General features: G+C 34.2%; 1 protein-coding gene across 2 annotated transcripts; it reads right to left on the bottom strand.

The window, feature by feature from the left end:
* Nucleotides 1–54,414: 54,414 nt before the first annotated feature.
* On the bottom strand, nucleotides 54,415–213,504 carry CDYL (chromodomain Y like). Of its 2 annotated transcripts, XM_074270843.1 has the most exons (9): nucleotides 178,525–179,302; nucleotides 142,658–142,723; nucleotides 141,559–142,225; nucleotides 104,001–104,045; nucleotides 71,965–72,221; nucleotides 70,351–70,523; nucleotides 64,467–64,677; nucleotides 57,679–57,822; nucleotides 54,415–56,099 (listed from the first exon to the last, which is right to left on the bottom strand). In XM_074270843.1, exons 2-9 carry the CDS (start codon nucleotides 142,679–142,681, stop codon nucleotides 55,974–55,976), a joined length of 1,647 nt encoding a protein of 548 aa, XP_074126944.1. In that variant the 5' UTR covers nucleotides 142,682–142,723; nucleotides 178,525–179,302; the 3' UTR covers nucleotides 54,415–55,973. The 2 variants fall into 2 exon arrangements, with proteins under 2 accessions (XP_074126944.1, XP_074126952.1); XM_074270851.1 differs by lacking the exons at nucleotides 104,001–104,045; nucleotides 142,658–142,723; nucleotides 178,525–179,302 and adding an exon at nucleotides 213,002–213,504.
* Nucleotides 213,505–278,200: the final 64,696 nt, after the last annotated feature.

Below are 278,200 nucleotides of genomic sequence, written 5' to 3'. Positions count from 1 at the left end.
TAAATTTTAATACCCAAATGTTCTGATAAAGGCCTCATTTCCAAAATATATAGAGAATTGACTCAAATATATAAGAATTCAAGCCATTCTCCAATTGATAAATGGTCAAAGGATATGAACAGACAATTTTCAGATGAAGAAATGAACTATTTGTAGCCATATGAAAAAGTGTTCCAAGTCACTTCTGATCAGAGAAATGCAAATTAAGACAACTCTGAGATACCACTACACAGCTGTCAGATTGGCTAGAATGACAGGGAAAGATAATGCAGAATGTTGGAGGGGCTGTGGGAAAACAGGGACACTGATGCATTGTTGGTGGAATTGTGAAAGAATCCAACCATTCTGGAGAGCAATCTGGAATTATGCTCAAAAAGTTATCAAACTTGCATACCCTTTGATCCAGCATTGCTACTAGTGGGCTTATATCCCAAAGAAATACTAAAGAAGGGAAAAAATGTGCCAAAATGTTTGTGGCAGCTCTTTTTTGTAGTAGCTAGAAACTGGAAGATGAATGGATGTCCATCAATTGGAGAATGGTTGCGTAAATTACGGTATATGAAGGTTATGGAATACTATTGCAGGAAATGACCAGCAGGATGATGTCAGAAAGGCCTGGAGAACTGATGCTGAGTGAAATGAACAGAACCAAGAAACCATTGTACACGGCAATAAGAAGACTATATGAAGATTAATTCTGATGGACGTGGCTCTCTTCAACAATGAGATGATTCAAACCAGTTCCATCTCTGCAGTGATGAAGAGAGCCATCTACACCCAGAGAGAGAGGCCTGTGGGGGTAGAATACAACATAGCATTCTTACTCTCTCTGTTGTTATTTGCTTGTATTTTGGTTTTTTTTTTTTCCATAGTATTTCTTTTTCTTCCTTCTTTATCTGATTTTTCTTGTGCAACAAGATAACTGTATAAATATGTATACATATATTGGATCTAACATGTATTTCAACATATTTAACATGTATTGACTACCTGTCATCTAGGAGAGGGGATGGGGGGAAGGAGAAGAAAATTTGGAACAAGGGTCAATGTTGGGAAAATTACCCATGCATATATCTTGTAAATAAAAAGCTATAATAATTTTTAAAAGTGCTTAGCACACAGAAAGGATTATGCTGATGTTAGCTATTATCATTATTATTATTTACCACATATTCACCACAGAGGGTCCTCCACACATAAACACCACTATGAGTCTTCAGAGACCGTGATGTAACATGATTCATGAGCGTGGTCCTATGAGTTCATTCTATTAATGTGAAGCAGATCATAACCTACCCATGTCTGCCCATCCTGTGCAACTCTTGTGGATGTCCACTAATAAGTTTGACCCAGATGGTACACCCAAAGCCTTTTAATGCTTCCCTCAATTTGTTCTGACTTCACAGGTAGCAGAGGAACAATCTGACCGTTCATGACAGGTAATGACATTCTTACTCTTGCCATGTCACCAGCCCAGTTCTTTTTCTATTATGAATTTCCCTGATACCTGTTCTTCAAAGTCCCTCATTGGTTATATGTTGCAGGCCCCTCCCTGGGCCTCTCCCGTGCTTTCCTTCTCTAAAATTCTGGGCTTAACTTGTCTATTTGTACTGTAGGTCCTCAATATTCATAGTGATAGACAGGCTCCATCAACTCCCGTGAGTCCCTGTCACTTCCAGGATCAAAAACAAACCCTTCTGTTTGTTATTCAGACTTTCATAATATTCTCTCAGGGGCCTTTCCAGGCCCCTTACACCTCCCACCCTGCCCCTCCCCTATAATCTGATCCAAGGCCACAGATGCCCTTGTTCCTCCTAGTACAAGATCCACCATCTCTCAACTTCTCCCTGGCTGTCCCAGCTGCTGGAACACCCTCCCTCCTCCACTTTAACTACTGACCTCCCTAACTTCCTTCAGATCCCATCTTTTGCTGGAACTTTTGCCAGTCCCTCCCTCTGTTGATTATTTCCAGTTTATCCTGCATATGGCTTATTGGTACAAAATTGTTTACAAGCCTTCCCATTAGACTGTGAGTTTCTTGAGACAAGGACTATCTTTTTTGTCTTTAATTCCCCAGAACTTAGTTCAGTGGTACATCATAGGCATATAGAAGCCACTTAATAAATGTGTATTGATTGACCCATTGATCAGACCAAATTCTCTTCTATATTCTAGAACCTTCTGTAATGTTTCTGGTCTTGATGAAAACTGAGTGAGTTAGCTCTGGATCCTTCAGCCATCCACAAGTCCCAGGCAACGCAACAGCCAACTTTTCCAGGGACAGAGGGAAAAAAGAGAAAGATGCCCTAGACAGCGCATCGATCCACAAGTTCATGGCAGCAACACTCCCTCCCTCAGATTGTAATTTTACAACATCTTCAAATCTGGTGTTAATTTTGACCCTTGCTCTAGTCAGTCAGTGATCTGACTGCACAAACAGCTGATTCTGAAGTGAGTCTTATTTCATCAGCCAGTCATTTATTGTCTGGTAAGATAGTATTGATTTGTGTCACACAGTAAGATAATATTGACTTGTATTAAACAGTATTGGGGCATAGGGAGTCTTCAAGGAGGACTAGCACTTCTGGTGTGGGGGCTTGCCAAGTCCTTTTCAGGGTGTTCATTCATTTTTGATATTCACCTGTCACCCAACTCCCACCTGGGACTGTCACATCCTATAAATCTCAGCAGGGGCTAAATAAGGTTGAAGGTAATCAACAGCTTCAAACTCATTGGTGAATTGGGGGGGTGTCCCCCCAAAGCGTGTGAGGATTTCCCCTAACAAAAAGCACAGATAAGAAGAGTCTGTTCCAGCGGCCATGAAGTGGCCGAAGCGGATGTGATGGAGTCTTAGAGCTTGATCAGAGACCCTGAGGGTACCCACTGCATCCTAGGCCAGTGCTGGTCATTTTGACTTTTATCTTGCAGGGGTCCTCAAACTTTTAAAATAGGGGCCAGCTCACTGTCCCTCAGACTATGGAGGGCCGGACTGCAGTAAAAACAAAATCTCACACTCTGTCTCCGCCCCTCAGCCCGTTTGCCATAACCTGGAGGACCACATAAAGGTCCTCAGCCTGCCGCATCTGGCCCAGGGGCTGTAGTTTGAGAACCCCTGTATAACAGCAGACTTTAGTGATTCTGGGAGAATATGAGGCTGACAATTTTGTGAATCTCTGTCTTACTTAAATCCAATTAAATCCACACTGTGATATCATTGATTCTCTCTGAAAATGAAGTAACAAGATTAGTTAGTGTTGATTTCATCTTTTGTCGTGGTTGTTGCTTTCCAATTATTTGTGAGACTTAGAAAATTGGGGCAGTGAATAGAGCACTAGGCCTGGAGGTTCAAATTCAACCTCAGACATTTATAAGTTATGTCATCTTGGACAAGGCACTTAACTTATGTTTGCCTTAGTTTTCTCAGCTGTAAAATGGGGGAGGAATAATAGCATCCCCTTCCTACCAGAGTTGTGTGAAGATTAAATAAAATAATATTTATACAGTGCTTAGGACAGTACCTGGCATGTAGGAAGTACCATATAAATGCTTATTCCCTTCTTTCTGCTTCCCTTCCTATTGGCCTCTTTCATTTCCTAAGTTGAATGTAATGGGAAATTTTCAAAATTTGAAGTGAGGTATTGGATTTAGTATGCAGTATTCTTGTTGTTGTTCAGTTCTTTGGTCATCTTTGACTCTTCATGACCCCTTTTGCAGCGGTGCTTGGCAATGATACTGGAGTGATTAATCACTTCCTTCTCCAGCTCCTTTTACAGATGAGGAAACTGAGACAAACCAGGTTAAGTAACTTGTCCAGGGTCACACAGCTAGATCTGAAGCTGAACTTGAACTCAGGTTTTCCTACTCCAAATCTGGCTCCCTAACTGCCTCATACACACTACTCTGTTAGGTCACTTCCCTTCCATTCTAGTCTATACATTCACTTCAATGAGCATTTACTCATACCAAGCCACACCGATAAAGACAGACAGCCTAAATGACTGTCCTTTTCTTTTTAAAATGTCACAGCGGTATGATGTACCATGTCAGTTCTATCCTTTGAGGCTTTATGCACCTCAATCATCTCCCTACTTTATCTTCACTAATGTGCATTTGTGCAGGTCTGTATTTAAACAGCTAAAGAACTGAATTCTGGCTAATATCTTTGAAGAGGTAAGACAAATAGACAAACCTAAACATTGTGCCTTCTCCCCCTCCCCCACCTTTTCTTCTTTGGGCTAAATGTTTAATACAGGATTTTGGTCTCTATTACGATCATTTATCCCTAAAATAGGATTATTCTTCAGGAGTGTTTATATTTCCCAGATCTCCAGTTTCATCCCATTTCAGCCAATATTCTCATATGCACTAACGGTCCCTAGCTTGGGATGAGAGCTCAAAGAGAAACGTGAATGTGCTGATCCTTCTTCCATTGTGGCAGATGCTATCTCATGGAGAAACAGTGGAAAGCATAGTGGAATCATTGTACAATGTAAAGAACAGAGTTCAAAGCATGCCTCAGACACTGAATTAGCTACATGATTGATTAAGATCAAATCACTTAACTGCTCAGGGATTTAGTTTATTTATCTGTAAAATGGGAATAATAATAATAATATTTAAGACTGCCTAACTAATATGTGTTATGAGGAAACCAGTTAACAGATCTTAAAGTGTTATATGTGTTATATTTTAACATGTTTAACATGTGTTGGATTACTTGCCATCTAGGGGAGAGGTGGGGAAGAGGGGAAAATTTGTTTTTGTTTTTGTTTTTTTTTTTAATTTTATTAAAACTTTTTATTTACAAAACATTTGCATGGGTAATTTTTCAGCATTGATCCTTGCAAAACTTTCTGTTCCAAATTTTTCCCTCCTTCCCCCCCACCCCCTCTCCAGATGGCAGGTAGTCTAATACATGTTAAATATGTTAAAATATATGTTAAATCCATTATCTATATATACATATTTATACAGTTATCTTGCTGCACAAGAAAAATCGGGTTAAGAAGGAAAAAAAAAACCTGAGGAAAAAAACAAAATGCAAGTAAACAGCAACAGAAAGAGTGAGAATGCTACGTTGTGGTCCACACTCAGTTCCCACAGGCCTTTCTCTGTGAGGGTGTGGATGATTCTCTTCATCACTGAACAATTGGAACTGGTTTGAATCCTCGCATTGTTGAAGAGAGCCACATCCATCAGATTTGATCATCATATAGTATTGTTGTTGAAGTATATAATGATCTCTTGCTTCTTCTCATTTCAGTCAGCATCAGTTCATGTAAGTCTCTCCAGACCTCTCTGAAAATCATCCGGCTGGTCATTTCTTATAGAAAAATAATATTATGTAACATTCATATCCCATAATTTGTTCAACCATTCTCCAAGTAATGGGCATCCACTCAGTTTCCAGTTTCTAGCCACTACAAAGAGGGCTGCCATAAACATGGAAAAGAACACTTGATATTTTTCCAATTGTTTAGATCTGACTTTATTTGTAGGGAAAGTATTTTGTAGTTTTGCTCATATAGTTCCTGATTTTCCCTTGGCAGATAGATTCCCAAATATTTTATACTATCAACAGTTATTTTAAATGGAATTTCTCCTTGTATCTCTTGCGGTTGGATTTTGTTAGTGATGTATAAAAATGCTGATGATTTATGTAGATTTACTTTGTATTGTGCAACTTTGCTGAAGTTGTGAATTGTTTCTAGTAGTTTTTTAGTTGGTTCTCTAGAGTTCTCTAAGTAGACCATCATATCATCTACAAAGAATGATAATTTGGTTTCCTCATGACCTACTCTAATTCTTTTCATCTCTTTTTTCTTCTCTTATTGCCAAAGCTAACATCACTAATACAATATTGAATAGTAATGGTGATAGTGGGCAACCTTATTTCACTCTTGATCTTATTGGGAATAGTTCTAGGTTGTCCCCATTATATATGATGCTTGTTGATGCTACTGATCATTTTAAGGAAAAGTCCATTTATTCCTATACTCTCTAGTGTTTTTAATAGGAATGGGTGTTGGATTTTATCAAATGCTTTTTCTACATCTATTGCAATAATCATATAATTTTTGATACTTTGGTTATTGATATAGATTATGCTGATAGTTTTCCTAATATTGATGCAAGCCTGCATTCCTGGTATAAATCCTACTTGGTTGTGATGTATTATCCTATAATCTTGTTGCTAATATTTTATTTAAGATTTTTGCATCAATATTCATTAGGGAAATTAGTCTATAATTTTCTTTCTCTGTTTTCACCCTACCTGATTTATTGTCAGCATCATATCTGTGTCATAAAAGGAATTTTGTAGGACTCTTTCCTTCCCTATTTTTTCAAAATTGTTTATATAGTCTTGGAATTCATTGTTCTTTGACTGTTTGGTAGAATTCACATGTAAATTCATCTGGCCCTGGAGATTTTTTCTTAGCAAGTTAATAGCTTATTCTATTTCTTTTTCTAAATGGGACTATTTAAATAATTTATTTCCTCTTCTATTAACCTGGGCAATCTATATTTGTGTAGATATTCCTCCATTTCATTTAAATTATCAAATTTGTTGGCATAAAGTTGGGCAAAGTAACTCCTAATAGGAGGGGAAAATTTGGAACAAAAGGTTTGTCAATGTTGAAAAATTATGCATGCCTGTGTTTTGGAAATAAAAAGCTTTAATAAAAAATAAATTAAAAAGTTTTATATGTGTGATATTATCATGTGGTCTTTGGAAACAGAGATTTAGAATTAGAAAAGATTTCAGTGGCCATCTTGTCCCAAACATACCCTCCCCCCAAACCTCACTCCACCTGATAAATGGTCACTCAGCATCATGTAGACTTCTAATATGGAAGGATGCACTATCACCTGTTACAGCCCATTCTGCTTTTGGATAACTCTAATTATAAAGAAGATTTTTCTTGACCTCAAGCCTATATTTGTTTCTTTTCCTTATCTACCCATAGTTCCTGATTCTGTTATTCTGGCACCAAGCAGAACAAGCTAGATCCCTCTTTTGTGTAATGATACTTCTAATCCCCCCAACCCAACCTCCTCAGGGTAGTTTTGTTCTTTAACTGATCTTCCTTTGGCATGGACTCAAAACTCTGTTACCACTGTGGATGCCCTTCTTTGGATAGTTTCCAACTTATTGTTGGCCTTCCAAAATTGTGACACTTAGAACTGAATGTAGTACTCCAGATTTTATGTACATGTATGTCAGAAAATACAGAATTTCAACTGGATGGGACTTTGGTGACAAGCCAATCCACCTCACATTTGAAAAAAAAAATCTCTACTACAACAAACCCAATAAACGGTTGTGTGAAAACTCCAATTATGGGGAGGCAGCCCATAGTAGTAATTGTTAGGAATTTTTTTTTTTTTTTTTTTTTTTTTTTGGTTAAACTTAAATTTGTTTCTTTGGTCTATCAACTGCCCCTGGTTCTTTTCTTTAGAATTTATATTATATCCCCAAAATCTTAGTTCAGTTTAAAACTCTTGAAGCACTAAGACTTTTGGGACACTCCATGTAACCGTACTTATAGGACAGTTTTGATTTTACCAAGCACCGTGGCTCACGTTAATCTTGTTATAGGTAGTGCAGATTTTATCTTCATTTTACAAGTAAGCTATTTGAGGCTCAGAGAGTCTCAACTCTCACCTGGAGTTTCTCCTTTTTTTCTTGGCCTGTTGCATTGCCCCCCAGCATACTTCCTAGTGATGAGGTCTTCAGTGTTGGGTGTGCTTGGCAGGGGAAATTGGCCAAAATTAATCCCTGAGACAAGCGGGGAGAAGGCACTGGTGGAGATCAGGTAGTCCGTGGCCCCCCTTCTGGAGAGGTCATTCCGTCAGAAATCCATTATGTCAATCCACCTCTGCAGGAGTCTCTGCAGCCTCATCTCGCCATGTCCTGTGAGAAACCCCACTCAGGTCCCTGAGGCTAAATTTTCCCTTCTGGGCCATCCCACGGCCGCTGCCCTCCTTTGGGTCAGTCTGCCCCAGCCTGTGTCCTTCCCCTTCCCCTTCCCCCACGCTGCATGGTATCCCCCCTAATTCCACTATACTTCCCAATCCCACTTCTCTTTTACGGGGTTAAATCCCTCTCAGGATTTAGCCTGCAGTAAGGACATGTCCCAACTCCTGGGGGGGATCCCTTTCTACTGGATAATCCTGAGTTTTACTGAGGGACTTGTCTTTCACAGGCTCTCCCACTCTAATATTTGCCACTTCTGGTGTCTGTTATATCCCTTCATTTTTTTTTTTTTTGTAATCTATTCCCTTGAATAAATTTGCCCTTTGCCAAAGAGAATGACAATTGTGAATTCTTCACATGCCCGAACCCCAACTTTTGGAATCTATGCTCACCTGGTGTCTATATCACCCACATCACTAGCACCCCTTTATATGTTGTGTTCCTGCATTAGAGTATAAGTTTCTCTTTTGCTTGAACTGTATCATAGTGTTTAGCAAGTCTCTAGTACAAAAAAAGCCCTTAATATATAAACACTTTATCAGGTAGAGCCACTGGTCCAAGGTCAAGCAGCTAATAAATGGTGGATTTATATCCACCATTATTTGTTCAGAATCGGTACTTGAATTCAAACTTCTGATTTGTGTCCACTGCCAGTACCTATTTCTGGCAGCCCTCAGTTTTGCTAGAATAATAGAATATTAAAAAGATGGTGCAACAAAGGTGAGCTGGCAATAAATGAAACAAAACCCAGTCATCTTAGGAAAACATCTCTTTTGCCAAGTTGTGGAGTGGATTGGGAGATAGATAGAATAAATACTTGTGCTGGGAGAATTAAAAGCACATTGTAGAAAGAATAAGGCTGGCTAACACTGAGAAAGGGCTCAAGGGCCATTAGCAGTGGCAACATTGGAGCATAAGAAATCATTCCAAGGATGACTAGGCAGAGAGAACGGCCCTCCTAGATTCCTGAATTCAATCACTGAAGAAAACTTACCCCCTGCATTTTCAAAGTGGTTTTCTTTGATTTTGGTGGGAGGGATATTACTGAACGCCCACACCCTTTGGGGAACACCTTCAACTGTGACTTGTGTTCACAGTATCAGCCGTAATTAGCCAGCCAATAATTAGCCAATAATGAAGGCTCATGCTGTTCCAGGCACAGATTCCAAGGCCCATTTATGTTAAAAATGAAGTTCAGATAGCTTGTTGTCTGGAAGTAAGGAGCCGAGGCAGGGGAAAGAGGGAGGAAGAAAGAAAGGATGGAAAGAGGAGAAGGATAAAGGGAAAGATGGAAAAATGAGAGGAAGGAAGATCATTGAAGGATGGAAGAAGAAGGGAGAAGAAAGGAGAAAGGGAAAACTAGTTACAATCCAAAGTGTCTGAATTCTATGACCGGAAGTTAGATCTCTTCTGGGGAGAAATTATCTTCATGAATTCCTCCTTTTTTCAAGATGAAATCGGCTGTGGCTATTTTAACCTGAAGTGGTATGTCACAGCCTTGTGGTATATGTAAACACTGAATTTAGCCCTGAAAACTCTCGACAGATGGAATGAGTTTACATGTCATTCCTGTCCTTCTAAAAGACAAGGGGAGATGACTGGCTGTTGCGACACAGCAAAGATCCCCGAGACCCGAGATCTCAATGTAGCCACCTGGTCCCAGTGGGCCAACTAAATGGTGTTAGGGCAGGCGAACCGTAGAGTCCGCGAGACCTCTGCTAAGCTATATTCTGAGAGGGGCTTTCATGAACTTTGAAATGTGCCCTCCCTCTGCACCCCACCCCCCACCCGGCCAGGATTTAAATAACCTCAAAGCTCATTTAAAGGAGTGGGTCTTCAGAACCAGCTAAAAAGAATGCGGACGGTGAAAGGAAGCCTCGATTTAAATATTTGACTGGAATCCAGAATTCATTCTGTCAAAGGCCTGGCATCCATGACAGTTTGCTCAACTATTTGAGAAATAACATAGACATTTCTGAAACGCATGAATAGCAGGCCCAGCTCCTCAGACCACCCTGGCTAAGCCCCATAATTGGCTCAGGACTCACAGGCATCATATTACCGTGGCCCTCGCATAAAGGCCTGGCAAGCTAAACTTGAACCAGAGCAGTGCCCAAATAATCCCGTGTGTGGGGAAGGGCCAGGGTTTTCTTGGAGAAAATCAAATGAATCCTAAAGTTTGTAAGAAATGTGGCTGCGGGGGCGGGTGGGAGGGGGACCGTGAGGGCACAGGGAAACACAACTGTCTGGGCCTTTGTTTCAAACCCTCAAGCAAGGGATCCCCAGGAGGGCAAGTTCTCTTTGCTCCTTTTGGAGCCCGAGCAACTGGAGCTGCAGATTTTCAAGTGTTCCTGCCAAAAACGAGGCACGGCAGCCAGAGAATAATGAGCCTGCATTTGCAAAGCCATTCCATTCTCAACTGCTGTTTTCATTCAGAATTTTTTTGGAATTCAAAGAACCTGCATCTGCTCCTTAAGCTTTCAGACTTCTCCAGGATATGGGATCTTGGTCACCATGACTGATGGGGCTCCTCCAGCTCCGTTTGAACTAAGTGACCAAATGGAACATTATCAGATAAGCGAAACACGATGACTTTGTGACATGGATGGATACGCGCTGGGCCGTTATGAATGTGACTGAGCTAGCAGCCAATCCGAGGCACTTATCATCCTGGGTATAAATGCTCCCCCGCACTCTTCCTAGGCTGAGAAAGGTCAAACTGTTTGTTACATCTTCACATAGCTCAAAATGCATGTCGTGGCCAGCACTGAAAAATAAGTTTTGTCTCTGGCCTTTTGTTTTCGTATCAGTGATTTCTGGTATTTTTCTCCCTGCCCCTCCCCCTACTCCAATCAAATCCAATGAGCCCTCCTTTGTAACAAAGAAAAACAGTTAAGAAAAACAACAGATACGGTGTGGCAGAAAATGCAGCATTTCACAGTTAGGATCCCCCACCACTCCTTTGAAATGAGGGAGTTGCATTTCTCAATAATCCTATGATGAGGCAACAGGGAACCAAATGATGAGGTAAATACCTAATGATGAGGTATATACCTCAATAGGATTATCATCATCCTATAGCATTGTGATTGGCTATCATCCTTTTTCTCTCTTCTTTTTTAATTAAAGTTTTTTATTTTCAAAATATATGCATGAGGGGCAGCTAGATGCTGTAGTGGAGAGAGGACCAGCCCTGAAGTCAGGAGGACCCGGGTTCCAATCTGGTCTCAGACACTTAACACTTCCTGGCTGTGTGACCCTGGGCAAGTCATTTAAATCTAACTGCCTCAGGAGAAAAAAAAAAAAAGAAAGAAAAAAAACCACATATGCATGGATACATTTCCAACATTAACCCTTGCTATCACTCTTTTTTTTAATAGTCTAATTTTTTTTTTCATTATAGCTTTTTATTTCCCAGATGTATGCATGGGTAATTTTACAGCATTGACAATTGCCAAGCCTTTTGTTCCATTTTTCCCCTCCTTCCCCATGGCAGGTTGACCAATACATGTTAAATATGTTAAAGTATAAATTAAATACAATATATGTATACATGTCCAAACAGTTGTTTTGCTGTACAAAAAGAATCAGACTTTGAAATAGTGTACAATTAACCTGTGAAGGAAATAAAAAATGCAGGCGGACAAAAATAGAGGGATTAGGAAGTCTAATAGTGGTTCATAGTCATCTCCCAGAGTTCTTTGGCTGGGTGTAGCTGGTTAAGTTCATTACTGCTCTATTGGAACTGATTTGGTTCATCTCATTGTTGAAGAGGGTCACGTCCATCAGAATAGATCATCATATAGTATTGTTGTTGAAGTATATAATGATCTCCTGATCCTGCTCATTTCACTCAGCATCAGTTCATGTCAGTCTCTCCAGGCATCTCTTGAAATCATCCTGCTGCTCATTTTTTACAGAACAATAATATTCCATAATATTCATTTACCACAGTTTATTCAGCCATTCTCCAATTGATGGACATTCGCATAGTTTCCAGTTTCTGGCCACTACAAAGAGGGCTGCCACAATTTTGTCCAAAACTTTAAAAAAAATCCCACTCTTTTATGAAGTATACAGAACATTTAATCTCTCTCTGTCTCTCTCTCTCTGTCTGTCTCTCTCTGTCTGTCTCTCTCTGTCTCTCTCTGTCTCTGTCTCTGTCTGTCTGTCTCTGTCTCTGTCTCTCTGTCTCTGTCTCTCTCTCTCTCTCTCTCTCTCTCTCTCTCTCTCTCTCTCTCTCTCTCTCTTTATCTCTAACTCTGGCTCTCTCTGGCTTTTTGTGTCAGTATCTGTGACTGTATCTATGTCTCTCTCTCTCTCTCTCTGTCTCTCTCTCTCTCTCTCTGTCTCTCTCTGTCTCTCTCTCTCTCTCTCTGTCTCTCTCTGTCTCTCTGTCTCTCTGTCTCTCTGTCTCTCTCTCTCTCTGTCTCTCTCTCTCTCTCTCTCTGTCTCTGTCTCTGTCTCTCTCTCTCTGTGTCTCTGTCTCTGTCTCTGTCTCTCTCTCTCTGTGTCTCTCTCTGTCTCTCTGTCTCTCTGTCTCTCTGTCTCTCTCTCTCTCTCTCTTTATCTCTAACTCTGGCTCTCTCTGGCTTTTTGTGTCAGTATCTGTGACTGTATCTATGTCTGTCTCTCTGTCTGTGTGTGTGTGTGTGTGTGAAAAAGTACTTTTTGGCTCATTTTATAGAATCAGAGATTCTAAACTGGAGGGAACTTGTGAGTTCATCAAATATAAGCTCTTATTCAATAGATAAGTATACTAAAGTCCAGAGAAGTAAATTATTTGTCCAAAGTCATAGAAGTAGTAAGTTGGAAGAGAAAGAGGGAAGAAATATGCTTTTCTCCCTTGATTTTAAAACTGAAAGCCCAAATCAAAAACAAATTTTAAAAGAATGAATTTCTTTTTCTATGTTATCAACAATTCCCTCATACTGCTCCCCAGGGTATCCCATCAGTCTTCTTATCACTAAGTGCCAATCATCACTCCTTATTTTAGGGCATTAGAGGAGAAAAATTTGCGATATCCAAAATTCTTGGTAAAGTTACTCACTGTAGATGAATTTTGCCTCAAATGTTTCTTGTTGACTCTCGGGGACCACCAGATGTGGGTGTTGGTCATTTGGTCCAATTGTCCCTCCCAGGCTAGAGTCAAAACATATTTGTCTCCTACATTATTCAGAAGAGCAAATAATGAGGCAGAGGTTTGAACATGTATTTATGCAGGACTCCCATTAGGAATCTAAAGATTTTCCTGACGATTAAGCCACCCCATAGGATAACTCAAGAACTGTCCCTCAGAATAATTGAAATAGGATGATGATGATAATGATGATGAATATATAATATTTATTAAGCGTTGTGTGTCAGGCATTTTACTAAATACTTTACCAAAAAATGTCTCATTTAATCCTCACAACGTTTCTGGAGAGTAGTTGCTATGATTAATCTCCATTTTACATTTGGAGAAAGTGAGGGAGATAGATATTAAGTGACTTACACAAGAAAATGAGGCCAAATTTTAACTTAGGTCTCCCTGACTCCCTGGCACCACTTATCTGCCCCCAGTTTGGGAAAGTAGCCACAATTATAGACTAACAAAACTGATGACAATGAGGAATAACCTCAAAAATATAAAATGCTCAAAGTATCAGAAGACTAGATAAAGTTCTTAAATAATCCAATTTTAGAAAAGGAAATATATATAGTTATAAAAAAACTACCAATTGTATCAAATTGTTAAAGAATAGTTTGTACCCATCCTTTTTCAAATTATTCTCAAAAATTAAGGAAGAACCCTCCTAGAATCCTTTTATAACAACAACAAAAATGTAATCCAAATACCTAAACTAGGGAAAGATAAAACACAAAAAGAAAACTATTGACAAATTTCATTAATGAATATTGACTCAACATTTTTTATGATAATAAATTTTTATTTTTCAAAATACATGCAAAGATAGTTTTCAAAATTCACCCTTGTAAAACCTTGGCTACAAATTTTTCTCCCTCCCTATCCCCTCAGACAATAAGTAATTCAATGTAGGTTAAACATGTACTAAACATATTTCCACATTTATCATTCTGCACAAGAAAAATCAGATCAAAAAGGGAAAAAAATGAGAAAAACAAACAAGCAAACAGCAACAAAAAAAGTGAAAATACTATGTTGTGATCCCCCCATTCAGTCCCCATAGTCCTCTCTCTGGATGTAGATGGCTGTCTCCATCATAAGTCTATTGGAATTGACCTGAATCGCCTCATTGTTGAAAAAAGCCAAATCCATTACAGTTGATTATCCCATAATCTTTTTGTTGCTGTGTACAATCTGACTAAAAAAATTTAAATAAAATCCTACCAAACACACTATAGTATTTCATTTCATCATGAACAAACGGGACTTATAGCAGGGCTGCAAAGATGGCTCAGCAATTAGGAAAACTGCCTTATATTCCAAAGAAGCCATTAATAAGAAAAAAAAGTCCCAAATACTACAAAAATATTTATGCCAGTACTTTTTATGACAGTTAAAAATTGGAAATAAAATAGATTCTTTTCAACTGGGGAATGGTTAAACAAGTTGTGGGACATGATTGTAAAGGAACATTATTACTGTGCTGTAAAAAATAATGTATGTGATGAATAGAGCAGCATGGAAAAATTAATGTGAGCCGATGCTGAGTGAAGCAAGCAGAACCAAAAAACCCCACAATATATACACAGCAACTACAACAATACAAATGGAAAGAACAATTACACTTTAAAAAATCAAAAGCAAATAAGACAAAATTAAAGATTAAATTTATTGTGGTCTTTCATACTCAGATACTCAGAGAGAACCCAAACTACATCATGATGGCAGGGGTCCTTGTACACTGTGTCAGCTATAACTGATCAGACCAATAGGAGCTCGGAGACTCCACCACAGGTTGGGCACAAATAGTCTGTTTGTACATTTGGGATGGAGATGTCTCTAAATTTGCCCGTCTCGTATTGAGTTACTTCAATTCTGCCTTTCTTAGAGAGCAGAGTGCCTTTATGATGTGGGCAGGTCATTGCCAGTTGGTTCTCCCTCCCATGTTTCATAATCCTTACCAAAGCTGTTCAGAGAGATTTTGAGAGTGTCCTTGTATCGCTTCTGACCTCCACGTCAGCCCTTGTCTCGTGTGAGTTCTTTGTAAAATGGCCTTTTAGACAACCATACATTGGGCATTCAAACGATGTGATCAGCCCGATGGAGCTGCTCTCTCTGCAGAAGGGTTTGAATGCTTACAGTTAGTTCACATTTCATTGTTCAGTATCTTCTCTCAGAATCTTCCTAAGACAATTCACATTTCTCCAGTATCACACCCTTGTCACTGCTCAGCAGGGCACTACCAAGGCTGAGTATTTGAGATGCACCAAAGTTCTCTGGATTGAATCTCATTTACCTTCTCATTGGGCCAGGCATCCTGTATCTCTCTAAGCTTTGCTTATACTTTACTTTTGATGGAGTTAAATACTTGATGGACAAAATATCATGCTGGGAGACCCTGTGTGAAGTTCTTATTTTTCAGCTTCTGAATTTCCCCCATAATTTTCATTCAACCAATCCTGATCTTTGTGAGTGTTCTGGCCCAGATGAGTACATATACTGCTGTATACCAAATCTCTGAAAGCTGCCCTTATTTCTGATCCACTGTTGTCAACTGTGAGTTCATTCACTCAACTTTCCCTTCAAGTTAGCATTCTGATCTGTTGATGTTAAATTTTCTGACGTCATTTTGCCCTGGAGCCAGTGCTTTTGTAGAATGTGAGTACTTGGTTTGGAGACTTCAAGAGAATAAATCTAAGTCTATGGCCACTTCAGCCTTCTGTGCCTTCATCATTGCTTTCATCACTCTTACATCCTGTCTGTCTCTTCTCCTTAATGGCGTACCCTATTAAATGTCATTGCTCACTTCAAAGGTGTAGTTACAAGCCTGCCATTCATTGCTTTTGGGCTTATTGACTAAATTAGATATGACTGTGAAACCCACACTAGCTTCACAGTATTCCTTATCATGACAGCCACTCCAGAAAAATTTATATCGAGCTCTGATGTTGGAAATTATCTTTGTATTTTGTGTATTTCAACTGCAAGGTGGGATCTCCACATGCAGTGGTAAGCAGACCAGGATTAAGTGAAGCAGACAATTTTTGGTTACCTTTTTTGGCCCCTTCCTAACACCAGGAAATAAGCAGTTCAGTTCTTAAAAAGGATGCTCATATTATTTTTACCCTTTTTATTGTTATTTGCTCTATAGTTTTCCCCTTTTGTTCTGATTTTTATTACATAACATATCTAATATAAAACATGGTTAAAATGATTGTACACATATTTTAAAAAGGATGCTCAACATGACAAGTAAGGAAATATGTTTAGAAGAGTCACACGTATTTAACCTATATCAGAATGCTGTTTGGGGAGGGGGGAGGTAAGAAAGGGAGGGAGAAAAATTTGGAACACAAAGTCTTACAAAAATGAATGTTGAAAAATAAATTTACATGTTTTGGGGAAAATAAAATTCTATTGAAAATATTTTTGACAAGGATGCTCAGACACCCAGGGGTCTTATTGAAACCAGTGAAATATACTGTGTGCAGGATTGTGGCTATAGCTCCCGGTGTATCTGCACTTGCTACTGTCACTAGTCTGTTGACTCAGACTTCCAGATAGATAAAATGTAGTAAAATAATGAAATAGCTGAATGGTAAAATAATAAAATAATGAAATAGTAAAATTGTTTGGGGATGTATTTTAATGCTCAGATAAATTGGATTTAAGTGAGACATACATAGTTATCCCATTCCAGTGGCAAGACAAAAGTCAAGACAGTCTCAGGATCAAATGGGACCTTATCTCAACCTCATGGAGGTAGGAGATCCATAAGGGTTATACATTGCATATATTTTCAGACTTTTGTAATGTATTAATCATTTGTGCTGACTTTAGTTGTTTTTTATTTTTCCTCTAAAAATGCTATTTATCATATAAGTTGGCTGTCTGGAAGGGAAAATAGGAGAGACATATGTAAGAAACAGAAAATATCAATAAAATGGATTGTTTATATATATATGTTTCTTGGTGAGGGCTCCTTTTAGATTTCCTAAAATTGGAGGAAAATGAATTACTGTGGATTTCTCTTACTTCAAACCCCATGAAACTATCATTAGACAAGCATATAGCCTTGCTGTTGCCCCTCTGTGTGTCCATTCTTGCCTTGCTAAGTGAGGAATGGCTATGGCCTTGTGAGTTTTTCAAGATCAGGAAAGCCATTGAGATGTATGAGAATAAAATTCCATTCCAGGTTTTTTAGTCAGCCAATCCTACATTGAGGCCTGGATTTAATTATCAAGGAAATAAGAGAGACTATGCAACATATCACTGCAAGCTATAAAAATTTAACTTCTATTAAATAACTAGTAAGATACAACCTGGTGACTAGAAGCTTGTTTTCTTTTATTGACTGACAGATGACAATTCCCTGCACTACAAATTTAGAACTCAAAATAACTTGGAAGACTCAACCTAAATAGCTACAAATACCTGGGTCTCCTCCTTTTGAGCCCCATAGTATGCAGAACAATTCCTCAATTTGGTAATTATTTTAAATGTATCCTGAAAGTACCATAACATTTACAACTGGTTTTATTGATTGTTGCAATGTCTTTGACTCAGTTCCACACTCATGACTTAATCACACCCTGAAAATATTTAAAATAGACCCAAGTATAGAGAGCTAGAGTAGATGATGCCCATGTAGAAAACTGTTCTCTAGTTAAGATGTGCTACAACACAATAATGTCAAAAACAATTCAAATAAATGTGATATTTTTCAAGGAGGCAGTTTAAGCCCATTATGCTTCTGCCTAGCCCTAAATCTGCAATCATCTCTCCTAAATAAAACCTACTATAACTTCCAAATTAAAGGAGGTAAATCAAAACCATTTGTTAACCATTTGGTTTATAAGAATACATCAACCCATATGCCTTCACCTAAAAACAAAGTAAACAGCTTCTCTGTCTCGTGGTAATCTTTCTCCAGAGATATAAAAATGTGATTTGAATTTAATATGTGTAAAATTCCTATTGTACAAAAAGGAAATATAGAGATTGAATCCAGACATCACATTAAACAAGTGGAATGGATGAAGGCACTACCTATAAATATCTAGCTCTCCTCTGGATAAGACAATCAAGAACAAAGATATTAAGAAAGCTGTGACTAACTAGTAAGTGGTTCACTGGCATTTCTAAATTCAAATTTGGATGGAAGAACCCACTTAAAACAACTATCACATACAAAATTCCAGACCTAATATATAACTGGAATTATTAAATGAACCATGACAGGTTTGGTAAGTATCTTCACAAAATATTGTGTAATATTAAGAAAATATAGGGCAGTCACCCTTTAACAGCTATGGAAATATTAACATTTCCATATCAAAAAAGGGGAAAGATGGATAGGCATTCCTAGAACACATGATTAGAGAGTCAAAAACCCTTTTTTAGAATATGCACCTATCCTTAAGCAATAGAAAAGATTGATAGTACGTTTGTGACTCAGATGAAATAAGTTTGTGAGTGCCCACAAAATTTTACTTTATACTTTAGAAGTCAACAAATGCTGCATATCATAGTTTAATTGATTTTTTGGTTGTTGGTTTCTAGACTTAAGAAAAATGATGGAGAAAATGTTAATAATACAGATTAAATATTAAAATGGGTCGTGTCTATTTTTTTCTTCAGAGTTGGTTGTTAAACATTTAGCGCCACAACTTTGGGTGTGCGCCTCAAGTAGCTTCTTCTAAAGGCGACCAATGAAGCAACTAAGAATAAAAAAAGGCCTTCCTCATTGGCAGTATCCAAATGAACTCGGCACACAGTATGTCAACAAAGAAACATCAAACAGATGGTGCAGAATTGCTTATGGAAATGGAACGGTTTATGACATCAATTAAGGACCAAGTCGTTGCTATAAGAAACTACTAAAGAGTTATCTTTATGGAGACCGGACTTAATTACCAAAGAAATACTAAAGGCTATGAAACACATCACTGCAGGCTGTAAAAATTTAGCTCCTATTAAAAAAAAACTAGCAAAGTACAACCTGGTGGCTAAGATCATACATCAGAAGCTTGTTTTTTACACTGACAGATGACAAATCCTGTACCACAAATACAGAACTCAAAATGTTTTAGAAGACTTTGTCTGTACAGCTACAAATACCTTGGTCTCCGCCTGTTGAGATACAGTAAAGATAAAGATATTTAAGGGAAGGCTTTCCTTCTCTTTAGCTGCATATGCTGAGATTTTTCTGGCATTCTGATTTTAAATCAATTAAAACCCATTCAATAGCAGCCTTGCAGTACACTTTTGGAACTGTAAAATAAATGAACCAATCTGGTTACTAATATCCTTGCAAAAATGAAACAGAGGGTGCATCACACTAAGGTAGCTGAAGAAAGATTAATACTTTCTCATCAAAAAGAAGGAAGAGGATTTATTGACATTCTTGGGCCACAGGAGAAGAGGATCAAAAACTTACAACGCAGTAATTGGAATAACCACTTCTCACTTTACCAAGTAATAAATAGGAAAGGCTGATGACAGGAATGTAACAATATATCTATAATTTAAAGTCGTTCCCTTCCAGATGGACTTCATGAAACGACTGAGATTCAAGAATGGAATCTAAGTGCCCTCCGTGAGGGACATTCTTCTAAATCCAGCCATTAATATGTCAACAAAGAAGCATATGACAAATGTTTGAGTCATGTGGATTTGTTCGTGGAAATGAAGATGTTTAGAATGGCAATTCAGAACAAGTCATTGCCACCAGACATGGCTAAAGCTTATCCTTAAGGAGTGCAAGGGCACCTAGTTGTATGAAGGCCTGGGCCTGGAATTAGTTCTAATACAGCTTTAGACACTTACTAGCCATATGATTCTAGCTAGGCAAGTCTTTTAAGTCTATTTGTTTCAGTTTTCTCATCTGTAAAATGAATTGGAGAAGAAAATGGCAAACTACTCTAGTATCTTTGCCAAGAAAACCCCCCAAGGATCAGATATTACTGAAACAACTGAATAACAAACAATAAGCGACCCTGACTCAGTGTTCCTTGCAGATTTTGCAAGGAATCCATAAAAATTATGCAACATGTTACTTCAGGGCACAAACATTTACCAGCTAAAAAGACATGACTTGGTGGCTAGAATTACATATCAGCAGCTCACTATCTTTTACACAGAGTAGATAACAAATCAGTGTACTATAAATACAGACCTCAATTTTTAACTTATTGCTCAACAATCACCTGGACATAGATACACAAAAAAACAACATTTTAAATAGATGTTACCTTAACCGAAACATTTCATCTCTAATCTATGTGAAAGGAAAAGCATCCAAAATATAGACATTTTGCACAAGAAAACAACATTTTAAATAAATGTTGCCATAACAAAAACATTCATCTCTAAGCTATATAGAAAATTTGCACAAGAAACCAAAATCATTTGAGAATAAAATTAAATCTATGCCATCTATATTATCCTAAGTGCTAATAAAAGTGTCCTGAAGATCCTTTCAGTGAGCCAATAGTTCCTAAGCTTTTATAGCAGCACATTGGAGCTTTGTTATTTTGCTCCTGCTTTTGATCCCTGTCTAATAGATTAGGCTTTCTCTAGCGAGTGATGTCTTATGAGAGAGAAGTTGTTAATTTGCCTTATGGACCAGAGCCAAAGTAAAAGTTAATTTGCATCTAATTGGTTAAAACATATGTTATACAGCAATATTGTAAGGATGATCAACTGTGAAAGACTTAGCTACTCTGATCAAGACAATGATCCAAGACAATTCCAAAGAACTTATATTGAAAAATGCTATTCACATCTTGAGAACTGATAAACTCTGAATGCAGATAGAAGCATACTTTTTAAAAATAGTATAATTTTCCCAATATATGCAAAGATAGTTTTTAACATTCACTTTTGCAAAACCTTGTGTTCTAGTTTTTTTCTTCCTCTTCTCTCTCCCCTCCAAGTGAGCAAGAAATCCAATGTAGGTTAAAATTATAATTCTTTTAAACATAATTCCATATTCATCATGCTGTGCAAGAAAAATCAGATTGAAAAGTAAAAAAAAATCCACAAGAATAAAAAAAAATAAACAAACAACAAAAGCAAAGATGAAAATACTATATTTTGATCCACATTCGGTCTCAATAGTTCTCTTTCAGGATGTAGATGGCACTTTCTATCACAAGACTAGTGGAATTGCCTTGTATTACCTCATTGTTGAAAAGAGCCAAGTTCATTAGAGTTGATCATCACATAATTTTGTTACTATTTACAGTGTTGTCTTGGTTATGCTCACTTCATTTAGCATCAGTCCATGTAAGTCTTTCCATGAAGCACGCTTTTAAAAAAAACTTTATTTTTTTTTAAATTTGTTGCCTTTTTATTTTTATTTTTTGGTATTATGACTAACATGGAAAGGTTCTGTATAACTTTGCATGAATAATCAATGTTAAATTGCTTTCCTTCTCAAAGAGGAGAGAAAAGTAGGAGAGAGAATTTGGAACTCAAAATTTTAAAAAAAGGTTAATATTTTTACATGTTATTGGGAAATAGTTAAATAAAAATAAATTAAAACATAAAAAAACTTAAAAAGACATATGTTATGCTAAATGGAAGGATGGTTCAGAGGTTTTCCTCAGAGGCAAGTAAAAAAGTTGTTCAACATTGTTCTTAGAAACAGCAACGTTGTGAGATGAGCAATTATAATTAACTGAACTCTTCTCAGGAACACAGTGATCCCAGACCATTCCAAAAGACTGGTGATGGAAAATGCTATCTACATCCAGAGAAAGAACTGATGGAGCCTGAATGCAGATCAAAGTATACTATTTTCATTTCCCCCCTTCTTATGCTTTTCCCTTTTGTTCTGATTCTTTTTTCACAACAAATGTGGAATGGAAATATGTTTAAAAGGATTGTATGTGCTTAACTTATGTCAAATTGCTTACTATCTTGGGGAGGGGTAAGAAAAAGAGGGAGAAAAACCTGAAACTCAAAATCTTACAAAAATGACCGTATGAAACTATCTTTGCACATAATTGGGGAAAAAAACACTATTAAGTGCAAAAAAAAAAAAAGAGTTGTTTGAATTGGAATCATTTTGAGGTCATGGAATGCTACAGTATTTCAAATTCTTGGGATAAGGAAACACCAGACACATACAGGGATGTACATCCACAGTTTGTAAGCACAATGGAAATAACACTTTTCTTTTCTTTTTTCCTTTTAAATAACATTTTATTTTTTCTAATTCCACATAAGAAGCTTTTAACATTCATTTTTAAAGTAAAATTTTGAGTTCCAGATTTTCTCTTTTCTCCTCCTCTCCCTCTTTATTAAGATGGTAAATAATTTGATATAGGTTTATATATGTGTAATCATATAAAATATTTCCATATTAGTCATGTGGTAAAAGAAGAAACAGAACAAAAGGGGAAAAAACTATGAAAAATAAAGAGAAAATAGTATACTTTGATCTGTATTCAGACTATCAAATATTTCTCTGAATGTGGATAGCATTTTCCATCATGAGTCTTTTGGAATTATCTTTGATCATTGTATTGCTGAGAAGAGCTAAATCAGTCAGAGTTGATCATTTCACAATGTTGCTGTTACTATCTACAGTGTTTTCCTGGTTCTGATTACTTCACTTTATATAAGTCTTTCCAGGTTTTTCTGAAATCCACCTGCTCATCATTTTTCACAGCACTTATTAGTAATTTTCTAACAAATCTACTTTGACAAAACTGAACTAAATTATCACCGGCAAACAGATCTCTCTTCTGGGTTTTTATTCCCTGGCTTGTACAGAAATGAGGGAGTGATTCTGAACTCCTCTCTCCTCCACCTGTCATATCCAATCAATTGCCAGGTCTTGTTGATTTTACTTCCACAATCTATCTTAAATGTGATCCTTTCCACTCACATAGCTACCATCCTAGTCCATCTCTTTATTACTTCTTGCCTTGAATGTTACAAAAGTCACCTCACTGATTTTGGAACCTCTCTTCCATCCTCTAATATAGCTACCAAATCTAGATCTGACCATGAATATCACTTCCCTTCTCAACAAACTTTAGCTTCTTCTTGCCTCCAGGATCAAATACACATTTCTCTGGTTTTTAAAACCCTTTCAAAATTAGTTCTAGTCTAATATACTTTACATTCTAGCTAAACTGACCTATTTGCTGTGATCTGAAAAGAACATTTTATCTCCTATAGCTATGTCTTCACTCAGACTATCTTCCATACCTGGGATGTACCTTGCTACACTCCTAAGAGTGTAGATTCCTTCCGCTCTCAATTCAAGTGCAAATTCTACAGGAAGAATAATATCTTAACCTCTTCTTTTGTTAATACCCTCTGTCTGGAAGTACTTTGTACAGTCAGTTTTGTAATAAGTCTACATATGTGTTCCTAAAAATTATTTCACAATGCAAAACTGCAGAAAAAAAAACCACCGGTTTATGGGGGAAATGGGACATTTGAAGCACAAGACACATAAAAAGAGAGATGTTTTTGTTATTGTTCAGTCACATCAGACTCAGGATCCCATTTAGGGATTTCTTGGCAGATATTGACAAGGTTTGCCATTTCCCTCTCTGACTTATTTAGCAGATGCAAAAACTGAGATAAGCAGGTAGTAAGTACCACAACTAGTAAGTATCTGAAGCTGTATTTTAATTCAGGAAGATGAGTGTTTTTGACTCTAGGCCAGACACTCTATCTACTGTACTTGTTTAAGAAAAAGTGGCTATGTCCACAGCCTTGGACTGCTTCTCAGCCTGCTTCAGGGTTCCAGTTCCAGTTCCAGTTTCCACACAGGGCTAATGGCTAGTTTCACACAGTGTCGGAAGCCAGATATGAACTCAGAAAAATGAGTTTTCCTGACGGTGGTGGTGGGCAAGACAACGTTTCCTGGTTCTGCTTGCTTCCCTTAGCACTAGATCATGTAAGTATGTAAGTCTTTCCAACCTTTTCTGAAATCAGCCTATTCATCACTTCTTACAGAACAATAATATTCCATCACATTCCTATACCACAATTTATTCAGCCATTCTCCAATTGATGGGCATCCGTTCATTTTCCTGTTTCTAGCCACTACAAAAAAGAATTGCTATGAACATTTTTACACATGTGAGTCCTTTTCCCTTTTTTTTTCTGAATATAGGTCATGTACTTCTTTTTTTAAAATTTTATTTTGTTTTTTTTATTAATTTTTATAATTATAACATTTTCTTTGACAGTACATATGCATAAGTAATTTTTTTTTTTTTTACAACATTATCTCTTGTGCTCCCTTCTGTTCTGAATTTTTTCCTCCATCCCCTCCCCTAGATGGCAGGCATTCCCATACATATTAAATATTTTATAGTATATCCTAGGTATAATATATGTGTGCAGAACCGAATTTTGTTGTTGTTGCACCTTTTCCCTTTTTAATGATTTTTTTTGTATACAGACCTAATAGTGGCACTCCTGGATCAAAGGATATACATGGTTTTATAGCCCTTTTGGTATCGTTCCAAATTGTTCTCCAGAATGGCTTGTGAAAATTCTACCAATGATCAGACAGCATGTTCAACATGGACGTCCCTCGTCCCTACCAACTACAAGTGAACTGCCTTTCTAACTATTTTATTTACTACTTTACATTTATTTTATATTTGTTCTATATATTTAATGACTGTATGTATCGTCTTCTCCAGTAGAATGTAAGTTCTATGAGCAAAGGGACAGTTTCACTTTTTTTCTTTTTCTACTGTGCATGTGCTGTACCTAGCTGAGAACTTGGGAAATACAGCTATCTCTTCCATATCATTTCCCCATTGAGGTTTTGCTATATTGTGGGTTGACATTACAAATTAAATGTTATTTTTTTTAAAGTTTTGTGTGAAGGCCAGCGATGACATAGAGTCTCTGACCAAATATTTAATCCAAATTTTACAATAAGGCATTGTGAATGTCCTCATAAATCACAGAAATTCAGACTTCTTTTCTGATACAAAGCAAAGGACAAAAAAATTTTATGAAGATGTTCCAGATTGAAGAGGCGCCATGCTCCCAATCACTGCTATGTGGAAGGGATAACTGTATATTGTTCTTGTTGTTTCAGTCATGTCTAACTCTTTTTTTACCCCATTTGGGGTTTTCTTGGCAAAGATACTGGAATGGTTTGTCATTTCCTTCTCCAGTTCATTGTATAGATGAAGAAACTGAGGCAAGCAGGGTGAAGTGCCTTGCTCAGTATCACACAGCCAGTAAGTGTCTGAGGGTGGATTTGAACTCAGAAAGATGAGTCTTCCTCACTCCAGGGCTGGGACTTTATTCGCTGAACCCCCTAGCTGCCCTGACACATATAGTAAGCACTTAATAAATGCTTATTGATTGATAGGTTAATTAAGCGTGACTCTAGGAAGAGCCAAGATAGTGGAATATCAGGAAGAAGTCTAGCTGATCTTTCCTTCTCAATTCCAAGATAAATATCTAGATTGAATCTTATCTGGAGAATTTTTTAAAACCACGTTGAGTTATTTTTCCATCCTGGGTTGACATGGGGAGATAGAGAGGATTGAGACATATGGGATGGGGTAGAAACAAAAATGAACATATGGAGTATTCCAGTGAAGGGACTAAAAGAGAATGTGCACCAAGGCAAGGCAAGGTCCTAGGCCCACAAAAAATGGTCTGACCTTGTGCAGGATAAAGGAACAAGTGCCAGTCAGTAACTGTCACTCATTCTCTGTAAACTCTAGTTCACAGATCCAAGGTAGACTGAGGAATGGACCTGTGCCTAGGGTAGCATTCCAGGGTAGGGAACAGTTACTGGCTAACACTGTGTCCTGGCAAGGAGGAGTTCAGGAGCAAGCCACAGTTGTGTGACTCTGACCCTAGGAAAAAAATGGAGTGTGAGTGTCAGTTCCAACCTCTGCCCCGGTCTGAAATCCACAGTGGAATCACAGGCCAAAATGGAGCCTGCAGCTTTGTCTTCATGAACCAGCAGAACTTTCCAAGTTCTTAGTAGCTGAATCTATTAGCAGGCTATTATAACTCCAATGCAGGGAAGCTCTTAGGCATGTTGCTCAGACCCAAACTTAGACCTAGAACTTACAGGGCTCAGGCCAGAGGCCTAGCAATCACATTTTACCCTGCATTAGATCATTTTGGGAGCCCTGAAAGCTTGCAAGTCCTTAGGGTTCTGGTATAACACAACGTTCAATACCCCAAGAAAGCAGCAATAGAATTCAAAGAATCGCAAACTCAATCTAGTCATTTCCTTCAGAAGTGCTCAGAGATTGGTCAAGATAAAGTCTGAATTCAGGAAGTAGGTGGAAGAGTAAGCAAACAAAAAATTAATATCAACTTAAAGAACTATTATGGTAGCAGTGACCTTCGGGATAAAGACAGAAGAATAAAATAACTCCAAGCTGCTGGCCAGAAATTAATCTATCAAAAGCTAGTGGAAATTTATCATTTTTAAACTATCATCCTGTGACATATTCCTTAAAGTCCCCAGCTAAAGTTAGCGCCAAACAACATCCCCACCCATCCCTACCTCTGCCAGAGAGAACTCTCTGCTTTCTTCTGACCTTCTAGTTCACTTCTGACTTCCTAATTACTATCCTCCTCTTCACCCTTCGGGACAAATACCCTGACATGCTCTATAGATTTCTGGATCTTACTCTCCACTCTGCTTCTTTTCACCTTAGAACTTAGAGAGGCTTTTCGGTCTGCACTGCAATTGAACCCTCTATTATGTGTTGGTTCCTCCCCCACTTAGAATATAAGCTTTTTTATTTCCGTATTTGTCACATTGAACAACAACAACAACAACAACAACAACAACAAAATCAAAGGGGGAAAAAACCAAGAGAAAGAAAAAACAATCATAAAAGGTAAAAATATTATGCTTCATTCCATATTCAATTTCTATAGTTCTCTCTTTCTGGAATAAATGGTATTTTCCATTTGAAATCTATTGAAATTGCCTTGAATCACTGTACTGTTAAGAAGAGCCAAGTCCATCAAAGTTGGCCATCATATAATCTTGTTGTTACTGTGTACAATGTTCTCTTGGTTCTGCTCATTTCACTCAGCATCAGTTCATGTAAGTCTTTACAGGATTTTTTGAAATCATCCAGCTCATTTCTTATAGAACAATAATATTTCATAACATTCACATACCATAATTTATTCAGCCATTCCCCAACTGATGGGCATCCACTCAATTTCCAGTTCCTTACCACTACAAAAAGGGCTGCCACAAACATTTTTGCACCTGTGGGTCCTTTTCCCTCTTTTATAATCTCTTTGGAGAATATGAGCTTTTTAAGAACAGAGGCAGCACATATTCTTTTTGTTTGTAAATGTGACACAGTGCTTGGTATGCTGTAAGTGCTTAATACATTTTTTCCATTCATTCTTCATTAATGAATTTTATTTTAAAACTTAAAATAGCTGAAAGGATATCATTTCTGGTGTCCCAGGTACTTTACTACAGGTCCAAGATCCACTCCTTTTGCTAATTCACAGAATGACGGCACCCAATGAGAATACAAGGTGGTATTGTTTGCCTTCAGTCTAGGCAGTTGTTAGCAGAAAGAACATTGGCCCTAGAGATGGAAGACTTGGCTTCTTCAGGTTTTCCTCATTGACAGTATGATATTGGTTTTTCTGGGATTTAATCACTGTATTTGAAGAGGTTGGAGTAGATGACTTCTTTCTGGCTCTAAATCCTATGAAACCTGTAGATATTTCTCAGTGTGATTTTTCTTGTTTTTTTTCTTTTTTTCTAATGATATCTTTTTATTTATAAAACATATGCATGGGTAATTTTTCAGCATTGACAGTTGCAAAAATCTTCTGTTCCAATTTTCCCCTCCTTCCCCCATCCCCTCCCGTAGATGGCAGGTAGAACAATACATGTTAAATATGTTAAATCCAAAATATGTATACATATTTTTACAGTTATCCTGCTTCACAAGAAAAATTGAATCTGGAAAGAAAAAAAAAACCGAGAAGGAAAACAAAAATGCCAGCAAACAATGACAGAAGGAGTGAGAATGCTATGCTGCGGTCCACACTCTGTTCCCATGGTTCTCTCTCTGGGTGTAGATGGCTCTCTTCATTACTGGACAATTGGAACTGTTTTGAATCAATTCATTGTTGAAGAGAGATCAGTGTGACTTTTCAACAGATACAACTATGTTTGGGAAGCTCCATTGCCCTTTTTATCCACCACACGTTCACATGCCAATATTTCCCATGCCACAGCCCACTTCTTTTTTTTTTTTTTTTTTTTTTTTTCCCCTCATGTGGTTTTTTTTTTTTTTTTTAATTTTAAATTTTTTTATTTTATTTTATAATTATAACATTTTTTGACAGTACATATGCATGGGTAATTTTTTACAACATTATCCCTTGCACTTACTTCTATTCAGATTTTTTCCCTTCCTCCCCCAACCCCCTCCCCCAGATGGCAAGCAGTCTTATATATGTTAAATATATTACAGTATAATTTAGATACAATATATGTGTGTAGAACCGAATTTTTTGTTGCACAGGAAGAATTGGATTCAGAAGGTAAAAATAACAGTTTACATTCATTTCCCAGTCCTTTTCTGGATGTAGCTGGTTCTGTCCATCATTAATCAATTGGAATTGGATTAGCTCTTCTCTATGTTGAAGAAATCCACTTCCATCAGCATACATCCTCGTACAGTATCATTGTTGAAGTGTATAATGATCTTCTGGTTCTGCTCGTTTCACTCAGCATCAGTTGATGTAAGTCTCTCCAAGCCTCTCTGTATTTCTCCTGTTGGTCATTTCTTATAGAACAATAATATTCCATAACATTCATATACCATAGTTTACCCAACCATTCTCCAATTGATGGACATCCATTCATCTTCCAGCTTCTAGCCACTATGAAAAGGGCTGCCACAAACATTTTGGCACATACAGGTCCCTTTCCCTTCTCTAGTAGTTCCTTGGGGTATAAGCCCAGTAGTAGCACTGCTGGGTCAAAGGGTATGCACATTTTGATAACTTTTTGGGCATAATTCCAGATTGCTCTCCAGAATGGTTGGATTCTTTCACAACTCCACCAACAATGCATCAGTGTCCCAGTTTTCCCACAGCCCCTCCAACATTCATCGTTATTTGTTCCTGTCATTTTAGCCAATCTGACAGGTGTGTAATGATACCTCAGAGTTGTCTTAATTTGCATTTCTCTGATCAATAGTGATTTGGAACACTCTTTCATATGAGTGGAAATAGTTTTAATTTCATCATCTGAAAATTGTCTGTTCATATCCTTTGACCATTTATCAATTGGAGAATGGCTTGATTTCTTATAAATTAAAGTCAATTCTCTGTATATTTTGGAGATGAGGCCTTTATCAGAACCTTTAACTGTAAAAATTTTTTCCCAATTTGTTACTTCCCTTCTAATCTTGTTTGCATTAGTTTTGTTTGTGCAGAAACTTTTTAATTTGGTGTAATCAAAATGTTCTATTTTGTGATCAATAATGGTCTCTAGTTCTCCCTTGGACACAAACTCCTTCCTCCTCCACAAGTCTGAGAGGTAAACCATCCCATGTTCCTCCAATTTATTTATGATTTCGTTCTTTATGCCTAAATCTTGGACCCATTTTGATCTAATCTTAGTATGTGGTGTTAAATGTGGGTCCATGCCTAGTTTCTGCCATACTAATTTCCAGTTTTCCCAGCAGTTTTTGTCAAATAATGAATTCTTATCCCAAAATTTGGGATCTTTGGGTTTGTCAAAGATTAGATTGCTATTTTTATTCACTATCTTGCCCTGTGAACCTAACCTATGCCACTGATCAACTAGTCTATTTCTTAGCCAATACCAAATGGTTTTGGTGACTGTTGCTTTATAATATAGCTTTAAATCAGGTACACTTAGACCACCTTCCTCTGACTTTTTTTTCATTAGTTCCCTTGCAATTCTCGACGTTTTATTCTTCCATATGAATTTTGTTGTTATTTTTTCTAGGTCATTAAAATAGTTTCTTGGGAGTCTGATTGGTATAGCACTAAATAAATAGATTAGTTTGGGGAGTATTGTCATCTTTATTATATTCGCTCGGCCTATCCAAGAACATTGAATGTCTTTCCAATTATTTAAATCTGACTTTATTTTTGTGGCAAGTGTTTTGTAATTTTGCTCATATAATTCCTGACTCTCCTTTGGTAGATATATTCCCAAATATTTGATACTATCGACTGTTATTTTGAATGGAATTTCTCTTTGTATCTCTTGCTGTTGGATTGTGTTGGTAATGTATAAAAATCCTGAGGATTTATGTGGATTTATTTTGTATCCTGCGACTTTGCTAAAATTCTGAATTATTTCTAATAGCTTTTTAGCAGAGTCTTTGGGGTTCTCTAAGTATACCATCATGTCATCTGCGCACAGCCCACTTCTTTTGAAACCGGCTCTTACCTTGTCTCACCTGGAGAGGAAATGCATCAGCTTCTCACGGGCCTGATCCCGGTGTTGAACAGCAGAGGAGCTTTGACCTTCTCTATTTCTGTCCTAGGCCAGTTTGCCCATTCTTAGGGAGCTTGATGGCTCCTGTTCCCACTCGTAGGACCTTAACTTATTAGTGTCAGACTTAGTGTGGACACAGTTGGCTTACTTCACAAAGCTTGGAGCTCCCAAGGCCAAGACGCATGCTTCAACAACCTCAATAAGAGGAATTACAAGTATGTACCGGCATGTCAGGGTATATTCCTCAGTGTGCTAAGATCATTGCCACATCATAGAAATTCCCCTGGTAGGAGATAGTTTTTTCTTCGGTTTCTCCTCTTATTTTAATCAGCACAGCATCCCTTTCGGCTGATTTCCACAAGTGGGCATAGCTCATGATATCTATGACTCCACACTGAAATTCCAGATTTACACAGAACAAATTTAGTCTTAGGTACTCCCATAATTCTTTGTCATTCTCCCTCCCAAGGCTTCCCCGAGCAACCTCAGGATTTGTATCTATGTAACTATGAAGCTCCCATGTAACCATTAAAATTAGCAAAACTTTGAGCTGTTGATCAAACTTTTTTTTTTTTTTTTTTTTTACAAAAGCCAAGGATTTACACTCAAACCCCCCAAAATATTTTTATTTTTACCCCTTCTCCAATGACCTCTGTCTCCTCCAAGATTTATATAGTCTTCCACTATTATATAACTGCACTACATAAAACTCTCCCAGCCTCTCTCCATGACAAGAGAAAACAGGTAGGATTCCTATAACCAGATAACCCATCCTTTGTCCTGTAAATTTGTGGTTCTATCCTGGAGTCGAGCTGGTTAGGAGATGTTAGGGGTACCAGAAAATTGTCTCTTATTCCTTAGATTTTCAGGGTCTAGATAATTCACAGTTTCAGGGAAGGGCAAAGCCCAGGCTTGCTCTTCTATGGTAGGGCACTGTTCTTTGTGCTTTTCCAATTCCAGCTCTTGCTTGGCATACAAACGCTTTTTCTGCATCCAGGAATTTTTCTTCTGTCCTGCCCCTCCCAAGTTCTTGTGTCTCTTAGCTTGGCCCAGGGCCTCCTTGATACTGTGCCACAGTCATTTCTGTGGAGGCATAGTTTCCTGGAGGGGATTCACAGACCCATAGCCCTCAAGTCCAGGAAGCAGCCCCTTTCTGGAATCTACACATACATGCCTTCCCCAGACCTTTTCCCCTGAAATTTGGTGCTTCACATCTGGTTTCTTCTTTCACTTTTAAAGACCCAATCCAAGGGGATAGCCCAGGTTTGTGAAGAGGCCAGGAATCAACCATCTTTAATGTGATGTCCATAGGCCAAGTACCAAAGACAAGGCACGTTTACCCTAATTAAAGGCAGCATCAGTGCTAGAATGAAGGACTTCCTCTTGTTAATCTTGTTAATAAGGAGTTAACTGACATAAGGACACATAAGAGGGATGCAGGAGGGCCTTACAGGATCCTTTGGGTCACACCCTTATATTTGCAAGTCCATAAGTGTGATGAGGTTTGGAAAAACTCTGGGAAATAGAGCCATATGTATCCACACCAAGAACACTAAAAAAGGCAATTGGATTCTCTATGAATTTTTGCCTATGCTCATTTTCCATAGACTGAGCTGGAGCCAAAGGGCACAACCCTCACTTCCTCTTCTTACTTTCCCCCTTTCAGTAAAAAAAATCCTCATTGCTCTTCCTATGTTTCAGCTAGAATTCTTTCTGTTGGAATCAGGACTTTCCATCTTTCCCATTTACCCATTCCCAAATGAACTATTTGAAATAGGAAAACCACACTGGAAAACATTTGAAAGAGGGTTTCCTGAAACACTCAGGCTCTCCCTTTTTCTCCCCATATGTCCTCTGCTGTATGTGTGTGTGTGTGTGTGTGTGTGTGTGTGTGTGTGTGTGTGTGTGTTGGGGGTTGAAACAGAGGTGTTTAAGGCCCAGAGAATTCACTAAATTCAGGTAAGAAAATTCTCAAAGCCAAACTGGAGGAAGACAGCATTTGAAAGTGAATTCAAATTAAAAAACAAAAATTAAACATAAAAAAGCACCAAAAAGGTGAAAAAATGAGGTCTTCTCAGAAGCACGCTTTGACAGGGTTCTCAAATTCAGCTTCACGTGTATACTCCTTTGTCCATTGAGGGGAGGAGGCAATGCCCAGAGATGCAGTTGTTTTCCTTTGGCAGAATTCAGGGAAAAGCAAGCAAGAAGAGAAACAAAGCCAGAGAACTGAGTGCCAAATATCGAGCCACCCAGCTCTATGGCAGGCAGGCTTCCCTTAGTTTAAGTGAGAGAAAACTAATTTTTAAAAAGATGCTTAGCAGAGAAATAAAGACTGGGCTATGAGTGACACATCACACAGCTAAGTATCAGAATCTAATTTTCACAGGTTGAAGTCTGTTCTCAGACATTTACTATGTCACCCTAGTTAGACAAGTCACTTAACCCCTTTTACTGCAATGTTCTCATCTATAAAATAAGCGGGAAAAGGAAATAGCAAAACAAGCTAATATATATATATATATATATATATATATATATATATATATATATATATATATATATATATATATATTTTTTTTTTTTTTTTTTGCTAAGAAAACCCAAAGGGGTACAAAGAATCAAATATGTCTGAAATGGCCCAGCAACAATGACAACCACAGATCCATCCATAAAGCCTGTTCGCTGCAATTCCTATCTTTAGATTCCAGGGGTAGGAAAGGATGGTGTTTCTGAGTTGGAGTAATGAATATCAGAGAAAAGACTAGATGGCATTTTGTGGATTTATTTACCTGCCTGCTCTAGAAGAATTTACCCTAAGAAATCTCTGCATTGAATAGGTACCAAATTTCCAGCAAGCCTCCCAAAATGGGGGAGGGGAGAGCCAAAAGGGTATCTTCTGGCAAGCATATTTATACCCTCCTAATAGATGGGTTTCCTGACATCTTACCCATCTTAGCAAAGGAGATAGAACTTCTCATTCTTTAGTTCAATTAGAAGGAAGTATTCCTTTAAAGTCAAAATAACCACAGGCCTTTCCGTTTTATTCATTCCATTCCATTGCAATATCCCCAATGAAATGGGTTTCATGTGTAAAGCACCAGCCTGGGGTAAGGAGCATAAAGATGAAACACCTCTGCTTTCCAGTAGCTTTCAAAGGTTAAATAGGTCCTCATGAAAGTCAGCCTGCAGATACCATTATAACTTCTACCAGAAACTTGATAAGGAATTTGGATCTATGTCTGGCCAGGAGTTAATTGTTCCTTATTCCTCCCAGGTAAGGTGTTGTTTCCAAAGACAGACACCATTATATTGGTCTGAATGAAAATAATAATATGGGTAAAATTCCTGGGGGTGCTTACCACTTCATGAAGCATGCACCCAGTTTTTTTTTCATGCAACCCTGCACTTACCCAGGCTTTCTCATTATGGGGCCCCACCAATAGGATAACATCTTAAACTCTCATTCCATTTTCTTGTGGATACAGACTTACCAATCCTTTTATTTACCCAAGTCATTCTCTTAAACTGGGAATTTCTAGTCTGATTCCAGTTTCTGTGTGCTCTTTTACTGCTTCAACCCACTCTGACTTGCTGGTTTCTTCCGAAGAAGTACAGTAACATCTAAGGCTATTTCTTATTTGCTAAGATGTGCGTGTCATCTTGGGATGCCGTAGAGGCAGAATGATGGGAGAAATGTTATGCTTTCTTCTATCAGTTCCAATCACTTCTAGTTATGGGTAGAGGCTTTTTAGGTCTGTCTTTGGAAAAGGGAAGAAAAAAATATCTACCTGAGCTTTAAACCCATAGCAACAAGGAGGGACTCAAAGGGTCTGTTTAACGTTGGTGTCTGGCTCGCAGCTGGTCTAATTCTAAGGAAAAACCTTCCCCAGTCACTAATTGTAAACAGCTCACTCTGCCCTAGGAAAATCCACATCTACAAATATCTCAAACGTCATGTTAACAGCACATTTGTAGAGTCTCTTAGAATCTAGTCCAACTTATGCATTGTTGGTACAGTTGTGAAATGATTCGATTATTCTGGAGAGCAATTTGGAATTATGCCCAATGGGCCATAAAACTGTTCATTCCCTTTGATCCAGCACTCTCTCTACTGGGCCTGTATCCCAAGGAAATCATAAAGGAGGGGAAAAGACCCACATGTGCAAAAACACTTGTAGTAGCTCTTTTTGTAATGGCAAGGAGCTGGAAACTGAGAGGATGCTCATCAGTTGGAGAATGGCTGCATAAATTATGATATATCTGTAATGGAATATTATTGTTCCATAAAAAACAATCAGCAGGATGATGTCAGAGAGGGCTGGAAAGACTTACATGAACTGATGCTGAGTAAAGAGAGCAGAACCAAGAGAACATTGTACACAGCAACAAGCTTATATGATGATCAATTCTGATGGACGTGGCTCTTTACAGCAATGAGGTGATTCAGACCAATTCCAATAGACTTGGGAGGTAGAGAGCTGTCTGCATTCAAAAAGATGACTATGGGGATTGAATGTGGATCAAAGCATAGTATTTTCACCTTTTTTGTTTATTTGTTTACTTTTTCTTTCTCATGATTTTTCCCCCTTTTGGTCTGATTTTTCTTGTATAACATGACAAATATGAAAATATTTAAAAGGATTGTACAATGAATTGAAGCATATTACTTTCATTATGTGTGTGTTGTTTATTTGCTTTTCTTTCTCGTGGTTTTTCCTTATTCTGATTCTTCTTTTATAACATGATTAATGTGGAAATGTGTTTAACAAATTGTACATGTATAACCTATATCAGATTGCTTGCTATCTTGGGAAGTGGGGAGAGAAGGGAAGGAAGGAGAAAAATTTTTGAACACAAAATCTTAAAAAAATGAATGTTTGTAATGCCAGAGAAATTGAGGCAAAATAGAGATTATAGAATATTTAACAATTTATTTAAAAAGGAGAGATTTACTGGGACCAAATGGATCCATAGTTTGGTCCCAGGGCCGAATGAGACTATCGTCTCCAAGAATCCAGCAAACAATGTGAGTTCTCAATGACATATACACACACGTGGCTCAGACTCAGGGGTAGAGCGAGGCAGAGGTGGAGTCAGGCTGCTAAATGCAGGAGTGGGACTTTGACAGGGTGGGGAGAGGCATCTTGATAAGACGGTATCTGATATTCTGATAGCTTGGGATGGGGAGAAACATTTTGATATTTTAAAATATGAGATCTTTTATCCTTATCAAATATTCTGAGGGTTAAGAGGGAGGGATGGTTTTGCAGATTGAGCAGAACAATTAGGTAGAACAATTCAGGGAAATTGAGGCAGGATAATTTAGGGAAACTGAGTAATAATAATTAGGGAAACTGAGTCAGGATAATAAAAGAGAACTGTGGCAAAACATGTTGGAAATAAACAACAAAAAAGAAGACTAAAGCAAATGTGCATACTTAAAAAAAAAAAAAGATCCCAAATTCTGGTCCTTTCACTAACTAGCCTAAGGACTTTAGATGTGTCACCTCACTTCCATGGGTTGTTTCCTCATGTTTAGAAGAGCTGGAAGGTTCTATACAGTTCTTTCTTTACAGGAAAATAGTCCAAAGAATTGTCCAGCTCGGGGAAGAGAGGATGACAAAAAGTGTGGTTACAGTCACTATTGAATAAGAAGGGGATTGCCTGTCACAAGAATGGACATTGAACAGACTCTCCAGTGTCTCCTCCTAGTGCTAACAGAGAAGGCAATCCAGTCCCCACCCTGTAGATCCACTTACATTGTCTTCATTCCATGGACAAAGGCCAGGAAATTCCTTGTCAACAAACTGCTAGAATTCCATTTGGCCACATCAGCCTTGAAACAAAAGGAGCTGGGATTGGGGCTATTTCTAGGGACTCCAAATCAACCAATCAACAAGCATTTATTAAGGGTCTGACAAATTCTAAGCACTCTGGTAGATAGTAGGGACAAGAAAGGAAAAGGAAAACAAAGAAAATAAAGAAATGAAACAATTCAATGTTCCCCAGGATGCTTAAATACCCTTTAGAAAGATTTATCGTGATGTCAGTAAGTACTGAACTGATTTTTTAAAAAGTATATATGAGCAGTTTTTATGTTTAATCTATATCTTTAGCATTTTCTCCATTTTTTAAAATCTAGATTATCAACAAAACAATAAATCAAGCCCTGATTTTAGCATTTGCTGATTTCCTAGGAATAAATGCTCATACTAAATATTTAATAATTAGCCCAAGATGAATTTGAGGTGGATCCAATACATCTCTGAGGAGACAATAAATACACACACACACACACACACACACACACACACACACACACACACATACACACACATACACACACACACACACACACACGGGAAAGGGAAAGGGGGGAGAGGGGGAGAGAGAATAGATTCTAGTATATCTGTAAAGGAATATTATTGTTCCATAAGAAACAATCAGCAGGATGATTTCAGAGAGGCCTGGAAAGACTTAACATGAACCGATGCTGAGTAAAGCGAGCAGAACCAAGGGAACATTGTACACAGCAACAAGAAGATTATATGATGATCAATTCTGAGGGACGTGGCTCTTTACAGCAATGAGGTGATTCAGACCAATTCCAATAGACTTGGGAGGGAGGGAGAGAGAGAGACAGAGAGAGAGAGTCAGAGAGACAACACAGAGAGAATCTTAGTACAGTTTTAAACTATTAAGGTCTAAGATATATAAAGAACAAATACACAGTAAGTGTAAGGCAAGGAGGGAGGGAAGAATCCAACAGTTGTAGGAAATGGGGGGAGTAGTCCTTGTATAAAAGACAGTGTTTCAGCTTTGTCTTGGAAGAAAATGATTTCAGGAAGCAGAGGTGAGGAGGGAGGCCATTCCAGGTATATGGGATGGCCAGAGCAAAGCTATGGAGAAGGAAGATGGAAATAGATAAAAGATCAATTTAGCTGGATTGTAAAGTGTAGGAAGAGAAGTATTGTGTAGTGGAGCTGAAAAAGTAATCAAGGCCAGGTGGTAAAATGCTTTAGAAGTTAAATAGAATAACTTGTATGTGAACTTAGAGGTAATAGGGAGCCATTAAAGTTTATTGAGTTGGGTAATAGCATTGTCACATATTTGTGCTTAAGAAAAATCACTTTAGCAGCCATGTACAATGTTCTTCTGGTTCTGCTAACTTCACTCAGCATCAGTTCATGTAAATTTTTCCAAGTTTTTTCTAAAACAGCCTGTTCATTGTTTCTTATGGAACAATATAGTACATTATATTCGTATACCATAACTTTTTCAGCCATTCCCCAATTGTTGAGCATCCTCACAATTTCCAGTTCCTTGCTCTTAATTTCAATATGTCTCTGAGAAGGAGGTGATGACAGTGCTTTCTGCCATTACTACTCATGACTTTCCTTTTAAATTCGGAAGGGGATTACTAATGGCCTTTTATATATCAGCCCCTGTGCTAGGCACTGAGAATACAACACCAGAGCTGAAACTCTTCCCCGGGATCTTTGCTCCTTCACAAGAAGACTTGTACAACTTGGGACCCAGGCCAGTCACTTTTGAAATCTCCATCCCATGGCCTTCTGGAAACATCTAGAAGCCACTGTCACCCAGACCCACCTCTGAGTGAGGGCTTGACGATCCCTTTTGAGGACTGCTCATCCATCTTTGGTGTCCACCTGTCTCCCAATTCTTACCTATGGTTCCAGTACTCTCAGTGGCCACATCCAGGTAATACTGTCTCAGCAGATGGATTTATACCAGGTTGAGAGCCATCAGTGAGCAAGGGGGGATGTCTACCCAAGCTCGATTACCCCTGGCAGAATAGGCAGATGAGAACAATTTGTCCCAGGGACCATGAAGGTGACTGAAGCAAGTGCTGTAGTTGATTTAGAGTGTAGTCAGACATCCAAGATGTTAAGGTCAGTCACTGCATCTCCGGGCCACCACTAGTTGTGTTGACTTTTGTTTTGCCATTGGACTTCAACAACTCTGGAAGAGAGAGTGAGCCCAACAATTCTATGTAAATCTATATCATTTAATTCCAATTCACATTTAAGTCAAGATCATTCTGTGATGCCATGTTCTTCTTCAAAAATGAAGGAAAAATAACAATACTGTCAACTTCTGCCTGCCTGTTAGATATCCTGAGCTCTCACAGGACATAAGGTTGCCATAAGGTTGGACATTGATGGAGGATGTTGAACCTGTTTCAATAGACTCTCTCCAGTCACAAATACTCTTCTTGGACTCATTCTTCAGAGGATAGCACCCTCCCATCTTTTTATATTCTCTTCATCCCATTGATTCTGGACCACTGGCTGCTGAAGTGAAACCCTGCTCTCCATCTCCTATTGCTTGATGTCTTCATTCTTATCTACATCAATTCTATCCTCCCTACTCCAAATGTGGCACTAGATTTATCTACTCTTTTCATTGTGCTATTTGGAATGCTAGTTCCATAATTAACAAACATTCATTCTAACGCTTTTCTTTTCATATTTCTTCCATCTTGTGGTATTCATTGAAATTTGTTTTCTTCTAATTGGAACTGATTCCCTGGTTTCCCTTTCCAGTGCTGGTTGGACTTTATCACTTATATTTTCGGACTGATTCAGTGGTTGTAGAAGGGGCGTTGGAGTCTGTTTTTTACTCAATGTCACTTCCAAACTCTTCCTCTATTAGTCAGCAACTTCTCATCCTTTGAAGTTGGTGACATTTAAATTTATTGGATCCTAGTGGCCATATCAACTGACTTCAGAAAGTTTTCTGTTCCTCTATGAGCACAGTTCATGGCTCAATTATTTTCTCTGCCCGAATTATTTTTTTAATAGTTTTTTATTTTCAAAATACACACAAAGATAATTTTTTAACATTGACAGCTGCAAAACATTGTGTTACAACTTTTTCTCCTCCCTTCCCTTCAACCTCCTCCCCAGACAGTAAATAATCCAATATATGTTAAACATGTGCAATTCTTCTATACATATTTCCACATTTATCATGCTGCACAAGAAAAATCAAATCAAAAAGGAAAACATGAGAAAGAAAAAAAAGCAAGCAAACAGCAACAAAAAAGATGTAATACTATGTTGTGACCCACATTCAGTCCCCACAGTCCTCTCTGGATAGAGATGGCCCTCTCCATCACAAGACCATTGGAATTGGCCTGAGTCCCCTCATTGTTGAAAAGAGCCAAGTCCATCACAATTGATTGTTGCATAATGTTGTTGCTGTGTACAATGATCTCTTGGTTCTGCTCACTTCACTCAGCATCCATCCATGTAAGTCTCTCTAGGCCTCTCTGAAATCATCCTGCTGATCATTTCTTATAATAATATTCCATAACAGTCATATACCATGATTTATTCAGCCATTCTCCAATTGATGGGCCATTCAGTTTCAGTTCCTTGCCACTACAAAGAGGGCTGCCACAAACATTTTTGCACATGTGGGTCCTTTCTTCTTTTTTATGATCTCTTTGGGAGACAGACTCAGCAAAGATACTCTTGGATCAAAGGGTATGTACAGTTTGATAGCCCTTTGAGCAATGTTTTATAATGCTCCCAGAATAACTGGATCCGCTCACAACTCCACCAATAACATATTAGTGTCCCAGTCTTCCCATATCCTCTCCAACAGTTATAATTTTTCCTGTCATCTTAACAGGTGTCTACTGGTATCTCAAAGTTGTCTTAATTCACATTTCTCTAATCAATGGTGAGTTAAAGCATTTTTTTTTCATATGACTAGAAATGGTTTTAACTTCAACTGAAAATCATCTGTTCGTATCCTTTGACCATTTACTAACTGGAGAATGTCTGCCCAAATTCTTGTCTTCATACTAGGAGATATGTATATACAAAAACATATGTTTTCTCAAACACCCTAATTTCTCGCTTCCTCAATTTATTCAATTTCTATGTACCTTTTCACTCCACTTCAGCTATATACAAGAGATACTTATACCTTCAATCTTGCCATCAGCCACAAGTCTTTTGCTTCCAAATGTATTAATTCCAAAATTCCTTTATCTGATCATAACCTTTTATAATTTCATCTTTCCCTATGCCTTACAATGCCTAAGCCTATACTTAATCTTCACCATCACCGCCAATTTCTCTACTCTTCAGTTTTTTCCCGGGCCATCATTCTTGTACTGGTCTTCCCTTCTCTCACCCTCCCATTTTAACCTCTTGGTAAACTTGCTCACATGTTATATCACTTTCTATAATGAAATCTCTTGCTCCCTAGTCGTATCACACTTCATACCTTGTCAATCCCCAACTCTGGATTGTTATCATCTTCTATTTATTTTGCTTCTATTCACATGCTGAAGAATGAAGCTGTAACAGAAATATAGAATAGAAAAATAGAAGCATTTTTTTTCTTTATTTGTCTTGAGGTTTGGGTTTTTTTTTTAGGGGTGATATATGTTTTCTATCACAATGTGAATTTTGTGGAAATGTTTTGCATAACTTAGCATGTGCTTTCTCAGTGAGTGGGTAAGGATGAGGAGAAAAAAGGGAGAGAATTTGTAAGTTAAAGATTTAAAAAAGCAACTATCAAAAATTGTTTTACATGTAACAGAGAGAAAAATACAGTATTAAATGAAAAGAATGGGGCTGGAAAAAGTAAGGAAACCATATTGAATAGGTCCATTATGTTACATAAATTTTAACTGGACCTCACTATAGCAAGGCAATCCTTTTACACCTTCTTATTTGTTCTCCTACTCACCATGGTGATTCTTCCAAACATTGTGAGCTCCCTTCAAGCTTTCACTTATCCCCTCTCACAATCCATTCATTTTAGGACATCTTCATTGGAAAATTGGAGTCAATTCACCTAATATTTCTGCATTTATTGATTGTCTACTGTTTTTTACATTATCATAGCTATCCCAAGTATGCCTCCTTTTCCTTCTCCCAGAAAGACATCCTATATATTACAAATAAAAAATCCCATCAAACTCCTGAATACATTGAAAAAATCTGAAAACATTTCTTACAGCACAGTAATATTCCATTATGTTCACAAACCACAATTTGGTTAAGATTTCCCAAATAATGAACAATAATTTGTTTCCAATTCTTAACTATCACAAAAAGTATTGCTGTGAATATTTTGTTTTATATGAATGTCTTTCTTTTACCTGAAGACTTCCTTATTGTGTAAGACTAATAATGAATTTTCTGGTGAAAAGGATTTGGACATTTTAGTAATTTAATTTGTATAATTTCACATTGCTTTTTAAAAAATATGCCATTTCACTGTTCCACCAACAATGAATTAATATGTTTATTATATTACATGTTTTCAACATTAATTCATATCATTTTGGCAATTTTTTGCCAATTTTCAGTCAATGAGATTTTTTTTTCTGATTCGCCAATGTCTAATATGTTTCATTGATATATATATATATATATATATATATATATATATATATATATACATATATATATATATTTAACGAATACCATATGATTTTGATTGCCACATCTTTATGATATAGCTTGGATTCTGGAATTGCTGTTTCCTTTTTCTTTTTCTCTCCTACTTCTTTTCATAATTTTCTTTGATATTCTTTCTATATATGACTATTGCAAGTAAATTTTGTTATTATTTGACTAGCTTCTATGTAGTTTTCCATTGATTATTTGGTTGATCTATTATAAAATGTGTAAATTAAATTTTTTTGTATTGTAATTTTTATTACACTGGCATGGCATTACCATGAGTACTGAATATTGCTTTAGATATTTAAGTTCTTCTTTATTTCTTTAAGGAGTACTTCATAATTGAATCTATAGAAGCCTTTTGTATGTTTTCAGAGCATGATCCCCAGATATTTTATGCATCTTATAGTCATGTGAAATAGAATGTCCTTTCCCACTATTGTTTCTTGTGTTATTATTATTTACAAATGCTATTTATTCTATATTATTTATTTCATAGCCTGCAACTTTGATAAAGCCATGTAGACATGTCTTATTTTTGTTACTAGTATTTCCAGAATTATGTCAAATAACAATTAAGAAAGTATTCTTGTTTCATTTTCCATATTTGCGGGAAAAAGTTCTAGTGAATCCCCATTGCATGATATTTCTTTTGGTTTTAGATAAATGTTTCATATATTTAAAAAGGCATTTCTATGCTGATATTTTGTAGGGTTCTTATTTTAGTTTTTAGAATAAAAGAGTGTTGTACTTTGTCAAAAGCTACCCCCCCCCCCTCTATTGAGGTAATCATATAGTTTTGGATGATTTGGGTTTTAACATGATTATGGTGATTGGTTTCTTAATGGTGAACCAATCTCGTAACCCTGGTATAAATACAACTTCATTATTTGAAATGATTTCTTGGACAATCACTGTTGTCTGATTGATAGAAGTTTATTTAAAATTTTGAGTTAGAGTTCATTAATAATTTTGGCTTATAGTTTTCTTTACATGAATTATCTTTTCCTAATTTGGGCATTATGATTATATTTTTCTCATAAAAGGATTCTGGAATTTTTTTTTCAATTTTTGAGACAAATTTGTTAAGTATTTTCTAGAATAGAATAACCATCCTCCAAATAATTTGGTAGAATTCTACTGTGAATGCATTAGAATAAGGATTTTTTTTTTTCTCATTTTTTTTACAGCTAGATCCATTTTCATTTCTGAGATTTAGTTTTTAAAGATTTCTATTGGTCTTCTAACAGTTTGATTATTTTATATTTAGAAGGTATTCCTCTATCCCTTTTGTGCTGTTTTGTTATCCTGTAACACTACATTATATTCTGATTTTTAAAAATTTCTTATTTTGCTCTGATTACGACTTGCTCAATTGCTATTTTACTGATTTTATTCTTTGTTCTCATCTCTTTAATCAGGTTAGCTAAGTTTTTCAGTTTTATTAATCTTTTAAAAAAAACTCTTAATTTTAGTTATCTCGTAGTTTTTTTTAATTTCCAACTTATTTCACCTCAAAATTTGAATATCTACTGTTTTAAGTATATTGAATTTATAATTTTTAAGAATACATAATTAATGCTTTCTTTTTTCTTTTATTAATTATGTTTATAAAGATACAATTTCCCCTGAGCAGTGCTTTACCTGAAATCCAGATATTTTGGTGTGTTGTTTCATTACTATCATTTTCTATGATTTGCTCTTTGCCTCACTCAATCTGCACTGTGAATTATAAAGGATGTATTATTTGTGCCTTTTTATATTTCTTTGCAATACATCTGTGCCTTAGGACATAGTTAATTTATGTAAAAGTTCCATATGATGCTGAGAATATATATATTCTTTTGCTATTCCATTTAGAAGATGCTGTATTTTAACTTTAGTTTCTCCAGAAATTGTTAGTTTTCACATATTTCCTCCCACTCATTTTATCTTCCTGTTAACACTTATTCAAAATGAAAGGTTGTTGAAATTTCTTGTCACCATTGTGTTACTGTCTTTATATTCTTGTAGCTTATTTTCTTTATGAGTTTGAATTCTAAGGCATTTAGCACATGTTATTATTGATATTAGTTTGCTGTTTATGTTTTTTTCAGCATATTAGTTTTTCTGGTTTATCTCTTTTTGTATATTTTTGCTTTGTCTGATAACAATCCTACTTTTGTGAAAGCAGTTTGTGTATAATAAACTTTTTCTAGCCTCTATTTTATTTTGTGTGGTTCTATTTTTAAAGTAGTTTTTTCTTTTTAAAAATGTGCTTCTTGTAACTATCACTTTTTCATTTTATTAAGTTGTTCAATCCATTTCCATTTAAAGTTATTAGAGTTAGCTTTATATTTCCCTCCATTTGTCTATAATACTTTTTTCAGTTATTATTTTTTCCTCACCTGCTATGAGCAAAGTATTATGTTCTTTTCTTTTATTCTTTTGTTTTTTAAGATCTTCCCCTCACCCTCTCATTACTTTTTCTTGTTTGTTATCTTTTTTATAAGGGGATTTTGCTTATTAGTTGCACTTTATCTCCAGCTTTTACTTGGTAATATAATTCTTGCCCTAACTCCTCTCTTTTTACTTGCTCAGGTAGTTAAGTAGCCTCTCCTTCAACTTCTATTTATTACTTCTTACAATTTCTTTTTTTGCATCTCTTTCCAAGGATTACTCTCATTCTCTTCATTATCCACCTTCTGTTGAATAAGGAGCTCCCTTATATTCATCCGGTCTCTATTTTCTGTCTTCTTTATGCTATCAAAACTTCTAAATTGTTCATCTTAGACTCTTACCTCTGGGCAGTTTCTGCCTCTGCCTTGGAGATCTTGCCTCACAGATCCCCCTTTTTAACTGCGACTCAGAACTACAACAAAGCCAATTATTGTGGGTGTCATAGGAGGGTCCCTTATCCATCATGGCCTGTCTAAACTCCCACTGATCTATAACCATGTTGCTTGTCTTTCTAGCCCTCAGGTGTTTTAAAATCTCCTCTTTGGGTCCATGCTCCCTCATTCCTCCAAGAGCTAGTTGTCTGGCGTTGGACAAGCAGACTTTTCAAGCACCAACTATCCCAGGCTACACTCAGTGCTAAGTCTTCCTCCTCCCTTTGCAGACCATTTCTCTTCACCCACAGGAACATTTGTCAGGGGAATCCCCTCCCACCATCATAGCAAAACCTCATTCCTTTCCCTACTTATTCAATCTCCACTCCCCCCTCCCCCCCTGGCTTGTAGGTTCTTCTTTCAAAAATCAGGGGGTAAAATTTCCCTTATTATTAGCCCTAGATTTGACTTTGGCACATCACACATCCCTCCCTTCTGTCCACCCCTTCCCCATCTCTGATGTGTCCTCACATGTTGTTAATGCAGTCTAAATGTACATTTAGAAAGATGTATATTACTGGTCTTTTTGCTGACACTGCTGCAACTGGTGTCTTTGGCTGTAGCATCTATTTACTCCTTCTGTATTTCTGTTATTTGGGGTGTTTGAGAAGCAAACAATCTCTTTAGTTCTGGTTTTCTTTCTTAAAATGCTTCTTTATTATTGAATGTCCATTTTTGTTCATATATAGTTAAAATCAGTACAGGTACCCTGGATGGCTTATTGAGCTTTATTTCTACTTGAAACGCATTATTCCGTTCTTTCATACATTTTCTGGTGGGTACAGAATAGTTTTTCATTACTTTAATTTCCTTTCCTTTGTATTTGAAAATCTTGTCTTTTGATCAATTGTAGAACTTGTTTCTGAATTGAATTGTTAAACTTAACCACTGTGTTATCTCAAAATTGCATGTCTTGTATCCATGAATTTTTTTTCTGGAGTTGATCAGTGAATTCTTTCAAATGAAATCTCATTTTCTATGTTTAGGAGTCCTGGCAAGTTCTCTTGTTATTCTCTGCATTATGGTAAATTTTTGTCCTGTTGTGCTTTTCTGGGAGAGCTGTGATCCTTAGGTTTTCTCTACATATCCTGTTTTCAAAGCCAGTATGTTTTGCTTGCATAGTGAGCATATTTTTGCTTGTTGCTTTTTCTTTTTTGCTTTTCTTCTAAATTATCTTTCATTTGCCAAATTTATTGTTTTCTTTTATTTCTTTGGTGAGACTTGCTATTGCAGATTTTAGTTTTATATTCTTTTATATTGCTTTGCAAATTGTTTTCATTTTTCTTTTGAAACTTTTCAAAACTGTTTTGTGGCTGCATGTTCTCCTTTCCACAGAATTGTGTACCATCAAGTTTCAGGTCATATTTATTTTGCAGTATTTTATTTGTAGATGTCTGAATTTGTTTACTAGGTCTGGATACTATATTTCCTTTGATAATGTTTCCCCTGCTAATTTATTTGCTCATGTTCAAGGTCTTTGAATTTTTTTCTTCTTGAGATCATTGAAAATTTCAGTCTTTTTTTTTTTTTTTCTCTCCCTTCTGATTTTCTCCTATTCACTTTATGATTCTCTCCACTTTAGGGCTGGCTTCCTAGGAGTTGGAGCTCAAAATAACTCATTTTCCTGTATTTTAAAGCAGTTCAGAGCTTTGTAGCTCTGGTGCTACAGTGTTTTGGGTGCCAGCAGGCTATTGCTTCATTCTGTCTGTCTTCATCACAAAAGCAAACTTCCATAGTTGACTCTGGAGTCTTCATGGCACTGGAAAGAGAGAGGGGGATAGATTGCGAAGTTGGGTTGAGTTATAAATTTCAACCCATTTATCAAGTTCTTGGGTCTGTCAGTGTAAAGTTGCTGCCCATAGAATGGGAGTGTGAAATAAGCTCAGAGTTGTTAAATGTTAATTCATTACAAAATAAACACAAACAGAACCCCCTTTTGTTTGGATTGTGGTTGTCCTAGACTAAAGAGACAGCTGAAATTGCTTTACATAATTTTTGCTTTGGAGAGTTTGAGATCATGGGGATTAGACAGAATGTTGAGTTGGAAAGCATAGGTATTAGAGAAAATATCTGATCATTCCTCTTTTTCCAAATGGCTCTTTTCTTGCTTCATGCAAACATGATTACTTGTAAAGTTCTGATCGTCTCTCAGTTGTAATCCTTCTCTGGGAGGAGGTTTCTTTTCTCTATAATCTTTTCCTCTATGAGCAGGTTTCTTGGGAGGCTTCTGGAGCCGCCAGCCAGCCTCTTCTTCCTGAATCCTGGCTCTGAATCTCCTCCAGCTCTTGTCCTTCCCCAGTCCAGACTGCTTGTCCAGGCCCAATGTGGCCTCTTTTATCCTCCCAGAGAATGGGTGTGGGATAATGCAAGGGCTTCTGGGAAGAAGTACTCCAACCAATGAGCTTGCTCCTCTTAGAATCTGAGCCAGAGAACTATCAACCTGAGTTCTCACCTTGTCATTGTCCAGACAACCTGAGTTCTCACCTAGTAATCCTAACAATTACTTTTAGTCCCTCCTTAAAAAACAAACAAAAAACAACCTTCACAGGATCTAAGCATTCCTGCTAATTCTGTTTCTCTCTCCTCCCTTTTTTGTTAAAACTTTAAAAAGCCTTCTGTACTCATTGCCTCCACTTTTCCTTCCTCTCCCTTCTAAAACCTCTGTAACCTGCTTTCTAAACTCATCATTCAATTAAAATTATTCTATCCTAAGTCGCCAATGTTCAGTTAACTGTCAAGTCAAATGTTCTTTTCTCAATCCTTATCTTTCTTGACTATTCTGTAGCCTTTTAAAAAGTTGATTATTCTCTCTTAGATATTTTCTCCACTCTAGTTCATTGTGACAGTATTTTCTCCTGGATGTTTTTTTAACTGACCACATTTCATTGTTTCTTGCTATATTTTTTTGTTCAGATCAAGCCAAAAAACATGGGTATCCCAGGGATCTTTTCTGGGCTTTCTCTCCTCATATTATCTCACTTGATCTCATGAGCTCTCAGGGATATTATCTGCCTATGATTCTCAGGCTTATATATCCAGCACTAATCTCTCTTCTGAAATCCTTCCTTCCTTATTATCTAAGTGTTCTTTCTAAAGCAAAAGGACACATAGATTATCTTCTCTTGCACAGGAAACTTCAGAATTTCAATTGTTTACAAGGAAGAAAAAAAAAAGGAAGGAATGAAGAAAGGGAGGAAGAAAAAAAGGAAGGAAGGAAGAGAAGGAGGAAGGGAGGGAGAGAGGAAGGAAGATTAGAGTAGAATGTCTCACCCTGACCATTTATTGACTTTGTCAATAATTTGACATTAAGTTTATTAAGTTTGTTTTTTGGAGGTGAATGTTGGGAGAGTTAAGGTAGATTGCTGTCTCTACTCTGCCGTCTAGGTTCCACTCTACCAACTGTAAACATTATGAAATTTATACACACACATACAAAACACATAAGTGAAAATTAAATTATCAGATTCTAAATTCAATAAAGACTAATAGGAATGTGAATAGTCGGGTGACATGATCAGATTTCTGCTTTAGAAATATCAATTTGGCAGCTGCATATTACATTGATTAGAGTGGAAGGGTTTGAGGCAGAGAGACAAACTATGGTGAGAAATGATCAGTATTTTAACAAGGGGTAAGTGAAGAGAATAATAAATAGAAGATATATTGTGAAGGTAGAAAATGTAAAGACTTGGCAATTGATGAATGTGAGGTGAGTGATGATGGTAAAACAAAGTTGAAAAAACTCTGACTAATTGAATGATGATGTTCTCAAGAGAAATAAAGGTAAGAATATTTAAGATGTCTTGGTCTACCTGCCATCTAGGGGAGGGGGTGGGAGGAAGGAGGGAAAAAATTTGAACAAAAAGTTTTGCAAGGGTCAATGCTGAAAAATTACCCATGCATATATCATGTAAATAAAAAGCTATAATAATAATAAAATGAAATAAAGGTAAGAAACAAGGTGATTTTTTAGCAATAGCTAATGTAATAGCTATATGCCAGCAAATTTGGAAAACTCAAAGAGTGGTCACTGGATGGGAAAAGATTTTCTAAAGGTTAATGTGAAAGAATCTTCAAATTACCCAATATTTGTACTAATTTCACATGCTAACAAAATTATACAACCTAGACTTCAGCAGAAAAAGAATTAGCATATATATATATATATATATATATATATATATATATATATATATATATATATATATATATATATATAATTAGAATTAGCAGAACAAGCTGGTTTTTGAAGAGACCAAATTGCCAAAATTTGCTTATCATGGAGAAAGCAGTGAAGTTCTATAAAAACATTTTCTCTTCTTTGACTACAATAAAGCCTTTGTGTGGATGACAAGAAAATGTGGCAATTTCACAAGGGCATGAGAGTACTAGATCATCTTATTTGTCTCCTGAGGAATCTGTACAGGGTCAAACATGGAACATGTGATTGGTCTGAGATTGAAAATAATGTACAAGGCTGTATATTGTCACTTTGTATAATGAACACATATATAGGCTAGATGAATCAAATACTGGAATTAAGATTGTTGGGAGAATTATCAACAATCTTTGATACGAAGATAACCACTCTAATGACAGAAAGATAAGGAGAATTAAGTAACCTCTTGATAAAACTGTTTTAAGTTTAAAAAATTAAAATTCTGGCAACTGGCCTCATTGCTTCTTGACAAACAGAAGAATTAGAAATGGAAGTAGTGTCAGATTTTATTTTCCTGGTTCAAAGATCACTTCCCCTAAGTAGTAATGTATGAGTTTGAGAGTAAGCCTAAAAGGAAAGCTGATCACCACAGAATCAATGCTTTTGAAATGTAGTACTATGAAGACTTTTGAGAATCCTTTGCATAGTAAGAAGATCAAATCAGTCAATACTTAAAAGACCTAATATAACTGGAAGATGATTCTAAAGTTGAAGATGAAATACTTTGGCCACATAATGAGAAGACTGGACTCATTGAAAAGACCCTGATTCAAGACTGATAGGAAAAGAAGGGGCTAGCAGATGAAATGGATGTCATAGAAACAGTGAATGAATTTGGACAGACAGGATAGTGGAGGACAGAAAGAAGGGCCTGGTATTGTATGGAGGCAGGGGAATTCAAGAATTTACTTGCTCAAAGTCACACAATTGTATATAAGCAGTATTTTAGATCCAGGTCTTCAATTCTTTCTACAAACTGCCTGCTTGTTCGATGTTTATAACACTCACATGTCAAATGAATAGAGAGAAATGTTTTCCTTTTGAAGGACTTAACTCATTTTGATTATATGTATCTGAACAAAAGTCTATACAAACAAGTGGCTGTTCAGCCTTTCTCAGGAAAACAGGAAGAGGACTGCCACCAACAGAGGAAGGATAAATGAAGTCTGGGAACTAATCTTCAAACTAGAATAATGGCTTTGAAGGTCTAACATACATTATCCCAAAGATGCATTATTCTTGGCATGTAAAGCAAAATAAAAACTGACAAGTCTTGTCTTCATTGTCAATTATCATAGCCAAATCCAATCTACTGCCTTCTTTTGAAAATCTTTTCCTTAATATTGTTACTCATTTCTCTCACCATCCCTCAACTTCCCAAACTTTTGGCTTCTGGAAACCTTTGTTCTTAGCATTGCTCAACAGCTTCAGTTCCTTCTGAGATTAGATGACACTCCACAGAAATGAACCATACCTGTTTCATTAGTGAGTTCATTAGTTATTCCCCTAAGTCTTCTATCATTTTCTTCCCAGAACCTCCTAATATCCTGGCCATTATCAAAGGATAAATAGAATTTCTTCTTGTTGGTTTCTCCACCTTTTAAAGAATGACACTTATCATACCAAGTCAGAAAACAGGTTTCAGCAACTGTCCAAATGAAGTTCCACATTGCTATCCTATCATGACTATGCTAAGTTGATGAATTCCTGAATTCCATAACCATTTCCTTTTATGTCCAGGTGGCCTACAGTCATTACACTACTTCTATTAGCTACTCAAATGCTCCCTGATTGGGTTCCTTAATTTCCTCATATACATGTCCAATTTATTTATTCTATCCTGACCACCTCCCATCATTTTTTTTTTTTTAATAGATATACTTCCACAGTAATTTAAGTCTTAGTAAGAGCAAATGTGCTTCTTTTCATTGCACTCACTAGTTCAGCTAAGTTAACAATACCTTTAAAATGTGCCTCCAGTATGGTTTCCTTTTGAATGTATTAAGGTCAGGTTCAATTGCTCTGACGTCACTCTGAATGAATTGCATGTTCTCACACAAAGCTGTCATATACTAAGGGCAGGAGGGGTGGAATTCAAATGTGGTTACTTTGCTGTATCTCATTTTGTTTTCTTCTCTTCCTAATTTTGTCAACAAATGTATGGATGCAAATCTCTGGAAGCTTTTAACTGCCAATTTTTGATATGATATATAATTTTCCATCATCCTTTTTTGAAATGTCTTACAAATGAAGCATATACTCAAAACCAGATATGCTCTTGCATCTTTTTCTCTTTTTTGCAAAGTAGATCATACTTGCTGGCCAAGATGGCTTTAAGACTGTTTTGGCTTGTGTGTGTGTGTGTGTGTGTGTGTGTGTGTGTGTGTGTGTGTGTGTGTGTGACTATTTCTTCAGGTTAACATCATCCCACCTCATCTCATCCTTTTAAGTAGTTTTACCAAATTGGGTTGAAACTGCTGCAATTGAATTGTCCTATGTATTCTTTCAAGTGGATATTAAGAGTTTGCATAATCCAGTCCAGGATCTGATTACTCAGCTAATTCTGAAATATATGAATTAGCAATCAAGTAATTCTTGCCAACATAATCAATTTTATTTACAGGTGTAAAACAGTTTAGTGTTTGCCATGTGATAACTTGAGACTCTTCTTGATGGAAATACTCATTAAATATAGCGATGAGAATTTTGATTTTGCAAAATTCTGACTTGTTTTGATTACAAAACATTTTCCATCAGAATCTCCAAGGTTTGCTTCTATACTGGCTGTCCCCATACTTGAACATCTCCCTCCACATCTTTTTTTTTTTTTTTTAAACTCTGATTTTCTTAAAGATCCACTTCAGGCCTTTTTTGGTTTCTGCTACTGACCATGACAACTGATTTTCTCCTGAGAAGACTGCTTTATTTTGTCTGTCTTATACACATACGATTTCTCAATGGATCCTAATATATTTTCTAGTTCTATGATCTTTTGTGATGGTATCTTTATGCTCAACTTGAGCACATCTTGGTGAGACAACCAAATGTGGGTATGTGATGAAACCAAATACCTCTCCCAGGACATGAATCATTCTATCACTTGCCTGCAACTTTGTGCTACAGTTTCAGTTCTAGAAAGATCATAAATACAGATGTGGTTCAGTTCTCATAGCAACACTGATTGTTAAGACATTAAATAGACTAACAGTTAAATTAATGCTTAAAGGTAATCTTAGCACCTCTATATTGAGAATGTCCTCAAAAAGGACTTGAGTATTTTTTTAAAATCTGTTTTTTCTGTAACTTATAGTACATAATCATGCCAATTTCCAAGAAAATATTGGCTCTAGCTTTGTCAAATTAAATTGGTAGGCAGGTTACATTTCCGCTGAGTGCTAAGCCAAATGCTTCCTTGAGAGGGATGCAATTGTGATACCTATTAATGCTAGTGGTCAGAAAGAAGAAAAACAATTCAGTAAACATCATGAGCAGAATCTTTTCATAGTGGCACTAATAAAAAGTGAGAGATTTTATGCTGGAGTAAGCATTAACAATTAGCCAAGAAAGATTTTGATTTCAGGTTAAGACTCTGCTAAGTATTTGGGGCTTCAGTTTACTTCCCTTTTCTCCCAGGAACATTTTTTCCTAGTTTAGAAGGAGTAAGGAAAAACATAGATAACAACTTTGAAGTTCTCATTTGTATTGCTTTTCAAATACCTACCTAATTTACATAATTATTACTTGTAATCTCACTTTAAAACAGTTATCTATATCCCATTCCTACTCCAGCCCTACTTTTCTCTCCATGGAATATTAGAAAGCAAAAAAACCCATCTAGTACAAATGTCATTTTTTTTTTTAAACTTTGAAGAGCCTTAGATTTGAGTTAGTTTAACCCCTTCATTTTACAAATGAAGAAATTGAAGATTGTGGAAGTTTCTTTCTCAAGATCACGTAATAGCATTCTTGCGACTACATATTTCTTTCAGTTAAACATCATGTTATCTCTCAAACATAGAAGACTGCTTCTAAGAATTGAAAAAAATCGAACTCTGAGACAAAAGGCCATACAGAGACAGTAATTGCAAGAATCTGATCATGTCAGTGATTCCCAGCAGAGAATGATGTGTTGTTTGTCATTTTAGAGGACCAAGAACATCACAAAATGTCTTGTAGGTGAACTGGATGTGAGGAGCAGTTAGTTACACAGTCTCATTGTCTATTCTAGTCACTGAAGTCTAGAAGCAAGACAAGATGCCTGGCTTGGGACGCAGATGCCTTGGCATCTCCCCTGAATGCCCAAGCTCTAAGAGCTTCACAGCTCCTGCTTCATATGCCTGCATGGAGTAGACAGCAAGTTTGAAGCCTGTCTGCCAAGGCACTTTTACTGGGGTGAGTTACTGCACATGCTAAAAACTTCTTGGAGTCAAGTGAGGGTTGGGTGAAAAGTCGACCCCAAAGGGGGCTGAGAACTTTTGGTAATGATGGACTGAAAGAAAACAAAAAAATAGCTTATGAAGAGCAGAGACAAGCAGTTAAATTACCTGGAAGACCTACCACTGATATTTCTCAATAATAATTATATTTTACTCTTAGTCCTCTAGCCTTTACTATGAAGCTTAATCAAAATTTATGAAGGTAATGGTACATTTGCATATGATTTGTATTGGGTAATGCAAACTTTTCTTATTTCTTTAATATTTTATTAAATATTAATATTTAATATGTTAATGTTATTAAAATTTTCATTGTTGTTATCCTTTCAGAAATTATTTCTAGCTTTTTTCTTTTTGATCAAGATTCTTTCCTCATATTTCTTAAATGTCCTTCAAATAACATAGACAGAACAAGAGAGGAGGAAAAAAAAAGACATTATAATGAAGGATGACAGAAATATTGAACCATAACTTAATGATTATTATGGCAACTTAAGAAAACTTTAATACCACTCGAAATGAAGTCAAGGACATTCTACTTGACACTACAAGTACCCCCCCCAAAAAAAAAATAAAACAAAAACTGGGTTTCAAAGAAAATCTTTACAGTAGGTTATTAAAGTTCCTTTACTAGCTTCTTTAATTTCTTAGATACTCATAGATCCAAAGATCCATGCTATAAAAATATATTTAAGTCCAAAGATATTGTAGCTCCTTCTAAAATCCAATTCCAAAAAAAAGCTTCTAAAAGGATTAAAACTGATCAGAGAACTCTTTAAAGATAAAATTCAACCCCCCCCCAAAAAAAAGCAAAAAACTGGACAATAGCAGAGAAATTTAGAATGTGTTAAGAAATATTAGTTTTATTTTAACCAGTTTTCACAGCTGAATATTTATTCTATAAAAACTTTACAGATTGTACAGTTTATATATAGTTCAACTACTGAACAAAAAAAGTAGGTCCCACAGATGCAAAAATACTGTACCAATCCAAGGTAAAGGCAGATTTACACACTGTACAGCTCTCCACAAGGAAGGGGAGGTGGTCAGTTCCAAGTACAAACTTCAAAACTGTACAAAAATAAGGTTTGATTTTATTTCATTCTTCATACATTCAATACGTTGCAAGCACAGATGCCCAACTAATAATAGGCATCTGTAGTCAGGAATCAGTAACCACTCCTGAAAGGAATGCAAAATATGTCTATTTACACAGGGCACTCTTGTACACTATACTGTATACAGTATATAGTGTATACATAAAAAGCATTACATGTCTAATATAAGGTAGTTTTTTTGAAAGGAGTTTCTGTATTTAATAGTGTGCCAAAAGAATTTTAACTTATTAAATAAAATATATTCTAAGTGAACCTAGAAATTACACTTTATGAACATAAAATGGTGTTTTTTTGTTTTTTGTTTTTGGTGTAATACATCAATTAAAACTGCAAATAGAAAAACAAAACTGTATATAAAGTAGTATTCTCACCCAGTTACAAGAAGCACTTATGTAGTTATTCTTCAAAAAGTCAGGAAAACTAATTACTTTTAAAACCCACTAAGACTAACTTATAACTTAGATTATCCATACATAAGATATTCAGTGATTCACTAATACTGCAAAACAAGCTTTCTTCTAGAGACAGTGGTTTCTTCATGCTAACTGGGTAAGAATTGGACATGTCTTCAAAAAAGGGTTTACTGAGTATATATCCTGAGCACACATTCAGTTTTGGAGATATGTTCATCAATTAACTTCTCATTAGAGGGGTATAAACTAATGCCTAAGACTTATTTTGATTTACAAATTCCATCCTCAGAGGTATTTGCACCTTCTTGGAGACACTCAGCCAACAACTCTGATCTTACTTAGTGAGTGGGCAAATGAGGAGGGGAAGGAGGAGGGGACTGGCTCATACCCGTTTTGACTCTGTATTCTAGGAGAAAAAAAATGAAGAAAACAAACATTATTCTAGATTTTTCCTGCCACCCAGAAAACAACAAACACCATTCAATCCTTTCTTCGTTATACAGTACTAGCCAAAGACAACAAAAAAATTAAGAGATTCAAAGAACTGTCTGGTGCTCAACATTATAACTTTTCAGTTTGTGTGTGTACACTTATTTCATATAAAATAATTATATTGGGATAAAGGCGCTTTGTTTGCCCTTTTTTCTTTTAAAGGATACAGTACTTTAAAATACTCCTTGATGGTAAAAGCTTGACCTTTTCCAGTCTTATTTGCAAGCTTTTTTTTTTTTTTTAAGCTATGAGTAAACTTGTTTCTGGATTTTAAATGAGTGACGGCATCTCTGAGCCACTGATGTCCCACTAAACACAGTTCCAGTGTCATTTTTGCCAATCAAAATTCATCAATTTTCCTTTGCAAATATTTCAACATGGAGTCCATTCCTTGGGCAGAACCCAGATTTTCTTCAAAACATCACATTCCTTTTCATTTGCTTGTTCTAAATCCACCTTCATGATACTGCGTACTAGAGCTTTGGATTCTTCAAGTACCTAGGTCAAAGAATAACATTCTATGAGTAATGGGCAACAACAAGTACATCACTGTTTAACTTCCTGAACTGACATAGACAAAATATGACAAAATACTAAATAATAAAAAAAGATCATCAGGTCACTAGTGTACCTAGAAAAATTCCTCATAATGTATGGAGACAAATGTCAAAACAGAACAGTATATTTCATATTTTTATATTACAAATAATTTCAAGATAATTTCAAGATAGCTATCAAACTATGAAAAAAGTTTTAGGTTCCCAGTATAGTTCTGCTTACATTGCCACTATACATTGAATAGAAATCTCAAATATAATGCTATGGTTGTTCTGGACTGAAATGAAAACCTGTAAATTCTGAATAGCATCACTTATGTACAGCTCACTGAATAATGTATTATGAAATTAAGTGTCCTAATCCTTTGAACTAATTTTGTACTAATCGCTTAAAGTGATGAAAACTCTGAATATATGTTTGTTGACTGAGTGTCTCCTAAATCAAAACACTTTCATGGTCTTTAGAAATAGGATGGATTTTCATTTGTCTTAAGAAGGGGTATTGATAATTCAAATTTTTTTCAGTGATTATATGGGACAAATGTCTCGACATTTTGCTTCTTGGTTATAATATTTTACAGTTAAAAGAATGAATGAGTATGAAATTTTATAAGATCAATTGAAAGAAATAAAATCTTGAACTATGAGTGTTTATGCAATATTATTGAAGATGATGAAGATTCTCATTTGGGAAAATAATTTTAAAATAATAGATGTGACAATAACTTATACAAAGATATCAACTACTGGATACTTTAGAGCTTGAATCAAAAATATAAATTGCTAACAAGGAAGATTAGGTATTATTATAGATTCTATTGCTTATTCACTTTATACCTTATTTCTTCATCTGGAAAATGAATCAATTTTTAAAAAAAATTCTTCAAACCAGAAATATATCTATGAGGATTTGTGAAAAAAGCTTTTTTTTTTTTCTTTACCCCCAATCGTCCTTATGCTGGTTTCCATTTTTACAACAAATTCTAAGGTTCCTCCCTCTTTCCTCAAATGACAAGAGGAAATTTTATACTGAAATTAGGAGAGAAATACTAAGTAGAACAAAAGACTAGAAGGTGTCAATTCTTGGTTATGACCTCTATTCTAGTTTTAAATTTTAATGCAAGTGTTGTTTTATTTAATTATGTTAAAGCACTTCAATATGAATATAATTTTCATGGACACAGATCACTACTTTTTAAAGAATTAGCAGATGGTCTTTGAGAATTGTTGTGACCAAAAAATTAAAAATCTTGCAATCAACCAGTCATCAGTATAACTTTTGACAACCAGACTCATAATGAAAAGGCATCAATCAGGGTGAGATTTTGTAATAGAAAAGTGGTACATATAAAAAAAAAAAAGTAAAAATAATGAAAGTACTCCTTCCTCCCTCCTTCAGAAAAGCTAGTGTTTAGGAGGTGTTAATTAATTCAAGTTTTTGAAATAGGGTTTTCAGCTCTCTTAAGGAAAGTGCCTTAAGTCCTAAGAATAAAACATCATATATAAGAAAACAAACTTACAACTGAATTACATGTGACAAGTTCCTTAATTCGAACCATTACTTCCTGTGTGAATGTCCCTGGCCAAAACACTTGGGAGACCAGTCCTTTGGCACAAGCTTCTTGCGCAGTCAACTTCCTTCCACTGAATAACATTTCATTTGCCTAAGGGAAAGAAAAATTAGGTCTGATATGAAATGAAATGGAGGATTTGGTAGGAATGATTCAATCTAAAATATACATCCCTCAGAAAATCAAAAACAAAGATGAATTTTAAGAAATGTCTGTCCTTTATATAAATTCTTGGGGTGACATTTTCTAGCATTTGATCCAAATAGCCATTACCAGAATTACTTTACCAAGTACAAAACCAAATCACTTATAAAACAAGTAATGAATAAACAGTTGAAAAACATTAAATTAATGCTACAATACATAAAAAAGTTCCTTCTGACAAGAAATAATACTTTTAACTAGGCAATGTTTCAAAAACTGATTTGCTTTACATTTGAAAACTTGGCACATTTCATTAAGATCACATAATTAATGAAAAGTCTGACTTTTCAGAACTAAAAGAAGCTGCTTCTCTTTCTTCTAATTACATAGTTGAGAGTATCTCCTCTTTTGTTGTAAGGTATCACTATAAGTATGTGGTTATGGTAGTGTTTTTCTCAATGAACAAAAGCTCTAAAAATTTACTAAATGTAAACAGCAAAATATTAAGTTTAATTTTTTTGTGAACCATTTAAATAAGAACAAAGCAATTACCTGTCTTCAAAGTCCCTTTGAATTCACTTCTCATCACAGGTAACATAAAAGAATAACTCAATAAAATGGAACCTTTTAGCTAAATATATAAAAGATCAAGGTAATAAATCCTTTAACCTAACATAAAAACAAAAGACACTTAAAAACCAAAGATGATTTTAAAATATGTATTAGGTTTTTTGTTTTTTGTTTTTGTTGTTCTATGGTTAACACCATAATGCATCTAATGCTAAGTTTCTTAAACAGTGTTTGGTGAACTGAACAAAAATTTTCTTTGGGTAACTGGCTTTCTTTGAAATCTTAGACTTATATATTGGAAAGTATTATACTGACAAGGAATCCACAGGCTTTACCACAGAGCAAAGGGGGCACAGATGGGGAAAAAAAAAAAAAAAAAGCAAATTTCCTATAAAAAAGATTCACTATTTTTATGAAAGGTCAAGTGCTAAGTGTTCTCCTTAGTTATTCTGTTGGTAAGTATGACATATATATAACCTACAACTGAAATATTTTCTTGAATTTGGACCGCAATTACCCTGATTTTGCATAAAATGTAGAAAAGATGGACTCACGGAGGGATACATGGAAGGAGATTAGGAGTACACTAAGACAATTTTAAAGTAAGTTTTCTCCCAAATGGCAACACTATCATTAACATATTGTTGCATTCGTATTGTGTAATTTGGCCTGTACTTGCATCCATGGTACATTATAGCAGTTAAAAACAATTTAGTAATCTGGGGAAAAAAACGCCAAAAAAACCAAACCAATAAAAAAAAAAAAAAAAAAAAAAAAAAAAAAATCCAAAGAAGATAGCAGGCCCTAAGTACATTTAGTTTAGACTACTGTAAAAGCCTATTAATATGCCTCAAACACAATTCCCATTTTATCAGCTAGACCCAATGGCACTTCAATTATACCTCTAAGAAACTCAGATTTCCTTCAAGGCTCAGCATAAGCACTACCTTCTATAAGAAGCCTTTCCCAAGTCCTAAAAGTTGCTACTTTAAGTTTCTCTTCTCCTCCAGTTACAATATATGTTCCTTGAGGAAAAGGGCTGTTTTTTTCTTTTTGTATTTTTAGTGGACAAACACACTACTTGACTCACAGTAATGGTAGCTACAAGGCTGAATACATTAATGAATACATGCATTTATTGATGAGTATTCTTTTCCAAGAATACAAATCTTAACTTATCTGTTCCTGTGAGATTCTGTCCATGCACTCCCAGAGATCTTTTGAGGACAACCTAAGCTAATCAGCTAGAAACTTTCTTCTTTTTATTTTCTGTAAATATCAGTGCTGCATTTGGGTTGTCCAATTGTTAATAGTTTATAGTCTATACTTCCTACATTAGTACTCTATCTCTTTTATGGAATATAATTTATTTTTTATTAATACTTTTTACTTACAGTCCATCATTGGAAATATTTTGGAACCTACTGGTTTCCTACTATGTGCATCTCTATTGCCCTAAAAAGTCACCAAAGAATACTGACTAAGACTTTCAATCATAAATCATTTAAAAACAAAACAAAAACTTGTTGCTATTTTCCATTTATTTTGTTTTAAGTCTATGTATTATCAAACCATTCTCCTTCAGAGTCACCATACATCTCACTGAGACAGCCTTGTAATGCTGTGGAGCTCAAGGTAATTGGGATCATATCATCTCCAAATAGGATAATTTTGTGAGGGGGGGGGTTAGATAGATAGGTGAAGGATGCTTTATTCTGTCCAGAAGAAATCAATTTCGACTTAATGCAAGGCACCTTGCATGAGAATGATGAACAAATTAGGTGAATATGTAATAGCTTAAAGGCTTCTTTGAGAGTGTGCTTTTGTAGGGATTCTGAAATATGTCGGATAGTCTTTTCTCTTTACTAGATCTTCGTCTAGATAACACTTGGAAACTGGGTATCAATCAGCAATGCTTTCTCCTGAACCTTCTTTTACTTCTTTAGACTATCCTACTAGTGATTTCATAAGTTCCCCTATCTTTCTATCATCTTTATGTAGTAATTGATTCTTCTTTTTTTAAAAAATAATTTTAATTTACATCTTTTGTTTATTTATATTACCAAAATTTCTCCCATTATGCCTTCTCAGAAAATCAGCTCATATAACAAATAAGAAAATTGATCAATAAAATCTGAAAATAAGTGCACGTATTCTACATCTGTAAAGAAGCAAAGAGGAAACAGGGGATATCAGCTCAAGTTTCTTTTTGAAGCCAGATTTGTTCTTGAAAATTTCTTTTTATTTTTCATTATCTTTCCACTTAGGCTATAGTCAATGGTTGTTTTTTCTGGATTACTTTCTATACTTATTTCATTTTGCATCATCTCCATGTAAATGTTTAAATGTTTCTCTATATGCATCATATTCATCATTTCTTATAGCATATGAATATTCCTTTGTATTTATGGGTAGCATTTTTTTTCCATATGCTATAATGTCCCATTACATAGTAGGTGCTTAATAAATGCTAGCATAGTTTGACTGACTGAATCCTGTCTGATTTTATCATGACTGACTCAAGAGAAGAAGAGTCTTTTAAAGTTGTTTTACTTAATCAAGATTTGTAATAAAAAATAGTACAATAGTCTACTTTTATCAATAACTATAAAGATATTATGAAAGTGTTACTGTCTTTCAGTGTAAAAAACAACAAAGATATATTTGTGGAAGTTAATGCAAGGATATCTGTGATAATTCTAATGAAATTTTTTCCCTTCATCAAATGACAACTTAGAAATGTAGGTCAGTAACTTTACTTTTTCTCAATTTTTTTTCTTTGAGCCCTATGAGTTTCGTTCTTGCTGATTCCTATTTGAAATACTGAGATATGATTTTTTCAAATATTTTCAATATTGTGGCTCTCCTCTCTCTTTCTTTCTTTCCCTCCCTGCCCCGACCCATATTCCCTTTTCTCTCACTTAGGCTCAGCTGCTCTTCACAAATTCTTCTAAAGAAGCAATAAAAGTTCTTCATATAGTACATCAGGGACAAAGATTTAGAGAACAAATTGAGTGGCTTCCTAATGAAATGATGAAATATTATAGAAAAGAAAATTTATTTAATTGTTACTTTATTAGTTCTTTTCTCAATGCCATTCATTTAAGGAATGTTTCTGAAATGATGTGGCTCAGTTGGATCCCACGACAGAATTTGTTTTTACTTCTACTAATTTTCAGTGTTTTATAAGGCAATATACCCTGCTTGTCCCCAGAAGTAAATTTGCCAGTTGATTAAATGGATCTCTCTAAGCTTTTTGATCTACTAGTTGTTATAACTATTTTTTAAAAGGCTAAAGTTCTGTGGAAAAAATGATAATTGAAGCTAATAACTTGATGGTTGATTTGAATAGATTTAGATGGAAGTTGTTAGTAATTATCCTTCATAAGAACTACATTTTAGTTAATCTTTGGTTATAACCCACATTAGAATTAGATGAAGATGTGCTTGTACACATCAAACTCTGATATTGTTTTCCTTATTCACAATTAGTTTCATGTCTATTATGATAATAAATTTCACAGAACTGTGTGTGTGTGTTTGTGAGAGAGAGAGAGAGAGAGAGAGAGAGAGAGAGAGAGAGAGAGAGAGAGAGAGAGAGAGAGAGAGAGAGAAATCCTCCCCCATTTCCCCGGAAGAATAAAAAAATTTTAATTATGTGATCTAAATATTCTATAGGCTTTGGGCTCTCTTCTCTTAAACCTGACATATTTAACAATATATTATAAGCTTTTCATGTAAAATGATCACAAATTTAGAGTACGTAGAGACAAGTTAAAATATATGGACAATAGTGAAAACCCAAGTGAGTATGTGCATCACATGCTGAGAAATTTAGGATCAACCAATATGAACATGTGAACATACAAGAAGGGAATAAAAGCACTATAAAGTTGTGAATGTTCATTTTAATTTTTTTTTTAAATGTCTAATTTAAAACAGTAGTAAAACCAAACTTCCCTGCTAGTCTTTGCTTTAAACTTATTCCTGTTCTCTTTTGAGTAGCTTTTGTTTAACTGACATTCTTTTCTACTCCCATTTTCCTTATGACAAATGTCTGGTCAAGTAAGACAAATAAAAATAATCACTATGTTTGAAAATAAATTTTACTTATTTCACTTTTTTGATCATTGTCTCTTAGGTAAAGAGGTAGGAGTGTATTTCATACTTGGTCTTCTGCAATCACAACTAGTCACACTACAATGATCAGAATTCTGAAGTTTTTTTTTTTTTTTTTTAAACTTTATTGTAGTCCCTGGGTAAATTATTCAGATTCTGTTCACTTTATTCTGCTTCAGTTCAAGAACTTTTGCTAAGGATCTCTGAATCTATCCCTTTCTCCATTTTACATTTATATACCATGTTTATTTATTGATCATAATAGACATGAAACTAATTGTGAATGAGGAAAACAATATCAGAGTCTGATGTGTACAAGCACATCTTCATCTAATTCTAACATGGGTTATAACCAAAGATTAAAATGTAGTTGTTATGAAGGATAATTACTAACAACTTCCATCTAAATCTATTCAAATCAACCATCAAGTTACTAGCTTCAAATATCACTTTTTCTACAGAACTTTAGCCTTTTTAAAAAGTTATAACAACTAGTAGATCAAAAACATTATTTATTGAAGAGCACTTACAAAATTAATCTAAGTCACTGCCACAACAGATATGTTGTTAAAAACATTTTTGTATGTTATTCATTTTTATAAATGGTTTTGTGACATTTTATTTATAATTCCAAACTGCTTACTAGAAGAGCCTGACCAAATTCCTAATTTCTCCAAATCAATATGCCCAATTTTCCATTTCTATCAGTGTGAAAATTGAAAGGACCAACATATAAATAAAATACACACTTTATTTTGTTTTATTGATCAGATTAATCCTCAGGAAATTGAGTTCTGTTATTAGGTTGCTTTCAAGCATTATAAATTTCACAAGACATTATAATATGCTGTTATAGATTTTGAGAGCAGCCACAGCCACACCACAGAAATGAAATTGAATGGTGATAACTATCAAATTATGTAATTGGGTTCAAGAAAAACAACTATCCAGGAATTATATAGAAGATCTAGTTAAAATGTGGTTCATGTGAGAAAGTCCTAAATCTTTTAGTAGACTGCAAGTTCAATCAGTAATGTGACAAAAGTCAATTCAAAAAATGCTTCTCAAATTAGAAGACAAAAAAATTTAACTTGTATATTAGTCTGACAAAAGAAATGCAACAGTACGAACTAGAAAATGAACTAAAAATCTTGTAAAAGTTTCCCTCTTCTCTCCACTTACATGGTAACCATGCTTTCAAAGCTATCAGCATTTCTTGAAAGGAAAAATACGATACTTTACTGATTGGGAATTCTTGTTTTCAACTTCTACCTCCCTCTAACCTATTTTTACGACAACTGACAAAACAATTTTTCTGTAAGTGATGACATTTTTACTCCTCTACTACTCAAGAAGTTTCAGTAGATCCCCATTAATTACTCAAAGTCAAATAAGACACTGTTCAGTTTATTATTGGCTAATCTCAGATATCTCCAGTCTACTCATCACATACTCAATACTAGCAGCCAAACTTGCCTATTTGTTATTTCTTCAGTTTTGCATTCCACATGCCACTTCTTTAAGACTCTCTTTCCTATTTGAATGCCCTCCTTTCTTAGGTGCTCTGAAGCTCTTACAAACCTCACCTATATGAAGGTAAGCTAAGATTCTTGATTTCTATAATCAATAAACATTTATTATGTACTTACTATGGGTCAAAGAGTTATATGTACTATATAGTAAGTATTGCAGATACAAGACATTATTTATGAAAACAAAACAATAAAAACAAAAAACCCCTTCAAAACCTAATAGTGAACACAAAATGATTTCTAAACAGCTCAAATAAAACTCATAGAATTCTTTATGTTTTACTTACATTTTATTCTTTATATTTTAATTAGGTAACCTGGCTGAACATTCTCTTATGATTTCCAAATGTGTAATACAATAAAGATACTCACAGATGCCAGTCCCATTATCTTCGGGAACATAAGTGATGAACATCCATCTGGACTCTGCCCAAATGTAGTATATGGTGTTTGAAACCATGCCTTTTCATTAGCCCAAACTACATCACAAAGAGGCAATATGGATGCTCCAAGTCCAATGGCAGGGCCATTTACTGCTACAATGATGGGCTTCTTAAACTGTATAAAGGTATTTACAAAGTTTCTTAAGGAAGTGGGGGGGTGGAAAGGAGATAGAGAGGGGAAAAAAAAGAAAAAAAGATTATTCAGTGTTTTGTCTTCAGAAACAAATGCCTACCATAATGATAATTAATTTTATGAATAGAGTAATAGAAATTGCTGAATATCTTTCATTAAAAATTTTTAAGACATAGCACTATTTAATATGTTAAAATGCTTACAATAACTATAAAGTACAATATAAAATAAAACTTGTGACAGCAAAACAAAAATGACAATGATATTCAGTGGCAGTCTTTCTATTTGTGGGGCTTAGGGCAAAGACAGATCGAATACTTACTCCCATAACCCTAAGAGCAAATACACAGACTTTACATTAGAAACATGAAAGTAAATGAAGCCGAAGCATATTATGTACTAATTTGGACTTTTTAAAATGTGGCAAGAAATATTTCTTTAGGGTCCATGTGCATGTAGTTACATTTCTAGATATGATATAGTATACAGATTATAAAAACTTAAGATGTTCTTAAAAAGGTAACAACAAAATCACAGACCATACTTAATTTAAGCCCACACCAAACCACTGTATGATACAGATTGTACTAAATAGTGCAGTATAAAGTGGCATATTAAAGACTATAGTAGTCCGGAGAAAGGGGACATAATTGAAGCCAGAAGTCAATAAACACTTCATGGAAGCATTAGGATTTAAAATAAGGCTGTTGTTTAGTTGAATACTACTCTTCTTGATGCTGTGAACCACAGAATGTTAATAATGTCTTGGCAAAGAAACTCTCCTGGATTGAGGAAAAAGCGTGCCTCGGATCACACACCTAGTGTCTAAGGCCAAATTTGAACTCAGGGATACTGACCAGGCCCAGTGCTCTACGTCTAACTGGGTCAACTAGCTAGCTGCCTTTAAACCTTACCAGCTACTGATGTTTTCTTTCTTTTATGGGTTGGGTATTGAGAGTCAATGAGGCAGCAGTTCTCTTCTAATTTGGAAATAGAGATATAGCATCCTCAAAATAGATTTTCATAGGAAAAAAAAAATCACTTTTCTTTTGTTTGTTCCTTCAACTACAAGGAATTTTAGTAAACCTAACCATCAAAGCTCTATAAGCCTCAACTCAAAATATATGATCCTTCCACAGCTCACATAAACTTTAGTCCTGACACAATGAAACTATGAACTTGGTATTTTACTTTCTAAATAAAAATTTCAGTCATCCTTTATTTATTTATTTATTTTTGGTGGGGAGGAAGGGATGAGAAAATTCATAGATTTACTTCAATCAACATAAACTTGTAGAATTTTATCTCTTGATATATCATGACTCAATTATGCCCTTATTGTCCATCATAACAGCAACATAAATTCGATTTTCAAACTTGGGTTGGAGATTATATAATAATGCAGATGAACAGAAGTTATGTAAAACTGTAAGTCATCTAGTGAGTTGGTTTTCTTTGTATGATCTATAGTAGGATAGAGAAAAGAAGTACAAATATCCTAAATAAAGAAGATTCTTTTTCAGCCCAATTTAGTTCTGTATTAAATTATGAAACAGTGCTTTTTACACTGGATTCTATAACTAGGCAGAAGCACTCAAATTAAGATACATAAATAAATTGCATAAGGATTCTGAGTAAGAAAAAACAAAGTGGGGAAAAGCATTCTCTGAATTTTATTATCTCACAATTCTCTCAAGTTCCAACTGCTTCTTTTCAAAGCTACTCTACAGTTCCCTCAGTCAGCCTTAGATTTTACTTCTACCTCAGTTAGTCAGCACCTTTTTATACAATGAGATTAAACTCACTTAAATGTGTGAGTCTGCAATAAGAATTCCTAAATGAGAGAGCCTTAGGCATTGTTTGAAAGATCACATTATATAAAGAATCAGACAATCTTTTAAACAGATTCTTGAGATAAGTGTAGACAACCTTCAATAAGCTACCTCTGTTCTGAAACTTCTTGAGGATTATGGGTCAATGACACACAGAAATAAATTCCCTATGCTCTGATATTGAGTATTCTTGAGGCAGCAACTGCCAAAATAATAGACTATGTAAGATAAAAGGTCGTATCAAAATTAGTAGTGCAATCAGAGAAATCATCAGAGAAATCTTCAGACAATGATTAGAATAGGATTTTTCTTTTTTTATTCATAAGGAAAGGATCAAAAAGATTGCTACTTTGCTTTTGTGAGATATCTGAATTTTAATATGATACAGGAATTTCTTGGAATTGCATGTATTTTCTTATCAAAAACAACAATCTTCCTGGGCAGATTATAGGTAATTTCTTTCTACTTCTGTTTTATCAAACAAGTGGTTATTTCTGAAAAGATAATTAAACACTAGAAGAAACACTTTCTTTCTAGTCAGAAAACCCAACTGCCCAACCACATCTATGTGTGTTCATAAGATTGTACAAATAAATATAGTGGTCAAAGAAATCTAATTAGTTTAACATAAACTAATCATGTCAAAATAGTCTGGCAGTAGAAGGTTGCTGCTGGATGCAAGAAGGCTTGGGAAGTGGGAACCTGGTACTTGAGGTTTTTTATTATTCCTCTCAATAGGAAGGAAATGAGGTTGATGTCAATTGAATGAGAACATAATCAAAACTACTGCTTTCATGCTCAGAAGATACACTTTTAGAGGACACAATGAAGACAGAAACAAACTTTCATACAGTCTCTGAAACTTGAAAATATGCAAGCTCAAATTAGGCAAAAGGCAGTACACCTAAGGTTAAATATCAATTCACTGATTCTAAGGTATTCCATCTGCACAAAAACCCCTTCAAAGTAAATGACAATTCCTCTAATACTTCTAAGATTTATAAGTAAACGCAAGGCTCAAATTGTTACAGATTTTAAAAAGCTCTTGACTATGTAATTTAAAATTTAATATTTCATAGCTTCCATTAAAAAAAAGTTAAGTGATTTAAAAAAGATACTGCATTAACTATTCAAGAAATATGTAATCATATGAAAATCTAATGTTTGCCTATGAAAGTAACAAAGTAGCATAGCATAGCAGTCCTCTTTAGGTGTTTATAATCTAACACTACACTATAAAATTAATTTAAATGCAAATGAACAAGCTGAAAGGTCAAGTGAGTCTAGCGTAACTGATTACTGTTTCTAAGATTTAAACAGAAGCAAAAAAAAAAATCTGATCAGACAGAAGTCCATTAAAAAATTTTAGTTCATTAAATTTATTAAAATAGGCAGTCTAGTTTTGCAAAACAAAACAAAAACACCCTCCCAAACCCAAAAACATGAGTCTACAAAAACATGGACAGATTTGTTCTGGTGCAGAAGTCTTTTTGTCAACCAGAGGTTCATATTTAACCCTCTCTTCCTTGTTTTTTAAGATTACCAATAGCAAATCAGTATGATGGAGAGGGCTGCAACTAGGAAGTAAAACCAAGAAGAGGGGGGACTGGGATGAGTCCAAGTTTAAAAAAAAGGGAAAAGAACACAGTTTCATGCATGACCTGTAATGTTATCAGAAAAGGTATATGGAACCTTAAATCCTAAGCCTTTAATTTTTCAAGGAGGAAAACGGCAGAAAATACAGGCTGTAACAAAAATTCTTATATTGACTATAACCAGAAAAAAAAATGGACTAAACTCTTTCAAATCTAGCGTCAGTTTAAGTAAAATGCTATATGCTTTCAAATTTATAATATAAGTCATGCCAACTGATATGTGATCAAAGGATATGAAAAGGCAGTTTTCAGATGAAGAAATCAAAGCCATCTAAGGTCATCATGTGAAAAGAGGCTCTTAAATTAATTCTTTTAAAATAATTCTGAGGTACTACTTCATACCTGTCAGTTTGACTAATATAACAGAAAAGGAAAATGACAAATGTTGGAAGGGATGTAGGCAAATTGAAATAGTAATACATCACTGCTAGATCAGTGAACTGAACCACCCATTCTGCAGAGCAATTTGGAATTATGACTAAGGACTATTGATCCAGCAATACTACTACTACGTAGATAAGCCAAAGAGATCATAAAAAAGGGGAAAAAAAACATGTTTTGTAGTGGCAACAAATTGGAAATTGAAGGGATGTCCATCACTTGGGGAATGGCTAAACATGTTGTGGTCTTTTATTATAATGGAATATTATTGTACTAAAAGAAATATTGAGCAAGCTAGATTTCAACAAAATCAGGAAAGACATATATATATGAACTGAAGCAAAGTGAAGTGGGTAGAACCAAGAGAATATTGTACGTGGTTATACCAATACTATATGATGATCAACTGTGAAAGACTTAGCTATTCTCAGCAATACAATGACACAAAACAACTTCAAAGGATTCATGATAAAAAATGCTATATATATTGCTACATAAAGAACTGATGGAATTTGAATGCAGTATAAAGCAATGTTTTTCATTTCATTTTTTCTTTTTTAAATGCTTTCCCTCCCTTTGGGTCTGTCTTCTGTTACAACTTTAAAAAAAAAAAAAAGTTTAACATGTAATGGGGGGGGAAAATAAATAAATAAATATATATATATATTTTAATGCTATGTGCTAAAGATAAAAAGAAAAAAAATCAGTACTGAGAATTACTTGGTCTTAGAATGTAATTCGAGTAGAAAAATACTAAGTTTCTTAGATAATGACTGAAATTAATTTGTCATCTCTGATTTTCAATATTATTTTCTAGAGTATATGTGATCAATATAAAATAATATACATAAAATGTTAAGTTTTTGAAATCAATAGTTTGTGGAAAAGTTTTATCATTATATGGTTCTAGGAAAACGAAAACCAAGAATTATTTGGTAGTTCCTTTAAAAGGAACGTTCTAGGTAATTTACAGAAATCCTGCTATACTCCAGAATCTTTTATTGATACCAAATATTCAAAATAGCAGCTCCAGGGTTAGGGAGGGGGAACTCAATGTGTTGGTCTATTTGCTCTTCAAAATTATTTATTACAATAAATGATTTGCAAAATAGATGAATCCATGATCTATCAAAATCACCGTGATTAAGTTGGTTTTGAAAAGTATATACTCTAATAATAAAGCAAATACAGAGTATGTAATTTTAATTTTTTATGGGAAGAGTACAGGGGCTATAGGAGTTAAGGAAATATTTCTATAGAACCTAATAGCAACTTTTTATATTTATGTATAAAAAAAAAGAAAAAAAATCCATTCCGTCAACAAAGATAGCTTTTTGTGAGAACATTGTTCTGTGTTCTGTACATAAATTTATACATTTCAGAGACAGAAAGGAACTCTGTTTAGAAGGACCTTCACTTGACATGAGAAAATTCAGATTTAGAGAGTAAATGACTTGCTTAAAACTACAAAGGAAATGACAAGAGCTGCGAAGGGAGCCCAGTGAGTTTTTCAATTCCAAAAGGAGTTTTTTGCTCACTTAGCTTTGAGAAATAAGTTGTATACGCTTGAGTATAAGTTATTCTTGAAGGTGGGCACTTTCTCAGGATCACAGACTCTGTAGGAACATCAGCTGTATGGATAAGTATCTCAACTATGTTAGTGAAATCAATAATCCTGCCAATTAAATTACTCTGACTACCAAGTATGTTCATATATAAAGAGATAGCAACAAATTGTAACATATTTTATATATAAGGCTTGTTTTTGAACTGAACACATATTACAGGAAAAAACAGCTTATTACAACATACCTGATAGCTTCAGCCATCTTAGTGCTTTCTCTTTTTCTATCATCTGTTAAACGCCGAATGAAATAAATAAAATCAAGACCACAGCAGAAGACACTTCCAACTGCACTAAGGAGCACAAGCTTACTGTCATCAGCAGCAGCTGTATTCAGTGCGCTCTGGACTTCCTTCATTACCTTTTAAGAGAGTCAAGTAAAACTTGAAATCAAACATAGGTCTCCTTAGTAGAAGCAATAAAGGATCTTTAAAATTATGATGAAAAGGTAGAATTAACAAAATAATTGCAAATGTCAATACACATAAAAACTTGGGATAACATTTTAAATTAGAGAAACATTTTTTTAAAAGTTTATAGAATTCAGAGGGAGTGAGTTTTCTTTACTTCCTATACATGCTTTTATAAAATATACAGATTTTTAAAAATGGGTTTTTAAATAATTCTAAATTTCTCATTTTCCATACAGTGATGGGAAATGTCAAATTATGTTCACAAAAAAAAAGTCAGAAATATAAATCCTCAAAAATCACAAAGCAAAGCAGTAGTATACTGATTATTCAGGATGACTCTTAGCTGATGATGTGTTTTTAATATTCATTTGGCATTTCTATATTTTGGTCAGCAGGTGGCATATGCAACCAGTGCACAGAAGCAATTTTAGTTCTATTCAATGAAATCACCAAACAGGATATGAATCAAAATAATTCAATTATTTAGTATAATTTCATTATCTTAGGAGTTTAATTTTAGAAAGGCAGAAAACTATTTAAAAATGCTTTAACAAGTATCTATCATGAAGTAAACAGTGAAGCAATAAAATTCCCTAAGGATGAAAGACAGAATGGGGATTATTTATAGTTTTTGACCCAGAAATCCTACAAAGAGGCACATATACTAAAAGGAGCTCAGGAACAGAAAGGTCCCATATACACAAAAAATGCTCATTGTAGCTTTTTTGTACTAAAATAACTAGCAACAAAATAAGTAATATCATTAGAAGAACTCTAAACAAATTATGTTTGTTAATTTATTGAGTTGGAATTGAGAAGGATGAAAATGAATTCAGGAGAGGGAAAAATTTATATAAATTGAAAATGAAATAGAACCAGAAAACATGTCTAAAATAATTTAAATGAAGGAAAAATAAATTAAAAGTAAGTTGGTTCCAGTGCAGAGAGAAGAAAATGTCTCCCTTTGCTCACTGCAGAGTTGAGGGGCCAAAGGTATAAGCTACTGTACATATGAACTTTTTATCTTTTCAAATCTTTGTTAAATTTAGCTTGTAGGAAGGGTCAGCTTTAATCATCTTGTTGAAGTTCTGCACCTGAACATCACAGAAGGAAGTGCAGCTATGATAGCTAAAAGCCGTTTTAAACAATACCAAGTCCAAATATTGGATAACTAAGACATGATAAATGATCTCAAAAATTCATGTATTTTAACACCTTCCATACATCCCACAAATAAACCTGAGTAAGATAGAAAAGTAATGAAAAAAACTTACTACTTCATCCTTGCTGCCTACCCTTAGATGAAATGACTCAGAAGGACAAAGATGTAAGAGAAGAAGGTGTTGGATAATAGATTGAAAAATTAGACCTCAAGAATTGAAAACTCACCTCTGGGTTTAATGAATTATTTTCTGATGATTTTGTTGATAATAAGATATGGGTGAAGCCATCCTGCTTTCTAACCACAATGTCTCTGTATCTGTAAGCACTTTCAGTTTGTCTTACACTAAAACGCAGCCTTTTGTCAAAAGGCTGGTCTCTTCTGTCGTCAATAAACCTCCTTTTACTGGCTGTCACTGCTGTAACAGATGTTTGTATGTTGGTTGTTCCGTTGGCTGCTAATGTATCCATAAGGGCAGAGGTACCTGCAAAGTATTCAATGACATGCAACATTTAAGATTCTTGTCTGATTTGGAAATATATACTTTTAAAAGCTCAATAGAAAAAAGGAAATATTCTAAGTAGAAAACATTTTTAAAAATTAAAACAATTATTTAAAATCTGTTTCAATATTTAAGACCTATCTTTCCTACAAAACATAGTAAAGGTCTAGAATACATAAAACAAAAAGAAATTCAATTCATTATTTTCCTTTTATTAAAATAAATAAGGAAATACATTTGCATAAAAATAAAAAAGAATAATAAAAAAATTGATTTCTAAGTTAAAAAGGAAAGGGACTTCTGAAGGTAAACCATCCCAATTATGACAAGTAACAAAGGGGAAGAAATATTATACTTAACTAAGAAACACTTTCAAATAACTGAACAGTTGAAATGGTCCTTGATCAGACTAATCTGATCTTTTCCTAAACCAAAAATATTTTCTAAACCCTAATAAAAAATGCTTATGGATGAGCTCAATAATTTTCAAGACATTGTAATCCACAAGTGTGCCACTATATTTTAAAAACATGCTTGTAACAATAATTAGCTATAATACTTTTGGGTTAGGTGAATCAAAATCTCCATCAATCTATTCCATCATCTGAAAAAAAGTGGACAATATAACAAAGCGCCCACTCCTCTCCTCCTCTCTCTCTCTCCCCTGAGGCAATTCGGGTTAAGTGACTTGCCCAGAGTCACATAGCTAGGCAGTGTTAAGTATCTGAGGCCAGATTTGAACTTAGGTCTTCCTGACTTCAGGGCTGGTACTCTATCCCCTGTACCACCTAGCTGCCCTATAATAAAACTTTTTAAACTGAGAGTTGTGATCCCATGTGGGGTCATGGAAAATTTGGCAACAGTAAAATGTTTCTGATTCCAAGATCAAAATTTATTAAAAATCAAATGCACGATGAATCCAATGTGTTTCTGGCAGCATCTGCTTATGTTCAATGTCATGATGTCACTACAGCCTTGGTTCTAATTCACAATATTGCATACTTTGCACTGTGTGTACACACATATTGCCAAAAAGATCTCAGATAGGATTCAAGACTAGGCTATATAAAAATTTCTCTGCTGAAAAGGGGTCGCAAGAAGAAAAAGTTTAAGAAATCCTGATTTATAATGTCTATGTCACAAGGTTATTTTAAGGAACTAAAGAAATTTGTCCCCCTCCCCCCTTTGTTTTCTCCCTTGTTTATTATCCCATAATTTACTTCCATTCTCCACTTAAGATATCCTTCCTAATAAAGATAAATAACTAAAAATAAATGACCAGCAAACAAGTCAGACAACAAATGCAAAACTGTACAGCTATAGTCGTCACTCAGCTTCCTCACTAACAGAAGGAACTAAGTTACCATTTATTATTCTTTGGAATAAAAAATTTATTGCAATGAACTTGATGAAATGTCTCTTACTCATGATATAGATTTATTTTATTTATATTATAATAGTCATTGTTCCCTTGCTTGTTTTTTTAGCCTATAATAATTTAGTCTTCTGATATTTCTCTTAATTTAATATTACTTGTAATACAAAAATTTTATTAAATTGATACATCACAAATTATTTAACTGTGCCCCAAATTGAGGGACACTCATTTTCCTTTGACCTCATTTTCCTATAAGAAATTATGATGTCATCTTTGTGAATTTGCAGTGAGGTAAAAGAATTGCTAAACTTACAAGTTATCTATTATCTATCTATCTATCTATCTATCTATCTATCTATCTATCTACCTACCTACCTACCTACCTACCTATCATCAGAGATTTGAAGGATTCCCTCTCCTACTCCCACATATCCATACCCCCATCATTTGGTATTTCCTCTGAAAATTTTGTCTTTGGAATATTTATTTATAATTGCTCTTCATCTTAATTTTGATCTTTTTTCTATTTGGATAATAGGCATTATATTTGATATTTCATTAGTACAAGAAACTCATGGGTAAGTAAACTCCTTTTATTTATACAACTGGGTATCTATTCTGAAACGTAGGGAGATGCTTATACTGGCTTCATCAGTGTCATACCAGCTACCAATCTATTATGTCATTTGGCCTCTTTGGATTTCAAATTTTACTGAATTGAGAAGTTTTGAGTTGAATTTAGAGAAGTTTTAAGAACTCTTTTCTCTCCCTCCCCTCTCCTTGTCCCAATAAGGTTCCTTTCTACAAGCATTTTTGCCAATAGCAAAGGATTTACATTTTATATAATCTAGTTGTTTATAGTCTTTCGTACCTATTAAGAAACCTCTTCTTAGTAACAGACTTGGAAGAATTCCTAATTTTTATGATAGGACCTTTTTAGTATGCTCTCCAAGATCTTCATTTTAAAAAAAAAATTAAATTGTTTTTTTCATCGAAGAAAAAGGTTTTTTTTTCCTTCTATCTCCTCATTAAAACACAACACACACACACACACACACACACACACACACACACACACACACACACACACACACACACACACACACGCGTGCGCAAAGCTTTTGGTAAAGTAAAATAAATCCCCAGTGATTGTAATACAGAATTCCTCTACTCATATTCTACAGAAGCTGCCACAAAATATTTCCTTACACAAGCCACTCCCTCCAAAATAATATTTGCTACCATCTATAACATATGATGGATAAACCAATGAACTCTCTTCCAATTATGCAACTGTGTTCTTGTGTTGTTAATCACTGACCTGTATAAATTAGCCTGATAATTTCTAATTCTAAATTCTTTATTAGGATTATGCTACAATTTACTGTCATTTATAACAAAAATATATGCCACTGTGTCCAATTTTTTTGATATCAGCATGTATCATAGATAAGAATATGGTTCTTTTTAATGTCCTTTATAATATTTATAATCAGAGAACTGAATAAAATTATTTATCATATATTCTTAAGAATCTTATGTGATTCTTATATGCCTAAAAAATTGATGTTTAATGACAAGAGGATCATTATTATCAGGAAAGACATAAAACTGAGAGACGTATGCTGACTGGCTATTTGCCACTGTTATTGGAGGCAATCAAGGGCAGAGACCAGCCAAAATGGGACTCTCTATAAATAATGAGCACCTACAGAATTTCCTGTTTGTGGAGGGCACTTGGGCTGTTATTTTAAGCCCTTAATATTGTAGAACTTCTTGAATGAGAACTCAAGATAACTATGCCTAATCATACACATAATGCCATTTCTACATATTATGCCATTTGTTTGGATGGAAAATCTATAGAAAGTCATCCATTAATACACATTTCTTAAACAGATACTTCAAATGAATGAATGGAAATCAGCATTAAAAAAAAAAAAAAAAAAAAAAAAAAGGACAGTAGACTAGAGTGCATCCATGACACTATAAAGCTCCTTTAATTACATCAATTGCAATCTGGGGGGAAAAAAAAAGGCTTATTTTTAAAAAAAAAAATACTTATATCTGTATTTCTGTATGGCTGCAAATCATGATATTAAAATCTTTTTACAAGAATAAAAAATAACTTATGACTGAAAGTAATGGAGAAACACATAAAGAACATAAATAAGGTATAACATAATAATTATGAAAACTAAAGAATGTTAAAAAAAAAACATGCATTATTTACATAAAGACGGTGAGAAATAACCCATGGATCCATATATTCTGATATGCTTGTAATATTAAGATAATGTGAGAAAAGATCCCAGCAACTTGAATAGAATTATCTGTAGCTAATGTACAAAAAAGAATGTGGACAAAAGAAGGATGAAGGAACTAAATGAAAGGGACATTCTGCAATGTTGACAACATGCCTTAAGATTATAGAACCAACTGAGAATATATACTTTTTTTTCCCCTTGTGATGCCTATGACTATTGTGGACAGTTGTATGAAATGCTTTTGCAAGCACTGGGAGACTTAGCTAATATACAGTATCAAACTTGAGTATAAAGAAACTTGGATTTGGATACCGGCTCTGACCATAGCTGATTGACCATATGAGATAACTGGTTTTTATAAATTTCTGATTTCTCATCTGTAGAAAAGGAATTTAAAAATTTGTTGTTTTCTAGAAAAAGGCTTATAAAAATTTGTCTAACCTTTCCTCATACCTTTTTTAAAAAAAGTGTTTTTATCAGGTATACATAATTCATACAAAGATTGGGTAGAGATAATTATATATGCCATGTTGGCTCAGTTTATTCTTGATTGTGAAAAATACTTTTCAAGTGCTTAGTATAGCTATTTTCATATATCTTAAGAACTGATTTCTTAATTTATTCTTAATTCCAACAATAACCTTCCACGTGCATGCATGGAAATGTTTTTTCTGTCATTTTTAAAAAAGTAACATTTCTAGTAGAGATGATAATCTCCACTCCTTTGGTAGAGATTTCTTCATGGAAATCTGACCAATCTTTTCCATTTCTAAGTAGACTTGGAAAGGTCTAGTTACAGTTTATCTGATTGTGGCTGATAATACAAGCTGGGAATGCTCTGCCACAGGTCCTACACAAAATAGTCCATATGGACATTAAGGGTGGATTCTCTAACTGTATCCTATATTTCTTCTGAGCTAATTCAATTCTATCTTGTTCACAGACCACAGCACTTTCTCTGAGGAGGGCACAACATGGTGGACAGTCCTGTGCCACTGTTTATCATGTAACAACTTAATTCTAAAATTCTTAAGAGAGACCGTGAGGGTGTTCTCAAATTGCTTTTTATGATCACCACATGAACACGTGCCAGCTGTGAGTTCTCCATAAAATTTAGGTAAATATATTTGGCATTTGAACAATGTGGCCAGTTCAACAGAGGTGTGCTCTCTGCAATAGAGTTTGAATGCTTGGCAGTATAGTTCAAGAAAGGTCTATTTTCTCACCTTGCCAGGTGATCTTCAAAATCTTCCTAAGATGATTATTACTTCAATGACCATGGATTGCGCCAGGGGACCATGACAAAACATGATGTCCTTTATATAAAGTTGATGATTTAAGGTGCAAAATGAGATGTACATATTTTCAAAAATTATTTGCATAAGGGTAATATGAAAATGTTTTGCCATGCATATTTAGTAAAGGAAATCAGTGGGGGATGATGAGAAAAAAAATAGATTTGTAAGGTATTCTATAATAGATCTAGAATACTACATGCATGCATTTTCCGATAAGGAAATTGTTATTAATTTTGCTTACCTCTTACTCGATTCAAAGAAATTTCTCATAAAATGAGAATATAATTCAAATGTGTGTAATGTAAAAATAAAGCACACCAATTAAACTTTTTCAAAAGGTGATGGTAAAATGATTGAATGGCCTCAATTGTGCATTCTTTCTGAAATGATTCCCTACATCAACAACCACTTCTTGACTATTCAGGTATCAGTTTCATTTTTTGTGTGTGATGTCATACAGTATCTATTCTTAGACTTGTCCCAATTCTGTCCATAATATATAAGTATGAGCTTTTTGTGTATTCTACGAACCTTTGGTTTCTTTTGTTTGTAAATTACACATTGTTTTGCAGGGGCAGCTAGGTGGTGCAGTGGATAGGGCACCAGCCTTGAATTCAGGAGGACGCGAGTTCAAATCTAGCCTCAGACACTTAACACTTCCTAGCTGTGTGACCCTGGGCAAGTCACTTAACCCCAGCCCCCAAAAAACAAAAAACAAAAAACAAAACAAAAAAAAAAAAACACACACACTATGTTTTGCTTGAAGCAGGCTAAAGTTACTTAGCGTTAAAGGTTATGTTGGTTTAATTTAGAGAAATTTACTGAATTCCTGATTTTCTGTACAAAATTAAATTACCTTCAGAATGATGTTAATAAGATAGCCATGTTATACATAAAACTTTTCTTTTGAAAATAATAAAAACAATTATAGTGACTCTTTCACTGTCCTGAAAAGAACTTCTACTTTAATTTAAACTAAAAATGTCAAATATCAGTAAAATGGTAGATTTCAAATTTAGATTATCAACAAATGAATATTTATAGTTTTAAAACTGTGTGATTTAGCACATCCTTGCCCCTTACTGACCTTCTTCCCTACTATTTTTACTCCAGAAGCAGAAAGAAGTAGTACACAGCAGGCTATTAAATTTTGTTTATTTGTTTTCAGAGTTATCACTGCCTATAGTCATTTAGAGATCAAGTTTATTGGTTCACTTCTTCACTTCAGCTTCTCAAATAGACTAATCTTCACAAGTTAAAGTCTATTTCTACAACTTTTGTAACTTTTTTTCTTTGTAAAACTTTTATCCTAGTTTTTCTACCACCACAATATAATGAGTTACTTGTGAAGGATGAATGGAGGATCCTAAAATAAAATCTTTGATCTCAGTAGTTTTAGTTCAAGTCTTTGGAGCAATATATATTACAGTGCTAATTTTGAAAGAGAGCCTTACTTAAAGGGATAACAAGAGGGTGAAAAATTTGAGTAAGAACTTATTTTATTAAGTTTATCCTAGGGTGATCAGTATGACAGAACTTGACTTGTCAATAAAACAAAATGTCATTTTGTTTATTTGAAATGAGAAACATACCTTCTAAGTCAAAATACATTTTTTTAGCTCATCCTTTCCCAGAAGAAAAGTAAATTTGGGTTGCTGGGTGTACTCATAGTATACCATTTTACAAAGTAAAATGAAATGATCACCTTAATGAATAGTATAGATAATCATGGTCATAATTATTTGTATTCACAATTTTCAGTATAAAAATATGTTAAACAGTCTAGAATACTTTTCCACAAAAGAATGGGGTGGGGTAGGGTGGAAAGTGGGAGTGGGTAGAGGGAAAGCAAAATAATTTTTTCTAGACATAGAGGCATGAAACCATTATTCTGTTGCTTGTATTATCTAAAGTATAAAGACTACACTTTTAGGATTTTGGAGGCAACCTTATCAAGAAACTATGAAAGATCTAAATTTCATAGGACAGGTTCTGTTGCAGCTAATTAAATTTGGTTTTTAAAAATTGTTTCTTATTCACTTCAATTCTGAGCAGTGACTTATTTCTTCTAATTCTTCTGTTTTAGGAATGTGTTTATTTAAATATATTCTTTTTTGTATTAGACAGAAGTTATTGAGAACAGTGATCAAACTTCCTCTTTTCCAATTCCTTTAATATTATTTTTTAAAAAACATGTTTCATACATTAAAAATTCCTTCTGAAAATGTAGTATCCAGAACAGAATTTTAAAAACATTTCATTTCCTTTAGTATTAAAAAATAATTTAATTTTAATAATCTTTAGAGTGCCATGAAATGAGACAATAGAACATTATGTAATGTGATGCTTAAAGCAAATAATTAGGCTCAAATTTTTGAAAATTTTCTCAGTTTTACATTTCAGAAATCAAAATAAAGTTCTGGGAAACTCTTTTGACAAACTCCTCCCCCCATTCCCACAAAAACAAAACATAAGCATAAGATAATAAGATAGAGAACAGGCAAATGGGAATCAATTTTGGTAACTTAACTGAAGAAAAGATTTCAATGAGGAAAAATAGTAATGAGGGAAAAAAGGCAACTTATGGGATTTTGTTTTTTTAAAGACACATAGTAAATGGCAAAGGCCTCCGTATCTTAGAGTTAAAGTTAAAACCAAAAATTTAGAGGGATTATGTAAAAAGATGTTAAAATAAATAAAGGCTATAATTAAATGAAGCTGATGATCAATACTAACAAAAAGTTCTGCTGGAAAAAAAAAAGCATCAGGCCTATTTTTTTTTTTTTTTAAGAATAGATAAAATGATAATGAAAGATAGGAAGACTAAACCACTCAACTTTTGATTTATTTTTAATATTACTTCCAAGGATGATGATTTAGCTTTAATGATATGACATTGAATTTATTATTCGTATAAGTAAAGAATACTCTAAATTGTTCAATTGTTTCATCTGTCTGCCTCTTTGTAACCCCAATTGGGGTCTTCTTGGCAAAAGTAATGGGTTTGCCATAGCTCTTTCCAATTCATTTTACAGATGCGCAAACAGGGTCAAGGGACTTGCCAAGGGTCACACAGTTAATGACAGGACTGGATCTGAAACTGCAGTCCATCTTTCTACCATGCCATCTTTTTCTACGACAATGATACTACAACAGAAGCAGGACAGAAACATGCTCAATAAGAGTCAGATTTGGCTTTATCCACCCCTCTGTTGTTGATGAAAGCATATTGAAATGTGAAATTTCCTCTAAAAATTGCTTTAGTTGCATAATATGCATTTCAATGTGCTATTTTTAATAAATTTGATAAAAAAATTTTCTGTTCATTGATCCACAATATAGCATACATTTTTATGTTATGGCATTGTTTTTCAATTTAGTACTATTCTAAAGATCTTTTAAGATATTTAATTTACACTGTATGTATATGTGTGTGTGTTTTTTAGATTTCTCTAATTCTGAAAGGGATATATTAAAGGCTCTGACTACTATAATTTTGCTATTTGCATCCTACAATTTAATTTTAGATGTTATTTAGATGTTATATGAGGTAATGATATTGATAGCCTCATACAAATTTTATTTCTATTTACTTCAGATTTGTCCAAAATCATTTTCTTTCCCCCTTCATTTTAGAGTTTGACTGAAGCAGAATAGGCTTTGTCCAGTACCTCAATTTTCTCCTTCATTTAAATGTTTGTTTTTAAAAATACTTAAATTCAATGTGAATTGTTTGGTTTGCTGTATAGAAAGTATTGATAGTGATTCATTATCTATACTATTTTTAATCATAATGGCATCTGCCTGTTTATGTTATTGTATTTATTTTTCTATTAACTATGTCTAAAATAATGATTTATTGAATTGCTTTTATGAAATCACCTGAAGTATGTCATTTTAAGGTTTTATTTTTAACGATATAAATTTTTATTTTAAAATATATTTCTTGTAATTATCTACTTCTATTGTATAAGAAAGCTCACCCTATAATTGGTAATGGCACATTTTTCTTGACCATACTTCTCTAGTTCTTCCTCTCTCTCTCCTTTTTTTTTTTTACAATGAAAAATAGTAGGAGATATTTTTGTCTAACAGCTAGGATCTATACGTAATGTGACATTATTAATAATGTAAACAGTTTTTTGTGCTTTAATTTTAATCTGATCTCTACATTAACTCTATGAAGGGATGGTCACCTCTCTCCCTTCCTTCTTTTTAATCCCTTTTTCCTTGGTGTTAAATATATAAGATCAGTATAGTATATGCATATACTTGAATACTTATATGAATGTGTTTTACATTTTTACACCCAGTTCAAAAGAAAATCATGCTCAAAAAATCTATTTTTCCCCTTACTTTCCTCCATGTATGTATATTCTTCATCTCTAATATATAAATTCATGCTTCTTCCCCAATAAAAACATCTTAAGCTTTCCTTTCCTTTTCCTAAGAATTAAAATAATAAATTAAAACAAATGAATAAAACTACTTTTAGAAGATCTAACTTATTTGATCTTATGATATTATGATTAATTTTATGTTACGAAGAATTTAAGGATCTAAGAGTATACCTGTCACAGTAATCCCTATTTAACATGTAATCAATTCTTCTACCTTTCCAAATGATCACACTGTGGTACCTTTTTTATATATTTTTTCTTTTATGTTTCATTTCAAAGTGTCCACTCAAGTTTTTCAATCAGGAATATCTGGATATGCTCTAATTCGTTAAAAGCCAATCTTCTTCTCTTTGATCCATTGGAATGGATAATAAGGCTTTATCATAAGTTTTAAAATCTTGTATTTGAAGATCATTTCTTGAAAACAGCAGCCACCAAACTTTGTGTGATGCCAAATATACTTTCCTGGTTTACAAATTAAATTCTTTGATTATTTGGAGTATTATATTGCCTTAACTAGAAGTTCTGGATGTTAGCTGTCATATTTTTGAGAGTCTCTGGTTCTAAAAGATGCGGGCAGTATTAGTCCATGATTCCATGGAAAGATGGTACACAAATTTGTTCTTTAGAGCTTGTTTCTCATATGTTTCTAATATTGTGTATCTTATATTTTCTTCTGTATTTTTCAACTTCATGATTTTCTTTTTCTGTCTTTTAAAAAATGTTATTTTTTTTGTAGTATTATTGACTGTTTTTCTTTTTCTTTTTTTTTGCTCACACTATCAGAGAGTTTCTTAAATAATCCTCATCATTGTTTCTTCTAAAGAATTAAATGCCATTGTCATTTGTAACTATCTGTATTTTAAAAAATTTCTTTACCTCCAGACACTCTGTTACTCCTTATGTTGTTATCCTTTCTTTTAGGTTACAAGGCTGTTTATAAATGTTTGACAAAAATTGCTGGAAAAATTGGAAATTAATATGGCAGAAACTAGGCATTGACCAACACTTAACACCATACACCAAAATCAGGTCAAAATGAGTTTATGGCATAAAAAAATGAGAGTATAAATAAATTAGAGGAACATAGGATAGTTTACCTCTCAGACCTGTGGAAAAGGAATGAATTTATGTCCAAAGAAGAACTAGAGATCATTATTGATCACAAAGTAGAAAACTTTGATTATATTAAATTGAAAAGTTTTTGTACAAACAAAACTAATGCAGATAAGATTAGAAGGGAAGCAATAAACTGGGAAAATAGTCAAAGGTTCCAATAAAGGCCTCATTTTCAAAATATATAGAGAATTGACTCTAATGTATAAGAAATCAAGCCATTCACAAATTAATAAATGGTCAAAGGATATGAAAAGACAATTCTCAGGTGAAGAAATTGAAACTATTTCTAGCCATATGAAAAGATGCTCCAAGTCATTATTAATCAGAGAAATACAAATTAAGACAACTCTGAGATACTACTACACACCTGTCAGATTGACTAGAATGACAAGGAAAAATAATGCGCAATGTTGGAGGGGGTGTGGGAAAACTGGGACACTGATACATTTTTGGTGGAATTGTGAATACATCCAGCCATTCTGGAGAGCAATTTGGAACTATGCTCAAAAAGTTGTCAAACTATACCCTTTTTGTCAAACACGAATAAAATAGAAACAGAGAAGATCAGTGAATTGAATATACAACTAAAAAAAGCTAGAAAAAGAACAAATTAAAAACCCCCAATTAAATACCAAATTTGAAATTCTGAAAATAAAAGAGATTAATAAAACTGGAAGAAAATTATTGAATTAATAATGAAAATTAAGAGTTGGTTTTATGAAAAAAAAAACCTAGCAAAATAGATAAACCTTTAGTTAATTTGATTAGAAAAAAGGAAAGGAAAATCAAATTGCTAGTATCAAAAATGAAAAGGGTGAATTTTCCACCAATGAAGAGTATTTTACACAACTTATGCCAATAAATCTGGTTTATGCCAATAAATCTGATATCTAAGTGAAATGGATGAATGCTTACAAAAATATAAATTATCCAGATTAACAGAGGAAGAAAAAATTACTTAAGTAGTCCCATTTTTAGAAGAAGAAATTGAACAGATTATTAATCAACTCCCTAAGAAAAAATCTCCAGGGCCAGATGGATTTACAAGTGAATTCTACCAAGCAATTAATTCCAATACTATGCAAACTATTTGGAAAAATAGGGGAAGAAGGAGTCCTATCAAATTCCTTTTACGAAAGATACAGTGCTGATACCTAAAAAAGGTAGAGTCAAAAGAGAGAAAGAAAATTACGGACCAATTTTCCTAATGAATATTAATGTAAAAATCTTAAATAAAATATTAGCAGAGAGATTATAGCAAGTTATCACCAGGATAATACACCATGATCAAATAGGATTTAAACAAGGAATACAGGGCTGGTTCAAAAGTAGGAAAACTATTAGCATAATTGACTATATTAATGACTAAACTAACAGAAATCATATGATTATTTCAATAGAAGCAGAAAAAGCATTTGACAAAATACACCACACATGCCTATTAAAAACATATAAGAGCTTAAGAATGGAGTTATCCTTAAAATGAAATTTCCTTAAAATTTCCATAAAATAAAAGTTGTTTTCCTTAGCATCTTTCTAAAACCATCAGCACACAATCATATGAAATGGGGGAAAACTAAAAGCATTACTAATAAGATCAGAGGTGAAATAAGGTTACCCATAATCGCCATTCAATATTGTATAAGAAATCTTGGCTTTAGAGGGGAGGATTCTGGGAAGATGGCAGAGTAAATTGGTAAATTTTAAGTTCTCTAGATTTCCACAAATAGAACAAATTTGTACCTCAGGATGAGCATAGACTGGTGAAAAACCAAGAAGATGGGGCAGGATAGGAGACTTTCTGATACAACCTGATAGGATCTGAAGAAAGGCCCTGGGCTGGGGAATAACCTGTTTGAAGTACAAACACCTAACTAGCTCCACAGAAACATCAAGTGGGGAACCCTGGGGTGAGCTGGGTGTGGCTTGAGCATCAGCAGGCACAACAGAGACTTTTACCTCCCAGACTGTGTGAGATTGGGGTCTGAGTCTGGGAAGACTAAATAAATTTCAGCTGATTAGGAAAGTCAGGTCCAGCTGTGCTGCTGAGATGCTGCCCTGGGTGAGAAGGAGCTGCACACTGGGTGAGAGCAGAGGCAGGGGGGCAAGGGCGCTGCTGGCTGTGGGCACTTGTAGGAGAATGGAGAATTGAAGGGAAGCTTGAGGTATCACCTCTTTCCCCCATAAAACCATGGTTAGAGGTTAAAAAAAAAGTGAATGGCAAAGATGAAAGAGCCTCACCATTGAAACATTTTATGGAAAAAGGATTCATCTTCAGAGGAGGACACTTTGGTTTAAAAAAAAAAAAAAAATTCTATTCCAAATAATAATGGGAAATGGCTCCCTGCCCAGAGTGAATTTATAGAACTCAAAAAAGAATTCAAAATTCAAATGAAAGACATTAAGGAAAAAGTAAAGAAGAAAAATTAAAACCATTCAAGAAAGACAAGAAGATTATGAAAAAAAAAAGAAAAGGAGGTACAGAGTCTCAAAGATGAAAATTACTCTTTGAAAATTAGAATCGGGCAAAGGGAAGCCAATGAAGCTATGAAAGATCAAGAAATAACAAAACATCATAAAGAATGAAAAAATAGAAGAGAATGAACATCTCACAAGAAAAACAAGTCTGCAGAACAGATCAAGAAGAGAAAATATAAGAATAATTAGACTGAGATTGGCTAGAATGACAGGGAAAGGTAATACAGAATGTTGGAGGGGATGTGGGAAAACTGGGACATTGATACATTGTTGGTGGAATTGTGAATACATCCAGCCATTTTGGAGAGCAATTTGGAACTAGGCTCAAAAAGTTATCAAACTATGCATACCTTTTAACCCAGCAGTGTTGCTACTGAGCTTATATCCCAAAGAAATCTTAAAGAAGGGAAAGGGACCTGTATGTGCGAGAATGTTTGTGGCAGTCATCTTTGTGGTGGCCAGAAACTGGAAACTAAGTGGATGTTCATCAATTGGAGAATGGCTGAATAAATTGTGGTATATGAATATTATGGAATGTATACATGTATTACATTAATTTATACTTTAACATATTTAACATGTATTGGTCAACCTGCCATTTGGGGAGGAGGGAGAAAATTAGAACAAAAGGTTTGGCCATTGTCAGTGTTGTAAAATTACTCATGAATATATCTGGTAAATAAAAACTATTAAAAAAAAAAAAAAACAGCCAGGGTCAAGCTCTGTTGTTATACTGCTTAGTTTAAATGGGCAGTCCTTGGTCCTGAATTCAGTGGTCAACACTAATTCCTGCCTTCTGTTTTGTTCAAGCATGAGTTAACTGAAATATGGGCTGGGTCTTCTCTGTTAGCTTTTTGGGTTGAGTGTGGGATTCCTATAAACTGATCTAACCCTGATCATGTTTATGGGAGTGGTTGAAACCCCTGAGTTAATCTTTGCCTCACAGACCACTGACTTGGCTTCTCCTGTGCACATGGGACTATTTACTTTGAATTTTACTATCCATCTACTATAGTTTACCTCTGCTCTGTGGTGCTACAGAATTATCATAGTCCTATACTACATATAAAAATTCATAGTTCATTTCCTTTGATTTCTTTATTATTCATGTTTGGGTATTTTTAAAACTTTACTTTGTTATCTGTGGTACATCATTTTTAACTAACGTCAGTTAGGCAGCTAGGTGGTGTTTTAATGGGGGGAGAAAACAAGTTGACAAATATGTACAAAGTACAACCTTGGTTGCCTTACTTTTTTCATCTACAAAATGTGGATAACAATATCATCTATCTCCTACGATTGTTGTGAAGATGGACTGAAATATTTGTGAAGTGCTCAGCACAGTGCCTGGAATAGATGAGGCTCTGAATATATGAATATCCCGTTCCTTTTAATCTGTGGCATTAAGTTGGATCTTCTGGATGTTAAGATGTCACCAGACCTTCCAAAATCCCACCATCAAAGGCTTCTTTGCTTTATGGATTGTTATGATTTAAAAAATCTGACTAGATAACACATGAAGCTCTTTAAGTATAATCACATATGAGGCATTTGCCTTCTGTAGTACTTCCATTGCGACATATTGCTGATTTTTCAAGTCATTCTTTTCTTACTTCTTACTAATTCAATTACTCTCATTTTAATATAAAATATTAAGTTGCTCAGATAAATTTGATTTTGAATTGTAAAAGAAAATGAATATGCAATCTGATTTTTAGCAGGTTCTATAAAAGGATGTTAAAGACAGAGAGAACCTGGTCCATGGTAAACATTTACTGTGATTGCAACCAAGTCCTAGTTTTTTTTCTTAACGTTAATTGACAGGTCTTACTTTATATTATCTTGATTTCTGATTACCTCTACCTACCATCCATGCAAAAAATAAATAAATGAATGAATAAAAAGGAAAGAGAAAGTACCATTTCAGCAAAACTGACACACACAAGTGCCAGAACTTTAGCAACTGCAAAAAAGGAAAGGAGAAAAATTTTGTGGATGAAGACTGGGGGTGGGGGAAGGAGACAGGGGCAGAGAAAAGAGGGGGGGGGGAAGCAAGAGCTTTTTATATACAGAATTAGTCACATGATTTTAGCATTTCCATTTATGCTGCTGCTATCTCTGATCTTATTGTGTCAAGGTGTCTTCCTATTTCTTCATTTAGAAACAGACAATTAAACCTAACTTACCTATTTTACCTTCTCATTTCATTGTTAAAATAATCCTGGATTTGAAGGTGCTTTGAAAATGGCAGAGTTCAAGGTAATATGTAGGCATCTTATTTTATTTTTCTTCTTTGAAACAGAGGTAATTCATATTTTTATTCCTTTAAAAAAATATTGCCAGGGCAGCTAGATGGCACAGTGGATAGCATCAGCCTTGAGTTCAAATTGGCCCTCAGATACTTAATACCTCCTAGCTGTGTGACCCTGGGCAAGTCACTTAACCCCAATTGCCTCACGGGGAAAAACACATGACTTAAAAATATATAGTGCCATTGGTATTGGATTCTTCAACAGCATTAACAATATCAATTTAACAGAGGATACTTTCTTTTCATCTGTGTGATGAACCATGATTGTAGAATAGGTCCCCCCCATTATTTTAAGAGATCATCTTAGAAAGTTTTGTTTACAAATTTTACATATACTCTAAATACACTTCTAAAGTTCTTCCTAATGTTTGATTTATAATTCTAAGTAAAGGTTTCATTTGAAAAATATTAAAAATCCAACCAGAGTTTACATGAGGAGTCCACTTACTTATACAATCTATTATCTAATAATATACCAAACTGAGAAATATTCACATCTTTATCAAGTGATCTTCAACCTCAGCATTTGCTTTTACAGCATATACTTTTGGTTACTTAATCCTAAAAAACAAAACAAAACAAACAGAAACAACACAAAACATTTTCGAGTCAGTAGGGAAAAGGCACTACCTCTCAGAAAAAATAAAACTCTTTTGGAGATGAGTAAAACTTAACTTTGGTTACTACTCTTAGCTACCACCAGACCACTAAAGCCAACATAATTACCATTAGTTCTTTATTTCCTTAGGTATTTTATTGATCCATCTATGACTACTTCTATTGCTATCGTGATTCCCTTTTCTTATGTTCATCAAGACTAGGTTCTGCCTGCCTTCCAAGATTACTAAGTTAGTCCAATAAACTCCTCAAGCTAATTTAACATTGGGGAGGTCAAAGAGATGCTGAGAGTGTTCTACAGTTTCCTATACATAAAAAAAAAAAAAAAAAATCAGGAAATTATTTTCCTCTCTCTAGTATTTGCTTCTCTCTTCCTTTTGGAAGCTATTCTCTCAGTGAGAGAAAAATGGAACATGTTAACATATATATGCATTTCATATTTCATCTGATATGAATGATCTATGTTCAAAGAGTCTTGATTTATATTATCTCTGTGGCTAATACAATTAAGCAATCTAATGATATCCTAACGGACTTATATGGAAAAAAAAAACTGGATAGTATGAGATGTTAATAGGTCATGAGGAAATAAATACATGGTTAAGATAATGGGTTCAGAGACCTAAAGTATTGTGCTAACCTGGATAAAATACTAAAAGTATATAAACCAGTACAGATGTCATTCATATATGTATGTGTGTGTGTGTATACACATATATATATTTTTCATATATATATATATATATATATACACATATATATATTTTTCATATATATATATATATATATATATATATATATATATATATATATATATATATGAAAAATATATATATGTGTATACACACACACACACACACACACCCCTTTTGGTACATGCATAAAATGCTGGATTGGTGGTGTACCAATGCTGAGTTTTTCCGTTATAATTTTCATATAATTTCATATAATTTTAAATGTGAACTTCATACACTGTGTTCAGATCTACCCATCTTTTCCTTTGCTTCCTTGTAGGTCTTTTGTTCTCTGCTGTGCAAAATTAAGATTATTTTTCAGCAGACATTTATGACACACATATAATTGTCTATTTAAGATAGAGGATTTCATAAATCTGTTTCCTACTAAAAGTTTGTCATTCTAAAATTAAAATATATCATCTGTAAGCATGTGAGGGTCAAATTGTGGAAGAAATAAATAATTTTTAAAAGGTTATTTTCTTAGGGACTTTTGCTTTTTGTTTTTCTATAACCACCTAATCTCATTCTCGATAAGTATCTTATGTCTTCATGCAAATCTGAAATCTTAGGTACCAAAGGAAAGATATAGACTCAACTAATTTGACATGCCAAATGACATAGTAAGTATGTAGACATTTTAACTGTTATCACATTACTGTGGGAAAAGACCACAAAACTGTAATACTTGGGAATTTCAAAGTTGCTCCTTACAAACCTAGATAAATTTAGCAATAAAGACAGTAAGAACCTGAAGATCATTTTAGGACAATTGGATATCATAGACCTCTATTAATTAACAAGTAAGAATAGAAAAAATTATATATATTTTCATGATTATTTTTGGCATCTTAACATTAATCACCATATAATTAAGCATTAAAAAAACTAAAACTAAAAGCACAAATATTAAAAACATCTTTTACTGACCCCAACAAATTAGGAATTAAACCAGAAGTTAGTTCTAAGTTGATGTAAACTGGAAAACCCCCCAAATAAACCAAATTTTCAAAAAAGGAAAATGAACAAGGATAATAAGAGAAAAAAATTAGAAATTACTTTTAGTCACATATCAGCCAAAATTACAACTTTAAATGAAAGTAATTTCATTTATAATGTAAAATGTCTAAAATAACAGAAGAAAGAGGATGTTTATTAAAACACATAATCAGAGGAAAACTAAACAAACCACAAAGGAACTCCCAAAATGGGGGTGAGGGACAAGAACCTAATAAGTTTACAAGTTGATTTTTATAAGCTTCTAAAAAACAATGTGTATATTACTTAAATATTAATTTTTTTTCACAAACTAGGAAAAATTAGGAAACCTGCTAAATTCCTTAAAAGATAAATAATAACCTGTTAGATAAAGACAAAAGCAGAGATTCATCAAAGAGGGTATTGTGTGTGTGTGTGTGTGTGTGTGTGTGTGTGTGTGTGTGTGTGAGAGAGAGAGAGAGAGAGAGAGAGAGAGAGAGAGAGAGAGAGAGAGAGACAGAGACAGAGAAAGAGAGAATGAAAAAATTATCCAGCTACAAGGTTTCACTTTTATTAAGAAGGACTAGTTTCAATATCAGGAAAAATACAAACAGAATGATACTAATGCCAACAACAATAATCACATAATTATGCACTAAATATGCTTGGAAAAAATTGAGTAAAGAATCTCAAAGGAATTCATTAAAAAAGTGGAGAGGAAGAAAGGCATTCTAATAGAATCTGAACCCAAATTATACTACATAGAAATGAAAAACTGAACTGGAAAGATGTCTGCCAAGTCAGGTTTTAAAAAAATAAATTGCATTACCACCATATACTATAGTAAATTCAAATGCATACATCGTTGGAGTATATTAGAAACTGATATCTAAGATTAAGAAATGATAGCCCCAAAATAAAACGGTCAGAGTATGAAGAGGCAGCTCTCAGAAGAAAAGTTATCAACAACCAATTGAAAAAAAGAAAGACAAACAAAAAATTAACAAAAGTCAAGATTCCACATCAGAATAGATTGGTAAAGAAAAAAGGAAAATAGCATTTGTTAGAGGAAATGTGGGAGAATAGGTGCCTATCCAAGCATTCTACAAAACAATTTAGAACTATGCCCTGTCAATAAAACTGTACACAATTTACATACAGAGAGACCACTACTACACTAAAATTTAAAAAAAAAATGGGGGGGGGGAAGGAAGCATATTAAAGAGGGCATATAGCAATTGGGAACTGAATGAAAAAAGTAAGGTACATAATTAAAACAGATTCAGAGAAACCAGGGAGAAGTGTGTGTGTGTGTGTGTGTGTGTGTGTGTGTGTGTGTGTGTGTGTGTGTGTGTGAGAGAGAGAGAGAGAGAGAGAGAGAGAGAGACAGAGAGAGAGAGAGAGAGACAGAGAGAGAGAGACAGAGAGACAGAGAGAGAGAATGAATAAAAAAAGGGGGGAAGGGACTTGCACCAGAAAGGACAACAATGTATTTTTCTACAAGAGGGTAGATATGTAAGAACTCTGATCAACACATTCCAGAAGATGATGAATCATGCTTTCCACATCTTGGCAGCAAGATAATAGAAGAAAGGAGCGGAGTAAAACACAAGATTTCCATAATTTGATGGATTCCTTTGGCTATACTTAAGGTAGTAGAGGTAGGGCTTATATTTTTGCCTAGAATACAAGAGAAGAGAGCAGACATAGTAAGGCAAGAAAGGGGTGGGGAGGCAGTGGGACATCAATAAAATATTTCTAAAGTACCAATAAAAAAGCAGAATGAAATTCAAAAAAGGACAAACCAGGAAAAGTGTTAGAAAACCAGAGGCTGAATGGTCGATCTTATATCTTATACAAGGGTGACCTAAAGCAAGTTTTATTTTATTTTTTAAACTTTCTGGATCTTAGGGGTAAAATGAAAATGTTAAACCAGATAAGAACTTTTATTCAGGTGAAATAAAAAAAAAAATAAAGATAAAAGTAAAAATGCAATGAAAATATATAGTGTGGATAGGTATGTGCCCCAGAAAATTTTCTGTTTGCCCAACCTTCTACCTTCAGAATGTAGAAATCCCTTTAAACACAAAACTCCGTGGATTTTTTCCCCCCAGTACAGTAATGGCCATATTTATTTATTGGCAGAGAAAATAGCACTCATGAAGGGCAGCACTCTCTGTGCATAGCAAAGATTTTTTAAGCTGTGAAGTATACCCAGGGATTTAAAAAAAAAAAAAAAAAAAAACAACAAAAAACAAAAACAAAGAGAATGACTAAAAACAAAAACAAATCCCCCAAGGTTTTCTCATATTACCATCTCAGACAGAGCTATCCATGGTCCTGCCATTACCTCTGAACTCATCTACGCAACAGAGTACAATGTTGGCTTCACCTCTAGCTAATGAACTAGCTGAGCCCTTATCTTTAACAGTGACATCTTTAACACCGGACTAAGAATCAGAACAACTGATTAAAATCCAAGTTGTCATTAAGTAATGATGTTTGATAAGTTATTTGAGGCCTTGTTTTTTAAATCATTAGTAATGATTGAAAAATATTGTTAGCTTATCAACACATGGTACTATAACAAATTTTTAATTGCTGAGTTGATTATTATAAGACATTGTGATCTAGAAATTAGCTATTCACAAATATCAAATATGATAGTCTTAACCAATTTGGGGACAGAATTTTGTTTTCATCATTCATTGGATGCCCAGTATGTAGATTAACATCTTGTATGTAAGAAATGTCATTTGAACTGTTATAAAGCTATGTGCAGAGTGTTTATTTCTTAAGAGATCAAAGGAGATGTCAGGGGGCGAATAGAGCTTAAAGATTATCAAGTATCACCCTCATCTTTGAAACAAAGAAACCTGGGAATTTTCTTAGAGTCCCATGGCAAATGACAGATTTTAAAAGGAGGCTTTTCTGACTTCCCAAGTTCATTCTAAAATGCCTTAAGTGACTGAATTCTACGTAAAAAATACTGAATGTAATGAATTAAGAATATACTTTATGTGGAAAGTGGGAGGAGTGGGAGAATTAAAGACTTCCTTGACAACTTAAGTAAAAATATTTCATTTAAATGAAAAAGTGCTACCATTATATGTTTAGTAGAGCAAAGGCAAAAAGGATCTATAGAATTATCAAGTAAGGAGATATATGACTCCTGATTAGTACAAATAATTTAGTTTCATTATTTTTGGTTGTTCTAAGCACAAACACAAAATGTAGGAATTATAAATGTTTAAATCATTAGTGAAAGAATCATATAAATTTATTACTATTGTCAAATCCTAATGTAACCATCTCCAAAACACATCTTCTATCTCCATTAACCTAATTCAGGTGTTCATATTCTTTCATCTGGAGCATTAAAATCACCTTCTACTTTGGTCTCTCCATTTAGAATCTTTCCCCTAATACTGGAAGAAGTGGTTTTTCTCAAGTCACATTACCGTCTCAACTCAATAAAGTATGATTACTCTCTATTACTTTTTAGGATAGAATATATATATATATATATATATATATATATATAAAATTCATCTGACATTTAGATCTCTGAAACAAGGTCTCTTCTCCATATTCTCCAATCTATTCCTGCTAGTCTATGTGCTGTTATACTACAGCAAAACATATACCTTCTTGGGTTTCTTCAAAACTAATTCAAAGCCAACTATTTAAATACTTTCCTGATCAATCCCTCTCTCTCAACCTAGCTTATAATTTCCTGCCTCCCAATATTATGCTTTTCTATTCATTTTGAAAATATCACACACACGCACACACCCATTTTCCTATTATTCACTTGTTTTTATATTCCCAATAATAAATACAGTGCTTATCACATAGGAGATACACACGCAAAAAATGCCAGCTTATATCAGATACATTCATATTTTTAAAATAGAAATAAAGATAAATTCTGTATTTTATATTTTTGGTTAGGAGGTAATAGAGAGGTTAGGGTTGGTCTAGAGAAAGGTAAAGTTTAAGTATTATGAGATTCAGTACTAAAGAACTTTTGTCAGGGTTATATATATATATATATTTAAAGCTGTGTGCACACATGTGCATAATATAAGAAAGTAAGGCTTAGAATCAGAAGATTTGAGTTCTAATGAACCTCCAACACATTAGTTTTAACTGTAAGACCATGAGAAATGGTGATCTATCTCAGTCATCTTGGATTCCTCATCTTTAAAATGAAGGAATTAGAATTAAAAGTTGTCAAGATTTCTACAGCTGGAGATCCATAATCCTAGATGCCTATGATTATGTTAATAAATACTACCATGTATATTGAACTTCAAAACTTGTAAGCTGTTAGTGTACTAGTTATTTTGACAAAGGCATAATACTCGTTATTCATTATATGTCCTTGTTAAAATATACATGTCAAATTTTAAGTCACAATCAAGTGTTATGGGCCAGAACTCTGAAACAAGGATTCTTACAAGGTGTTGTCAGTGGAATTGACTTAATAGTTCTCTAGTTTAGTACATAGTCCTTAATATAGTTTCAAGTATATAACAGCCAGCAAAGGCTGAGGCAGATTCATCCCATCTTCCACCTTTGTGGAGCACAAACCTTTGGACTTAAGAGAGATTTATTCACTTCATCTCACATTGCCTTGGTGCCAGGCTCTCCTCCTGTGCTTCTTCACTGAAACCAAGACTCCAGAAGGCCTCCAGAAAACTAGTTGAGCACCAAGTGAAGGAAATAGGACTTTGAAGGAGACAATAAAGGATTTGGACTTTAACATCTGGCTGTTCTTGTGGTGATTACTCTGATTGAAAGGAAGGCTGCCCCAGAGACTCCAAGAAAACCAAACCGGGAGAACATTATGGTCAACTATGAACTCCTAACTCCTCCAGCAACCATTCCTGAATTATTTTAAATTAAGAGTAACATGTGATATTAAAACAACAACAAAAAAAGGAACTATTCTGAGTTTCTGAGTAACATTTTATAGTTCCCTCAGTTATTTTTCACAGAATAATTTATTATAATTTATGTCAAGTATAATACAAATATTTATTTGGTTTTAGAATTTGACTATTAAACTCATCTACTTTTAAAATTCTGTTTAAGAAAGTTTGATTTCTCTCAAGATTTCCTATCATTATTTATATAACATTATTTAATTGGCATTCTGATTGCCCATATATTATTTTATAGATTAATATGTGCAGCTTACAAGGACTTTCATAAATAAATAAAAGCTATAAAGAATTTATCAGTCCCTAGTTTAGGGATCAGAACCACTGTTATCTCCTAAGAACTAGACTGATTTACTCTATTTTTGAAAAAGAATTTTTTTTAAAATAAGGATGTCCTAACCTTTAAACATTTGTAGGAAATTTACTTATGAATTAATTGATCCTTTAGAGAGAGCTCAAAGTCAGCTCAATTTTTGATAGAACAGAAAGTATTGTCTATCAATGTGTTATATTTTTGTAGACATACAAAATGTTTTTGTTAGAAAATTGAGTTTCTAACTGCTTTTATATGCCTGTTTACTGTTCTTTCCTTTTTCCACTGTTTATCCTCTTTGTTCTGGTTATATTAGCAAACAGTTTATTATTTTCATGAATTTTTAAAGGAACAGCTGACAATTAGAATCAATACGGAATCAACAAAAATTTTATTAGAGTAGAATGATTCTTTGATTTCTACTATTGTAGAACTTCAGTTCAAGGATTTTAACAGGCAAAGAAGAGACAAACTAGTGACAAGCACATGGACAAGTTTTAAAAATTTAAAGAACAGAGAAATGCAAATTCAAGTATGTCAGATACAACTTTCTGTCTAACTGGAAAAGAGAATAAAAAAATGAAAAAAAATTAAATACTGGTGAGGCTATGGCAATCATGGCAAGCTAATCCACTGTTGGTGGAGCTATAACATGGAATTCAATGTTTGGAAAATATTATGGAAACAAAAGTGTATGTATGATATATGTATCCATCCATCTATATTCACAGTAATCTTGCCACTAGGCTAAGTAAGACATTAGAGATCTTAACAAGAGGAAAAATACTTATCTGTGTGAAAATATTCCCAGTGGTCAAAATGTAATAGCAAAGTATCCAACTGTGTGCTCAATAAAGAGTGACTGAATAAACTATATAGCACTATAATACATTACTCTTATATGATACAAAGAATTCAAAATCGATGCTTTTATTAAGTAAACCAGAAACTCAACAAAACACACATATATACACACATGCACAACACACCCCTCACATATAAATTAGACCTATGTAAATAATAGTAATAAAACTATTAATAACTATTTATAATTTTGTTAATTCTTATGTATACCTAAAAATAAAAAAAAAAAACAAAACCCCAAAACCTAAACAGTAAATAACAAAATACAGAGAGAGACATGCTGTAATTTACAATGTTTTTGTTTCAATTTATTTTTATTTTCTTTGGTGATATAATGGAACATAAAGCTGGACATAGAGATAGTAATCTAAAACTTATTAGCTACAACTTAATAACTCCTTGGAGAAGTTGTCTCTTTGAGCCTTAGCATCCTAATCTGCAAACAAAGTTAGGACATGATCATGATCAGTTCCTCATATGGAAAATGAGATGGAGATATAAATGGCAGGCTCCATTATCTTTGCCAAGAAAACCCCGAATAAGTTTACAAAAAATCATACAAGACTGAAAAACAACTGATAAGAACTTCCTGACTCAAGGTCCAATGATCTTTTCCCACCTACCAGGCCTACCTACATTTGATAAAGAATTTGGGCAAATAAATATGAAAGAGCCAATACTGAAGAAAAACTGAACTGGGGGGAAAAAGCAAAACAAAACAAAACAAAAAACCCCGATATACTCTGGAGAGTGAAGAAAGTGAGGTTATTTGAAAATCAACCCCATCATAGCTCTATTCAACAGGGGGTGGGGAAATGGCTTGAATAAAAATTTTATCTCTAACTTTGTAACCCAACAACCTGTTTGAATCTCAGTTTCTTCATATGTAACACGAGGGAGGTAGACTGTTAAGGCATACGGTAGATGCCGAACCTAAAAAAAGGAAAATACAGCTCCAGTCCTGTTTTTGAGAACTGGGAAAGTCACTGGATTTCTCAGTCTCCAAACTGTCTTTCACCCCCTTACTCAATCAGATGCTAAGTGTAATCATTTCTACCTCCCATCTCTCCCAAATAGGCCCTCTTCTTTCCCACACTGCCAGCTCTTCTGCAGGCTCTCATTAGTTCATCTGTGGGATACTCCAACAGCCTGCTGAGGGTGCTGTCTCACTGAAGTCTCTCTCCCCACTCCAATCTATTGTCCATTCAGCTGTCATATGGGATTGTCCCCAAGTGCAGATCTAACTCTGTCACAAACTGCTATTCAGTAAACACTAGGAGCTCCTTTGAGAATCAAATATGAAAATTTGTGGGGCTTCAATAGCCTGTGTAACCTGGTTTTTTTCCAATATTTTTCAATCGTCAATTACATCCCCTCCAGGGACAAGGGAGTTTGGTGCTACTGACCTCTTATTTATTCCTTAGCATTAATTCCTGACTTTAGCCATTTTCCCTGGCTATTCCCCCATGCCTGGTACTGTCTCCATTATCACCTTTACATTTTAGCTACACTGAAATTTCAGCTAAAATCCCTCCATTCACATACAAGCCTTTTCCAAATATACTTAAATTTTAATGCTTTGTCCTAAGTCGATTATCTTCAGTTTATCCTGTATAATACCATTTTTATACATTGTTGTTTTCCTTGTCTCCCCAGACTGTGAGGTCATGGAAAACAAAGGTTGGTTTTTTTTTGTTGTTGTTGTTTTCTGCCTTCCTTTTCCTATTGTTTAGAACAGTGCCTGGGACATAATAGGTGTTTAATAAATGCTTGCTGACTTGATTTGATTTCTAAAAGTGGGATAATAATAGAACCACATTTTTATGAGAATCAAATGAAATGATGTGTGAGGTGTTTTGCTGACATTAATAGGCTGTGTGTATATAATTTATTCTGATTTTTACAGATAATATTAATGATTTTTGTTATTCTTGCCATTTTGGCTCTAAGAACTCTTCTGGATCAAAGGCTTACACTGAAATGGACAAGAACAAGTCCCCCATTTTTACCCCCAATTTAAGTCATTCATTACTACAGTTCCATACTACATTAACAAGGATAATCAAGGATTGACTATATTATAAAAGCTCATAGGCAATGTAATGCCTATGAAGTGACCCTTGTTAACATGAGGTTTAATTAGGATTTCTCTGAGTATGTTCTAGTTTAAGATTATTTAACCACAAGTCATTAAATTTAATGATAGCTATCTTCATGCATTACAGTGACCAAATTTAATACAACTTTCCATTAAATACATATTTTGATTATTTGGACCATTAATTTCTTTAGACTCAAATTAGAAAGGTTTTACTTGAATTTTTAAAAAACTTCAAAATTTTCACTTATTTATACTTGTAGGTGTTCTTATAATTCACATGATCATTGAATGCTATCCAACATCTAAGGTAAGATTACTTTTGTGGATTGAATTCATTGAGGAGAAATAATTTTTAATAAATATATTTACTTGGTAATTTAGTAAATCCACAAGCTTTAAAATTTTAATATCAGCAGCTTCCATTAAAACATGTTAAACTAACTTTTTAAAAACTAACCTGTTTCTCCCAATATTCTTTTTATCAAGATTAAGACATATTTACTATCATACATTTATGATTAAGTGTCCAGACCTCAAAAAATTGTTCATTACATACCCCTTTGAAAGCCAATAGCATTGTTTCATTCTTTGATTCAAATTTTAAAAATCTACACTCCTGTCAATGCAGAAATAAACTGAGACTCAGAATTAATACATCTAATAAACCTCATATCAACCCTGAAGATATACTACAAATTCACTTTTAAGTCGAGACTGATAAAAAACAACAACAAAACATAAAAGAAATGGAGAGTAAGGGAATTAAATCAACGAGAAGAGATTGGAGTACCTATAATTTTTATCACTAAATCTCAAGGAAACCTGCTTGATTCCTTAGAAAATACCAAGCTCAGGTAATTTCCAATACAAATTTGTAGAAGAGCATAAATCTCTATACATCTCCTCAAAATAGCCCAGAAAAAAATACAATTGTTGGTTACATTGAGGCACACTGTGACTGAATGATACTGGAAGTAAAGAAATTCTTTCAGATAAGTGTCAGCCGTCAAGATGATATGTGGAGTAACAGAGACTTTATTTGATCAATTCAGAGACCTTAATCAATAGGTGTTGGGGATGGGAATAGATTTCCCTATTTCTTAAGTGGTTCAGGTTATGAAAGGGGTAGAAGAAAAAACTTCTTTGCATTAATACTCTCATCAGATCTTAGTAGGCACACCATTTGGAGAATATCTGAACTTTAGGTAAAGTGAGATTTGATTTCAATTTAAGATTTAATTTTCAGGATTCAAATAGGAAACATTTTCTACATCTACATATAAAAGTAATTTGGTTAACTTGTTAGAAAACAGCAGTATAGAAACAACAGAATTGAAATAAAAAAATGGGGACCTGTCTCTATTCCCTGTCTTTTACTGTCTACAAAGTTAAGGTCTATTCTATCCTATTGTTTTGTTTTTTTAAAATCTTCATGGACTTGTGCTGGATTCATGGAAACATAGACTTGTAATGGGTTCAAGGATTTTTGTTACTAATCTCATCTCTTCCACTGGGTGAGTGCTCTAAACGCAAATTTCTTCATTTGTAAAAATGAAGCTATAATAATATGTAAAAGCTATTGTGAAAATCACAGGAGGTGATATAACTGAAGCATTTTGCAACACTTAAATCGTTATATAAATATCAATTATTAACTAAGACAAAGCTACTTGATACATTCCTATTTGCTTCACATTACCAGAATCAGTGGTAGTTCAGTAGTCAGTGTTAATCTATATGCCACAATCTGCCACTGAATTTTCCAAAGCATATATAAAAAACCCCTCAAATTGTTCCACACTTATTGGCAAATGCATAGGTGGGTAAGTGTTCCCAAATACGAATTATATTTTACTATTAGAGCTTCTAACATACACACTGAGGATAATATGGCTATTAAATGGACAGGGAATAAAAGTTTACTTTAATTTTACTGAAGGTCACTTACTTGTTCCACAGACAATAACATTCACTATTTCTAAGGCAGGGGATCACAGGCCTATTTAAAAAAATGCTGAAACAGTGTACCCAATTTGTTTTATTTAAAATAGGCTTCTTGGACATTTGAATGATCAAGAAACTTTACACCACAACTCAGTCAAAGTGGGATGTAAACATTAGTAATTAGGAGGATGCCAGTGGAAGAGAAACGTACATTTAATTGCTTCTAGCTAATTATTTATGCAAATCAGGCATGGTGTAGGGCAGGGGAGAAATGCTTGTAAATAGGGAGAGGGGTTTGCCTATTAATAGACCCTAAATCAAGGTAACCTATATTTGCAGGGACAAACCAAATGACCCCTAGTAAGTGGGGTATATTTATAGAGAAAACTCAACTGAACCCCTCCTAGTTGGGTTGTTTTTTTTTTGGGGGGGGGGGAACTAATCTTTCCCTTCCTTCCTTCCTTCCTTCCTTCCTTCCTTCCTTCCTTCCTTCCTTCCTTCCTTCCTTCCTTCCTTCCTTTTTTCCTTCCATCCATCCATCCATCCTCATCTTATTTCTCATAATGTTCCTGGGAGGTAAATATTATTATCCCATTTTACAGCTGAGGAAACTGAAGTTCAGAGAAATTAACAATCAGAATTTGAACTCATCTTGCTATACCACCCAGCTGCTTTTAAATAAAAACAAAGAAATATAAGTGAAGTATGAGTCATAATTACTTGGGGTTTGGGTCATAATTATCTTAGGTTTTGATATCAACAACCTTATTGTTGATATTGTGGAGGAACTTTTTTCAGACTGACCTCTGTTTTCTCCAAGGAAACACAGAGAGATGACTGAAAACAGAAGGCAGGGACATACTACCTAAACATGTGTAGGAGAAAGTAAAGGAAAATGAGACAAGAAGAAGAGAAGGGTTTAAAAAGATAGGAAAAAGGGAGAGAGAATCTGATATTTTTAGCTTACTTTCTGGATTCTGTTGTGAACATATAAAGAAATGGTCTAGTGTTTATATAGAACTCCTCCAAACTCACATAGCAGAAAAATAGTTAAACCATGATTAAAAAAACAAAAAAACACAAAAAAAACCCCCCACCAAGATTACAAAAGTAGATACAAAGAAATAGAGGCTAGCTTTATGGAAAGGAACAAAGACCAAGAAGGTAAATAGTAGAATATTCTAGTGGTGAATGTTCTTTCCTCATGGAGGGAGCAAAAGTCCTTTCTCCAAGAGGTTGCCCCATTTCAATGCAGTCAAAGTTGGTACTCTGAGACCAAATCAAGAGTAAAGTAAATCAAACCAGCACAGCAAATCGTAACTAGGGATGATAGAGATAATATTAAGAAAAATTTTAAATAGTATTTTATTACTATAAATATATGCAAAGATAGTTGTCAATATTCACCTTTGCAAATTCTTGTGTTCTAAGTTTTTTTTTTTTTTTAACACCTCTCTTTCCTTCTTCTTAAAGACTGCAAGCAATCTGTTAGAGATTAAATGTGCAATTCTTAAGAAAACTTCCTATAAAAACTAAATAAATATGTAAGTTATTTTCCATTACTTGGGGCTCAGTATTTTTCTTACAACTTAAACCCTATATTGAACCCATTTTATATGAACCTTTAGATAATGGATATGACATATAATAATACATCTAAAGAAACATGGATATAGCAGAATACTGCATATCTACTTAAGAGCTTTCTCTTCTTATATATTCCCCTCATATTTATATAAGCTACTCTTTAAAATAGTTGTTATAGCTTAAAAAATACAGTAGTTTATGAGAATATTAAAAACTTGATAGATAATATGTTTGTGGCTGATACTGAAATTATACTGACAGTAGAAATTAAGTTTATTTTAGTGTTAATTATAAACATTAATTGATGTCCTCATTTAGTGAATGAACTGAAGTTCATTAGGAGAGTTAAAACTTTGGTTTTTGGTTTAGACTTATGGTTTCATCAGGGTAGGGCACTCCCAGTTTGGAAGCTTCATTATATTAATGCAAGTCTAGAAGTTTGGAAGTTTGAAGTTTTAAAGAATTATCTGGGCAGTGAGAAGTTCTAAATGACTAGACCAAGACCACATAAAGGACATAAACCCTGGACTTCATGATACGAGCCAATGGCTCTATTCAGCATTTATAAATTTGAATTAGTTATCAGGAATAAACCAAACCAACCTACTCGCCCCCTAATCAAGAATCCCAGCCATTAGCCCCCTCAGTTGTCAAAAAACAAAACTAAAATAAAATACCAGCTGGCAAACTAATACATTCCCTTGATGGACACAAGTGTATCATCATTCTGGATGGCTCAGACAAATTTCTACAGGAAGCCTTTCAAGCCTTTTTAATTCTAGTAAAGATCTATTTGTCCAGTATATAGCTTATTGATGTAGATTTTTCCCCCATCAGCTGGTGAGTTCCTTGACATTGGGAGTTGCCTTTTGCCTCTTTTTGTATTACCAGTGCTTGGCATTGTGTCTGGCACATGTCAAAGTATTGGGAGGCCAAAAATTTCTGCAAATACTCTGAAATTAGCTGTTTATACTGACCCCCAAAATCTAAAACTATTAACAACTCTACGAAAAATAGGAATAGGATTTCCATATTTGAGTAAATCCTGATTAAACACTTCATAAAGTTACAAAAATCCTTTTTCAGCATTCAAAATAAAAATGAAGCTGCTAATACTTGGGGCCTGGCACATTTTCTTTTTCTAACCTCCATTGTGAATATCTTCTAATTGATTTATTGATTCCTGTTTTGGTTCCCCCCACCCCTTTTTTATTAGGGACTAAGAACTTGCTTAACAACATATAATTTGAATAAAATACCAAAAATAAAAACATTCCCGCCTGGATTAATTTCCAACTCAAATCTTTTCTACTCCTCTTTCCTAACTGCCTATATACCAATCTTGTACAATTAAATTTCAACTAACAAAATATGAATTCAAATGAAATCTGAATCCTTACTTCTCAAACTAGCATCCTTCACAATGGTTATAAATTTAAAGCAATTTAGTTCACCATATTTAATTTTGAGATGAAGAAAATGAAGCCTAAGATAAGTGAGCTGCACAAATAGAAGATAGTCATCAACCTAACATGAAGATAACACCACCCCATGATTGGATAATTGCAAAATATTTCTAGCTGATTTGATTATCTAAAACATCATTAATTCTACCTGAAAAAATCTATCAAACATTTTTATCTCAATTCTTAAAATGAATTATAACAAATGCCTACTATGTTAAAGCCAATCTACTAGCTCAGTATTCAGAACTAATGGCTCTCTCTATGAATAAAATCTTTCCAAGCTTCTTCAATTTTATTTTCTAGATCAATTTTCTTAATATAAATTCTAGTTAAAACAATCAGTTTTACTATTTTCTCAGTAAGACATAATCATAGCAAAACTTATATGACTGTCTTAAAATTGTAATTGCAAGACTGACAATTAACATGAGAAGATAAAAAGTTCTATATACAGAAAAATGAGCTATGGCAAAAAAGCTAGAAAAAATTAGCCTTGTGTTTGTAATACCTATGCAACTCAGTAGTAAAAAATAAGCCAAATTTTTAAGAAATTTAGTAATCAATCTGAAATTATTCAGCATTTAGAAACATTTCCCAAATGATAGAGGCAGTAATGATTTTCCAATTAAAAACAAAATTTCCATTTAATGATGTCTTTTGAGAAATGGTAAATTAAACTGCTCTACAGGATGAAAAAAATATTTCAATATATGAAAATGTGATTAGTTATTTCAGAAAAAATACTATTTCTCTAAAATTTGAATAAACATTCTATAATTGTAAAAAAGTCAGATGAAGATAAGAATATAAACAAAAACCACTACCTCAAAAAACTCAGGAAAGGAAAGAAATGAATTGAGATAACATGTTTTCCTCAAAGTCAAATGAAGTTCCATTAAATTACCAAAGAATAAATAGATCAATAATGAACTGAGGAAAAAGAATGTGATACTTACAAGAAAATAGGAAGTAAAGAACACGGGGAAGAATACAGGGAGTTGCTAAAACAGATAAAGAAGGTTATTAGAAGAATAAAGAGAAACTGTGCAATAGTCAAAGGTGTTTGTTCAATTTACAGTCAATTATCAACATTCATGTGCTTAATTTTTGCAACTTCAAACATTTGTAAAATTTTATTAGTAAGTTTATCTTCTTTTTTGTGTCGATAAATGTGCATATTCATTTTGATGTGCAGTAGAGAAAAAAAAAAAGAGCTATAATGCATGCGAGTAAGTTTGTGAAGTATCCGAGTAGGTGCTTTGATTAGTCTTGTTCACCCCTACCATTGTAGAATAAAAAGTTGCCTGAGTAACATAGTTTCACTGTTTGTCTTTAAAATAAATTGTGTTGCAATTATAGGCCCAAAGAATAATACAAGTCCTCTGGGCTCTAATTTCATATGTACGGTGTCAGTGACTTCATACCAGAAAGTCATAAGCTGAGTTTGGATGGAATAAACCAATAAATTGTTATAGGTAAGGCCCCAAAAAAAGAGTAATTAAGGTACTGTAAATTTCACGTGCACTAAAAATAAAGAGTCAAAAATCAGTGTTTTTGTTATGTTCACATAAAAAGTCATGGAATTCTAAGGAATTATTAGCAAGATGTTTGACAAGTTAAAAAATGTTTGATGTACTGCACTTTACGAATTATTTCATGTATACTTTATTATCAGAATTAATATATTATAAGCACAAAAGTTTATTTTTGGCAATCTCTAGTAAAGAGATTACATTTTCAGGTGGTCATAATACCCTATTTCCCATAGGTTCAATGCATTAACATTTACCTTTTTGACTTTTGCTCCATTTTCTAGATTATCCCAGCAAAAAAGTTGAGCATTGATTGTAAACATCTTCCCCTGAACCTAAATTTATCCATTAAAGAAATCTATAAGCAATCAATGAAATAGAATTTTAAGTTTTAATTTTAAAATATAGATGGAGAAATATAAAAATGTTTTTGAGATATGATAAAGGAACAAAAACCCTCACATGGAAAATCATGAAGGAGTTACAAATAGTAAAAGAAACTGCCAATAAGTTAATAAAAAAAATTATCTTTCATTTCCCATTTTACTATAAACAAAACTGGAAAAATATAAAATTCAATTGGAAGAAAACAGTAAGTCATATAATTATATGACAATATTAGTCAAAATATTTTCCAACCTAGGTTAGAGGGCTTAATTCATAAATAGTTTATCGGGGAGTTCTTTCTGTTAATTTGGAATTATTTTTACTAAAGATTTAGAAACGGGATTTTCCACATTTGTTAGCCAACATTTAATTTCATTACCCATTTATCTTTTCCATATACTCATACTTCTACTCCAAAAATCTCCATCCAGACAAATATCACATTTAACACTTCCTAGTTCTGTGACCCTGGGTAGTCACTTAACCCCAATTGCCTCAAAAAAAGAAAAGAAAAGAAACAGTTTAGACAAAGTTATCTGAAGGGTATCAGACACTGTGGGATAAGGAAAATAAGGGATGTAAAACAGGTTAAGGCATTCATTATCTTTGTCTCTGAAAAGCTTACAATCTAGTTGGAGAGAAAAGACATGCAGGAAACATTAACTAGTTAATAATACTAGATAATAAATAAGATGGCTTAATGGAATTCAGAGGAGAGAGCTATTTTATCTGAGAGCAGGAAAGTCATCATAAAGTGGAGAAACTGAACTGTGCCTTGAATGAGGTGTAGAATTTGAAGAAGTAGTCTTGTAGAAAGAAGACATTCCAGGTACCTAGAAGTATGAAGAGGATCAAATAATGGCTTAAGCTAGATTGTAATGAATCCTGGAATAAATTTGAAAGGAAGGGGCTGTCTTTTGCCTTTCTTTGTATCCCTAGTCCTTATCCCAATGTCTGGCACATAGCAGGCACTTAATAAATAAATGCTTAGTAAATGATTGCCTATCTAACAAGAATATTTAAAAAAAAAAGTTTAGGTAGATAGAAATTCCTTTAAAGCAATTTCAAGCAAGAAAAAAGATAGTTGGAGTCAGCTCAATCTACCAACAAACTATTATATATTCAGTGAGACTATTTACAAGTTAGAAATCAGCCAAAGTTATAAATCAGAACTTGATTTATTATTTTGCTGACTGTTTAGACTTAAGAAAAATGATGTAGAACATATTAATAACGCAGATTAAATCGAAGTGTTTCTTTTATGCATTTTCCCCATAGTCCCATTGTTAAATATGTATCAGCATACTATTGTGTCATATCTTGCCCACTGTGAAGGCAGTACATGTAACTTTCAAGATAAATGCTATTTGATAACAAGAGTTTTGAAAAGAATGATAAATCAGGGGTCCTGAGTTCAAACTTCTGCATTTTCCAATTTCTGTTGGAGTGTTCAGGATTATATGTCAATGCACATATAAATGTTAAATCCTGTTGTATTCTTATAAGTATATTCTCAAAAAAGTTCAGAATAATACACCCATCCATCAAACAACTGTACTTTCATAATTATGCCAATGAAAAGCAATAAGGACTTATGACTACTAACACCCAAAGAAGCTCGTCAAGCCCTTCTAGCATAGTATCTGGTAAGAGAAAATGCAGAAAACTGGGAGATTGTAAGGCTTTATGAAGGGGCTCAGTCTTTATTTGTTCTTTTTCTTTTTAAATGAAGGTGATTGGAATCTCTCATTTATCTTAGAGTTAGTCAAGTGGAACCAATTACAGAATGTCCATCTATGCAACATAATCTCTCTAAGACACAAGACTTTAATGTGGACTGGAGGTGCCTTTGAAAAATGTGGAAGCACATACATGGATGTATGTGTGTATGTATGAATGTATATAGATAGGCAGACAATGTGACTGTAAGAGGGTGGTGGTGTTTTGTTTTGCCAATATAAGTTATGTAAGTCAACAGAAGTCTATCTGCATATAACTCAGAGAGTCAAAAACAAATCTCTTTTCTTTTTTATGTTTTATTTTTTTTCTAATTACATGTAAAAACAAATATAATTGGGCTTTTTTGAATTCTAAGTTCCCTTCCTCACTTCTTCCCTCATCTGACCCCTCCTTGAGAATGCAAGTAATTTGATATGTTATATATGTAGTTAAATAAAACACATTTCTATATTAGTCATGTTGTGAAAGAAAATATTCCAAAAATGTACATACACAAAAAATAAAGAATAACATCCTTCAATCTAGTTAAAAAGAAGAAGAAGAAAGAAGAAAAAAGCAGCAACAGCAGGTCAGTACTGATTAATTGTAGGTTTTAAAAACATAAAAAAACAAGCAAGCAAAAAAAAAAGATCCACATCTCATAATTGTTCTTCACCCAAAAAACGAAGAACTGGTAAAAAAAAAAAAAAAAAAAAGATACATATATAAAAAAATTATCTTGTTTGGCTTAGTATTGTTAAGGACCATGCCTAAGTGTGAAGCCCCCACAGCTTTGAATTATAACATACTTGAAGGAGTTGCAAAGCAGCCTTTACTGACACAAGCAACTGATGTTGGTTGTGGATTGGGAATGAAATAAATTAGAGACAAGAGGGAAGGAGACAGGTCAGAGAATACAACTGTCTCTGTCTCCTTGATTTGTTATCATCTTCTCACATGAAGGGATCTATTCTGCTAGTCAGAATTAGATCCCCAGTAGCCATTAATAGGTGGCTCCTGTAACAAAGATTGATTTTATACCCTATGATTCCAGCTAACCTCTCTAATTGTTCTAATTTCTGTCCCATTCCTTAATCCATATCCAGATGATGTCAGGATCTTTTATGCTGCTGAGTTTAAGGTGGTAGGAGAGAAAAGTTTTTTTTTCATTTAGACATTAAATAAATATCTTTTAAAGTATAGGCCAAGCCATTTTACCTCACCTAGAAGCAATTCTAATTCAGTAAGGACCTGGATCACTGATCTTGGCCTGACAAGAAAATAGCCACTTGCATTCTGATAGGTTCCTACGGCTCTCACAATTTTAGGTTCCTATCAACTGTGAATCGGGCCTCAAAGACTTCCTCTACTTTCCATGAGGCCAGGGAGCAATCCCATTAATCACTTGCTTCCTTCAATAATAGGATTCACCAACAACCAATGATTAAAAGCTTGGACTTCTAGCCAACTCCCATTCCCTTATGTAAGTCCCATTCCAGAGATTCTGAATTTTTGAACACTGATATCATAATGGCTAAGTCTTCTACTCTTTCTATTCCCTCTTCAATCTCTTACTGCAAATTTGCCTACCCTTCCAACTTCTGGCATTGACTAACACTAAACTTCCTCCTGGCAATGATGCATTTCTGACCACTCTTTCAAGTACTTTCATATCTTTGGATTCCATGATCACAGCAGGAGAGTCAGAATATTCCTTTACAACCACTTCCACATTCTTCTTCCACCACTTTCACCAAGCAATTTCTCTTCCTTTGAGGTTTATTACCAAAACCAGATCCCATTTGTTGTTATCTACTGACTCCCTTCCTTTAATGAGTTCACTATGCCTGACTTTTTCTTTATAGGGCAATTCTTGCTCACAGAGTAGGAGATTTCAATAAATAAATCAAATATTCTAACTTCACAGTTTCTCAATTTACTCAATTTCCATAACCTATTCTATTCTGTCTCTCTTTTTCAGCTTACACACAAGACATGGTCATACCAAACTTGTCATCAAACATAAGTGCTCTATACTCCAAAATTCCTTAATCATCATTCCAACTTTTCTTATGTTAATCCTATTTATCTTAATCTTGACCACTATTCCTGCTAAGTCTCATTCTTTTCCAAGTCATGACTCTTGAAATGGACATATTCTTTTCCTTTCCTTAACATGATTGAATGGAAAACCAAATCTACAAAGTCTCCTAATCAATTTTTTTTTGCTCCATTATCTTATTAACAATTATAAGAAGCTGTAGTTTTTGAAAATGTTAAAAAAAATGTACCACTGTCATTAATGCATCATTTAAAAAAAAATGAATCCTTAGAAGAAAATAGGTTTGTAAAATTGCGTGATAACATGGGAGTACAACGTAGAATAACTCAGTTCTAATCTTTAGCCTTGCATGTAAGGTTCCAAAGGAATAAACTAACACAGGGCACGAAAACCAAGGAGGAGGCACCATTAGTTGCTTATGGAATCTAAACCTGGTCAAGAAATTATAGAGTGTAGACAGTGCACTATAAGGTTAGTGAATAGAAGTGCCTCTGGATCGCATTATTCTGAGAGCAGCAAAAACTTAACATTGTCAGCTGTTAAAGTAACAGGGTGTAATAGAAAGAAATTCAGGTCAGACCCCAGCCTTCAATCCCCAATCACAAAACAACACTAATATAACAACCTATTTCAAGAAGAAGTGAGTTGAAAAGTGAAGCAAAAAGAAACTGATCAGTTTAAAAAAACAAAAAAACAAACAAACAAAAAAAAAAAAAACCAACTTCTAACTGATCAGGAAGTACAAAACACAAACTGAGAAGAAAATGACTTGGAAAAGATCTCTTAAGAAAAGAGTCAGAGAAAAATGAAAACTGGACACAAACCCAATTTCTGATTTTCTAATAAAGAGATTTTTAAAAGTGCAAAATTTTTTTTTTTTAATAAAATGAGTGGGTCAAAGAAAAATGAATTGTTCAGTACAGAAAGAAAATAACTTCTTTTTAAAAAAAAAATCACAACTGATCAAGTGGAAGTTAATGACTACAAAATATAATGTGAAAAGACTGGGGAAAAAAGGGAAGAAAATCTGAAATTGAAGAATCAATGAACTACTTGAAAGTCACTAACAAAAAAAGGGAATAGACATACGTTAACAAATCTTAAAAGAAAAATGTCTAGATAATATCTTAAAACTAGAGGGCAAAAGAGAAGATAAAGTAATCTACCTGTCACACATTCTGAAAGAAATCCTAAAACAAAGGGTGGCAAGGAACATTATAGTCCAAATCCAGTGCTAAAATACTGAAAGCAGCTAGAATGAGAATTTGAATACCATAACATCAGTCAGGATCATTCAAGATTAAATAGCTATGGGGGGAGGAGGAGAGAGAGGGAGAGGAAGAAAGAGAAGGAGATAGAGAAGGAGAATGAGGGAGAAAGAGAGAGAAGAGAGAGAGAGAAGAGGGAGAGAGGGAGAGAGGAAGAGGGAGAGCGTTGAGAATGCAAGGACACAGAAATAAGGGGTGGTGCAGAATCTAGTATACTTCAGCTGACATTTTTTTAAAAAGGATCTCAAAACAAAATAAAAAACAGAAAATTTAAAAATAGAGTTGGGAAAGTTTCCTCTTGCTAAAATGTACCAAAGAAAATAAATATAAAAATTAACGTATATACAAATAGCAACAAGGAGAAATTAAATGAGTTAAGGGAGAAAACAGCAAAAAAAAAATTAAGTGAAAGAAAAAAGGAAATAGTAAGAACCTTAGTGATGGAACTTCAATTTATTTCTTCTCTCAGACCTAGATAAATCTATCCACAAAATAAGCAAGAAGTTAAAAACAAGAGAATTTTGAGAAAAGTTAGATAAGGGTATATAAGAATCCTGAATGACAAGAGAAAGGAGTATAGCTATTTCACAATACATGGAAACATTGCAAAAAGTGAACATGTATAAAAGCATAAAAACCTCACAAATAGAGAAATGTGAACTCCTTTTCTGATGGTAATACAATTAAAAATTCATTACAGGTCTTTTAAAATAAAGAGTAGAAATTAACTAAAAACCAAAATTACTTAATATTGGAACTTTTTCTGATCATAATGCAATGAATGGTCATTTAATCATACATTAAAAGCTAACTGGAAACTAAAAAACAAAAACAAACAATGCCCCCCCCCCCCTCCTATCCCAAACTAATGCTAAATAACATATTGGTGAAAGAACAAATCATGCTGTTGGGTAGCTTAGAACACTGGACTTAAAATCAGAAAGATTCATCTTCCTGAGTGCAAATCTGGTCTTTAGACATTTTCTAGCCCTGTGCTAGCCACTTAATCCTGTCTGCCTCAGTTCCTTATCTGAAATAAGTTGGAGTTCCTTTGCCAAGAAAACTTCCAATAGGAAAAAAAAATGACTGAAATATAATGGCAATGAAACATCATGCCAAAATTTGTGGCCAAATTTTGCACTTATAGGAAAAATTATATTTCTAAACACTTTTATCAATAAAAGAGCAGAGAAACAAATTGGGATTGCAACTAAGAGGAAAAAACAAACTAAAAACCCAATTAAAAATACTGAATTAAATTCCAAAATAGAAATTCAGAAAAATCAAAGCATATCAAAAAGTTGTGTTTAAAACAAATTTTAAAAAGTTACTGAACTAATAATACTTAAATTATCTTCTCTTGAAAAAGAAATATAATAAGACATAAGTGAAACCCCTAAGGAGGAAAAAAGAACCTTGGTGAGATAAAGAACAACTTTAACAAAGGTTGAGATAGAAAATAAACCTGCACAAATGATCAGTATATTTCAATACATTCCCAAACAATAACCAATTGCAAGAGAAAGAAAGAAAACTTCCGTTAAAATAACAGACAGCACAAAAGTCTACCTTTCAAGATCACATAAGAACTATATTAAAATAATTATATAACACTCCTCATTCACAAAGTGATTCTAAATAAGTAGAGAAAATATTAATTACTCTTGGGCTGAAATATAATATTGACTATATAAACAAAATTTACATATTCAGTAATGTTAATAAAACTACCAAATAATTACATTATAGAGTTAGAAAAAATAATTTAAATCATCTAAAAGAACATTATAAAAATCAATAGTAAAAGAAAAGGGAGAACAAAAGTGCGCTAACAGTACAAAATCTCAGTATACTACAAAGCTCTAATCATCAAAAGAATGTGGCAATGGCATATTAGGCACAAAACATATTCAGCCAAGCTACTGGGCAATAATTCACTATTTGACAAAAATTGCAGGGAAAACAAGAGAATCTCAACATGTATACAGCTTAAAAATAAAGGGTGATATAGGAAAATTAATAAAGCATTGAAGAAATGGATTTAAGAAAGACTTTATGACCAAACAAGGAGGTTCAGAGGTAAAATGAAAGATTTTGATTACATGAAATTAAAAAGTTTGCGTATAAACAAAAATCTAAATTAGAAGAAAGGCAGGAAATTAGGAATAAAATCTTTGCAAGAAAGTTTCTGTGATAAAGTTCTTATTTCTAAGATATTACACATATATACATATAAATAATAAGTAAAAATTATAAGTGCTACTAAACAATTGATAAATGGTCAAACCATATGAAAAAGCAGTTCATGGAAGAAATCAAAGCCATCAAAATTACCTGACCAAAAACGCTCCTCTATCACTAATAATGTAAAATGAAACAACTCTGAAGTATCACCTATACACACATTGTGCCAGATGACAAAAAAAGGAAAATGCTCAAAGGGGTGTATATAAAAAAATAACTTCATTTTTGGTACACCTATAAAATAGTCTTAAGTTTTTTGAAAAGCATTGGGACTATGCCCCAAAAGCTATTAAACTGTGCGTGCCCTTTGACTCAGGGATATTGCTATTAGGTCTCTAAAACAAAGAGATTAAAGAAGGACATTAAGTTTTTATAGTGTTATTTTTGTGACAGTTAAGAATTAGAAACCCAGGTGATGCCCATCAACTGGTATATAAATGTGAATGAATACTGTAAGTTAACAATGCAAAAAGTAATGAAGAGGATGGTTTCAGAAAAACCCGGGAAGATTTTATGTGAAGTGAACAGAACCAAAGAACAATTTACAGTTTAATAGCAAAACCCGTGTTACAATTTCCCCCCTTTCCTTTTGCAATATTATAAAGATAAATCAATAACGAAACAGTAAATCTACCAAAATGACCCACAAAAATTCCAAAAGACTCGAGGAAAAATGCAAAATTTTATTTTACATGACTTCATATTTGGCTTTTAATGGAATAAAATGAGTGAAGAGCTCTCATAAGAATGTGGCCTTGACTTATGCCTTAATTGTGACTTGAGATTTTGCAGTAACAAGCTAAAAGCTGCAGGTGTTCGCTATCTTAAACATTTACCTCCAGACACTCTCCCCCTTAATTAGGATTTAAATACTTAAGGGGTAAAGAGTGTTATTTACTAGTATTCTTTAGCCTTTGGGATAGATTTCCACATTAGGCAGCATTTAAGTGTAAGCTTGGACTTCCCCAGACAATGACAGAAAAGGGGTAAGAGGTGGGGGAAGGCCATGCACTTCTGGTTAGGTATATAAATTTGTGTTTTGCAGTTTGCACTTTGTACTCTTTTATGAAGGATACTTTGTCTATTAGAGGTTGCCCTTTCCCAGAAATAATAAAAAAAATCCTTTTTGTTTTTTTTACCTTGAGAGTCTCTGATTTTAATTTGTATTGGTGTCCCTATCACATAGTTTAAAAATATTTAATTAAGCAAGGATTTTAATCTATTTTGTTCTTTCATAAAATCAACTCCTAATTTTATGTATTAGTTCAATAATTTTTTTTCTGTTTAATTCCCTTAACCTCTTGATTTATCAGGATTTCCATTTTGATGTTTCTTAATTTGCACTTCTATTTTTTTTTTAAGTTGCATCCCAATTTAATGGTCATAAATAGATAGTAATGAGGGAAAGTATTTAGAACTGAAAATAAAAATGAATTTTAAAAAAGAGTAATGAAAGTTAATCCCCTAGGGTAGAGCACTACCAGAGGGTACATAGCAAACACCTGGGAACAGTGAGAGTTGAGTTGAGCTGAGTACTAAGGGAATCAAAGAATGAGGCCAGAACATAAATAAGTTCTGGCACAAAAATCTTTATACTAAAACATATGAAATAAGTAAATATTCCCCATACTCGGATTATTGCCTATTAATTATTGCTTCCTATGTAGCTAATTTTGTATATTTTTGTTTTCTGTTCATTAGATTGTGAAGTTGTATGAAGCCTGGGACTGTTTTCTTAAATTTTTTTGTATTCCCAGAACTTAGCACAATGCCTGGCACATAATAGGTACTTAATAAAAATTTTTGACTGACTTAACAGGAAACATAAATGCATGTAAAATAAGGAGCCAAACTTGAACAAACCTTGTTTTGAAATTTTTCTGATTGTTAGAATTCACGATTTTATACATATGTATACACTATCCTAAACCACTAAATAACATTCCCCCAATAGTTAAGCAATCAAATGATATGAACAAATTTCTCAAAAGTATATTCTTTGAATCAACATCTATATTCCCATGTCACTGATTGAATAGAAAGTCCCAATATAGAAGAAGCAATAACATATTTAGAGCAGCACTTTTAGTGATTTAGTTAAGAGCAACAAGCCTATATGATGATTCACTCTGATGGACATGGCTCTCTTCGACAATGAAATGATTCAAACCAGTGTCAATCGTTCAGTGATGATGCACAGAAAGCATTGTATGAATTGATTCAGGGAAAGCAGAGAAAACAATATATGCAAGGATTATAAAAATGTAAATGGAATTTCTCTTTGTATCTCTTGCTGTTGCATTTTGTTGGTGATATATAAGAATGCTGAGGATTTATGTGGATTTATTAGAGTCATTCCTCAAAAGATAGTCAAAAAAATAAAAGCAAGCAGTTCTCAGAGAAATAAATCCAAGCTACCAATTAGCTATATAAAAAATTATTCCAAATCACAAAAATTCAAATGAAAGAAACTTTGATGTTAGGTTAAACACATTTGATGTTAGCATATACATTAAATTGCCAAAGATGATAAATAAGGAAAATAAGTGAATTCTAGGAAGCAATTCAAAACTATCCTCCAAAAGTCTCTAAACTATGCATACAACCTTTTAATCAGTAATATTATTTCTAGTTTACAAGGTAGTGCAGTGGGATAGGTACGAGCCCAAAAGACAAGAAATATAGCCTCAGATACTACCTGTAGGAATCGGAAACTTTTATATCATTTTACAACTAGAGTCTACCCTTCAATCCATGCAATTTTATCAAGTGATCTTAAACTGTATTAAAAGTTGTAATCTAAAAAAAATAATAAAAAAAAAGAAAAAAGAAAACACTTCAGCATTAGTTAAGAAACAACTAACACATGAGAAATATAAGGACAAAAAAAAAAAATTTAACATTATATATGTCCAGGATAAAGCTACTATCACAAACTGTAATGCTAGAGAAACTGAGGCAAGATGAAGATTAGAGTTTTTAATGTTTTATTTGAGAGGGAGAGATTGGGGCCAAAACAGGATCCATGTGGCCGCCAGGGTTGAATTGGACCCTCATCTCAAAGCAATCAGCAACCAGTGGAAGACTTCCAGGGATTAGGGCTCCAGCCCAGGAGAAAACAAAGGCAGGGGTGGAGTGAGCACTGGTGAGCAAGAATTTCAAGGCACCATAACATTAGATTCTGACAAGTTGGGGGTGAGGACCATAAACTCTTGATAAGAGGGAGTGAAGAAGGTAGTCAAGCTAGAGACAAGAAGTCTAGAACAAGAGATATCCTTCCCTATCTCTAAATAATCTATCTACAATTTATGGCTTATAGTCAGGGCTCCCAGCTCTAATTCATATCAGTTCTAATGGCCAGGAAGGGGGACTGAGGCAGAACAATTAAAGGAAACTGTGGCATAACAAAACCACTACTAAAGCAACAATTCTTAACCTGTTTTTTAAATTAAATTTTCTTTTCTTTCAAAATTGGTTTCCTTTGTAATCTTAAGAACCTTATTGTATGCTAAATTTTACAAGTTAGCATCATTTACAAAAGGTGTTCATGATACAGAAAAGTTCAAGAATCCTTGTAAGTAAAGGAGGACTTTTCATTCAACTGGAAATACAACTTTTGAATGACACACTCTTGTCTTCTCAAACAGAACAAAACCAAAAAAGCAAACCCCCCCCAATCTCTTTGTTTCTGTTTCTGTCTCTTCCTCTCTCTTTCCCCCTCTGTGCATGTGCAGATTATTAATATTTAAGTATGATGCTTCCTTGTTTCCCCCTTCCATTGAGTAGGAGTAGCCTTCATTGATTGACTGCATAAGTGAAACAGGCTGCATCTTTTAAAATGGCCAAACTAAGAGTCTCAATTTCTTTTACGTTTTTCCCTACTGCTTCCAGAGGATGAAGGTCATAAACAGCCCATAAATAGTATGGGTTCTATGCACTAAACTAGGAATAAGGATACCTTACCCTATTCTTCTCTTTCTCTGTCCTGTCTCTCACCCGATCTGATGGTCATATTTCTCAGTCTTAATTTTGGGCTCTTTGTTTTTCCAAATCTTTATGACATTACATTCTTCTGGATCTCCCTTCCTACTTGTCCAAACATTGTCTCTCAGTTTCCCTTTTTACAAACGTGACTGTTTCAGTATCTTTTCTTCTCTCTAAATGCTCGTTCAAAGATCTGATTTGTTACTGAGTTAAATTAACTTTTGTAAGCAGATGCTTCACAGCTCTGTATATGACAGGGCCAGTCATTTTTCTGATCTTGAGTTCTGTCTTATTGTACATTTCAAATGGAATGGTCTTGGACACATCTTCCAAACCTTTCAGACTAGACAAACTGCTCTTCTCTCTGTTCCTGATCAAGGTCTCTATTTCTCCCAACTCTATTTCATACCTTTGTACTAGGCATTCATCATTCATGTAATGTAGTTTCTCCATGCCTCTAACTCAAAAAACTCTTTGAAATGAAGCACACCTTCTTCTAATGAAGTCTATTCTGATTCCCTCCCAAGCCAACTTGAAATTCTCTATATATTTATATATGACTGCTGTCTTTCCCCTGCAATATTAAGTTCCTTGAAAGTGGGGTTAATTTTCTTTTTTGGGTTTTTGGTATTTATATCCCAGCATTTAGTACAGACCATGGCACATAAAAGATGCCTAATAAATGAATATACTGGATAAATTATGTCCGCCAAAACAAATCCTTACATGAAGTACATTCTTCAAAAAAAACTTTATCAATATAAATGAAATTAACATGGACACGTATGGTTGACCAGAGGTCTGCTGCCTCTAAATATTTAATTGATTTATACAATCGTAATCAACTTGTATTTTGTTCTCTTGCCTTTAATTTAGTATCATTTAAAATTTTCCAGGTTTCCCTTTTTTATTCAGTCACTATGTTATAGCAGACATGTTTTTCTCTTTTGTTCTGATTTTTCAATATAACTCATATGGGTATATATTTACTATGATTATACATGCATAACATATACCTATTTGCTTCCTTGTCTTGGGGAGGTATAGAAGGAGAAAAATTTGAAGAAAATTATCGAAACTGGATCAAAGCATATTATTTTCAATTTGGGGGGTTTTTCCCCCTTTCTTGTGGCCTGTACCCCCTTTTATTCTGACTTTTTCTTCATAACATGACAAATCTGGAAGTATGTTTATAATAATTTAAAACTATAAGGTAAGGGAAAGCTAGTTGGTGTAGTGGATAGAGCACCATCCCTGAAGTCAGGAGGACTTGAGTTCAAATCTGGTCTGACACTTAACACTTTTTAACTGTGACCCTGGGCATGTCACTTAACCCCAATTGCTTCAAAAACAACAAGAAGAAAAACTGTAAGCTATATCAGATTGCATTGCTTGCTGTCTTGGTGAAGGGGAAGGTAAAGAAGAGAGGAGTTAGAATTTAAAATCTTACAAAATAAATGTTGAAAATTATCTTTACATGTTAATTGGAAAAATAAAAAGCTATTTTGGAAAAAATTAAAAAAAAAAAAAAAAAAAAGAAAAGTGTGTTGGATTTAGAGTCAGAAAACCTGACTCTTAATATCAGTCCTGTGATCATAAAAAGACCATCATATTAATTCTTTAATTACTTCATCTTTAAAATGAAGATAATTTTGTCCTACTTGACAGAACATTTTGGAAGGTTTTGACAGAAAATTTTTGTATTACATGACAGAACATTTTGAAAGGAAAGAATTTATTTAATCACAGGATTAGTCCTAGAGCTAAAAGGGATTTCATAGGTGATCTAGTCCAACAGTCCTGTTCAGTGAGATCTACTGAAGAACGAATGCCAAATATATATTTTTATACATAATATAGCCATCTCATCCAGTGAAGGCAACATTCCTTCGTGGGCAAATTATTGTTAAATGTCTTAAGTTTTAAAATAAGTTTGCATTATTCCTCAAATCTCTAGACAAAATCTGCAAACCCCTCCCCCCCAAAATTCAAGGTTACAAACTTTATATTATTAAGCTCAAAGAAGAAAAAAAGAAACTGAAGGCCTATATATGTGGACCAACTCTCTAGGGTCCTATATGAAATCTAAGATATGGCCTCATGCTAATATGTTCCTCCCATAAGATGCTTTATTTACTAGACTTCAGTCTACCATGCTCAGAATTCTCTTCTCTTTCATCTCTGTTCTCCAGGACATCAGTTGTGAGAGCTTAAGGAGAATGTCAAAATTTGGTGGCCCGAAGGAAGTTCATCAGTATTGTACACCAACTTAATGACAACATCTTTTGAAAATTGTGGAAATGTATATAGAAAAACTGAACATGTTTTAACACATATTAGATTATTTGCTGTCAAGGGAAGTGAGAAAAGAAAAAATCTGCAACACAAAGTTTTGCAAGGGTGAATGTTGAAAACTATCTTTGCATATATTTTAAAAATAAAATAAAATTTTATATATTTATAATTCATGTAATTATAAATCATATAATTTCAATATGTAATATTAATTCAAAAATTCAGTTATTGATTTTAAAAATAAATTTAATTTTAAAATATAATAAAAATATAATATATAATAAAATTTATTAAAAAAAATAAAAAGCTATTATTTTAAAATGACAGAATGCTTGTTCAGGTAGTGGATAACGGACAATGTTCTTGAGCTTTTCCCTGTCACCAATGGAGTAAAGTAAAGCTTTGTGCTTGCTCCCATGCTTTTTTTAGCATGAAATTTTCAGCCATTTCATCAAATGCTTTCAATGACCATGAACTATAGCAGTAATGATTAATTCTTCAACTTGAGAAGGGTATAAGCCAAGACTAAAAGAAAAGTCCAAGATGTTTTTGTTCACAGATGATTGTACACTCAATGTAGCCTCTGTGGTTCAGATGCAACAAAATATGGCTCAATTCTTCGCTGCTTGTGCTAATTTTAACCTAATAATTAATGTAAAAGGAAAAAAAGAAAGAAAAAAAAAGTGTTCCACCAGCCAGTACACTAGGCCACCCATACATGGAACCATAAATGATGGAGAAGTTTTGAATATTCTGGACAAGACTACTTCCTTTTATGCATTCCAAAAATGGACACATTGATAAATAGGTCTGAAGAAAAGTGTAGTAAAAAAGTCACCTGACTGCCAAACTGAAAGTCTACAGAGCAGTCATGCTGACGAAACCTGGATGGTATACAAAAACACCATGCCAGGAAATGGAATTGCTTCCATTTGAATTATCTTAGGAACATTCGGAAGATCACCTGGCAGGATGAGATACCAGATTGTAAGGCCCTTTCTCAAACTAAGCATCAAGTATTCCACCTCTACTGCCTCTATGAGGCAGAGGGCCTTGTCAAAAATACAATGCCCTAACGGACACAAGGCAAGCACTCATATCATGGCCAACCTCTGGGAATTGTGTGACATGGGAGAAACAAGTCCTCAAAGAAGTCACCATACTCTGAGCAAAGCAGAACTGAAGTGAGAAGAAACATGAGTCACATACATTTAGCAACAACTCCACTTTCAACATTCATCTGCACTCTTTGGGGCCTACCTAGGAGGAGAGCTCCAAGCTCAGGGGCTCTGATAATCAGCCAGTCTGACCAATACAGTGAGTACATTCTGATCCTCTTTGCAAACAAAAGACAACCTCCAACCTCCAAGTTCTAGCTAAAAACTGATCATCTTACAAAATGATCTACTCCTCACCCCCAAGCCCCACCAAAGGTCACTCTAGCCTGTTTTCCATCAAACTGAGTTCTTTAAGATTCAGAATTTTTTGTTTTTTGTTGTTTGTTTGAAGGGGATAAGGGGACAAAGAGGCTTTCTGTTTCTTTCTACTAAGCCCTAAATAAAAAGCCAGACAAATGCTATCTGACTTTTTGATAATGAATCTATAATCCCTAACAAATGGCAGATCTAAGAAATTTAGACAATCTCTAATAGACACCTGGAGGCAAATTTTAAATTTCAAAGATAAAGGGTTAAACAAAATGAAATTAAAAGAATCTTTCTTTACCTATTCTTCCTTTTCCAGATTTCCCATTAGTTACAGAAGAAGTTTGCCTAATTAAAAGTTAAAGTATGTCAGGAGTTCTTGATTCCATTCAGGGTTGGTACTGTGATAAGTGTTGTTGAGGTCAGCTTATATGGTATATATAGCACAGTTATAGAAGATAAGATAAAATAAATGTGTGAATTGCCTACGCATAAGTTAAACTTAATAGTCACAGTAAAGCTTTGACAAAGTTGACATAATCAAACTTCTGATAATGTTAAAATCAAAGTTAAAAAAGCACGATGCCCTCAAAAGGCTTAATAAAATATTAAGCTTAGGCTCCTAAAAATTAGCACACTTATTACCTGAGGAGTTGGGAGTATGGTATAATATAGTTCCTTTCTTAATTCCATGTATTTTATCCACTTAAAACCCTTTATTTTGAGGAGTTCATAGACTTCAAGAGAAAATAAAAGGACACATTTTAATAAAATTTTTGGTCCATGTAATACTGTTAGAAAGAGCCATGGGTTCTGGAGTCAGAGGACCTGAATCCAAATATCACTTATAATTTATATCTTTGTGAATTCAACACAAGGGGAAAAAAAGTACAGAATCTAAGATCCATTCTAGTTCTAGATCTGTGACTAGAATGAATTCTAAATCTTTTTTTTTTAAATTTAAAGCTTTTTATTTACAAAATATATGCATGGGTAATTTTTCAACATTGACCCTTGCAAAGCCTTCTGTTCCAAATTGTCCCCTCCTTCCTCTAATCCCCTCCCCGAGGTGGCAAGTTGTCCAATACATGTTAAATACGTTAAAATATACATTAAATTCAATATATGTATACATATTTATAGTTATTTGGCTGCACAAGAAAAATTGGGTAAAGAAGGAAGAAAGACTGGGACAGAACAAAATACAAGCTAACAACAACAGAGTGAGAATGTTATATTAAATTGATAAATGGTCAAAGGATATGAACAGATAATTTTCAGGTGAAGAAATTAAAACTATTTCCAATCATATGAGGTGCTCTAAATCACTATTGATTCGAGAAATGCAAATTAAGACAACTTTGAGATACTACATACCTCTTAGATGGACTAAAACTGATAGGAAAAGACAAGGACAAATGTTGAAGGGGCTGTGGGAAAACTGGGACACTGATACATTGTTGGTGAAACTGAACATTCTGGAGAGCAATTTGGAACTATGCCCAAAAAGTTATCAAACTGTGTATATATACTCTTTGACCCAGCAGTGCTTCTACTGGGCTTATATCCTAAAGAGATCACAAAGAAAAGGACCCTATATGTGCAAGAATGTTTGGATCAGCCCTTTTTGTAGAGGGAAGAAACTGAAAACTGAGTGAATGCCTGTCAGTTGGAGAATGGCTGAATAAATTTTGGGATATGAATGTAATGGAATATTATTGTTCAGTAAGAGATGATCAGGAGGATGATTGTAAAGAAGCCTGGTGAAACTTACATGGAGGTGGTTGGCATTTTTTCCCTCATGAGTCCTTTGAAAACGCCCATGATTTTAATGTGTTGTGTCTTATTTAAAGGAACAGTGCCATTGGCCAATGTCACTAGAAAGAAGAGTGTACAGGGGTAGGGATGGTAAGATATTGGATATATCAGGCCAGTTTATGATGAGATTTGAATTCCAAGCAGAGGATTTTTTATTCAGTTTTGCAGATGATAGACAGACACTGGAGTTAATATTGAGTTAATAGGAGAGGAGGGAAGTAACATAGTTGGTCCTGCTGAGGAAAATCATTTTGGTTGTGAATGGAAGATGGAATGAAGTAGGAAGACTTGATTTTTCTGACAGGCAAATCAAACAACAGGTTTACTGCTGTACTCTAGAGATGGAGGTACGGAATATCAACAACAGATTGACTGTGTTGAGAAAAAGTGAAGAGGTAGTAAGATAAAGTGGTTAATTGAGAATATATCGGTTGCAAGCCTGGGGTTTTAGAAGGATGGTGGTGCCTTTGACAAATAATAGGGAAATTTAGGAGAGGAAAGATTATGAGTTCAATGTTGATTATGTTGAGTTTAAAATGTTTTTAACATGAATGTGAGTCTGAAAGTCAACAAACATCCTTTAACTATACCTCCTGAACCCTTTATATTTGTTGGCCCAATAGTGTTGTGCGTGAAGTCAGGAAGACTTCAGTTCAAATTTGGCCTCAGAAACTTCATTGTATGGGATCATGGGCAAATTACTTAATCTTTGTCTGCTTCTAATTGTTGTCAAATTGTTTTCTGGTCTTATTATTCAGTTATAGTAAGTTCTGTCCCATATTGTTTCTTTCTTTCTTTTTTTTTTTAAATTAATTTTATAATTACAACATTTTTTGACAGTACATATGCACAGATAATTTTTTTACATTATCCCTTGTACTCCCTTTTGTTCTAAATTTTTCCCCTCCTTCCCTCTACCCCCTCCCCTAGATGGCAGGCATTCCCATACATATTAATATGTTATAGTATATCCTAGGTACAATATATACGTGCAGAACTGAATTTTGTAGTTGTTGTTGCAAAAGAAAAATTGGATTCGGAAGGTAAAAATAATCTGGGAAGAAAAACAAAAAATGCTAACAGTTTACACTCATTTGCCAGTGTTCCTTTTCTGGGTGTAGCTGATTCTGTCCATCATTGATCAATTGGAATTGGATTAGCTCTTCTCTATGTTGAAGATCCACTTCCATCAGAATACATCCTCATACAGTATCATTGTTGAAATGTATAAATGATCTCCTAGTTCTGCTCATTTCACTCAGCATCCCCATATTGTTTCTATTCTTAAAATTATTGTGAATATTGAGTTAAAATTGCTGTTAATTTATTCTTGATCTTCCTAATCAAGTCTATTCCAGCTGTTTTAATTTTCTTTTATGTACGTCATAACCTTGTTTTAATGCTTTCTGGTTTTTAAATAAAGTATAATTCAAGTAAAGTGTTATTCTCTCCCCCCATCCTTCCTTTTTTCATTAATTTTCCTTGATAATTCTTTTTCCTTTCCAAATTATTATTTTATCTGGTTCTGTTTGTAACCTTCATAATTTTGTCTATTAATAAGGTTTTCATTTAGGCTGTATCACATTTTACTAAAGTGGTCCAACAATTAGCATTGACTCTTTTATTTATTTGAAAAATATTCTTTAATCCTATATATTTGCAGTATATCTTTGTAGATTAATTCCCAGGACATCCTTTCTTTACTCCTGTATTTAATGTAAAATCTTCTAGTTTTACTATTTCTTTAATTTACCCTTCTTATTTTTATTTATATTAACATACTAAAAAACAAACAAACAAACAAAAAAAACAAAACAAAACTCTTCTGCCCAATTTTTTTTAATTTTTAGAATATATGTTGTATTTTGAGGCTTTTTTATTTTTCGTTCTTCTCAGAACCACACTGTGTTTCAGTTAGAAATCCTTCTTAGCCACAGCAAATAATATATATTTTTTTGCATTACTGCAAATGTGTGGGTAGGATTTTATTTTAAAAAAATAATTTTTATTAATAAATTAATATTATTTATCATAATTTTAATTATCTAAAAAGTTATTTTAGAACTTTTTATTAAAATTCATGAATAACCTAAGTCCTTTATCCTTGTTGAGGTATTAATACTGTATCATTTAAATGAGTTTGATATGGAGTAATTAAAAATTTTTTTTAGTAGTATTTTATTTTCCCAAATACATGTAAAGATAGTTTTAAACATTCATTGTTGTCAGACTTTGTTCCAATTTTTTCTCCCTCCTTCCCTTATCCCTCTCCAAGATAGCAAGTACACTGATGTAATTAATTAACCTAATTTCCATATTTGTCCTATTGTGAAACAAAAGTCAGACAACAGGGCGGGAGAAATCATGAGAAAGAAATAAACAAAGTGAAAAAACTATGCTTTACTCTATATGCAGTTTCCATAGCTCTCTCTCTGGGATATGGTTAGCATTGTTGAATTTGCTTTGAATCACTGAATTGTTGAGAACAGCCAAGTACATCACAGTTGATTATCACATGATTTTGTTGTTACAGTTGTTACAGTGCTTGCTTCACTTAGCCTCAGTTCATCTAAATCTTTTCCAGACTTTTCTGAATTTAGTCTGCATAGCATGATCAGTTTTTTTGATAGATGCAGACTTAATTCAGAAAGATCATTGTACACTGTAACAACAGATGTTTGAATATAAACTATATTTTGCAACTGTGCAAGTTATGATTTCTATCTTCAAGTTAATATTACTACTTTTCCTTTTCTGTTCCCTCCATTAAAACCACTCAAAATATTCTGTTACATATTTCATCTAATTCCCAGATTTCCTCATGTGACTTTATAATCTACAAAGGAACTCTTGCTTCTCCTTGATTAAATTTATTCTTTTTGAATAAATGATATCCTTCCATGATCTTTTCAATCATTAACTCCTAATCCCATCAATTATTATCTTTGAAATTGAATTTGCCTATTCATTAGGCCCTCTTCTATGTTTTTAGATAGACAAGATAATGGGTTTTATTCTAGCTTTAGTCCATTTTACTTTCCACCAATTATTAGACATGTCTACAGATATTCTTCCTATGCCATTTAAATGGCACTCTCTATGCCAAGTACAGTCAGTAAGGATTTATTAAGTATACTACAGGACAGGCTAAGTACTGAAAACAAAGAAAAGCAAACTTATTTACATGACATAGTATTAATACCTAAATAAGGATAAAGTAAGGACTTATGATATTCATGAATATTAATAAAGTTCTAAAATAGAATCAGATAAAATAATAATTTGGAAAGGAAAAAGAATTTCAAGGAAAAATAATGAAAAAAGTAGGAAGGATGGGGGGGGGGGAAGAGAACAACACTTTTAGAACTTGAATTATACTTTATTTTAAACCAGAAAGCATTAAAACAAGGTTATGACTTACATAAAAGAAAATTAAAATAGCTGGAATAGACTTGAGTAGGAAGGTCAGGAACAAATTAGCAAAAAATTTAACTCAATATTCACAAAACTTTTAAGAATAGAAACAATATAGGACAGAACTTACTGTAACAAAATAATAAGACGACAGAAAACAATTTGACAACAATTAGATGTACATACAATGAGTTAAACATAGATACTTGATATGAAAATTAAAATCACTACTAAATATATATATATATATATACATATATATATATATATATATAAATTGCACACCTTTCACACACAAATAGCTATGATTAGTATTATCACATAAACATAATATATAGTCAAATTCAAAAGTTAAAATAATTTTGCCTAAATAAAACTGAAATGCTTTTGTGCAAATAAAAACAAAGCATAAAAAAAATCTGAGGGAAGGATATTTGAAGTGTGTAGGAAACACAGATACTCCAAAATAGATAAAAATATCAACCAAGTTTTCCAAAAAAAAAGAAAAAGAAAAGGAAAAAAAAAAAGAAAAGGACTACAAATCATTAATATCCAAATATTCTGTCACTAAAAATAAGAAAGGCCAGAATATGCACAGTTAAGTTGCATGATATGGACTAAGAGGCATTAAATGAGACTGAAAGAGGATTTTTGGACAGGTAGGAGGAATGATAAACAGATTTTGTAGGTAAAATTTTATTGATAGGCTACCTTGGGAGAGAAATGACAGGAAGTAACAGGGAAAGGAGGAAGGGAATAGTATACATATATTGCCAATATGCACTGGGCACTATGTTAAGTGCTCTTTACCAACACTGTTCTCATTTGATCTTCCTGGGATTTGACAATCCTGGAAGTTCTATTATTAGAAGCAGACAGAGGTTAAATAATTTGCCCATGATCCCATAGACAGTTAAATGTTTGAGACTAAATTTGAACTGGAGACTTCCTAACTTCACGCACTGCACTATTCTAGCCAGGGCCACCAGCAGTCTCTAAATTCTGAAGAAACCAAAACATAAAGGGTTCAAGAGGTATAGTTAAAGGATATTTGCTGACCTTCAGACTCACATCTTCATGTTAAAAACATCTTAAACTCAACACAATCAACATTGAACTCATAATCTTTCCTCTCCCAAATTTCCCTATTATTTGTCAAAGGCACCACCATCCTTCCAAAACCCCAGGCTTGCAACTGACATATTCTCAATTAACCACTTGATCTTACTGCCTCTTCACCTTTACTCAAACCTGTTGTTTGATTTGCCTGTCAGAAAGTCAAGTCTTCTCACTTCATTCCATCTTCCATTCACAACCAAAATGATTTTCCTCAGCAGGACCAACCATGTTACTTCCCTCCTCTCCTATTAACTCAATATTAACTCCAGTGTCTGTCTATCATCTGCAAAACTGAATAAAAAATCCTCTGCTTGGAATTCAAATCTCATCATAAACTGGCCTGATATATCCAATATCTTACCATCCCTACCCCTGTACACTCTTCATTCTAGTGACACTGGCTAGTGGCACTGTTAACACATTAAAACCATGGATATTTTCAACATTACACCCCACACCTGAAACAGTCTTCTTTATTTTCTTTTTAAAAGATTCCCCCCCCCCTTTATTTTCACATTTTGGCTTCTTTCAAATTCCAACTAATTTTCATCTTCTATAGGAAATTTTTTTTTTTTTTTATTACAGGACCTTCAAATAAATACCAATAAGATAAAGTTAGTAAAATGCTTGTACAAACTAGACACTTAGTAAATGCTATTTAAAAAAATTCTAAGTTTTGCTTATCCTATACAGTTTTTATATCTTTTGCACATCTAAGTATGTATGTTTACATAATATCTTTGCCAGACTGTGCCTGCTTGAAGGCAGAGAATATCCTTTGTCATTCTTTGTACTGTGAATGCTTACCACAGTAAGATAGCATGTGCTTAAATTAAATTTACTTCATGTTTTAAAAGATGAAATTCCCTTTGCTCTGTTAAGTTGAAGAATCTCAGGTAACACTATATTCTTTAAAATTGAAGAGCCTAGGATTTAAACTCTAACCTAAGTCCTTGAAAAATATATAAGATAGGAGACAAAACTTAGAAAGAAAATTCATGACCTAGTGCCCAGTTGTAAACTCATGTGTATCTTCCTTCATAAAGGTCTTTGAATGTTCACATATAAGAACAACAGGAGTAAAAAAGGAGAAAGGTGAAAAAGAAAAGGGAGAATAAAGAATTATATGTAGTCAAATTACATTATAAATAGATGTAATCTACTTTATGAAAATCCTATGTAAGTTAAAGGAAACACTAGCATGATATAATCAATAGTACTACAACACAGTAATTTCTCAGCATGATCTTTTGATGATGTTCACATTATGTTACTACAATACTTTCCCTATTCTAAAATGATATTTAACCTTTAGATAATATCAAATATAGCAAATTACTACTATGCTTTGCTGAAAGGGTGTCAAACACTGGGAAAAAATAGATGGAATTATATAAGATATATGAATCAAAATGAAATTTTAAAGCTGGATCCTAGACAAGATATTTATCTCTTACTTAAGTAACAGACTGAATGGAGAGCCTCTAATATTTAAAAAACAGAAAAACAATTTGATAATGCTCTCGGTCCAGGTACATATACAATATGAACTTTTAAAAACTTTTAAAAACAGCTCAAGCTACTGTACACACAGAAAGAAGCTTCATGGTAATTTTAATTAATGACAAATTCTCCTCCAAGTGACTAACCAGTGATATATGAACAAATGATCATAATTTTAAAGTGCTTATTAATAGGACTAACAATTTCACATGCATCTTGAAATAGGAGGGGGGTAAAGGAAGTTAATATATTCCATGTTTTCCAAGTTTCTTCACTTTTCCTTTATGTTGACATAATCTAATTATTCTAACATATTTATTTCCAAATTCCAAACTTTACTACACTCAACCCAGAGAACTTTATACTAAGTATAGGAACCACAAAAAACCAAAAACAAACAAACAAAAAAAACAACCCTCTGTCCTCAATGAGTTAATAATTGTACCTAGTAGAAAACACATCTTCAACTAACTAAATACAAAAGATATCTATGATATTGTAGAATCATCATGGTAAGAGTTGGAAGTAACATCAATATAGTAATTCTAACAAGGAAAGAACATTAATAAAGGGGACTTATCTACAAGTTAACAAGAAAGCTAAGGTGAAGATGAGTGGGTACTTACTCATTCCTCATATGAGAAGTTAGTTGTACAAGGCACTTGTACATTAAGTAATTTTTTTAATAATGTTTTAAAGGTTTGTGGTGTTTTTGCATATATTATCTATTTTAAATTCTCAAAACAATGTTATTTTCATCCTTATTCTTATAGTTAAGGAAATGCAATTGCAAAAAGTTTAAATGAACTGTCCAGCCCTTTCTGATTAGAGTTCTAATTTAATCTCCATCAGTTTCATCAATTATTTTGTTTTGTCTTGCAAAAGTACAAAACTTTGAAAGAATCTGCAGTTGTAGGGTTTCTGTTTTGCTTTTAAAAATTAACGAGTGTACAATTTTCAAAGTGCTTATTAGGAACTATACTCAGAAAAATCTCTGCTCTTAAAAGAGCTCACATTCTGTTGAGGTTTGCGGACTGAGAGTCAGAAGGGAGGGAGAAGAGGATGAAAACAACATTTGGAGAAGGTAATGCCATTATTAAAGCTTTACTTTCTTGCAAGTTTTTCACCAGGGATTGTCTTAGTCCACAGTACTTTTTGTATAAGTTTTTCTTTGTTACTTTATTTCCTCAGTCGTTCTGCTGTGTGACTTGTTTTCCTCCCTACAATGGTGGTTTAGATTCTTGCCTCCTGTCTATTGAAGGTTATAACATGTTGGGATGGAAGCTGAATAAAGTGTAAGGTTGGTGGACAGACCACCTGTTCACAAATACCTGAGACACAGAAACATTTACCAATAGGAATAAGTTGAATCAAGTTGATAAACATTTATTAAGTGACTACTAAGTGCCAGGCATTGTGCTAGGGGCTGGGGACACAAAATATAGCCAAAAAAGTTGAAAGAGAAAGAGAAAGAGAAAGAGAAAGAGAAAGAGAAAGAGGAGAAGAGACAAAAAAAGGGAGAAAAAAAATATCAACCCAGAAGATCCTTGTTTGGAGTCAAGTCAACCTACCTGCTGATATTCCCAGATTTCTTCCATCTCTGCACTTTTGCTGTCATATGAAGCCTGTAGTTTGAAGCCTGGAAGGAAGAACCTAAAGTGGAACAAGGGAGTCAATGGTACAAGTATTTTTAAAAATTTATTGTTGGGATTATACTGGGCCAGTTTCATTGCTTATACCTCTTTTAGATGCAATTTTTTAACACAGCATGTTTCATTTTTTATGATTTGGAGGAAGTGTGGAGAATTGAATGTGTAGGAATAACCTTTCATTAGGATGTCTTTCTTAAAATCTCTTCCTCCTAATTTTTAATTATAAGCATATATTCAATATTTCTAGGCAGATGTACCTAGAAATTAAAAATTTTCCTGTATCTCTAAATCTCCACTGGAAAATTTCTAACAGTATGGCATCCTTTAGAAAATAAATTCTCAAACTGGCTATAACTCAAATAATGGGGATGAAGAACAAGACTTTACTAAAGCAAAGTGAGAAAAATATTTTTCCCACATCTTAAATATGATAAGAATGAATAAAAAAGTTACAAGTAGAGAAGATTCCAATCAATCCATCATCAACTAATTTTAATATTTTAAAAATGAAATCATCTCTGTCCTGAAGGAACTAAAATTTTACTGTGAAAACAAAGGGGCCATTTATGTCTTTCTTTATATCCCCAAGATTAACCATAGTGCCTGGTGCACACAGTAGACTCTTAATAAAGGTTTTCTGACTTGACCTGAATGAAGATGAGAAGAGACAATGAAAGTAAGACACTGAAAATAGGAAATGAGAATGATCATTTAATGGAAATACTTAATTTACTAATTCTGGGATCGTTTATGATAGAATAAGCTAAACAAGGTATCCTTGAAGTTCACAGGAAATTTCTGGTATTATTTAGGCTAACCTCCTTCCTAAATATATGTTCTACAATAGGCTCGGCTTGAAATATCTAGTGAGTGTTTTAGTACTCAAGAGCTACATTTTCAAATATGTTTTCCTTACATTGTATTCTGATTTTGAAGTGGAGAATGACAGTTATTCTTCTTGTGTATGAAATCACTCAAAATACTTGAATCACTTATATAATAACTTCTCAAATCTATCATTCTTCAAATCAAATTATTTGAATTTTCTACAAGTTCTTGTAGGGGATGGTGACCAGTTCTCTTACCAAGCTGGTTGGTAAGCCTGCTTAAAATGGATACTCTAAGATAAAAACAAAACAATAGCACAATACCCCCTGCCACCCTTCCCCCCTCAAAAAAATATAGAATATAGAAATATAGGCATGGTATGGAAGGTAGAGGATCCTCATTCTGGATCCCCAGTATTTTAATGTAATCTGAGAACATGTTATATTTTGATTATCATGCTGTTAAACTTCAAGTCCATAAATTCTTCTGAGCTTCTCATGAGATTTTTTTTCCCATCACAGCTTCTCTTTTTCAGTACTCTGATAAATATGTTACCTCTGCTTCCATCCATGTCCCTAATTAAAATGTTTAACAGTACGATGCCAAGGACAACTTTCTTAGGATACTCAGCTAGAAATTCCCTAACTCATTAATGGCAGTCTTTAATGCCAGTTATTCACCCAGGTTCAAAATAATAATAAATTAGATAACTACCTGTTATCTAATTTATCACCATCTTCTCAAAAGAGAGTGTAAAAAACAGAAATCCCTTGCTGAAATTAAAATGTAAAATTTCTACGAACAGTGCTGTATAAAGATGGACATTTTATTCCTACACTCTCCCTCTCCTCTTAACAACCCCCCCTCCCCCAAAAGGGGAAAAATCTAGTCTGTCAATACAGAGTTTTTTGATAAAGACACATTGGCTCTTAGAGATCAACTTTCTTATCAAGATCAACAATCTTATCAAATACTAAACATTTATTCCTCAAATAATATATTTGAATATTCTGAAGTTTGAAGATTTTACCTGCTGCCTTTTAGGAGAAGGGGGAAGGAAATCACATATTTGACCATCCCTTAAGTTTTCAACTACTTTTATGATATAAAAGTGTTTCAGAAATTATTATAGCTCTTACAAAATTCTGGAATATGGTTTATTTGGGACTTGGAGCTCTTGCCTCTCTTGTCTTGAGTTTCACCAGTAAAGCATTTTTTGATCCACTTTTCTCAGTCTACAGAACATTCTTTTTGAGAGAAGAAAAAAAAAAAAAAGATAAATAAAGATTGAATGATCTTAAGTGCTAGTATGACAGTATTCAACATTTCCTCAGAATCCTTTTGACTAATGTCCCTTTTTTTTGCAGTATAAAAAAAATACTTGTGTCCTTTGGCTTAAATCATTCTAAATTAAAAATGAAGAAAACTCAACTTTTCAAATATATAACTAGCAAGGGGAACTAAATGATATGAATATCAACTAGCAAGAACCCACATTACATATTTGATTTTGATTTGATATTGTAACTTGTGTGGAAGAAGATTCATTGGACGTCTCTATTATTGGACTATTTAATTCCTATCAGTAGTAAGCAATTTGATATGAATTAATATGATTGCATAGGGATAGTGATTATAAGTTCTGATATTAGGTTTCAGAACTGTGAACTGCAGATTCTAAATTCACTTGCTTAATTATGCAAAGTCAAAAAAAGCAGTGCTTATTAAACTTTTTGCAATCACAACCCCTTTTAGCCTGAAAATCTGCATTGAGCAGTCATACTTATATAGGGCAAAGTACTTATGTTGTATGTTCAAAACCAAAACTGCTACAGTGAAGTCTCATAAGGCAACACAAGCAAGTGATGCTTCGATTCTTTATTCATGTAATTTTGAATTAAGTTTTAGTTGTTATATTCAGAAACTTTTTAATGTTACCAAATTTTGGAGGGCTTCCCCATCACATTTAGTTCTGTTACTCCCTGTGGGGTTGTGTACCAAAGTTTAAGAACCTCTAAATTAGAGGACCCTACTTTTGTTTCACCTTGTTACTGTGACCAAGCCCAGCATGGGAGAGGTGACTCAACAATATGGAAAGTCACTTGGTTAGTTTTGTTACCTCTTCACCCTTTGTCATCCCTTTACTGACCAGCATGGGGATATGACCATGAATATTTCCAATGAGTGATCTGGGTAGCAAGGCTATGACAAGTCTTTCTAACAAGCCGTGGATATGTTCCTCAACTTGGAAGGATCTCCTCAAAGATCAGGATAGTTTGTCAAGGTCTGCTCATTAGTCCATTCGTCAACAAAATTTTATATTTTGTGTAGACCCTGCTGGAGAATCAGGGGAAAGGCTTATTGACCAACAAGATTATTTTTTGATCTGCTCCACCTATATTGTCTGGATATCAAGCACTTTAAAACTAAGTCTCTGGTGGAAGAGATATATCTCAGATCATGGGGAAGATCTGATGTCCACTTTATTAGAGAGCCAAGATCCCTTTTAAAAAGTGCTGCTGGCTCAGAGTTTTGCCCTGCTCTAGTGATTTTTCTATAGGTTGGACATTTTTGAACCCCACATTTGATTAGCTACCTAAAAAATTTAATTATTGTTTTTCAAACACAGTTCACACATAATTAAATGCTATTGATTTACTTATTAATTACTAACACTAATCATTGACCTTTTAGATGAAAAGAACTTTATATAATATGTAATTTCTCTTCAGGCATGCTGTTTTTTGGTAAAAACAAAACTCAAAACCACATGAATAATTTATAAGATATGGTTCATCTCCCAATGGCTCTTCTTGAACTAACTTTAGTAAACAGACTTTCGATTATTGATACATTAAAGAAATTATTTGGAGGAACCCCCCAAATTATCAAATTATTGCCTTGAAAAGTGATAAATCAATGCTTTAATCAATGAGATTAAAGTTTTGTCAAATAATTGACTTTTTAATAATTTTTTCAATCAAATATTTGTGTTTTTACCTTCTTAGAATCAAATGGATCCACAATTCCTGAGCAATAAGGAATAGCTGGTATCCTAATTGTAACTTCCAAAGGAAGTAACTATTTATTAATACTTATTGATATGTAATAATATACAAATAAGCAAGAAGTCTTATGGAAAGTTGTGTGTGAGGATATATATTCTGTTAGGAGGCATTCTTTAAAGGTTACAGGGGAAAAAAATCTAGAAATGGATGGATAACGAGTAGTAAGGTGGATGGACACCCATTTATAGCACTAATATTGACTTCAACAAGAAAACTGGAGTCTCTTAGATTGCTAAATGGAATACTCATATTGAGAGAAGGTGTATTTCCTTTGTAGTTTTAATATTTACCTGCACATTAAAAAGTAATCTATTTTTAAACTAAGAAATAATTGTATCATTATAGATACATTCGAAGAAAATGGAAGATTTAAAAAAGAAAACCACTGCTATATTTTTTTTCAAAAAAGATACAATTAAAGGTAGAATAAGGGAAACTGGCTCTGCATCTAGTTTACAAAATACTGGACAATGTGTCAAGTTTTATTTTTTCCCTTCTCAATTAACTAATATTTATGAATCTGAAAATGTAGGCAATATAATCCTGCAACAATGCTTAGAAAAAAAGAATTCAAAATGGACCTCAAAATAGTTCAGAGGGTAGGTTGCGTGTGTGTGCACATGTGCACAATACATAAATACATGACTTTTAAGAAGGAAGAGAGTACTAACTAGGTTTATCAGTAAATAAAACTTGAAGACAGCAGTTCTATTAAAATGACTATGTGAGGCACTGAATTAGGAACTGGAGACTAGAGTTCTAAAGGACCAAGTATATACAGGATGGAGACACATACACACAAGAGTGTTTAGGAAATAAGTAGCTGAGGGAATCATATAAAATAAATAAATAAATAAATAAATTGAATAGTCTTATAGTCTTGAAAGAAGTGATTCTAAAAACCTGACATAAGACATCCACAAAACATCTGATGTACAAACAAGAGTGTTACATATAATAATGCAAAAAATGTTAAATTGCCTAAATAATGCTAACATAATATATACTACAAGTTTAGAGAAAAGACTTGGTTGTCTGTAAATGCATATGTATATCCTATGTAAGATGGGAAAACTGAATCATGCTGAAGAAAAACATGTTATAGGAGGGAAAAGATAAGCACTGGAATGAGTAATGAAGATAATGAAACCTAGAAAGAGAAAATAATGACCAACCAGAGAGCAACCCTAGCATTAATAGCACTAGATATACATCACCACTACATAAACCACATAACTTCTCTCGTAGAGCTTCAAGCCGCAGATTATATTCACATTTATTTGATTATGCAGAATAGATTTCAAGTTGCATTAAAAAAAAAAAAAAAAAAAAACCAACAACAACAACAACACAGCAGGCTTACTGAAATCACTGCACCTGGTTTGTTTTAATGTGGAACTGGAATAACTTGCTATGAAAAATAAATATTTTCAGAGTAGCTTATTACTAACAAAGTAGTAATGAAATTAAATCATTGATCTTTGGAGTGAGCATGCATTTAAGGAGGTGAAGCATTAAAATTCTAAATATAGGTAATGGTCACTGGCCTCAATTTGGCAGGTTGGTTTCTTTCTTTTCTTTTGCCTATTTTCAAACTTTTGAATTAAGTAGATAAGTAGCGATAGAGTGCTGGGCCTAGAGTCAGGAAGAGTCTTCTTGTTGAATTCAAATCTTGCCCTAGACTCTTACTACCTGTGTTTCCCCCTAAGCAAGTCACTTAATTTTCTAGTTTTCCTCAGTTTCCTAATTTGCAAAAATGAGCTAGGAAAGGAAATGGCAAACTGCTCTAGTATCTTTGTTAAGAAAACACCAGGTAAGGTCACAGAGGGTCAGACACAACTAAAATGATTCAACAACAAATCTTGTGAATCACTCCTATTTTTAATTGATCGAGGTCAGACGAACTCAAGAATAGCCAGATGTTCTTTTGAAGTCATCTTGTGTAGTGAATCAAGAACATCTTATTTATTTTCATTTCTTCATTTCCTTTGCAAAAAAAAAAAAGGTATTCCCTTTGCAGAGAAAATATAACTCACTGAAAACTGATCATCACTGACATCTATCATCCCATCTATTGTATGAAAAATTCCTAAACTTTCTTTAGTTTCCGTTTTTCTTTTCATTTCTGGTTTAAGTTTACTTTTTTTTATTAAGTCATATTTCTCAATTCACCTTATGTCATCTGCTCTTACTTCCATTTTGTATATTATTTCTTTTTAAATTATACTGGTGTTTGAGTTCCCATTGTATCTATATTGTTCTTTTTAGAAAATTTTCATTTTTTCATCCTCATTGAAATTGTTTCCATTTATATATATTCCGAATTTTCATTGAGTTTCTTCTGAATCTCCTGAGTAAACTTATCTTGAGCCATTTAGTTGATGGGACTTTATTCTGAATGAAATATATTTTCCTAACTTCTAGGGTAAAAAAAAAAAAAATTAGAATGGCAGATTTCTGTTTCTCCATTATTACAAAACTAAGACCGCAATTAATGGTCACTTCATTGAAAGTTTCCTATTACTTCTAATACAGCAGCAAGTTCCTCCTCCTTAGTGAAAAATCAAATGTCCCCCAAAATTTTCCCTTATTTGTTCATCCATCAACAGTCACTGAGGAAAGAGGTCATGTGAACAATAAAAATGGAGACCGAGATGTTTTATCTGATTTCCATGACCTCTCAAAATGGAAATTATGTGCCACAAAGTGATTTGAACTTTCTCCATGGCCTAGGACACTCAGGACCCAAAAGGTTTCAAAAACATTAACTTGGGATTCCCTTCCTTATCACCCATATTGGTAGCCATTAACAGACACAAAAACAAAACACAAAATACCCACTTACAAAAAACAAACAAGTCCCTTACAAACCTTTCTCCTCTCTTTGTAATGCTTTAGAGATGCTGGCTTAAGGATGTGAAAATTTGCCCTGATGACTGACAACACACTCAGGTGTCTAGATCCTTTTAGAAGGCAGAAGAAAAGGACAACACCATGTAGCACCACTGCTACATAACGTTAACTACCAGTTCTGGGGAAACCAGCCTTATAGCACCAGTGCTGTGAAGTTCAACATACAACTGACAGGCACAAAAACCTGAGAAATATAGGAAACAGGATAGGAAACTACAACAGGACAATGTGTGGGATGCTATGTGGTATTTCACTAAACCTGAGGGAAAGAGCAGAGTATTCAAATGGGGTCAGTTCTGATCACCTAAAAGTCTTTTGAGGCAGAAATCTATGCCGGTAAAATATAAACTACCTAATCTGGGAGGAACCTGTGATGCTTTGAGACTCCAGTCAGTGGATCTGCTGTCAGAGGAAAAAGAATCAGAAAGTGAACAAAGGAGAAAGCTGAAAGACATCAAGCATAAGCATAAGAAGATAAATAAACAAGGAAATTATCAATCTAATAAATAAATTCAATGATCTATGAAAGATACTGCAAAAAAAGAGAGAAAAGAATCCAACACTTGATGAGAGAGACAGAAACACAAAGAGAGAATACAATAGAACCTTTTCCAAAACATACAGAAATAAAGAATAGATGCCTATTTTTCACACTATTTGATATAGTTCTGGATGTGCCAATACCACCAATAAGAGAAGGAAATTTAAAGATAGAAAGAGCATATGAAATTATTCTTCTCTGCTGATAGGATGGTTTACATAGAAAATCCAAGGGAACAAGCATAGTAATTGAGACAAGAAGACCTGGATTCAAATCTAGACTCAGACATTTCTTAGTTATGTGACCCTGAAACAAGTCTGCTTGCCTCAGTAAAATGGGGATTATAATAGTGCCTATGCCCTAAGGTTGCTGGGACAATAAATAAAGTAATTAATTGTAAAATGTTTCACACAGTAGTTTTGCAAAGTAAGTATTTATGTTCAACATTGGCTAATATTATAGATAATAACTGGCTACTTAAGTTCTTTATTTCTCTAAGGAATACTTTTAAATTTAATTTATGCAAATCTTTTAAGCACTTTAGGTGAATGAACCTCAGATATTTTATTCATTTTGCAGTCCTTTTCTACTTTTTCTTGTGATTTTTTTATATAAAAATACTATGATTTTTGAAGATTTATTTTACAGCCTGAAAGTAGCTAAAGTTGCTATTTATAACAATAATAGTAGCTAACAATTGTGTGTCAACATAATAACAATGAGAACACTACCAAAATTAATTTATACTTTTAATGCTATACCAATCAGATTACCAAGGGGACACTTTAAAGAACATGATAAAAAGACAGAGTAATAGAAAAGGTTTGACTTCAAGGAAGACTCAGAAATAATAACTACTTAGTAACTCAAAGAATCTTTGATAAAGTGAAAAATAAATTACCTATGGGAAAAAAACAATAACTCTTCCTTGATAAAAACAAACAAACAATAACAACAAAAAAACACACTGGTAGAAATTAGGCTCAGACCAACACTTTACACACTATTTCACAATATACTCTAAGTAGATATGTGACCTTAAAAAGTAGTAGATCATATACCTCTCTCAGCTATGGGAAGGAGTTGGCATTCTTAACAAAAGATAGAAGTAATTACATAAGATAAAATAGATAACTGATTATTTGACATTTAAAAGCTTCTTCAAGGATAAAATTAACAGACCTATGAAAAAGAAAGAAAAAACCTATCAAATTTCACTGAAAAGGGTTTGGCTAAGAGACTAAAAACCATTCCCCAATAGATAAATGATCAAAGGATATAACAAATAATACTCACAAAACTACAAAGTATTTATAACGATACAAAAATCTCCAAAATACTAATAAGAGAAGAACGTATCCAAACAATCCATAAATTTCACCATATACTCTGAAATCTGGCAGGGGTGGGGGGTAGGGGAGAAGATAGAGATAGGAGGGAAGAAGAAAATGAACAGTAAATGGAAGGAGAGGGACACTAAAATAGCATTGGTAAAACTGTGAAATAGAATGACCATTTTGGAAAGCAATTTGGAATTATGAAAATGAAATTATTAAAATGCCCAGACCCTTTGAACCAGAGACTAGCTCCATTACTGGGATACAAGGAAGATATTAAGAAGAAAGTACCCATTTACTTCATAATATCTATATATAAATTTAATTAAATATTAGTTATTTACAAGTGTAAATATTAGTTATTTACAAGTTATTTACAAGTGTTATAAGACACTAGAAACAAAATAGATGCCCAATCACTGGAAAATGGTTAAATAAATCATGGTGCATAAATGTAAAAAAAAATTATTGTGCTGCAAGGAAAAAAAAAAGTGTGATGAGTACAGAGAAACATGGAAGTTGTAGGATACACAATGAAATAAGCAGAGAAAGAATACAATATATAACTATAACAATATAAATGATAACATGCTTCTCCCAATTAAATGTAAAAAAATTAAAGATCAAACAATACTCGAATGAAGAGATAAGACTTCCCCAACCCATTATGTCACAGATGTTACACATACATTATTTTTTCAACTTTTTAAATGTATTCATTGTGCTTGATTTTTTTCTTTCTATAAAAAAATTGTCAAATTGGATGGCTCTCTGGGAGGGAGAGGGTAAAGGAACTAACCCAGGATAACAATGGTGATGTAAAAAAACAGATTTTTTTTTTTTTTTTTGAAAATGCTGAGGAAATAGAAATTAAAAAGTATCTTCCCTTAGATTATTAGATCTTATCAGAGATAAGGGCACACAGTACCTTCCCTTAGATTATTAGATCTTATCAGAGATAAGGGCACACCTTGCACTTGGAATAAGAGCGTACTAATTATTTTAACATTAATATGAGAAGCAGCAAGGTAGTAGACAAACCTAAAATAACCAAGTTTAAGCCCAGACAGACATAATTATCTTATTGCCAAAGGCAACCTTCCAAGACTGAAAGTTTTAAAAAACTGCCAAACTGGATTTAGATAGAGTACATGTTAGTACCTAAAAAGAGATAAAATCATAGCCTTCCCCAACATCTTCACCCCACAATTATGAGGAAAATATCAAACCAGCCAGATTTAAAATCATGAAGGATTGCTAAGGATCCAAAAGGACTGAAATATGAGTACATTTTCCTAAGAAAAATAATACAAATGTCAAGGAAAACTATATATTTCTATACTGAATGCTAAAGTCTAATTCATTAATTACTTTTGCTTGAGGATTCTAATTTCTTACAAGGGACAGCAGAGTAATTAAGTATCTTAAAATATGAAAGTAAGTATAGGTCACTGGCAAGACATAATGATGTAAAGGGGGGGGGGGGAAGGTCATGGTTCCAGAAAATAATGCAGATTCCAGATGATGGCAAAGCCCTTTCCTCATTCAAGTGAATGAGAAATTTTTTTTCCCCAAATTTCTAACACGAAGAGACCAGATTTAGAGAAATGATCAACTAAAAAAACACGAGAAAATTCTCTTTACACAAAATATTAGTGTTACTTAAAATCAATCCCAACATTAAGAAAACAAACATCTTAATAGAAGGAATACCATGATTTCTGTTCCATAAAATTTCATGTAATTAAAATATGCTTGTTAAAAAAAAAAAAGAATGCAATTATTTTAACATACCTGACAAATACCTGTACATATACCAAAATTGATATTAGCTTGTTTAATGACTTTATTATAAATTAGCATCTCAATTTAAAGGCTGATAAATGTTTGCAGTTATACATTTTTGTAAGTATAAGCAATGATTTGAGATCCATACTTTTGATGTGTTCCTTATGCCTTAATAAATGGGAGTAAAATGCTATTTTTGTCAACACTAAATTCTTAATTGGTGAATCAACCTGATTGGTTTCTGTACCTGCAATTTAGTAGGCCTATGTAAGTGGTTTTTTTTTTTTTTAGTTTATTAAATCAAAATAGCATTAAAAACAAAACCAAATGTATTTACACATGTGTTAAAAATAATTTTTAAAATTAAAATTTAAAAGTGGCATATTAAAAAGACATGTAACTGATCTGATTTTATTTTATTACATTATTTAATGATCCAACATTTCAAAAAACTGAGTGCAGAGTGAAATCAGCTTATGTAATCTAGACCAGCTCAGAAAAAATTAAACGACTGGACTATGGTTACATGTGGACTACAAAACCAGTCTTCCTGGATCTTGTTCTAATACAATCCTACCTCTTAGTATGAGAACACAAAAAATCATTTATCCCATTTGGTTCAGGCTTTCAAAGTGTATTACAATCCCCCAAATAGCAAATATCTAATTAATTACTAATCACAGGGAAACTAACTCAGAAACATTTTATCTTTGTTTTATATGAAAAGAATCTAATTTTTCTTATGTTCATTGTATTGTCACTGAAAAATATGCAAATCTGCAAGGAACATTAAAATATTTACAACTATGATGCAAGGCCAAAAAATCTAAAGGGTATACCTTTAAAGATGAATTTAAAATAAATTATCCAAATTTGTGCACTTTAAAAAGTTAATATAAAATTTAAAATGTATTGTTCTACCATGAGTAACAGTAGAAAGAGGAATCAAGTGCCTTGTTGAAGGTCACAGACAGAGAGCCAGGATTTGAGTCTAGGTCCGCATCATTTCAAATTCAGGACCCTTTCCATGCTAACCACACTAAGTTCCCAAAAGAGTGATTATTTTACTTGCCCCAAAATAAGAGCAATGTCCTGAATTACTGTAAGGTAAACTTTAACCTAAGTCAGAAAGATAAGTTATTCCAATGGACCAGCATCTAAAGAAATAAGTTGTGTCACTACTTCATCATCCTATGGCTTAAGTGGCTCAGACAAATTTATATACAATATCTCTGTGTTATAAATGTATAACTTCAAGAAATAGTTTGGAGAAGAAAAGACTAGTTTAAATCTTGGGATTGTCTTCATTACATACTCCTAACATTCAAGGCATTTTGTTTGGAACATATTTTTGTGATATTAAAGAATTCAAAGTAATGACAGTTCATTTTGTAACTGGAGGCTGAATATCAAGTAAAACAAACGTATCTAATAAGTTTAAAATAAATGCTGGTAGCAATAATCTTAAAAACACACTATCCAGCAAGCCACCCTTGATTTACAGGAAGAACAACCACCCTACCTTAGATTTACACTCTTTTCTATAGGATGGATATTCCTTAAGCAGAAGCAGAATCTACTTAATAAAGAGCCAAGCATCTTTTTAAGAAACACTTACCTTTCCCATTGATTGCTAATCCTGAGGCAATTGTGGCTGTCACAGGGACAGGCAGCTGAGGCACTAATGGATGTATTCTTGGCCTGCTTCCCATTCTAGCTCTTTCTGCACCAGGACCTAATAAAGCTCCAACTGGTTTTTCTGCTGCCACTTCTGGGGCTACAGAATCTTCTTGATCTTGTTCGATTTGATCCAGTTTGTCAGGGCTCTCATTCTGAAAGCCATCGACTGCTGTCCTACTCTTAATAGGACTCTTGGGAACCAGAATTTTAATACCAGATTTTGCAAGGTCCATATTTTTTCGGCTTGAAAGAGATGGCGATGTGTTTTTCCTAAACTTCTGGTTGGCATTAAATAATTGATTATTTTTTGAATCGTGTTCTTTCCCAATAACAAGTGATTTGGGAGCCGTTTTTGGAAAACTGCTATTGGTAGATCTGGAAATTTGTTTCCTAGCGTTGTTTGGAGAGGTCCTATTTGTTCTGGTTAATGTGCTTTCCTTTTGTTTTTCGTTGTGACGCCTGTTAAAGTCATGTATATATTCCTCACAATTCACAAGATGCTGTTCAGGTTCCCAAGTATCATCTTCACTGTCATAGCCTTTCCATCGAACCAAATACTCTGTTTTTCCTTTCTTGTTTTTTCTCTTGTCAACGATTCTTTCCACCTGTTAAGAAAAAAGCAAAGTTGAAGACATTATATTGGGTCTATGTGAAACGGTAAGGTTTAATAATAAACACTTCCCAAAACAAAACAAAAATATCAAAGAGAAAAAACACAAAGTTTCTCTGAAACCAAAAGGGCAATTGTTCAAAATTTAAGTAATTTCCTTAAAATTTCAACAACCTAACCACTAGGTTTTTATTTGTTTGGCGAAGCACATATAAACAAGTGAATGACTCAAACTTTTTGTTGTTTTTTGTTCAGGCTAAGGTGCTATCATACATACATACATACATACATACATATATATATATATATCTCCATATTATTTTCCCTCTAAATTTTCTATTATATGTAAAGGTTATGCAACAGATTTGATCTATTGTCACCTTGGCTCTGAATGAGTAATGGGATGAACAGAGTGATCCATACTCACCACCTTTGTGACCATTAAGAGCATGCATCTGTGGAACAGGAGCTAACTGTGATTAGGGGGTCCAGTCTGCGAATGAGGAACAGAGTTTCATTATCTCTGTATGAAGACATGCTCATAGAAAAAGAAAACTTATGACCTTGGTTGGTCCTATTCTAAATAAATGGCCAAGTAAAAAAGAGGTATTAAGAGTCCTTAAAAAGGACTTATATTAATTAAAATGGGCTAGATTTTTCTCTACACATTTTTGGAATCTGAGAATTTAATTACTTTTGGAGAAGGTAGAAAGAGTTCTGAAACTGACTTCATTGCTGGAGCAATGATTCTCAAAGGATATGCCACAGTTTTTACTAGGTATGCCACAAAATTTTGATACTAATGCAGATTTAAAAAACAACACAAAACCTATAAATCTTACTTACCAAGGACACAAAGTCAAACAAATCTTGTTTATTAGATGTATACACCAACTTAAGGACAGACTTTGAACTCATAAAGAGCTCAACAAAAATGGCTGCTCTTACTGAAGACACAGTGACTTCTATGATAGTCTCCTGATAATTCTACAATATAGCCAATTTGAATTTTCAGTGTGCCACATAATACTTCATAACAAAGAATAAAAGCACAAGGAAAAAATTAATTTTCATGAGAACTACTCATTTAGATGATTAGAAATGAGAAAACTCCCTCATATTGACAACTGTTCTGCAATCTATATATGGTATTAGAGAATTGCTGGAAGCAATTAAGTACCTTGTTTTGCATCACCCAGACAATATGTGACAAGGTTGGACTTAAACCCAAGTTTTCCTGACTTGATCGAGTTAGTCTTTCTATTGACTATGCATGGCTTTTTCCCTCATTACTTTATATTACATTCTTTTTAAAGATATTCATTTGCATAAAGGACATAATACTAAATGAATGAACGGAGCCTTTATTAAATACTATTGTGTGTAAAGCGCTTATACAAATAGAAATAGAAAATGGATAAAAACAGAAATGAAAATAGTTCTCTGCTCTTCATGAGTTCACATTTGAAACAGGGGAGGTGACAGATAATGCAAGTCAGATAGAAAAATCCTGGATCCTTTAAGTGTATGACAAAGCAATGCCTTACGAGTACCTGTACAATTAGAACCAATGTATATGCAAAGCTCTTTTTAAATGAATGCAGTGATAACTTGTTGAAAAATCTTGAATAAATTGAAAATCTTAATACAAAAATGGTGGGTCCACCTAAATCTGGCTTATACTCTTCCACCAGCTGTGGCCATGATCTCAAATATGCTCCTTTCTATGCCTATTGAAATCACTCTCTTCTACCTAAGACCACCTTGGATGCTACCTCATCCATGAAACCTTCATATTGTTCCCAGATGAAATGCTAACTCTACTTAAACTAAGGAATATTCTTTTAAAAAAAAGAAATGATTACAAGAACCAATAATATTCAAAGAGCAGAAGTCTGCCATTCTTTATTGTCAAGTTTTCCCACAGTTTGTAAATTTAAAGAAACAAGTTACCACAAGTTACCTCTCCCCTTTCCTTTGACTAAATCAGTCTACTCAAAGTAGACCTGACTTTTATTTTCATAGAACACATACTTTAAAAAAAAAGTATTAAAAATTTTCCATCAATTTAATTTTCTATCACTTCTTTATTGATAAGTAATCTATTAGGATACTGAGTAAAAAAGGTCAAATTTGAACTTGGACCGACTTAAATTTCTCATCATTGAAAGATTCAGAAAATATGGTGAGCCTTGCAAAAACTGATGCTGAGCAAATAAAGCAAAACAATGAGAATACATACAATAATATTGAAGTAAATAATAACATTTCTAAGAAGTAGCTAATGCAAGTCAATCAAACTACCAAAGAACAAACAACAAAACCCAATTCCTTCCTTACAAGTTTAGAATCAATCAACAAGCATTTATTAAATGTTTACCATGCCAGCCACTTTGTTAAAATACAAAAGATACACAGTAAATAAATAAATAAAAAAAATCGAAGGGATAAAGAAATGAAAGGTAATCAAATGTACCAAATGCTGAAGAAAGGTCAAGAAGGATCAAATCAATTAACAAACAGTAGGTATTCATTATGTGTCAAAACTATTTTAAACCCATATAATATTAAGACAGGAATAGTTCCCTTCCCTCAGGGACCTAACATTCTAATGTGGAAGACTGTAAATAAATTTGGTAGATACAAAAACATGCTAGGATCAAATATGATTAAAGATGAAGCTAAAAGCTAAATTTCAGAAAGTATGGAAGAAACAGAGAAGAAAATATAATGTAGATAGCTTTCTAATCAGAGTATTTTAAGGATGGAGCAACTTGGTATGCAAAGGAAGGAAACAGTAAATAAAACAGAAACATATGAAGACAGTTGGATACTTGAATGGAAGAGAAGGGAATGAGATTGAGTGAATTTTGTAAGAAGTCTGCCTTGGCACGGCAAATGACCAACTATACTTCATAGATTGGAGCAACGGACAGAGAAAGAAAGCTCTTTGCAAATTACCCTTAAAAAAACAAAACAAAACTGGGGATAGGGCTAGGTCAAGTTCTCCAGATGAAAAGTTTTAAAGAAGGAATACTGTGTAAGGCTTAAAAAGAGAAAAGGTGGTTTGGATCAACAGGTTGTGTGGAGTGGTAGAGATATCTTTTAAGGAATGTTTACTCATTCATTCATTTATTTTTATTAATTTTATAATTATAACTTTTTTTTTTTTTTTACAATATATATGCATGGGTAATTTTTTACAACATTATCCCTTGCACTCACTTCTATTCTGAATTTTCCCCTCCTTCCCTCCACCCCCTCCCCTATATGGCAGGCAGTCCCATACATGTTAAATGTGTTATAGTAGATCCTAGATACAATATATATGTGCAGAACCGAATTTTTTGTTGCACAGGAAGAATTGGATTCAGAAGGTAAAAATAACCTGCGAAGAAAAACAAAAATGCAAATAGTTTACACTGATTTTCCAGTGTTCCTTCTCTGGGTGTAGCTGATTCTGTCCATCACTGATCAACTGGATCTGAGTTAAATCTTCTCTTTGTTGAAGATATCCACTTCCATCAGAATGCATCTTCACACAGTATTGTTGTTGAAGTGTATAATGATCTCCTAGTTCTGCTCATTTCACTCAGCATCAGTTGATGTAAGTCTCTCCAAGCCTCTCTGTATTCATCCTGCTGGTCATTTCTTACAGAACAATAATATTCCATAACATTCATATACCATAATTTACCCAACCATTCTCCAATTGATGGACATCCATTCATTTTCCAGTTTCCAGCCACAAACATTTTGGCACATAGAAGTCCCCTTCCCTTCTTTAGTATTTCTTTGGGATATAAGCCCAGTAGTAGCACTGCTGGATCAAAGAGTATTCACAGTTTGTGGGCATAATTCCAGATTGTTCTCCAGAATGGTTGAATTCTTTCACAACTCCACCAAAAATGCATCAGTGTCCCAGTTTTCCAACATCCCCTCCAACATTCATCATTTTTTCCCTGTCATCTTAGCCAATCTGACAGATGTGTAGTGGTATCTCAGGGTTGTCTTGATTTGCATTTCTCTGATCAATAGTGATTTGGAACACTTTCATATAAGTGGAAATAGTTTCAATTTCATCATCTGAAAATTGTCTGTTCATATCCTTTGACCATTTATCAATTGGAGAATGGCTTGATTTCTTATGAATTAGAGTCAATTCTCTGTATATTTTGGAGATGAGGCCTTCATCAAAAACCTTTAACTGTAAAAATGTTTTCCCAGTTTGTTACTTCCCTTCTAATCTTGTTTGCATTGGTTTTGTTTGTATAGAAGCTTTTTAATTTGATGTAATCAAAATTCTCTATTTTGTGATCAATAATGATCTCTAGTTCTCCTTTGGACACAAATTCCTTCCTCCTCCACAAGTCTGAGAGGTAAACTATCCTATATTCCTCTAATTTATTTATGATCTCATTCTTTATGCCTAAATCATGGACCCATTTTGATCTTATCTTAGTATGTGGTGTTAAGTGTGGGTCCATGCCTAGTTTCTGCCATACTAATTTCCAGTTTTCCCAGCAGTTTTTGTCAAATAATGAATTCTTATCCCAAAAGTTGGGATCCTTGGGTTTGTCAAATTCTAATTGCTATATTTATTCACTATCTTGTCCTGTGAACCTAACCTATTCCACTGATCAACTAGTCTATTTCTTAGCCAATACCAAATGGTTTTGGTGACTGTTGCTTTATAATATAGTTTTAGATCAGGTACAGCTAGGCCACCTTCTTTTGATTTTTTTTTTCCATTAATTCCCTTGAAATTCTCAACCTTTTGTTCTTCCATATGAATTTTGTTGTTATTTTTTTCTAGGTCATTAAAATAGTTTCTTGGGAGTCTGATTGGTATATCACTAAATAAATAGATTAGTTCAGGGAGTATTGTCATCTTTATTATATTCTCTCGGCCTATCCATGAGCACTTAATTAATATTTTTCCAATTAATGACTTTATTTTTGTTCATATAATTCCTGACTTTCCTTTGGTAAACAGATTCCCAAATATTTTATACTATAGATAGTTATTTTGAATGGAATTTCTCTATCTCTTGCTGTTGGATTTTGTTGGTAATGTATAAAAATGCTGAGCATTTATGTGGATTTATTTTGCATCCTGCAACTTTGCTAAAGTTATGAATTATTTCTAATAGCTTTTTAGCAGAATCTTTGCAGTTCTCTAAGCATACCATCATATCATCTGCAAAGAGTGATAGTTTGGTTTCCTCATTACCTACTCTAATTCTTTTAATCTTTTTCTCCGACTCATTGCTGAGGCTAGCATTTCTAATACAATATTGAATAGTAATGGTGATAGTGGGCAACCTTGTTTCACTCCTGATCTTACTGGGAAAGGTTCCAGTTTATCACCATTACATATGATGTTTACTGACGGTTTTAAATATATGCTCCTGATTATTTTAAGGAATAGTCCATTTATTCCAATACTCTGAAGTGTATTTAGTAGGAATGGATGTTGGATTTTGTCAAATGCTTTTTCTGCATCTACTGAGATGATCATATGGTTTTTGTTAATTTGGTTATTGATATAGTCGATTATGCTAATAGTTTTCCTAATATCAAACCAGCCCTGCATTCCTGGTATAAATCCTACTTGGTCAGTGTATTATCCTGGTGTGATGATTTTCTGTAGTCTTTTTGCTAATATTTTATTTAAGATTTTAGCATCAATATTCATTAGGGAGATTGGTCTATAATTTTCTTTCTCTGTTTCCAACCTACCTGGTTTAGGTATCAGTACCATGTCTGTGTCATAAAAGGAATTTGGTAGGTTTCCTTCAATCCCTATTTTTTCAAATAGTTTATATAGCATTGGAGTTAATTGTTCTTTAAATGTTTGGTAGAATTCCCATGTAAATCCATCTGGTCCTGGGGATTTTTCTTAGGGAGTTGGTTAATAGCTTGTTCTATTTCTTTTTCTGAAATGGGACTAAAGAGACTATTTACTCCTTCTTAAGGAATGTTTAGAAGGCTTCTGCAGCAGTCAGGACCCTGCTGAAATTATGGAAGATTCCTCAATTTATATTATACACTATGGCTTAACTTTCCCAAAGTACCTATAGTTATGTCACCTTTCTACCCCTATATAAAAAACCTGAATAAAATGTATACTCAAAGGCCTTGACAATTTCCATTCACACACTATCTAACCAATCAGGTCTATCTATAGTTTCTTAACATATCCCATGATTTCTTATTTCCTTTTTTTTTTTTTTTTTTCCATATGATATTGCTTACCTGCAAACTACTGGTACATTTTCAGACCTACTTCAGATATGCTAACATCTAGTAGCCTTCTTTGATGACATTCTCTTCCCTGCCCCTCGCAAAAAGGAAAACAAGCAGACAAAAAAAAACCATTTTTTTCTTCAGTCAGAAGGGGCAGCTAGGTAAAGAAGTGTCTAGAGCACCAGCCCCAAAGTCTGGAGGACCTGAGTTCAAATGTGATCTCAGACCTTAACAAGTGTCATTATTCATTATTCAGCACCTAATGCACATAAATTCTGTGATTGTCACTGGGCATAGAAAAGTGAAACTTTTTGTCATTCTTATTCTTAAGAAGCTTACATTCTGGGAAACTAGATGGGAAGAAGGAGCAGCAAGTAGAAAGATGAGTATATTTTAGTATAGTCATTCATGTAAGAGGAAAATCAAGTATCTGGTCTATACAGTACCTTTAGAGAACAATATAAGATTATCTATACTAGACTTTTATATATACTAAAACATACTTTCTTGTCTAAGAGTTTTGCTCCTATTAGGCCATGGTTCCAGATGAGACATCCTAGTTTTCTTTGTGACCTTACCCTAAATCCAAATCTGCATATATAAGGGATAAAGGAACAAGTTACAAAAAGTAACATTATACAAAACTAAACTTTTTAGTTTTCATGAGAATTCTTATTTGGTCACAGAATCATTCTTACTGAATATATTTTAAGCTCAGGCCAACACTAAACCTTAATTTGTACTGACTGAATTCTGTAATCAAAAGGCAATGAAATTGTACAGCTCTAGTGGGATAACCAAAGATCTATTACAGATAATTTCTAGCTAAGTTAGAATCAATGTTAAATAAAACAGCATTGAAAACTTAACTGCTCCTCATGTCAATGAATTCAACTATTTTTAAGAGAACTAGACACATAAATTATTGGTAAGAAAGGGAAATAAATTGCGAGATTTTGACCTTATAGCCTTCAAATCAACAAAGACAACAAAAGAAAATAATTAATGTTGGAAGGATAGCAAGAAGACAAACCCATTGATGTATTTTGGTGCAATAACCATTTTGAAAAGCAATTTGGAATTATACAAATAAATAGACTAAAATGTCCATAACAGGGAGATTCCATTACTAGGCTTATATTCCAAGAAGACTATTGATAAGAAAAGCCCACATTCAGCAGAATATTTGCACATGGTGATAGCAAAAAACTAGAAACAAAAGTGGATGTCCATTAATTGAGAAATATCTAAACAAAAACATAATACATGAGTGTAATGTGTAACAACTGTTGTAAGAAATAATGAATGTGACTAAGGCAGAGAATCTATACACACTGATGCAGAGCAAAATAAAATGTAGAAAACAATATATAATGATTACAGCACACACACACACACACACACACACACACACACACACACACACACAAATGTTGCAAAATAAAGAACAGTTTAAAAGAAGAGATATAGGAAATCACTCCAAAATTATTCCTTCATAGATAAGGGAGACCCACTGGTGTTCCATTTGGCACATCAAAAAATGTTTTAAATGTACTAAACAATATGCCCATTTCTCTCGTTTGTGCTATCTTGAAAATATTATTTCTTAAATGAAATGGCTCTAGAAAAGGAATGTAAAGGGAACCTATGGAAATGTAAAGAACAGAAGACATTAAAAAAAATTCGACACCTGTTTTTAAAATGATAAATGGCAATCATCAATAGAACATTAGAAATATTGTAGGACTAGATAATGAAGATACTTCAATTAAGTAAGCCGTAATATAAAAAAAACATTTATTTAATGATAATCGATGATAAGATATCATTTGTGACAACTGATATTCATGTGATTTTAAACATGAATAGATTTGCATCCTTTGATTAAAAACAAACAAACAAACAAAACCTGACTCCCTTTCAAGTTGAAATGGCATCTTTCTAGAGGAAAAATAAAACAACATACAAATGTACACAAAGGACCATTAAAAGTACTTCAAGATAGTTCATATCTAAATACAGATACCAATGGCAGGTGCCCCACCACCACTTAAAATATATCTTAATGAAAAATGTTATCTATGCTTAGAGAAAGAATCGACTTGTGTCTGAATACAGACTGAAATAAACTTTTTTTCCTTGAAGGTTTTTGGGGAGGGAAGGAGAAATCTATGTTTTCTTAGAACATTAGTTTTAGGGAAATATTTTGTGTAAATTCACATATATGCCTTCTCAACAGGGTCTGGATTGGGGAAGAAGGGTGAGAATCTGAAACTCAGAATTTTAAAAACAAATGTTAAAAAAAAAAAAAAAGACTGACATAAATTGACATTAACTGGGAAAAGTTAAAAAAAATCCCAAATCAAAACAAAACAAAAAACAAACTGCCCCTCCCAAATCAAAAACATAGTGAACAGTATAAAATGCTTAACATTAAATATCTGCATTTTCTGGCACATAAAATTGCAAGGGGGCGGTGTGGTTTTTGTTTTTTTTTTTTGTTTGTTTTTTTTTACAAGATCTATAACTTGAAGGGAACTAGCAAACAAAATGATTTCCTAATATATCTTAAGTGCTCTGGTTATAGAGATATACACATATAAAAATGATATTTTCAAGTAACATCAGAATGTAAAGTAACACTTCAGAGTAATAGCCATTTAACATTTTCAAATGTTTCAAAAGAACAGACTCATTCCTCATTTACTCCTAAAATCCAATATATGTGAATTGATTGGCTCTGATGACAATAATTATTAAATTTCTTTTATCCTTTTAGCCATTGGCACTTTTGGAGAGAAGAATGCAGTAAGTGCTTTACCTGTTCCATACTATAGTTTAAATAGCCATAAACCACTAGATCTCATAATATATCCAAGAAGTATGAAATCAATTCTCTAAAAAATGATCCTAGAAGATATAAGACCTTAAAAGCATTTTATTAGCTAAAATCACTTTTTTTGGCACTAGGAGAGGCCTGAACTCCAGGAATGCCTCTTAACCATTATGACACAATTTGTAACTGCCACAAGATCTGCATTATATTAAGCTTTCCCCAAATGTTGACATGTGATTAGTGATGCAAGTAGTAGTAATACTAGTACCTAGAATTTGTGTATCACCCACTATGTGTCAGAAATTATGCAGTACACCACCTCTAGAAGGCAGGTATTATCCTTATTATATAACAGATATGGAAATTTGAGGCAATTAAAAGTTCATAGTTAATTAGATGTATGAAGCTAGATTTTAATTTAAGGTTTCCTGATTCCAGAGATTATTTCTCTTCAATCTTGGAAATTAAACTCAAGAGATTGTAGACTCACTTTTGTCATTATTATCAGTGGTACCCATCAAAGAATCTATCATAAAACAGGGACCAAAAAATTGATAAGAAAGATAGCTGATCAGCATTATTATCTTCTAGGCCAGTGCTAATCTCATATGAAGACTTTTACTAAAAAGATACACTAATATGCAATAAAATGAGTCAGAGCTGTACCTTTCTACGCCTGATTTTTGTTGCAATACCATAATTCTCATCTATTAACTCTAAATCTTTAAATTTTCCTCTGCAGGGTTCTTGGGTCTTGCGAACAAAATATAGAAGGGCCTAGCTGATCCTTCCCACAAGCTTCTCCAAAACAGAAACTATATGCTAAAACTACAGGAACTTCATTCCACTATCTTCATAATCTACAACATGGATGCCAAAATTCAAATAGAAATGGATCCCTCCAGGATGCATATTGACTTAGAAAACCAAAAGTGGACATTATGTTATTCCAAAGAAGAATGAATGTTTTACTTAAGGAGCTCATGCCTATGACTTCAGCACCCCTATCCCAAGAGTGCATTGAGCACTTGACCCAATGACTAGCAGCCTCACACCTTAGTCTCCCTCCCAATTTCCAGTGCCTTGGAGATCCTTATCCAGGCTGTGGGTGCTGCCAAAGATCTCTTTGGGACAGTGGAGGACTTTCATCTGGGCTTGAAAGGAGCTCAATTCCATACCCTAATGTTCCCCAACCTCCCCCTGGGAGATCTATAATTCCAAAAAACCAGAAATAAATAGTGGCTACACATCACCAGCTTGGAAGTACTCTGTTGTGGCAAGTAGGGGCTGGGTGGGACTTTGGGGCATGGTGATAATCTTGAGGCAGGTCAGCATGCACCCACTGCACAGTTGTTGCCTCAAAAATCACATGGGGTAGAAATCTAAAACAACAAACTGAATTGCACGTAGACGAGGCTTTGGAAAGCCAACCCCAAGGAAGACCACAAGGGAAGGATAAGTAATGAGAAAGTGAGCAACTGGGGAAAATAAGGATTAAAAGTAATAAAGACTTCAGGAGAAGGAAAAAAAGAACATGCAAAAAGAATGTGACCCATAAACAGATAAATCAACAAGGAAAACATAAGTAGCACAAAGAAATGTCTACTTCAGATAGAGTAAACAAGTTTGGGCTTCTTTGAATAAATACTTCGAAAGAAGAAATTGAGACAACACTGTGTAAGACAAAAGCCCTTTTGGAATTTGACGACAATATGGAACCATAATACATTCTTCCAGAGTGGATTTAAATGAGATGTGACAACTTTTAAGGGTATAGCAAATTAAATGGCAGAATAGACTCTGCAATGGCAAGTCTAACCAAAGAAATAAAAGAGTACAATTGATAGGGAAAGCAAATACACAGAAGTGAAGAAAAATCTAGAAAAAAATAAAAATCAATAACATTCAGTCAAAACATGTTCTCAAAGTAAAACATATTGACCTCAATGACAGGAAATGTACACTCAAGAAGTCAAAAAACCTGACTACTCTAAGAAAGCTACTATTCTGAACTACTTAAATTTAAAAAAAAGACAATTTAAATATTTATACTTCCCCCCATTCCAAATGACATATTGGTTAAACCAGAGTTTTATTCAAAGATAAATTCTTCAAAGAGGAAAAAAACCCTTTTAAACACAAATGAAAGGAAATTTGAAAAATATGTTTATATTCAGCATACACTAGAAAACACATTATAGATATAGCTAAAAATAATGGAGTATATATTCAGAGTGCAGTCCAGAGTCCCTTTCTCTACAAATCTGAGCTTTAAAAAAATAAATGAAAAAACATGAAATATCCACTAAGGAAATATAGAAAGAAAACTGGATCTGAAGAGATTTTCTTTAATAGACCAGGTTTAAGAAATGTAGGAGAGTGAAAGAGACTTCTTTTTAGATGTACACAAGGAGAAAGAGGTGAATGTAGAAATCAGGAGGTAATGATGAAGAGGAAGGCCTGGGTCATGATAGATGGAAACTCATGGCACTCAGGTGACTCAAAGTCTTATTCGATACATAATAAAATGGAAAATAGTGATACCAATAATTAGAAGAAAAATAATAAGGTGAAATCACAATAAAACAAAAAACAAAAATAATTAGACCATATTATGCATAGGTATGTACTAAACAAAAGACTGCAGAGGACTATCTTCAAAACCATTAAATTTTAAGAAGATCAGATAAAAATTTTAAATAATCTAGTCTCGGAAAACAAACTAGTTGTAAGGAACTACCAAAAGGGGAAAACAAAAGCACACTCCTAGTCCTGGTAATATTCACAGACTAATTCTACCAAACTTACAAAGATGAACTAGAAATCATACTAAACAAAAAGTGGGGGGGAGGGTACAACCAACATTAGAGAGAAAGCTGGGAAACAATCTCTATAGCAACTGTCTTTGATAAAGCCTTATGTCTCAAATACAGAGAATTGAATCAAATGTATAAGAATATACCATTTCCTAATTGATAAATGTTCCAAGGAAAAGAACAGGCAGTTTTCAGAAAAATTATTATCTATCGGCATATGAAAAATTGAATAGAGAAATGCAAATTATAACAATTCTGAGGTATACTTTACACTTATCAAGACTGTCTAATATGACAAAAACCTTTCATGCCTTGGAATGTGAGCTCCTTGAGAGCAGGAGCTGTCTTTTTTATTTGCATTCAGTACTTACCAGAATTTTGCATATATAGAAATACAAATGCTATATTCATCCCTCTTCACACTTTTTCAGTTGATTTTATAACTTCCATTACTCTGCTTGAGGCAATACTATTCATAATCCATTACTTGTTGCAGTTTCTGGAGAAGTAAATAAATCCTGCATAAATGTGTTTTTCTAATCTAAACTATAATTATATTTGTGGTAGTCACCAAATGCATAATAAAAGAAAGTTACCTGATGCTTGGGTTGTACAAATCCAAAACTTTTTTGATTCACTTGTAGGTATATCTTTGAGTGATCAACTAGTTTGTGGTGTAACTTTCACTTTGAATTTGTTTTTTTGTCATTAGCTGTTGGTTAAAGATTGCATGTTTCGAATAGCATATGTTTACTAAAATCTTTTCTTTTTTTTTTTGCAGACATTCTAAGAATTGATATGTTAGTCTCTGTTTTCTTTTTCCCAGGTATAGTAAACTGAAGGGAAGAAGTGGTTGGCTACAGTATACTGAAAAGCATTTGCATTTTGTTATCTGTGGCATGCCAAAATGGTTCTTCATTTGATAATCAGGCTTCTTGTGTTTAAGCTTTCTATTATATATGGTGGTCCTTGGTCAGAAGGGCCAATCTCTCTCTGGACTCATAATCAGAATTTGTTTGGAACTTAGGATGACTTTAATTCTGGAATCTTCTCAGTTCAATGATTTAGTATCAGAAGAATCTCTCCCCTCCCCTGATATAAAACATTTTAGAGCTTTTATCTGATTTTTTTTCTTCAGTTTATCTTTGAGGAGAGAGTAAAGACATTTCTTTGGGAGGTCTTTGTCAGTTTTTTTCTCTATACAATTGCATTCATGACATGAGTCTGTCCTTGAGAAAATACATAATACAAAGTAGGTATTAGCACGCTCCATTTCTTGCCACAGTGTGATGTCAGAAACTATAGAGAAAAAAAATTCATGTAGTAGTAGAAAGCACTTTGGTTTGTTGAAACCTGAGGTAACTCTTTAATAGTGGATGGCAGTCTTGTTTTGATAAGGTAAAGTGCTATTTGGACATAGGTAGAAACTTGGGGAAATCAGTTAATAACCAAAAGCTAGATATGAAAAGATTGACAAAGTAGCAAAAGGCTGAGGCTGCTTCTATGAAGATTTTCAGCATGAATTGTGGTGTTAGATAAGACAGCTATTGTTAATGCTGGTACTAAGTTTTGAGTTGTGACTACTAGTATTTTCTAATATAAGGGATCCAGCGATAGAATTGCTCTTATCTCTGTTAACATTTTTTTTTTAATGATTATTACTTTCTGATTGGTTTTCAGGCTAATGCATTTATTTTTTTTTCTTCTGTTAATCAAATGTTTCAGAAATTGGAATGTACTGCCTTGCAAAGGGGTGGTCAAAGTACCCAGCTTTTATATACATACATATGTGTGTGTGTGTGTGTGTGTGTATGTATGTATTTAAATTTTTCTATTACTCTTCCTTTTAAACAAATCTCCTAAAATAAATATTATACACTAAAATTCAAATGATAGAAATCTTATCAGAAACCTGCCTCTACTGTAACATTAAAATTTTCTTTTTAATGAAGCACTACTTAATGCTACAAATTAGAACTAAAAGTATTAAGAAATTAAAAAATCTAGTAAAGTCATTAAAAATAAGATCAGGATGACAAAGAAAAAGTTATCAATAACCAAAGTGGAGTCAAAATTAACTGTTTAGATTCACAGATCAGTTGAAATAGAACAAAATCCATGCTGGAAATAAAACTTTAAGATGTTGATGGAATCAATAGATTCTCAGGATACCTAAAAGAGGGATAAGTTACAAAATTATGAGAGTCAAATTAAAGAAAAAGGTGGCATAACATGAATAACTACCAAGCCAAATATCTAATTTTCCATCTATAAAAATCTATTAAGAATTCATTGTTATCTCTCAAGAACTCCCTACAAGAAAGCAATGGATTGCTACAAACAATAATATCCTTTATAAGTCATTCAATTCACTGAAGTATGTAGAAGATAGAAATATATAAGTATATATAATACATTTATAATCGTGCATAATTGTTTTACTATTGCAGCTAAAACTGGTAGACCTGGAGTGGATCCATCAGTCTTATATAAGGCATTAAAGCTGCCTGAATAAGGTATCAATAATTTAATAGTTATACCTGTTTATGGTAACTTTTAATATTATCTGACAGTGACACAGTCTGATAAGATTGTTTATGGGCTTCAAGGAATGGTGTAAGGTTAATTCAGATACTATCTCCTATGAAAAGCCATTCCTAATTGACTTGCCCTTAGTTGTTTCTATTCTCTCTTCTTGTTATATCATATTGTACTTTTTTTTACCCATATAAATGTAAACAGACAGCTTAAAGTTGGTAGGGAGCTAGCTGGTGGTGGAGTTTGAAAACCTGAGTTCAAGTCCTATTTCTGTAGTTACTTCTTTCAAGATTGTGGGCAAGTCAGTGCCCCAGGAAACATTCTAGAATAAGTTACAAGCAAGGTGGAATGGATTGAGAATTCCCCATATCGATGAAATCACAGATCCAGAGCCATCCCACCAAAAAGAAATAACTACAGAAGCTATTTTATTTTGGTCTTTGTATCTCCATGCTGGTAATAGATGTTGAATTGAATTGAACCAATTATCTCACTTTGGAGGAAGAAGATTCATTATTTTTAATTTTAATAAATTACATGACATACAGGGAGAGTTTATGAATGTTATATACTTCTTTTAATGCTCACTATGAAGGCTAAAGTTGTGATTCTATGCTACCTTTCTAACACAGAAATCTTACCAAATATGAATGAAAAACTGCTTAGTCCAATTAAAAGGCATGCAACAACAAAAGGCTTGGACCTAGTTATTACAGCAGGATTTGACCATGACAAGTATTTCTATTACGTGCGCAAGAAATGAAAAAATAAAATGCTCAAATGCCTAAAAGAGGAGGCATACAAGTAAAAAAATGCACATACAGCAAATGACTTACAAAAAAATGTACTCACATTAATCAATTAATAAGCACTGATGAAGCAGCTACTATGTACCCGGTACTGTACTGAAAAGTAGAAATATAAAAAAGAGGCAAAAGACAGTGAGTGCACTTCCATTCAAAGAACTTAATCTAATAGGAGAGACAACAAATATGTATCCAAAAGAGAAAGAGGATAAATAACAGAGAAAAGGCACTAGGATTAGGAGAGATTAGGAAGCCTTCCAGTAAAAGAAAAGATTTTAGTTGGGACTTAAAGGAAAGCAGGGAGATCAGTAGAACAGCAAGAGAACATCCCAGCATGAGGGACTACCTGAGAGATGTAGTATCTTGTTCAAGGACAAGCTCAGAGAGCATGTCAGTAAAAAGGTGTTAGAAGACAGGAGAAATAGGTTGGAGCTAGTATAGGAACTTTTTTGAATGCCAAACATGGAATTTTGTATCTGATGCTAGAGGATAATAGAAAAGACTGAGTAAGGGGGGGTGACCTATGCTTTAGGAAAAGAACTTTTGTGGCTGAATGGAGGATGGATAGAGTGGGGAGAGACTTGAAGCTCTGAAATTGACCAGTATTGCAATAATTTAGGCATGAGGTGATGAGGTCTTATAGTAGAGAGGATAGGAGTAGGGCGGGAGAATTTTCAAAAGATGTTACAAATGTGCAGGCCTTGGCTGGAGGGACCCAAGTAAAGAATTCAGGACTCCTGGGTTTTTAGCCTGAATGACCAGAAACTGTCCTCTATAAGAAGAGAGAAAGCAGGCGTAGAGTTCTGAAAATGACACTCTTCTTGGACATATTGAAAGTTAAGATGTCTTCAGGGGAAACTGGAGATACTCAAGTTTGGAGATTAGTGAAGAATTTTATAACAGAACAGGTAGATGAGAGTCATCACCATAGATGGTGATTACTACAGAAGAAAAGAAGAGAGTTTAAGCCAGAATTCTGAGGGTCAACTATGGTTAGTAAGTGTGATCTGGAGGATGATTTGACAGAAGTCAGAAAAGGAATGGTGAGGAGAACCAGCAGTGGTATTCAGAAAAATCAGAGATTATTAAGGAAGAGATGGTGTCCAACATTGTCAGAGGCTGCAGAGAGGGGGAGGAGAATGATAGGGGAAAAGCCAATGGACATTGAAACTGTAAGATCATTGTAACTCTGGAATTTCCATAGGTAGTAAGGTCAGAAGCTGAATTATAAGAAATTATGAAGAGAATAGGAGGAAAATGCAGGTACTTGTTCTTTTAAAGATTACTTAAGATTAAAAAAAAAACAAGGAAAAACTCTGCCTATTGTCAGTATTACCATCACAAATAGGAACCTTTATCATCCACATCCACATTCTAAATAATATTATTTTTAAAAATACCTTGTAAAGGAAAATTTTACACTAAAGGAGAACCCAATAAATGGAGACTCCTCTTTAAAATAAATTGCTCAAAATATTTTTAAATGTATAACAATTTATAACTTATAACCTGTAACTAAATCTGTAGCATGCTGATAAAAGTATGCCAAACCAATAATAGCAGTACTTTTAAAATATCCTAATATCTGCTAAAAAGGCAGAAGTCTTTCCTGAAAAGGCTAAATACATTTAAGCATATAATTAAAGGCTTAACTGTTTTTTAGAACATAAATATGTACTGTGTAGTTCTGTTTTACACTATGTGGATCTAACCTCCCAGAGAATTATTTCTTTTAAAATAAAATTTGTAGGGGCTGCCAGGTGGCCAAATAGAGAAAGCATGGGACCTAAGTTCAAATATGACTCCAGACACTTGACACTTAACTAGCTATGTGAACCTGGGCAAGACATTAAATCCTAACTATCTCTCTCCCCTTCTCAAATTTTTATTTGTAAGTGGGAGAGAGAAATGGATCAATGATTTCACTGGAAAAGGGAAATAGGAAGGGAAGCTGAATCAATAGTCATTGCTGCCTAGAGAGTACTTATGTAGAAGAGTGACTAGAGTACTTGGTCTGCAAGTCAGAAGACTTGTGTTTAAATCTAATGTCAGATTCTTACTAGCTTTGTAACCTCCTACGGTTGCTTTGAAGACTGAATGCTATATAAACTGAGTAATACAATTCCTGACACATATAAGGCATTTAATAAATGCTTTCCCTCCTAGAACCTTAACAAGTTAAGAAACTAAACCAGACTCACTGAGACAATTATCTGTTAGAAGAAGGCCTAAAGGTCTTCCTAATTTCAAGACCAGTTTTCTACTTGCTCTCTTACTACTTATCTCTGACATTAAAAATGCTTTATCAAATTTCCTTTTCTTTTTTCCTCTAAATTGTAAAGCTATTCCTCAGGCAATTCTGTAAAGGCAAATAGGGACAGTTTTTAAAATCCCATGCTAAAGGAGACATTTAAACTTTAAAGGAAACCAGGAAGACTACTGTTCCAAGGTGATAGAGTACCTTTAAAGAAAATAAAGTCAGAGACTGGGAAGATAGAAAGAGAACATTCTGTAAAGGTCTTTAAATACCAGAGGATTTTGTATTTAATGTTAGAAATAATGTGGGAGTCCTTAAGAGTTCATTTGGGGGGAGTGGAGGTGAAGGAGGGAGAGGAGATGGATATGCTCAGATTTAGGAAAATCACTTTTGGAGATGAAGGATGGATGAAAAATCAGAGAAGGCCCTGAGACAAATCCAGCTAGGTTCAAGTACGACATGATGAGATAATGTGATGAAAGCTTATACCAATATATTGGGACAAAATAATGTTGTGAAGGTACAAAATGAAAGACTTAGCAACAGACTGTATGTGATTTTGAATAAGAGCAACCAGAATGACACTGAGTCAGAATACCTGGGAAGATGGTAGTGTCTTCAAAAGTAATATTTAAGTTTGAAAAAAGAGAGGTCTGGGAAGAAAAGAGAATGAGGTACTTTGAACGTATTTTTAAGTTTTAGGCACCTGACTGGATATACAAATCTGGAAATAAATAAATTCATTGGAACTTGTTAGGATTCTTACAAGGTGCTAAGTCGGTTGTCTAATTTAGCATGGTACTTAACAGTTCTCTAGTTCAGTAATGTATTTACTAGAATTCCACAAGATTCACACCTTTAAGAGAGCATACTTTTAAGGAGCTCCCATAAGCCCAGGGAGAACTCAGAAGCCCACTCTCTTGGAGAAGGAGTTCATTCCAACTTCCACTTTTGTGCTGGCAGGAGACATTGGGAGGACAAGAGGCTGAAGCTGGCAGAGACAAAGGACTAGTGACAAGAGCTCTTGGGGAACCAAGGAGAGAGATAGGCCTCTAAGAAAGCTAATTGGTTCCAAATCACTACTGATCAGAGAAATGCAAATTAAGACAACTCTGAGATATCGCTACATACCTGACAGATTGACAGGAACAAATAATGATGAATGTTGGAGGGGCTGTGGAAAAACTGGGACACTGATGCATTGTTGGTGGAGTTGTGAAAGAATCCAGCCATTCTGGAGAGCAATTTGGAACTATGACCAAAAAGTTATCAAACTGTGCATACCCTTTGATCCAGCAGTGCTACTACTGGGCTTATATCCCAAAGAAATACTAAAGAGGGGAAAGGGACCTGTGTGTGCCAAAATATTTGTAGCAGCTCTTTTCGTAGTGACTAGAAACTGGAAGATGAATGGATGTCCATCAATTGGAGAATGGTTGGGTAAATTATGGTATATGAAGGTTATGGAATATTATTGCTCTGTAAGAAATGACCAGCAGGAGGAATACAGAGAGGCTTGGAGAGACTTGCATGAACTGATGCTGAGTGAAATGAGCAGAACCAGAACATCACTATACACTTCAATAGCAATACTATATGAGGAAGTATTCTGATGGAAGTGGATATCTTCAACATAAAAAAGATCCAACTCACTTCCAGCTGATCAATGATAGACAGAAACAACTACACCCAGAGAAGGAACACTGGGAATTGAATGTAAAATATTAGCACTACTGTCTATCTACCCAGGTTACTTATACCTTCGGAATCCAATACTTATCATGCAACAAGAAAATTAGATTTACACACATATATTGTATCCAGGTTATACTGTAACACATGTAAAATGTATGAGATTGCCTGTCATCTAGGGGAGGGAGTAGAGGGAGGGAGGGGAAAATTTGGAAAAATGAATACAAGGGATAATGTTAAAAAATAAAAATAAAAAAATTAAATTAAATTAAAAAAAGAAAGCTAATTGGGCCCAAGGAAGGAGACAAGACTTGGAAAGAGAAAATAAAGGATTTGGACTTTAATTCTAGCTGCATTTGGGATTATGAACTGAAATGAAGGCTGCTTCCAGAAGCTCCCCAAGAAACCTGCTCCAAGAGAACGATTATAATCTAGAGAAGAGAACATTACAGGAACTGGTGATTTCATGGTGTGGAACAAAAAAGAGGGTTACATATAGAACCTTGGGGAACACCGGAGGTTATTAATTGTGAAAGGGAAGAATATCTAACTAAGCTGTTAGGTGAGACAGTGGATAGAGTCCTGGACTTAAAAGTCAAGAAGACTTGAATTTGAATCTTCCTCAGACATGTTAATTGTGTGATACTGTGCAAATCATTTAAGCTGACAAGTAACCAAGTAGAAGGGAAAAAAGGTGAGAATATATCATGAAAATCTAGGAAAGGATCCTTGTCAATGGCAACAAGAGTGAAGGATTAAGATGGAAAAAAGACTATTTAGTGCTACAAGATTAGTGGTGACTTTGAAAAGAGCTGTTTCAGTTGAATGACAGCACCAGATGCTAGATAACACCTGTTTAAGACTCAAATGAGAAGTGGAGAGAGCTTTCTCAAGTTCAACTGAGAAGGAAGGAGAGATATTGGGCGATAGCTAGCAGTGATATAGGATCATGTGAGGGTTTTTAAAGGAAGGAGGAAAACATGTACATATTTGTAGGGATCATAAATGAGGAATATAACAGGGAGGGACAAAGGAGTTTGCAATGGGGCAGATATAGAAGATGTCTTAGTGATGTAAAATGAGAACAGGAAATCTTAATAAATGGTCTCAATTTTTTCAATGGAGTAAAAAGAGGGATCCTCAAATGAGAGGGTGGTAGGAGGAGTATATAGTGGAAGGCTTGGTACAGCTGTTGTGGGGAGTGAGTGAGGAAAATATAGCGGGCAAATGCAAAAGGAATGCCTCTCACTAACAAGGATCCAATTTGAGATTTTGAATTCGAATCTTGATTAGAATGTGTTAGAATGTGAAGTCCTTGAAGACAATAACAATTTTTGTTTTTCTTTGTACTCAGCACTTGCACATGGTGCTTCCTTGGTTCCAAGGAAGAGCACATGTTTAAATACTTGTTTCTTTTAAACCCTCTGTAATTAACCTCAGAAGTTAATGTCACTACTGATCACTCTTTTGTGGTTTATCTGAATTCTGCTTAGCTGTGAGTCATTTCAGAGATCTTCCCAATTTGCTCTGAAATTTTTTTTGTTATTTCTATGGCATAATAATATTCAACAACATTCATATACTATAATTTGTTTAGCTATTCCTCAACAGGATGAATCCTATTATGAAAGCTCCTATGCACATAAGGCTCTTCCTTTCTTTGATTTCCGGGGTTTAAGTATGGAAATAATCTCCTATTGTCTCCCTATGTTAATTAACTTCACTCTCCTACTTTCTGGGTTCAAATACAAACTTTTCTGTCATTGAAAGCCCTTTATAATTGAGGATTCGGACTACCTTTTTGGCTTATTAAATATGGCTTCTATTCACACATTTGATAGTACAGCCAAACTGGCCTCCTACACAATAATCTTCTTGTTTCTCTGCTTTTGCACGTCATTCCCACAAAAGCCTAGAATACATCTTTCTTCTCCAATGATTTCATAATCCCCCCAGATTCCTTTCATCTTCAGGTACACTGTCATCTATTTACTCATCTCCTATTTGCTTGTGATGTCTTTCTTCTCTTCTTCACTCCAAGAAAATCTTACTTTGTACTGCTTTTGCATACATTTTGCATACATAAACATGACACAATTTTTTGTTAATTAAGTTCCTTGAATTCAGAAATGCCTTTATTTGTATCATTGCAACCCTATACCTAATACTATGCCAAACATATGGGATAATAAATGCATATTTGATTGATCTTAGAAAGATAAGACAATATAATTCACTGATTCTCCAGGCCAGAGGTCACTTTTAAAATAGATTTTGTTTAGTTCCACCACAGAGCCCTTGGATTGTTGTTTACCATCTACCTAAAAGGATGTGTAGTTTGGGGAAGCAGGACTTTGGGGCAGGAGAAAACGCAATTAGTCACCTAGAACCAGGGGACAGGGATCAAAAGATCTTTCAGCACTTGGCTGTACTCAACTGGGCAAAAAGTGTTCCCCATCTCAAATTATCTTCCAAAATTCACAACTTCTCACAAACATTATAATCTCAAATCTTCAGTGAAAATGGAGCTCTCCACGACAAAAATCAGGAGAAATCTACTTGTTTCCCCCCCCTAAACAGACTTAAGCAATGGACTTCTGGGGGAAATGGGGAGAGAGGGGAAGAAAGGAAGTAAATAGAAAACAAGAAACCAGTCTGACTAATAGCTCCCCACATTCCCACAACCAACCAACCAACCAACAAAAAAAGGTCAATTACCACGGAGAAAAAAACATTCCCTCCTCAATGGTCCAAGGGAGCTAGAGTAAAGTAAGTAAAAATTCACTACAGAGAACCTGAAACAATCCATGGTGTTAGAAACCATCAAGTTTCTCTAAGAAATAAAAAGACATTTGGCCAACTGCTTAAAAAAATTTTTTTTTAGCCTTTTCCCAACGAAATAGGGCAGATCTTGCACTTGGCAACAGCATCAAATGCTACAGAAGAATATTTTCTCAAAAGGACTTAAAACAAAATAACTTATTTCATGTTCATGATTTTTCATAAAGGGAAAAAAATGCTATTTTAATTTAGTAGATAAGACAAGCCAGTAGAAAAGGAGAAATTCCCTGGATCACTTATCTCTAATATCCAATTTTATCAAATAACTAAGTGGGGATACAGTCTCAGACCTGGAATCAAAAGATGTAAGTTCAATTCTTGCATGAGACACTTACTGTATGATTTAGGCAAGTAATTTAGTTCTGCCTCAGTTTTCCTAAGTGTAAATATTTCATCCTCTGTACAAGAAACACATACATTCTCTTTGCCTAGGCCATGGATTTACTAACATAAGAGAGTTTATGCCAGCTCCCATAAATTAATTTTTTTTAACTAGAGATTTATGAAAATCATTATATATTTTCAATTACAATTCATGTTTAATGTGAGCAATTTTTTTCAATGAAAAAGTTAAAAGTTGAGTTAAACAAAAAGCAAGAATAACAGCAAATTAAAACTAAGAAAAAATATAACAGATTCGTACTGTAGTGCAAATAAGTTTAGTTGTCTGCCACCTCACTAAGGCTACTCATGACCTAGTGACTTGAATCCCTGCATTTTAATGAAGTATAAGCTTGAAGTTAAACAATATTTCAAAAGTAACCTAAGTATGTGTTATGTTTCTCAATATTATTCATTTTCCTTTGTTTTGAAATTTGATTTTATTTTTGATTTTATTATGGACTAGAAAATCAAATATGATTATTTCCATATACAATAACTAGAAAACGAAGCCTTTACATGAAACCACAAATTATCTACATACACCATCTACTAAACACAGTAGTACTAACACTTCCCGGCTTATTGGTATTGCTCTTGGAATTATTCCCTAATCTCTCTTTAGATTCACTTTAAAAATGTTTTGTTGGTGTCCATTTCTCTCTATCCCTATTTCTGTACTTTCCTTGTCCAAAATATGAATATAAAAGTAGTCGACATAGACATTTTTGTCCTAAAGATCATGTCTCAAAATATCTCAATGAAGGCAAATGCTTCATCATGCTATCTAGTTGGTCATTCACTGGAATTATGTTAAGATTTTCAAAGTTATTTTCTTTATAGTCACTAAAAAGTAATTCTGGTTTATTGCACAATCAATTGCATTAACTCATGAAACTCATTATATGTTCCTCTAAATCTGCATGATTTCTTATGACAAAATACTATCAATTATATTCACATTTAATTTCTTGAAACAAATTTATAATAAAGAGAAATTAGCAATAGAAAATTATGTAAACATAGTTGTATTTTTTCTACTATACTGAGCCAAAAATACAGTTTATAACTTTTGGGGTATAGCTCCAAAACCCTTCTCAGAATGACCAGAACCAATGTACAACTGTAGATATTGATCTATCTATTGCCCCAGTTTTTAAAATAACTATTATTATTCTTATCTGTAATCTTTGCCAATATAATAATGGGTATGAAAAGAAATCTCATATCTAACATACTAATAACTTGATCTTTTAATGTGTGATTTTCATCTAGTCCTTATGGTTTTACATTTTAATGGTGTCACTATCTTTTTCTGATATTTAAGAATATGTATTTCATCCATTTGGTCTATAATTGGAGAAAATTCTTTTAATTTCCTCTTACTTTGTAAGTTTTCTTTTTCTATTGTTATAGGCAATCTGAGTCATTTTAAATCTGAATTTCTGTTATTAATGACTTGAAACTTGTCATGATTGTTGATAATGCAGAGTGACTGATCAAATGTGTTCATTTACAAATTAGAGAATGGCTTTTCTTCTTATTTATAAATACATACTTATATATCTTGGAAATCAGACATCTAGAAATTTGTTGCAAGATGTTTTTTCCCTAAGTAACTGTTTCCCTTCTGAAAGCTGTGCTTCAATTTTATGAAATGAAATTGTCCATTTTATCTCATGAGATTCTCTCTCTTTTATTTGTTCAGTCTTCATTTCCTTAAATGAGCTCAGATCTTGGAAATTCTTGCCTTTGTTTATGATTCCATTTTTAAATCTAGGTCCACTTTGTTGGATATATGATGTGAGATTTTGGTCTACTCTAATACCTCCCAAAACAACACTAACACTCAAATCACTGTTGATCAGAGAAATGCAAATTAAGACAACTCTGAGGTATCATTACACACCTGTCAGATTGGCTAAGATGACAGGAACAAATAACGATGAATGTTGGAGGGGCTGTGGGAAAACTGGGACACTGATGCATTGTTGGTGGAGTTGTGAAAGAATCCAACCATTCTGGAGAGCAATCTGGAATTATGCGCAAAAAGTTATCAAAATGTGCATACCCTTTGACCCAGCCATACTACTACTGGGCTTATACCCCAAGGAACTACTAGAGAAGGGAAAGGGTCCTGTATGTGCCAAAATGTTTGTGGCAGCCCTTTTCATAGTGGCTAGAAGCTGGAAGATGAATGGATGTCCATCAATTGGAGAATGGTTGGGTAAACTATGGTATATGAATGTTATGGAATATTATTGTTCTATAAGAAATGACCAACAGGAGAAATACAGAGAGGCTTGGAGAGACTTACATCAACTGATGCTGAGTGAAACGAGCAGAACCAGAAGATCATTATACACTTCAACAATGATACTGTACGAGGATGTATGCTGATGGAAGTGGATTTCTTCAACATAGAGAAGAACTAATCCAATTCCAATTGATTAATGATGGACAGAACCAGCTACATCCAGAAAAGGAACACTGGGAAATGAGTGTAAACTGTTATTTTTACCTTCTGAATCCAATTCTTCCTGTGCAACAAAAAATTCGGTTCTACACACATATATTGTATCTAGAATATACTGTAATATATTTAACATATATAAGACTGCTTGCCATCTGGGGGAGGGGGTTGGGGGAGGAAGGGAAAAAATCTGAATAGAAGTAAGTGCAAGGGATAATGTTGTAAAAAATTACCCATGCATATGTACTGTCGAAAAATGTTATAATTATAAAATAAAATAAAAAATTAAAAAAAAAAAAAAAAAAAAAAAAACAACAACAACAACAACAACACTAACACTTTGTATCTTTGGTTTACAGGCCATTATATATTAATAAGTTCCACCAATTTTTAGGTAAATAATCTAATCCATTAGGATTACTGTTTAAACCAAGATCTGGTAAAACTAAGTCCTTTTCCTTCCCTGTTTAAAAAACTCTTTCCACTTGAAGCTCTTGATCTTTTGTTTCTCCAGATTATTTTTTCTTCTAGTTCTATAAAATAATCCTTTGACAATCTGATTAAGATGCCATAAGATCAACTAATTTAGGAGAAATTTAATTAATTAATATAGTACAACCGTAAATAATGTTCTAATTTTAGAACGTTATTTCCATAAAATTTTCATGGGTGTATTCATTTAAGTCAGACACACTTGTGTGTGTGTGTGTGTGTATTATGGTAAACATAACCAGATATTTATATAGTTATTTTGAATATTCTATCTTTTTCTGTTGGGTTGTTGATTTTTGTGGGTTGATTTTTTAAAATCCTATTTTGTTAGGATTACAAGGTAATATACATATTTACCCATGATTTTTTAGTGTAAAGGCTTCAAGTGTTACTCTATTACAAATAAAGCTTGTTACACTCGATTTTAGATGTAAGTATTAGCTATTAAAGTAATGCATATTTATTTCTGTATTTTCTAGTGGCAAACACATTCTAGATTAATATAATCATGTTGTTTTAATTTTTGTTCCCAAAAGTTAATTTATGGCTTACTATGTTTGCAATTTTTCTAGTACTTAATGACATTTTATTTTAAATCAAACAGTCTTAGTGTACATTCTTAACTTTCCTTATTTTAGTTATTTCATAGCTGCCTCATGTATTTTGTAGGATTTCTTTTGCTTTCCCTAATTTTGCAAATAATTTATATAGTTTAATTGATCTTTGAATGTGAGATAGAATTTTTATCTGATCCTCTCAGTTTTTACTTCAGGATTTTCTAAATGGCATTGCTATCTTTTTTGATATTTAAGAATATATATTTTATGCATTTAATAAATCATTGTGATGGCAAATAATTGGTGAAAATTTCAAAGAATTCTCTTTTCAACCTGTAATTTTTCCCATTTTTATAAGCAATCAGTTTTACATTTTTATTAGTTTTACTTATGAATGAAATTATATCATCATAACCCCCCCAAAAATCATTAATTTCTTAAGCCTAATTTATGTTCAATTGGATTTTTTAAAAAGATCTGTCTAGTTCTCAAGGGGGCACATTAGGATAACAGATAAATCTAGAGAATAGTTTATAATGTCAATGAGGATCTTTACAAATATCACATTAAATCCTCACAATAACCCAGGGAGACAAGGTACTATTATTAAGTGCATACTACAGCAGAGGAAACTGAGTAAGACAGAGATTAAGTGAGGTAAGAAATTCACAGTTTCTAAGAATCTGAGCCTACAATTGGACAGTAATCATTAAAGATTCTGTTGGGGCAGTGGATGGAGCATCAGCCCTGAAGTCAGGAGCCCTGAGTTTAAATCTGGTCTCAGACACTTAACACAGCCTAGCTGAGTGACCCTGGGCAAGTCACTTACCCCCAATTACCTCATACACAAAAAGCAAAAAAAAAAAATTCTTACTGTTGCTAAAAATGAAATTATGAAATAATGCAAATTTATTGTTAATATATCAAGATGAAGTTGAAAAATGAGAATTTAACAAACACAATAGAACACTTCAAATTACTAATAAAGTACAAAATCAAAACAATTGTAATATCATCTCATATGCCTATATTAACAAAGATTACATGATGTGGTATAAGAAATTAATAATCCTTAAAAAATATATGTAATCATACATAGACTGATGCAAAGTGGAGTAAACAGAGTCAGGAAAAGAATATGTACAAAATGCTAACACTAGAAAAAGAAAAAACCAATTACAAAATAAAGCAAAATAAATACTTCTTGATTATAATTACTCAGTTTAGCACTACTCTCCAGTAGTTATAGATTTGTTTAATATTCTAATAATGTAATATAATATCTTGATTAGTTTTGATCAACTTCTAAAATAAGAAAGAACTCTGCAACAGAAGGAAAGGAATGAAATGGGAAATAAGTGATTTAAAAACAAAATATTTCAAAAGAGTAAATTTCCAGTATATTTAAATTAGAATGATATAATGAGAAAACTTTACCTCAAAAGTCTTTATTCAATATAGCTTGTCATCCAATTGGAATGTACTGTATGTTCCATGGACAACCACTTGTATAAGAGAAGTCCCAACATCAAATTATTACAATTTTTAAATAGTCCATTAAAAAACAAACTACTTGATAATAATATAACCTTTATATAGTCCATAATAATAATAATGAAATCTTTCTAAAAATGTGTGACATCATGAGAGCAAAGCATAGGATATTACAAAACATGCTGGCTCTTCCTCCAATGTAATATGAAAAAGGTGTTTGAACTCATCTAAGAAACTGCCATTTTAATCTAATCATAATGAATTAAAGATTAAGAAAATGTTTTTTAAAGAAAATACTTCCTCCTGAAACTTGCATATTTGGTATTTTTTTGTTCAAGTAACAGCATAATAATAATAAAAATTAATGCAACACCCTCACATTTATATTTTGATCTAGACAGACAAAAACAAAAGCTGTGAAAAAATGTAAAAAATTGTGTTAAAACACACACACAAAATTGGAAAACATAAAATATGGATTTTACTATCCTACAACTGAAACAGAAGTAGAATTGCTTCTTAATGACTACCAAAGTGATTCTCAGTTTTGAAGTATGAATATATAAGGAATCCACTTCTTTATATAAAGACTTTTCTTTGGCTGAAAAAAAAAATTGGTTAATAAATTTTTCTTGTAATAAGCTTGCTCAAAGAAGTATCTGAACTTGAAAATCATTGTTTGGGGTATGAATGAAAAGAAAAAAGTATTTGCTAGTTTGTCAACATGCCTTTCTTGAATATGAAACAAAGTTTTTTTGTTGTAGTTCTTTTAGAATAAATATCAATCTTGATTAGTGTATTAAAAAAGAATTACAATATGCAATATCACCCAGCAACTTTGTTTTGAAAAACTCCAATGAAAAATCTCTCCAATTTTACATTTATTTAAAATAACAAGCAAATAACAATTGTTTTTATAAAAGCTGTAATAAGTAGGTGAATTTATCCAAATAATGAGCTTAATGGGTTAACTGTTTATATAGACTGCTTTTATAGAAACCTGACCATGTGTTTAAGATTTAGAAACTACTATCTCACAGGGAGACTTTCCTGTTACCATTATCAATCAACCCTCTCCAATCATGTTACCTATGTATATTTTGTAATCTATGTTATGGATGTATATTTTGTATATTCTCCAACAGAAAAATAGGATATTTGAGAACAAAAGCTATTTTTATTTTCTGAGTTTTATGCTCTAGCAAACATTTTTTGGATTAGACTAGAAAATAGACATTCAAAGAATATAGTGAAATAGGTGACTTAATTTTTCTGCCAGCACATGTTTTGAACTTCTCTAGCTACTTCATTAAGTTCCCAGTAAACTGATGAGTAGGGAAGACCATTTTGGCAAGACATCATCCAGCATCATATTCCTAACTAAATCCATATCTATGGCTCTCTGATTGGAGGATGGAGACTTCACCTCAAACTCCATTTAAGAAGAGGAAACAAGACAGATACCTGATTGACCAGTCTCTCAGCTCACTTTGGATTTCTTTGGCTTCTCTGGCTACATTCCTTTGAATTTCTTTAACTTCTTTAGCAAGAGGCCAGTAATTCTCCCCCTCCACCGATTTCAGCTTTCTTTTGTGTGTTATCTTCCCCATTAGATAGTAACTCACTTAGTACAAAGTGTTTAAACAAATGTTGACAGACTATTAATACTTAATTTGGCATAAAGGCAAAGAAGTTAATGAATGTTTTACATTAATGTTTTCTCTAAATTTTTATAAAATGCAATCAAGATTAGCAAACCACAAAGAAACATCTTTTAGTAAAATTCAATAAACATATTATAAAGATAGCACTACCTAGTATTATTCTTGTCTTAATTTTTAATCAAAGGCCACAAAAGGCACAAGGATTACTCATAATCAATAAACTACCAACTTGTATTCATATTTGGCAAATCCTAACTACTGTAATCTGATAACTAAATTACCAGAAATAGTATTATATCACTTAATTGGCATGCCACTTGACAGCATCTTTAAAGAAAGCTTTATTATTCACCAATTCCAAATTCAAAATGTTTTTCCTATGAAATTGTCTTTTTAAAAATTACCAAATTTTCTTAGTTTGCCTCATTTTTTGGATGAGGTTCCCCCCCAGACCCGAGGGGTGGGCATTTAACAAGATTCAAATTTATATCTCACAACATAATGAAGGGATCCAATTTCCCAATAAAAATAAACCACTGTAAAATTTCAAATGAAACAGAAGCATCTCAAAGTAAGTTAATGCCTAGAACTGGAATACACCTTACCCGAAAGAATAGACTAATAGTCTCAGCACAACTGTAATTTCACCTGAGTTTGATAGTTAAAATTAACAATAGGAAATTTTTTTAGATTTAATATTCTTTTAAAAGATTATATTTAAAAAGAGTAATTAAAATTTTCTTCTAATTTATTCAGGAGGTCTGATACTTAACTCCTGAGCCCTTAGGGAGAGACATTTTTATTTAGTCTAAAAACCATCAACAAATAAGAAAAAAATAGCTACACAAAATTCTTTGTTATAAGGGTGAGCTCTTTGGGTGCAGAGAGGGAGTATAAGAGAATTTAGATAAGAAAAACAAGATATCACTAAAATTTTACTTCAAAAATACTCAATTAAAACATACATATATATAATGTTCTAGTTAGCTTTCTGGAGGTCTTGGAACCAGCTTTCATTTCAGCAGAGTAACCACCAGGAGAGTAGTCAGGGATAAAGTCCAAAAGTCTTTATTGTCTCCTTCACAGTCTGTTTCCCTGCCTAGGGCCCTGGCTAGCTTTCTGAAGGCCCTCCGGAATGGGTCTTAGTTTCAATGCAGGAAATGCAGGAGAACCACCAAGAGGCTGATGAACATGGAATGTCTCTCATCTCAGTAGAGAAATGAAGGAGGACAGGCCAGCCACCAAGATGGGAGATGGAATATCTCTCTCCCACAGTCCTTGTTGGCTCTTATGTACTCTATTACAAGGGTATCATCATAGGTGACAATCTTGTAGAACTATATTAAGTACTAAGTACATAGTACATGGAAAATTAGATAACCACTGTCTTACCAATTCCACTGAGTTAAAACCTTGTTGTACTCTTAACTTATAACATAATAAGGCTCATATTGAGCCTTAAGTGTATTTCTCCAAAGTTCCTGCCCTTTACATACACACTTAAAGGTATTCTGATATTAAGAAATTCTGGTCCCAAGAATTGCTTTTCTGTTCAAAATATCTGCTTTTTTCCTTTAAATAAACTTGTAAGTACAATACACTGGGAGTTTATTGTATGTCAAGATGATTGCTCATTTGTGCAATGATCACTAAAGAACATTTTCTAAGTATAAGGTTTTGACTCTCTTAAATTTTTCCTTACTGATTACTATCTGAAACAAGGTGTACACAATTTAACAATTTAGAAGAAGAAAATAGTTCTGAAGGAAATCTGTCATTTCACTGTAAAATAAGGGAAAAAAAAATCTTATATGGTATTCATTTTTCCTAGTAAATCTTTCCTCAATCTTTCCTAGTAAAGTTATAAATGAAAAATAAAGCTTTTCGGTTAAAGTAAATGTCTTTAGAAGAAACAAAGTTTTCCCCAAATCTCACACACACTTTTATTAAAAAAAAAAAAAAAAAAAGAAAAAAAAGACAAAAACTAATGGATGGATTTAGTACATACATTTTAAGAAACATTTTTAGATGTAACTTTGAAATTTTAGATAAGGCTTCTTCCCAAATGAACTATGAGCCCAGTCTTCTTTCTAAAGAACATCCAAGGTAAAGAGAATTCCTTATTACTAATCCCTAAATTTGTAAAAGAACTGTAAGTTCTGAGCCTTACTTAACTTGATAAACTCTCATTTCTATATTCTTGTACTAGACTGTAGTTGGCTGACTTACTATATGTAAGTTACAGTTTTAAATGGCATTTTACTACCATTATTTAATTATTTTGGGGTTTTGTATTTTTGCCCTTAAGATAACCTTTTTTCTTCCCCAAAGGCAATTATTAAAAATCCAATACTTCTAATAATCTGTTTAAAAAGTGAAACTAGAAAAGAACTTGAGATGTACAGTGTGCTCAATGGGGCAACCACATCAATCTTATAAATTAAGAGGAAGTTCTCACTTAAAATATAAGAAGGTACTGATTTGAAAGGAAGCAATAGCAAAAATCTGTAAAAAAAAATGCTTTGGCTATCTTTTGATGGAATTATAATTAGCAATTCAGGTCTTAAAATAAGGCAGGAGTCTCATTTTTATAGGTCTACTAAATAAATTAGTTACAACAGCATGAATACCAAAAGATATTGGGGGGGAGAATGACCTATACGTACAAAAAAATATTGATAGCAGCTGTCTTCTCAGGGCAAAGAAATTGGAAATTGAGGGGATAGCCATCAATTGGGTAATGGCTCAATAAACAAACTGTGATATGTATTTGTGATGGAATAATATTGTTCTATGGGAAATGATGGACAGGATACTCTCAGAAAACAAACAAAACAAACTGGAAAGTCCTCCACAAGGCTCAAGCAAAGTGAAATGTGCTATACACAAAGTAACAGCAATGTTCTGGAATGACCAGTTGTGAAGGACTTTGCTTTTCTTAGTAGAACAATCATCTATTACTACTGTAGGATGAAAAATCTATCTGTATCCAGAAAAAGAACTGATTGTATCTGAATACAGATTGAGGCATATATTCTCATTCATATTCTCTCATTCTCTCATTCTCACCCCCCCCCCCTTCAAGCTCGAGGGTTTTAATTTTCATTAGGATGTGAGATCTTTCACATCTTAAGTTTTATGGAAATGTCTTGCATAACTTCATGAGGTTTCTTATTTATAAGGGAATATAAGGGGGAGACCCTAGATCACAAAAATGTTTTTAAAAAATTAAAATTATTTTTAATGTAACAGGAAAAATTAAATAAAATTAATTGATAACAAGGATGAAAATAATATTTATGGGATGAAATAAGTTGATGCTTGACAAAAGTAATAAAAAGGGAAGATTTAAAAAAAATATTGATCAAGATCAGTTCATGATGGAATAGGGTCAATGCTCTGATGAAATAAAAAGGAATGAAAATATATAGAGGATTGACTCTAATTTATAAGAAATCAAGCCATTCTCCAATTGATAAATGGTCAATGGATACGGACAATTTTCAGATGATGAAATTGAAATTATTTCTATTCATTTAAAAAGGAGTTCCAAATCATTATTGTTCAAAGACATACAAATTAAGACAACTCTGAGATACATACCTCTCAGATTGGCTAAGATGACAGGAAAAGATAATGATGAAGGTTGCAGGGGATGTGGGAAAACTGTGACACTGATACATTCTTGGTGGAACTGTGAACAGATCCAACCAATCTGGAGAGCAATTTGGAACTATATTCAAAAAGTTATCAAACTGTGCATACCCTTTGATCCAGCAGTGTTGCTATTGGGCTTATATCCCAAAGAGATATTAAAGAAGGGAAAGGATTCCACATGTGCAAAAATGTTTGTGGCTGCCTTTTTTGTAGTGGCTAGAAACTGGAAACCGAATGGATGCCCATCAACTGGAGAATGGTTGAGTAAATTGTGATATATGAAATTTATGGAATATTATTATTCTAAAGAAACCAGCAGGATGAATATTGAGAGGCTTGGAGAGACTTACATGAACCAATGCTAAGTGAAATGAATAGAACCAGGAGATCATTATACACAGTAACAACAAAATTATACAAGGATCAATTCTGATCTTCAACAATGAGATGATTCCAACCCAGTACCAATTGTTCAGTAATGAAAAGAATCAGGTACACCCAAAGAGAGAACTATGGAAAATGCATGTTGATCACTCATAGCATTTCAATTCTTTCTATTATTGCTGGTTTCCATTTTTGTGTTTCTTTTTAGGTTATTTTTACCTTCTTTCTGAATCCGATTTTTCTTGTGTAGCAAGATAACTATAAATATGTATACATATATTATATTTAACATAGACTTTTAACATATTTACCATGTATGGGACTACCTGCCATCTAGGGGAGGGGGTGGAGAGAAGGAAGGGAAAAATCAGAACAGAAGTTTTTGCAAGGATCAATGTTGAAAAATTACCCATGCATATGTTTTGTCAATTAAAAAAAAAAAAGAAATAAAAAGAAATAAAAGGGAATGTCATTTGCTTAAATGTGAACCTTGTGATTGTGGCAAATAAAACAAATCTGAATTGCAGGCCAAAAAATTTAAATTTTGTTCAGAAGATGAAAATTTTTGAGTTTAAGTGATATAACCATATTTATGATGAAAAAAGATGATTCTAAACAGCACAATAAAGGACAAAGGATCAAGGAAACATACAGAGTATGATCTACTTAGAAGTGGTTGCGATATTAACAGCACTACATTTTAATAGTAACAGTGAAAATTGAGAGCAAAGTTGAGGGATGCTTTTGGGGAAGTAATATTAAGAACATGAAGGGTTTAAAAACAAATGGAAATAAAAAGTTATAAACAAAGAGGACAGGGGAATGATGATCCCAAATAGGAATAGTAAAGAAGTTCAATTTAATATAGAAAGCATACATTAAGTACAAGTTATATGCCAGGCAACTTATATAAATAAGAAACCAAGACAGTGCTTAGAAAATTAAATTCAATAAAAAATGTGTACAAAATTGAAGTAAAGGGATGAGGGAGTAAACAAGATAGATTCCTATAGCAGGTGATATTTGTATTTGTTTTTAAATGATAGGAAGAGTTAAGTTGTAAGGAAAAGACTGAGCAAAGTGGGAAAATAATTAGCTCAGTTTCAAATGTTCAATTTTCAATTAGTTGTGGAAAGTTCAATGGAGATAAAGATTTGAAGCCCATAAAAGATGTTAAGACAGGAGATAGGAATTTGGGAGACATCTGTATAGAGACGGTAGTCAGGAGAACCCCAAATTAAACCTGGTCTAAGATACTTAACTACCTGTGTGATCTTTAGCAATTGCTCCTTCAACTTCAAAATGGGGATCATTAACACCACAACTTACTTTAAAAGTTGTGAGGATCAAACAGGATATTTGTAAGATACTTTAACAACAATGCTTGGCACACAGCAGGCATTATACACTGATTTCCTTCCCTTGGTAAGAATTAGCTAGCTATCAGTGAAAAGGATTAAAAAAAAAAAAAAAAAAAAAAAAAAGTACAATTAGGATTATAGTTGAAATAAGCTGAAAAGTCAGAGAGATCATCCAAACTCCCTCACAGACAAAAAAAAAAAACAAAAAACAAAAAACAAAAAACAAAAAACTGAGAGAAATTAAATGATTTGACTCATCCAAGATCATATTGAAACTAAAGCTCAGGATTTTTTGATTCAAGTTTTCTAACTCAAAATCCAGCCATCTAGTAGGGTGTATCAAAAATGGAGGAGAGGATTCTAAATAAGCAAATGGTTGCTAATGTCAGAAGCTGCAAAAAGTCCTGAAAGATAAGACCACAATGGATTTGTCAAATAAGTCTTTAATGTTTTTCAAAAGAACTACTTTGGTTAAGCAAAAGTTTAACTAGAAACTAAGGAAATAATGGATATTAAAGAAGTAGAACTAAGCAGATAAGTTTTCCAATAGATTAATAATATTATTTAACTTTAATATTTGCAAAGTGCTTTTTACTTTATCTCAATTGAGTCTCATAACCTTGGGAAAGTTAAATACGTTAGGCATTTAATGATTGCTATTTGAAAGGTGAAGATGACCATTTCATGGTCATACTGCTAAAAGTTCTTGAGGGTGGACTCTAAATCAATATCATCCTGACTATAAGTCTAGCAGTATTTCCACTGTGACCCATTACAAATGATGCCTTTTTAAAAATTTTTTAATAAGATAGGATTGGAGAGCTAGGACAATATGTCAGAGGAAATAGTTGGAATAAGAAAGGGCAGTTAGATGACAAATGGATAAAGTACTAGCTGTGGAATCAGGAGGGCTTGAGTTCAAATTCAACCTCAGAATGTAACACTAGCTGTATGATCCTGAGCAAATTACTTAACTTCAAATGCCTCACCTCCCTCTACCCCCCTCCCAAAAGGAATATGCAGAAGAAATGAGGATGGGTGGTTAACCTAAATACCCTGTAATGATGAGCAATCTTGTTTCAAGAAATTCCCTTTAAAATTCACATGTACACATTTTATATGGACATTGCATTCTACCCAGTAATTATAGAAAGTGTTTCATTATCTGACAACTATAAAGGCCTAAAAATCTCCATTTGTAATTCTCTCTTTCTCCTCAACACACACACACACACACACACACACCAGTAAGTAAAATACATCTATAAAAACTGAACCATCTTATCAATAATCCATAATGAGTTCTATTATGTAAAGATGAGTAGTTTTGAAAAGGCCACCTAAGACTAAGCTACACACCATGAGACAGTAAACCTAGAACACCATGTCTAAAAACAAAAACCAAATCAAACCAAACAGAAAACACAGAAAAATCTCAAAGAAACAAAAACTGGAGAATGGGAGGGCAAGGGTCCCTTAGGAAAATATATAAGGCTAAGGATAGAAAGATTGTGCAGACAATGAAACATTACGGGTATGCAACTATACGGTGCCCAGGAAGTGTTGCTCAAATAGGCATTAAACATTAAACAGGCACTAAAGGGTCCAAACAGTCTCATTTCATTCATGACAGTATCAGCCAGCAATGGAATATATATTCTTGTGAGGAAAATGGTACAAAAGTAATACCAAAGACAAAGGTGTGTGCATGTTACATTATAAGTAGGTTATGGGATTATTAATATTTGTCTGAGCTGGTCACAAAGATGGAAAAAGAAAATGAATACTCTACTCACCCTGGCAGAAGAGGACAGCATGGTTCACTCTGGTGTTATGACATAGCCTCTTGTCACTCCAAAATAAAGGGAGAAAACGAATAGGTAAGAGCCTGAGGGAAATAGATGGAATAAGATCTAAGGTGGAGGGCAAAGGGATCAGCTTTTGTAAAGAGGGATATTTTTTGCTATGACTAAAAAGAAGAAAACAAGGTTGATACTACCAACATCTGAGAAATGGAATAATAGTTTAATAACCACTTACTGGGGATGCAAATGATATAAAGGAAGCAACCTTTTCCCATAAGAATTTGTCACTGAAGGTGAGGAAGTTCATGTTGGAATAGGTCTACTGTTCTCATGAAATAGGAGACAGCAATATCATCTGCTAAAGTGTGGGGGTTGTAAGGATGGTAAGTGAGGCAAAAAATGCTAAGAAGTGACATTATAAAAGAAAGTAAGATTACCAAATACCAATAACCCCATCAAATGTTATGTAAAAGAGGGAGCAATGATGGATAACATGTGATAAAGATATATATTTCACAAGTAGATCAGGGAAACCATGGTCAATGCTAGAGGAAAAAGTGAAAACAACTCAATTCATGGGAAGCTCAGGAACAAATAAGAAAGAAAGGCAAAAATACTGGAGTAAATATAAGGCATAATGCTAGATATTAGAGGATTAAATAAGATTCAAACTACACAAGTCTGCAATGCAACAAAGGAAATAATTATGGATAAGCTTAATCTTTTCCTTTCTTAATTTAATTTTAAAAGACACCCCTGGATGTCCTTTTTCAACTGTTAATTTCATAAGTTCAAACTATTTTAGTTATATCTTCTCTTCCAATCGTATTGAAAATTTGCCTATTGTCTCTTAAGTTTTATATGACCTTATTGAGAAGCTCCTAAAAAACTTCTGTTATTCACAAATGTAGTCTGTATAGTCACGAAAACAAACAAACAAATAAAGCCATTGTTAGGATGAATAGGGAGAAATAAATGTATATTAACTTAAGAAAAAAAACAAACAAACCACATACTATATGAAACTGCTTTCTCTATATTTTAGGGTTTAATAACCTTTGTGTTATGGGCCCCTTTTGCTCTCTGATTCAAGTCCATGGATAAAGTCCTCAGAATAAGGTTTTTAAAGTGCATAAAATAAAACACAAATTTACAAGTATAGCAATTATTATGAAACAGATAAATTCCCTACTCATCTACCGAACTGCACAAACCTTCTGAAATCGTTTAGACCATTACCTTATATCATATTCCACAATACATTTAAAAAATATGTATCCTGGATATTAGATGATACTCCAGAAACAACTCATATACCTCTTACATCCCTACATAAGAGAGACATTGTTAACCAAGCAAAGGAGAATTATAAAATACAAAATAGCTAATTTTGAGTATAGTTTTTAAAATCCTTTATAGAAAGAAAATAATTTACCTAGGATAAGAAAGACATAATAGGGTACTAGGATAAAACTGAAAATGGGGGACAAAGAAGGGACATAAAAGAAGGATTATGAATGCATGATGAGACAGAATCTAAGATCTACTATATATGTGAAGGGATTTGCCTCGAAGAAAAGAAATGGGGTAGTGGTGGTGGGGTGTTGCTTTTCTTTATCAGTCTCAGAAAGAGAAATAGGAAATTATTTCAAATGGCCCAGAGATGAAGTGATTGAGAAAATAAGGAGCTCACTCCTCAGTAAGAAACAAAGTCTTTTAGAATCTAAAAGACTGATGAAAATAAAGCAGCAAAGTGAGGTAGGTATGCACTTAGTGACGCAAATAATAACTATCAAATGGTGATTAAGTCTATAATCCATTCTGCACCTTTCTTTCCATCTTTTCCCTATTTTCTGTAACAACCCTTAGTTTCCCCACTGACTATGTCATTTCTTTTCTCAGCTACTTGCTGAGTAAGGACAACCCAACAAATCCTCCTACTTTTGCTTCAAGATGGAAACTGGAAGGAATATAAGAAATAAAAGACTATTTGGAGAACAGAAAATAGTTTAAAAGAGGAAATGACAGGGGCAGCTAGGTGGCAGTGGATAAAAACACCAGCCCTGAATTCAGGAGGACCCGAGTTCAAATCTGGCTTCAGACACTTAACATGTCCTGGCTGTGTGACCCTGGGCAAGTCACTTAACCCCAATTGCCTCAGTTTAAAAAAAAAAAAAAAAAAAAAAAAAAAAGAGGAAATGACATTAATGAATAATAAAATTTATTCCTACAGATTTCATCCCTAATTTTCCATCTCCAGACCTAACATCTCTTCGCTTTTCAAGCCTATCTCAACTGACAACTAAAGATTTCTACCTGAATGTTGCCCCAAACTCTCAAATTCAATATGCCCCAAATCAAGTTTGCCAATATTTCTCTTTGAATTATGGCCATCAGTGGCCTAGCCAGATCAGACCTAACATTATAGTATAAAATTGTAGCCAACATTGGTACTGGCTAAGAAATTAAGCAGTGAATGAATGGAATAGGTTAGATACACTAGACACAATAGTTAATGACTATTGTACTCTAATGTTTGATAAACCCAAAGACTACAGCTTCTGAAACAAGAACTCACTATTTTGACAAAAAAAAAAAAAAAAAAAAAAAACTGTTGAGGAAATTGGAAAAAATATAGCAAAAACTAGACACTGGCCAATGTCTAACACCCTATACCAAGCTAAGGATGAAATGAGTTGGTCGTTTAGACACAAAGGGTGATAATATAAGCAAATGAGTAGAGCAAGGGATAGTCTACATAGAAAAGGGAGGAATTTATAGCCAAAGGAAAGCTAGGGAATATTATAAAATTCAAAAGGGATAATTTTGTTTACATTAAATTAAAGAATTTGCACAAAGAAAACCAATGCAGCCACAATTAGGAGAGAAGCAAAGGCTGGGAAACAATTTTTATAGCCAATGTTTCTGATAAATATTCATTTCTACAATAGAGAACTGACTCAAATTTATAATACAACTCATTCTCTAATTGATAAATGGTGAAAGAATGTGGAAAGACAATTCTCAGAAAGAATTAAAATCATTTCTAATCATATTAAAAATGCTCTAAATCACTATTGACTACAGAAATGCTAAGTAAAACAACTCTTAAGATATCTCATGCCTATCAGATTAGCTAAGATGACATGAAAAGACAATAACAAAAATTTTTTGTTTTCTTTCTCTCATGGTTTTCTTTTGGTCTTATTTTTCTTTTACATCATGAAAAAATGGAAATATGACAGCATATATTTTAAGCTGTATCAGATTTTATGTGCTCTTGGGGAGGGGGCAGGTAAAGGAAGGAGAGAGAAAAATTTAAATAATCTCTTACAAAAAAGAATGTTGAAAACTACATGCATTTGGAAAAATAAAATACTATAGAGGAAAAAAAATATGGCCTTTAGTCACCATTGATCTCTTTTCCAACTTTTTAAAATCTTGGTATCATCTAAACAATCTACCAATTCCCCCATGTGGCAAATCAAAAAGTCTTACCTTCTTTCTCTTAATTCTACCACTAATTCTAGTTCTTGCCATTATTATGAAACTCTTGGACAACTGAAGCAAAAGGTCTTCTTGCAACTCCTTTACTTCCCACTTAATTACAATTCATTTTTCTTATATGGTTTCTTTATTGTTGTGATGAAATCTCTCTGGGCTTCAATTTCTTAATCTCTAAAAACTGAGGCACTAGATGATCTCTCTGATCAATTCCAGGTATAAAATTCTAAAAGAATGTTCTATGCTAACATCATCTCGTATGTGACAGGCTTGACAAACTCATAGTCTCTGAAAAAGCAAAAGTACAGTTGTCCTCAAAAGGGCAAAGTAAAGAAGAAAAGTGGGCAAAAATAGATTACATCATAATATCAATTACATGAGATAAATAATATAAAAGGCAAAATCAAGAACATGTATGAAAAGATAGAATGTAGGTATAAAAAGAAAAGGTAGGATGACCTATATGTAAAATGACAAATGGCTACTCTCAAATGCTGCACCCCAAAAATGTTAAAGGACCTATAAAAGAAATGCCATTGTATTGGGTAGAAGAACTGGAAGATTTGTGGTAGGGCATGGACAAGAAGCCCACTGACTGAAAAAGTACAGAGAGGACAAATTAGGTGACAAAAGTCAAACTAATTACTTGGAATCATGACAATCAATGAGTTTGGTGTTCTTAATGCAATGTCTAAATTCTCATGCAGATTTTTTTTAATTGCCTATTCATAATCACTTCAATTCTTCATAAATTCATGCTGTCTGCTCCTGATCAACTACTTACTACACATAGAAATTTGTTTATTCTTGTTTGCTTAATCCACTCATTCACACTGGGTACTAAACATTTGTTAATACTAATGACATACTCACTTCTGTTTTGTTTTGTTTTTACCAAATATCCATTTTGATTCTCTAACTCATTTCTCAATCTGGCCTTTCATTCACTTCTCTAACTCTTTCAAGGAAGCATCCCAAATCCCTACTAAAATTTCTCTCCACAAGGTTCCCCATTTACTAAATTCCATGTGATAAACAAGGGAGGGGTTGGGGGGGGGGAAATCAGCATATTTAGGTTGTCCAGAAAGTTTCAACGCAGTTTCAAACTTGAATATCAAAAGTATAAAAACAATACATTCCTTTTAAAAAATCATTTAAGAATTTAAATAAATTTCTCTTATACTTTAGTTTTCTGAGTTAGGATTAATTAAATTTAATTGATAAGACAGGGCACAATGTTATCCATTGCATTTGTAACAGTTTCTGGATGATATCATCTTAGACCAGCAGATCAAATACAAGAGGTCCTTCCAGCATAACGACCTCAGTCAACTTCTACTATCTCCATTACACCTTTCATTCTGGAGGTCACATCAAAATTGTTGCATATGTATTAAAATCTTGTTGTTTGATTATGGTACACCTTTACAAAGTACAAAATTCAAAGTTCAATCTTATTTCTAAAACATGTATTAAGTATCTATGTGCCAGGCACTACATTAAGCACTGGGGATACAAAAAGAGGCAAAAGACAGTCCCCTACTTTCAAGGAGTTTATAATTTAATAGAGAAAGACAACATACAAATAAGTAAAAAGCAACATATAGGATAAATAGCTAATTAATTTAACAGTGGGAAGGCACTAGACTTAAGAGGGACTGAGAAAGGCCTCTTCTGGTAGCATTTCAGTTGGGCTTAAAAAGATGGCAAAGAGATCACCAGGTAGAGCCAGAGAAATTACCTAGAACCACCACATGGAGTGTAATGTTCACTGAACAATCAGGGGCCAGTATAACTGAGAGTACTTGTCATGGCGTAAAGTGTAAGAAATCTGGAAAGGTAGGAAAGGACTAGGTTATGTAATACACACAGAAGAAAGTTGAAAATGTGCAATGTGCTATATCTGTAGACATTTTTGTGAAAGTAGAATTTCTTATAGGTATTGTGTATTCATATGTTTTCAGGGTTTTTCAATATATTCGCAAGCTGTGATAATTTTTATTTTTTTTTCTCTTTAAAAAAATCTGTTAATAATAGGTCCTTCTGGGAAGTCAGGCAAGAGATACTAAAAAAACTAAAAATAAAAAAAAAATTACAATGATATGAAAAGCAAAAGGTATCAATAAAAAAATTTTTTTTAAAAATCATTGTTTCCTTCCTACTCAAATATTTTGTAGTTCTGGGTCTCACAACATCCTTTAAATATCCAGCTCCTCTTTCCATGATTTCTATAGTTATGGAGCATATGTTGTGTGTGCGCGCGCGCGCGTGTGTGTGTGTGTGTGTGTGTATGTATGTATATATATAATTAGATCGTGTATGTACCAAACAAGAAACAATGTTAGAGATTTTTAAAAAGTACTTTTAAAGTTATTAATAATGAAAACTATTTGCAACAGAAATAATGTTTTGAATTTTTTTGTCTGTTCTCATGTTATTATTTGCTCTCTCTCTCTAGCCAGGATTTGACTTGAATTTCATCTAAAGTTTTAAGAAAAAAATTTTTTTCCTCTGTAACTTCTTGATATTTTTTAATACCTTACCCAGAATTTTTCAAAATCCACTTATGTAACAATTGGTTAAATATTTGTATTTTAATTTGCTATTTTCACTAACAAATATGACATTCCACACAATTAATAGATGAAGTGTTCTCCATTAAGATGTAAAGAAAGCTATTGGTGTTGATTTTGATAGTAGTTATTTCATGTTTGTTAAAATATAGTCAATTTCTTTTTAAAATTTTCTTTAAAAAATTTTTTTTTGAGAAAAGGTAAAAAAGATTGCAATGTTACTCAGGACCGACTGTATCTGGTACTTTTCTACTATCATAATGAAAAATTAATTCACAACTTATAGTTGTGAGACCTCTATATAATATTAATATATAATATCAGCAACACCTAGGTTTAGATTCCACCTCAGGCACTTATTAGCTTTGTGAACCTGGGGAGGGCAAGAAGGCACTCCTCATCTCGAAAATGATTGAGGGTTGGAATTAATGGCTTCAAAGGTTCCTTCTAATTCTAAATCCATGATTCTATGATGATCCTAATATGGAGAGTAACAAATGTCAAGCTGAGCACGAGATGTTTGAGGAATTACAAATACTGGATGGCATAAGGTCAGATGTTTTTCACCAGACTGCTGTTGAGTTTCCTTAATGTCAAGATTTTCAACATCAAGATTTTCTTGATAGAGATGAGAGGAGTTTGCTATCTCATTCTCCGGCTCACTTTACAAATGAGGAACTGAGGCAACAAGGTTATATGACTTGCCCAGAATCACATAGCTAGGAAGTGTTTGAGGCCAATTTTGAACTCAGGAAAGTGAATCTTCCTGACTGCAGGATCATCTATCACAAAGCCGCCTTCTATAGTTGTTGTTGTTGTTGTTGTTGTTGTTGTTTTTTAAATAAGCTTTGCATCTTCTAGAGAGGTATCTCTTGTTTATAGTATGAAAAGCAGATCTCAAACTGGTTCCCATTTTATTGCTAAACAGTCTTCCACCTTCACCTTGACCATACTGCCCAAGTTGTTTTAAGATTTAATGCTAATTCCAATAGAGTTGTGATGAAAAGCGCCATCCCCATCCAAAGAACTATACAGACTGAATATAGATTAAAGTATAGTTCACTTTTGTTGTTGTTTGTTTGCTTGGGTATTTTTTATTCTTGTTGTATTTTTTCCCTTTTTGATCTGATTTTTCTTGTGTATTATGACAAATATGGATATATATTTAGAATAACTGCACAATAACTGTCAATTTGTATTGGATTGCTTGCTGTCTTGGAGAGAGGGAAAGAAAGAAAAATTTGGAACAAGGTTTTGCAAAGGTGAAATGTTGAAAGCCATCTTTGCATGTGTTTGGAAAATTAAAATACTATTTTAAAAATTTTAATTTTTTGTCCTGAAGTCAGGAGGACCTGAGTTCAAATTTGACTCAGCCACTTAACACTTCCTAGCAGTGTAATTCTGGCAAGTCACTTAATCTCAACTGCCTGGGGGGGGGGGGGGGAATTGTTTTGCCAATAAAACTGCCAAATGAATACTTTTTAGAATAAAAGAGAATAACAAAATTCATTGTGGAATAAGATTTTTAAGATAAGACTTTTAAGAGATAAGTAATAAAGGAATTAAGGAAGATCTGAAATCCTCAAATTCCAAATTATATTATAAATTATATCTATTGGCACAATATATGTAGAATGGCATAAATATGTAAAACCTAGATGTCATAACCTCATATTTGATAAGCCCAAGAACACAAACTACTGGGAATGAACTACTAAAAACAAAGGAAAAGCAGTCTGGCTTAATCCCTTAGCTTATATCATATAAAATAAATTTTTAATGAATAAACTAGTTAAATATGAAAAGTTACAGTAAAAAAAAATTAGGTGAATAAAAGAGTCTAAATTCTATAACTATAAACAAAGGGAAAATTATAATGTCATACAAACCAAAAGATTCCAATAACCTTCTCAATTACACAAAACACACAAAACTCTATCAAAATCCGATATATTTTAAATCCGAATATTCAGGCTATGAGCAAATCTTCATATTACATATTTCCCATAAGTTAGACTTACAAATTAATAGCATACATAAATGTGTAAGATTAAGAGTTATTTCCCAAGAGACATGAGAGAAAATGAATTTTTAAAATGTATAACATAAGCACTGATTTAGAAATTATTCAAAATCACTAATAACTACAAAAATGCAAAATTATGGCATTCCTGATGTACACTTATCAAATTAGCAAAGATGGTAAACAAGGGGGAAACACTGGTGTGACAGTCATATTAATTATGTTATTAATTAATATATATTATTATGTTACTCCATATATTAACTGTGAACTGTGAGAACTGGCTTAACCATTTAGGAAGTTGTAAGAAAATTTACCAAACTGAATCTACTTCTGGTATTAGAACCTAATAAGCATACTGACAACAAGAAAATACCCTTATGTGCAAAATAAAGTAAGGTGGGTATTATTCAAATAATGAGGCCAACAATTTAGGAATAGTCAAATAACTCAGTATATGAATGTGATAAAGGGATCCTTGGAGTCCCTGAAGTTTTAAAAAATATCAATAACTATGTTTCAATATAATTAATTCCCTTTAAAATCCTTTGTTTTATTTTGTGCATTTTAAAAACATTCTGATAAAGGGTTCACAGGCTTTATCAGACTTCCACAAAGGTTTAGAACATACAGAAAAAAAGCAAAATTAAGGACAACTTACTTGTATGAAGCATAATATAACTCAAAATCAGAGAGTCAAAGGAATTTTACCAAAACTACTGTTATCTAATATTATTAGGAAGCTACAGAATCAAATGTAATAAGCAAAGGAATAACAGAACAAATCCTTCTTATCTGTTAACAAACAATAATGAGCAAAGGGATAACAGAACAAATCCTTCTTTTCTATTAACAAACAATAAAATTTAAAAGTAGCAAGTTACATTAAGTTACTATTAGACTATCAACATGACTCAATTTCATACAGGATCTTTGAGAAGTATTTGTCAAAATTAAATATGTGAACACAACAAAAAATCTCAATTCTTATGAACCCACTTTCCATGATCCAAGTGGTAAAAAATAATGCCAGAAGAAACCTAAACCTAAAAGATTTCAATCTGTATGCCACAATAAACAATTTCTTGCCCCCAATGGTATTCAATAAAAGTAAAAGATGCCTGAGATAAAAAAACTAATTGGGAAGTGAAATTGTTTAAAAAACAGTAACTTCACTGAAAAAGCAATGTGAAAATGGGATTTGCACATCTGGACCATAACTAAAAACAGAAAAATGATATATTCCTTGAGAGATAGAGTATATCTAACAAAGAAATATTGGTGAGAAAAAACAAATCAAAAGTTCTCTAAATAAAACCAAAAAAGGGGGGGAAGGGCAAGGGAAATGAAATCAGACTATTAATGTATTATACCTCAAGCTATAGAAAAACAATAGAGACATTCATGTGTTAATAATAGAAGATAAATTCCAAGAAATGAGGAAAAAGTAAGAAATGTCATCCTCATAAAAGCCTAAAGTTAGAAAATAAACAAGAAGAAGGGGCTAGGTCTGATTAAAATTGGGGTAAATCACAGCTCTCACTTAGATATGGCAGAATTAAACTCAATGTTGAAATACATGTGTGGATGTTCATATCTTAGTCAAAAGAAATTATATAGGTTGTAAAAGGAGTGGGTGGGAAGCTCATGGTTAGCACTGTACATAAAGATGTATTCAGATGCGTAAATACAGAAACTAGAATAGCAAATTGAAGATTGGGGAGAAATATTGTAGTGAATAGATTCAGGCAAAGGTCAAAGGAGAAAGAAACACATGTCAGTACATTACAACTATACTTCAAATCACCTAAAGAGAAAGAAAGCATGCCATAAGCCTGACATAGAAAACATCACATAGAAGTGATAAGGGTACTCACCTCCCCATACTCTCTTTTAAAGGCTAATCAGCTAATAAGTTGTTATGTTTATAATAATTTCATTCTGAAAAATAAAAAAGGATCAAGAAAGAGAAATTCTATTGTTGATTTGATTCTCTCTAAAAGGGAGGAAATAGTTGCTGTGGGTAGGTAAGCACCTTCAAAAGGATCAGAAGATACCTAAGCAGGGGCCCACAATTTGAATCTGAAGGTAACAAAAAAAGAAAGAAAGATGGTCAAGAAAAGTCTGAAGGGAATAAATTTGAATGAGAAGGAAAAATGGGATTTTTCTGAATAGAAAATGGATGCACAAGGAAACAAAAGAATATACACTCAGAGGAATGATGCAAAGCAAAGTAAAAGAAGAGGACAAACATGCTTGTTAGGGTAGGTACAAAATAAGGGCACTGAGGGTGGTCAAGGGAGGTAACTATATATACTAGGAGAAAAAGGAAGACCAAAGAAAGGACAATACCTTTTCTTAAGGTGGATAAGATGTTAACTGACAGATTGGCAGAACTAGTCATTTTTTTTCTTGTTTTTGTTTTCTTTGACAAAAAAGCAGATTTTTATTAGAAATGATGAAAAAAATTACTTAAGGATCAAGAGATTTTAACAGAATACTCAAAGCTGTGCTCAATTTAAATAACCCAGCTCAGATGAACTATATTCTCAAGAATTAGGACACAATTGCTGAACTACTAGCAGAAATATCAGAGAAAATGGAGGTCCAACAAGAGGACAAATATTCCAATTTAGTTATTATGCACACTTCCCTCACCAGAGATGGCTATTAGACATAAATATATGTGTGTATGTATATATGTAAAATTATTCCATATATACTATACACATTTCTAGTTATGTTTTTCCTCTGGATGCAGAGAATGTTAGTCTTCCTTTATATGTTTTTTGTAGTTAATTTGGTTATAATAGCCAAAATTACTTATTCACTCTGAGTTGTTCTCAAAATAATATTGCTAATAATCAAAATAATATAAAAATAATAAATTTTACTGTTTGTTAACAGAAAAGAAGGCTTTGTTTTGTTATTCCTTTGCTTATTACATTTGATTCTATAGCTTCCTAATGATATTAGATAACAGTAGTTTTGGTTAAATTCCTTTGGCTCTTTGATTTTTAGTTATATTATGCTTCATACAAATAAGTTGTCTTTAACATTATGAGTATCCTACAATTATCAGTTCTTTGCCACCACAAAGAGAGCTGCCATGAACATTTAGAATACCTAGATTCTTTTCCTTTCTGTATTACTAGGAAAAGGTAATTTATAAGTAATTACTAAAGGTAATTAGTAGGGTAGTTTAATAACCCTTTGGGTATAATTCCAGATTGCTCATCAAGATATTGGATCGATTCACAATTCTATCAACAATGAATTAGTGTCCTGATTTTTCCAAACCCCCCAATATTTTTCACTTTTCCCCTCAATCATTTTAGCCAATTTGATAGCTGCAAAATGTTAATCAAAATTGTTAAGTAAAATTCTCATTTTTATTATTTAGGCCCTGCTTACCCATGAACAACTAATATTTCTCCAATTACTTAAATCTATTTTTTATTTTTTAAAGTTTTTTTTTAAATAATTTTTATATAGTTTCTAGGTTTGTTGTGGCAGGTGTATTCCCAAGTATTTTATATTGTCCTTGTTTGTGTTTTTATAGGTTGTTTATAGGTTAAAAAAAATGTTAACTATCACTTGGTCTAAATTAAAACATAAAGGTGATTTTTAAATTCAACCATAATCACAATAGTATATGACATAGAGCTAAAAACACACTTTTCTGCTGACTTTTTAAACCAAAAGAAAGTGATTGGTATAAATTACATTTGTTACTAAAAATACTCTTTTAGATTTGTTTAAATATACTTTAAACAATGAAGTAGCACTGTAATTCTGAATTCTTCACTTTAAATGAAAAGTAAATATTTAAGAGTTTGTTGTGGAAATATTAAAAGAGAAGAATACTCTATTCAGGAAGAGTTTTAGCAATTTTACACTTCTATATTCCTTTCTGTTCCATCTAGAATGGGGCTGTTTCCTTATTTCCATTATATAAATATAAAATAAATGGTTAAAGGACAAAAACACAATTTTCAGGCAAAGAAATTAAACCCATTTCTAGTCATATGAAAAAATGCTGTCACTATTGATTAGAGAAATGCAAATTAAGAAAATTCTACGATACCACTACATACCTCTCAAATTGTCTAAGATAACAAGAAAAGACAATCATGAATGATGGAGGGGATGTGGGAAAACTGGGACACTGATACATTGTTGGTGGAACTGTGAACAGATCTGGAGAGCATTTTGGAACTATGCTCAAAAAGTTATCAAACTGTGCACATCCTTTGACCAGCAGTGTTGCTATATCCCAAAGAGATCATAAAGAAGGGAAAGGGACCCATATGTGCAAAAAATGTTTGTGGCAGCCCTCTTTGCAGGGACAAGAAACTGGAAACTGAGTGGATTCTCAATTGGAGAATGATAGAATAAGTTATGGTATATGAATATTATGGAAGATTATTGTTCCATAAGAAACAATCAACAGGATGATTTCAGAGAGATTTGGAGAGACTTACGTGCACTTGTGCTAAGTGAACAGAGGAGAACCAGGAGATTATTATACATGGCAACAGCAAGATTATATATACAATCATCAATTCTGATATATGTGGCTCTTTTCAACAATGAGATGATTCAGGCCAGTTCAATGACGTCTTATGATAAGAGATAGATCTAGAGATAGATAGTCCCAAAGAGGGATTTTTCACCTTTTTTTGTTGTTGTTTTGCTTGCTTTTTGTTTTCCTTCTCAGTTTTTCCTTTTTGATCTGATTTTTCTTGTGCAGCATGATAATTGTGGAAATGTATAGAAGAACTGCACATATATTGGATTACTTGCTATCTAGGGAAGGGAGAAAAATTTTCAGCACAAGGTTTTGCAAAGGTGAATGTTGAAATCTATCGTTGCATATATTTTGAAAAATAAAAGGCTATTATTAAAAAAATTTTCCTTTGGCAAATAAATCCAAATTGTTTCCTTTTTTAGAGACTAGATTATTTAAGATCTTTCTTTGGTCTATTATTACTTTGAGTATTTTATATTTATGAAGACATTCCTCTACTTTCTCAGCTTATTAAATGCCAATATGTTCTAATCATTCTTTTAATTCTGATTTTGTGGTTTTCCCTTGCTCAATTGTTATTTTTAGATAGGCTAGTCTTATTTATAGTTTTAATAATTTTTATATTCAGCTTTTTTTTTGCTAGAAATATGAAGAAAAAGTTTTAAAGTTTGTTTTTTTTTAATCAATGAGAAAACTAGAGGGAAAGGTTGGAAAAGAAAAGAAAGAAATGGAAGAAAACTTTTCAATTGGAATGGACATTAACAGTGTGATTACCAAGAGATTCAAAATCCCTGCCCAAGCAACAAACTTCCAGAATACTAAAATAGGCTAAATGAAAGTCAATAACTCTGTAAGGAAACAAAAATTATAAAAAAAAGAAAAAAAAAAGACTGAAAAAAAGTAGAATATTAAGTACTACTAGTTAGAAACTGGAAAACATCCTGGAGAAAAAAAATTAAGAGTCCTTGGACAAGGGGCAACAAAGGGATTTTGAGTAGCAAAATGACCAATGTTGACCAACTACAATTCCCATAAAATTCATAATGAAACTTGCTACAGAGGTGAAGGATACAAAAGTACAAATTGAGATTTATTTTTTTAAGGTCATAGAATGTAGAATCTTTTAACTTGTTAAATCTTTGTAAGAGGGGTTTTATATTTTTTTTGGCTGGAGGGACAGGAGGGCAAAGACAGATTTTGCAGATTAAAAAAAAACCACCACCAACAACAACGTATTTTGTTTTGTTTTTTAAATCTATCCCTATTCTAAAATTCCCCTTTCTCCTATTCTTCTCTGAGTTTCTCTCCTGAAGGGAAGGAAGGATTGAGAAGCAGAAGTACACACTCTAGGAAAAAAAAAAAAAAAGAAAAAAGAGTTAATTAGAAAAGAGAATTAATTAATCACTACAAAATATATTAACATTTTACTTAACTCAAAAATGATGAGGAGACCATCTCCACCCCCACCTATGAGTAAAATAATTATGGAACAAGATGACTTCTTTTCCCTTTCTACAGAGAAGACATTAATGAATTCTGGTCATTTTTATTAGGTATATAACCTTCAACAAGTTGTTTAACCTCTCTATGCTTCAGGACCATTTGTACAATGAGGATAATAAGCTTTACTATCTACCTCACATGATGGTCATGAGAATCAAAAGTGATAATATATGTAAAAGTATAATATAAATGTTAATTATTGAAATTCTAGCTCAGGGAAAAGTTACTCTAAACCTAGAAGGTGACTAAGGAGTAAAATCTGAATTTGATGAGAATAAAATTCAGAAAAATTAAGTAGACAGGGTTTTCTCTTAGGTGGGCTGTTTTCTGCCTTTCTCCCTTTTCTGTTGATTTCATTAAAGTAGGAATTTTAACATGTTAACAGACTGTTGAGACTACAAGTTTTTTCCCCCCTATACATGCGATGAATAAAGAACTGTTGGCATTTATTAGAGCTAAATTCCCCCCTTGTAAATGTGTTCTCAGATTTGCTTTCTCTCAGCTAAAATTTCCCCCAAAATAGTCAATGTGTACTTTCATGCTCAAACACATTCTATTTTATAGTTAAACAATTTCCTGAATTTTTGCCAATTAAATTTGTCTCTCTCCTGCTAACATACTATTTTACTTCTGGACATACTACTTTCCAAATCAGTCACCCTGAACCATTACCCTCAGATGTACTTGATAATTTCTCCTACTACTCCCTCCCAAATCCTTATCCTTATTCAGTTCGATCTGTTCTTACTTAGATCCATTTTCACCATCCTAATCCATTCTGTCATGCTCACCACCACCCCTTTTTTTTCGGGGTGGGGGGAGGAAGAACAACACACCAATTCTATTCCCAAATACTTTGCAATCTCTTTAATTTTATCTTTAACATATCACTCCTCTTCCTTGCTCCCTAAGTACATCACATCTCTTTAAAACAACTATTTTCAAGTCCTACAAATTCACAGGGTTTGAGATGGCAATTATTGTTCTTCAAATGTTATTTCTAGGGTACTCTTTCACCACGATCCAATAACTTCCTAAGTCCAAAAATACCCATTTGAATCATATAAGCTCCCATTTTTGTTGTCATATAACCATCTCAGTTTTCTTCTCTATATCTTTACCCAATCTACTCCCACTATTCTCAGGCATATATTCATCGTAATCGTTATAATATGCTACCCATCTATCCTAATGTTCTTAAGTCAACAAGCATTCATTAGTAACTACTTACTATATGTCACAGCTCCAACAGCTTGTTGCTCACCACCCCCATTACCCAACCATAACAAAATGTGGCCCTACCTTAGACTATACCACCTCTTATATATACAGCAAAATACAAAGATTCCTAAACTTTTTAAATTCTGGTCTGACCATAACCTTCTAATTCTATTACCGCCTCCACTGACCCTAACTTTCCTGTTTATCTTCATATCCTTTCCTTTTGATTCTTATTCTGATAGTCCTCTTGCCTTCATACCATATCCATTTTGACCCCATGTTGTACCACTATTATTAAATAATTGCTAGTATTTGTATAACCTTTTAAAGGTCTACAAAGTGCCTTACATGTTTTCTTATTTTATTCTCAAAATAACCCTGCAACACAGATACTATTTTTAAATCACCATTTTAGGGAAAACTAAGATTTAGAGGTTACTTGCCCAGAGTTGAATAGCTAAAAAAGGTCTAAGATAGCATTTAAACTAATTAATTAGTTGACAATTAATTAATCTTTCACAACCTGACTCCACTCTAACTTCTCAATCTATTACAAATTCCTATAGTCAAGCCAAATTGGCTTTCTTGCTGCCATTATGACATTCCCATCTCCATTCTTTTGTACTGGGTGTTCCCCACTCTTGGAAAGCATTCTTTGCTTCCCTATGCCTCTCCGAATCCCTTGGTCAGCACAAATGTCAACTCTTGGTAATGAGGCTTTTTTTTTTTTTAACTATTTTATAGATTTAGCTAAATATATGTTGTCTCCCCCTAAGTAAGCTTCTTGAAGGGGTTGGAGCATTTTTGTCTTTGTATCTTCAAATTACTTAATAAATGTTTGACTGATTCATTACTTCCTCCTACTGAATATTTTTCCTGACCTTGGCTTTGAAGATCCTATCTCTTTGTCCTCTTTCATTAGGCTTTAAGATGAGTGTTTTATAAAGTTCTATCCTTGGCTATCTTCTCCCTTACCCTTGACAATTTCACAATCATTCCATAGCCAGAATGACTTACACATTCATTTAAACCCCCCTCAAATGCTATGCCATCTCCTCTGGGAAGTCTCCTTTTACTATCTTTTTCAATAATCTTTTCCCCATTAAGCCTTACATTACACTTTGTAATATATCTCTTATATAGTTTTTGATTATATTTTTCTGTATAAGTCTAACAGGAAACAATTCATTACAGATGAGTCATTCCCAAATCAGCTTTCTATGTGATCACATTACCAACTAGTCAGTGTAAAGCTCAAAATTTACAGAACTAGAATAGAACTGAAGAAAAAGACAACGGGATGGAATTTTTTAAAACCCTAACAACATTACAACTTACACTAACTAAACAAGTTATTTGTATAGAAAAAAAAAGGAAATAAATGGTGAAAAGGATGTTGAAAACAATTTCATACAAAGTTTTATACTTCTGCAAATCAAATGCAGTGAGACAAAAGAAGGCTGAGGAATTACCTTAACCAAGATGTCAGGTATTTACTGGCTAAGTGGGAAAATTATGAAAACCAAGGCTAACTTTAGGATAGAACATTGTGATTATCTAATCACAAAAAGAACAAGAAGCAGAAGGAGGAAAAACCCTTTCAAAGAAAGCTAAGAAGCAGACCAAAGCCATTCATGAGTATTTAAGGATGAAAATAGGACAGCAAGACTAAATATGGGTTATATTAGTGACTAAATATGGGTTATATTGGTAAAGATTTTATAACAAACTCTTCACCATGAAGGGACAGTGTAACCACTATATATAGACTAACATTTTAGTCCCAATGGGTACTTAAAAAGAAAGAGAATTTAAGGGGAAAAGATAGGAAAAACAGCTGGACAAGATCAAGTATAAAGAGATCTGGACTAAAGTATCAAAGTATTTGAAAGAACGATATATGTCAAATGAGGGGTGGGAGGTAAAGAAGGAGGAGGATGCCTTGTTACAAGAAAAGAGACAGAGATTATCATTAAATTACTGATCTGTCTACATTCTCATCTCTACAAAATTTTATCCATACAAAGTCTTCTTTGATGATAGAAACTATGTTCTACAGCAGACTATACCTTAATAATCACACACATGATTGAAAAGCATATAGAATCAAGAACCCATGGTACTTTTTAACTTACTACTAAAGCATTTCATTAGATAAAAGCAAAATGCAGCCTATCCAATTAAGTGCTTTCCATGTATATCATCTTAGTTATAAGATTATAGGATTCCTTAAAAGATATAAAATAAAGGTAATTTTGTTCTATAACCCAGTTTATTAATAACAAGTGTTAAGTAAAAGAAATCAATTAGATGTATGCTCACCAAAGGAATCTGCCAGTATCATGGAGAAGAATGTCTAGTATATAGTCAAACTGGAAGAATATGAGATGGCAAGATGCTCTGATAAATGCTTCTGTATGCAAATATTTCAAAGTTGACATAAGACTGATATGAAATGTTGTGTTCAACAAACTTTAAGTTGATTTATGTATCATAAAATGAGGCTGAGGGATATGTCCATAATTATACATCTAATATACATCTGAAATAAGCATAAATTCTCAGAAAAGAGACTGTATCCTTTCTAAACATTTATTTTGCTCAAGTCCATAATATAGTGCTCTGTATAAAGCATGAGTTGAATAAATGTAAGAAGTGAATTAAATTTCAAAGGAAAAAAACCATGTATGAGAATTATAGAAGTATAATCTGCCTCAACTGATTATTCAATTATTCAAATCAAAAGCTCCTGAGTTTTAAAACTTCTGGAATTTAAGTGAAGAAACATCATACTTGTTATTGTTAAGTTCCAATGCAAAATTCTGAAGTCTTATTAAAAACAAAACAAAACAAAAACAAAAACAAAAAACCCCCAAAAAACTATTTATTTTTCTCAAAAAGATGCTTCTCCCCCAACCTCCTATAATTTCCTTGACAAAAAGAACAAATGTCAAATACCTGGTGTTCTTTATCATTCAAATATATATTATTTTTCACCTTCAAGTGTTCTTTCAGAGTAAGGTACCACCAAAGTAGGTCACCACTCTTAATAGTTCATTTAAATAGGGGTGAAGGAGAGGAGCAAAAAGGAGAGGAAGAGAGAAGCACTTACAGGGCCTACTCTGTGCTAAGAAGCTGTCTGTTGAGTGCTTTAAAAATATCTTATTTGATCCTCAAAACAACCCTACAACATAAAGTGTTATTATCCCCATTTTTAGGGGATAAGGAAACTGAAACAAAGAAGAGCAAATAACATGGCCAGGGTCACAGAGATAGAATGCAGGTCTTCCTACTTTAGAGCTAACACTCTTGTCTACTGTACCAAGCTACACACCTATGCAAGAATGCAAATCACTTTACTTTTTACGACATTATTAACAAACAATTATCTTTCCTAACATTTACCTGTCATTACCTTATTCCTACAAATTTCTTTTTAATAAATCAAGTGTCTCACAGATTTATTCAATTTAATAAACATTTATTAATGCAATTCAACTCAACCATCTCTATGTGTGAACAGAATTTTCACAAATCTTGGTAATACTGTTCTAAAATAACACACTCATTTTCGTAGCAACACTAAACATATACTTCTCTTCACCACAGTTGCTAGGACAAGACTGACTGGACAACCTCAAAAATGCTGCTGCAACAAGTTGAATCATGTTTTTAATTCTGCTTCTTTCAATTTAGTAATGCATATAAGCACACTATTATTGCTTTGGTCATACCTCATGAATTAAAGCTATTAAGAGTTTTATGACCAAGGAAGAACAATCAGCATCTTAATTAGAGCTCTATTGGTGATTTCTTTCATGATGAACAAAATGAAGAAAGTTTGAAAAACTACTTTATCATTTTTTAAATTTTTCAATAATATTTTATTTTCCAAATGCAGGTAAAGATAGTTTTTAACATTCATTTTTGTAAGACTTTTGTATTCCAAATTTTTTTCCTCCTTCCTTACCTCCCCAAGAAAATAATCTGCTAGGTGAGAAATATGCAATTCATTTAAACAGATTTCCATATTTGTTATGTTGCACAAGAAAAATTCAACCATAAAGGAAAATATCATGAGAAAGAGAAAACAAAAGGTGAAAATAGTATCCTCAGATCCCTTTTAGTATTCTAAAAATTTTGATGGTCAATGTCATAAAGATCTGCTGGATTAACAACAGCTTCAACACTTAAAGAGAAAGTAGAATAAGCTATTTGAAATTTGTTAAGAAAGTTAATATTTATACAAGAGATTAAGACAATTAGGTTTTTTCATTGTGTTCTCATTTTAAAAATAGAAAAGAAAAAAAGTTTATAAACATTTTCATAGTAGTAACTATAAACTTACAAGAATTCTAACAAATCACTTCTAAGAAACAAATGGAAATCTATAGGTGTTTAATAAAAATAAATTAATTCCTTAACATCACAAATAAGATCTCAAAAAATTTAAGAAAAAACTTTCCTGAACATTTGTTAATCCTTTCCATTACCATCAATTCAGAAATAATTCCTTTTCGTACTCTCTTCCATAGTCATATAATTATTATATGGAATTATTTATTTAATTTATACAATTCTATTCAAAATCAATATATATTAAGTACCCTCTATAAGGATTAAGATGAAAAGGATGGACAAAAAGGACTGCTACTAAAATCTTGGCCCTAAGTTATGTGCATGGCTAAAGCCTCTTAGTTGTTTGAGATGAGAAATAACCCAATATGAAGGGTTTCAACTCCATTTTGGTCAGGAGGAACCACTAACAAAGAAAGAATTGCACTTCAGGGATACTTTAGAATGAAAGTTAAAGAAGATTCTCAAAGTAGCAAGGAACCCCCATAATTCTAAGATAGGAAAAGCTATTGATATCATGTGATTTTCACAACAAAAAAGTGCATCTTCTTTAGAAATTTAGCATTTACTACAATACATGTCATAATTATGCATTGGCTATTTATTTTCCCCAGATACTACTATTCAAGATATTATTAGTCTTTTATAAAATAGTCTTCTATAAAAAAATTAGTGAGGGAAGGAATTTATAACTAGGCAAAAAAGAGATGCAGAAACTTAAGACAAATAATTCTGATATGTAATAAAAAAAATCTTTTGCAAAAACAAAATCAATGCAGCTAAGAGAAATTGTATTGAGGGAAAACTTCTTGCATCAATTATCGATTGTATAATATAAAAGTAAAGATTTACAGAAATATATGATAAAGAGCTGTCTTAAACCCCCATTTCAATCTGGAATACCACCTCCTTTCAGATAACATTTTAGTCTGGCCCAAGATCCTGTACTCAGGAGTTTTGGAAATGGTAATGCTGTCATCTTCTTGAAAAGCAACTTCTGAGATAAAAAGTCCTGGCAAATACTTCTGCAGATGTTACAGCAATAACTAATGCAGAATAAGAAAACAAGCAAAGTTCTTGCCATCAAAGTTACTAGTACTGTTAAATAACAAACAAACAAAAAAGAATTTATTTATAGAAATGGCATTAAAAAGATATTACCATAGTATCCTAAAACCTATAGAATTTCTTATCTCACTTGCAGTTAAAATATTTCCTGCATTGTTTCCCCATTAGAATATGGGTTCCCTGAGGACAGGTCTTCCTTCATTTTTATATAGAAGATGTAGCGCTGTGTTTTGCATGTATATGTAATTGTTTTGCATGCTCCCAAACAAGAGCCAAAAGTCCCAGGTCCTGGCAAAACTCCAGAAAAAAATCATTTCCAACTTTACTGCAAATTCCTCTTTTCCCTCCTCCAGGGAAAGAAACTCAAGACTCCTCATTCCAATCTCACCCTCGAGCCCAATCCCTCTCTTCCCAAGAATTCCGTACAAGTCTGACTCTCCCAGCTCCACCTAACCCACCAGGTGCTAGGTGAATAAGAACAATTATCCCTTGGATGAACATTTAAATATACCGTAAGTTATTTAAGCATCTATTTATGTGCCAGAACTGGGGATACAAAGTCGAAAGTCGATTCCTCTTCAAGGAGCAGACAAACGTAGAAGACAAAATGCAAACAATTATGTATAATCAAGAGATAATAAAAGGAAGAATATGAGCATTAAGAATCTCAGTTAAAGTTTTGAACTCCACTAAGACTTTTTGGGACATACTATACAATTTACATATCCTAGATTACAGTCCAAATGATGTTAGAAAAAAACTAGTCCCACCCTTAGTTATATATACACTAGAGTTACTTCAATGATCTTGGTTTTAGAACAGTTTTTAACACAGTATGTGGATTTTGAAAAATGAAAATGGGTGAGACAGTTCTGAAGTATTTAATAAGCAAATACCTTGGCTTCCTTTCATTTTATGCTTCAAAGCTGTTAACTCAATGAAACTTTGTAAAGGAAGAAGTAAAGCAAATAAAGAGGAAAATAAAACTTAAATACTTAAAAAAAAAAAAAAAAAAGAGGGATTGGGAAAAGGTGCTTTGCAGAAGGTGAGATTTCACCAGAGATCTGACTCAATTCAGAGAGGCCAAAAGGCAGAGTAGAGAGAATTCCAGGCAAAAAGGATAGCCCTTGAAAATGCTTGTACTTTGAAGATGTTTGAGGAAGAGTAAGAAGAGTGTCACTGGATAGCAGAGGATATGTGAATAAAGTATAAGGAGACTGTAAGGGAAGGGACCAGATTATTAGTGGCTGTGCAAGCCAAAGGATTTTCTGTTCAATCCTGGAAGGACATGAGCCACTGAAGTTTATTGAACTGGGGGAAGAAGAGAAAAGAGGGATGAGGTAGTCATAGCTACTCGTAAGGAAGATACAACTAAGGAGAATGGACAAGAATGGGAAGATTTGAGGAAAGACCCACCAGAAGACTAGCCTTAGTACAGAGGTAGTGGCAGTGTTCACAGGAGACAAGGGCGCATGGAGATGAGATGCTGTGAAGCTAGGATGCTTAGAGCTTGGCAAGAGATTGGACATGAGCAGTCTAGGATGATACCTAGGTTTCAAGTCTGGGTAATTAGGAGGATGGTGGTACCTTAGACAGTAATAGGGAAATGTAAAAGAGGACTGAGAGCTAGATTGGGAAGGGATGGAATTTGTTGGGGGAGAAGAGATGAGTTTATATTGATTTTAAATGTCTATGAATAAGACATACAGTTCATGATGTCCAATGGGCAGTTTAAAATTTGAGACTAAGTTAGGAGGTCAGGTTGGATAATAAAATTTAAGAATCAGATAATTAATGAAATTACCAAGTATAATAGTAAAGAGAAAGCCCAGAGAAGAGCCCTATAGCGTTATATATTATATAGCCCTATATATTAATTCAAATGTAAATAATAAACATCTCAAACCCAATTAGCAAACATGTAAATCGTCAATGTTGGAAAGACTGTAAAAAGAGGTATACTAATACAGTCATTGAAACTGTAAATTGGTCCACCACCAGTATCTGCCAGATACTGAACTAAACATTTTACAGATATTAACTCATTTAATCTCACAAAAATCTTGAAGTGAATGCTATTATTATGCCCCATTATATAGCTGAGTATACTATTTCTATCATGGGTAAATCAGTTTGAAATTATGTTGAAAAAGTGACAAATGCCCATATCCTTTGACATAAGAAACTCTAGTGAGAAATGTTTTATAAAGGAAGTCTTGGGGAGGAGCTTATTGTTCCATGTAGCAGGCCTCTAGTAAAAGGAAGAGGCAATTGAGGATAACAAAAAAAAAAAAAAAAAAAGAACCAAGTACTCATTGGAAATAGCTAAACAAACTGGTACATGAATGTAATAATTACTGCACTTTAAAAAATGTTTATGAAAAATTCTTATATATAAAAGAAAAGCAAATCAACTTATATAGTCAAGTGAACAAATTCAAAGAAACAATGCATAACTAAAATAAAATAAACAGGAAAATTAAAATAAAAGGAAATTGAAGACTGAATAATGTTAATGACCAAGATTTAGCCTTGGAGAGTAGAGAAAATGTATTTCACTCCCTTCATTGTTGGGGATTGGGAGATCTATAGCTGTGAAATATTGCATCATTATCAAACTGTCAATGAGTTGTCTACTTTTGCTGATTTAAGTATTTATTACAAGGGATAGTTCATTGAGTAGGGAGAGTAGTAGTTTATTCAGAGACAGATGTACTGTAAAAAAACAAAGATTTAACTTTTTAAAAAATCCAATAGAGTAAGACATTACTGTGTAAGACACAGTAGGAAATGTGTGTTAATTGTGATATAGCTTTAAAACATTTAATAAATGCTATCATTGTTATTTTTTTCAAACAATCTTTAACATTCTAATGTTATGTACCAAATTGTAACAAATTTAGAAATTAAATTTTAAGTTTTCTTACTAAAAGGCAAAATAATACTTATTGTATTTAAATTACTAACTTCAACAGCAAATATAATTTGGAATTAAATTAATCCCAAGTGGAACAAGAAAAGATAATTTTAAAAAGAATTAAGAAATAAAGTCATTAATTTTATGTCTAGCCCAGGGGTTAGTGAGCCTAAGGTATTCAAAGGTTCTGAACCTTCTTTGGCTTATAGACCACTGACATTGCTCTCTCTTCAACAGTCTGGTCAAAGTACCTACTCAGAATGCTTTTACGTGAACAAAATAAAATACACAGATTACAAGGGAAACCAAATGTACTCAAAATATGATTATCAAAAGACTTACGAATAATTTCATGAAAAAATGTTCTAAATCACTATTGATTAGAGAAATGAGAATTAAGACAATTTTATAGTACCACTTTTACACCTCTTGACTGGCGAAGACGACAGGAAAAGACAATGATAAATGTTGGAGGGAATGTAGGAAAAACTGGGACACAATACATTGTTGGTGGGGTTACTGATTCAACCATTCTGGAGAGCAATTTGGAACTATGCCCAAAGGGCTACAAACTATGCATACTCTTTGATATAGCCTGTATCCCAAGAAGATGATAAAAAAGGAAAAAATGACCCACAAGAGCAAAAACATTTGTAGCAGCCCCTTTTGTAGTGGCTAAAAACTGGAAACTGAGTAGATGTCCATCAATTGGAGAATGGCTAAATAAGTTATGGTATATGAATGTTATAGAATATTATTATTCTATAAGAAACGATCAGCAGGGTAATTTACATGAACTGATGCTAAGTGAAATGAGCAGAACCAAGAGAACATTGTACATAGCAACCTTATGTGATGATCAACTCTGATGGAAGTAACTCTTTTCAATGATGAGATGATTCAGACCAGTTCCAATGGTCTTGTGATAGAGAAAGCCATCTGCATCCAGAGAGAGGACTGTGGGAACTGAGTATGGATCACAACATAGTATTTTCATCTTTTTTATTGTTGTTTGCTTGCTTTTTTGTCATTCCCCCTCCACCCCCCGCTTTTTTGACCTGATTTTTCTTGTGCAGCATGATAAATATGGAAATAAAGAATTGCACATGTTATCCTATATTGGATTGCATGCAAGTGCAAGGGTGAATGTTGAAAACTATCTTTACATGTATTTTGAAAAATATAAGGTTATTATAAAAAAAATTTCATGGACTGCAACTTAAAAACTCTTAGGTCTAGAAGTTTATACCGGACAACAATGGAGAGAGAAACAAGGTTCTTTTAATACAGTATATTAAATGCTTAAGTTTTCTATCTTCCAAAGGTAAGAAAATATAAATGAGCACACACAATTTACTGGTTTAAAAAAATAAAAGTTTTAGATAAGTAAAATTTAAAAGGAATAGTTTCCCAATTCAGATATATTTGGGAATGTAAAGTTCCAGGCTAGCTCCCTGGAGGCCTCAGAATCAACCAGAGTCAAGATAAGCAAAAGTCTTTAGGGGGAGAAGTGAAGGGGATGGACAAAACTGCCACAAGCTCTCCACCAACCTCCCTTCTCCTTGTTCATACTCCTCCAAAGTGAATCTGGCTTATCTCACTCCAACCCTGTAATCCCTACTTCAATTATAAAGATACAGCCAGCACAGAATAGTGAGAAGGGCCATTTTCCCAAGGATATGCAAATAGAGTTATTGTCCAATAAGGGAATTAGCCTTATGTGCTTGGTGATCTGAGTGAGTCAAGCACACCTTTTAAGAGTTTCAGCTCTTTACATGGGAACATTTGTAGGAAATTTAGTAGAATAAAGGGAAAAGTGGGAGAACAATGTAACATCATGACCATAATGATGTAAAGAAAATAATCCTGAATAAAATTAGAACTATGATCAATATAGCAATTAATTATAACTTCAGAGAACTGGTTAAGTAAACCTTCCTAAGCTTAGAAAGGTGGAGGCCTAAGATGTGAAATAAAATATCTGGGTCCTCCTCTAGTTTAACTAGCTTTACTTCTTTGTGGCAAAGCAGGCATCTATTGGAGATGGAACATTTGTTTAATAGAATATCAACTCCTGGTAGAATCTTAAGTTCCTTCAGGGCAGGAACTATTTCTATTCTTGGTCTTGTATCTTGAGTAAATGCAACATTAACATTTTAAAATTACATGTTAATTAATGGGGAAAAAAAAAGCCCAAAAGTAAGATTCTGGAGGTAAGTACAAAGATTTTTATTTTTAGTTTTTGGGGTAAGTAGGAATAGGGAATGTATGTCCAATGGAAGAAACACAAGAGCAAAAGAATTAAATAAAAGGATGTAGAAATAAATTTGACTAATTTGGACCAATTAGGAAGTTTAAAATATCAACTTAAATTTTTTTTTTATTTTATTTAGAATTTTTTTTCACAGTATATATGTATAATTTTTTTTTATAATATTATCCCTTGTATTCATTTTTTCCAAATTATCCCCCCCTCTCTCCATTCCTTCCCCCCGATGACAGGCAATCCCATACATTTTAAATGTGTTACAATATAACCTAGATACAATATATGTGTGTAAATACCACTTTCTTGTTGCACATTAAGCATTAGATTCCGAAGGTATAAGTAACCTGGGTAGATAGACAGTAGTGCTAACAATTTACATTCACTTCCCAGTGTTCCATCTCTGGGTGTAGTTATTTCTGTCCATCATTGATCAACTGGAAGTGAGTTGGATCTTCTTTATGTTGAAGATATCCACTTCCATCAGAATACATCCTCATACAGCATTGAAGTGTACAGCGATCTTCTGGTTCTATTCATTTCACTCAGCATCAGTTGATGTAAGTCTCTCCAAGCCTCTCTGTATTCCTCTTGCTGGTCATTTCTTATAGAACAATAGTATTCCATAACCTTCATATGCCATAATTTACCCAACCATTCTCCAATTGATGGGTATCCATTCATCTTCCAGTTTCCAGCCACAACAAAAAGAGCTGCCACAAACGTTTTGGCACATACAGGTCCCTTTCCCTTCTTTAGTATTTCTTTGGGATATAAGCCCAGTAGTAGTACGGCTAGGTCAAAGGGTATGCACAGTTTGATAACTTTTTGGGCATAGTTCCAAATTGCTCTCCAGAATGGCTGGATTCTTTCACAACTCCACCAACAATGTATTAGTGTCCCCTTTTCCCACATCCCCTCCAACATTCATCATTATTTGTTCCTGTCATCTTAGCCAATCTGACAGGTGTATAGTGGTATCTCAGAGTTGTCTTAATTTGCATTTCTCTAATCAGTAGTGATTTGGAACACTTTCATATGAGTGGATATAGTTTCAATCAACTTAAATTTTTAAAAAATAGTTCGTGTTAATTTAAACTAAGTTGCCAAAGTAGAGATTCTACTTTAACAAGAATGTTAACAGCATAAAGACTGTTCTTAGTAAGTTCACCTGATGAGAAGTCAGAACAAATCCTTTGTTCTGCTGATCAAAAAAATTTCATTTTTGCTCACAAATTCCAATGTATAGGACTCCAAATTAATCAAGTACTAATAGCGTTTAGAAATAATAAAAGTTACAGTTAAGATGAGAGGAACTAGATGGTAGAGCCTTGAAAGTTAGCCCTCATTTCAGATTTAATAAAAAATAGTGAAAGACAGAAAATTACATTTGAAAAGATTACTCTAGTAGCTATATAAACCAGATTGGAAGAAAGAAGATACTGGGCAGGGAGACCAACCTGTCTAGTAGAGGCTTCCATAACAACTCAGGTGTGAAGTGCTAGGGAATTGGTCTGGGATGGTAGTAGCATAATTGTTTTTCTAAAAAGCTTAAATCTTTTTCTTATAAGAAGAAAAAATATCAAGCTTTTCTCATGAATTGGTTGTAGAAAGAGGAAAGAAATTGAAAATGGCTACATATATACATACATCCCTAAGAATTAGTAGAATTTCAATGGCACAAGAAACTAGAAAAAGTTGAGTTTGGATAAGAAACTGAAGGAAAGATTTGAGGACTGAACACTTAATTTTTAAAGTTTATCCTATTTAAGTTTTTTTTTTAAATAATTATAACTTTTTTGACAGTACATATGCATAGGTAATTTTTTTTTTTTTTAAACAACATTATCCCTTGTACTCCTTCTGTTCCAAATTTTTCCCCTCCTTCCCTCCATCCCCTCCCCTAGATGGCAGGCATTCCCATACATATTAAATGTTATAGTATATCCTAGGTACAACATATATGTGCAGAACTGAATTTTGTTGTTGTTGTTGCAAAGGAAGAATTGTATTCGGAAAGTAAAAATAATCTGGGAAGAAAAACAAAAAACAACAACAACAAAAAATGCTCACAGTTTACACTCATTTCCCAGAGTTCCTTTTCTGGATGTAGCTGATTCTGTCCATTATTGATCAATTGGAATTGGATTAGCTCTTCTCTATGTTGAAGATATCCACTTCCATCAGAATACATCCTCATACAGTAGCATTGTTGAAGTGTATAATGATCCCCTAGTTCTGCTCGTTTCACTCAGCATCAGTTGATGTAAGTCTCTCCAAGCCTCTCTGTATTCCTCCTGTTGGTCATTTCTTACAGAAAATAATATTCCATAACATTCATATACCATAATTTACCCAACCATTCTCCAATTGATGGACATCCGTTCATTTTCCAGTTTCTAGCCACTACAAAAAGGGCTGCCACAAACATTTTGGCACATACAGGTCCCTTTCCCTTCTTTAGTATTTCCTTGGGATATAAACCCAGTAGTAGCAATGCTGGGTCAAAGGGTATGCACATTTTGATAACTTTTTGGGCATAATTCCAGATTGCTCTCCAGAATGGTTGGATTCTTTCATAACTCCACCATGACTGCATCAGTGTCCCAGTTTTCCCATAGCCCCTCCAACACTCATCATTATTTTTTCCTGTCATCTTAGCCAATCTGACAGATGTGTAATGTTTTCTCAGAGTTGTCTTAATTTGCATTTCTCTGATCAATAGTGATTTGGAACACTCTTTCATATGAGTGGAAATAGTTTTAATTTCATCATCTGAAAATTGTCTGTTCATATCCTTTGACCATTTATCAATTGGAGAATGGTTTGGTTTCTTATAAATTAAAGTCAATTCTCTGTATATTTTGGAGATGAAGCCTTTATCAGAACCTTTAACTGTAAATATGTTTTCCCAATTTACTTCCCTTCTAATCTTGTTTGCATTAGTTTTATTTGTGCAGAAACTTTTTAATTTGGTTTAATCAAAATTTTCTATTTTGTGATCAATAATGGTCTCTAGTTCTCCTTTGGACACAAATTCCTTCCTCCTCCATAAGTCTGAGAGGTAAATTATCCTATGTTCCTCTAATTTATTTATGATTTCATTCTTTATGCCTAAATCTTGGACCCATTTTGATCTTATCTTAGTATGTGATGTTAAATGTGGGTCCATGCCTAGTTTCTGCCATCCTATTTAAGTTTGTTAACATTTGTTAACAAAATACCTAAGTGTTATCAATCCTACAGATGTAGAAATTCATTAGTGGAAGGGTAGAAAGAAAGAATTAGAAATGTCCATTATTAAGTCATTTCCAGTTGTGACCATTAAAACAAAGAAAGCTGAAAAATGGGTTTGTGGAGGAAGAACATGGCAGAAGACCCCAAGACTTCTATAATTAATTAACTGAAGAAGTCATCCCTGTAAATAAAAACTGATCCACAAAAATATAATTCATTCCCCCAATTACAATAATGGCAATAGTAAATAAAAACAGGAAATTCAGTGTTTAAATACCTTTTGGTCTCCCCAAAAATTCTTATTAACTCCTTGTGTCTCAATTGATTAAAGCCCAAAAATCTAAAATCAGGAAGTAGGAATTACAAGGTAGTGAACAGTAAAATAAGTACAAATACTCTGAAGGGAATCACAAGAAAAATTCCTTTGAAGCAACTATTACTTTGCATTTTCAGATTTCAGAGAAGCCAATTTTTTACTAAACCTGGGTCAATGTGGTTAGTATAATAAAATAGTAGAAAAACTAGTAGTGATCTTGGACAAATAACCTTTGCTTCTCTGTTTCTTCATCTGAAGTAGGTAGGATAAATAGAACCTAAACTCACAAAGAGTTTTGAGGAACATGTACTGCAAAAGCAAAAGCAGCAGTGGTCTGCATTTTTACAATTTCTCTAAATTTTAGAACTGAAGAGGAAACTTAAGATGATGAAACCCAGATCCAATCCTTCCATTTCACATAAGAAAAAATGAAGTTGATGGATTAAAAAAGGTCTCATAGTTAATTAGGAACAGAACAATTTAAGTCTCCCATTTATACTGTTGAACTATGATAAATCATGTATTGCTTCTGTATATGGAAAAAAAGAGTTTTAAAAGCATGAATCAGAGAACATGTCAGGTACATCAGTACCCAATATTCCAAGAAAACTTGCAATGTCCAAAGTCAGTGATGAAAAAAATATTTCAATTATACCTACTTTTGACAAAACTAATCTCAAAACAAGCAAGCTCAAGGATATCTTCTTACAAGGTTAAAAACATTTTAACACTGAAAATGTTTAAGGATGATTACAAAGAATAAAAGTCATATGAAACATTTTCTATAAATTCAAGGAAAACATGTATCAGCATCAGAAAAACATGTGAAGAGGATGCAGAATTTTCCATATCATACCTCCAACAATTAATAAAATATATGAGCCCTTAAAATTAGGGCATCCCTGAAAGTATTCCAATAATAATTTACAAAGATACTTGGTTTTGACTTTATCTCCCCACCGTCAATACCAGATCACCAACTCTCAGCAGCTTTAACAAATTTATTTTCTTCCTTTTTTTTTTTTTTTTTTTTAAGTAATCTCAACTATATTAAACTCAGAAGATATGTTGGTACAACTTGGTTAACATATCTTTGGATCTTAAAATCTTGCATTTGAATTACAGGAAAAAAAAAAAACCACCACCACCACCACACATAGTACTCTATGCTCCAAGTTCTTGGATATTTTTTTCCCTGAGGCACTTAGGGCTTAATGACTTGCCCAGGGTCACACAGCTAGGAAGCATTAAGTATCTGAGGCCACATTTGAATTCAGCTTGGGTGCTCTATCCACTGTGCCATCTAGCTGCCCCTGAGGTTTGTTTGTTTTTTTTTAAAAGAAAAAAGGAACCCTTCACCCAAATGAATGAAGATTGGCACTTACCTTTTATTCTTTTTCTTTAAAATCTTGTTCTTACCCCATAATTTTTACTTTATACTTTTATTTTCCTTTCATTTTTATAAACTTTAAGTAGGATGTCGCATTCTTAGTTTATTTCCATTGTGACCAAAGTATTTGATAAACCTTTTTTCAATAGGATGATCAAGATCATATCATTTACATACTCCAGAGCAGCAAATTTATAATGGATTTCCCAATGTTTAAGCATATGAAATATTATTATAATTTATCAAGTGGAACATCTCAATATCTACATTCAAAAAAAGACATTTCATGTTGTCCAAATAAGCCATATCATCTCATGCTAGTGTCTGTTTTATTTCTTGGTGAGAATTACTAAAAAACAATATATTCACTTCTCTACCACTACTCTGTCCCTAAAACATTAATTTCAAAGTTCTTGAGAGTCTTTTAAATTTTAATTGACATATTCCTTTTTGCATGAGATGGACTTGTTTGATTCATTTCATTAAGGAAGAAAAGAATTAGAGTGGTGTTTATTTTTTTTTACATAGTGGAGGGAGCTGAGACTTCTTAATAGACTCAAGGTTGGAGAGAACTTTAGAGGGTAATCTTTTTCCAATCTCCCTAGCAATCATTGCAGGAAATCTTTCTAGAACACCCAGGGACAGATGGATTGACCAGGCCCTTGGTTGAACATTTCCAGTAAGGAAAAGCTCACTACTTTTAAATGAGAACATGTTCCATTGCTGGACAGCTCTAATTATTAGAATGTTCCTTAGACATACAAATTCTAACTACTTTTGCAAACTACAAGACAAAAATATATTCACTCTTTTTATCTAATTTCCTTCACATATTTGAAGATAGCTATCAAGTCATTTAGGTAGTATTTTTTAAGTTTGTTAAGTTAACTTAAAAGTTTCTTAACTTAAAACTTAAGAAAATTTAGGTTTGAATCTTGCCTCAGAAGTTGAGTTGATTTAAAACTCTTCGTCTCAGTGAAATGTAACACCTACCTCCAGGATTTTAGTGAAAAAGGCTAAATGAAATAATATATGTAAAATACCATGCAAACTTTAAATCACTTCATAAATGTTAGCTACTCTTCTCTTAAAATATGCTAGTTTCCTCTACTATCCTTAAGAAGACAGATATTACTACAAGACTTAGTTACTTGGCTTTTTGGAGTTTGTCACTGTCACTCTAGAAACTCGTTATCCAACCAAGCTGGATAAAAATATCCCAAATTATTTTCTAAAAAGACATTACAATCTAACAGTTCCTTGATCTGGACACTATTTCTATTTATGAAAGATAATCCATGCCCATTTACTTGAGCAATTCTACAAAAAGTAAACATGAGAAAGTGTAACACAAATCTCTAACTTTAAACAAAAGAAAAACTGGGGAATGGGATAAAGATACTTTACCTGTCATCTATTTAGAAAAATAATTTATAGAAGCAATTACTTCAAAATATTGATCATTAGCCAAAATTACGGGAAAAGTTCCCAGAAAATTAGGAAACATGAATCTCTTAGAAGAGTGACAAATTTAGACAAAATATTTGAAGTACTTGAGTATCTACAGAGTGTTATTAGCATCAACACAACAAAATTAAAGAAATGAATAATCCCTTAGATCTATAAAATCAATAAGCAACTTGATGTGTAAATTAAATACCCTGGTCTCCGTTGGGCTTCCAAGCTCAGATCATATTCTATGGTCATTTTAAGTTTGAAGGTACTTCAAAGGCTTCAACACTATACTTCCCTTCTTTGCTCTATTCTCTTAAAAAAAAAAAAAAAAAAAAAAGATTGCTTCCCTTACTCTATTCTTGCCCATAAAAAAAGTGAATATACTGTGCATGAACACACAGTATGCAACAAGTATTTGTGGAATGTTGTTAAATCAAGGTAGATTATTTCAATACATGACTAAAGTGATATAAACTTCAACAATCTGTCCTTTTCTAAATCATATTTATCAAATAAATTACAAGAAGAGGTTCTAGAATGGTTGCATCCATCTGATAACTTCTTACAGATTTTCAAAAACAGCAAACTGCTTGTGTATCTGATGAACTCCTTCACAATTCACAGGAAAAGCCAATTAAAGAACCGAGTGTACATCAATAACAAATTGATATATTTAGAAGGGCCATGGTCAGTACTATGTATTCATTAAGCATTCACGAGGACTATAGGTCTGTACTCTAAAGGATGTTTAAGTCTCCATTCAAGACAATCACAAAGTATACAAAAGTTTTAAGCTCTAGACAGTTTTTTTAAGAGGCCTGAGTCAGGAAGATCGGAGTTCAAATTCAGTCTTAGATCCTTAATCTTAACTTAACCCCTTTGCTTCCCATTCCTCACCTGTAAAGTGGAGACAATATCTACTTCGTAGGATTATTGTAAGGATTAAATGAGCTCAGTGCCTGGCACACACTGAGGACTAATGTTATTGGGTATTATTAGAGTAGGTTAGTCATCATTCATAAGAGACCCACCACCTTTTCTTCACTGAACAGCTAGCTATTCACCCAACAGAAGAGAAAGGCTTCCAAAAATGAATGTTCCACATTCCTATGAAGTGTGAAAATTTAAGACAAGTTCTAAGAATCACCAAGCATTCAATCACTTTGAGGCTGCAAAGCTGCTACCTCCAAACTCCAAAGAGTTAGAATTGACTCGGCCACGGCACTTAACTTACTGAGCTCTGTCTGGTCCCTAGCCTTTTCTGGTTGTGGCCCCTCTCCTCCCTCCCCTAATGGACACTACGAATGAATGACAGGGCATCAGAGCTAAATTTAAATTTCCTGCCTTTTGCCACAAAGCTAAAAACTAACGAAATCAGGCGGCCAACTCGAGCGTTTTTAATGGGATCCTTTGCATCCCTCCTACTTGCTGGATACCCAAGAGGGCAGCATGGGTAGTACTGCACTTTGCAAGGAAGGGGGAGGATGGTAGACACGAAGAAAAAGAACCCTATCCCACCAGATCCAGCCCCCCCGCCACGCAGTTACGGGGTCTTTACACCCGTTCCCCCACACCAGGAACACTTTTTTTTGCACAGTCTGAGCAAGTCTATGGTGTCGGCACGACTTCCCCCGCCGCCGCTGCCAGCGCGCCCCTTTCCCCGAGGAGTCAACACCCCCTTCTCCGGACATATTTTGCCCTCGTCCGATGCCTTCCCCCCTCCAGCCGCTTCCAGCCAGCAGCAAATCGCCCTTCACCCCGCCCAGCCCAAACGTGCGCGTCTCTCCCCCCGGCCCGCTCGCTCTCGCCCGCCCGGGCTCATCTCGGAGGCGAAGTGTGGCACAGGCCAATCCTCACACTTTACCGTCTTCTCCTCGCACATATTTCCCGTCCAGCAAACTGCTGCCCCCGGGGGGGGGGGGGGCGAAGGGGGAGGGGAGCGGGAAAAGGGGAGCCACGGCGGAGCGGGACCGTCAGGCTGGAAACAACCCCCGGCGGCGAGGGTGGCTGGGCTGGGGAGGGGGCCGGGAGGAGGGGGCAGCCACCGGGCCGGTCCGCTCCGCTAGGGGCCGGGGGTGGAGGGGTTTGGGGAAGGGGAGGGTAGGTACCTCATAGAGCTCTTCAGGTAGCCATGGGGGCGGCCAGGCGGGAGTCCCAGGCGTGAGTTGAGGGAGTGGGAAGGAGGGGTTGGGGTACGGGGTCGGGAGGAGGAGGGAGAGGGGCCGGGGCCGCCGCCGCCGCCGGGTTGCCGACACTTTGTTTCAGTTGGGTCCCTGTGTGGCCTCCGCTTCCTCCTCCTCCTCCTCCTCCTCCCCGCTGCCCGGGAGCTCAGGACGAGCCTCTCGCACTCCAATGCCAGTGCGGGGCTGGCGGCGGCGGCGCTGCTGGGGCTGTGCGCAAGAGCAGCTGCGCAACTCGCCCTCCTCGCCCCCTCGGCTCCCTCACTCCCCGGCGGCCCGGCTCCGGCTCATAGCTCTCCCGACGCGGGGATGAGTGTGGGGCGGCTGCTGCTGCTACTACTGCCGCTGCTGCTGCCGCTGCCGCCGAAGCTGCCGCTGCTGCACGGTGGCGGCGGCGGGTGGCTCCCCCTCTCCGGTGTAGTGCAAAAAGCTTCCTACTTCGACCAAAAAAAAAAAAAAAAAAAAAAAAAAAAACCCTGCCCCGACTACTGAGCATGCCCAGAGCGACCGCCCGAGCCACGGCGGAGTTCGAGGGTGGGGAATTCCACTTCTCCGGGTTTTCGGGGCCACCACGAGGGGAGGGGGAGGGGGCAATAGGGGGGGAGGAGAAGTGGGGAGGGGAGGGGGGCGGTGGTGGGAGCGGGAGCCCAACCTCGGGTTCAGCACTGGGACGGAACCCGAACAGGAGCAAGCTGTGCACGGAAGGGGAGGAGCCGAAGGGGAACGGTGGGAGGAGCCCTTGGGGAAAGTATCTTGCACACCCCGTCCGACTTTACCTAAGTCGGATTCACGCAGGGGAGAGCTTCTTTCCGAAGGGGAGGGGGCGGGCGACCCTGAGCTTCTTTCAGTTGACCAGTTTGGAGAGGGAGCCCGGGAGGAGAGCACGCTGTTTGGGCTAGACTTGGAGACCTTGAGGAAGAAGTTGGGGGGGGGGTGTTGGAAGCGGAGAGGAAGGGGATGTGGTGCAAAGTGGGCATCTCTAGGCGCGGAGTTGGGACAGGAGGCTCGGAGAGAGTGTGGCCAAGGCTGGGGCAGACTTGCAGGGGACTACTTCTTTGCCGAGGACTCCGGAGTAGAGAAGTCAGTGGGGGCGGGTTTCTCTGCCATGGACAGGGCTGGGCTTTGGCGATCCCGGAGCGGGACATTCCCTCCCGCAACACCTTCAGCGTTAAGGACAAATGGGAGAATCCTCTCTAAACGCGAACAGGGCCAGGACCTGCCGCTCCCTCCTCAGCTTCCCTTCCCTTCCCTCTTCGCAGGCCAACGTGACCTCTAGAACCGCTCCCGCTCAATTGAGTCCCCAAGGTATCGTGGCTCCCCCTCCGCCGAGGAAAAGAGGAGGAAGCGCGGGGCCTGCGGGGACGCGAGGGTCTCGGCTCAAAGTAGCCCAAACTCTGCCCTCCGCCTGGGTCCCGGGGAGGCTCACGAGGGGCCGCCCGGCGGGAAGCCGGCCCCCTCGAGGGCATCGAGGGAAGTCTGAGAAGCCTGGTGGGGACTTGGAACGTAAGCTCTCTGAGATGTTCCCAAGTGCCCCAGCCCTGGCCGTGCCTGGTCGCAGGGTTGAACCCACCGCTTCTACCCACGTCCCTCCTCCGTCCCAATTTCTCATTCGGCAGCTCATAAAACCCGGAGCGAAGTGGATTCGACACACACCGAAACTCCATGTGGCGGTAGCAGCTAGACTGGGCATGCTCCATCCGGGAAAGCAGGTTTTGGTTTTAAGTAGGGAATTACAGTGAGTGGTAATCGAAGGCAGAGGCTACTGCTGTCACTTGCCTTCTTCTACACCTGCTCCTTTCTCCCCCCGCAAGGTCCCCTTTTAAAAGGAGACAGCTCCTACAAAGTTGGCAAGTACTGAGGAAAGAAGAGTAGACCACACAAAGTCTTGTCTGTCCATGGAACGTGGCAGTGGTGGTTCTCCATGTTGAGAACCATGGTTAGCAGCAGCAGCAGCAGCCCGGGGTCCGCGCTCCGAATCCCATCTTTACATCACATGGGTTTCAGGAATTAATAACTAGGTTGAAATAGATTTGCCCAGCAGTCGGCAAGTCCTGGACCGATTTATTTCCAAACAAAAGTGCCACGACGTCCCTTCTCCTCTAGATAGTGCTCCTCCCCTCTATTATCTAAATTCTGATCTGACCACAAATGTAAGGCAAGTATTTAAATAGTAGAACACACTGATTGTAAATCAACTTGCCATCTCATTGCATCTTCGGAACGGACCTTTGAGATGGGCGCTCTGAGGAGCATGCCCTTTTTACAGGTGAGACCTGAGGCTGGGAGGAGCAGTGCCAACTTTCCCAAGGTCTCACACCGAGTCAGGACTTGAATTCATCTCTCTGACTCCAGCTGGCCACTTTGTCCTAGATGCCCCATCAGGAAACTTTCCTTTGTTGACCAGAGTGCGCAGTGAAAGGTTTATCCTTGGAACTTCACTCATCAGTCCGTGTGAATTCTTTTGCAGCCTCTATCATATGCGTTAAAAGACTATTTCCCAACTTAAACGATGAGGATCACCTTTTTGTAACTCTAGCACAACTCCTGATTCAGATGTTCTGGTAGGGACAATCATCAGAATCTTCTATGCAAGGCATGAGCTTACAGTACCAACTATAGAGAATGCCACAGAAGGGAGAACAAAACTAGTGAGAAATCCAGCCACCTGACAGATGTTGTGAGGCAAGGTCTTTGTAAACTCGTATTCAGAAACAGTCTGCATACATCAGACACACACACAATTCTCAGTCCTCAGACAAAAACCTTGAAATTTCCCATTTTATTAGTTACTCCTGACACCCAGGCTTAAGTTTGTAAAGTTCTGGGAATGGTCCTTCACTTAAATACCTCCATGATTAAATTACTCATCAATGAAGAAACTACAAAATGAAAAACTGATGTCCCAGGGAAGGACACTGGCTCTAGGTGAAAAGGCTTGGGTTTCATATTGAGTTATACTTATGTGCCACTTGAAGCAAGTCACTTAATCTGTCTCTGCCTCAGTTTCCTCATCTGTAAAATTAGTTGAATGTGCTAGCTGATTAAGCAGCTTTAAATCCTATATCTACATTTAATGAACTCCAGGCAAATATGATTAATTGTTCTTTAATCAGGAAGGTAATGTATCCTTAGAAAGGTGCCATAAGAACATCAAAAAATCCCTTTCCACAGGGGCTGCCTTGAAAATCGATCACCTTATTGTTTAAATAGCTATAATAAATTGTCAAATATATCATCAATCAACAAGCATTAACCAAGCATTTACTACATGTCAAACATTGTACTAGGTGCTGGGTAAACAAATTCAAAATCGAGACAAAATGGAGCTTCTGAAAGTACACACGGCACTATAGTAGTGGCACTGCGTTTTGTGTACCAAACGTTCCAATTCTGAAATGACTGCATTCTTCATGAGTGATGCAGCCTCAAGGAGTCTCAGGTGCACATCTAGTGAATAAAACCAGTCTACCTTTTTTGGTCTTCATCTGTGTCTACCTGTCTTTTTCTGCCCATTAGTTTCACTGTTAATAACACAGGGAGAAGAATGGAAGTTGGGATGTTAAAAGCAGCAGCTGAACTATGAACCAAGTTTTCAAGAGCCATTTTTTCTTCTACCCTCTTTCCCCCTACTTACCACTACACTTCAAACCTTCAGAAACATCTTTCCAATGGGGGGGGGTTCTCCAAACTGAATGGTTTTTTCCTATATATTTTACCTGATTAGCTGTGATTTTTTTTTTCTTAATCAAATTCTGCCTTCTCTCTTTTTACATGTGTTATAAGGCCATAGGCATATTTAATTTAGTTTATACAGTGGTTTGGAATGTATACTGCCTTTTGTGAAATAATGACATTTGTATAAGGGTTATTCTGACCACATAGACTGGGTGCTTTTATAGCACTCACTTTAAAAATTAAAACAAAACAAAATACCTCACTCTCAGTGATTTGAAGTTAGAATTATGATCGAGTCCCTTCTATACTTCAGGGATTCTCCATTAGATAGTATCTCAAATACATGCCATACAAAACAATACAATCATCACAAAGTTTTTCTCCTTATTACATAGTCAGCCCTAAATCTGCAGCACAGCAGCACACATGGAAATATCAGATTTCTACCAGAATTGTTGAGTTCTTACCTTCTGTAAATGTTATAGGACACCATCCATTCTTGAACTCTTCCTTAGTGGATACTTGGGGATCTCCAGACTAGTAACGTATAAGCCGAGTTTTTATGAAATACCCTCTCAAATCTTGAGTTGGGAGAGCTTCACAGTTTGAACAGAGCAAAGATTAAGCACTTTTCTACAAGATCCCCCTCCTTTTCTACCTCAAGTCATAAAAGCAATCCTAGAATTTTCCCCATTCTCCCAAAAATTTACATTTCATCTGCATTTGAATTCTAAGTAAGTACCATCCAGCTGGGGTGGTGTGAGTGGGATGAAGAAAAACTTGTGAGAAACAAAGAATCCAAGTGGTTTGACCCTGAGGAAAAGAATTTCTGTCTACTAGAAATATATTTTTAATGAAGGTTTTTTTTTTTCTTTTCTTTTCAATCTTACCAAAAGCTTCATGGGGAGAATGGTTTAGAACTAATCAGGCTGCTTTCCCCAAACTCTGGATTTAATGGTGTGATGAAGTGTTCATCATGTTTAGGCTGGAGATGGAGGTGGAATAAGGTAAAAATTTCACAGGAGAAAAAACCCTTAAACCTGGAAGGAAGCTTGGTAAGATTTCAACCTCTGACTCACTTACAAGAGAAGGTTTAGGAACTAAATGAACTCAGAAGTACCATCTGGCTCTATAACACCATAATTCTTAAGTCCAAATGAATAGAAAAATCCTCAACAGAATCAGTAGTAAAACAAACTCATGTTGGTTTTTTAAGATCTTCATCATGCCCAAAGCTTCCAATCTCCTTTGACTAAAATGCTAGTGTTGCACACCAGCTGCCATTTCCTATTCTGGCTAATCAGGAATGTCTGATTTCCAGCTTCAGCTGCTGCTTCCCTTCCTGGCCCAATTGTTAATTGCCCCCATCTCAACTGGCAGTCTTTCCCTGACTGAATCCATCACTAGTTCCAGATATCATTTCTCTTTCAAAAAGAATCCTTAATATCTAAATGCAGCTGCCACAGTCCACCCACCCTTTTTTCTACCCGTTACCCCCCCCCCCCCCACAAGTCAAACCCCATTATTTGGTTTCTTCCTTCTTAGTTGGTTTTTCTGCTCAGAATCAAAAGCTCAGCTCTAGGACTGATACCATTCATTCTTAATCCTATTTCTCTTTCTCAAGCAAAGATATTCTGTTTTGTGCTATTAACTGGTTCTGAAAGCAATAAAACAAAGTTTATGTGTACATAATTGTCCCTTTTCCTAGAAACTGAAAAAATCAGTGGTTGTCCTACATCTTTACAAGACTGGTTACTCAAAAAGGGAAAAGTGTGTTTTTTTTTTCCCTTTTATTTACAAACATATTACAGCCTTTCTGAAAAGCAAAAGAAAAGAAGATCACAAATAGGTAACTATCAATGACCTCTTTGGCTTGATCAACAGTTATCCCAATAATTTATTTTAAAATTCTGAAAGCAGATTATTCTGCTATTGTTGATAACTGTGAAAAACTGCTTGAAGGATTCCATTAGATTTTACTTGTTTATAGAGACAGAGACAAAATGAATAAAACCAATATCCTTTGTTGCTTTATTATGTTGCTTCTTTAACTATAATTTCTGACTTACTCTCAAAACACTGTCCCTGTAAATCTGGAAGTAGCACCAGTAAGCTATTTTACACAACTGGTCCAGGTGATAAATGTGAGTATGAGTTAGAATGAAGAAGAATCCAGCTGTGGGTAGGCAAGAAGCCAAGAGTAAGATGTGGGATAGAATAGAATCTACAAGTAGATGTGGGTTTGGAACCAAGCTTAAGAATAGGTTCCCAGCTCAAGAACAGAGAATGAAATGGAAAGCAGAACTCTGGTCTAACAAAGATGTTGTACTTCTGAAATTAGGTCTCCTGTTTTTTGGCCAAAGGCTGCCAAAGGGTGGTTAGAAACACCTGCTAAACTGAACCTTACTACGTTCCAAAGCAAAGGTAAAAAAAATTTGCTAAAACTTACACTCCCCACCAAAATAATAAACATTTTAAAGCACTTATTATATGCCAAGCCTTGTGGATACTAAAAAAAAAATAGGGCAAAAGAGTCTCTGGCCTCAGAAAACTCAGGTGACATAGACCCCTCCATAATAATTTACTAAATAGTAAAACCTCATTAATTTGCTCTAATTTGAGGAAATATTGGTTTGAATAAACTAAGATTAGATTATAAAATATTTTTGGAGAAATTCAGAAGTTTTGCTTTTTTAGTTTTATTTCCAAACATTCTCAATAACTTGAATTATGTCAAAATATTAAATAGTATTACATTTAATTAAGGACCAGTTTTAATAGAAAAAAAAAACAGATTTACAAAGAGCATTTATCATTTGTAGGTAGGTAGTACTTCAAAGCACTTTGTTCCTCTAGGTAATTTAATCATAGAATTTCAGAGTTGGGAAGGGACCTCAGAAGCCATCAACTCCAGCCTAAACTTCACTTCAACAAGAACCCTCAACTACAAACCCCACAACTGGACATCCAACTTTTGTTTGTTGACATCTAGAGACAGGGAATCCACTTCCTCTAGGGACAGCCCATTCTATTTTAGAAGAGTTCTCTTTTTTAGGAAATTTCTCATTCCATCATATGGAAATCTGCCTTTTTGTAATTTCCCCCCATTACTCTGCATGGCCTCTGGGGCCAAGAAGAATAAAACTATCTTTAAAATGTTTGAAGACAATTATCTTTACTCTCTTAAGATTTTTCCTTTCTAAGCTAAATATTCCCAGTTCCTAACTATTATAACTTGATTATTTATTTTCCTAGGAAACATTTTCTTCATAGATAGTAAGTACAAGGATATGTTTGAAGTCCATAATCTTGTTAAACCATTTTTAAAACATAGCATTTAATTAGTAAGGCTTTGTAGTATAAGTCTCTGGCCTATAAATTTGATATCAAAGGATAGATTGAAATATTTCTTAGATAAAGTGACCCTACTTTTAAAAATAGTATCATAGACAGCATCAGATCAAATTCCTTAACTTTCATTTCTTTTCACTGTTAGCCTTTGTTTTTACTTCACCTTCATTTCTGAATTTAATTCCTTTTTCTTCCCCTAACTAGGTAACTAGGAGTGGAAGGAAGGAAGGAAGGAAGGAAGGAAGGAAGGAAGGAAGGAAGGAAGGAAGGAAGGAAGGAAGGAAGGAAGGAAGGAAGGAAGGAAGGAAGGAAGGAAGGAAGGAAGGAAGGAAGGAAGGAAGGAAGGAAGGAAGGAAGGAAGGAAGGAAGGAAGGAAGGAAGGAAGGAAGGAAGGAAGGAAGGTTTTTTTTTAAAATAACCTTTTCATATCCACAATTTCTTTTCACTCAATAATACTCTATTGCATTAGTTTACTATAATTTTCTTGGGGCATTCTCTAATTCCTGGGCATCTACTTTGTTTCCAATTATTTGTTATCACAAAAACCCTGTTATAAAGGTGGTACATATGAGATCTTTCTATTTTGTTCTTCTTTGAGGTTTATAGCTAACAATGAGATCTTTGAATCAAAGATATGAACATTTTTGTCAGTTTTTTTGTTTTAAGCACAATTCCAAATTGCTTTCCATAATGCTTGGACCAATTCTTAGCTGCAGCAATCACATATTTATATGCCTATCTTTCTTCAAGGGCTCCAACCTTGACAATTTCTATCTTTCTTAAAAATGCTAATTTTTTTGAAGTGAGGAGAAATCTTAGGGTTTTTTTGATTTGTATTTCTCCTATTAATAATTTGAAGTAGTAAATTATATGATTGCTAATAGTTTGTAATTCTTTTGATATCCTTTGGATAAGTAGTCAAAGGAGAACAGCTTTTAATGTTATATATTATGTTAATTCTCTATGTGTCTTGACTCTTAGATCCTTAAAAGACTAATATTTCTAAAATTTTCTCTAAATGCTTTCCTTTGCATTAATTTTATTCTTCTAAAAGTGAATTATAAGAATTTTACTTAAAATGTTCAGCTGTATATAGGCAAATTTATTTACATCTTACAAACATAAAGGTAACTATATTTTACACTTAACTGGCTTTTAGGTCACATATGAGCCCCAAATGAGCATCTATATTTTTAAAAAGGAAAATCTACCTGAATTGCAAAAACATACATAGTACCATCATAATTGTAGGAGACTTAAGTGTTCTTCTTTCAGAGATAGATAAATCTAATGTGAGACACTACTAAGAAAATAGATAGGAAAGATTTATTGCAGGGGGTCCAGCCTCTGCAGGGAGCCCAGGGGGTTGAACAGGAGGAATAGGGTCGGAATCAAAGGAGGACAGGAGCTATGGGTAGCTTGAATGAGGAACTGATGCAAGTGATGTTCCCACTTTTCTTAGTCTCCTTCAGGCTTTATTTTATGATCATATACTTTTCTTTAGGTCAACATAGTCTTCAGACATGTTTATATGTTATTACATTTGACATTTAATATTTGAGTAAGTTTTTTTATGGCTAAGTGTTAATTATTGATTACATTATGTGAAGCCAATAATGAAAGGTAAATGTTATACAAAGTTAAATGTTGGTGAATTTTGTTAGTTTACTTATGTCTTTGTCAATTCTATGGATTGTTTGATTCCTCTATTTCCCTATTGGAACGGTATACATAGGCATTTAGGGCAATTCCTAGTTATACTTCAACCATCTTTTGGTTCCTAGACATACTGATCTTTTCTGAGTCTTAGTTAGTAAACACCATTATTTCCTGGATCTTTGGATTCTCTCCGATAGTGACTGTGCTTTCCATGGTGTTCTCTGCTTTATCATTTGTCTCAATGAGAGATTATTTTTATTGGGACAGAATATGCATGTGGAATCATTTCTAGTTAACTTGCCCAAATTCCCCTTGTCACCAGATTTTTTTTTTAGATAATGTTTAATGCTGTAATCAAACTAATTATAAATAATATAGGAAATAGTAGTCCACTAATGAGAATCATAGAAGGAAGTGCTGGGCTTTGCCAATCAGCTTAGAGATTGCAGCTCCCAACAATTTATGACATCTTTTGAAAGATATTATTTTAAAAAAGAATGATAATATTAAGGAATAAACATATCCATGAGCAATCCAGTAATAAGTATTTATTGAGCTCCTGTTGTCTTTCAGGCATCGTACTAGGCATTAAGGATATAAAGACAAAAATAAAAGCACTCAGGAAGCTTACATTCTATTAACAGTGACAACATATACATATATGGGTTTACAAAATAAAGGTAATTGGGGGAAGGACCTGCATCTGGAAAGATCAGTAATAGATTCACAAAGAAGATTGTGCTTAAATTGAGAGGCAAACCAAGGATTTTAAGAGCAAAGAGAAGTAGTGTACTCCATGAATGGGGGAATAATTAGTATAAAGGCATGAAGACAGTAGAGAGAGCATTATGTGTCTGGTGTACAAGGTGGTCAGATTAACTGGGCAATGGAATGCATGAAAGGGAGTAATGTATAATAAAGCTTTAAAAGCCTAATGGAACTAGAGTTTTGAAAGGCTTAAAATTTTAAACAGATTCTTATTTGATTCTGGAGCTAATAGTGTTCAGCCTGGACTTTAGGAAAACAACTTTGGCAGATATGTAGAGGATGATTTGGAGAAAGAAGAGACATGCAAGAAGATCAATTAGAAGACAGTTGGAATGGTCCAGTCCTTTTAAGGATGGCCTAAACTTCAGGTAGAGGCCTTGTGACAGAGAGAATAGGATGGATTTGAGAGACTCTGTGGATGTAGAATCAAGAAAATTTGACAAGAGATTAGTGACTAAAATCAGTCAAGGATGACTTCAAGGTTATGAACATGGGTAACTGAAAGAAGGGGGAAAGAAATAGGACATGTTTTTTTTTAAAGTTTTGAATTTTGCAGAGAAAATAGTGAATTGTTTTAGATGTATTGAATTTCAGATACTTAACTAAACAACATATTTGAAATGTCTAATAGACAGTTGGCTATTGGGGAATAGAGTCTAGGAGAAAGACCACAGAGATAAATATAGATATGAGGAGCAGCTAGGTACTGGGCCTAGAATCAGAAAGACTTCTCTTCCTGAGTTCAAATCCAACGTTAGACACTAGCTGTGTGAATCTGGGCAAGTCACTTAACCCTATTTGCCTCAGTTTTTTCCCTGTAAAAATGAACAAGAGAAGGAAATGGCAAGCCATTCCAGTACATTTGCCAAGAAAACCCCAAAGAGGGTCACAAAGGACCAGACAGGACTGAAAAGCAATAACAAAAATATAGATATGAGAATCACCTTCACAGAGATAATAATTAAATCCATGGGGGTTAATGAAATTCCAAAGAGAATGCAGACAAGTACCCAAAACAGGATAGGGAAGGATATATATAAAGATCATTAAGGAAGAATGAGAAGGAACAGTCATCCAGGTCAGGTAAGCAGGCATTGACAGATAGGAGAGGAACCAAAAGAAAACTTTCATAAAAAACAGAAGATTTCCAGGAGCTGCATTAGATGCTACAGAGCAGTACACTAGATCGGGGAGGATAAACACTGAGAAGGGTCACTGGATTTGGTAATTAAGTGATTATTAGTAATATTGGAGAGAACATTTTCAATTGAATGGTGAACATGGAAGCCAGATTTCATATTAGAGAAATGAGTGAGAGGAAAAGAAAGGAAAGGAAAAAATATAAGCATTTTTCTAGGAGATTAACTGTGGAAAGGTGAAGAGATGTAAAAAGATGAAGAGGATGTCAGAGTTGATATAGCTAAACTCAGAACATTTACAAAAAATTGATTATGAGTACACCATAAATTTAAAAAATATCTATAAATTTTATAATTTGTAATTTGTCTGGACTCATAATTTTTTGGTAATAGGAAAAGATGTAGACATAAATGGAAAATAAAATAACATCCTGAATTGTTATGGGCCAGAACATCCTAGAAAATAGATGTATTAACAAAATGCAAAATAAGTATAAAAGATGAAAGCTTGAAAATTAGAAGAGAAATAGATACAGCTAAAAAGTCAAAAGTTAGAGAGATGATAAAATTAAGTTTTAAAAAAGACTAACAAAATGATAAACTAATTATCAAAGTAAAAATGAAGAAAATAAGATGAATTCGTAACTAATGTAATTTTTTTTTAATTGTCATAACTTACCTTACACAATTAAGTTCAATACCTCAGTCATTTCCTGCCAAACCCCAACCCTAGGTTATTCCCATCCACCTTCTTCAGCTTTATTTATATGTTGGATGGCAAAAATTGAAGAAATCACAAAACTGTTCTGAGTACTTCATTTCATTGAACTTTCATTGCAGCAAGACAAACATTCTTTTCCTAATTCTCTAGACTGTTCTCTACAACAAGTGTTTCAAATTTTATCTCTCTTTAATCCCCCTTTTAAACTTCCTTCTGTCTTCTCAGCTAAAGACCTTGCTCACCTGCCAAAATCAAGACATTGGCCAAGAGATCACCCTTCTTCCCTCCTCATCTTGCATCATTCAACAATATCCATTTTCACTCCTGTATCCCATGTGACTCTTCTTATTGACATAGCCAACTCTTCCAACTCTTTTACCTGCATTCTTGATCCATTCCCTCTCATCTCCACTAAATTTTTTTGACCTCCATTATTACTTAGATTATTTTTTCTTCAGTTTTTTATTAACTGACTCCTCTTGCTGCTTTCAAATATGCCCAAATCTGTTGTCTTCCTTAATAAACAAGAAAACTTCCGCTTGAGCCTACTATCCATGTTGGCTATTACCTTTGTCTTATCTGCTTTTCAAGGCTAAATAATTTGATAAAAAAAAATCTATATTAGGTGCTGCCCCTTCCTACCTTCTCTCTTGTTTAATATCTCCTCAATCTGGCTGCTAACTTCAGCATTCAAAAGAATCTGGTATCTTTCTCAGTTCAGTTCTAATCCTTCTCAACCTCTCTGCAGTGTTTGGTATTGTTATTCATGTTCTAGGATACGCTCTCCTCTTTGGATACTGCTCTTTCTGGTTTCTCCTCTTTGTATAACTGCTCTTTCTAAGTCTCCTTTAATGGATCTTATTCAGTTATAATAGCTAACCGGGTGTCTGATCCAAGGCTGGATAATAAATAAAAAGAAAAAAAAAACTGATAAAAACACAGGTGGGCCAAAAGCCTAGGTAAACTTAAAGTAGGTCATGGTTGGGATTTGAGTTTCAAGGGGAGAGGGATAGAGATGGAGGTGGAAGTGGGGAAGGACATTTCACAAATATTCTTTTTTTTTTTTTTTTTTTTTTTTTTTTTTGAGGCTGGGGTTAAGTGACTTGCCCAGGGTCACACAGCTAGGAAGTGTTAAGTGTCTGAGATCAGATTTGAACTAGGGTCCTCCTGAATTCAAAGCTGGTGCTCTATCTACCGCGCCACCTAGCTGCCCCCTATTTCACAAATATTCTAAAGGTCGCAAGCAATTGCTAAAATTCACAACCTTACTACATTGTGGGTAGAATTCTGGAGTAAATCAATTATGAGATAATTTTGCATATGGTACAAAAGTAGCAGTAATAATCAAAACATTGGATTACACAATGTCAGGATCCAGTAAGATCTCAATGGATGCAAATCTTTTGATAGGAAAAAAAAATAACTATGAAAATATAGGACCAAAGTAGTATATCTAAGAAGAGCTTTTATTAAAAAAAAAAAAAAAGGATCCAGGGATTTCTGTGTTTTGCAAACTGAATAGGAATTAACAGTAGGACATGGAAGCCATAAAAGCAAATGTGACCTTAAGTTTTATTGAGAGACATAATATCCAGAGAGAGGAAAGTGAGAATTCTGCTATATTCTTCCCAGTTAGATCACATAGATCATAGTCCCATAGAATCCTGAATCTAGATGTGGAGGGATCCTAAAGACTCTCTAATCCAATTCCTCTTCTTTTTACAAAGGAGAAAACAGACTCAGATTCAATGCTTTGTGCATGGTCATACATGTAGAAAGAGGCAGGGCTGATATTCAAACTCAGGACATTTGATATCAAATTCAACATGTTATATACCACATGGCCTCCCACCAATAGAGTGTTGTGTTCAATTCTGCATCTGACATGTTAGGAGTCACTTACAAACTCCTGCAGATGTGTATGAACAATATAGTAAAGAATCTGAAGGTGATGCTCAGCAAAGACTAGTTGAATGAGAATTTTGGCTTGAAGAAGAAAAAGACTTGGTGGAAATATGATACCTATTTTCAAGTTAAAAGGTTAGTATGAAGAAAAGTGTTTGACTTGTTTTACCTTACTCAAAAGGACAGGAGAAGGAGCAGTGGGTAGAAGTTGTATGCAGAAAGGAAGATAAAGGCTCAGGGAAACACTGTCAAAGGTATGATCATACATCTTTCCTCAAGCATTTCTCTCCACCACCCTCTCCTGACCTTGCCACATACTTTACAAAGAAAATCAAGGTCATTCACCCAGCTATCTCTTCTACCCTCCTCATCATAATACAATTCCCTGATATCAATTCCTTCCCTTTCCTTTTTGCTCTAATCTCTGATGAAATGATGGTCCTTCTCACCAAGGTCAATCTCTCAAGAGAAACCTTTGATCCCATCTTTTTCTATTATCTCCAGTAGATTTCCTATTCCATCCCCCCTCCCCCAATAATCTTCCCTCTTCTCTATTTTCTAATCTTTTCCTATCTAATTGTTTGTTCTCTGCTTCTTACAAATGGAACTCTTTCCCATCATCCAAAAACCTTCACTATATCTTATGAGAGGGCAGCCAGGAGATGCTAGAGTATTGAGCCTAGAGTCAGGAAGACTGGCCACAGATACTACTAGCTGTATAATCCTAAGCAAGTCACTTAACCCCTTTTGTCTCAATTTCTTCATCTGAAAAATGAGCGGAAAAAGAAAATAATAAAAGAAAACCCCCAAATGGGTTATAAAGAGTCAAGCACAACTGGATAACAACAGCCTACCTTCTTCTCAAGCTATCCTTTATATGTTTCTTCTTTTTCATAGTCAAATAAAAAAAGGCTTCTACAATTAGTACATTCATATTCTCTCTTCATATTCTTTTAGACCCTCTGCAAAGAGGCATCTTATCTCACCATTCTCTTGAAACTGTTCTCTCCAGACTTAACAATGATCTCTTAATTTTAAAAATCGAGTAGCCTTTCTTAATTCTAATCTATCTTGACCGCCAGAAGCATTTGATACCATTGGGCATCCTTTTCTCTTTGGATTTTTTCTCTCTCTGGGTTCTCTTCTTATCTGAACATTGCTTAGTTTTTCATAATCATCCATCTCACACCTTCTAACAGTCCCTATATCCCAAAGTCCTAATGTAAGCTCTTTCTCTTTTCCCACTAACTTCAGGAGACATCATGGGTACAGTCATTTTTATGCAGTTGAGTCCCTGATCTACGTGTCCAGTACTGTAGTATTTCTCTCCTGGGCTCCAGTCCCACATCACCAATTGCATATTAGAAATTTCAAACAAAATGTTCCTTGGGGAGCTCATACTCAATTATGTACAAAACACAAAACTCATTATCTTTCCCTTAGAACCCACTTCTCTATTGAGCTTCCTTATTACTGTCAAGGGTATCATCATTCTTTCCAAGTCACTCAGGTTGAAACCTCACTTCAGTTGAAACCTGAAAATACTGTCAGCTATTTACTTTCCCTTACTGCTGTCCTCCCCCATTACATTGGATAATCATTTCCAAATTTTTGCTCTTTCTATTACCCTAATATCTCTTACATCTCTTCCCTTCTCTCCATTCACCAAGCCACCATCCTAATTCAGGCCTTTATTACTTCTTACCTGGAATATTTGATAAATATCTCCCTTCTTTACAGCTACTAAAGTAATTTTCCTAAAGCACTGGTCTGACCATGTCCCCCCACCACTAACAAACTTCAGTGTTTCTCTATTCTTGATGAAATATAGGCTCCTCCATTTGGTCTTTAAAGCTCCTTACAACTTGCTCCCTTCTTTTCTTTAGACATATCACTTCCTTTCAGATCCTCTAAAGTCCAGCTGCACTGGCCTATTTATTCCTTACTCATGATGCCCCTTTCCCTTTTCTTCAGCAGGGTACTGGCCCTCTCCCCAGTCTGTAGCATTCTTCCCTTTTACCCTGTGCTTCTTAGAATTCCAGGTTTTCTACAAGACTTAGGTCAAGTTTGTTATTGTGAAAAACAACTTTCTAAGTTTGCTTAGCTGCATAAGCCTTTCCTTCTAAAATTGTCTTGTGTCTTCTTGGTGTCTGACCAGTATAATCTCAGATATATACATATCATCTTCCCCATTAGAATTTAGGCTCAAAGACAGGGACTATTTCACTTTTGTCTTTGTATACTCAGTAGTGAATACAGTGAATGATATAGTAAGCACTTCATAAATATTTATTGATGGCACTTTTAAAAGTAATGAGCTCCCCATCAATGGAGTTCTTTAAGCAGATTCAGTATAACAGTATATCAAAAATCTTTTAAGTAGAATCCCTCTAAAACTATTTTAAAAACCTCTGATTCTCTTCCAAGTCTGAGATGCTGTGGTCCTATGATTCTAGAATGCAGACCTAATTCTGTTTATCTTTCTCTTTCTTATCTAAGATGACATGGTCCTTTCTTCTTAAGATTCCCATCATTTCTACTTTGGTAACCAATTTTCCCCCCTTTGTAGAGGATGGAATTTTGGAGAAGTATGCTTGAAACAAGGTGTTAACTCAATGGAATTGATGAGATAATGGTTTCCTAGTTTACATATACTTAGTACTTAGCATGGTGATGTAATAGTTCTACAAATAGGATATTTAAACTGGGGACAAAGTCAGACTCAGAAGTGAGACTGGCAGAGGAGACTGGGTCAGACTATGAGAGACACAGACTGTGAAAGGGAAATAAAGACTTTGGACTTTATTACTGACTAGTCTTGTGGTGATTATTCTGCTAAGACCAAGGCTGGTCCCAAGACCCTCCAGAAAGCTAGCCCGTACATCACATTATTGGGCAGAATCAGGTCCAAAATATCATCATCACTTCTTCAACTTAGTAAGGATGATTTTTTTTAAAAATCAAGGATACTATTACTATATCATAACTTGATAATAGTTGTTACTTGATTCTTCAATTTATTATTCACTTCCTACTTTTCTGAGTCATCTACAATATTCTCCCACCTCATTACCACATCTGTTTCCCCCTGCACTATTCCTGACTCAAATTCTACCCATCATTCCTATGTACAGTTTATTAATTTTCTCCTGTGAGTATAACTTCTTTTTGTGTCTGATGCTTCTTGACAATATTAATCTACTAAACCTTTGACCTAGTCTGTTCTGTTTTAGTAAAGTTTGCCTTTCCAACTAGTAAGCTACTTTATAATACCTTGTTGAAATTTTTTTGAAAGATCCACTAAAATGAATTTCTTCGAAGATTTACACTTCATATTTATACATATACATTTTATATTTGTAGTCTAGTAGAGACAATGATTATGTACTTAGTACTTTGTTTCAAGTTCTGGCCCATAAAATAGTCTTATATTTTATATAGTCTCTTAAGATATATATTTTATATAATTTAATTTCAAGAGCCTGAAGGAACCTTTTTAGTCCAATATAAACTGATCTCTTCCTATCTTTCCAATCTTTTTAAATTTATTTTTTAAGAAAACTGAAGTCAAATGACTACAATTAGATATGATAGCTTTTCAAAAATTTTAAGCATCTTCTTCTCTGAGTCAGAGAAATTATGGATGATCGAATTCCACCAGATCTCCGATACTCAGAGCTAGAAGGGATCTCAGAAGTCATTTAGTCCAAACCTTCTATAAGTCCTTGATAATTTTTTGCTCCTTATCTAGAACCTTTTTTCTGTAGCTATCCTTTTTTTAAAAAAATATATTCTTCATTCTCTCACCAATTGACTGAAATTTTCTTTAAAACATTTTCTGATCTTCCAAATTCCCCCACAAAAGAGTTTTGCTATTCCATCCCCTTCACTTATAATTTTAACAAAATTATAGAATTTTAACATTAAAATAAATCGTGGAAGACATTCATTCCAAGCCATGTCTAAGGAAGAATTTCTTCTACCATGTATACAAAAAGTAATGAATTGTTTCAAATTCTCACTCCAGTTCATTATATATTATTTATTAAATAAAATGAAGAAATCTCCTTTCTCAATATTACTCATATATAACTTATTAAGAAAGAAATTTAGTAATAAAGCAAAGACAAATTATTTACAATTCTTTGCTTATGAAAAAGTTCACAGCCATCTCAGACCTTTAATATAGTAGAAAATGACTCTTCTTCACTACCAGAAATGCAATTTCACTATGTAATTTATTTTGGATACTGATTGAAGTTTCTTAAGAATTTTCATATTTCTTCTCAAGAATTATATTCCATATTATTGTTCTGTAAGAAATGACCAACAGGATGATTTCAGAAAGGCCTAGAGAGACTTGAATGATCTGATGCTGAGTGAAATGAGCAGGACCAGGAGATCATTATATACTTCAACAACAATATTATATGATGGTCAATTCTGATGGACGTGGCCATTTTCAACAATGAGATGAACCAAATCAGTTCCAATAGAGCAGTAATGAACTGAACCAGCTACACCCAGTGAAAGAATTCTGGGAGATGACTATGAACTACTACATAGAATTCCTAATCCCTCTATTTTTGTCCACCTGCATTTTTTATTTTCTTCACAGGCTAATGGTACACTACTTCAAAGTCCGATTCTTTTTGTACAGCAAAACAACTGTTTAGACACGTATACATATATTGTATTTAGTTTATACTTTAAAATATTTACCATGTATTGGTTAACCTGCCATCTAAGGGGGGAAAGGGTTGACAATTGGCAATTGTCAATGTTGTAAAATTATCCATGCATATATCTGGTAAATAAAAACTATTAATAAAAAAAAGAATTATATTCCATCTCTCAGAGAAAGTTAGGTTAGTCATTTTTCTTTATTTCTATTGACTCATCAGAGAAAACAATCTCTTGAATATACACTGTAACTGATAATTCCTCATCAACTCATCATAGAAGTCTATGATATTTCTTTATAATTCCAAAGTAAAGCAATTATGACAAGAAAAAAAAGTTTATCTTTCTCTTCTCCTGTTTTCTCTGCTAATTCTTCTTTCTTCTTCATGGACCAAAAGTAAACATATTCAGTCTCCCTGTCATAGAGAAAAAAGCCCCTCATCTCAAAAAATTTTAACTGATTCCCAACTGCCAACACAAACTGCCTTTTCTATAACATTCCATTGGCTTTTTAAAAGACATAGTAATAATATCTATAGTATCCATAGGGAGAGCCAAGTAAAACAGGTATTAAACAAAAAAAAAATACAATATAATTTATGGAAGGAGAGCACTGAAAGTTGGGGACTTGAGGAAATCCTTCATATAGCTTATAAAAAGTAGTGTTTAAACTGAGGATTAAAGAAAATGGGGCAACTTAGGTGGTCCAATGCATAGAGCACTGGGCATAGAGTCAGGAGGACTTGAGTTCAAATCTGGTCTCAGACACTTATTAGGTCTATAATTCTGAGCAAGTTGCTTAACCCTGATTGCCTCAAAAGATATTAATAAAAATGAAAGTAAGGGTTTCTATAAACCACAGACCACAGGCAAGGAGGAGAATGTCCAAGTATGAGATATGGGGAATACAAAGGTATACAAATAGGACAAGGAATATTCAGCTATAGAGTCTGTACAGGTTAGTAGTAGAATTAGTCAGAAATATGGATAATTTTAGTACAATCTTCCAGAACTAAGTAAGTAGCTCACGGATGAAAGGAATCAGGAACAGCTTCTGGAGAAGGTAGCATTTAAGTTTGACTTTAAAAGAGGAATAGCAATTCAACAGGCAAAAAAGGGGAGTGAAAGTCATTCTGAAAATGAGGAGTTATGAAAACCAAGACTTGGAATGATGAGAAGACAGAGAATGCTTAAGATGCAAATAGTAGTCCAATTTGGCTGAAGTGGGTGTTGGGGTTTACGGGAAGTGTCCCCCGTCACTCCCTAACTCCTTCCCCTCCCATCCATCTGGAAAATTTGCATAAAATTTTTTTGGCCCTCCTTTTAAACCAGAGAAGTCTGAGTTTTTTCTCTGAGATGTTTATGGTACCTTATTTTAAAATTTGGGTTAAATATTTGTTCATAGGCTCTATGTCATCTGTTCGCCTTCACATATCTGTAATTTCCATAAAACTTCCCCAAAATTCCTATTTAATTTCTTATTAAATGAAATATATAGAAAATTGTGATGGGGAACATAGGTATGAGTTGTGGCAACTCAATGGGAAAAACCATACAGGTAAATAACTTTTAATGTTATTAAAAGGAGTCACTGGAGATTTTTAGGCAGCAAAGTGATATGACAAGATTGGCCTATAATATTATTCATACAATGATATATAAATGATAAATTAGAGAGACCAAAAGATTTGGACCTTCTCGTAAAAGTCTAGGCAGATGTCAATGGTGGAGAAGGGTGGTGGTAACATAAATAGAAAGAAAGGAATGGATTTGAGAGAAGTTGAAGAGGTAGTATATATAGTAGTTGGTAATAGATTGGCTATGAGAATAGACATAGAGGGAAGAGTCAAAAATAAGGCCCAAGTTTTGAAATAGGAGACAGAATGAAGTAGGTAAATGAAACAGGTTTGTGGGAACAGGGAATGGGGATAATAAGCTGATTTTGGAGAAGTTTAATTTGAGTCTGGTGGTTCAGCTAAGTGCAGATGTCCTCATAGGTTGTTCAGATCTGAAGCTCAGAGTTAAAATGAGGAATGCAGAATTAGGAGTCATTTGCACAGAGGTGACAACTGAAACTAGAAAAGTTGGTAAGATTGCAGAAAGTCAAGACAAAAATATCCAAGGACAAATCCTTGGGGGACATATACATTAAGGGGATGAAGGAAGGGATGAGGAACTAGAGAAGATGGAGATGAATAGTGAAAGAAGAAAAACCAGGAGAATGAAGCCAAAAGAAGAGAGAATAGACAGAAGAAGGTAGGCAACAGAGTTAAATGATGTAAAGAGGTCAAGGAAGATGAAAACTGAAAAAAAAAAAAAAAGACTAGTGGATTTGGTGTTTAGGTTGTTAGGCAATATCTGAGAAAGAGGTTTAGTAGACAATAGGGGGGAGGGGGGCAAAGCCTAATTACAAAAGACAGAGGAATGAGTAGATAGTGAAAAACTAGACATGTGGGATATAATACATTTTTCTTCTGTAGTCCAGAATTGTGATGTTTTTTTCTCTTCTTAAACCATTTTTAATTCATATATTCTATTTCTTACATCCTCATAATTATCTCAATATTCCTTTTCCTATCCTTCCCTTACAATTTCATGTAGTAAATAGTATTATTTAGAGAAAGGAAAAAATTCTGCAACTCATGTTTACATAGACATTTGGAAAATGTGCAATATGTAATATCTGTTGACCTCCCATCTTCACAAAGGGAAGGTTTGGAGTATTCTCTTATATTTCTTCATTCTACTAAATTGTGATTTCATTGATATAATAATAATTAATAACAATAATAAAGACATGGCATTTATTATTACTATAATTAAAACTGCACTGTTTGCCTAGAAGACATATTGCTTTAGAAACAAATGATTTGTAAGGAGCAGTTCTGAATGACTTTATAACTATTATTTGCATGTCAATGAGATTTTTAAAGTACTTAGAAAGTGATTGTTCTTTTAAGTATGCAAATATTTTGTCATAATCTTATTTATAATATTGATGTGTTTAGTAGACTCATTTTAAGAAGCTAGAACAAAGATAAACTTCAACTGTCCTTGTGGGAACTAATTCTGTATAAACAGAAGTCTAAGTTGATAAGTTTTGTCACATCTATCTAGTACAGAACTCAAAGAAACCAATATCATTTTGTGAAATTTTAGGAAAATTGCTCATTAACCAGTTACAAACTAGGGAAAAAGAAATTTTACCTATCCTATACTTTTTAAGTGAATAGGTAGAAGTTTAGAAAAAGTAGTCCAAAAGAAGTTTTCCCTTTTCTATGTTCCACAGCTGTCAAATAGACATTCTCAAAACCTAGTTTTGTTCATATCACTTCCTTGCTCCAAAAGCTTCAATAACTCCCAATTATCTTATAATAAAAAATCCAAATTTAAAGTCCTTCACAATTTGACATTGTTCTAACTTTCCAGATTTACTACGTTTTATTCCCTTTCCCACACATGAGGAAAGATTCTGAACAATTTAAACATTTGTTTCCTGCAACTGATCTCTCTCAAACCAGTTACTTTGCCTAGACTCATTTTTTTAAATAGTTTTTATTTACCAGATGTATGCATGGGTAATTTTACAACATTTTCAATTGCCAAACCTTTTGTTCTAATTTTTCCCCTCCTCCCCCCACAGATGGCATGTTGACCAATACATGTTAAATATGTTAAAATATAAATTAAATACAATATATGTATACATGTCCAAACAGTTATTTTGCTGCACAATAAGAATTGGACTTTGAAATAGTGTACCATTAGCCTGTGAAGGAAACCAAAATTGCAGGCGGACAAAAATAGAGGGATTGGGAATTCTCTGTAGTGGTTCATAGTCATCTCCCAGAGTTCTTTCTCTGGGTGTAGCTGGTTCAGTTCATTACTGCTCTATTGGAACTGATTTGGTTCATCTCATTGTTGGAGAGGGCCACGTCCATCAGAACTGATAATCACATAGTACTGTTGTTGAAGTATATAATGATCTCCTGGTCCTGCTCATTTCACTCAGCCTCAGTTCATGTAAGTCTCTCCAGGCCTTTCTGAAATCATCTTGTTGATCATTTCTTACAGAACAATAATATTCCACAATATTCATATACCACAATTTATTCAGCCATTCTCTAATTGATGGGCATCCACTCAGTTTCCAGTTTCTGGTCACTACAAAAAGGACTGCCACAAACATTCTTGCACATACAGTCCCTTCCCTTCTTTGGGGGATATAAGCCCAATAGCAGCACTGCTGGATCAAAGGGTATGCACAGTTTGATAACTTTTTGGGCATAATTTCAAATTGCTCTCCAGAATGGCTGGATATAGTCACAATTCCACCAACAATGTATCAGTGCCCTAGTTTTCCCACATCCCCTCCAACGTTCTGCATTATCTTTTCCTGTCATTCTAGCCAATCTGACAGGTGTGTAGTGGTATCTCAGAGTTGTCTAGACTCATTCTTAAGTGGGCTTCATACTCCCAAATTTGTATATTTTCCCCATCTTCCTGTTTCTGAATCCTTTGCTACCAATGCATCCCAACTGCCTGCTCTCTTATTCCCTTCCTTCTAAGCCCTACTCTCTTCTTCATATGTCCCATTCCAAATGGGACACCTATTCAATATCTTTGATTTCCTCTTAGGCATGTTCATCTATAAGTTGTTGTTGAGACCAGATTCTTTTCTGATGACTCTGGCTAGTATTCCTTGTATTCCTGGCCAGCCTTTCTTGTAGGGGTTTCACTTTAACGCATACTCTGGACTCAAAATTCATAATAAGTGAGCCAGAAAATTCTTTGATCCCCATTGCCACTTCTAGATTTTTCCTATACTAGCATCATTCACAAATGTTTCCTCTTTTGACTTTCAAGTTACAAATTTACAACCCAATCTAAATCCTACTGGCCATTATTTGTTGATCAATATGTGTTAACATATTGAAGCAGTCCTGCATTCCTGGTATACATCCCGCTTCTTCATACTGTATTATCCTGCTGATAATTTGTCATCTCTTTGCTAAAATGTTATTTAATTTTTTTTCATCAGTTCTGAGGGGATAGAGCCAATATGGCAAAGTGAAGGTAGAAAGCTGCTCAAGCTTTTTCAGTTTCCTTTGAAAACCACATGAAATTAAACCTCTGAAGAGAGTCTGATGGAATGAAATGACTCTTCAGCTCAAGATAGATTGGAAGGATTCAAGAGAAATCAATCTCACTGGGATGGAAGAGGTGTTCAGCCCAGCTCAGATAGTATTTGGGAAAGGCAGTGAGAAGATCTTCATCACAGCAGGTCAGCAACTGAGGGCCTTGGCCCTGGCTCAATAGCCGACCAAACCAATGAGGCAGCCTCCAGTCCCAGTTCAGAAGGCAAATTCTGAAAAACGAGGCTGTTTCCTAGAAAGAGCAGGTAAAGCTCCCCTCGCTGTGAGCAAGATACCACAAGGAGCTCCTAAACTCAAAGTCAGGACTCAGCACTGCACAAAAAGCTTAGGACAGTGCTCCCTTTATCCCAGGATCAGGGATACCATAAAAGGCACAAAAGAGAGAAAAAAATAGAAGGAAAGAAAATGAGCAAGAAACAAAAAAAAATCTTAACCATAGAAAGCTACTATGGTGACAGGGAAGACCAAAACTCCAACTGAAAAGAGGACAAAATGTCCACAGGTGAATTCTCAAGAGTGATATGAATTGGTCTCAAGCCCAAAGAGGTAATGATAAAGGTAGAAGAGAGAGCAGGCTGAAGGAGGGGTGGGTTAGAAACAAAACACCACTGAGGAGGAACAGGGTAGAAAGAGAGAACAACAGTATATACAGGGGAGAAAATAGAATGGAGCGAAATACATAGCTAGTAATTATAACTGTGAAGGAGAATGGGATGAATTCTCCCCTAAAATGGAAGTGAATAGCAGAATGTATTAAAAACCAGAACCTTACAATATATTGTTTACAAGAAACACATTTAAACAGAGAGATACATACAGAGTAGGAGTAAAAAGTTGGAGCAGAATTCATTATGCTTCAGCCAAAGCAAAAAAAGCAGAAGTAGCAATTCTGATCTCAGATAAAGCAAAAGTAAAAAGAGATTTAATTGAAAGAGATAAGAAAGGAAACTATATCTTGTTAAAGGCTATCACAGACAATGAAGTAGTATTGATATTAATGTGTATGTACCAAATGGTAGAGCATCCAAATTCTTAGAGAAGTTAAAGCAATTATAGGAAGAAATAGACAGTAAAACGATACTAGTGGGGGATCTCAACCTCTCTCTCTCAGAATTAGATAAATCTAATCACAAAATAAGAAAGAAACTAAGGAAATTAATAGAACTTTAGAAAATTTAGATATGAAAATTTAGAAAATTTGATAGACCTCTAGAGAAAACTGAATAGGGAAGAAAGGAATACACCTTTTTTTCTCAGCAGTATATAGCACCTATACAAAACCTGACCATATATTAGGGTGTAAAAACTCACAATCAAATGCAGAAAGGTAGAAATAGTAAATGCATCTTTTTCAAATCATGATGCAATAAAAATTACATGTAAAAAAACAGTTCAGGAAAAAAAGAGAGAAAAAATTAATTGTAAACTAAATATTTTATTCCTAAATAATGCCTGGATAAAACAACAAATCATAGACACAATTGATAATTTCATCCAAGAGAATGACAATAATGAAACAACATAACAAAACTTATAGGATATTGCCAAAGCTGTTTTTAGGGAAAATATTGTGTGTCTAAATAGCTACATGAATAAAATAGAAAAAGAAAAGATCAGTGAATTGAATGTACAACTAAAAAAGCTACAAAAAGAACAAATTAAAACCCCCCAATTAAATACAAAATTTGAAATTCTGAAAATAAAAGAGATTAATAAAATTGGAAGTAAGAAAATTATTGAATTAATAACGAAAATAAGAGTTGGTTTTATGAAAAAAACCCCAGCAAAATAGATAAACCTTTAGTTAATTTGATTAGAAAAAAAGAAAAGAAAATCACATTGCTAGTATCAAAAAGGAAAAGGGTGAGTTTTCCACCAATGAAGAGTATTTTACACAACTTATGCCAATAAATCTGGTTTATGCCAATAAATCTGATATCTAAGTGAAATGGATGAATACTTACAAAAATATAAATTATCCAGATTAACAGAGGAGGAAAAAATTACTTAAGTAGTCCCATTTTTAGAAGAAGAAATTGAACAGATTATTAATCAACTCCCTAAGAAAAAATCTCCAGGGCCAGATGGATTTACAAGTGAATTCTACCAAGCAATTAATTCCAATATTATGCAAACTATTTGGAAAAATAGGGGAAGAAGGAGTCCTATCAAATTCCTTTTATGACACAAGATACGAGAGAAAGAAAATTACAGACCAATTTTCCTAATGAATATTAATGTAAAAATCTTAAATAAAATATTAGCAGAGAGATTATAGCAAGTTATCACCAGGATAATACACCATGATCAAATAGGATTTAAACAAGGAATACAGGGCTGGTTCAAAAGTAGGAAAACTATTAGCATAATTGACTATATTAATGACTAAAACTAACAGAAATCATATGATTATTTCAATAGAAGCAGAAAAAGCATTTGACAAAATACACCACATATGCCTATTAAAAACATACAAGAGCTTACAAATGGAGTTGTCCTTAAAATGAAATTTCCTTAAAATTTCCATAAAATAAAAGTTGTTTTCCTTAGCATCTTTCTAAAACCATCAGCACACAATCATATGTAATGGGGGAAAACTAAAAGCATTACTAATAAGATCAGAGGTGAAATAAGGTTACCCATAATCGCCATTCAATATTGTATAAGAAATCTTGGCTTTAGAGGGGAGGATTCTGGGAAGATGGCAGAGTAAATGGTAAATTTTAAGTTCTCTAGATTTCCACAAATAGAACAAATTTATACCTCAGGATGAGCATAGACTGGTGAAAAACCAAGGAGATGGGGCAGGATAGGAGACTTTCTGATACAACCTGAGAGGATCTGAAGAAAGGCCCTGGGCTGGGGAATAACCTGTTTGAAGTACAAACACCTAACTAGCTCCACAGAAACATCAAGTGGGGAACCCTGGGGTGAGCTGGGTGTGGCTTGAGCCTCAGCAGGCACAACAGAGACTTTCACCTCCCAGACTGTGTGAGATCGGGGTCTGAGTCTGGAAGATTGAATAAATTTCAGCTGATTAGGAAAGTCAGGTCCAGCTGTGCTGCTGAAATGCTGCCCTGGGTGAGAAGGAGCTGGCACACTGGTGAGAGCAGAGGCAGGGGGGCAAGGGCGCTGCTGGCTGTGGGCACTTGTAGGAGAATGGAGAATTGAAGGGAAGCTTGAGGTATCACCTCTCTCCCCCATAAAAACATGGTTAGAGGTTAAAAAAAAAGTGAATGGCAAAGATGAAAGAGCCCCACCATTGAAACATTTTATGGAAAAAGGATTCATCTTCAGAGGAGGACACTGTGGTTAAAAAAAAAAAAAAAAAAGCTTCTATTCCAAAGAATAATGGGAAATGGCTCCCTGCCCAGAGAGAACTCAAAAAAGAACTCAAAAATCAAATGAAAGACATTAAGGAAAAAGTAAAGAAAAAAAATTAAAACCATTCAAGAAAGACAAGAAGATTATGAAAAAAAAAAGAAAAGGAGGTACAGAGTCTCAAAGATGAAAATTACTCTTTGAAAATTAGAATCGGGCAAAGAGAAGCCAATGAAGCTATGAGAGATCAAGAAATAACAAAATATTATAAAAAATGAGAAAATAGAAGAGAATGAACATCTCACAAGAAAAACAAGTCTGCAGAACAGATCAAGAAGAGAAAATATAAGAATAATTAGACTGAGATTGGCTAGAATGACAGGGAAAGGTAATACAGAATGTTGGAGGGGATGTGGGAAAACAGGGACACTGATACATTGTTGGTGGAATTGTGAATACATCCAGCCATTTTGGAGAGCAATTTGGAACTAGGCTCAAAAAGTTAAAAACTGTGTATACCCTTTGATCCAGCAGTCTGGGCTTGTATCCCAAAGAGATTTTAAAGAAGGGAAAGGGACCTATATGTGAAAGAATGTTTGTGGCAGCCCTCTTTGTAGTGGCCAGAAACTGGAAATTGCATGGATGCTCATCAATTGGAGAATGGCTGAATAAATTGGGGTATATGAATATTATGGGATATTATTGTTCTGTAAGAAATGACCAACAGGATGATTTCAGAAAGGCCTGGAGAGACTTACATCAACTGATGCTGAGTGAAATGAGCAGGACCAGGAGATCACTATACACTTCAACAATAATAGTGTATGAGGATCAATTCTGATGGATGTGGCCATTTTCAACAATGAGATGAACCAAATCAGTTCCAATAGAGCAGTAATGAACTGAACCAGCTACACCCAATGAAAGAACTCTGGGAGATGACTATGAACCACTACATAGAATTCCCAATCCCTCTATTTTTGTCCCCCTGCATTTTGAATTTCCTTCACAGGCTAATTGTATACTATTTCAAAGTTCGATTCTTTTTGTACAGCAAAACAATTATTTGGACATGTATACATATATTGTATTTAATTTATACTCTAACATATTTGACATGTATTGGTCGACCTGCCATCTGGGGGGGAGGGGAAGGAGGGGAAAAAAAATGTTTGGCAATTGTCAATGTTGTAAAATTACCCATGCATATATCTGGTAAATAAAAACTATTAAAAAAAAAAAAAAGAATAATTTGACTGCCAGAAAGTTGCAATCAAAAAGAGAACTTTGACACAATAATGCAGGAAATAATATTAAAAATGTGTCCTGGAGTGATAGAACATGAGGGAAAAGTTAAAAGAGAAAAAATCCACAAATCACCACCACCTCAAAGAGATCCTTTGTGGAAAACACATAGGAATATTTTTTTGCCAAATTTCAAAACCCCCAGATCAAAGTGAAAATTTTGCAAGAAACAAGAAAACAATACAAATGTGCTGGAGCTACAATTATCATTGTACAAGACTTATCAGCGGCTACAATAAAATACTACAAGCCTTGGAATTATATCTACAGACAAGCAAAACAAGTAGGCTTGAGGCAAAAAATATAATATCCAGCAAAATTATAATTTTCCATGAAAAAAAAAACACCAGATCTTCAACAAACTTGCAGATTTTCAGGACTTTCTATCAACCAAATCTAATCTAACAGAAAATTTAAAATATAAGAGGCAATGTCAAAGAACAATTTTAAGAAACTCAACATGGACAAACTGTTTAAACATGGATAAATTGTTTATGCTTTTTTATATGAGAAATGTATACTTAATATTTAAGATTTACATAAACAATAGGGTAAGCTCAAAAGAAAGATTGGCTGAGTAAAGGTAAAAATCATAATCATATTATATAAATGAGATGCAGAGGAAGAGTAGACAAGAGGCATTAGAGAGAGGAGGAGGGTTCATAGTTTGGAAAACCTACTCACATTGGGAATGGGTTTAATAAACACACTACATATATATTTTGAAGGTTATAGTACCCTTCAAAATCTATAAAGAAATAAGGGGGGGAGGAATAAGCAAAAGGGGAAACAAAAGATGAGGGAAGAAGATGAGGGATCCTTTGGGGGGGAGGTTAAATAATAGCAAGTCAAGTTTTGGAGCAAAATTTAATAAAAGAGTCAGTAGGGATAAGAAAGACATGCATAATGTGGGATATGTATGTGAATAGTATATGTATGTATATATTTACATATGTATACATAAATATATCTTTACTTAACTGTAAGTTGCTTGGAGGTGGAGGGGATAAAAGGGAGATATGTGTATGTGTGTGTGTGTGTGTGTGTGTGTGTGTGTGTAAATACATCCTTTCTTAACTTGTTTGGGGATGGGGGGAAGGGGAGAAAAAGAGTAAACTAAATAAGGTGTGCATTGGGAAAAAAAGAACAAATAACAAGGAAGTAAAGAGGGACACTCATAAATATAATCTCTTCTACATATATATGTATATTTGTTGTCATATATTTGAATCCTCCTTGATGTTCTGCTGGGTACATGTTTCATTTTGTTTTGAATTGCTTTTCCTTTTTTCTTCTTTGCTTATTCTTTTTATTCAAATAAAAAAAAATTGGGAAAAAAAGAAATGTTAGGTTTAGCAATAAGAGAAGAAAAAAATTAAAGGAGTTAGTGTATGTAATAAGAAAACAAAATTGTCACTTTGTAGATGATAAGATGGTATCTTTAGAGATTCCTCAAGAATCAACTAAAAATCTACTAGAAACAATGAACACCTTTAGCAAAGTTGTAGGATGCAAAATAAAATCACATAAATCAGTCTATATTATCAACAAAGTCCAACAGCAAGAGAAATTCCATTTAAAATGACTGTAGATGATATAAAATATTTGGGAATTTACCTGCCAAGACAAAATCAGGAACTATATGAACACAATTACAAAACACTTTCCACACAAAGTCAGATTTAAACAATTGGAAGAATATCAAGTGCTTATGAGTAGGCCAGTATAATAGAAATGACAATTCATCAAAATTAACCTACCTTATTCAGTGCCATACCAATCAACCTCCAAGAAACTATTTTATTGACCTAGAAAAAATAACAAAATTCATCTGGAAGAACAAAAGGTCAAGAATTTCAAGGAAATCAATGAAAACAAAAGCAAATGAAAGTGGCCTGGCTGTACCGGATCTAAAACTATATTATAAAACAGTAATCATCAAAACATTTGGTACTGGCTAAGAAATAGAGTAGTTGATCAGTGGAATAGGTTAGGTTCACAAGACACAATAGTTAATGATTACAATATTCTAGTTTTTGATAAGCCCAAAGACCCTACCTTCTGGGATAAGAATTCACTATTTGACAATTGCTGAGAAAATTAGAAAATAGTATGGCAGAAACTTGGCATTCACTAATACCTAACACCCTATACCAAGACAAGTTGAAATTGTTTTATGATATAGACAATGATACTATAAGCCAATTAGAAGGAAAAAGTAGTCTACCGCTCAGATCTGTAGAGAAGGAAGAATTTGTGGCCAAAGAAGAACTAGGGTATGTTATGGAATGCAAAATGGATAATTTTGATTTTATTAAATTACAAACAAAACCAGTGAAAACAAAATTAGAAGGGAGACAGTAAAGGAGAGGAAAAAATTACATGCAAGAGTTCTGATAAAGGCCTCATTTCCAAAATACATAATTTATAAGAATACAAGCCATTCTCCAATTGACAAATGGTCAAAGGATAAGAACAGACAATATGAAGAAATTAAAACTATTTGTAGTCACATGAAAAAATGCTCTAATTCACTGTTGATCAGAGAAATGCAAATTAAGACAACTCTGAGGTACTATTATATATCTCTCAGATTAACTAAGATGAGAGGAAAAGATAATGATAAATGTTGTGGATGTGGAAATACTGAGACACATACACTATTGATGGAGCTGTGAACTGATCCAGCCATTCTGGAGAGCAGTTTGGAACTATGCTCAAAAAACTGTCAAACTGTGCATACCCTTTGATCCAGCAGTGTTACTACTGGGCTTATATCCCAAAGAGATCTTAAAGGAAGGAAAGGGACCCACATGTGCAAAAATGTTTGTAGCAGCCCTTTTTGTAGTGGCAAGAAACTGGAAACTAAGTGGATACTCATCAGTTGGGGAATGGCTGAATAAATTATGGTATATGAATGTTATGGAATATTATTATTCTGTAAGTAACGACCAACAGGATGATTTCAGAGAGGCCTGGAGAGACTTACACGAACTGATGCTGAGTGAAATGAGCAGAACCAGGAGATCATTGTACAGGGCAACAAGAAGATTATACAATGATAAGCTCTGATGGATGTGGCTCTTCTCAATAATGAGATGATTCAGGCCAGTTCCAAAGATCTTATGATGAAGAGAGCCATCTAATCCCAGAGAGAGGATTGTGGGAACTGAGTGTGATTCACAACATAGCATTTTCACTTCTTTTGTTGTATTTGCTTTCATTTTGTTCCCTTTCTCATTTTTTCCCTTTTTGATCTGATTTTTCTTGTGCAGGAAGACAATTGGATTTTGGATATATTGGATTTACATATTCTTTTTATTATGTTTAACAAATATAGGATTACTTGCCATCTAAGGGAGGGAGTGGGAGGAAGCAGGGCGGGGGGGGGGGGGGGATTGGAACATAAAGTTTTGCAAGGGTCAGTGGTGAACAATTATCCTTGCACATGTTTTGAAAATAAAAAGCTTTCATAAAAAATAAATAAAAAAGGAAAAAGAATCCAAAGAAGTATACATACTTAACTTATATCAGATTATTTGCTATTTTGGGGAGATGGGAGATAAGGGAGGGAGGGAGAAAAATTTGGAACATAAAGTCTTACAATGTTGAAAACTATGTTTACATGTATTTGGAAAAGTAAAATGCTCTTTTTTGAAAACTTAAAAAAAACAGTGCCACAAATGTTGAAAATTATTTTCATATGTAATTGGAAAAAATAAAATATTATTTACTGAAAAAAAAAAAAAAGAAATAGTGCTCTAGTGAAGCCAAATAAGACTCTATGTTTGGCCCTTTACTGCTCAATGCTTTTATCAAGTGACTTGAAGATCTCTATATGCTTATAAAATTTGTAGATAATATACATCTGAAATATAGCTCACACATTAAATGATAGAATTGTGATCCCAAAAGATCTTGGCAGGTTGGAACAGTGGTCTAAATTTAACATGATTCAATTTAATTAGGGTTAATATAAAGTTCTACACTTGTATTAAAAAGAAGTGATGTGACTGAAAAGTAGTTCATTTGAAAATGAACTTCTGGGAATTCTAGTTGAATGCAAGCTTAATATGAGTCAACAGTATGATGTGACAGTCAAAGACATGTGATTCTACCTTAGGTTACATTAATAGAAGGTCACTGTATATAGAAAGGGTTCCATTGTCTTCTGGCTTGGTCAGACTACTTATGTAATATTATGTCTAGTTTTGAGCACCACATTCTAGTAGAGACATTGGCAGTCTGGAACATGTCCAAAGGAGGTGATTGGAATGGTGAAAGAACTTGAAACCATGTTATATAAAAATACATTGAAAGGTAGGTTGGGAAGAAGAAAACTCAGAACATACATAATACCTGTCTTCAAAAATTTTAAGGTTATTCTGTGGAAGAAGGACTAGTTGTTTTGCAAACTAGCAACAATAATAGGTGAAATTTGTAGGAAGGCAGATTTCACTCCAGAACAGATAAATATGTCCTCAGGGAGCTATTAAAAATGGATTGGGATTCCTCTAGCAACAGTAAGTTCCTAGGCACTGTATTTCTCTGCTGCCTCTGCCCCCTTCTTTTTGGTGTACAGAGAGAACAGATGGTGCCCTCTGTCATCATAACACCCTAGAGGGTGGGAGCTTGAGTTAACTGGTAATTTCTCTGCCTTCTGGTTCACTTCCCCCTGGAATCCCTGTAATTTCTGCCTAGGTTCTGAAGACATATTTTTTACTTATCATTTTTCACTCCTTCTTCCCCATTCTGCTCAATCTCTTCCTGGTCTCTCTTCTCTTCTGTCTCCTTTACCCTTCTTCTAATGCACTCTTAAAAAAAAAACCCTGTACTGTTAAACTTTCTGTTAAACATCTTCATCTTACACTCATTCCATTTCCTTGCACTCATGACATCCTTCCTGGATTCCTCAGGAAGAAACATTGTCCTTGGCCACCCTTTGCTATTTTTCTCATCTGTACCAGTCATTGCTCTGGAGGAAAAAAAAACATACTTTAAAAATCTATATTCTACTTTCAGATTGTTTTTTTTCCCTTGTTCACCTCAATTCAATTCATCTCAATTTGACAAGAGTTCATCTAGTGCCTACTGTTTTGTGGGTATTGGCACTGGAACTAGGGATACAAAGACAAAATTAAATTCTCTGTCCTCAAAGAGCTTGCATTCAATTGAGGGGAAACAGCATGTACACAAGCCTTTATATGTAAAAAGTTATATGCAAAACTATTTCTAGAAGGCAGGCACATAATCTGATGCAAAGGGCAGCTTGTTAATAATAGGACAGGGTTTCCAGAGGGCATATTGGAATAATGGGAAATTTTGGGTTAAGAATGCTAAAATGATTCGAATTATATGGATGATTATGAGAGAGCAGAGAGTGGGGATCAGGGAAGGGAGTTTATGAGTAGCTTTTCTGGGGCTCAGAATAATAGGAATTCTGGATGCGGTAGATTGATACACCATTCAAAATAGCAAAGATAATTTAAAATATTTTATTATCTTTTTCATATCACCTCAGTTTTCTTTGTATCAATTTTTAGAAAGAAATATTTATCTCAAAAAGTATAATCACAAATATACAAACTTACTCCCCAATACGTGAGGCTTAATTTTCTTCCTCTTATCCCCACCCCCACCTTATTTTATTTTGCCTGAATCTCCTGGGGTGGGAGGAGGGAGATGATCTGTTTCATAGTTTAACTCAGTTCCCATGGAGCACAGTTCCAGGTCTAAATCTTAAATCTTCCTCATGCTCAGGCACTCAGGCTTCTCAGGACTTTCCTACAGGGATGGCTGTAGCATCCTACCTGAAATCCTGGCTCTAAGATTCTAGATTATTCTAGCTCGAGCTCCAGGAATTGGTTGGAATAACTACCAGCACTGGGAATTGAGGAGAAATGACACAGAACAGGAACAAACACTTACAGGATCATTTCTTGGAGGTTGTACCAAAAAAAAAAAAAAAAAAAAAAAAAAAAAAAAAAAAAAAAAAAAAAGAAGAGTAAGGGAAAGGAAGTTCTTCCCCTCTTGACCATACTATGGGTGGATTATCATTTTTACTGACTCTTCTGAGCCAGGAGGCATCATCTTAATTTCTCAACATGTTCTTCTTTAGCCTTTGAGGGAACCATCCTTTCTAATTAAAAAAAAAAAAAAAAAAAGTTCAGTGAATCTTACCAACAAGCTAATCTGACATTTTAGGCAGAGTTCTACACTCATAGTCCTCTATCTCTATAAAAAAGGAAATTTTCGTATCATTTCTTTGGAACTAAGGTTGACTCTTATAAATTCATACAGTTCAGTTTTGATTTTTGGAAGTGGTATTCCTTCCATTTAGACGATTGTATTCATTTTATAAATTGTTTTCTTTCTTCAGTTTTCAGTAGAAGAGTTAATCTTGATTTGATGTGCAAAGAATATGCATATGGTGGCAGAGCACATGTCTAGTGCCTGGTCCTGCTTTGTGCTGTAAGCAGGTAGGTGCACATGGAGTTTTGGAGCCAAGCTGCTTATAGAAGAAGTATGACATGTATTTGAGGGTCTGATCCTTAGTCAAGTCAGACTTACCCTCTTTCACCACCACTGAACAATCTCTCCTTGGGGTTTACTCAATTTCTCTCTGTCACCCACTTCATATCCTTCATTTTTTAAAAAAACAATAATATTAAATACTTACATAGTATTTTCAAGTTTACAAAGCACTTTGCAAATACTATCTTTTGTCCTTCACAACAGTTTTGTTAGGTTGGTACTATTATTATCCCCATTTTATAAATGAGAGACAAAGTTTAAGGACCACACAGCTTGTAGGTGTCTGAAGCCAGATTGAAATGCAAGTCTTTCAGACTCTACACCTACTTTGTACCTCCTCACTGCTTAATTTTTTTCAATAAGTCAAAACCTGATTTATAGCCTTCTACTCTAACTCCTATGCTCCTGTTCCTTGAGGGATCTTTGAGAACAAAGTCTGCTTTATCTTTGTCTATATATCTTCAGTGCCTAACACAGAGACTGACAAATAATAGGTAACTATTAAATTGTTGTTGATTAGTAAATTGATATAATCGATGTACAAATCAAAAGTGTCTAACATTTCAGTCTTTCAATTCAACTTCCTCAACTTTTATACTATATAGCACCTTCATTTTTACTTTTTTCTTTTTTAAATTAATTAATTGATTGATTTTATTTAATATTTTCCCCAGTTACATTAAAAACATTTTTTAGATTTGTTTTTAATATTTTTTAGTTTTAGGTTCTTTCCCATATCCTCACCCACTATTAATAAACCATATGTGAAGTTATACAAAATATTTCCATAAAAGACAAGTTATGAAAAAAAAAAACAACATAGCTCTCCCACCTTAATGAAAATAAAAACAAACCCTCAAGAAAAATCACATTAAAAATAAAGAGAGAAATAGAGAATGCAGCTATCTGTATTCAGACTTGATCAGTTCCTTCTCTGGGTATGAATAGGATTTTTCATCAGTCCTTCAGAGTAGCTGTGAATGATAGTATTGCTGAGAATAACAAAATCATTTACAGCTGGTCATCCCAGAACATTGCTATTACTTTGTGTACTGTATATTTCATTTTGTTCATGGAGAACTTTCCAGGTTTTTTTTTTTTTTTTTTTTTTTGAGAGCATCCTTATGCACCTTCATCTCACCACAGCCATCTACCAGGATCCCATATCTTAAATATCATCACCATAACGATACTAAATCCATCATCCTAAAGACTGAAATTCTCTTCTCTAGTTATTCATCTTTTTTGTCTTTCTGTCTCTCCCATTTCTTTACTTGAACATTTAGTTCATCTTTCTTTCTATATTCTAGGCTATTACTCTTGCTCTGGTTTTGCTATCCTTTCTCAAAGTCTTAATCCTATAATTAACTAGTTAAATTAAAACTAGCATCTTCCTTTTAGTCTTTTGCTCCTATGTCTTATATGTTTCTCTGTTCCACACAATGATTATTGAAGCTGCACAAACATATCATGGCATCTACTCTTGAGTGCATAGCAATCATTTTTTTCCTTCCATATATTTTCTATCATTCTCCTCAGTGATTGTATTAAATCTTGGACCTTTCTCCTCAAGCAGAGAACCTCTACTCTCATTTTACTGAAGACAAAACCCCCATATCTCTTTTCTTCCATTCTGTAATTCAAAATGTCTTCATCATCTCCCATTTTCTTCTTCTTGATTCTAGTCCCAGTGGGAGGTGAGACTTTTCTTAATCCAAGAGCAATTCCTTTACTTGAAACCTTAATACCTCCCTTTCCATTTTCTCATAGGAACTTCCCTCTTTCTCATTCTCAATTTCTCTAATCATTCTCTACTCTCTATAAATGTGCTCATTACTCACAAAATCTTTTTAGAAATTCCTTACTCATTCCTGCCCCTGATCAATTTATATTGTCCTATATCTTTTATCCCTTTCATATACAAATACCTGTGGGGGGAAAAAAATCAGACTCCCGATCTCTATCGTAGTGGAGATTTCACTGTCTCAATTAATCCACTTCCAGCTCACCTTAGAAGTCCATGTAATTTTGACCCTACAACTTAATAGAAAATCCTCTGTGTGGGCTTTTAAAGCCCTTCATAACCTGCTCCTCTCCTACCTAAGCAGTTTTACACCTTTCTCCCTTCCTCATACTTTACAATCCATTGAAACTACACTCTTGCTATTCCTTACACAGTCACTCCATCTCTAGATTCCCTGTATTTCCATTGGCTATCCCCCATGTTTTCCTTCATTCCATTTCTTGGCTTTTTTGGGTAACTCCAAATCTCACCTAAAATTCCAGCTTAAGGCTGTGTGACTGACCCTGGGCAAATCACTTAACCCCAACTGCCTCAGCAAAACTAACTAACTAACTAACTAACTAACTAAAATTCCACCTCTTTCAAGGAGCCTGTCCCAGTCTCTCTCAATAGTAGTGCCTTCCCCTTTGAGTTTACTACCAATTTATCCTTTATTCCATTTTATATGTATGTAGCTGTTTACATGTTGTTTCCTCAATTAGTCTGTAAGCTCTCTGAAGGCAAAGATTGTTTTTTCCCCTCTTATATTCTCAGTACTCAGTACAATTTCCGTTGTTCGGTCATTCAGTCATGCTCAAATCTTTGTGACCCCATGGACCATTGAATGACAAGCCCTTGATCTATCCTCTGCTATCTCCTAAAGTCTGGCCAAGCTCATATTTGTTGCTCCCATGACACTATCTATCTCTCTTACCCTCTGCCATCCCTTTATTTTTTCTTTAATCTTTTCCAAACTCAGTCTTTCCCACTGAGTCCTATCTTCTTATTATGTGGCCAAAGTATTTAAGCTTCAGCTTCAGCATTTGTCCTTCCAATGAGTAGTCTTATCTCTCCTTGCTGTAATCTGGAAAGCTTTATTCAATTGGGGATATCTTTCCCTCTGTCTTTTCTTTTTTTCTTTCCTTTTTTCCTCAGCTATTTATAAAGCCGTATCAGGTAGCCATTTTGTCTTCTTGCTCTTTTTTTTCCTTTGGGACATTTTTTTTTTGTTTCTTCCTCTTATACAATATTGTGATCCTCTGTCCATAGTCCTTCAGGCAGTCTGTCTACCAGATTTAATCCCTTAAATCTATTCATCACTTCTACTTCATATTCATAAGGGATATTATTTAGGTCATAGCTATATAGCCTGATAGTTTTCCCTGATTTCAATTTGTTTGAATTTTGCAATAAGAAGCTCATGATCTGAGCCACAGTCAGCTCCACGTCAACAAAGTATGTAATTAATTTCCATATTAACCATTGATGTCCTTGCATAGAGTTGCCTTTGGGGTTCTTGAAAAAAAAAGTGTTTGCTATAACCTGAAAGTTATCTTAACAAAACCCTATTAATCTCTGCCCCCTTTTGATTTCCTTCTTTAGAATTCCAGTTCTCTATGATAAATGTGACTTTTTTGGGTGTTATTTTCAGAAAATGTTGTAGCTCTTCATAGAACTGATTAGCTGTGGGCTCTTTGGCAACAACAGTCCTTAAGAGGAAAGACTTGTCTTACTGTGATGTTGAAAGATTTGTCTTGGATTCAAATAGATATTGTGTCATCTTTGAGAATATACCTCAGTGTTGCTTTTCTCACCTTATTATTGACTATGAGGGTTATTCCATTTCTTTTAAGGGATTGCTGCCCACAAATAGTATATATAACGATCACCTGAATTAAATTCATCCATTATTTTTAATTTAAGTTCACTGGTAGGTAGTCAATGCTTTTTGACTGACTAGTTAAAATTGTTTCAGTCAGGATAATCAAAATTCTCTTAACTGCTAAAATGATGTATTTTTTTTATAAAGTTTTATGGGTGCTTTTTGCTTTTACATTACAACCATTTTTGTACTTACTGGATTTTGTACTTAATATCTTGATCTTCACTTAGCTCTTTCTTATAATAAAGAAAAAGAGATAAGTAAAAAACAATACATACAGAAACTTAGTGCTAGAAATATAGTCTCCTACTATATTAAGGGGAAAGATGCTTTACTGTATGCACTCCTGAATCAAGATTGGCCAAGATAATAAATCCGAGTTTATCTGCCTTTCAGAGTTGTTCTCAATTATATTCCTATTACTGTAATCATTTCTATATATTGTTCTCTGCTTCTGTTTACCTCTGATGCCTGCTGCATCAGTTTATAGAAGACTTCTCTTGTTTCTCTGAGTACTCTCTGGTAATTGTTTCTCCTGGCACAAAACAACATCCTTTCCATTGAAATTTAATGACTGAATGGCTTAGTGGGTGGAAATCTGACTTCAAAACCAGAAAAATCTGTTTTCAAGTTTTCCTTCTGACACAGACTGATGGTGTGACCCTGGACAAGTCATGTAACCTTTTAGTGCTCTAAGACTAAGTTTCAAAGAACTGCTGGACCTGCATTGGTAGAAAGGCATTTCATACACATTAAATCACAAGCATGGTCCCTATCTCTGTTCTTTAGTCACATACTACTAAGGACATTCTTTAAATCCACTTCCTCCTTGAACTCTCTGCCACTGTTGATCCCCTCTCCACCATGCACTCTCTTCTCCCTTAGCTTCAAAGGTGTTTGCTCTCCTTGGTTCTTTTACTCTAATATTCCTTTTCAATTTTCACTTGGAAACTAAAAATATTTCAAGGGCTCTATTTCATTTTTGTTTTTATATGTTGAATGGCATCTTGCACCTAGTAAGTAATTGGTAAATTTTGAATTATATCAAATTGAAGCTAAAGCATAATACCCACTTTTCAGGGATGCTATGCAATGGATTCATGCTTCATCTAATCAGAGTTTGACCTAGAAGATCTCTAAATTCCCTTCCTATTCTAATAGTTAATAATATCAAAAGCAAATAAAGATTTTTTGGGTTTTTTTTTTTTTTTGCTAAATAAATCTTCCAAAATCAAAGTCTCTATAAACATGATAGATTACTGTAGAAACTGAGATGAATTTATCTTTTTCCCCTTATTGAAACTTTTTATTTTCAAATCATATCCATGGATAATTTTTCAACACTGATCTTTGCAAAGCCTTGTGTTTCAAATTTTCTCCTCCTTCCCTCCACCACCTCCCCTAGATGGCAAGTAATCCAATATATGTTAAACATGTTAAAATATCTAAATCCAATATATGTATACATATTTATACAATTATCTTCCTGCCCAAAAAAATTCAGATCAAAAAGGGAAAAAAGATGAGAAAGAAAACAAAATGCAAGTGAACCACAACAAAAAGAATGAGAATGTTATGTTGTGATCCATACTCAGTTCCCACAGTCCTCTCTCTAGGTGTCGATGGCACTCTCTAGCACAAGATCATTGGAATTTCTCATTATTGAGAAGAGCCACGTTCATCAGAATTGATTGTCGTATAGTCTTCTTGTTACCGTGTACAAGGATCCTGCTCATTTCACTTAGCATCAGTTCATGTAAGTCTCTCCAGGCCTCTCTGAAATAATCCTACTGGTCATTTCTTACAGAACAATAATATTCCATAACATTTGTACACCACAATTTATTCAGCCATTTTCCAATTGGTGGGCATGCATTCAGTTTCCAGTTTCTGGCCACTACAAAAAGGGCTGCCACAAACATTTTTGTAGGGTGAATTTATCAGCAAAGAGTCTGGAGTTAAGAAGAAATGAATTCAAATCTAACTTCAGATACTTGCTAGTTGTGTGACTCTGGACAAGTCACTTAATGACTGCTTGCCTCACTCAGTCTCCTCATCTGTAAAAACAGTGATAATAATAACTCTTTTTATTCCATGCTTCTTGTGAGAATCAAATAAGATAATGATTGTAAATTGCTAAGCAGAGTGCCTAACACATCCTAAGCAGCTATATAAATGATAGCTGCTATTATTTTTTTTATTACTGTCACTATAAATAGCTCTATGGGGCATGCACAGAGCTGTCCACCCTACTTGTGGGCTTCCAGCTTAGTGCTGAAGTGTATAAGTGTTTTGGGGCTGATGAAAGACTTTCCCTGTTAGACACTGAGCATGAATGACTGGCCTTTTAATCAATAAGACTTTTAAAGAGCAGTAGCTGTCTCTCAGTTGCCATTTCTCTCCCCTGCTCCACAGTGGATGAACCCTTTTTTGAGTTTGCCTCTGGAACAGGAGGGAGAGAAAGCTGCAATCTTTTCCTTCACACCAACTGTTATGATCATTCCCATATGGCAGCTAGAACTTAGACTGACTTTTCTGTTTTGTGCTTGTTTCTTTACCGAATATAAGTGACAAAATCCTGGGATGGATGATTCTTGACCTGTGAGTTCAAGAGGTTTGGAGATCCCGGGTGCTCTGTCTGGCCCTAGTTGTACTTCAGGCAGGTACTTTACCTTCTTAGCCAATACCTAGGGCTTGCCTGAAAACATCTACCCTACAGGGAACAGTATAAAGCTGAGGTGCATCACAACAATGCTATACAGCAGTCCTGAAAACTGCTTTTTCTTTGATAGTTTGTGAGGGCCTTTTTTGTGCCTCCAGTACAGTACCTGGCACATAGTAGGTGCTTAATAAATTGTACTGTATATTATAATTGTTATTATATACTGTACAAACATACAAATATACAAAAATACAATATATTGTATAAATATACAATTAATATTGTCATTAGGGGACAGATATCTGTGTCATACCTGGTTTACATTGTATATTGAGTAATTTTCTATTCCTTTCAGGAAACTCTAGACATGAAATAAATCTAAAGTTTAAGCAATTTTTCTCTGGGGTACCAGAGTTGGAAATAATAAACTAAAAACTGTGAGAAAAGGATCTTGACTTTCACAATTTAAGACAGGTGACCTCAGACTGACTCCAGCTGGTATAGATGACATGCACGAGTGCAGTGAGAGGAAGCGAGAGTATAGTTCTCCGGTCCACGTGGGCCCAGCAGTGGTTCATTATGTTAGATTAGGAAATATTATTGGGTTATTTTAATGTCATATATCTCTCAAAAGTTGTAGCTACGTAACTCCCAAGAGCAAGTGATTCAAGAACATACACTAAACAATTAGAAATCCAAGCGTTACCATGTCAGTGATGTTCTGAATGATTTTAAACCTTTCAGCAAAAAATGAGTTGCTAATAGTCTAGGGCACAATCAATTTTAAGCAGTGGTTCTTCATATTAAAGGAAAATCTGCAAAACCATCTCTTACTTGATTAAGTTCACATTCACCTAACTTTCAGGTAGCCTATATTGGCATCTTTTGGGAAGCATATCATTTTTATAATCTTAAATAATTTTTTTACACAGAGTCCTTTTGTGTTATGATTTCATAAATGCGTATTTACAAATGGGGAAATTGGGTAAAGACCATTAAGTGACTGTGATCTAAAGGCCAAATGGAAACGTATTTTAAAAAGGGGCAGCTATGGGGTACAATGGATAGAGTATTGGTCAGGGAATTGGGGATATTTGAGTTCAAATCCAATCTTCCTAGCTGTGTGACCCTGGGCAAGTCACTTAACCCCAAATGCCTCAGAAAAAAAAGGTGCAACCCCCCCCCAAGTTGAAGAGCTTTCAAGTAATAGAGATGTGTTTGAGGGACAGAGGACAAGGGAAAAGGGTGAATGGGACTGATTGGATGATGAAGTATTTCTCAGTATTGTCACATGATCCCTGTTCCTAGAACTCTGGAACCTTGGAGAGGTCATTTGCTCTCTGGAGAAATGAACTTTGAACCTGGAGATGCAGGAAGGTGCAGAAAATGACTTTACCTGTGGGAGGCAGCCAGCGTTGGTGACTCTTGGTCAAGGATGGTTACATCCTTTTAGTCTATCCAATGAGAAGGCTCAAGTCCTTTGCCTTTTAAACCCTGGACAAGCTGGAAGCTGGCTGGGTTCCAGGCGCACTGGTGGGGGTTGGGGGGAAGGGGAGGGTCAGGATGGCTCCCAGGTGTGTCTGGCCTCTCCCTGCAGGATTAAATAATTAAATTCTCTTTCCACCTGATGATGTCCCTGATTAGTTAATTGGATTGGGAAGGGGGCTTGCACCCCACCTGTCCCACCCTAGGAGCACTGTAGTAATTTTGGAAATCATCTGCTGACTCCTGAAAGGATGGTGATCTCTCTTGGTAGAAGCATTGATCAACACAGAGATCTTCTGAAATTTTTAGAATTATATAAAACAATCAATCTAATCCAACAAACATTTAGTAAGTACTTATTATATGCAAGACACAGTGTTAGAGCACAGAGACGAGATGAAAAACAGTCCCTAACATCAAAGAACTTAAATTCTACTGATCACATGCAGTCAATGAAGTCTAGACATGGTAGTTTGTGAGGAGGAAACAAGCAGAACAATTGACGTCCCTTCTCTCTAGCCTCTCAGAAAGACTTCCTGGAGGAGATGGCAAAGAAATCTATGGATTCTGATAGGTAGAACCAGGAAAATCAGTAACAGCAATGTTGTGTGATGGTCAGTTATGAATAACTTAGCTCTTTTCAACAATACAATGATCAGAGACAATTCCAAAGAACTAATAATGGAAAATACCGTTCAAGGCCAGACAAAGGACTAATGGAAATCTGAATGCAGATCAAAGTACACTATTTTTACTTCCTTTACCTTTTTAGTGTAATTTTTTTTCTCAGTCTGTTTCTTCTTTCACAAAATGACTAATATGGAAATATGTTTTATATGCTTGCATGTATATAATCTATTACAATTGTTACCCTTTTTGGGGGAGGGAGGCAGAATGGAGGACAGGAGAAAATTTGGAATTCAAAAAATTAAAAATGAATACTAGATTTAGAATTAGAATTTAAAAGTTAGAATTTAGTTAGAAATTATAATTAGAAAAAACAAAATATTACTATAAATAAAATTAATAGAAGATAGTTTAGAGAGGGAGAGCATCAGAAGTGGAAGATTCAGGAAAGGCTACCTGGCAAAAAGAAGTTCTGAATCTGGCCATCTGTGAACTTGGATGGGGAAAATATTCCATCTTTGTTTTCACTAACTTCTAACTGAAATTTAGCCTTGTTTTCAATTGTGAATTAGGAAATGAATATTTTGGGAAGGCTTCTATAATGGTCAATAGACTACCAAAGGGATCTACGACCCCAAAACAGTGTGAAGATCCTGTTATGTAGAAGAGAGTTCTTGAATTGAGTCCCTTGAAGCAAGTGAGAAAGAGAAAGAAGCCCAGGTGAGGAGGGAGAACATTGTTGGGGAGAGGAGGATGTCAGGATAGTAAGCACAGTTTAATTTTTTAAAAGGACTAGTCTGTAGATCAGGGGACAAGTTCTGTTTCTAGTCCTGCTACTAATTCCCAGTGGAGTGACAAATCACTTAATCTCACCAACCCTTAGTTTCATTACCCATGAAAATGAGAGTGGATGACTTCTTCCAGCACTAACAGTTAATCATCTGTTAACCTGTTAATCAGCATTGCCTTTTACAATGTTAAAACATAGTCTCCAAAATAATCTCATTTGAGCCTCCCAAAAGTTTGATGCTATTGTCCTTGTACTGTTACAGAGGAGTATGTTAGACTCAGATACATTTCAAAGGGCATTCTTGCTTTAATTAGGAATTAACTTGAAGACCTCTTCTCTAAGGTCCCTTTGTAGCTCAGATTCAGTGATTCAGAGATCAACTTTGATGAATAATTATAGCAAACTGAGTATTTAGAAGACTCAGATATGACTAATTTGATGCTCAGTATTTTTGGAATATAAATCTTTAAGAGGGAAATCCATATCTTTATAGTCCTCTAGATTGGTACAATGCCATGCATTTCAGGGGCTTAGTCAATATTCTAATTTTTATCCAAATTCTGTGACACATGTAAATCTTTCCTATTCTCTCCCTCTTGCTGTCAATTATTATGGAAGCCAGTCAATCTGCAAATTCAGAAATGTAAATTCTTTAATTATAAGATCAAAAGGCTAGATTGAGAAGATTTATAGCTTTAAAGAATCAAAAGAGACCATTGTGAGGCATTCAAGAGACTTCATCAACCTTCTTATTGCCCTTTTCAGCATTCAGCTTAGAAAAGAAGATATTTGGGTCCAGGAGTTGCAATCAGTCCAGATTTCCAGTGTGATGGGACCGGTGCATTAGAGGAATTCTCTTGGGTACCCCACCCAAGCTATGTTGTGAATACTAAGACTGGAGAAAGCCTGCTGCTGACACACTACTAACACCATGCTAATTGCCCCACAGTCATTATTGTTTCTTCATTATACAGAGTATTCATTAGGTCACATGTGCAGCAATACGTGCTGGAGATTGGAGAAGCTATTTAACAGCAGCAAAAATAGAGATGTAACGCAGGCCTGCATGCAGCTGTGGCCTTGCCCAGTGTTACCAAATACATGCCTGGCCCCAAGCCAACCAAGCAATCGAAGGCAAGATGAGAAGGGTACCCCCATTGCATGTTAATATTTCTTCAACTTGAAAAAAGAGGAAACCTTTTGTTAGATTCTTAGAACAAATGGAAGTGCAGGTCCCCTTGAATATTTTCTTTTTATATACAAGTTCAATACCTTTCTGCCACAACAAAAAATCAAAATTTGCTTTCATAAAGTTAAGTGCAGGTCATTCCCACAATGGAAAAGCTTATCAAGTGAATTTGTTGAGATTTCTTTTCCCATCATTACCCCTGAATGGTGGCAGGGGATGGGGAATGAATTTGTATGAATACAGGGTATTTCATCCCCATTGTTACTGTTCCCCCAGCAAATAATAGGCTGGTCATTATCATCATTAAAGTTCTAGACACTTAAATGGTTTAAAATGGAAAGGAAGCATCATTAGAATACATTAAAAACAACAAGAAAGGGAGTAGAATGATAAAAGAATACATGGATGTTAAAAGTAATTTCTCTCCTTTTCAAGGAAGAAATAATATATTATACACTTGCTCTTATTAGTGATAAATCTATTTTTACTTAAAAATTCTGTACTACGTTAATTTGGCCATTGAGTAATAGGACATAGAACTGAAAGAGCCCTTAGAGCCCATCTCCTCCAAACCACATAATTTTGTAGTGGAGGAAAACAAAGATCTTAGGGAAGTATCTTGCCCAGAGTCACACAAGTGGTACCTAAGGGATTCAAATGCAAAATGTTTGGCTCCAACTTCAGGAGGCATGTTGTTAAAAGATCTGGAAGTGAAAATACATAGATGAACTGCCGCCTTCAAATAATACATTATGGTTTTTTGGTTAGGCAACTCTATGACTTGTCCAGAATCACACAGCCAGGAAGTGTTAGATGTCTAAGGCTGAATTTGAACTCAGGGCTTCCTACCTTCAGCGTATTGTTTTACAATACAGTTTTACAGTATGTTTTACATTGAGTTTCTACCCAGTGATTCAAAGTATTAAGATTATAAACTCCTTTAGGGCAGGATTGTCTTTTTGCCCCTTTTTATAACCTCAGTGCCTGGCACTTGCCTAGTACCTTTTTTTTTTAAAGTTCAGTCATTTCAGTTCTACCCAATTCTTTGTGATGCCATTTGGAGTTTCTGGGCAAAGATGCTGGAGTAGTTTGCAATTTTTTTTCCAGCTCATCTTATAGATGAGGAACTGTGGCAGACAGGATTAAACAATTTGTCCAGGGTCATTAGGTGTTTAATAATTATTGATTGATTGATCACCATATACTCCATTTAACTCTCCCTACATTCTTGATATAGAAGAAATGTAAAAAACAAGAATAATCTGAGTTGGGGGGTGTATGTGCATTTTCTCCTCAGAAAAAGTAAGCATGGAGTCAAAGAAAGAGAACTATGAGTTTGTGGACAGTCCTTCAGGCTGCCATCCATAAAGAACCTTAATCATTTCTATCTTGAAGCTCTCCTGCTCCACCAGCATATGTTGTTGAGATTAACTACAGAGAAAACATCTCCATTGCAATACAAAAACTCAGACTTGGAAGAGGTCAGTTCTTTGGATCTAAATCAGACTAAGTAGCCTCTTTGCAACCTCAGCAAAAAGTGAACACCCCACTCTGCTTCTGGGAAGAGGAGGAACACTATCACTGGAAAATCCATTTGACTTTTGGACAGCTTAATTTTTTTTTTTTTTTTTTTTTTTTTTTTCTGAGGCAATTGGGGCCAAGTAACTTGTCCAGGGTCACACAGCTGAGATGTGTTAAGTGTCAGATTGGATTTGAACTCAGGTCCTCCTGACTTAAGGGCTAGTACTGTATCTCCCGTGTCACCTAGCTGCCCCTGCATAGCTTAATTATTAAGAAGTTTTTTTAGATCAAGTCTAAGTCATCCTTTTTCTAACTTCTCCACTACTTCTGGTTCTTTTTGCCTTCTTGAACTAAAGAGAACAATTCTAATCTTTTCACTGGAAAATTAGAATTCCATCTCTGATGCTCAGAACCTAGGTGACCTTGTCACTTAACTTCCATGGGCATCAGTTTTCTCATCTATAGAACTAAGAAGTTGAATCAGAAAACCCTTGAGATTCCTTCCAGCTCTTATTATATGATTATGTGATTTTTTTTTTGACAGCACTTCAAATCTTTGAAGAAAGCTATAATTCTTCCCTCTCCAGTTTTCCTGTTCTATAGGATATATATCTCCAGTTCCCTAAACTACTATTTGGTGTTGTCTCTATTACTCTCACCAACCATCATCTTGCTGTCTTATAGACAAGCTTCAGCTTAAATGTTCTTTCTGAAATGTAACACCCAAAAGTAATCATAGATTCTACCATTCAAACTGCAGAGTGTAGAGTGCAGAGGGACCATAACTTTCCTCATTCAAACAAACTATGCCAGACATTCTCTTAAGTCAGCCTGCCATACCATTAACTTTTATGGGGACTGCCATATCACATTCATATTGAGCTTTTAAAAATCCACTAAAATTCCTGACTCTTCTCAACAGAAACCATTTAATTAAACCTTTTTTCTTCTTTGCTTCTGAAGTTGTTTTCTGAACCCAAGTATCTATCCCCATTATATTTCATCTTATTACCTCTGCCCTCTAAATATTTTTAGTTACTGATTCTGTCCATGCTTCCCAGCTTCATATTTGACAAACATAATTTCTAAGCTTTTTTTCCCAAGTCATTGATAAAATGTTGAATGTCATAGTGCCAAGGACAAATCCCTGAGGTCCTTCACTAGATTTTCTTCCAACTTGTCACTGATCCCTTAATGACTATGCTTTGACTCCAGTTCTTTACAAAAATGCCAATCATATTATGTTGTATAGAATGGAGTTAACTCTGGGTTCTTGAAGCCTGTTTTAGCAGAGTGCTAGCTCTGGCAACATCTACCAAGTGGGAAAGCTTGAGTCTTTCATCCCAAAACCTGACCAGTTAAGCATGAAGACTCCTATCACTAGAAGATTAACTTATTAAGTCATGAATTCTTTGGCCTTGGCTGCCTATGAAATAAGCAAAAAACATGAAATAATCCCAAATCGTTTGTAGTTATCTTTAGCTTTTAGAGAAGCAAGGTGGAGTGGTAGAAAAGTGGCTGAAAGTGCTAAGAATCCTTGTCCAATTACTGAGCTGATATAAAATTGAGGAAACAGAACCTGTCAATATTGGCATTCTTATTAGAAATGCAATGATAACATGAAAGGAAATTGTAACTAAATGAAAGGATGACACAGATAAAGGAGTGGGTCAAGTATTTTCATTGTAAATCCGAAGGTATCAAGATATTCTGTCTTAAGAGACACTTGGTCATTTTGCTTTGCAGTGCTCATAAGCATAATCTGATAAAAAGATCTCTTGTGTATGATCTTTAGAAATAGAAAATTACTAGTTACTAATATAGGAGTCATTTCTTAACCAGCTATTTATCTTCTTGTTAGAATAAAAATAAGCATCAAAATAAAGTGTCAAGATAAGAAAATATAGTTTACAATTAAGTTGCTCCAAACCTATTTACAAAAATAAACTTTTAACACTGGAAAATGGACAGAAAAAGATATCAACAGAAACAATCATTATTTACTATAGAAGTCTGAACAACAAGCAATAGCTATAGTGAGGAGGCCAAAAGAGCTATCTTATGCAGAAACACAAGATCTCATTGATAAATAGAAACATGACCATGCTAATAAGGCATGATGGATTTAGATTGTAAATTTGTTTGCAAAATCATACAAAGGAGCATATCTGAAGATTGTGTACAATATTGCCCAATAAAATAATAAATGGTGAAAAGTGAAAAATGAGTCTGCAGAAAGTATGGCATTAGATCTAATTAAGAAAAATCATTTCACAAACCTCTGAAATTAAAATTGGATGGAGAATACATAAGAAATAAAAAAGAGAAAATATCTTCTCATACTTCCTATAATAAAGTTATAATTATTTAAAATTGTTGACATAACTTGTTTTTGTACCATCTATAGTAAGCTATATTAAAAAGGATCTGGGTTCAAATTTGCTTTTCCCATTTACCACCTATATTACCTTGTTAACGTCTAAATTGTTTCCCTCCCACCTCTTTTTTTCCATCCATTGGGAAAGCAAGAAAATTAAAACTCATTACAAATATGTATAGTTAAGCTAAATAAATTCCCATGATAATCATGTTCTGTTAGGTTCTTACTAAGTGCTAAGTTGGTACTTAACAATTCTCTAGTTCACACCTTTGGTTCCTGCCTTTAAGGGGATTTTACCCCTTTGAACTTCTGAGGAGGAGTTTACATATGAAAAGGAGTTTACACAACCTTTAAAAGGAGCAAGTTCATTGGTTGAAGTAATTTTACCACAAGCCCCTGAGTTCTCACACGCCCATTCTCTGGGAGGATAAAAGAGACAACATTGGGCCGGGAGAGGGAGTCGAGTCTGGGCCAGAGTTGGGACTTCGGCCTGGAGGAGGAGTCTGGATTGGGGAAGGATAAGAGCTGGAGGAGATTCAGAGCTAAGATTTGGGAAGAAGAAGAAGAGACTGGCTAGAGAACAAAACCAAGAAACCTGCTCACAGAGGAAAAGATTATACAGAAAAGAAACCTCTTCCCAGGGAAAGATTACAATTGAGAGACAACAGGACCTTGACAATTTAGGTTCTTAGATGTTAGGTTCTTACTAAGTGCAAAGTCAGTACTTAACAATTGTCCCCCTTTCTTTTGATTTAGAACATAGGGTGGTCATGACCTTGAAACATAAATCCATCAATATGGGAGGTATTACACATAATTACATAAATTACATAAACACATAGTAACATAGTAACATAATACATGCTAGAAGTATGTAACAAATAACATGATCAAATAATCATAAATTGAGAATTTATAAATGTCCATAAGTCCATTGTCCATTAGTGTCATCTTGTGTTAAGAAATCCAATGATTCCTGCTGGTTTTAAAGTTCTTTAACAGTCTTATTAGCCATGCTCTTTCAGTGTCAGATGTTTCTTAGATTTTCTCCTTTGTTTTGAGGTCTTTCTCTTTTTCTGTCTTTCTTTGATGGACAAGGTGAATACGACTCGTTGGCACCCATCTGATTCCTTCTCCATCTGAAGAAATACAAGCAAACCCTCTCCCCCAGGCAGTTAACCTATCTAATTTCCTTCTATTTACCACTTTCTAAGTCTCTTCTCATCATCTGGCAATTACATTGGAGTTGTTTGCACTGGACACAACCCTGTTGGTTTAAAAGGCCTGTATTCTCCCCAAGTGTAATCGATTTTTGCAATCTGATTGCCTTTTGGCTGACTGATCAGGTAATCACTTTCTTCCATGTGATTGCTTTTCAGCTGATAGATTACATCAGAGTCCTGACCTTCTAAAGGCTCTTTGGGTGTAACCTCAGTTGCAATCAAGCCCCACCTATCCTTTGATTGATATCTTGAAGCTGGGCCCCACTTCTCATTTCCCTGGGTCAATCTGCATTCTGAGGCCCAGTGAAAGCCTTTGTGACATTTTGGACATGTCTTTTCACTCTATTTCCATATTTACACTGAGCTTTTAGATATCTAATTTTTCCACATTGGAAACATCGACGAATTTCTCTAGAAATCCTTTGCTAAGAGGGACCCTGTCTTTCCATGTTCAACATAGTCCGGGTATAAAAAGCATTTGTTCCCACTGTAGCACATTGTCTTATGATTTCCTCTAAAGGAGCATTTTTATCTAATCCCCATATAATTCTTTTGCAAATCTCATTGGCATTTTCCTTAGCCAGATGTCTGGTCATTATTTTTGTAGTTGCATTTTCTCCAATAGTTCTTTTGACAGCAGTTTGCAAACGTCCCAAAAAATCCGCAAAAGGTTCATTGGGACCTTGCTCTATTTTAGTGAAAGCCTCTCCCCGATATTTCTGTCCAGGGAGGACACCCCAACCTTTTATTGCAGCCTTCGCAATTTGCTCATACACTGTCATGGTATAATTAATCTGTTCTGAATTCTCTCCATATCGACCTTCACCAGCTAAGTGCTCAAAAATGAATTGTGTGTTAACTCCTGTTTCCAAATTGCATCTGACTTGGTTCTTACATAATTCATGAAACTCCACAAGGCACAACAGATTTTGTCCAGGTTCTAGACATGTCCTTGCTATGGATTTCTAATCATTTGGGATTAGGACTTCATATGACAAACCATCTAGTAACATTTTAACATAAACTGATGTGGCCCCATAAAGGGTACAACATTTTTTCAAATCTTTAATTTTATTCAAATCTAAAGGTGTATATCTTCTCTTTTTTGACCTATAGAGTCAATATCTTCAATCACAGGATATGCATGTATAAAATCACTTATATCCTGTCCTTCTCTCTTAGCTTTAACCAATGCTTTTTCTAATCTTGTCATAGGCTGCTTAACAAGCGAATCTGTTTGTGTTTCTGCCTCTTCCCCTCCTTCTTGCTCCACCCCTGAAGGATTAATTGAGGGAGGAGATGGGAAATGCTCCTGTTGCTCAGAATTGTACTTAACTCCATTGTTATCTGATTCATCCTTTTCACCTAGTTTAGTTGACACCTCCCCATTTTGCTCCTTCTTCTTTTCCTTTAGAATAACAATTTTTAAAGCCATTTGGATTAAATTGTAGGTATGAAGTGTATCTTTGGAAATTGAGTTTGGTTTGGAATTGTAGTGTTCACCTAATTGCTCTCCTACTAATTTCCACTCATCTGGATCCAATTCTTTTTTCAGAGAAAAACAAGGACATATGACCTGCACAGTTTTTAAAAGTTTAGTAATCTCCTCCAAAATCATAATCAATCCTTGGCTTTTCATAACCTTGATAATGCTCTCTAAACATTTTCCTTGAACAGAAGCCATTTGCTCCATTTCACTGAAATTCTACTTTAGCTCTTTAACAAAGTTTCCTTGTTACTCATGCTTCTGGGTCAGAGAGACATTTCCACCGAGATCTGGATTGGAGGCTTTTCCACTGGAATCAGGATCTTGTCTGTCCCTGTTCGGGTGCCAAAATGTAATGCTCTATTTGTCTCCAGAAACTGCCTATCAATCTCAGGGAGAAGGGCTGTCTCAACTCAATCTCCTGGCCAGACTCTTCTTCCTGTAGAGAGCTGTCCCAACTCTGACCTAGAGTAAATTCACTTCTCCTGGCCCAATGTTGTCTCTTTTATCCTCCCAAAGAACTCAAGGGCTTGTGGGAAAATTACTTCACCCAATGAACTTGCTCCTATTAAAGGTTGTGTAAACTCCTTTTCATATGTAAACTCCTCCTCAGAAGTTCAAAGGGGTAAAGTTCCCTTAAAGGCGGGAACCAAAGGTGTGAACTAGAGAATTGTTAAGTACCGACTTAGCACTTAGTAAGAACCTAACAATGTCCCCCTGCCTACTACTCTTCCTCCCCAAAAGAAAAGAAACTATGCTTCAATATGTATTGAGTTCATCTATCTATCTATTTGGAGGTAGATAATATGCTTTATTATGAGTCTTCTGGAATTGTGTGGATCCAAGTTAATAAATCTTTCAAACTTATTTGTCTTTTCAATATTATTGTTTTTGTTGTATAAACTGTAATTCTGGTTTTACTCACTTTATTTTGTATTTGTTCATGTAAGTTTTTCGAGGTTTCTCTGAAACCATTTCTTTCATAATTTCTTACAGTACAATAATTTTCTATCATATTCATATATTACTTGTTCAAACATTTTCCAATAGATGGGTACCATCTGCCTTTCTAATTCTTTAGAATTTTTTAGAATTAGAATTAGAATAAAAAGCTGTCATAATTTTTACATATATACCTTTTCTTTTCTTTCTTTTTTTTTATTTGATCTCTTTATGCTATAGAACTCATAATATAACTGGGTCACAGGGTAATGCATAGTTTTAGGAGTATTGGCAGTATAGTTATAAATTACTTTCCAGAATGGTTGGACCAATCCAAAGCTCTATCAATAGCCCATTACTGTAGCAGTTTACCCACTTCCAATATTTTCCTTTTTTGGTCAGTTTTGTAATCTGGTAGGTATATAGTATTTCAGTGATGTTTTATTGTACATTTCTCTAGTTATTAGTGATTTACAGGATTTTTCTTATGATCATTGATAACTTGCATTTTTTTCTCTGAAAACTACCTATTCATATACTTTGACTATTTATAAATTAGAGTATGTCTTTTATTCTTATAAATTTGATTCAATTCCCTACATATTTTTGGATATTTTTATTAGAGACACTTGCTGCAAAGATTTACTCTGAATTTTCCTGTTCCTTTCAAAATTTTGTTTGTGTAAAAAAACTTAAATTTTATGTAATTGAAATTATTCATTTTACCTCCTATGAACTTCTTTATTTTTAACTTGGTTAGAAACTACCTGAATCCTATCCATAGATCTGAGATAATTTTTTCCATGCTTCTCCAATTTGCATATTATGTCATCATTTATATATAAATTCAGTATCCATTTGGAGGCTTTATTGGTCTATAGTATAAGATATTAGTCTAGATATAGCTTTCATCAGTCTATATTCGAATTCCTCTAAAAGCTGTAGTTGAAAAGTCAGTTCTTGTCCTAATAGCTGGAATCTTTTGATTTATCAACACTAGATTACCATGCTCATTTACTTCTTGAATAAACTATTTTCAACATTAAATACCTTTGTTATTTTAACATCTCAAAATCCAAGATAGTATATCAAGATGAGGACTGAAGAGTAGCTGGCTCCAATCAAATATGCAGAGAAGAAAACTAGTTTTGTCAAGAGGACACTATCTGAAAATCACTGTGAGATCAATGATCAAGAGATCTTGAAAAAGGAATGATATATTGCTAGTCACAGATTATCTGAAAAAATATCTTCATAACATCACTGGTTCAATCCAAATGGAGACTTCAACCAAGTCAATTTGAGTAGTTTCTTTTATTTAGAGCACTTTTAGGCATATAATCTAGATAATATATAATCTAGATAATTTTATAGTTCGAGGAGTCCTATCTAATTGTTATAAATAAGAGGGTTTCTGAAACTGAAACTACTGGGGAAAAATATTGAAAAGGCATTGCTACTTTTTAATATTTATAAATTCTTCATAAAAATTACATACATATATCATTCTCATATGTACAAAATACAAAGATCATCATTGATGAAACTATAAAAAGGGAAAGGAAGACTTTTCTTTCTTTCTTTTTTTAAATTTTGTTATTTGTTTAAATTGCCTTCCTAGTTCTGCTCACTACATTCTATATCAGTTCATACAAGTCTTCCTAGATATCTCTGAAACTATTGCTTTCATCTTTTCATATGGCTCAGTAGCATCCTATTTTATATACCATATTTTATTTAGTCATTTTTTAATTGATGGGTATCTCCTTTTTGTTTCCAACTTTTTGCTACGTTATAAGGAGCTTCTATAAATATCTTTGTTTACATGGCTCTATTTCCTCTTTCTTTGAGGTATAGGTATAATAGTTATATTATTTTGTCAAAGGATATGCACAATTTAGTAACTTTTGGTGATGGTTCCAAGTTAATAATGACTGTTATACAGTTGCCTACAAGGTGCCAAGAATACTAGAATCTACTGTATTTGTTTTACGGTGATTATTTACAAATGCATTTAACTTCATAGAGCAAAATAATGTCTTAAAGGCATTTTTCCAACAAAAATCTTTTCTAGAACATATATTAAGATGCAGTATTTCGGGATGAATGCAATAAAAGAGAGAAATTTCTTCTACAATCCTCCAATTATGACAAGAAAGACATGATAAAGGGAGTTGTCTGTTTGCCAGTTATGTTCATCATTGTCACAGAAGGTATCTATCTAACACAGAAATCTAATGTAAGAAATATTTCTAATAGATTATGTGGTCATCAAGTCACTTGGGCAGCTAGGTGATACAGTAAATAAAGTACCACAACTGGAGTTAGGAAAACCTGAATTTAAATCTTGCCTAGATACTTACTAGTTGTATGACTCTGGGCAAGTCACTTAACCTTGTTTGCCTCAGTTTCCTCATCTGTAAAATGACCTGGAGTAAGAAAAGGCAAAATGCTCTATTTTTATTTATTTATTTATTTTTGCCAAGAAAACCCCAAATGGGGTCATAACGAGTTGGACATGATTGAAACAGCTGAACAGCAATCAGCAAATACTTATATTTTCTGGTGACATTGTACTAATAACAAGTTGAAGAACTCTATAGAATTTCCTTAATAAAGTAAAATGAGTTTGGTGTGAGAGTCTATATTGGATAAAACTAGTAGATAAAGAACAGGTATTATCCAGACTGTGATATGTAGTTGTATAGAAAGCTGTTGAATTAATCTGTCAGTCCAAATATTTTGAACAGAATAGGAGACAGGGAAATTGCAGAAAGACAGTGTGAACAAAACATCTCTCTCTTGGTTTCAATTGTAATAGCAATCACTTTTTAAATTCAGCCAGAGGAAATATATGTAACATTTGCTGAACTAGGTAGCACATGAAATGCTTGCTCAGCCAGGTAGCAATCATTAGAACCCTCTTATCTATAACAATTAGATAGGACTCCTAGACCTATGAAACTCTCTAGATTATATACCTAAAAGTGGTCTAAATAAAAAGGACTACTCTAATTGACTTGGTTGAAGTCTCCATTTGGATTGAGTCAGTGATGTTAAGAAGGTTTCCATACTGGCAGCTGTTTTGTAGGGATTTTGTTGTGGCTTCCCCGTACTGGAAACACAAGCACTCCTCCCTTTTAATAGTCATGATCACATCCAATAAATTCTTTTTGTTACCATGTCATTGTTTTCCCTGTTCTAATCTTACTAAGAATCAAACCCATGTCCATCTGCTGATGGACAATGAGCTAGGGCTATAGTTGATAGGATGAATATAATTGCATTCAGCAAATTTTAGAGCACTTTCAGAAATCCCTAAGCTATTTGAAAGAAATCCATTTTTTAAACAACAGTATTCTGATGGTGCTATGTAGCTACAAATCATGAAAGCATGGTCCCCTAAGAATCAAATTTTGGGGAAGGCAGGGAGAGGAAGAAGAGAGAGGAGTGAGAAACAAGCATTTATTAAGTATGTCCTATGTGTTAGACATTATCCTAAGTGCTTTATAGATATTTGTAAATCAAATATTTAACTTTTGCAATAACCCTGCATGGCAGCTGCTATTATTATAATACCCATTTTACAGTTAAAGAAACTGAGTCAAATAGGGGTTTAATGACTTAATAGTTGGGCAGCTGGATGACATGGTGGATAAAATGTTAGAATCAGTAAGATCTGCATTAAAATTTAATCTTAGATATTTACTAGTTGTATAATCTTGGAAAAGTCACTTAACCCCATTTGCCTGTTCTGTCATCTCTAAAATGAGCTGGAAAGTGAAATGGCAAGAAAATTCCAAATGGGGTCATGAAGAGTCAGACATAACCAAAGTGTTGAACAACAACAGTGTCATAAATAGTAAATGTTTCAAGCCAAATTTGAGCTCAGGTCTTTTTCAGTCTGAGCCTACTGCTTTATCAACAGCACCACCTAGATAAAGTATGGTGGGCATATTACCAAAAATGACTCATAAACATGAGTAAAATGAAGTGAAAGATATGGCCCAGTAAATTTATGACCAGAAGATGGGATGATGGGTATCCTTAAGAGCCAAGACAATATCCAGGTAAGGCTGAAAAACCTAAGTGAAGACTTCTAGTAGATTTTGGAAGATTTACAAGGAGATGTATATAAGAGTTACACAGACTAGGAAAAAGTGATTGGATGAGCTATGTCCCTGGAGGATGTCTCCACATCAAGGAGATTGTGTAAAACAGCAAAATGGGAATAATAACAGCACCTCTATCCATGGTGGTAGGGTTCATGTTGTTCTGTTTTGTTGAATTCTCCATGAGTGGTCCAGCACTTGAAGGCTTGATTTTCTTGGTAAAGATACTGGAGTCATTTGCCATTTCTATTTCCAGCTTTTTTTAATGAGAAAATTTAGGCAAACAGGGTAGAGTGACTTGCCCAGAGATACACAACTAGTCAATGTTGGAGGCTGGATTTGAACTCGGGAAGATTCATCTTACTGACTCCAGCCTGGCACTCCATCTACTGTGCCATCTAGCTATTAAGTACTTGATATACCCTTATTTCCTTCATTGATTCCTTCTTCCCAGCTTGTTTAACTAGTTTCCAATCCACCTAACCACAACTGTTCAAGTTCTCCATGAGCAGATCATTAGGGATTTTGTCAAATGCTTTGTTGCAATCTGAGGAAGCTTATTCTGCTTTATTTACCTGCTCTACCAGTCTAGTTACCCTGACAAAAAAAAAGGCAGTAAAGTGAGTCAGTCATGACCCATTCTGAATGAAACCACAGTGTTTTGTGATTGCTGAAAGGTCATTGCTTCCTAACTGTTCACAAATGATGTTCTAAAATCTTGCCTAGAATAGAAGTCAAGGTCATCATATTATGATATATGTATATATATTTGTATCTCTCTATATTTAGGGCGTATGGAGTGTAAGGAAGGACTATCGACTCTGATATGAGGGACATTATTTTCTATGTTCTACAACACTTCTTTATTCTGCAAAATGTTTCAAAAATCCCAGATGGTAACTCGGCAATCACACATCCTATGTCTTCCTGTATCCTAGTGTTGCAGACTTGTTCATACATGGACCATGAGTCATGGTTTTTCTTTGTCCTCTGGATGAGGTATGACTTCTCTGGATGAGCTCCTTATCTTGAGTTCTCACCCATTTAACAGGCTTTTTTTTTTTTTTTTTTTTTGGTTCAAGTTTTCAAAGCTGCCATCTCTGTGAACATAGGGATCAGTTGTGGATAGAAGCAGATGCAATAGAAAACTTATTATATTCAGTTTCTTGGAGCTCAATGGTTTCCTCTGGCAATGAGATGATTGAACTAGATGACCTTTCAGGTTCCTTCCGGATTTTAATCTGTGACATCTCAAGAGGAAGAGATTGAACGGAGTTGAACTATTCTTTGGACAGTTACAAGATTTGATTTTTAAAAGGAGAATAAGACTGGAAAAAGAGACTCAAAGAGAGGAGAAATCTTCCTGAGGGAGAGGACATAGAGAGAAAAGACACAGAAACAGAGATTTAGTTTAGGTCCAGCAAAGGAAAAGGTTTGGATCATGAGAAGTTGGAAATACAGCTGTATGTCCAAAAGGGACCCCATTTTAGTTAATCACAATTATCTTCAAGGAGAATGACTTTCTAACTGAAGCCTTTGGATGCCGGTTAGAACATCAGATATAGATATAGAAGTGATAGGTAAACAGAGAAGGGCCAAGTCTTGGAGATTATGCTTAGACAGAAAGAGCTGGTTTATAATACTTCAGTTTGGGAGTCATTATATAATCACTTTGGTGGCAGGCAGTGAGATCACAAAGGACACTGATGTTGCGTTTCCAGTGATTGCTACAGAGAGCAGTGATCAAAAGTGCCATGATTGTGAAAAACATAAACTAATTTGACCAATCCAAGTGATTAGAGAAACTTGATCATGAACTGTTATTATTTCAACTAAAAGGATTCCTGAGCATCAGGGACTGATCTTTCTCCTCCCCACCAACACTCCCCTCTCCCTATGTTCTCTCACCCCCCAAACTGGTTTAGTCAACCCTTAGAGTAGAATCAAAGTATAGAGTCAAGTAAGTGAAAACTGGCTCTTTGGATTCCTAGGCAATCCATTCAAGTATGATATCAGGTCACTTATAACAAAACTGAAGCTGGCCTGGCCCTCAAATGCCTCACCAAAGATTTTGGGTCAAATCGGCTTTCTTGGACCGTTGTTCAGTTACTCTTTCCAGAGGATTAAGGACGAAGGTTAAGATAGAGTTTACCAAGTGTGTATGTGGGAATGAGGGTGGGAAAGCAGGGGGAGAATTGAGAATCCTCAATTGTATATAAATTAATAACCAAAATGATTGGATTTTTTCCATAAACAATTTCTCAGTTAAAAACATCTACTTTTTTCAGTGATCAAAAAGCTCAAATCAGAGTTAGCAAAAGCTAGACTATTAAGACTAATTCATTGTGATAGTAAATGCATTGCAGCAATTATTTAATATGATATTTGCACCAAGATAAAATTTGAGTCAAAAGGTAAATCTCAAGGAGATCCAGTTTGCTGCCATCATCATCAGTTAGCATTGGCTTATGACATAAGATAGGTTATGTTTATTACAGTTGAATGTGAAGTGTAAATTCAAAATTAAACAATCTTTGGGTGGATGTTAAAAGTCCTATAATATCTGCTATGTATATGTCAATATCATTCTTTTTGAAAACTACATCATTATTAATTTCCAAAAAACCCTGCAACTTAAAACAATAATTTAAGAACAGTTATAAATGATATATTTTTAATTTTAAACAATTAAACTTAATTGTTCTAAATTTGAAACATATCTCTTTATATATACATATTTATTCAGAAATATGTTTTTTCATACAGATATATATTTCTGAAACAGAATTGAAAATAAAATCCTCTGGAATAAACAAACTTAGTACAAAAATAGAAATTCTAATTAATAGCAAATATGAAAACATAAAGTAAAATCTCAAGTCCAAAAAAAAAATAATATGCTATATTTATCACTGGGTTTCAAAATTACTATTTATTATTGATAGAAAAGAAAGATCATTGTTTTTGCTTTGCCCAAATGCTTTAGTTACAGAAAACATGAAACCTAATAAATTAGAATGACTTCTCAACATTATGCATATTGTTAAGAAAAAGGAAAACTTCTTTCAGAGATAATTTGCTTTTAATAAGCAGGAACAAAAATTTTTCAAAAATCATGTCTGTGATTTCAAAAGGATGGCTTATATCATATTATGTAACTCAGGAAATTGTTAGGTGTAAAAGGCCTCATTTCATAAGAGAGAAATTGGATCTACCTGTATCTCATTATATGCATGAAACAAGTATATATATATATATATATATATATATATATATATATATAATATTGAAACAATATTAGGTGGATCAAATCAAGGAAGTTTCTTGTGTTTCCACTTGTAGATGATAGAACAATACCCGTATGTCTGAAGACCTTTGCAGATAATTGCTTGAGAAACTACAACCATTTTACTTTGCATTTTAAGCAAATGAATAATAGCTAATAGTACAAATAGCTAATAATTATGTAGCGCTTACAGTGTGTAGGCATGTATAATTATTATGTCATCTGATTCTCATCATAATCTGAGGAGGTAGATTCTATTATTATCCTCATTTTACAAATAAGGAAATTGAGGAAAAATGAATTAAGTGATTTGCCCAGAGTCACGCAGCTAGTGTCTGAAGCCAAATTTGAACTTAGATCTTCTTGATTCCAGATTTGTCACAGTTGAAACAACTGATATAGCTTTGTAAACCCTCATATTATAATTGAAAGAAACTTTAGGAGTCATTTAATTTGATCTGTTAATTTTACAGATGAGAAAAATAAGACTCAGGTTATATTATTTGTTCAAGTGATATAAGTGGTAAATTATGGAGTAAGAATTTTTATTGCCGATTCTGTGATGGTAAACCTAGCACTTCCCATTATACTATAAAGATGCCTAATTTCATTTTTCTGGTGCATTGTTAAAATTGATATTAGGTCAGAATTGTTGCTTTACAAACCTATTGATGGCAATGCTACATCAACAGTAATTATCCAATATAATTAATGGATTTTTAAAGAAAATTATTATAATAGAAGAGAAATTGTTTTGGATTCTGCACCAATAAAACTTAATACCATCATGAAATGTAGATCTACAAGTGTTACTTAAAATTTTAGACTCTCAAATAATTTGGATACCATGTATGCTTCACATATAATCATTTCAATCAAGAAATAAGTGCAAATGAGAAATTGTAGATTTTCAAATTACTATAAAAGTAATTAAAGTAGTCCATTAACAGTGACAGTGTGGTGACATGGTGTGACAGTTCAAAATTATTATAAAGCACGTTGATTTTTCACTTGCCAAATTATTTCAAAGGGTACAGATAGAAATTAGGACTCCATCTGTGATTTCATTCATAGCAACTTTCCGATGAGCAAACTGCCTCAGAAAATGCAGGTCTATAATCTCTGAAACTTTTAATCTTAGCATTTAGTGGTTAAGTGGTTTGTCCCAAACTGTCCTGTAGTTATGTGTCTTGTATGTGTCTTCAGTGTTGTGACATGAACTAGTTCTAAGGCAAACTCTGTTACTATGATAAACCACTCCTACTCCTTTCACTACTCCTTTAAGTTAGAGTAAACTGCTATTTTCTTAACAACTGAGAAATTCATTTTGTAACAAAATTTCCTTCTGAGGCTTGCCTATTTCGCAGATATTTCTGGAAGAACCTCAATTAATCTAAATAAAATCAATGTGACATCTTCAAATTCATAGCTAAATCTAGAAAGATAAAATAATTGTATTTATGAAAAAGAGCTATGGATAATAAATTTATGAAAAACTATTTTTGATATGCTTCCTCCTTTAAAAATGTCTTCAAATGAAAAAAGAAAAAGAAGACTTGTTTTTAATTTATTAATTACTTGAAACAATTCTCACTTTATTATAAAAGCCTAGGTTTTTTCTAAATATAAATATTTAAGGAACCTATTTGCCATGGACAAATACAATGTATTTGGTCTTAATCTACCAGAACAAAAATGATTAATAAACTTTTTGGGGGAATAGTTTAAACCTAGAAAATTGTACTATGTTTTGGCTTATGGACAAACAGAACTTCTGATTTTCAGATAAAGTGCTATAAATTTTACTACTATTCATAATATCTTTGTGGGAAACGGGTTTTTTGTTATGGCAATTATAAAGACAAATATATCAGTCTCTATTAGGGGTTGAAAAAGATTGGGAGTGCATCATCAGTGAGACTATTTTTGTTTTTAAATACATTTTTTAAATTACATTTTTTTTAGTGATACTATGTCATGAGAAACTTTGTGTGGAAAAACAAACTCATCTATAATATTAATATTGTCATCCTTATGGTTAATTGTTCTTGGAAGTTATGTACACAAACATTTTAAAGAATTTTGTCAATAAATATATCTCTATATTATACATCATTTTGTTGTATGCTTAAAATCTATATGCTGCTATAAAATTATAATATATTCTAAAGTTATTTCAATAAAACATAAGAAAGAACTATTTTACAAATTATTTAATAAAAAGTACTGGTGGGAGGAGTCACCTTTGCAAAAACAAACAAACAAACAAGCAAAAAACCCACAACAAAGCATTGTTATATATCTGGAAATCACTGGGTTAAAAGGTTAAGGAAATCCTTTTTGGGAAAGTTGCCAAAAATTTCCAGCCAAAGAAACCAGGTGGTATTTTGTTATGCTGTGGACTAGATGGGTACCTGGATGCTGGGTTCATTTTAAAGAAAAATCTGGCATTGGTTTTCTAGAAGTTAAAGCCTTCCAGACTCAGAAATGAAGATAGGCCAAGAGCAGGGACAATTGTTGACCCACACAATTGAAAAATTGAATCCTTCTCTAGCAATCCTTCCATGGTCCATTCTGCACGGACCCCAACCAGTGGTGATGGTGAGGACTGAAATTCAGAGTAATGCACTATTTGGGACAATAACCCAAGTGACCATTATATAATGGTCTAAGTGTTTCATGAAGAAATCCAGAGTCTGAACCTCTGTTTAATTGGAGGAATACTCATATCATGGTCATCTTATAGTATTTTCAGATTTTCCCAGGGGAAGTTGTAGATATTGGAGCATATAGGGTTGCAAAAGAAGAAAGCCAAATTATTCACTTCCATAATTTTTTCATGGGTGGTTCTGGAATGCCTCTCAAGATGAAAAAAAATTGGGGGACCACCTGAAAGAAGTTATCACAGAGGTTTATAGTCCATATGTATACCCCCAGGTAATGGCAGGAAGGACTAGGTACTGTATGAACTTTGAAGAAAAAAAGCTGGATTAGTAGCCTGTCTCAATTATCACTACTGAACCTGCATAACAGGTGCTATCAAGATCCTGTCAGAAGAAGATAAGAAGGTGGTCTTTACGTGACTAATAGAATTTGATTGATTTGAATGTGTAATTCCTTGCCTCCTCCCCAAGAGATTTCTGGGACATTTGACACTTTTCAATGGCTTATAGAAAAGGTAGTTGTGGACATGAGCTGCTGTTATTGCCTTTCAGTCATTCCAGTTGTGCCTGATTCTTTATGATTCTATTTTGGGTTTTCTTGGACTGGTTTGCCATTTTCTTCTCCAGCTCATTTTAACAGGTGAAAAAACTGAGATAAATGGGGTTAAGTAAAGGTCTGAGGCTGGATTTGAACTCATGGAGATGAGTCATCCTGGGTCTCTATTTGCACAGATCTCAATGATCTCAATGCATTTTGCAAGATTTTGGAAGAGCACAACATGAGAGGTTGTAATATCTGGAAGCTACTGGTCTAAAGTCATCAGTTGGCAAGCGCCATTTCTGTCAGGCCTCTTGTCAAGTACCTATGGGCCAGAGCATCTCAGAAGGGAGTGAGCATTGATCTTGAGAAGTATTAACTCTTATTGCCAGACTAAGGGCTGAAGATGGATGTGGGGGTTTATTAGCTCATAATTTTCAGAGATTTGTGTATAACTGTGCCCTTTGCAGAGCCTTTTAAGGGATCTCACTTGGACTGGACCAGAGTGAAAAACAATCATCAGAAGGACATTCCAGTGCCTGGGAGCCCAGAGACAGAGCAAGAGAGCCACACAGAGACAGCAGTTAACAATTCTATACTTTATTATTACTCACAAAGGGAAATGTAGAACATCTATCAACAGGAACATGGTGTGAGGACCCTGATGCTCCAGTCGAGGGCAACACGCAGTGGGTTGGCTTTTGGATGTAGAATCACACCATGGCTTTTGCACTTTGGTGGAAGGCACCGAGCCCCGGGGCTCTGAACTAATTGTCTCTACACAGATTGAGCATATGTTGCTGATAATTTCAGCTTCAGAACTGAAGCCCTGCTATTGACCAGGAATAAAGAATGTTCGTGACTTTTTCTCTCCCATCTGGCTGCAGTCCTTTGGGCTTCTCATCTCTCACCAGGTGCCTTTCCTCCCCATCCCATCCCATCCTATCAGTCTCCTTTTGGTCGTTGTTCTCTGTCATTAAATTGTAAGCTCCTTGAGGGCAGGGATAACCTTCCCCTCTCCCCTTTTCTTTGTATCCTCAGTGCTTAGGATAGTGTTTGACCCACAGTAGCTGCTTAATATTTGCTGACTAACGGGATGCTGGAACTTTACTCTCCTGTGGGCATCTTGCATTGACAAAGAAGCAGAAGGTGGAGTTTTGCCTTGACAACCATATTGGATACTAATAAATCCTACATGAAGTAGGGGTCACTTGGTTCTGTCAAAAGCTTATTTATCCATGGATGTTAGAAGCATCCATGAAGGTTTTTGAAATTCAAGTCAAAATAAAACTCTGGATTTGATGCAGAACAAGTTCTACTGGTCTGGGATAGCAGTGTATGTATATAGGAAGAAGAAAACTGGGGCCAGCTGAGGTCAAACAAGTGCTACCAATTTAAGCTGTTTATCTTGGAGGGCATAAGCAGCCACAGCATTCAGAGCTGTTCTGTATAGCTTTCTTGTCTCTGAAAGGAATCACCAAAAATATAAGCAACATTCTTGGACTACTTTGCCCAGTATGCTCAATCTCACCTAACTAGAGAACAGAGGGGGCTGCTACAGTGGGTAAAGGACAAGTGTGATGAGTGAAATATTTCTTGGTATGTGGATTTCCCATCAGAATTCATTCAGATCAGACTGGAAATTTTAAAAGCTAACCCCTTAAGGAAATGCTCAAATTGTCGGGAACAAGAAATATAGAACTATACCATTCCATTTTCAAGAAGACCTAAATGCAAAATATTTTGATTTCAAACCTGTTAAAGATGTTTAAGCAGAAGACCAAAGGAGTCAGTCAGAATTCATTCTGGTTCATTCAGGTCTGATGACTTGAAGGGCATCTATGTACTGTCTATCATTTCCCCGCCTATCTTGATTTTGATTTTCTGTGAATAATTTTTTAACCTAACAATTGTAATTTATTCTTTCACAACATGACTAATGTGAAAATATGTTTAATGTGATTGTACATATATATCCTAAATAATTATGATTGCTGTCTTGGAAGGGGGGCAAAAAAGAAGGTGGAAAAATGGAAATCAAGTCAAGGGGAAATTTATAAAAACAAATGTTGAGAACTAATAAATACCTTTTTTTTAAAAAAAATATCTAACTATCATAATGCAAAGACCATCCTTCATAGAATACAAAGCCAAAACAAAATAAGATGTGAACAGATAAGCCTTCCCAGTCTTCTGTTATCCTCATTTCATTCTCCCTGAGCAGCAATTCTTTCCTTTTTAAAAAATCTGCCTCTTGATCCTAAAATAGCTAAAACAACTGTTTTTGTTATCTTTAGCACTCATTGCCTCAGTTCATTCTTGGCTTTAGCCCTTCTAACAA

The sequence above is a fragment of the Sminthopsis crassicaudata genome, chromosome 1 (genome assembly GCF_048593235.1).
Source record: "Sminthopsis crassicaudata isolate SCR6 chromosome 1, ASM4859323v1, whole genome shotgun sequence".
In the NCBI taxonomy this organism is placed as follows: Eukaryota; Metazoa; Chordata; class Mammalia; order Dasyuromorphia; family Dasyuridae; genus Sminthopsis; species Sminthopsis crassicaudata.
Note: the sequence above shows the minus strand (reverse complement) of the source record. Positions and strands in the feature narration are given on the sequence as shown.

What these genes read in the sequence shown, in the direction of transcription:
- CDYL (XM_074270843.1), bottom strand. Translation starts at nt 142,681, where the DNA reads ATGCTCTTAATGGTCACAAAGGTG. An exon ending in ATTAGCAATCAATGGGAAAG is followed by an intron (nt 104,046 to 141,558) that starts GTAAGTGTTTCT and finishes TATCTGTTTTAG; the next exon opens with CAACTCCCTGTATTCTTCCC. An exon ending in TTGTCACATGTAATTCAGTT is followed by an intron (nt 56,100 to 57,678) that starts GTAAGTTTGTTT and finishes TCTTTGACCTAG; the next exon opens with GTACTTGAAGAATCCAAAGC.